The sequence below is a fragment of the Oryzias latipes genome, chromosome 11 (assembly GCF_002234675.1).
Source record: "Oryzias latipes chromosome 11, ASM223467v1".
NCBI lineage: Eukaryota > Metazoa > Chordata > Actinopteri > Beloniformes > Adrianichthyidae > Oryzias > Oryzias latipes.
The window spans coordinates 22,770,211-23,053,879 of record NC_019869.2 but is presented as its reverse complement, the minus strand read 5'-3'; the positions used below and the strand labels follow the sequence as shown (position 1 = coordinate 23,053,879).

General features: G+C 38.9%; 19 protein-coding genes and 1 non-coding gene across 36 annotated transcripts in view; 11 read left to right on the top strand and 9 right to left on the bottom strand.

Moving 5' to 3' along the window:
* The window catches only part of cap2 (cyclase associated actin cytoskeleton regulatory protein 2), a 19,203-nt gene extending 4,857 nt beyond the window's left edge, over positions 1-14,346 (bottom strand). The window contains exons 1-7 of one of the 5 annotated variants that reach the window (XM_004074218.4): positions 14,182-14,346; positions 11,706-11,832; positions 11,496-11,584; positions 7,933-8,010; positions 1,658-1,801; positions 1,126-1,211; positions 297-402 (exon numbers count right to left, since the gene is read on the bottom strand). In XM_004074218.4, coding sequence (XP_004074266.1) covers positions 297-402; positions 1,126-1,211; positions 1,658-1,801; positions 7,933-8,010; positions 11,496-11,584; positions 11,706-11,823 — 621 coding nt within the window. In that variant the 5' untranslated portion in view covers positions 11,824-11,832; positions 14,182-14,346. Of the gene's footprint in view, positions 1-296; positions 403-1,125; positions 1,212-1,657; positions 1,802-7,932; positions 8,011-11,495; positions 11,585-11,705; positions 11,833-14,088 lie in introns of all 5 variants that reach the window. The other 4 variants (XM_020707337.2, XM_011481265.3, XM_020707336.2 and 1 more) reach the window with 4 other exon arrangements.
* Positions 14,347-16,908: 2,562 nt separating this feature from the next.
* Positions 16,909-25,388, bottom strand: rbm24 (RNA binding motif protein 24). 2 transcript variants are annotated; one of them, XM_020707335.2, is made up of 5 exons: positions 24,964-25,074; positions 24,264-24,348; positions 23,933-24,056; positions 23,804-23,858; positions 16,909-19,408 (listed from the first exon to the last, which is right to left on the bottom strand). In XM_020707335.2, exons 2-5 carry the CDS (start codon positions 24,303-24,305, stop codon positions 19,057-19,059), a joined length of 573 nt encoding a protein of 190 aa, XP_020562994.1. In that variant the 5' UTR covers positions 24,306-24,348; positions 24,964-25,074; the 3' UTR covers positions 16,909-19,056. The 2 variants fall into 2 exon arrangements, with proteins under 2 accessions (XP_020562994.1, XP_004074265.1); XM_004074217.4 differs by lacking the exon at positions 24,264-24,348 and having other exon boundaries at positions 24,964-25,388.
* A 2,431-nt stretch (positions 25,389-27,819) lies between these two features.
* stmnd1 (stathmin domain containing 1) lies at positions 27,820-30,833 on the bottom strand. The gene is made up of 5 exons (XM_020707334.2): positions 30,618-30,833; positions 29,507-29,690; positions 29,270-29,415; positions 28,678-28,806; positions 27,820-28,605 (listed from the first exon to the last, which is right to left on the bottom strand). Exons 1-5 carry the CDS (start codon positions 30,666-30,668, stop codon positions 28,234-28,236), a joined length of 882 nt encoding a protein of 293 aa, XP_020562993.1. The 5' UTR covers positions 30,669-30,833; the 3' UTR covers positions 27,820-28,233.
* A 386-nt stretch (positions 30,834-31,219) lies between these two features.
* On the top strand, positions 31,220-35,788 carry LOC101163096 (autophagy-related protein 11-like). The gene is made up of 9 exons (XM_004074215.4): positions 31,220-31,355; positions 31,781-31,846; positions 33,452-33,526; positions 33,654-33,701; positions 33,807-33,861; positions 34,911-35,000; positions 35,138-35,201; positions 35,274-35,340; positions 35,450-35,788. The coding sequence occupies exons 1-9, from the start codon at positions 31,307-31,309 to the stop codon at positions 35,542-35,544; spliced, it is 609 nt and encodes a 202-aa protein (XP_004074263.1). The 5' UTR covers positions 31,220-31,306; the 3' UTR covers positions 35,545-35,788.
* LOC111948264 lies at positions 32,978-33,110 on the top strand. The gene has a single exon (XR_002874220.1). It is a non-coding gene; the product is annotated as a U8 small nucleolar RNA (small nucleolar RNA).
* Positions 35,789-35,815: 27 nt separating the features above from the next.
* fam83h (family with sequence similarity 83 member H) lies at positions 35,816-53,521 on the bottom strand. Of its 3 annotated transcripts, XM_023960163.1 has the most exons (9): positions 53,252-53,521; positions 45,786-45,961; positions 45,372-45,701; positions 40,914-41,078; positions 40,698-40,822; positions 40,067-40,615; positions 37,893-39,956; positions 37,610-37,805; positions 35,816-37,333 (listed from the first exon to the last, which is right to left on the bottom strand). In XM_023960163.1, exons 2-9 carry the CDS (start codon positions 45,906-45,908, stop codon positions 37,313-37,315), a joined length of 3,573 nt encoding a protein of 1,190 aa, XP_023815931.1. In that variant the 5' UTR covers positions 45,909-45,961; positions 53,252-53,521; the 3' UTR covers positions 35,816-37,312. The 3 variants fall into 3 exon arrangements, with proteins under 3 accessions (XP_023815931.1, XP_011479561.1, XP_011479562.1); XM_011481259.3 differs by having other exon boundaries at positions 37,610-39,956; XM_011481260.3 differs by having other exon boundaries at positions 37,610-39,956; positions 53,290-53,521.
* A 6,492-nt stretch (positions 53,522-60,013) lies between these two features.
* Positions 60,014-62,715, top strand: LOC105355137 (receptor-transporting protein 2). The gene is made up of 3 exons (XM_011481258.2): positions 60,014-60,134; positions 61,567-61,732; positions 61,944-62,715. The coding sequence occupies exons 1-3, from the start codon at positions 60,119-60,121 to the stop codon at positions 62,299-62,301; spliced, it is 540 nt and encodes a 179-aa protein (XP_011479560.1). The 5' UTR covers positions 60,014-60,118; the 3' UTR covers positions 62,302-62,715.
* A 3,923-nt stretch (positions 62,716-66,638) lies between these two features.
* LOC101160672 (ankyrin repeat and IBR domain-containing protein 1-like) lies at positions 66,639-84,697 on the top strand. 2 transcript variants are annotated; one of them, XM_011481257.2, is made up of 21 exons: positions 66,639-66,864; positions 69,305-69,649; positions 72,184-72,355; positions 74,135-74,266; positions 74,625-74,810; positions 75,959-76,076; positions 76,189-76,409; positions 76,788-76,876; positions 76,952-77,096; positions 77,191-77,351; positions 77,604-77,692; positions 77,899-78,029; positions 78,114-78,248; positions 78,861-78,947; positions 79,035-79,101; positions 79,184-79,329; positions 80,330-80,508; positions 80,606-80,657; positions 80,822-80,878; positions 81,012-81,135; positions 81,228-84,697. In XM_011481257.2, exons 2-21 carry the CDS (start codon positions 69,462-69,464, stop codon positions 82,613-82,615), a joined length of 3,867 nt encoding a protein of 1,288 aa, XP_011479559.1. In that variant the 5' UTR covers positions 66,639-66,864; positions 69,305-69,461; the 3' UTR covers positions 82,616-84,697. The 2 variants fall into 2 exon arrangements, with proteins under 2 accessions (XP_011479559.1, XP_004074419.1); XM_004074371.3 differs by lacking the exon at positions 80,822-80,878.
* Positions 84,698-85,573: 876 nt separating this feature from the next.
* snrpd1 (small nuclear ribonucleoprotein D1 polypeptide) lies at positions 85,574-88,322 on the top strand. The gene is made up of 4 exons (XM_004074213.4): positions 85,574-85,719; positions 87,124-87,200; positions 87,276-87,467; positions 87,674-88,322. The coding sequence occupies exons 1-4, from the start codon at positions 85,706-85,708 to the stop codon at positions 87,748-87,750; spliced, it is 360 nt and encodes a 119-aa protein (XP_004074261.1). The 5' UTR covers positions 85,574-85,705; the 3' UTR covers positions 87,751-88,322.
* A 409-nt stretch (positions 88,323-88,731) lies between these two features.
* LOC101162615 (gamma-glutamylcyclotransferase) lies at positions 88,732-91,536 on the top strand. 2 transcript variants are annotated; one of them, XM_011481255.2, is made up of 6 exons: positions 88,732-88,807; positions 89,470-89,534; positions 89,659-89,768; positions 90,056-90,201; positions 91,125-91,257; positions 91,374-91,536. In XM_011481255.2, the coding sequence occupies exons 1-6, from the start codon at positions 88,767-88,769 to the stop codon at positions 91,491-91,493; spliced, it is 615 nt and encodes a 204-aa protein (XP_011479557.2). In that variant the 5' UTR covers positions 88,732-88,766; the 3' UTR covers positions 91,494-91,536. The 2 variants fall into 2 exon arrangements, with proteins under 2 accessions (XP_011479557.2, XP_011479558.2); XM_011481256.2 differs by lacking the exon at positions 89,659-89,768 and having other exon boundaries at positions 90,030-90,201.
* Positions 91,537-91,882: 346 nt separating this feature from the next.
* Positions 91,883-100,982, bottom strand: LOC101160424 (activity-dependent neuroprotector homeobox protein 2). 2 transcript variants are annotated; one of them, XM_023960162.1, is made up of 4 exons: positions 100,875-100,982; positions 99,737-99,857; positions 97,783-97,887; positions 91,883-95,777 (listed from the first exon to the last, which is right to left on the bottom strand). In XM_023960162.1, exons 2-4 carry the CDS (start codon positions 99,842-99,844, stop codon positions 92,592-92,594), a joined length of 3,399 nt encoding a protein of 1,132 aa, XP_023815930.1. In that variant the 5' UTR covers positions 99,845-99,857; positions 100,875-100,982; the 3' UTR covers positions 91,883-92,591. The 2 variants fall into 2 exon arrangements, with proteins under 2 accessions (XP_023815930.1, XP_011479556.1); XM_011481254.3 differs by lacking the exon at positions 100,875-100,982 and adding an exon at positions 100,464-100,778.
* A 3,524-nt stretch (positions 100,983-104,506) lies between these two features.
* LOC101162142 (antizyme inhibitor 1) lies at positions 104,507-111,379 on the bottom strand. Its single transcript, XM_004074212.4, has 11 exons — positions 111,170-111,379; positions 110,309-110,452; positions 109,820-110,017; positions 109,505-109,678; positions 109,077-109,249; positions 108,777-108,990; positions 108,302-108,376; positions 107,874-108,039; positions 107,618-107,727; positions 106,024-106,241; positions 104,507-105,928 (listed from the first exon to the last, which is right to left on the bottom strand). The coding sequence occupies exons 3-11, from the start codon at positions 109,919-109,921 to the stop codon at positions 105,853-105,855; spliced, it is 1,308 nt and encodes a 435-aa protein (XP_004074260.1). The 5' UTR covers positions 109,922-110,017; positions 110,309-110,452; positions 111,170-111,379; the 3' UTR covers positions 104,507-105,852.
* A 2,644-nt stretch (positions 111,380-114,023) lies between these two features.
* LOC101161904 (V-type proton ATPase subunit C 1-A) lies at positions 114,024-122,225 on the top strand. Of its 2 annotated transcripts, none has more exons than XM_004074211.4 (13): positions 114,024-114,141; positions 114,908-115,092; positions 115,188-115,255; positions 115,373-115,458; positions 115,596-115,690; positions 115,904-115,995; positions 116,400-116,498; positions 116,671-116,739; positions 117,238-117,330; positions 119,306-119,399; positions 119,654-119,751; positions 119,840-119,963; positions 121,434-122,225. In XM_004074211.4, exons 2-13 carry the CDS (start codon positions 114,961-114,963, stop codon positions 121,530-121,532), a joined length of 1,149 nt encoding a protein of 382 aa, XP_004074259.1. In that variant the 5' UTR covers positions 114,024-114,141; positions 114,908-114,960; the 3' UTR covers positions 121,533-122,225. The 2 variants fall into 2 exon arrangements, with proteins under 2 accessions (XP_004074259.1, XP_011479554.1); XM_011481252.3 differs by having other exon boundaries at positions 114,060-114,207.
* Positions 122,226-124,951: 2,726 nt separating this feature from the next.
* On the top strand, positions 124,952-128,452 carry LOC101161655 (brain and acute leukemia cytoplasmic protein). The gene is made up of 3 exons (XM_004074210.4): positions 124,952-125,306; positions 125,471-125,595; positions 127,229-128,452. The coding sequence occupies exons 1-3, from the start codon at positions 125,180-125,182 to the stop codon at positions 127,349-127,351; spliced, it is 375 nt and encodes a 124-aa protein (XP_004074258.1). The 5' UTR covers positions 124,952-125,179; the 3' UTR covers positions 127,352-128,452.
* A 997-nt stretch (positions 128,453-129,449) lies between these two features.
* LOC101160178 (protein spire homolog 1) lies at positions 129,450-157,291 on the top strand. 4 transcript variants are annotated; one of them, XM_011481249.3, is made up of 19 exons: positions 129,450-130,147; positions 133,549-133,580; positions 141,693-141,962; positions 144,030-144,155; positions 146,267-146,341; positions 146,427-146,591; positions 146,728-146,814; positions 147,530-147,659; positions 148,692-148,739; positions 148,876-149,027; positions 149,149-149,224; positions 149,312-149,454; positions 152,783-152,806; positions 153,174-153,218; positions 153,753-153,890; positions 153,978-154,048; positions 155,493-155,520; positions 155,631-155,788; positions 155,865-157,291. In XM_011481249.3, exons 1-19 carry the CDS (start codon positions 129,805-129,807, stop codon positions 156,121-156,123), a joined length of 2,370 nt encoding a protein of 789 aa, XP_011479551.1. In that variant the 5' UTR covers positions 129,450-129,804; the 3' UTR covers positions 156,124-157,291. The 4 variants fall into 4 exon arrangements, with proteins under 4 accessions (XP_011479551.1, XP_011479552.1, XP_020562991.1 ...); XM_011481250.3 differs by lacking the exon at positions 152,783-152,806; XM_020707332.2 differs by lacking the exon at positions 153,174-153,218.
* Positions 157,292-159,643: 2,352 nt separating this feature from the next.
* On the bottom strand, positions 159,644-165,984 carry klhl38 (kelch like family member 38). The gene is made up of 4 exons (XM_004074209.4): positions 165,346-165,984; positions 161,746-163,102; positions 161,517-161,622; positions 159,644-160,895 (listed from the first exon to the last, which is right to left on the bottom strand). Exons 2-4 carry the CDS (start codon positions 163,099-163,101, stop codon positions 160,606-160,608), a joined length of 1,752 nt encoding a protein of 583 aa, XP_004074257.1. The 5' UTR covers position 163,102; positions 165,346-165,984; the 3' UTR covers positions 159,644-160,605.
* Positions 165,985-168,573: 2,589 nt separating this feature from the next.
* Positions 168,574-192,818, top strand: fam91a1 (family with sequence similarity 91 member A1). Of its 2 annotated transcripts, none has more exons than XM_020707331.2 (24): positions 168,574-168,885; positions 169,679-169,763; positions 170,266-170,417; positions 171,480-171,537; positions 174,343-174,410; positions 178,075-178,188; positions 178,531-178,621; positions 179,083-179,145; positions 179,860-179,966; positions 180,052-180,090; positions 182,060-182,172; positions 182,314-182,423; positions 182,784-182,896; positions 183,012-183,098; positions 183,212-183,341; positions 185,073-185,221; positions 185,728-185,862; positions 187,024-187,137; positions 187,229-187,301; positions 188,525-188,668; positions 189,018-189,113; positions 189,312-189,435; positions 190,090-190,159; positions 190,799-192,818. In XM_020707331.2, exons 1-24 carry the CDS (start codon positions 168,814-168,816, stop codon positions 190,982-190,984), a joined length of 2,493 nt encoding a protein of 830 aa, XP_020562990.1. In that variant the 5' UTR covers positions 168,574-168,813; the 3' UTR covers positions 190,985-192,818. The 2 variants fall into 2 exon arrangements, with proteins under 2 accessions (XP_020562990.1, XP_011479549.1); XM_011481247.3 differs by having other exon boundaries at positions 168,575-168,885; positions 189,015-189,113.
* A 1,208-nt stretch (positions 192,819-194,026) lies between these two features.
* Positions 194,027-199,488, top strand: LOC101159929 (protein FAM84B). The gene has a single exon (XM_011481246.3). The coding sequence runs from the start codon at positions 194,985-194,987 to the stop codon at positions 195,795-195,797; it is 813 nt and encodes a 270-aa protein (XP_011479548.1). The 5' UTR covers positions 194,027-194,984; the 3' UTR covers positions 195,798-199,488.
* Positions 199,489-213,914: 14,426 nt separating this feature from the next.
* Positions 213,915-220,611, bottom strand: LOC101160746 (tribbles homolog 1). The gene is made up of 3 exons (XM_004074206.4): positions 219,795-220,611; positions 218,952-219,244; positions 213,915-216,550 (listed from the first exon to the last, which is right to left on the bottom strand). Exons 1-3 carry the CDS (start codon positions 220,122-220,124, stop codon positions 216,082-216,084), a joined length of 1,092 nt encoding a protein of 363 aa, XP_004074254.1. The 5' UTR covers positions 220,125-220,611; the 3' UTR covers positions 213,915-216,081.
* Positions 220,612-272,820: 52,209 nt separating this feature from the next.
* fam92a (family with sequence similarity 92 member A) lies at positions 272,821-277,286 on the bottom strand. 2 transcript variants are annotated; one of them, XM_004074204.4, is made up of 9 exons: positions 277,091-277,286; positions 276,439-276,673; positions 276,235-276,303; positions 275,493-275,594; positions 275,399-275,404; positions 275,099-275,203; positions 274,897-275,010; positions 273,890-273,997; positions 272,821-273,177 (listed from the first exon to the last, which is right to left on the bottom strand). In XM_004074204.4, exons 1-9 carry the CDS (start codon positions 277,117-277,119, stop codon positions 273,049-273,051), a joined length of 897 nt encoding a protein of 298 aa, XP_004074252.1. In that variant the 5' UTR covers positions 277,120-277,286; the 3' UTR covers positions 272,821-273,048. The 2 variants fall into 2 exon arrangements, with proteins under 2 accessions (XP_004074252.1, XP_023815928.1); XM_023960160.1 differs by lacking the exon at positions 272,821-273,177 and adding an exon at positions 273,356-273,550.
* Between the last annotated feature and the right edge of the window lie 6,383 nt (positions 277,287-283,669).

Here is a 283,669-nt window from a genome sequence, read left to right as displayed (position 1 = left end):
TTTACACTTTAAAAACAAATACTCAGCTTCATCAGCAGTGATGGAAAGAAGCAGCTGCAAAGCATCTCTTGAGATCAGTACTGGACTCAATTTGTTGGACACATTAAAGCTGGAAAGATCAATCATGACTTTTGGATTCCTGTTTTTTTATCCAGAAGAGAAGCAACAATAAGAAAGTTGCATCTGTTGTAACAAGGGACACACACATTTTGTAAAAAAAAAAGGGTGCATTCCTCTGTGAATGACAAGGAATGAGTAACGGTGGAAATGCCTGTGACGGTTTTTTGTGTACTCACAGTTTTGCTCCACACCAGCCCCGTCGTATGATGCTGTTTAATGAAGGATTGCATCTCAGTCCAGATTAACAGGTAGGAGTGCACCCAGTCCACATGACGTTTGTCACTGGGGGAGTTAAAAGAGGTGCAAGAGGAGAGATAAAGATGGGAGGTTTGAAACAATGGGAGAGGTGTAAAACAAGCCAAACCTCCATTTATTAAGTAGGGTACAGTTAAATGTATATTAAATCAATCCCCTCACAAAAATAAAATTTTCTTATACAGCTTTTTTTTAAGATTTTTTTTCAGGAAGAATAAAGTGAAAGAAGATAAATTCTTCAAAATATTATATCATAATACATATTATGGAAACACAGCATTGTAAGATTCAGCCAAAGCATATAAGTAAAAAATAGTTCTTAAAAACATGAATATAGCGAAAAGTGTGTACTCACTCATCTTTGGCAAATTTAACCAAATCCTAATCATCAATGTCTGATCTATATTGAATTTAATTCAGCTAAGTTACTAAGAATGGAATTTTCAAGGTCACAGTCTCCATTTATTTAGAACAGAAACTTTTTTTAGGCACAACTTTTCCATACCTGAAGTCTGAGTGCTTCTTTAAAAAAAGAAGACCCACTGCAATGAAATTCATGTTTTAGGTGTTTTTAAAATAAAGAAAATTCATCTCAGAATTGCATTTCTGAGTATTTCTTTATTCAAAAGGAGCAGATAAATAAAATGCAGTTTTCAAAAGAGCTAATTTGTTTTGTAAAAAAAAATAATACAACGGGCGGGCCACAAGCTCTGTTTGGTTTAAAAGATCAAAAGGAAGCAAAGAGCTTACATCTCCTTGTAGTCCTTCAGAACTCTGTTGGTGTAAAAGATGGCGGCATCGTTCATCTCCTTCACATACGGACCAGGCTTTTGACTCTGAAGCAGGAGAGGTTTCATAAAGAACACCAACGTATCAGTTTATCAGCCAAAAAATAATCCTCTTTTAATCTGAAAGTAAAAAAGCTTGAAGTTGTGACACTCTGAGGTGGAAATGTTACATCCCCAGAGAACAGGGTCTGTTTTAAAGTTCAGCGTTTACATTTTAGAAGAAAGAACTTTAATATTAATCTAAATGACACTTTGTGTTAAACTGCAACTCCAAAAATCTGGATTTTGTAAAGCAGAAAATGACTTTTTTGATTCCGTTTTTTATATTTGTGTGTTTTGGTTTAAATGTTGAACTTTACTTACTGAGGAGCTTGCTTTAGTCGGTATTTGGTATTGTTTAACCATAAATCTAGATTCAAGTCATGCACTCATAGGAAGGACAGTTTACAGTAAATGTGATTGCTGTGCAGACAATGCTTTTGATTCTTTCTTACCACAGCCACCCAGCCCAGAGCGGGAATGCTCTCACTGACAGCTGAGAGGTGGTTGAAGAGGCAGCTGCCACGGTTTTGTTCTCTGAAATTCTGGATCTCCTGGATGTGATCCGATATGGGCTTCAGCAGGTCTTGGAGCTCTGTCTGGAGGAGCAAGAGGGGAGGTCAAGAACTGGATGCCAGAAGGCAGAAAAGTTGCATAACAAATAGGATTAAGTGGTGGGGATATTGTAACTTTAACACAATGCGTGTTGCACATCCAAAGGGGTCATCCCTTCCCTCGTAACCACTAATTCCCAAACAGGGCTTCAGCTCAGCATCTAAATTAAATATAGTTTTTCCATTAGAAAGTCCAGATCACAGATGGAGTGGAGTTCCTCTCACAGTGCCCAGTTTCCTCAGCAGTTCCTTCCAACATTCCTTTGTCCATGAGGAGCCTCCTCCGGCCTTGTAAGGCATACTGCTCCTCCAGTGTTTACAGTTTTATCGATCTGGTGAGAACATGCTCCCTCCTTGTTTTAGGAACAGAGATCTGTAAATTTGCTGCGACACTTTCCTTGGAACGAGTCATTTTTAAGCAAACTGTGACAGTCGTTTTTGCTATTTACAAGAAACGAAAACACTTGCAGCACACCAAAAATCCACGGCAAAAGAAACGAGTCTTAACATTTTAAGAGACACCTGAGGCATCACAGACTGTGACGATAAACCTAATATTTGTTTGGGTTTTTTGTGTGAGGTCATGGGGTTATGTTGATGTGGAAACATTCAGCAGATTCCTACCAAGTACACTGCAAACTATTTGATACATGCAAAGATTTAAAACCTTTTTTTTTAAAGACATTTAAAATATTTTACCAGGTTTTAAGTTGTTTCATCTTTGCATTACGCCTTTCCAAGCTTTTTTCAAAATGAGCACAATCAAGAATGTGATTAAGAGCTAAGATCTAGAAATTATTATAGAAATTAGTCTAAAGTCTTTGGCTCCACACTCTTGACAACAGAAAATTTTGATTTAAAACAAAACAAAACGAAAAACTCTAATTGCTTGAATTAAGAAATGTTCATAAGATATCTACAGGTAAATACGTTTTACTACGGTAAGAAGACTTACACTGTAACATGAAAAAGCTACATTCAATTTCTGAGAGTTTTTAACATTTCTTATTTTAAAATTTAGATTTCAAATAAGATTTATCAAGATAAATCAACTTGCACTAATATAACATTTCCATTGTGTTAACATTTTGCTCTAAAATGAGTCATTCTCTCTTATTATCACAAGTTCAGAAATATATTTTGGATGAAAGTCATTATGGGTTGAATTCATAGTATTTCTGTCAATTCTTGTTAGATGTTTTGCTCCAAATTCATTGTGTTTTTTTTTTACAGTGCTAAAAAATGTAGTGATGTTGGTTTTCATTTGTTTTACAAAACATTTGGAAAGTTCATCAAAATGTGATGAAACTCTGCCACGTGAATCGTGAGGCTAAAGACAGATACACCACTGAACAGATTTGACAGTCATCTTTTTGATTCAAGAACCTCTTGCTAATCCAGGAAGTTCACATGTATGAATCTTATGCTACTCACTGACGTGTGATGCTGCTATCGTTTCCTCAACTGAATAGAAAGCCCTTTGTATTTCTCTTTTATTTTGTCTAACAAACTGCTTTATCTATTCATCTGGAATTTTTTTTCCAAAAAAGGAAAATCCTTATGAACTTCCAGGCATCATAGTGGCATGTACAGGAAAAGCAAACCTAATTCTCCATTTCATCCATGTCCTTTCGGGGCCACGGGTCACTCACTGCCAGACTGTCGTAGGGCCACAATCACACACCCATACACACTCGCATTCACACATAGGGACAATTTAGACAATTTTGAAGAATGTTTTTGGATGGTTGGAGGAAGCCGGAGTCCCCGGAGAAAACCCACGCATGCACAGGGAGAACATGCTAGCTACACACAGAAAGACCCCCCATTGGTGTTCTGTTTTAGGTCCCCCAGCAGACTTGAACCAGGCAAGAGCGCTAATCACTGCACCACTGTGCAGTGTTCATTGTTACATCATTACATTATTAAACAACATGATCTGCACAAGCTCACACACATCAACAATTTTCCGCTTTCCCCATGGAGCTTTTTCCCTCACACTACTGTAAGTTAGCCCAAGATCAGAGGATGACTGCCCCACCTCTGCGTCAAATCTGTATATAAATATCACCATCTTGATAAAATGTGATGATACTTAAACGCTGGTCTAAGTCAGAAATGGGTTTTGTGAGAACTGATCTTCTGAATCTGAAATTTAACGGCGACACATAAAAGCCCCACATCTGTGCGGGGACCCTCAAAACCAGCAAACACACTGATAACCAGTTTGACAGCAATTCTTAATGGACTTCCTCTCTCTTTGTTTATCCCTGTGTCATTCTGTGCCTTTCTTACAAACACAGACGCACACACAGACACACACACAGGCTCAAATATAGTCCATGCCCATAAAAAGTCAGAGAGCACAACAGCACTGCAAAGAAAAGCCAGAGGTTTGTGAAATATATTTGTATACGTCAGTAGACAGTCTACATCTGGAAAGAGCAGAAAACTAGAGATGAAATAGGGAACCTCCTTGTTAGCCCTTTTTTTGGAGGAGGGGGGGGGTACATTTGCAGCTTTGTAAAGTTTGTGTGTTCAAGTTTTAATGTTTTTTTATTACCATTTTTACTGCATTAAAAGTTGGATGCTTTAGTGTGTTTTGATAAAATTGATATGTGTCTGCATTTATTGGTTTAATTTTTTTTTACTTAAAAGCCATAACATTTGAATATTTTTGAAATAAATACAAAGTGACACTAAATAAATACTGCAAGAGATGTGTTATAAACACGCAGCTTTCAGAGGTATTTGACTCCTAGAAGTGTCATCCACACTTGCGATCTTGATAGTCTCCTCTGTGGTTGCACTTTCCAGGTTTCCTTCAAGATTGTGTATAAAGTTTTCTAACAAGCTTTTTGCATTGTTGTACTTCGCACAGAAGGATCTTTCAGAAAGATTCAAGACAGAAAAAAAAATAGTTTTTGTATTAATACGTTTTTGACTTCCTCCGAGTCGGTTTACACCTCTGTCCAGAAAAACATTTGCCTCTGTTGACTAAAAAACGGCGTTTTTTCAAATGAAGGATGGAGTTTAGCAAACTGTGGGAGATTATATGCTGTTGTTCTTTTGGTGCACACCAGAATTGGTTTCATCACCAGTTCCTACTTCTGGCATAAAACTGATCCTTCAGGCTCTACTGGAGATTTGTAACCATAGAAACTACAACCCATCATGGTAGTTTTGAGTATTTAATATTTGGAAATTTCCCCTGTGATGAAAAAAAGGGATTTGGGATAATGGGTTAGGCAGGTTGTCGCCGCCTCCCTGCAACTTAATTAGCAAGTCTCTATTTTTATTCTGTTAACTAACCAACAACAAAAATGAGTCATTTCATTTGCAATGTTATAACTAAGAATCAGTGTTAGACTTTAAATAAACAGCTTTTCCTTTATCTAGGAATAAAATATACACTTAGAAAAAAAGGTAATTTTTGTGTGTGAGTTGTCCTCCACCACCCCACCACCCTTCTCAGAGGTCAGTCCCTCAATCTGGTTAAAACCCACACTCAGTCCTTGTTTGCATTTCTAACTACCACTGAACAGTCTTTTCAGAGCCTCTCAACCAGCGACCTGACAGTTAGGGAGTAATCACTTCCTGGTGGGGTCTGTGGACCCTGTGACACTGACACACAATGCAGACAGCAGGCCAAAGCGATGATATCATTATGATTCTCTCACACTGAGTTTTCTCTCACCACCATTCCCTTTTCCCCTCTATATGTGAACATACTGGGAATGTGTTGTATTAGCATTTTCTTGCTCAAAGAGCAGAGTAATCCTTCTGTCAACGGCCAGGCCGGGTGGGAAACAGGAGGACACGGCCAGTCACACAGCTCTGAGAAACAGTCTTTGTGGGATGAAAAAGATTTAATGCAATTTGGAACTGAATGTCACGAGAACTTCAATCTGGTTTCCTCACTCCAATTTACTGCTTTTGCCACTTTGTGGAGCTTGGAAGTCAGGCTTCCACAACAAGTTGTATTGATAACTTCAAGTATGGTTCCTGTCACTATTCCAGTCTGGTTGTTAAGTGGAAAAGTTGGAAAAGAATTTCATCAATGGAAGTACTTGTCATTGCTCTAACATTACGTTTTTTTATTCTACAGACACATCTGCACCTTTTGTAGAAACTTTTAAAAGCTAAAACTAGATATAGTCTACTTATATGGTATGGGGCAAATATCTGCGGATAGAGAGGGCATTTAAAGACCAACTCCAATGAAAATGGCATTTTTCTCCTGATGGAGGACTAAAATTAGGATCACATTACATTTCTGAATATTGTTTTATTTAAATTAGTGTGAATTAGAAGCAGACAAAAAAAGCTTGTAGTAGTGATGTAGAAGCTACAGTTGGCGGGCCACTAGCACCCTGCTCCGGTCCATTCTAATGCACCCACCAGATAAATAGATTCATGAATGTCTTGTTTTTCATCATCTGAGCTGACATCTGAATCAAAACTGTTCGTTTGGACATCTACCATATTGCTCACCAATTCTGTTTCACCACTAACGTTAGGTTGGGGATGTAAGCTAGCTAAGGAGAGTGTAAACAGATGAATGTCGGGAAAAACAGTATAATCATGATAAAAAAAATACACTGGAGACGCTTTTAAAATTGTTTAAAAGATGATTGGGGTTGGATTTTAAGTGGAAAGTAAGAAAAAAGTTCATCTTTTAAACAAGCACCACTTGTGGTAGACAAAAACTTTATTTTTTTAACTAACAGTTTTTCTTTAAATTCTGGAAACTGAAGTTAATGACATGTATGTAAAGCTCCACTGACTGAAAATATTTAAGGCCAATTAGCCTGTGTGGTACAAGAAGAATCAATTGGGCCCATGGTTTGTTGTCAATGTTATGTTTTATGATGGTTATCCATCCATCCATCCATCTTCCTCCGCTTATCCGGGACCGGGTCGCGGGGGCAGCAGACTGAGCAGAGATGCCCAGACTTCCCTCACCCCAGCCACTTCCTCCAGCTCCTCTGGGGGGACCCTGAGGCGTTCCCAGGCCAGCCGAGAGACGTAGTCTCTCCAGCGTGTCCTGGGTCTTCCCCGGGGCCTCCGCCCAGTGGGACATGCCCGGAACACCTCTCCAGGGAGGCGTCCAGGGGGCATCCGGACTAGATGCCCGAGCCACCTCAACTGGCTCCTTTCGATGTGGAGGAGAAGCGGTTCTACTCCGAGCTCCCCGCGGGTGACCGAGCTTCTCACCCTGTCTCTAAGGGAGCGCCCAGCCACCCTGCGGAGGAAGCTCATTTCAGCCGCTTGTATTCGGGACCTTGTTCTTTCGGTCATGACCCATAGCTCATGACCACAGGTGAGTATTGGAACGTAGATCGACCGGTAAATTGAGAGCTTTGCTTTTCGGCTCAGCTCTCTCTTCACCACGACGGACCGATAGAGCGACCGCATAACTACGGACGCCGCTCCGATCCGCCTGTCAATCTCACGCTCCGATCTTCCCTCACTCGTGAACAAGACCCCAAGGTATTTAAACTCCTCCACCTGGGGCAAGGACACTCCACCCACCGAGAGATGGCAAACTACCCTTTCTCCGTTTTTTTTTTTAAAAAAAAAAAAAAGAAGAAGAAACTACGGAGCGGTACGGTCTGCTTTTCAGTGGTTTTATGATGGTCATAAAAGCAGAATTAAAAGTGGGAAAAAAAACGTTTCAAGAATTCACATGCAACTGATTTATGTATTTAAACTACAAGCATACTCTACTGTTTTCAGGTTTTTTGTTTACATTTCCGCTGAACAAACAAACCCTAGTGCAAAATTTCTGTCTGCTTTCTAAAGATGTTTTATCTGCCCAAAGATTTTCTAAAGACCAAAAATCTACATTTTTTGTCCATTAGAACCAAATGTATTTGACAACTTGTGTAGAAAAAGATGACATTTGTTATGGTTACACTCATTGACTTTTTAATGGTGTAAATTTTGACTTTTAACGTAGACTTCTATGGTAAATTAATAGCTACTGCAACCTGCCTTCAGTGGTCGTTGGTGGAACAGCAATATTTGTTCCTTTATTTGGGAACAGATGTTGGGGGGCGGTCAGAACATATAGGTTTGGAGAAAGTTCATTAGTAGTTTTTTTCCTGTTCTACCTTTGCTGGTTCCTGGTGTGTGGCAGCCATCTTGAGGAAGGTTCTCTCAGTCTGCAGCGCTGTCTTTACCATCTCTGCCTGTTATCAAAGAAAAACAACATCAGGTAGCCTGCAAGTATATCATATTCAGCAAAACACTACCTGCCACCAACAGCTGTGATATAACCAAACTGGCAACACAGAATCCCATGAGGAATGTGCACTCACAGGCACACCTGTCCAACTGTTCCTAACACATATTTCTGATCAGCCAATCACATGGCAGCAGCTCAAGGCATTTAGGCATGTAGACATGGTCAAGACAATCTGCTGCAGTTTAAACCGATTATCAGAATGGGGAAGAAAGGTGATTGAAGGGACCTTGAACGTGGCATGGTTGTTGGTGCCAGACAGGCTGGTCTGAGTATTTCAGAAACTACTGGGATTTTCACCCACAACCATCTCTGGGGTTTACAGAGAATGGTCAAAAAAAGAGAAAGTATCCGGTGAATGGCAGTGTGGGTGGAAATGCCTTGTTGATCCCAGAGGTCAGAGGATAATGGCCAGACTGGTTCCACCTGATAGACAGACAACAGTAACTCAAATAACCAATAGTGCCACTAAGAGATGTCTTCAGAAGTGCATCTCTGAACACACAACACATCCAACCTTGAAGAAGATGGATTACAGCAGCAGAAGACCACACTGGGTGCCTTTCCTGTCAGCTAAAAACAGGAAACTGAGGCCTCAATTCACACAGGCTCCCCAAAACTGGACAACAGAAGATGGAAATAATGTTGTCTGGTCTGATAATTCTAATTTCTGCTGCAATATTCGGATGGTCGGGTCAGAATTTGGCCTTAAAACGTGAAAGCATGGATCCATCCTGCCTTGTATCAACGATTCAGGTTGGTGGTGGTGGTGTATTGGTATGGGAGATATTTTCTTGGTGCACTTTTTTGTCTCTTAGTACCAACTGAGCATGGTTACAACACCACAGCCTACCTGAATATTGTTGCTGACCATGTCCATCCCTTTATGACCAAAGTGTACCATTTTCTGATGGCTACATCCAGCAGAATAAAGACGCCATGTCATAAAGCTGGAATCATCTCAGACTGGTTTCTTGAACATATCAGTGAGTTCACTGGACTCAAATGGCCTCCACAGACACCAGATCTGAACCCAATAGATCACCTTTGGGATGTGGTGGAACGGGAGATTGGCATTATAGATGTGCAGCGGACCAATCGGCAGCAACTGTGTGATGCTGTCATGTCAATATAGACCAAACTCTCTGAGGAATGTTTCCAGTACCTTGTTGAATCTATGCCACCAAGGATTAAAGCAGTTCTGAAGGCAAACGAGGATCCAACCCGGTTCTAGCAAGGTGTTCCTAATGAAGTGGCCACTGGAAGAATCCAGACAACAAAAATGTCTCCCTAAGAAGCCCAGGGTTTGGGCAAGTCCCTGCCAGCTGTGTCTTTTGTCTGTCTGAGACCACCAGTTGCGAGTTGACAGAAACACCAGAGAGATAAAAGGGGCTCCTCAGACTCCACAGAATTCACCTTTGAGTCTCTTATACCCCTCCTTTATCTGGGTCAGCTGTGGGATACTGGGACAGAAGTCATTCCTTAATGTAAACAAGAATTAAAACTGTTCTGTGTTTTCTTTTCTTTCTAATCTGCTTTTACTCCTTTGTTTTGGAGTCCTCTGAGTCGCTCTAGGTCAGTTTCAAGGACACAACACAGCTGTTACAGCCAACTGGCTCCCAGTAAAACATGCAAACAGTCCTAATGGGAGGGCAGGTTGTCATCAAATATATCAAAAGATACTCTACTCGTTAATACATGTGTGGATCAAAGTTTAGTCTTTTTCATTTCTTTGCCTTTGTAGAAAACATAAACTTTTACTGAGACATGCTGCCTGCACATATTAGGATCCTTTAGTTTTCCAGAGCCACTCTATCTAAGTGGAATCTAAAGTGGAACAATCGTGTCTGTTTAAAAAAGTTAGATAAGTGTTGGCTCCACTTGGCTCCACCATCCCACAGTGATCTCTGCAAAGAAGAACTCCTCAGAAGAGGTTTTATTTCAATCCAGAGGAACAAAAAATTAGGATTAAGTGTGATTTGATATACAAAAAGGCAGTTAAGAAGTTCACATTACACAAATACTGAAGATTTGCCATCCACACATCTAGTTACAAATATCAATGTGCATTCAATTTTTTTTAGTGTATAGGGTTTTATTTTGCTAGCACCAGCTAGGGGACCCAAAACACAACACCAATGGGGAACCCCTCTGTGTGGAGCCTGCATGTTCTCCGTGCATGGGTTTTCTCCAGAAAGATGCTTCAGAGGTTATCTGGATACTCTAAATTGTCTGTAGTTGCCTTTGCCCACAAGCAGCAGGGATAGGCTCCGGCAGCCCCGTAGCCGCGAAAGGGACAAAACGGGTTTAGAAGATGAATGAATGTATATGAATGAAGGTATTGTACACAGAAAAACTGTAAGAAAATTAACAAAAGCATATTTTGCTTTCTCCTTTTTGCATCCAATAATTCTTTTGACCCACTGAATCCCTTTCAAGGGTTGCTGGAGCCAACCAGTTACTGGGCGAAGATGGGACGCCATCCTGTTTCAGGGCCACACACTCGCGCACATACATGTGGGGACAATTTAGAGTCACCAATTAACCAACAAAGCATGCTTTTGGACAGTGGGAGGAAGCTGGAGTGACACGTATGCACAGGGAGAACATGTAAACTCAGGTGGGATTTGAACCACTGTCTCTTCACTCTGAGGTGAGAAAGTGCTATGTTTTTATATCTATCTTAAGTCTGTAAAGCTTTCACCTTGTATTTTTCTAAACAAAAAATACCACTGAACTGGAGACAGCCATGAAAAGTTAATGATGGCAGCAACCTGAGCACTTTGAGAGCTTAAAGAAATAGTATAATATTTCAAGAAGAACTTTTTGATTATGACAAACATCACAATGACACTGCTGTCCGCACTGGTTGGTGTCTGCAGCAGCAGCTGTCTGCAGCAGTTGGTGTCTGCAGGGGTTGGTGTCTGCAGCAGCTGCTGTCTGCAGCAGCAGCTGTCTGCAGCAGCAGCTGTCTGCAGCAGTTGGTGTCTGCCGCAGCAGCTGTCGGCAGCAGTAGGTGTCTCCAGGGGTTGGGGTCTGCAGCAGCAGCTGTCGGCAGCAGCAGCAGCTGTCTGCAGCAGCAGCTGTCTGCAGCAGCAGCTGTCTGCAGCAGCAGCTGTCTGCAGCAGCAGCTGTCTGCAGCAGCAGCTGTCTGCAGCACCTGGTGTCTGCAGCGATTGGTGTCTGCAGCATCAGCTGTCTGCAGCAGCTGTCTGCAGCAGTTGGTGTCTGCAGCAGTTGGTGTCTGCAGCAGTTGGTGTCTGCAGTGGTTGGTGTCTGCAGCGATTGGTGTCTGCAGCAGCAGCTGTCTGCAGCAGGAGCTGTCTGCAGCGGTTGGTGTCTGCAGCAGTTGGTGTCTGGCCTGGGTGGCATCTACAAGTGACTGTTTCTACTGTAGGAAGAATGCTCTTAATCTGAAGGGAGAAGACTTACATGTTTCTCCACTTCTCTTCCGATGGCTCGGCTGTACTTTAGATAGTCGGACACTGGACCCCCCAGCAGCACATCAAAGTGAGACACTGCTGTGTTTATACAGAAAAAAAAAATCTCAGTTTAGCTTAAAAACCAATACATAAACAGATTTTCCCAGTAAAGTAAAACCAGGTCCAACTCCCTAAACTTTCTGTTTGGGTGCAGACTTGCCTTGATCCAGGCCGTTGACACATGTCCCATTAGTCATGGTGTTAGAATCTTGCATTGAGGTGGACACATGCTCCAGCCGAGTCACGGCTTGCTCCAGCCGCTGAATTAAGTCCTCCATGGTGCAAACCTAGAGTGAAAGAAAGGAATGTATTCCTTAAGTTGTCTTTTTTACATTTTGCTTTTACTTTTTAGACTAACCCTCTGAGGACAGACCTGGACATAATCACTTATCACCTTAGTCCACTAGTTTGCTCTTGATCCTCCTAAAAGTTATTTCAGAACCTAATATTTAAATGTTTACCTGACTGATATAAATAAAGGCCAAAATACAAGAGAGTGGGAGCAAGAAAAGAAACCTTCTAAACATGCAATAACCTCTGATACAACTATTTTCTTTCTAGATACCAAAAAAGTGAAATAAATTCTAACTGAACAAAACTGCATTAAAAAAAAAACAATTTCAACCATATCGTATTTGGTATTTGAATGACTGTAAGGCAAAACAGGATCCCTTGAAACAGTATTAGGCAACAGAAGCTCAGCAGCAAGTTACCACAAACTCTATCTAGTCACACACCTGTCACCTTCATCACATCATCCATCATGTTAGTGACAGCAAAGGCCTTGAAGAACTTCTAAACTAAAAAGATACGATCTCTACATTAGGTTTTTAGATGCTCTTTTATGTCTTTGTAATCCAAGTGTGGTAATGGCCTGGCATGAGCAGACCGTAATGGGTGTCATCAAGTTGGCTCTACCAGCTGTGCCACATGCCTGTCACAGGACTCAGATGTTATTTCTGCTCTGCAGGTCACAACAAGAGCTCTCTGGAAAATCCTGGAGAACAGGAGCTTTGACCGAGTCAGAATTAAATCCCATTTTTAGTTTAAAGAAAGAAGAGTGCTCTGTATTTCATATTACAGGAATCTTTCTTCAAAGTTTATTTGAATTTTAAAAAGATTTCAAACATTTTCGTGAACAAACAAGTTTCCAGCTTTTTTGGGTGGTTATTTTAAAACAGCAGTTGGTGGACAGGATGTTTTCTCAAACACTATGCATGTCTATAGCAGGTAAATACAATGTGGCTAGTATTGTAATCATTTAATGAACAATTTTCCTTTTGTTGATTTTATCTCACAGAAATAATGAACAAAAACACAAATAATTTAGGTGATTTTTTTTATCGGTGAACTTTCCGATAAAATGAATCCATGTAAAAACAAATAGTAACACATTTAATATTGTAACCAACTTTGTTAAAAAAAATAAAAACGTAATTTGTTTATGAAGTTCAACAACATTTTTGTGAATATTCAAACAAATTAATCAATTTTTAATAATCCACTTCTGTATGATTGCAGTAAACTCCTAATGCACTTATTTTGATAAAATTGAGATTATGTACAGCTGATGTTATATGTCTACGCTGTATAAAATTTGACTTCAAAGCATGAACCAGCACCAGCTGCCATCTTGACTGACTGCTTTAGTCAGCCAAAGTCACCATAAGCTAACAGTGATGCTCTTTCAGCTTTTTGTGCTCCTGCATTTTTAAGTTACGCATGCAGTCATTAATAAAGCTGATGAAAACAAGAGCTGAGATTTATTTTTGCACCAGAGATGTAAGGTACAAAAACATTGCAAATGTGCACATTTCGTGATTTAAAGTTCACCTTACATTATTCTTTTTTATTTTAGATCTGAGGCTGAGTGTGACATAAGCAGCCACTCTTGCAGTGGACTGACTTCAACCTGCTCCCCCTACATTTGTCTTCAAATTCACTGTGGCATTTGCATTTTTCAGCTACTGAGCCAAGGCCTGTGTTTGCAGCCTTCTAGATATTCTAATGAGGATTTTCATGGCTTGTGTACGGTGGCCCTGAAGTACAAATCATTCAACAAATCATTCGATACAAAAACATTTTTAAGATCACAACGACAATGAAAAAAAAATACTTAATGGTATCCTCCAGAGATATCCCACAATTGCTACATGCTTGGCTGTATGTTATATATCTTAAGCCTTTTATGCACAATTTAGAGAATTTGGAGCAGATGTAAAAATATGATACATTTACATGAATAATGAGGATTGTGCTGTGAGATAAAAGGCAGTAGATCATTTTACAAAATAGATGGAACAACTTTTAGAAATCATTTCATTCATGCTGCCTTATTTTTGCAACATTTACTTTTAAAAGGGGATAAACTGCAAGGATAATTCGATTTGATTATGAGAACACGAAACACTAAAGGTGAGCGCATCTTAACGCACACACACACACACCCACACACAAAATACACTGACTCTGACACAAAGAAGTTGCAATATAATAAATAAGTGTTTGGTCTTTATCCTATTCCATTTTAAGTATAGCGTTACCTCCCTTCTCTGGGCCCCCAAAATGGTCCGTGAGAAAGTTGCGCGTCTCGCTCTGCGCTCTGGTGTTGTGTCGCCGGCTGAAACTTCACGTACTGTCGGTTCCGATCTTCTCCTCTGCTCCGCGGCACCGAGGAACCCTCTTCCGGGATGTCCTGAATGGCTCAAGCAAAACGGCAAGGGTCAGGAAAGTCCGCAGCTGAGCGTGGTTCAGTCAGTCCAGCAGAACCTCCTCCATGACGCACCAGACTGCCAACTTCTGAGGAGCCGGCTAAAAATAGACAGATGATTGACGGCGCTGCGGTGTCTGCACGGACCCTTCCCGACAGAAGCGCTCACCCCCAGTATCTTGAAAAACCCCACGAATGCCATCCAAACTGTAAAACATCAGTTATAGACGTCCGAGCTTTAGAAAACAAAGAAAATATTTGTTTTTAGGAAGTCATCTCTTGATTTTAAAAAATAATTTCCAAGCCAGAAACAACCTTTTTAAAAAAAATTATATTTCAACTTTATAAATCCAAATTAAAATATGTTGGGGGGGGTTTCCAGAAAATGTATTCTATTTGTTTGAACATAGTGCCAGAAAAACCTTAGATTGCACCTTAGGGGAAGACATTTCAATATTTTGTGCCAATCATCACATACTTAATCCTCACTATTTAAATGATAATAATACTAACAATAAGAATAAGAATAACAATAAGAAAAATAACAATAATAATAATAATAATAAATAAACAACGTAAACTTTTATCCCATTTTCACTGTTTTGACATCTCACAGTTAAATAACTAATCATGTTTAAGAGATGTTTTTCGGAAATTTGAAGTTATTTCTTTCATTAACTTTGATCTTCTTTCCCCAGATAACTTCATGGATCCTACAAGTAATTTAAACCCAAACTTGTACGTGAAACTACAGTTTAGCAGAATGTCATATTTGTGTTGTGTCCATTTAGCTCGTGGTTGTTAGGGAGGCCACCATTCTTGGTTTCAAACGGAACAGTATGTTACTCTACAGAACAAGGGGGCGCCATAAGCTTCATCCAGTGTGGGTCCTTGGGCAAGACCCTTTGCACTAACTATGTAGCCATTAACGGCCCCAAGTCTGGGCCCCCCTGTGCCGGTCCCTAGCCAGGATAAGTTTGAGTTTACAATTTCTGTGCCCCCCCCCCCCCAACAATGAACAGAACTGTTTATCCATTTATCAGTCGATTTATTGAGCAAAATTGCACCTCATGCTGTTTGTCGAAAGAATGCCTGAGCACCCTTCTTTGCCAATTTTTTTTCCAATAAAATTTGACATTTCCATTGTCCAACCAACTCCAGTACTTTGTCCAACAGGATCTAGATTCCAAAACCAACTTTTAGTCCATTTGCTTAACAACTGACTCTCAGCAGTTTGGCTATTCTGTTTTCCAAAGGAGTTCTCTCTTTTTAGTGTCACTGCTAATCAGAATTTGAAAGAAACACTTCAGAACTTGGATGATCCAACCATCGCGTCAAATCATCTCTACAGAACAATCAAGAGGAAAACCAAATTATGAACTTAAGGCAGTTTTGTTCATTCATGTAAGAAATGTTATTATTTTCAAAAGTAGAACAATGAGAGCTGTACTAACATCTAATGTTTGTTGTAATCTGAGGATCAAAACCGCCTATTTAAAAAAAGAGATTAATTACATTTGTGCATGTGTGCTCACCTGCAGCCTTGCTTCATGGTGAGTCATGGTCTCCCCTCCCAGCTTCATGTTTCATTTGTTACTAAAATAGTTCCTTGTGCTTAGAGAGAGAAGGCAGAGAAGAAGCTTCTCGTTCTTTTGAACATGACTTATTGATGGAGAGCAGCTACATCATTGATGGAGTGAGGCATGCCCTGAATGCGGTATTTGCATCTCTTGAAAAGCAGCATCTGAAGAAAAATCATGACAATTACATACCAATAAAAAAAAATAGTTTTGGGATACTTGTGTTGGAAACCTATTTTCCTTTCAGACCAATGACAATTCCGTATTACACTTGAATTTTTGTGAAAGCGTCTTCTTTTGTCGGTTTACATCACTGTAAATCAATTTGTGGGCTACGGTTCATTTTGAAGTAATTTATTCTCCATTTTTTATTTAAATTTTAAGGTAAAGTCACTATTTTATGAGGTGCAACAACAGATTGGATGGTGTTCTGAGGTTCATGAAAACTTCCTGTTTCCACCTCTAAACCTTTAAGACCCACTGCAATGAAAATTGTGTTTTTGGTGTTTTTAACATGTTCTTGTGGCATTTTTCTGATTATGGTGGACAAATGTAATAACAATTAAGCTTAAAACTGCATTTCTGAGTATTTCTTGTCTGACTTAATGTCAGAGAGGGACATTAAGTCAACCCCTTGATGCCTATTGATGCAAACATGATTCAATTCACTTTGGCTCCAATATTAAATCTAAAAAACACAAGTGTTTTTTTTCATGACTGGAACTAAATTTAGATGTCAAAGGGTTAATAATTATGACCAAACTATTTAATTTTCTTTTTTTTATTACTAATGTTGCCCTGGAGATGATGAAGACTTCAACTGTAACAAAGAAAGAAAATTCAGACTTTAAGGTTCAAACAAACTTTTCCAAGTTAACAGGTTGTCTTTAAATTAAATTTGAAAATGAGGCTCACAATACAAATCCACACATACACCGTTTCTTATCTTTGCTCTTATTCTTGTAAACTCATGCCTCTTTTATCAAACTTGAGACCAAAAAAAAAGTTTCCCATATAATCGCTAGTTGCTGATAAGGTACATTGGGGAAAAAAGAAACACAGTCAAGTTGTTGTTTTTTTCAAATATAGAACATTTTATTCAAATTTCAGTAAATGATGACATTTTTAACAAAAGGCTTTATTATCAACAGGACCTTAAATAGCAACACTTAACAAGCTTTCATCCAGCAACAATGAAAACCTCTTGAATTGTTTTTTTTTCTTACATTTTTTTCATGTGTCATTTATTTTTCACATTTCCCTTGTAAGAAAGAGTTCAAGTATAAAAGTTACCAACAGTGTCAAACTGCCCGTCTGGTGAATGTGAAGCAAAATAAGCACAGCTACTGAATCCTCGATGACGAGTACACATTCTATTAGAATAAAGCAGCTTTTCTTTGCTTGTATTTGTCAAACCTTTTACTACTTTCCTGTCATCCAATAAAAACACAGAAGAGACAGAATACAGTAGGCATTCAGATGGGCCAGCACTTAAATAATGGTTCTCTCATACAAAAGACATTAAGGTAATATTTAATGTATTGTTCTAAAGAATAAGAAATAGAAATACAGTGCACATAATGTTATTTGAAATAGCTTCTCTATCAACATTTTGGTTGAGTGTGTTAATAATAATAATAATAATAATAATAAAACTAATCAATAACTTATATATGCCTTGAGATGAGTAGATAATGATATTATTAATACAGTACTGCCACTAAGTCTCTACTCTTAGAGTTTCAACATAGTCAACCCTTGAAAATAAATACCTTAAATAGTACATTTCTTATTTTTTTTGGTTTGTGTTTTTTGTAATCCTTTCCATTAGTAGTAAAAATGAAAGGCACATAAACCATACACAACATGACAAAGCCCTTCCTCTTCACCCCACCTGCTGTTCTTGACAGACGTGGGGCAGGCCAGATGTTGGGGTGGCTTTGGTAAAGGTTTTTGTGAGGGGACACCTGACAGCAGACCGCGGCAGAAATGCTGACGGGGACAGAGCTGAATGACTGGAGGCTAGTGGCGGGGGTCACTCTGTGGCCGGCGAAGGGGCGTAAAGTTGGTTCCCAAAGGGCTTGGCTGGGGATTAAAATGTGACAGCTCAACAAATGAGCACAAGTGATGCGTTCTTTCCAGAGCCATCCGTCTATGTGGAGCGACTCCGTCCACCCCCCACCCCCCACCCCGCCAACCAGTAGCTGCTCTTTCTCTCTTTTTTTTGTTGTTCTTTCTCTCCATCAGAGATGCTCGACTGTGCTGCCTTTGTTTCTGACTGCCACATGTGCAGCTCTAGATGCATACATGTGACTGAAAAACAAAACTAAACAAAAAAAACAAAGAAAAGACAGATTTTGTGTTTTTCATTGTCTAAAGCCAGCCTTTCTTTAGCTTTTGCTTTGTGCAACAAGTCCCCCACGTAAGTCCAAGAGTAATGTCATCATGACCCTTTTCTTTCTTTTTTTCTGCCTCATAGTGATTTGTTTGCTTTGCATAGATCAAGGTTTATCTTTAAAACAAAAAGGGACATTCAGCATCAGGAAGATAGAAAGGTAGTTCTTCAAATGTGTCTGTCCTCCTGCCCTGTCCTCCACATCCTGACAGAGATCACACATTAGTAGCTAACACTTTGGAAACGGTTCCATTTCCCTGATTATCTGAAAATATCAACTAAAAAAAGCACTTTGAATACAAGAATAACAAACAAAGCCCTCAATGCGTAGTATAACAATAATAATAAATATAAATGTTATGAGGGCATTAAATAACCTAAACATGTGAGGAACATGACAAGTGGAAAAGGAGCATTTTCCTAAACATTTTACTAAAAGACAGCAATAGGACTTAAAGGTTTAAATGTAAACCAACCTCTGGGATTAGTTACTGCATTTTGTTCTCTAGCAATAAGTACAACAATGATAATCATGATAATATTCATCATAAAAACAACAATAATGGTAAATCATTTGTACCATCTGCAACTTTTTTGGATTTTCTGCATTTTTTTTCCTTTTTTTTTTTTTTTGGTTGAAGCACAGCAAGTTGGAGAGTTACTGTTAAAAGTTTCCAGCTTACTATCATCATCACTACCATCATCATCAACTTTGTATCCCTAAAAGCTAATCCAATTTTTTTTTTCCTTATTGCCTTGTTTTACACAGCTTTGGTGTAGAGTAGGCCTCTTCTCTCTCCTTGTTCTGCAGCAGTGGTGATGGGTGCTATTGCATCCGATCGGCTTGCAACTGCTGAGCCTGGTACTGGCCGAAAGCTGCCGCTGCAGCAGCAGCGGCTGAGCCTGGGGCAGGAGCAGCTAAAGGCTGGGGGACAGCATAACCATAACCGGTGGTGGCAACATAACCCGTGGCAGCAGGGGAGGCAGCGTATGGATATTGCTCGTAGGCCGCGGCTGCTGCAGCATTGGCCGCTGCAGTGTACTGTGCATAGGCAGCTCCAGTGTAGTCGATATAAGGGGAAGAAGCGGTGGCTGGTGTGGCAGCAGCAGGTTGCACATGAGGGATCACCACACTTGGCTGGACAAAGGCCTGGGGGTACATGTAGTGGGCTGGGATGCTGTTGGAAAAACACACAGGTATTCAAAAAACAGCAACAAACAAATGTTAGAGAAACAGCCTCCCCAAAAATCATCCCACAACCCAACTCCACCACACAGAGACCCCATCCCCTCCTACCACCCAGATCAATTCAGACACCAAAGAAATGTCTGCTAATAGGAATTCGAACAAACATAGGGTTGCCACAACAGAAAACAAGGAACAGTAGAGTAAATGATAATTGTAACATATCTCTGAAGTACAACGAAAAACTACTTCTTCAATATTTTTTCCATCATCATGATGTTCAGCAAGTGAAGCCGATTTTGTGTCTGTTTTGAATCATACGTACAAACTTACTTTTGACTTGAATCGTCCTTTTATAAATTAGCTCAGTTAAAGGCACTGAACTGGGGGTGAGAGGGTGGATTTTACAGTGCCAGGCAATGGTTGGGGGTGCAAACAGAGGAGATCAGCCCAGGGAAGCATTGTGAAAATGCCATTGCCACTTTGACAACTGGACAATTTTTTTTTTTTAAATGGACACTGCTGGCCATTCCCCCTTCTGTGATGGGACAAAGAGAAAGGGAGGCTGTCGGGGGTAGCTGGGACTAGGCTCTGCACCATGAGCGACGTTTCGATTAAATAAACAGATCTGAACAATGAGCGCATTCTGCCCTCCATTACATAGCCTTATCCTGCCTCACGAGCTGCATAAGGCCTGGAATATAACGACTAACTTTGACATTTGTGGAGAAAAAGAGAGTCAAATGGGAAGTTATACAGTAAAGATGCAACAACAGAGATGTTTAGTTTGAGTGAAAATAATGAAGGAGTCAAGAAGAAAGTTTGAAAGTCAGGATCTATCGTGGCAACCCTAATGTGAGCACTTCACCAGTCCAAATTACATCTCACCCAAAACAGTTAACAGAATAATAAAATAAAATTAAAAAGTTAAATTAAAAGAGCAAAGCATCTGAGAGGAGCAAATAAATAAATAAAAAGGTTAACTCAGCTTCAATGATTACAAATTCAGCAAGGTCACTGCACAATCACTCAACATAAAAGACAAAGGAACATATAAGGAGGTGCAAATGGTCTTTAAGGGCAGTGTTTAGTGCTGGTATGGGAAAAAAATACAAAAACGTTTTTTAAAAATTATGCACTGGATTGATTTTTTCGGTAAAATAGGTCAAAAGACATAAAAATGTCTGTGATTAAAAAATGCTCTATCACGATATAAAAGCTGCAGTATTGAAGCTCAGCAGGTTAGGGCAAAGATTTCACTTAATGCTATCTCTAAAACTGCACTACTGACATTTTACTCATTTAAATCAGAGAGTTAAGAGAGAAAACTCTCCTCAAAACTAAGTGTTCAGTTTACAAAAGTGATTAATCGTTGATATTAAAAATAATAATGCTGACTACTATCAATATCCTTTTTTATGTCTGACTTAGAATAACTGTCCCATAAGTGATCAACACGACTGTTTTGGTCAGAAAACAACTATCATATTTTTTTTACATTTAAAATCGTTTGTAGGAGCTGAGTGTTTTATAATCTTTCAGCAGTTTTTTTGTGGTATCTCGGACGACAAAAAAATCTATTTGTGAACATTTGTGAACACAGGTCAGTGTTGACTACAAATGATTTTGTGAAGTTTAAAATTAAGGTTGTACAGCAGTATTTCATTATCGTGAATTCTTTTATATTGAAATAGCTTATTTCTTATGACTTTTAACAATTTTTAAGACTATTTTGGACAAAATTCCTTCCCAACAATCATGCTTGTGCTCATACACAGATTAGGTGGAGTTTCGGGGACCAAAGCGGTGACAAATCATTAACAGCTGCCTAAAAAACTACAGAATCTTCTTCACCAGAGGAGGTTATTTGCATGCCTGTCTGTTTCTGGATGAAAACAAGAAATGTTCTATTTGATCTGGTGTCAGGAAGACTTATCTTTGAGGGCTGATGTTTGCTGATGAATGCATTTGTTTATGCGTCATAAAAGTGTGACGCCTAATGGTTTGTTTCCACAGACGCACTTTCTAACACATAAATCATCTGTGCAGCTACAGTGTAAATATCAAGACTTCAAAGTCAAGAGTCCGACACCAACAGCTTACTGGATCCAGTAAGTTCGTACAGTAACATCACTGTTTGGAAATTTATTAACAACAGATAGAGCAACACTAAACTGTAACCAAGTGCATTGTGTATGGTAGTAAACACTGTTTTAAAATGAATGTGATCAAAGAGTCCAAGAAGCAACGCTGACAGCAGTGATGGAAACACTTGGCGTGCTCCTATAGATTCAAAGTGTGAGTATGTTTAAATAAAAGTCATAGCAATCCTTTCAAATGAACTCAATATCTCCTTTCAGTTTTGCTCCAGATCAGTTTTGAAACCATCCAATCATGAAGTGGATCTGAAGTCAGAAAGAGAATCACTACTATCAACGTATTCGATTTTTTTCTATCTTCTTGATTTAAAACTTTACCACGATAAGTTAAAATTAGTTCAACAGAGAAGTGCAGATTTTTTCTCAAAAAAAGGAATGAAGAAATTAAGCATTATATTTGACATCTCAACTGCTATAAAGACATAGCTAGTCTGACCTTTGAGGTATGACACTGATATGTTTAGTAAAAAATTAGTGAAATGTGTTATATTTAAAATTTAGTGTCAGGTACTATTGTCGGAAGATGTATATCCCTATGATTCAGCATAAATGTAAAAAAAAAAGTGTTATACTTTTACACTAAATTGCAATTCTTTTCAATATTTATTTGTTCTTGTTTCTTTTTGTTCCTAAAAAAAACAATTAGTGAGTCAAAAAAAATCCCCGGAGAAACAGAGATATAATGTTTTAACCATTGATTTGACATAATTAGGTTAGAAATCAAAATATTTATATTAAGACACCCAACTTCTTTTGGGTATTTTTTATAATTATGGAGAAATAAAGGTAATTTGTAAAATAGGATGTTTTTAGTGATTTATTTGATCCTAATGTACAAATAAGTAAACATGTGTCATTCACTTCTATGTTTGTTCCATTAGCCTACATCTGCCTTAAAATATAATTGGTAACATGTACACGGTAAGTTAGGAAAAAAAACAGTGAATGCAGAGGTTTTGTTGCAACAAACCAGCCTTCCCATATGGCTACATCATTTTTTTCCCACCCTAAATGAAAAGTGGTTATATGAACATAGCAATAGATTTGTTTCAACTTCCACATGGCCCCTTTAATTGCCACCCTTTGACAGCTCCAACACCCTCTATGGACCCCTACAAACTAACGGTGACGACCACACAACTCTGAGCTTCATGCGACTGCAGTGTCAGCATTTGGGGCTTTGTGTGGCACAATGGGTGAGCCTGTTTTCCTTAACACCACAAGCCCATGTGACGAAAGTGTACTGTGAAAGAATAAGTGAGAGACAGAGCCATCCAGACATTTATTTGCATCCAATGGAGGGCTAAAAGGGGCTTCCATGCGGTTGGATGAAGCTTCAATTAAACAGAAGTGAATCCCCCTGTGTATTGTAACGCAATCAGACATCCGCAAAAGGTCTGTATATATCACCTTGGTGTGTATTTCTGCTGTACTAATTGGAGGAAAGTAAAAAAGCTGCAACAAGTTCACACAAAACATATATAATAGGTTTTGTTATTATGGGGGATGTGTTTGTGAGCTGGTAGAAAAGAAACACACAGGAAATTCAACAATCAAACAAGACGCCAATGAAAAACACGGAGAAAAAAAGCACATCCGTTAAAAAAAAAACACAAGCTAAAAGCACTAACCAACACAAAACAAACAAAAATATAAATTTCTACGGCTTTTTTTTTTTAATCAGCAAAGTTTACACTACCACAAAAAAAGAGAAAGGGCACCCCAAAAAATCAGACAATCTACCTTTTTCTTTTTTTCTCTTTCTGCACTAGAGAAAGCACACTGTTTAGCTAACAAAACCACTTCATAACTGCACACAAAATATGCTTCAAAATGAAGTGAAAAAGTCAAAATGAAACCCACGTACATGCATTTGTAATCACCGTTTTCAGAGCTTGTGCATGTGTGTTTGAATTTACAGGAAAATCCCTTATTACGCTCGCAGAACTATTCCTCAAACCAGTTAGTTTAAGTGAGAGCGAGCCTGTCGAACCGGAGAAAGAACATTGAGTCAGACTGCAGGTTTCCACTGTATATCATCCACAGCATACACGCAGATGTACGGATGCAAACAAACACACCTAAAGGGCTTTTATCTGTATGTTTTTGGGGTCAATGCTAAAAACACTTTTCTTAGTTAAGTAGCATAACAAAACAACTAATTATCAGTTTAAAGACATTTTAAAGTGTGAAATAGTTTAAAAACTGTGAAGATCAGCACTGCTTACCCATAAGGCCTCTGGATGAAAGCAGGATGAATTTGCGGCACACCAAAAGTAAAACCTGAAAGAAAGAAAAAACCCTTAAACCACAAATTCAGATGGATGTGGAGTTTTTCAATACATGTATAGTCTAACCTGGCTGCATCACACGAGGCTTTGCTCCAAGATAGGCCAGGTTGACATTGGCTTTCCTGCCATCAATGATTGGGTTGGGGTCCTTACAGGCCCGGTCTGCAGCTGAGCGGTCTGCCATTGTAACCTGTAGGATAACAGATGTTGGATGGAAACTGAGGTTTAATGTTTCCTAAACGGGTGGCCGACAAATATTCTAAAGCGACATGCATGTTGGAAAAGCATTTTTAACACAATAAGAGCCCCTGTGTGTGTGGGGGGGGGGGCGGGGGGGGGCAAGCAAGCACTTGGCAGCACACAGTTATTTAACACCCCAACGTGGAAGTGACAAAACCTGAAAGACAGCCAGAATGATGTGACTTCTTGTTGCCTCCATTGCAGCCTTGCTCAGAGCTTAACAGTCGTGCAGTTTTCTTTTACTGTGGGAAATTCTGAATAAATATTAAGAAATATAGGAAAAGATGCTCATATGGTAAGTGGAGAGTTTTATATACTCAGATTGTTAGAAAAATTAACATAAAAATGTCAATTTAATGGTTTTACACTTGTTTCTGAATCGGATTACTTAATCAGGAAAAGCCTGTTCCTAAAAGACAAGTTTATATTCGTCAAAGCTTTTTGTGAGTGTGTCAGAGAAGATTTTGGACAAGTTTGAGCAGAACTTTGTTTTTTAGTGTTACAGCAGCCTCAAATGAAGAAATCGTATTGTTTTCTAGAACGTGTCTGCCCTAAAAAGACGTGATGTTGAGGCTTCTCTCTGCTCACCCCAGCTGTCAGAGCGCAAGGGACCGAAGAAATGCGCGTCATGACGCATCAGTGCGCAACAAGTTCTGAGATTGCAACGGAAACCAGGGCCAAATATAAGCAGCGCCTGTTTATCAAAACCCAAACACCTCGTGACCTGATTCAGTTTCATATTTGAAGCTGACAACATACTTTAAACACAGAAATGATTTCTACACACGCGCAACTGCTCCTACTGTTCCACCGCAAAATAAAAATGGCAAAACAAGTGTGTCAGTAAGAATACTTACAAATCCATAGCCTCTCGACTTGCCGGTCTGTCTGTCGGTGATGACCACTGCTTCTTCAATCTCACCAAATACCTCAAAATATTTCCTGAGACTCGAATCCGTGGTGTGATAGGGAAGACCCCCGACAAAAATCTTCGTGTAGGTCGTGTCCTTTTGTGTAGTGTGCATCGTAAGTGCAATAAATATAATCAATAAAAAAAAGTAATAGTATAGTGCAAAAAAGGAAAAAAATCTGTTTTCGACAGATCTTTTGGCGCAGGAGAAGAGATCAGCAGAAACGTTTGAAAACCCGACAGTGATGAAGCCCAGAGGTAGATGTATCTAGTTAGGAGAGGATCAACATGGAGCGGATTGTCCCAAAGATACCACCAGGTGCCTCCTGCTTTCCTTGCTCAACTCTGCTGTCTAACTAAAATTGTTTGGGACCCATTCCTAAAAGCGTCGCTTTAACTCCACCCAGATCAAATCTGCTGCCCGCCCACCGGCGCGCTCCAACAGCTGCAGGGGAACCTGCGCAACGTGGGGCTCTGGATTTGTTTCATGATTAAAGTTCCTAGTCTGTTCATCCTGAAATTGGAGGTAAACTACTTTTAAAAGAATTTCAAAAAAATTTCAGTAAAGTTTTAGGGCAGCCTGTATGCATTTGATAATTCCCATGAGTTTTTGTAGCCATGTGACACACACAGGATGCTCTGACCTCTATAAAGTTCAAATAATCAAATTGTTTTTCAATAAAAAAAATGAATGGAAAGGACAAGGCATATGTGAACTAATTCAAGAGTGTCTAAGCATTAATGATTCAAACAGATTAGCAAAGATCTTCTGTGTGGCACAGTCTGGATCTCTGAATCTCCCTTTGAATTGCCAGGATGAGTAATTCACCTTGGGTAATGTGAGAGGGAGTGCTACTGTTAATCATTTATGGCTCCTGGGAGCACTGCGCTGCTGGCCTGCATGCACCTGTCCTATAATACAGAGGTTGTGGGGCAATGTGTCATTAACAAAAAAAGTGCCTGTAAATCAATTGCTTTGGTCCATTTATGACAGAAACTTATGCCAGATGTTTTCATTTTTAGAAAACTGGTGTATAAATATATTAACAAAACAAATATCTAGGTCAGAAAATACTTTTTCTTCTTTCTTGGATTCTTAAACAGTATTATCCAGGCTACGTTCAGAGAAATGCAACCTGATGATGTTTCTATGTTCACTTACTATTTTATTAATGCAGCCACACGTCCTTTAATGTCCAAGCGGAGTAGTGAAAAAAATCGGGTCTATATTGGGTTTCTTTTGCTCAACAATGGGGGCCTGGTCAGGTTGCCTATAATCTTTTTGTCCCTGTTCTGGTGTGACATGCTGACCACTCTGAGAGAAACAAGATGGAGGCTTCTCTGAAGGCTGGCTAGCTGGAGCTCAAGCCACCACAAAACTAGCCCAAATGTGGTACATGCTTTGTCCGCACTGCTGTCCCGCATGAACTCTTTTAGTCAAATAATAAACACAACTGACTATGGATACCAACTCTGGAAAGTGGCCTCTATCAGCCACCTCCCCTACATGTATGACATCAAGCGTAGTGTCATAGGACAGTCTTTTCATTTTTTCAAAAGTTTGTTGTATCGATTTTTATTTTGCACATGCTGTTTTAGCTGGGTGAGATGAAGCAGCCTGACAGGGTGAAGGAGAGTGATTGTATGTGCCTAAGACCTCCTTGACAGTCTGCACTGCAGAGCTGCATTTCCTTTTATCACACATCCTGAAGTAAAGACGTATTTCATCACTCATTGCAACAACATTGGACTTTTTTCAGAGGATTGTCCACAGAGCATTGTGCTGTACACTCGTATCCAGAGAAGTACTTTCGCTGCTAAGTACATCCAAACTTTTGCTCTCTTTTGCCTTCACCATTTTGTCTGAAGCTCCCCGCAGTGCACACATCTTCACTGCCTCACTCGTTCTTGAGCACGCCCACAATCACTGGACAGGTGGAATGGTTGGCTAGAATTCTACTGAAAAGCTGAATAGAATGAAAGTAATCGACATTCCTAGAATGAAGCACTGACCACAACGTTTTTATGTGATATGTATGCAGCAGTACTGCTGACAGCTTTCAGTACCTAAAACTGAGTTTTATATCTCTTCGAGGTCTGAAACAACAACAACTGTGAGACAAACAGACGGACAGAATATTTTCCTGTATTTTGCCTCAGCTGCCCACAAAAACAACTAATATACTTAGGTGCGATAAGATAATAAAAGTGACATTTATAGTATCCTGGTGTAGTTCTACCAATGCAAGTATGGGGTTTACCGTAATTCTAATAGAGGGAAAGAGAGAGGATTGCAGTGCAGAAATTAAAATATTTATTCATCAAATTATTTCAAAAACACTGCAATGAGCAATATGAAAATATTAAAATCAATAACATTAACTTTACATAAAGAGAAAAACAAACTTTGCACATATATCCCATTAATAAAAAAAATCAGTAACCACATCTCTCTGCAATGAATACAATTGACTATTCTATTTCAACCCAACCTGAACTTTAACAATGAAACCCGGAAAAACATTATTCTTTTGAGAAAGCCTCCTAATATTCTTCTTACCTGCTTGCTTTTACTACTGAGGATTTGAAAACCAGAAGCTTTTCAAATCCTTGCTATGATATCCTGCTCCTTTTTGGTGAAAAGACAAGCTTTTGTCTCACATTTGAATTTACAAAAATATCAAATATTTTGAAAAAGGGATAGAGCTTGTTTAAAACCTGTAACAAAAAATAGTTTCGATTAAACAAACGCTTATCCCACACCTCAACTGTATGTATCATAAACTAGTAACTTCTAGAAAAAAATGTTGCATTTTGTAAGCTTTTATTAACATAAACTCAACTTTCGAAAGACTATCATGTTGAATATGCGTTGACATTGCCCTCTAGTGTTTAAAAAAAGAACTGGCTTTACACACACTGAACTTACACATTTGGATTTCTCATAACTCACTGAAAACAGAAGTCGGATTTAAATGATTTTGTTCTTTTGGCAAGAGAATAATACAAACTCTACAGCACATTCACATTAAACTTGAAAGTAAATCTTTTTTGAACAGTGGTAAGCACAATATACATTGGGATTTAGAACATTTCACATGTTTACTGGGTTTGTAACCATGCAAAATAAAATATTTTAGCTAACTTCTTCAATGTTTTGTTATTTTTTTTAAGCAATGCCTTCTTAAACATGACTTAAGATTTTATGCAAAATAGGCTAAAACATGTCCTCTTTGTCTGTTGCTTGCTGGAAGCTTGAGTCAACCTCCGGCTTGCTGAGAGAAGAAAAGGGTTTCCCAGCCTCAATCTCCTCCACCTGTGTCACCTCTTCCTCTTCTGAGCTTGCTGCCGTTACTTGCATCTGCCATTCAAGTTTGTCATCACCCACAGTCTTCTCAGACAAATCTCCTCGTTGTGGGGATTCATGAGGTACCTGGCTGAACTGCTCTGGAGCTGGCAACAGTTCAGGTGACTGAAGGGGCTGCACAGGTGTGAGGAAGCTGTCCTCATCACTACTGGGGTTGGATCTTGGAGCACGAACCCGTGCAGACATTGACCTCAAACGGGTCTTGAGGGTCTCCTTGTTGGACTGAAAGAGGAAATATGACTTCACAAGAGCACAATTTGAGACAAATATGTGGGACACAAAAACAAACGGCACCTTGCGTCTCTCTTCAGCAAGCCTCATCTTCTCATCTATCTCTTCTTTGCTGTGGAAAGTTTGAGCCTTTTTGATTTTTAGAGACTTCAGCCGTGCAGGAGGCCTTCGTGTAACGTCTCTCTCGTCCATCTGATACAAAAAACATTCTTTAGTTACTTCCTTTTGCTTTATTGTTAAAAGAAATCCAGATAAGACAGTTTTTTTAAAAGTATTCATGTTTTTCATTGTAATGAGCAGTCATTACACTGATTTTGTTTTATTAAACCCTTCCCATCCTATTTAGATCATAGACTGACCCAAGTAAACTCCGCTTCATAACATTTTCTTTGTTTTCACTTAAAAAAGGTAACTTGGTCCAAATTTTGGCAGGGATTACATTTTCAAAGTAATTATAATTAGGTGTGTGATTTCAAGAATCCTTAGAAGAACATACTTGTGACCACCACGAGACATTACGTTTCAAAGAAGTCATCCGGCCTTCAGGTTACACTTTGAGGTACTTTAGACAATTAGATATTGATTTTGCTTGTACACAAGAAAGCTTTTACCTTAGATTTTGGCTTATTAGTTAATAGTAAAAACATGAACGCACTGTAATGCTGTAGGCAGCCCAGCTGTGGTCCTCTCTCCTCTGTCCCACTGGGATGATCCCCTGACTGATCAGCTCCTCCAAAATCTCACTGGATTTTTGTCTCTCCTTAACCGGCTCATCCTGCTGCAGTAAAACTGGAGCATCAGCTGGACAACAGAAAAGATGTTGTCATTTTCTCTTTTGGTTGTGAAGAGGTTTGGATGTTGTAATGTTTTTTTTTTAATGGTCAATACTTACTTTCTTTTTTAACTTCCTCTGTGTTGCTTGTGGTGAAGCTCTCCGATGACAGGGGAGGAAGTTTCTCCGGGATTTCCCCAGGTATGACCGTGATGTCCCTGTTCTCTACCACAACCCCACTATCAGTGGTGCCCTTTGACACAGCCGAGTCTCCCCGGTCTTCATGTTTACTTCCAGCGTCAGTCTGGGAGTAAATCATACATATATACATATATATAACTAAAAAGAAAGTAAATAAAAACATCATGCATAATCAATTGGATGAGATTGTAATGACCCAGCTATTATGTCACGCCACTACAACTGCTATGCTAATTAAATGGCTACCATGCCACACGACTTCAGGGGGTATTAGAGAGAAGTAAGCGGATGAGTCTACACTCTATTACTACATCACCATCCACGTATGTGAGAACATTACAAATTTCCAAACAGATGTAAGCACATTACAAATTTCCAAACAGCAAAGATCTGACTTCTGCTTCCAGCCCTCTCACTCATGGTTTTACACCCAAGATTCCCCACTTTCCATGATTCTTAGGGGCTGAAAGCGGGGCTAACCCCCAGGTCACCACAATATAATTCTGGAAAAAAAAATATACTTTTATTCAGTTACAACAAAGAGGATACATCAGAAATGGCACCAAAAGTTTCAAGAAAAAAAGAAAAGAAATCAAGTCAATTTATTTCATTTTTCTATCTTTTTGTACTTTTGGTTGTGTTGTCTATTACATGTTGTCTTTTATTTTCTTATTTTTTTTAAAAGATTTACACCATAATTTTTGACATCCTTTGTTGTTATTCACCTATATACAGAACGTAAATCATATGTTTTAATTAAATTATGACAAAAATAATTTGTCTGAAACGTTTTTTATTTATTTTCACAACACACAAACTCTTAATAAGCGTGAAAACAGATCAGCTGTGGTAGAACTGCTAAACTAATGCAACTTGCCCACCGTTTGGTTAACGGTTAACCAAACTTGGTTCCGTATAAAATTACACTTACATCCGGGGGGAAAACACGCAAAAGAAATCAAGCAAACATACAAAAAGAAGAGTAAAATGGTGTAGCATTCCCTGTAGGTGTTCAGAGACATGGCTCTACCTTCGTCAGCTGCCGCACTATTGTCGCCCGTGTGGAGTTTATGCATCCCATTTTTACCGCTCTCCGACCAATAATCCAAAATCAAAGTCGCATAAAATGGATTAAACCTCGGTAGCGAGTTCAAATCCAGCATTAACTTGAGCCGTTTCTCATTCTTGTACGCAATAAGAATAACTTCTGCGTTGCTATAGCAACAAAACGGGACCGTTGCCACAATAAAGCTGACCTGGTTAAACGTGAGGACACTGAGGAACAAAAATGGCAACTCTAAACAAAACAACAGGTCACACCTCATGTACTTTTAATTAATAACCATATGGTAAACATTCGGTGCATTATCATCACTAACATTATCATAGCAATGCTGGGAGCTAATTTGTTCTATAAAAACTATTATCTTCTAAACTTGCAAAAATTACAACTAACGCCAGACTTTACCATTTTGTAAAAGAACAATGTTTTTTGATAGTGTTAAATAGCGTCATATTTCCAGAGAGTGAATATAAAATTTACATATAATTTAATGTACAAACACCTGTCATAAACTTTTTTTTTAAGTAAGCTGAATGCTGAACAATGAAAGTAAAAAATAAATCAATAAATAAATACAAATAATGGCATCGCTGCCGATCTTCAACTTGTTTCCTTAAAAAACTGCCAAAAAAACAAACAAAAAACAAGACTGTACCATGTCAACTTATAGTTCTCTTCGACAGACGAACATGAACAAATCTCAAGGTAAGAAATGAACATTTTTTATTTTTTTAGCCAACTAAATATTAAAGTCTGCTGTGTAAAACAGAGTATTTCCCCTCTGTCACAGTCTGTCCAACTAACTTTAAATAATTTTAGCTTAAAAATTATTTGTGAAAAATTGCAAACTAACGTTAAATATTTAAGCTAGCTAAACTAGCCAACTAGCTGTGCGTGGCATTGCAATGTTCGTGGTGTACTCTGCAAAAAGATAGTAACATACATTATATTGTATTCATATTTATTTATTTTTCTTTTAAAAAACGGGATTAGACTTTTATAAACATGATACGCAACTAAACGAGGAAACCAAAGCCAAATAGCCAAAACTTATTTTGCTTGCTATTGATTGATGGAGTTCCTGGCTATTATGTTGTGTTATAATGTTTTCTGTGTACTATTTTTACTAGATGGAGAGTTACAAGGATCAACAAATAGTGGCAATTTGATGGGAAAACTAAGAAGGCTACAAAAAGGTACTTATGTTTTTTTTTCTTCATTTTTTTCATTTTTAGAAAAGTATAATAGTTTCGTCAGTGAGATGAGTTGACCCAACGTTTTATTTTTTATTTTTTAGTTGAACCAACTGTTGGGGTAATGTGGATGGTTGACTCACTACTGAGATCATGTGGACATATTGATGAATAAAAATAGGATTGGTAAAAATAAAGAAATATATACTGAAATTGAACATTTTGTTCTTCTTTATGTATGATGCATATTTTTTGTATATTTTCCCTTTCTTTTCAACTAAAAGGTAGCAGTCTTTTACATGTAGCCCTCTTTCTAAATGTGTGGGTGCTAAAAGGTCACCCACACACACACACATATGTATAATTGTGTGTGTGTATATATTTATATATATAATATATCGTAATAAAATCGTTTTGTACAAAGCTTTATTTCTATTTGTATATAGAATCTGTATCAAAGAATGAATGTGTGGTTGTGGAATACAGTGTGGCGTTCTTCCGTCTTCGTCTTGGAGCTTTGAAGTGTTGCGCATGCGTGCAAACGTAGTGTAGTGGGGGAAAGGGTTTTCCTCTGTATTTACGCTACAAAAAAACTTTTTTTTGTAGATACATGTTGGGTGAATTAGTGTATATATTCAATGCTAATCAAATTAGACGGATTTGAGTTGAGTTTTTGTAGATAATTCGTATAACACCGGACGTAAGGGATTTATTTCGACACACCGTTACTCTTTGGAAAGACTTCCGCTTTACAATAGCATTCTAAACTCTTACTGTAGACACATTTAGGTTGAATAGGCGGTACAGCGATTGACTTTGTGAATTTTGTTTTCAAGGAAAACAGGTTTTTGTCTCAAAACCGTTTTAAAAAATAAAGGTTTAGTCTCAGTTCATGTGAACCAATAGGAACCGGCTATGCTAATGAACATACACTTCCGTCTTGATTTCGAAGTAAATCGAGCAATAAGCCTTCAGTTTTTTTATGTTTGGTATCTTTCCGAGATGTGTCCGTTAGATCTGTAAGCGAACAGTTAAACGCACATTTTGATGTATTTAAGAGGATGGAATGATAAAACCGTTAGTGAGACTGTCGTATTTCCATTTATAAGCAGTCAATTCATGGTAATGTGGTTATCTTCAGTGAGGTACATCCTTACCTGTTACTCCCTCCGGGGAGTTTCAGTACATGATGAATGGAGTATTATGAGACATGATTAATGTCTCCCTCTTAGAAGGAACGGCAACACCTCCTAAGAGCCATTCTGATTACATTTGGTCGAAGACAAATTAATAATTAAAGAGGGCGCTTAGTGATTTAACATGCTAATCTCTGTGATACATTTGTGAGATTAATCACTGCACACTGGTTTACTCTTAATTACTATTGTAGAAGTCATAGGACATGTTCCTCTGTGAAGGAATTATCTTATTAGGTAACTCAAATTACACGAGGTTGTGGGAGGTTCAGTTATAATAAATGTGTGTTCAGTTGACCTTTTTTTCAGAAACTGACTCAATACCTAAAAGCATTACCACAATGTCTAACATGACGATTATATGTCATAAGTTCTTCAACTATTGTGTCAGTAAATGTACACTGCATTTAAGGTAACAGAGCTTTGGAAGGGGAAATCAAAGAGCTCAAGCTAACCAGTGAAGCGCTGCAAAAGGACCTTGATGCTTGTAAGCCTGTGAAATCAGTGTTGATCTTTAAATGACACCTTAAAATATCCATTATTCTTAGATGTTTTAATGTTTTCATTAATAACTATTTGCTTTTTAAGTTTACATTTTGTTCTTAACTACGCAGTACAAGCTCGGACCAACCAATTAGAGAAGGATTATAAGGAAAAAGAAGGTACAGTAAATCATTCATTCTGTGCAGTTTGCATGATGTTGTGGTTTAGCTTTTTATATATTTTTTTGTTTTGTTTCTGTTGATTGTTTCTTTCTTGTGAGGTAGAACTGTGCAGGAAATTACAGTTCCAGTACGACAAATCAGAGCAAGACTTTGAGAGGTACACGGTGCACATGAAATAAAACAAAACATATTTGACTGCAGAAGTCCAGTTTTAACTATTTATTCATGTTTCTCCGAGTTTCAGACACTAGATGTCAGTAAAGAGTTTCTTAATTCAATAAATTGTCTTGTAATGAAACATTACGGAGTATGCATGACAAAACACTGCTTTTTTTTAATAAATTAGATATGGCACACTACATATCTAATTTATATAAAAACAAATATTTAACCATCTAACTTTACAAATCTCTTCCCAGCGTGGAAATGAAACACTCATTTTTGGAAAATTACTTTATTTCCATCAGATTTGTTTTAACCCAAGAGCTGAATTAAAACCAGTCTAACAGGGTCTTCAATCATTTGCAGCCCACTGGCGAGTTTTTTTACATTTAATCTACTAGAAGCTCCTGTCTAACCAGTCTTACTTCCTTAATTGTGTGTCCTTTTCCCACCACTCACATTAGCAACACGGTGTAACTGTGCTCTGAGGTATTCTTGTGTTCCCCTAATTATGCATCGCCCTTGCACTTTTTGCTGTTCCGTCTTTCTTTTAAGTTTTCACCACTCACCATTAAAAAACAAAGTTTTAGAAACTCAAGCGATTCTGGCTGGACGATTCAGGAAAGTCTACTTTCATGAAGATTTTTTTTATGTCATAATAGATTTGTCCTTTCTTTTAGTTGGTTAATCTTCTTAGTTGATTTTTGTGACATATTACTAAAATTTCAGTGGATAAGAAAAAAATGAGTTATGAGCTTTTTGTCATATTGTATTTTTTTGTCTGTCAATTTCAATGTAATATTTTTGGTAGGTTAAGTCTTACGGCGCAGCATATATTTTTTAACCCACATCTGGTTAAAAACACTTAAACACACTTAAATTTAGACTAATTTGTATGTCTGCCTGGTAAGGAGATACAAAGACTCATGATAACACATCACCTAAACATCACTAATACTGAAAACCTATTTACACCCTGTGAGGTTCTTGTTTCATGTTGCATAATTTCTGTATTTTAATGATGATGTTCTGTGTCTGTGGCAGAGAGATGAAGGATCACAAAATGAGAAAAGACCTGCTGGAGCAATACAGATGTGAAATACAAGAATTCAAGCTTAGGCACAGGAAGCTGAGGTACATATCATTACAAATTTGTAGTCAATATGCCCATAAACTAAAAGAAACCCTAATAATATTTGTAGTCGGCTCCTTTAGGGCAATGAGTTTTACCTTAATGTTGAAACGAGGACTGCTTTTTTTTGTTTAAATAGGATGAGATTTGAAAATCAGCTTCAGCATCTCATGGAGAAGCACAAGAAACTTCACTGTGTCTTTGTAAGTCTTGCATCTATCACAGAATTGATTAGAAATGTGGAATTTACAGAAATGTGAAAATGTTTCCTAAAGGCCCCAGAAAGGCTTCCAGGAGAATTGGAGAGAGCTGAAAATAAAAAAACTCAGCTGTTGTCTGTTGGTGAGTGCCTGATTTTTTATTCCTGTTGTAAAACTGTAAATGCAATTTAGTATTTTTCAACATTAGAGCAATAGGTGTTTTATCGGCTCTTGTTTTATTGGTTTGATAGAAAAACTGAAGTTGACTCAGCTGCAGAAGCTCGAAGAGGAAACTGAAGCGGCGAAGACAAAGAAGCAGCTGGAGATGGAGGTTGCTCAGTTTTAGGACAAGTAAACAGTTTACTTACAGAGTTCAAGGTATTATAATTTAGTTTGAAAAAGGAAAGGTTCATTGTAGTTTGTAGACAAATTCCATATGCCTCTAATGGTGACTTAAAAAATGTCTATTCAGTACGTTTTCTAGTCATTGATAGCCTCTTGTTACTGGTTCTGTGAGGATATGACTCATTTGTCAGTATGTTTTTCTAGCTAATGCATTTGATTTATCCAATAAACCAAAATAACTTGCATGCTGTGACATTAATTCACAAACACTTTTGTTTTTAACATCTTTAATAAAAACGGTTTCTCCAATCACAATTTTAACACTATTTGGGGTCGAACAGCCAAAAACAAGCCCTTGTGCAACAGATTTACACTCATTAACCTCAATTCTTTTATACAAATTAGTGTACATACCTTTACAAGTATAGCATTCTTTCAGTACATCAAGCTTGGTCATGGTCTTATTAAATGACTGAAAACATGAACAAGCCCTTTACAGTGTTTCCTAATCACTCATTCTCAGGTTTATATGTTCTTTGTACAGTATGCAGCACTTTTGTCTCCTAAAACCCACCCTGTATGAGAAATACAGGAGGTTTTTATTTTGGAAAAACTCTATCAACCACCCCTCTGTGTAAACTGTTAGTGTTCTTCATAGCTCTCCGAGAAATGAAGGAGTTTTTGGTTTGTTTTTTGCAACAGTAAGTATTCAAGCATATGACTAAGTCTTAGGTATAATACTCTTTAGCCACCAACAAAAGAGTTCTGTTTAGGGCGTAGGCCTGACATGTTATGTAACATGTTGAGGTGATGCTTCTCTATCAATTTAAACCTGGATCTATTTTTATAAATACTCAGAGCATCTGTAGATGCTTTACATTTTATTTAAACCACAAAAAACTCTTATTTTATTGTTTACAGGATTGATCTGTATTTACTTAATTCCTGTGATCAGGAACGTCGTTCAGTCCTCTCCTTGAATGGGTTATTATCTTCAGCCCTGAGATGTGACTCCACACCTTGATTAAAAGGTACTCTTGAGAGACTAAAGTTCAGCAAAGTTTGTTTTTTTAATCCAAACTCTATTGTGCTAGCGCGAGCATAACCGCATGCGTTTGATGAGCTCTTATTAATTTTTAACCTTTTATTTACTCTGCTGCTTGCTTTTCTATACAATGTACACTGTTCTTTTCTATCGGTAATACTCTCTGTGAACCCTTGGCACAATAAAACCGACAGACCATTTTTGGTTTCAAAATGAAAAGGCACACAGTTTCAGATGCACACTACATTGGAACTATACACTTGAGGTTGAATACATGCCAGTTTTCACCAGAAGGTACTTGTTTTTATTCTCTCTGCTGCAAGTCTGATGCATTTTCCCCCCATCTCCTCCAAGTCAGGAACGTCGTTCAGTCCTCTCCTTGAATGCAGTTAAAGAGGCTTAGTTTTAGGTGAATGTGCCCCAGCTTTTTTCTGTCTGCTGGAACATTAGCCCCTGCGATCTGAGTGCCAACACAATTGTTTTCCCCTCCGAGTCACCATACAAGGTAAAAGTGGGATTGAGTCTTGGCAAAAAGACACATTTCCAAGTCGCCGACTTTCATTTGTTTTCAGCGTTTTCTATAAAAAATCTTTTAGCTTTTATTACATCTTGCACTACATCCAGAGAAGGCCACAGTGTGGGGCTCTAGAGGCTCTTGGATGAGTAGGCGTTGGCACATAATGGCAAGTAGTCTCCATGTTAAAGGTTGCTGCTTCATTTTTGGTTATACCAGGTTATTCCCCATCTGTGAACAGAGCAATAGGAACAACAGTGAAATCACGAGCATCCATCTTTATACATCTAATTCAGTGAAGGTTAAATTTATTCAGTTTAGCCTAAATTTATGTAATTGACTTGATGTTTAAATAATAGTTTTCTGGAAAAAATGTTACACTTTTGTTGTATTTTTCTTTATAAACATCTCTTTAACACACACAAAACAAGAGTATGGTTCTTTTATTTTGATGAAACACAACATGTTTACTTTTTTTTTAAATCAATGCTGCTAACTGTTGATTACCTCAAAGCGGCTGTAGACTTTCTTCTCCTTCCTGAAGCTCTCTATCCTCCTCAGCAACCCCTCTCGCTCGTTGCTGTTGCTTTGAGGACGCAGAAATCGATTCTTTTTTGCAACGCTCTGGGTTTCTATCCCCTTCTCCGAAGCTGTTCCATCCAGGTTAGACCCCATTTCTTCTCGCTCCTGACGGTTCTTCTGGCTGTTGGCAGAGATTTGCCCCAAAATGACTTTTGTGTCGTCTCGCAAGTTACTGCTGTACAAAAGTGAGCTTCCGGGCGACTGGTACCTTGACGAGACTGATGTTCCAGTCGATGTTTTATGATTTGTGGACAAGTGATCAGCAACAGTGGACTTTGTATTTTTATCCAATGTCTGTGTTTTGCTGGGATCCTCATTTACCTCTGTACTTGTGCTTGTGGCCTTGTCTCCTGAGGGCTTCTTTTCTTTGTCTTTGGGTCCTAGCAATCCTTTTAATCTCTGCGTTTGCTTCTTTAGAAAGTCAAGAGGCTTACCTTCACTCTTGCCCTCACCGATCGTGTTAATGGATGCATTAGACCCCATTACTTTTCGAAGTCCTTCTTTAGAGTCTTCACGGGACAGAGTTGAAGAACTGTGAGAGCGGCTTTTCTTCATTTCACTCTTTTCAGCATCTGTTGCATCTGTGATTAGAATCTCTTCTCCAGAGGAGATGCGACGTGGATTCAGGCCTTTATTCTGGAATGAGTCCTTCCTGAAGAGCTTTGGTGAAGGAAGAGGTTTAAAAGACTTGAGTGTGTCTTTCTTTTGACCCTCTGACACATTCTCTTCTTTCTGAGACTGCAAGGTCTCGGCGGACTTTAGCGAACTCACAAACGGCTTGGCCGTGATGATTGGTGGTTTTGATGAACTTATGGAGGGTCTGCGAGTGAGCTCTGCCAGTTTAGCAGAGATGTCCAGTTTCTTGGGAGCAGATTCTGTTGAAGTGACGGTTATAGTTGGTGTCTGTGGTGTCTGTGGAGCTGTCGCAGGTGTGGCAGGAGGTTTAGCTGACAGGTCTGGCTTCTTATCGGCAGCCTCAGGGGCTTTTGGCAACTGCTCCGTTTCCATTTTTGAAGCTTCTCTCTTCGCAGCAAAATCTTTAAAATACTGTTGTCGAACAGCAGGGTCATTTAGATCACTTGTCGGTGTAGGTTTCTCAACAGTCTGTGCTGTTTCTTTGTTTGTTTTCTGAGGTTCTTCTTCTGCTTTAATCTCTTCTTTTGTTTGCATCTTATTTTCTCCGAGCTGTTGTTCTTTGACTTTGTCTTCTTTCTCCTTTTCTTTCTCCTTGTTTCTCTCCTCAGCCTTCTTTCGCCAGTCATAAGGCTCACGAGAAAAAGACCTCCTTTTTTCTAGGATCTGAGCCACAATGGAGGAAGTGCGCACTGAATCCAGCTCCTCATCTTGTTCTGACGCTGGCTTTAGACCCAGGCTGCCGCTGTGAATCTCTCCCTTCGAGGATGCAAATATAAGCGAGGAACGCAGACGAGAGCTGCGCTGGAGAAGTGGGTTGACTCGGGAACGGAATGAGTCATTTCTGGAGAGAAAAGTGTCTGCTGTCTCTTTTACCTCCATAACTTCTTCTGCTTCTATTTGTCTTCCCTTCTCTTCTTCCTTTTCCCTCCTTGCCTCCCAGTTTGTTCTTTCAAACATAGGTGGTTTCATGGTGGTGCGTGAGGGAAGCAAGTCTTTGGCTGACAGTGGGGCAGGGTCATTCTTCCTCTCAGGTAATTGTGGCTTGCCAAAGCGCGGAACTGTGGTGCCCAGTCTGGGCTTGGAAGGAACAAGTGGTGGTTCCTTTATTCCATGGCGTGGAACTGAACTTTCAGTCACAGTTGGTTGCTGAGAAGGTGCGAGCTCATCAAAAGCATCAGAGCCAATGGGTTGAATCAAGCCTTCTTCTCCGCCGTCCTCACAGGTGCTTAAAAAAGAGTTGATTCTCCAATTCCTGAGGCCGTGCTTAACGCTTTCATCTTGCTCGTGCTCTTGATCAGACTGTTTCTGAAAGGGTTTCTTTACTGGTGGGTGGGGATTGGTCGGTGAGGTCTGGCAAGCATATGCCTGACCCATAGTTGGTCTCTTATGGGAGGAGCCTCCTCCGTATCTCCCAGCCAACGGAGGAGCAAAGTGATTCTCGGGTCCTCGTAAATCTTCAGATGACATGTAGTTGCCATAGTTTCCAGGTGGAGGTTCTAGATCAGAACGAAAGCTTGAGTTTGAGCGCTGGTCAATAGGGAGTTGTTGACCATAGCCTTGAAGTCTGTTGTAGTGTCCATGAGAAGATCCAGGTCCAGGTCCTTCACTATAGAATTGACTACTTTGAATCTGCTCCCTGGAAATACAAAACAGCATTTTTTTAACTTATTTTTACTAAAATGGGAAATTTAATGGTAAATTCAACAATTTTGGATAGCTTAAAATTGGATGAAAAAAATGAAATACCTGTGAAAATCAGTTTCATCCAGATCATTCATGACTCTGTTCTTCATGTATTGCTTTGAAGATGAGTAGTTTTCCTGTGTTCCTTCAGCATAGCTGTGCCTCTTCCAGGAGCTTGCATTCATCTCCATTTGCCTTGACACAATAGACCTTCCCTGTTCCAGGAACGTCTGCTGCATACGAAATTGCTGTTGGGAATATTTCCCGACCGTAACTCCTGCACCAGGATCAAAAGTTTGACGAAATGGGTCATTCCTCCGGAAGGGGGCTGCAGGGTTGCGTTCAGACTCGCCGTAAGGATAGGCTGAGGGAAGCTCAATCTGCCTCCGATAACCAGCTGGGTTACGCAAAGATTGTGTCCTCTTCAAACCAATCTGGGGGTTTAGGAAACTGCTTGTTTCTGGGATAGCAAGAGCTGCAGCAGATGGGTCGATGACCAGAGGCTCTGATTGGGCAAAGAGAATGCGAAACTCCTCATCAAACGTCGAGACAAGCTCCCCAAGGAAGAGATGGGCGATGCAGCGGTGGATCTTTTCATAGGACCACATGAAGCTAAGAAAATAAGCAACAAAAAATGGCTGTCAAATAGCTGTCATAGTACAGTAAAGGACAATATGACTAATCCAAGGCTCACCTGTAGTTTCCGCTTAGTACAGCTCTGCAGTCAGTCAAAATAAAGCGATCTTTCACCTGTCCTTTAAAGGATTTTCCAGTCCGGGAGTAATAGGTTATTCCTGGCACCGTCCTCACCCGCATCATCTACAAAACCAAAGTTTCAGCAGTCAGTTTACATTTTTAAACACTATGACAAGCGTCCTATTCGAAGTCAGAAAATGCATTTGTAACTCACATGAATTGCATCCAAGTTGACTTTGCAGTTGACGACCATGGACACAAAGTGATGGGCTTCCTGTTGGTCCAGCAAAATGTAAACAGGAACATGGCGAGCTGCGGCATCCAAGAGGTCAGCAAAAATGTCAACATCTGTAAACATGTCCATCACTACGGCAATAACCTGGACAAGAAAGACAAACGCAAGAATTTTATAAGATTACGGTCAACGACAGCAAATTATTATAAGGGTGAGGTATCACTGCCAAAATACCTAATTTGGTTTAATATAAAACTTTTGAAAATAATTTTCCCATAACTACTGATTTACAGAATTAAAAAATGAAACTTTTCTTTCTAAAATTAAAAAGGTTGTTTGTGCCAGAAATAAGTGCAAGAAATGGTGTTAAAGGAAGATCCATTCAAATAATTGATACTGCCTGAAAAGATGTTATTGTTATTTTTTATGTTATCTTTTTTTCTAAAAAAAAAAAAAAAGTTAAATTATCCCCATGAAATTGTATGTGCTAATGAGCAATAAAATGACCGATACCCAACTCAACCTATGTTCACACCGTTCACAATTAAGCGTTAAACTTGGTCAAACGTTCCAGGGACTCGGATTTAGTAGCAGCGTTTGGATGGTGTCTTTTTCAAAATATAGAAGTGCCAACCGTTTGAAAACTGATCATGGAGGAGACACGAATAATTGTGGTTTGCGCCCTGTGGGAATTATCATCAAGGCTGTCATGTATCAGAATACAGCTGTGAAAAAGGGACAAGATTTACACCACTTCAACATTTTGCACCTAGAAAACAATAGAAAAAGAAAAACAAGAAAAAGAAGCCCCCCCCTGCTTGTCCAATGTGAACACCATATGCTAAGCATGTGTTCAAGAACACATGACACGTGCCCAGTGTGAAAGTAGCATGAGATGCACTCACTTTTAGATCTTGACATTAATGTTCAGTAACACCTCTAACCAAGACGAAGTGCAAACTCCCTCTTTCACTAATACAGTGAAATGTATTAGTGACTACTCTATCGTCACCCGCATAGAGTATTATTATCTTTCGACCATTTTTTAGATTTTCTATATTTTATATTCCAAATGTATTTGAACACCTGTAGATCATCATAATATCATTGTGCATACAGTGACAATAAAAAAAATGTTGATTGTTTGAAATGATCGACTTGCTTGATTTTGACATCGCCTATTGCATATTTGCATATAACAACCCTTTCTTAAATGCAAACCAACTGGAAAGTATAGACATCTAAACTGTAGATAGAAAGACAGTAACAGAAGACACAAAAACATGGCCCAGTAACTGGTTTGACTGCTGTTTGAGTGTGTGGCATATACACTTCTATCAATTATATTTTTAATTTTAGCTCACAGCTAACCAGTTTTTCTGAAGGGGAGTGGTACCAACATCGCCTTTGGCAGTAAAAAAAAAAAAACGAACACACTGGCTTCCTTTTTCATTTTCACATTTTCCTACTTGAGATCCAATTTATTTAAGCAGATTTATATTTACGATAAAACTATCATTGGCGGTGAGGGATATTGACTTGATATTGTCTTTTATATAATATGGTTATAGGCCAGGGGTAACCAATTAAAATTTTATTGGGTCCAGTTTGAAAATCTCCTCAATGTCAAGGTCTACACTGTATATTTTGGGTTCATTTCAGTAATATTTATTTTTGTGTCCCCAGTGGGGAGAGTCTTGCCGGGGAGTAATTTAGTGTAGAACCACCACTGCTGGAGCACCATCTGTAGTGACTGAGATCTCCTTTTTTGAATCAACAGCCCTCTGTATTAGCATTTCCTTAATAGCATTGTATATGTCTTCTCTTTTTACGTGCATCCCAAGCGGCCTAACACCCAACAAGTCTTCAACAATCTCTTTGGTTTGTTTGTGAAAAACCCTCCCTTATACCAAAAGTAGGGCCTTATCTGTGACATCTGTGAACTTATCAATGGCCAATGAAGGCACTGCTAATATTTCAGATCTCCTGATTATGGAGGTGGCTGACATTGGGATTTGTTTAATTTGTCAGTGAGTTCATATTTTTGTTTATCCCTTCCAGGAGCGTCTCTGCAGTGGCACGCAGTATTCGACGCAGTATTCTTTATTAACAAATAACAGTAACAACTAACAACTACCTATCTAACTAATGAACTAACTATATAGGTGTTGTAGAATGACTGTGTATGTGTGTCAGCGCGCTGCATGTGTAATAGGAAGGAGCGCACACAAGTGTGTTGATTCTTCTGCAGCGGACCGCTCTTGAGCTGCACGCGAGCTTTCACCTGTGCTCTCTGGTACAGTCATCTTCTCAGAATATTATATATTGCCCAGTAATAAACGAGACTGGAGACACTTTGTCACCTTTCCGGTAGCCATGAAGCCTGACACCCATGAAGAACGCAGGGCAGGGCACTCAAGAACCCACGCAGCTTGTAATGGAAATGAATACAATGGAAATTAATAATTAGAACGCAGTAAATTTGTTGTATTTCCTTGCGAGACGGAAACTTTGTTGTAGAATGAGGATGTGTATGTGCTGCTGAAACCGCACGCGTGTGCATGTGTGTAAGAAGAGGGAGCACGCGCAGCGCAAGAAGGAGTGAGAGCCGTGCTCAGCGCAAGAGGTAAGAGGCGCGGTGCAGGGAGTGAAGGAGAACACTAATAAAAGGTTTCCCCCAGAAACCCTTGAAGTCTGAACACAGGACTAAAAGAATAAGTAAATTATCAGCAAAGAGGAAAGTGTTTAATGTGTTTATTATAGTTCCAATCACGCACCATATGCAGAACTTTAAAAAAAAAAAAAAGTTAAAAGAAAGAAAGTGCGGTGATGCCGTTATCGTCACACCCCTACAGGGAGATGAGATAGAGAAGGTGGAGGAGTAGAAGTATCTAGGGTCAACAGTCCAGAGTAATGGAGGGTGTGGAAAGGAAGTAAAGAAGCGAGTCCTGGCAGGCTGGAATAAGTTGAGAAAATTTCGGCTGTGATAGAAGAGTTTGAGCTCAAATGAAAGTAACGATATACAAAACTGTGGTGAGACCAGCCATGTCGTTACCCCTAAAGACAAATGCACTGAGGAAAAGACAGGAAGTAGAGCTGGAGGTAGCAGAGATGAAGATGCTGAGGTTCTCTTTGGGAGTGGCCAGGATAGATAGGATCAGGAATGAGTGCATCAGAGCACATGTGAGAGGTTTTGGAGATAAAGTCAGAGAGGTGACTGAGATGATTTGGACATGTCTAGAGGAGAGACCGTGAATATATTGGTAGAAGGATGCTGAGTCAAGAGCTGCCAAGAAAGAGATCTAGAGAAAGACCAAGGAGGAGATTTATGAATGCAGTGAACGAAGACATGAAGGTAGGTGGTGTTGGAATAGAAGATCCAAAAGACAGGGTTAGATGGAGGAAGCTGATTCGCTGTGACGACCCATGAAGGGAAAAGCTGAAAGTAAAAGAAGAAGAATTAAATAAATAAGACTTTTTACAACCAAACTATGTAAAGTTTAAAGAACTACGGATCCTCCAAAAATCTTCATAAACTTAAAAAAACAAGTATTTTAAATCATAAAGTAAAGCAGGAAAAGTGTTTTCTAAGCCTTAAATCCAGCCACTCAGGTGTCAAACAGAGAAAAGAAAAGTAGTATTACTAAATCTGTGTGCCTCATACTCTAAATGATGACTTATGCAAATAGTGATTCCATGGAAAAGCACTTTCTATGGAATAAGCAAACCGGTTAATTGTTTTTCTAAACGGTTTCTACAATTTTCCTAATAAAAATAATTATATAACTTGTTTTCATAATATCCTTCTCTCGTGTAAAACTGTTTTGTGAAAACCTGTCAGTCGCATGTGCTGCCTTAAGTAAAAGAAATACAAAAATTTGATTCTTATCTGCATCATCCACCCCTAAAGCCACTTTGATAACCGAGATAGTCAAAAATATTACAAGTGAAGCGTTTTCCATTTGAAAACATTTGATTACGCTTAGTAAATTACTTTTTGCTGAATTAGTCTTTATATTAGGTCTTCAGTTAATCAAAACTGAGTTGATTTTCATCAACTACAATGTCAAAAAATAAAATCAATAAATTTATTTCACTTTAACGCAATTTCTTGTATTTTTCAGGCAAAAAACAGCATTTGTTTTTAATTTTTAATTTAAAAACTACATATTTTCATATTTTTGTTAAATTTAAGATCAGTTCAAATATTAGGTAGTTTTTGTGTTACCAAACAAGTTTGGTTTTAGAATAGAACTTTGACAAGTAAATACATTTTAATTCAATCATTCTGAATCGGATCAAATTGCGAGCATGTGAGTTTTATTCAGTATTTTGGCAACTCCACCTCAGTCCGTTTTTTTTGTTATTTTTTTTTTAAGCAAAGCCAGTGTTTGTGCTTTAATGTGCAGTCTTGAAAATAATATAATGATTGTTTACATGGTGCGCATTCTTGATCAGCCTCCGAACTTGCTCCTTGATGCTCGGCATGTCAGGATCCGATGGGTTGACCAGAGTGGTGACCTCTGTGGGTCCAATGAAACTCTGCTGAGGTATCGGCCAGCCCAGGTCCAGCCCCGGCGCTGCCAGGTCAGACTGCATGGGCCAGTAGGTGTCTGAGGAGCCCTCATCTTGACCCGTCTCGCAATACATCAACTCTGGAACACCTGAGGTCTGGCCAGGCACCTGGAAGGTGGATCTGATGTACTCAATTTCTGGCTGAGCCAGGAAACCCACCACTTCAGCCGCATTGAGGAATTCATAGTAGCCCTAGAGACAAAAATAAAAACTGCTTAAATATATTTTCAGAAAGAAAAATGCACATACTGCGATGTGGGATATGATGATAACTACCTGAACATCTTTTTCTATCAGAGCATCAATGGCTAGTCGGTAGTCCTCTCTGTAGTGTGGGGGCAGGTAGTTTGGGTCCAGAGGATTATCACCAATGGATGAACTTTGGGACCGGTGTGGCATTGTTGCAGAATGTGACTACAAAGTCAAAGTTCTGGATTTACAAAAAGTTGACCCTGTGTAGAAAATAAAAGACAACAAAAGACCACCATCAGCATCAAGTCAGCACATCTGGAGCAGCAATTTTAAATGCATCATGGTTAATACTGCAGGCTTTTCCTTTTGTTGAACTCATTTAGCTTTTGTTAGTACGGCTACTGTAATAACACACCTCTCCTTGTCAGCGACAAACAATGCCAACAATTCACTAAAAAATCATCCCCCCTGGTATTCTCTGAGACTTTTTACTGATACATAGCAACACAATGACCACAAACCACTTACATTGTTTATAATATCTCAACTATGATCTAGCAGGTGTTAACAAGACTGATGGGATCTTACATGACGTTTAGGATTCAGAAACGCTTTTATTTGTCAAATAATATGACGGAATTATTACAATAGCCCTGAGGACGGTGCCAAAAGTTCTCCTCCAGTTCAGCTTTTTTACACACAAAGTACTGTTTTTTAATAGTGGCATGAGTTCTGAAGAAGCCCCAAATCCGTTTCCCTACATGCACACAGATGCTGATATCCTTAAGCCACAAAACAGAGAATAAGTATGTTTTCATCAAGTCCTATTAATCCCCACCTGACTGTTGTAAATGTACAGTAACATAGATGCAGTACACCTTTATTCATTAATTCAACTAGAATCACAATACATAAATAGAATTTGATGAACAAATGTAACTTTATTATTAGTTGTTTTTCCAGTAAAAACATGTCATATAGTGAGAAATCAAGAAGAGACATGAAGAGAGACATTGCAGACAATTTGTGAAAGAGGCTAATCTATTTCAGCCAGGAGTCAGCAACCCTTTTCCTTGTGGGCTGCCGCTACGGCTGTTGATTTTTACTTAGGTGGCGATCCGATTCAGTTCATGAATCAAGCACGGCAATTCACAGATCGAACCACGTTTCTTTTTAATATATGTCTTTACAGTTGCTATATCTTTGTCTTTTTACTGGATGTATGAAAATTTTAAATGATATGTATCACCATCATTCACACCTTATTTTAGAAAAAAAGATCAGAATGAACAAAATTGATACAAACACAAAGATTTAGATAACAAGAAATGGTGTCTGTCAGTTGTTTTTTTCGCGTTAACCTTCTGGTTAAGTTCAACAGTAACATGAATAACATAAAAACACGAATATAACTTTTGTTTTGGATAATTTAATAACACACCTGACACCTCACAGTTTTTCTGTCCTCAAAGTTCTGCAACACTTTACGTTCTAAAGCATTGCACACCACTATGAGAAGCCGCTTTTCTCCGGAGAAGAATCAGCTGTTTTAGGGTGATTACGTAATCACTTCACCTCTGTGCAGCACGAGGCTGGTTGTCTGCACTTCAGAATGCGCTGAAATTACCTTAATTGTATCAACTGTTGAAGAGTTACAGTAACCCAAAAAAATGTAAACACGAGAACTAAAGCTCCAGTCAGTGTTAAAGCAACTTCGTTTTTTCAGACCTTATGTCAGTTAGCTAAACTTCAGTATCATTTTTTTCATTTACAAAATACACTCGCTAGTTTTACTTTGAAAATGAGAAGCTTCATCAACACTTTATTTTGAAGATGTGTTTTCTTCTGGCGGCAGTAGCGCTGCACATCCAGCTTGTTATTAGTTTATAAACTCAAAATCCAACATTATTTTGAATTTTAGAGCAATAAATACATTGCTCCCTAATTGTATTTTTACTACACTCTACTATGTTTATAAAGATCATAAATCAGCTATCTTGGAGGTCACAAATATTCGAACTGGAATTTTCAGATGGCGAGTATCTGAGTACTCAGATACTTGTTACAGTCCTAGCTACCGCCCTGCTTGTTTTGCAGCTAACCCTGCTTTAGTAGATGCTGATTGGCTTATAAATGCTTATTGGGAAAAACCATATGTGAAATCTGTCACTGCAAGCCAACAGATCTCAAAGAGAATAAGAGTTTCGTTTTTGTATAAAAAGAGAAAGTAATGTTGTGACATAACTTCCATTTTGGAATATGTGTAGAAAAAGATAGCTTTTCTACGGAAACAAAGGCAAACTTGTAGTCCGGAAAATAAAAAGACTTTCAATGTGTAGTTTCTGTCATTTGCAAGATTTAGCTTGTAAATAACCAAAAAGTCGTCTTCCAGGAGGTCAGGGGGGTATTCCAGAAGGCATGTTTAAACTACCTTGAATTTAAGCCTGAACTCTGGCTGAAATCCGCCTGAACTTACTTACTCTGGGTATGTCGGTTCCAAAAGACCGGATATGAGTTAGCGTAATTACGCTCAACTTGGTAACAGTTGCGCGTGCACGGCAAGTACATAAAGACATTTTCAATGGATCGCGATTTCCGGAATCACCATGGAAACGCGTGGAGAAAAAAAGAGAGCGCTATACTCCAGTGAGACGCAGTCTGACATTTTAATGACGGTGTATGAAGATTATACGACCATCACAAAACTAATACGGCTGCATCAGCAAAAGAAAGTTTCTGCTTGGAGAAAAATAACGGCGAAATAAAATGCACGAGTTTCTGATCTCTTTTCCATATATATATATATATATATATATATAACTTATCCAACTTAAATGAATTACTTGAATTGGTAACGAGTAATTGAGTTAAATTTATTCAACCTAATTTCGTATGTCTATCCAACTCAATAATTGTTTTTACAACTTAAATTTACATATTTATCTGTCATATTACTCCAATTCAAATAAATGTTAATTTTCCATATCTTAATTTATTGTACTTCTTGAACTCTCATATGTCTAAGTTTGAGGCTGCAGATATACTCATTTTTATAACATTGAATGAAAAGAATGTGAATTTGCAATATGAAACATGTTTTCATTCTTCATGAATCTGTCTTTAACTTCAATTCTAGTAAGATTCTTCTGAACTACGGGTGCTAGATAAACTCATAATTCTCTTTCTCCTTCTCACTCATGGTGCAGAAATAATTAAACATAACAGAATAAAATAACTAGACAAAACACAGTAAAATAGCTAAATAATTAAACACACCCACCCAAATCCGTTCAGATAGGCAAAGGGAATGGTATCCCACAATTCCTTGGGCTGCCAATCTAACAGCAGCACCAAAGTTACACCTACTTAATTGAATTAATTTGAATGAAAGTAAAATAACTGTCTGATAACTACGTGTAATTTTTAGGTTGACTGAACTCAAAAAATGATTTATCTTCACTGAAGCAAATAATTGGGTTAAATGAATGTAAAAAGTTTATCTTTCCAACATCCATATGTGGTCTTATCACCCTCTCACGGTGGAAAAAGTATTATCTGAGCTTCTTCATCCACTAAATCATCTTCAAATGGACACGCCATGCTGCTTCACCTCCCTGAAAACACACTAACCTTCAACTAAACCTGCTCCAGACCAGGTTGTGTTCAGAGCATGAGTTACAATGGGAACTAAGTATACCCTCACACCTCCATTTTTGGAACCGAAAGCTGAGGTTATCCACTTCCATAGCCTCAAACCTCACATAACCCCTTTTTTGGAATACCCCCCACCTTATTTATTGATAAACACTGGAGAATCAGTCATTCTGAGGAGATTTGGATCTACCAACCAATATACTCGTCATATTTTTAGCTATCTTCGAGATGTGTTGATGTAGATTCCTTAAACAGGGAGGTGTGTGATCATAGGAGGAAGTGTTACCGCGAAAATAAACTGATGTGGAAATATTTAGCTATTTAGTGAAAGGCTATGACAATTTACTAAATAGTCAGGGTGTGTTGTGTGTTGAAGCCTGCTGCCAGGTTATGTTGGTGTTGTAAAGTGTGGTGCATTCTGGGTAAAATTTTAGAAACACTGGAGGTTGATGGTGGCAAAGAGAGCAAAGTCCTAAGCCACAATCGGTGGAGAAGCCCAGTATTTTAGTCAGCGTTCCTCTGAGTCATTCTAGCCAGGCGGGACTTAAAGATGAACTTGCAACACGCTGCCATGTGGTGATTCATCTGCAGGAAAATGGCTGACATCCTGTTTCCTGCAGCCTTTGAGCTATAGAAGGGCAGCCTTCATTTCATTCCAACAATCAAAACCCTAACAGATTCCATCTGTTCTAGTTTTGCTCATTACTAGTTTTTTTGCATCTGTTGTAAGCCAAACTTTGCTGACGCTGCAGTCTAGATAGAACACACCTGAGGACATGCAGGCACAAAGTCAGCGCTGTGCACCTGTCTGTGCTTGTCTTACCGCCTAAACCTCAGACAAACATTTGAAGCATGTGAATCAAGAAATCTGCCTAAAGCAGCATCTCGAAGAGAGGGAAAAAAAAAGTAAAAAGGAGAAAATTCAAGATATTCAACTTAAAAAACGTCAAAAAGTGCATAGTTAGAAATATTTAACTTTAGGGAACATTTTGAAGTGCAATTATGGGACATCTTCATGAGCCTTCAGTGTCGCCATTGACACAGAGAGCCATGATTCTGGAGAATCAGTTTTAATGGAAGAATGTGGATACTGGCTACTCAGAACAGTAGTGACCAGCAGAACGAGTTTTACTGTTTACAAAAGAAGTCAGCCCGACTAGTTTTATTGGTCCAAAGGCTCTTTCCATTGGAAACCACAGTCTGGACACTTGTAGCTTGGCTCTCCCATCTGAATTACCAAAACAGTTCCAGAGTCAGAGGGTCAACTAAACTTAAAGTACACCTCATTGGTGCTTGAAAAAAGATGCGTCATTTAGGAGTCAGTTTATAATCCATGAACTAAGTTAATTTAACAAAGCGGACTGTTACTAATCAGACACTCAAAGGTAGCTTTGCTTGTAGCTATGAATTTTACATGATGTTTGTTGGAAACCACTAAAAAACAGGAATGGTTTGTGCCAAGATCTTATCTTAGCCCCCCCCAAAAATGAGAGTACATACATTTAGAGGAGGCTTTTACATAATAAGATAGGGCTGCACGATATGAGGAAAACTCGCGATATGCGATATGGGTGATTAATATTGCGATAACGATATAATTCGCGGTATATAAACAAATAGCAAAACAACCAAAGACATAATTTCCATTTCACTGCAACAGTTTAAAAGTTATACTCCAACTGACCCTTGTCGACGTAGGAGGCAAACATCAAACATAAAAGGGCTCATCTGATTGGTCAACAAAGTAAACGGGTCCTTCCGATTGGTTAACTGTATAAGGGGATTTATTTCATTTGTTCAATATTTCAAGCTGCCATGAGTTTGTTTTAGCACATTTAAGGTAAACATTTATAGCGATTTTCGCCGTCTTTTGCGGTATGCATATTCCACAGCTTAATGTCGCGATAACGATAAATTTGCGGTATATTGTGCAGGCCTATAATAAGAGCAAATTCCTGTCTTTAGACGGCAGACATTATACTAAACTAGCAGGTATTTTAAGCAAACTAAGGAAGTAGAGAATATTTTTCTTTTGAATCAACTAAATCATGGTACAAATTTTTAGTTCCCATTTCTTTTCCAACATTTTCAATGAGGATTTGAACAATTAAAGTGGATCAAGGACCACATTATTGAAGCCTGTATTATATGTTGGGGTTTAAAAGGTTAGTGAAAAAGTAAACAAAACAATATTATTGTCAGTCCAAACTTCAGCATCACATCGAGCATTTAAAATAAAAATAAGTATGTGAACTAAATAAAAACGATTCACCAAAAAAGGCATTTTTTTTTCACTTTCTTGCAAGTTGATGGTACCAGATCTAACGTTTAAATCCACTTGAAGTTCAGCATTGAAGTGAAGTTATCTGGTGAAGTAATTCAAAATTACTTCAGGGAATAGAGCTCTTCACCTCTGACTCAGTGCATGGTGAGGTTGGCATATGAAAGCAGCATGACAAAGGCTCCTCCCCTCACCTGGCTGTAGAGTATGAAAACAATTTGACCGGTTTGTTGCTATAGCAACAAAATGAGAATTCAAAGTCACACACAATACCTGGCACCTCAGCCCACTTTCTGTTGTAAAGTTTACTGCGCAAGGACAAGCCTGCCTTAAATGGAACATAAGCATGCCAGGAGTGAAATCCTAAACGGACTCAGGACAGAATCAAACTCTCCAGTCAGACGCTGACATTTCTGCACAAATTTCAGACAATGCAAGTCTGCAAACTGCATTGGCCTAGATGTGTGGATATTTGCAACAAGCCCGAGGAAACACAAACAATTAAAAGTGTGCATCACACAGACACAACTGAACACACTTCACTAAACAAACAGCATAATTGATCCACCATTCCTTTTTTTTTTCTGTGGGATAGCTTGGTGTGAACAGAACAAGAGCAGAATACCTGAAAACAGGTTTGAAGCGATGAGTCAGTAATCTCCTGATGGTCCTGCCAGGACCTTCTCACAGCAACATCCACAACACAAGCTGAACTCGTCTCTCCGTGCATTATCACACCTCAATACAGCGCACGAACGAGATGATGGACAGCAGAGTGTCAGATGCATGCATTCGTGATGCCAACTGCACATCTGCAGCTCGAAAAACAGGTCTACTAGGCTCCCTGTTGGCTGTTCCAAAAAATCCTCCAGGCCTGCGGTCCAGTGGAGTGGAAAAAACTCTGCAGCGAAGCCATAAAAATAACTTTGTTCTTTCAACCTCACTTTCTCAAAAGGCTCTCTCATAATAAACTTCTGCAAGACATTTCAGAACAAATGCAGTCCAAGCAGGCGTTACAATGGGATGTAACGACTTCACATGATAATTCAAGAAGCGCACACAGGTTGACCACAGTAGCTCGCACTTCAAGTTCTCCTTCAAATTACAACCACGTGTGTGGAGTTTTCCAACAGTGACTCACTGAGTGAATCAACCCTAAAAGCTGTAAAAAGAACTGTAATTTGAGTTCAATCAAATTACCATCAGTGGCACTTTTTTTTTAGGACACCACATGTCCTTCAGTCTAATGCTGAGAGTCTTGGAATGCACTGAGAGGTCAGGTCACAGAAGTCGACAGTTTTGTTCTCTTTTTAGTTATTTCCCCAAAAGACAGTTTTCTTCTTTCCCTCTTTTGGGTGCAGTGGGCTTTAGTTGGCAGTAAACACAGTGCCTTTGTGTGCAGACTGTAATAACAACACTGTTCAGGCTTTTGCAGTGTACATCAGCACGACTTAATCCTCAGAGAAAACCTGCTATCCCACTTTCATTCAAGAGAAAAAAGATGTAAAATGTTACTGTTTAAAGCGTTATCTTAGTGAGCAGGAAGGAAAAAGGAAGAGAAAGTAAACATTTTGTTCCAAATGTCACTTTGCATCCCTAAAAATCCACTTCGTACCTCCTCACGTAGCAGCACAGCTTGTTCCCAGGTTTTACCTTTTGCAGAGTTTCGCTGTCCTGTGTGTGTGTATGGGGGGAAATAAACAGCCGACTTGAATGCAGTTCTCGTCCGTGTGTCACATTCCTCAAACGGGACAGGAGCTCCACCTAAACCCGCCCTCCCCGAAGCGGGTGCCCTCCACTGCCCGGCCTAAGCGCTCCCCTCGGCGGCGTTCGGTCCTCCGGGGCCTCCGCCGTAGACTCTCTGCGGTTTGTGAGGTGAAGCAGGAAGAAGCGGAGCGACCCCTGATAGGCAGGGCCGCTTCCACGAGGCTCCGCCCACAGCCGTTAGCTGAGGTGCGCGAGTTTATTGGTGCTTCTTTGTCTGTGAAGTTTTTCAAAAGTTCTCTCCTTAGACATCTATATTTAAATTAACAAAGTTACATCTGAATAAGTATCCTTTCGAAATACAAGTAACAAAGTACTGAAAAACAGTTTTTTTATTTGTAAAATAAAAATTATAAAATTAGGCTCGGAGAATAAAAACTAATGAAATATAATAATAACTATTTTCCGACATTTGAATAAACATTACTAGTTGAACATTAAGGTTTTCACTAAAACCCCATTATGTTTTTCCTACATTGAGGAAAAGTTTGGGGCAGTAAAACCATTGAGATACAATTTTACAAAAGTTCTTTAAGTAAATCTAATTCCGTAAATGCATCTTATTACTTCCCACCTCTACTTTTAGCTACTAGAGCAGTAATTTTGTTATAATGACCCCAAATGATATTTATAATTTATAACTGGCAAATGTTCCAAATTCATATACGTAATTTGAGATGTTTATTCGTCATTCAGGTACCTTATCCCAGCTACTGAAGGGCAAAGGCTGGGAAAATCCTGTTAAAATTCACTAGTCCATTTTAGGGCCACACAGAGACAGACAACCACACATTCAAGTGTAAGGGACAATTTAGGGTCACAAATTAACCAACGTTTGTGGACTGTTGTAGGAATTAAGAGAACCCACACATGAATTGGGAGAACATGCAAACCCCACAAAGAAAGAACACAGCCATGATTCAAACAAAGGCCGTCTTAATGTGAGCCAAGAGTTCTAACCCACTGTGCAGCCCCTTTCAAACTTTTCAAACCAAAAGTTGTCATTCTAATGACTATTATTTTTCTACAGCTTTTTTTAAAAGTATCTTTTTGTTTTCATTTGTTCTTATTAGGACTGAGTTTCAGGTTCATCAACCTGTATTCCTCACCAAAGGGTCGCAGCAAAGCTAAACAGGAAAAACAAACGCAGCGGCATCCTGGAATAATTAGTTGGTGTTTCATCAGTCCACACAAAGGAAGGCCTGCAGGTTATCTTCAGGACTGTTGCAGTATGCAAAGTCTGCCACATGTCAGTAGACTCGTAAAAGAGCATGAGAGCAAAGTGCAGGACAAGTAATAGTAAATTCACTAATAGACAGAGAAACGTATAATAGAAATCTTTAAAAGAACTGTCGTCTAGGAACCGATGCAGCTACGTATCACATTTCACTTGCCATTTAAATAAATGTCAACTTTGGTGATTTTCTTTTATTGCAGAAAGATTTTCCACAAAAATATTATGTTACTATATAATGTATTTACTATATAGTTTTTCAGAGGATTGTATCCGTTCAACAGGACATCCCTAGAACTTCTCCGAATCTTTTTATTGGGTTTTTGTTCTATAAAGATGAAATCCCACTTTTTTAATGCGAGTATTCATTAAAAGACTGTGCTTCTGTCAAATCAATGAATTAACAGGTTTGCTGTGGGGTTTTTTTTTACCTCTCATTCTGAAACACTTTTCTGTGTGAATGCCCTTTAAAATTCCTCCAAACTGAAAGTTTTGCTCTGTTCCCATCATATATGACTTTGAAGACACTTTCTTGCCAAAAGCAATGCATGTAGCTGCATGCAAAGCATACACATTGAGGTTATCATAATTTAGAATATCATTATGTGATACTCCCTTCAGTCAAATGCTCACTTATTAAAAAACAAAAAAAAAGAATATTAGTAAAACTCTAAATTTCTACACTAGTGTCCTTTGCTTTGAATCAGTTTACAACACAAACACGCCTTGTTAAGCAGGTGATAGCACACTTTACAGCTGTACGTTCAGTCCTGCCTTCAAGGGTGTGCCCTCTGGGTCACTATGGGCCTGAACATCCAGATCTTTATCTGTTACTCACTCAGAGGTTATATTTATAAATGTTTACCATGACAGGCCTACAATACTTATTAGGGTGAGTGTTTGCACACAGCCATAAAGTGTTGGAAAACAAAGTCTCGCTGAAGGTCCGGAAAGTGTCTGCTTACATGAACGTGCTTGATAACAAACACTAGCAGGTACGAATTCACCGAAACGCAGGGTGCGGTCAAGGAATGTGCTCAAGGCATCTCACCACACCCGTCTCCTTCATCTCCTTTTCTACCTCACTATCTCTTTTTTTTTTTGCCCTCTCTTTCACACACCCACCCTCCCTCTGCTTTTTGCTTCCTGTTCCCCTCCCTCTCTGAGTCACCTGGCAGCTTGTTCACAGGTACACAAGTCTAGGCAGAAGAGAAATCCTGGCATGCACCTTAGCACACCCGGCCAAGGAGTCTTTCATGCCTCAGCTGTATGAATTCAAGCATGCTTTATTTGCATAGTTGTTGTAAGCAGTGGAGTCAGAGTTTATGTGTCCGTGTTTTATTGATCCCTAAAAATATCTATTCAGAAATGTATGACAGGGATGTGGATCTGGAAACCTTTATTTTGAAAAAGGAAACATGTGAGGATGTTAAGCTTTTTTTTAAAGTCCCACTCCACTCATCTTTTCATCTTTTGTAAAAGCGTTCCCAGTGGTCTTCTAGTTATGATTATGTCATTTTTAGCCAACATCCAAACACCTGTGTCGTTTAGGACATAGTTTCTGCAGAGCAGCAGGAGTTCATAAAAACTTGCCTCTGACTTGTGGGCAGCCTATCCTTGCATCCCATCATCCATCTGTTTAAGCGCTCTCACCCCTAGCTCATAGCCTTTTACACCCTCAGACTAACATTAGCGCTGCAACAAAAATGTAGAGCAATATTGGAGCTATCCAGCTGTACAGTTTAGAGCCAGATACTAGCTCGGGCGAGGACATCAAATGGATATATTCTTTTTTAAGTTGATGCACTGGACTGGAGTGGAGCAGGAAGACTGTGGCCTGTAGATTGTAGTTTCTATGTAAAAGCTACAAAGTTTTTCAAACAGCTTGTTTTTTCATCTGCTCCGGAATGCAGTTTTAATCTTCATTTTCTGTGTACATGTCCTCTATCATCAGAAAAATGCTACGAGAAAATGTTAAACACACCAAAAACATTTATTTTCATTGGAGTAGATCTTTAATTACCTTGTGTCGTTTGCAGCTAAATTTATTTCCAATTATGATAGATTTACCTTTTTTTTCTAAAAGTATAACAATATAAAACTTTTTTTAGAGACAGTTTAGTAATAAGAATAAATCAAAGTTGCAGTTATAACTTGTTTGCATTTGAACTATAATGCATTTTCCATAAAACAGAATAAGGAGGTAAAGCTTGATCGTGGTACCTTTGATGCATGTTTGCTTTGATCGAAAATCTGATCATAGTTATGAAAGGAGTTGAGCTGCTGCATTATTCTCGTGTCTGTGAAGGCACTGAATATTTTTAGAGGCTGGAGGAGCCTGTTTTCTATCTGAAAGCGACAAGAAGAACAGAAAAGTACAGTTTTTCTCGTCAGCTTATACCTGTCAAACAGCACTGAAGGATTGACCTCCCCACTTTAGGTTTTATGGAAAATTGTGTGAGGCAGCAACATAAAGAGGTGACTTTGTCTAGTCTCTGCATCTCTGTGGCTCTTTGAGCTCTCCCAGCATGCTTTTCTCACACTGTAATGTCACACCTGAGTATAGGATGACTCTTTGCAGCTGGAACCTTTCAGGTCATCTTTACACCACACTGGCAGTTGAAAAGTGAGTCCACACAGCTGACCCCCTTAAACATTTGTGTTGAGAATTGTGCAAAAAGCTGGAAGAGCTCTTACCCTCTGTTTAAAAAACACATACAAATTTATAGGTTGCTTATATAAATCACATTTAAAGTGTTCCTGTCTGAAAGTTCATAATGCTCATTCTTACCTGGGAAATCCTTACATATCAAGACTATATGATCTACAACAGCTGTAAACAAACACAACACCAAAATATTAACTGTCAAGTGCTTCTAAATGAGTTTAGTCTGGTGACCCTGACCTTTCTCGGGCATGTGTGTTTACACATTGATGTGAATGCCTTGCTGTTTTAACCAAACGCCTGCTCAGTAAAAAGAAGGATTGAGATTTGTTATTGACAGAGATTTTTTATTTTACCTGTAGCAGGAATTCACGGTATGTGTCTGAGAGAAGGAGATAAAGGACTTGTTGTGTTCCTTGAACAGGTGTAGTCTCTGATGCCAGCATTACTGATGTCATAAGGCAACAGCGATGATTATAGAGCGCACATGACTCAAACCCGGCCTGACGTTACAGTGCTGCCAGTAATCATGTAGACTGTACTTGGTTATAACTATTCCAAAAACCCAGGACTGGGGTTTGACATTTAAGCGCTGTTACTCTAGGTCAGACAATGTTTAGTCCTTACAAATGAGCAGCTAGTAAGCTAGTATTTACCTTTGGACCTAGGATTTTTTTCCTGATAAATAGAAATATCACAGGGATCATCTCACATCTACATTTCGCTTTTTACAATCATAGCCAAGCTCAAGGAAAAATCATACACATACCAGAACAACATTTGAACTCCTAACGCTGTTCTTTGCACAAGAAACCCCTTTAAATATCATTGAAACTCTACAGATTTTGCAAGTTTCTTTCAAAACACAAAGCTCGCTGTTTCTACCAGAAACACTCTTTCAGAGAACGTCAGATGTGCATCAGAGCAGCGAGCATGCACTGATGACGCTATAAAAATGCTGCAAAGCAGTATCTGCTGCCAGACAAAAATGCTATTGAAACTCAGACTGATAAAAGTACGAGACACATTGTTTCTGGAAAATCTGTGCATTTCCTGTCTGAAAGGCAAACGAAACTATGAATCTTCATAGATTAATGATTTACCAAGAATACAGGTGCCCTATTATGAGTGACACTTGCAACATAAATAGCATTTACTTTGGAAAACTAGAGACTGAGTAAAAAAATGTTTACGTTTTTTAAATGTGGACACTTTAGTTCTTGCATTAACTCATCCAAAAACATGAGTTGTTTTTTTAAATTCTTTATTGCTTTTTAGTAGACAGTTTGGGCTCACTTTGTATTTTAAAGTTGTTGTTTTATTTTATTTTCAAATTTTAGCATTTTGGTTGATTAGCCAACACTATCTGTAGCTCAAAGTGAATGGGGTTTTCCCCCCAGATGTGCCTTAAGAAGAGGCCTAAAGGCTTGAACTTTAGATACGTTTTCTTAATACATTGTGTAACTCTTTTTCATTTTCGATTGCTTAAATTTCACATGTTTTTATTGCTTTTGAAGGTTGTCACCATGTCCCTCCTCCTGCTGTTTGCTCTATAACGCATTTGTCCGACAGGTGTCGCTCTTGAGCTCTAATAGTGAACAAACTTGTGTGCAGTTTGTCTGACACTCAGAAAATGTGTCTTCTACTGCCCTCTTGTGGGTAAATACTATCAGGGTTACGTTGGAAATGGAAAATCAAACAAATAACTTTACTAATGACGTGAAAAAAAACAGTTTGACTCAGGAAAGTGCTTGAAACTATAAATATTATCAGAAAAGTACAGTTACTGTTAAAAACACGGAGTGTTTTAAATGACTTCATTGTGATATCCTCAAACAGAAACAAAGTCTTTAATTCAGCACTGAACTGAACTGAGCTGAACTGAACTGAACTGAATTAACTACATTTACTTTCACTGTTCTCTTGATTGACACTATTTAACTCTGTTCTTGTCCTTTTGTGCTTCTAAGATGCAATGTTTATTTATGTTTAGGGTATTGCAGTAGAATGACGCAGCTAATGAAAAAGGCCAGTTAAGGACATCTATTTTTAAATAACTATTCAAAAATACAGCAATTTCACGAATACTACATGCAAAGAGTCTTGCAAGCACTTTTGTCCAGCTTTCCAAACTACTAGTTTTCTGTTTAAATGTGTAATGCTTCTATTCACTTTTTGGGGGGTTTCTTGTAAAGGTTGCTAGTCGACAGAAAGTAATTAGCTTTTTGGCTATATTTGACATATACTCCGAACATTTTTTAAAAATGAATGTCATTTGTTTGTTTTTATTTAAAAACAATGAGATAAATGCTTAATCATAAAACTGTGACAACAGTTTGTAGACCCTAGAAACCTAGAATTTAAAGTGGTAAACAACGTGCCTCTTTATCCCAATTTCATTGACCTTTGTACAAAGTATCACTGTGCAATGACAATAATTTTATTTCATATCTAAGTAGACTGGTTGTCATGGAGCCACATCAAAGACCACACCCATTATGAGACATAAATTCCATTAATTACTTGTTGGAGCTATTACGTCATCTTTGCTCTGGTGTTTGGCTTTTAATTATGGAAATATTAAATTCAATAACAACAACAACATCCCGCCTAGTTTCCATTCATCATCTCTGTTTCAACTTCCCCTGGGTGCGCACTGCTCAGTCTCCGTTCAGGTCTATGAAATGGCGTTAAGTTTCGTTTTCTGAAGAACAGCTGATGCGCGTGAGATAAAGATAATAGGCTGCAGCTCAGCAGCGCCAGAACAGAGTTCTCACGCACTTTCAAATCAGCGATTCACAAGAGGATCTTTAAACATCATGGCAAGATCGACAGGTGACAAAACAAGAATTTTAACACTATTTGTTTCTTTTTGTCTTTGCTGGGTTTTATTTTCAACACTATTTTGTTTTATTGCATTGCGACTTCGTTTTAAGGCCACGGGGGGGGGGGGGGGGGGGCAGTTTTGGATGATAATTTTTCCCCCCTCCCCCTTTACTTACAGGGGAAAAAAAGTCGAAATGGCTAGATTAAATCTGATTAAAGTCGAAATATGACTGAAGGAAAAAAGTTAACTATTTTAAGCTTAATATCTATTTTATTTGTATTTATACAGATTTTATTAGGTAAAAGAGTATAATAAAAGAGAGAAGGTCAACAGTTTACATGAAAACCATCATTAATTCTATAAAAATGATTGTCCCCCTTTTTAGAATGTTGACATTTTGACTCAGACAAAACTGGGGTTGAGTAAAGTATGTGGCATCTTTTGTTGACTAGTTAAAAAAAAGATTCTCAGACGTTTTTGTCCTCTGAGAAAGACAGAAACCAGGGCTCTCACAGTACAATGTTCTCCTTATGCCATGGTTCTATATTCAAGCCACATTTTCTCTGATTTTTACTTTAATGCGATTAAAATGTCCCTGACTTGATTAAATTGCGGCTCCTATTCATTTCACTTTTCTCCAAGTTTCTTGTGAAAAGTAATGTTTAATTTTTTCATGCATTAATTTTTGTTTATTTCTACAAAAAAACGGTTAAGGTTTGAAGTAGATATTTTACTATTTTCTACTACTTTACTATTTGTGCTCTCGACTGTGAAGGGGAAAAATCTGTATACTCTGTTTTTTAAATTTTTTTTATTATGTAATTGTTTTATGTACTTTTATTACTCTCACTCCATGTATGTGATCTGTGTATGATGTTGATAAAGGATGATGATATATTCATATATATATATATATATATATATATATATATATATATATATATATATATATATATATATATATATATATATATGTAGCTCTGTGGTCCAGAACAATGCCTTAAATTAAAAACAATGCCTTAAATTAAAAAGTAAAATAGGGGTAACGATTAATCAATTAACAGATGAACTGATTTTTAGTCCTACAATCCAATCCAATTGATCTGTCTAAGGCAGAATCGACTCAAATGGAATCAAATTGAGCTATACCAAATAAAAATAGTTTCAAAAGGAGGTAAATCAATAGTTAATTTAGGTAAATACCATTTGGATTGAGGTACTGTAGGTTTATTTTACTGTAACGTAAAAACGACCAAGTGCATCAAAGTGGACAACACACATGTGGTAGAAAAGATCAGTCCATCATTACAGTCCATAAGGGGTGATTAGGAACCAGTGGATTTTTTTCTTATTAGTTATTTCCAACTGTTTCATGTTTTATGAAAAATAATGATCTCTGTCAATTTGAATTTTTCCCTGACGTTGATTCTACACACACAGATTGGCTTCCTTCCCTATGGATGGAAATCTTCAATGATTTGCTGGATTATGAGTTGGACAATGAAGACCCGTGGACTTTACACTTTAACTACAGTATTACAGATAAACTCACTGCTCAGGAGAAAAATAGAGGCTGGAAAATATGTTGTACATGTACCCAAGCGGAGTAAGTAATGCTATTTTTCAAAATATTTAACCCTCACATCTTAAGTGCTAAGTAACGCAATCCTAAGAAGTGCTTCCACAAAAAAAAGAGGTTTCGTTTGGTGCTTTCTTGCTGTCCATCATCAAAGTCATTCATGATGGAGGCAATAATATGAAAACAAAAATGTGTCTGTTTTATCCTCTCAAAAATCCACTATTTCATCTCCCCAAAGATTTAAGTGTGGTTCCTGTGGAAAAACCTGGTTCTCTGCACGGGTGACGGTGTTGTTCCGTTACCGTCTGAGACGCGGCCGTGGGACTATCATCATGCGACCCTTTGGCCAGAGCTGCCTTACCTGCCAAGATGAGTTTGACCTCCCTGGTTTTGCCAGGAAGACAGTGGAAGACAGTTTGGTTAAGGTGTTCTCAAAAATCCGCAAAAACTGCTACATGGAAAATGATGACAACAATGACATTGATGCAGCACCTTCACCTAGAAGGTATACCAAACCACATAAGAGTACACTATGCCAAGCATGTAAAGAAGGTATATGCAAACAAGATGATAATGACGATGGGACTGCTGGGTGAGGCATTGCTGTGTGCCCAATTATGGGGTCATAATTGGTGGGTAATGTTTAATTAGCTATGCATGCAGATTGTCTGTATCACCAAAGGATTAAAAATGTTGATGAAAATTTGTAAATAAAATGTAATTTTGCAAATAATTATCAAAGATTGTGGAGTAACAAGCTTTATTTAGAGTTAACTGAGATTTTTTTTTCATCTCAATGGTTTTATATTCAAGCTACATTTTACTCTGATGTTTACTTTGTTGCAATTCAAAATTCCCTGACTTGAGTTTACAGGTGTCTTTTACATTGCATTGAGGCACCTATTCATTTGAATTTTCTGCAAGTTTCTTGTTAAAAGATGTTTAATTTTTTCATGCCATAATTTTTGTAAATCTACAATAAAACTGGTACATTTTGTGTCCAGATTTGATTCTGTTTGGAAATCTAGTTGTTAAATCTTACTGTTCTGCAACATGGAGAGATCCCAAAAGAAACATAAATGAAATAGACTTGGGCGTAAAATCTAAAGTTGCCCAGAACAATTTATGCATTTACATAAATACAAGTCATGTGTATACTATTGTTTTTTTTTATTTTTTATTATTATATATTTATTATTTTTCAACAAAATAACAGAACAGGACAAAACAAAACAAAACAGAACAGAACAGGCCCACGGATACAGAAATTATATGTGCTGGAGTCATAAACAAACCCCATACAACAAAAAGAAAGATCAAACAACAGTAGAGCCGGTATTATACGTACTTGTTTGAGGTCAAAATACAAATGCTCTTTTATATTATTATACTACTTTTATACTATCTACCTCTGTGCCGGTCCCAAACCCGGTTGCTTTGAGAGGGTTGCGTCAGGAAGGGCATCCGGCGTAAAACATTGCCAAGTTTACCATGCGACTCGTTCGCTGTGGCGACCCCTGATGGGAAAAGCCGAAGGAGAAACATACTACTTTTATACTATACTATTGTTTTAGAAAAAACACTCAGAAACAATACAATTAGATCATATATTGAATTATGAAATGGAATAGCTTTATTTTTCTATTGATAAATTTTAGCGGCAAGGTTTTAATCTGTATAACAATAAATCAAGTCTTTATAAATTTGTCTTGAAGTGTAATACGTTGCAAACAAATAAGCAATACATTTATCTTTCACGGCCAATTTAATCACAAACAAGCTAATTATGTCACCTAGCATCAAGTTGAATTTTCTAAATTCAAAATAACATGTCAATATTTTCTATATTTTTTTAAACTTATACTAGCTATAGAAGTAGAGATTATTGGGAGTTTGGTTAAAGACCCACTCCAATGAAATGTGTTTTTGGTGTTTTTAACATGTTCACATGTTCTTGTAGGATTTTTTTTGATGATGGAGGCCATGTAAAAAAATTAAGCTTAATTTTTTTTGAGTCGGGAGCAGACAAAAAATACTGTTGGAAAACACCTGCAGCTGTGATATAGAATCTACAAGCTCCCTGCTTGACTCCATTCTTGTGCATCCACTCATGGACAAATAGATCCGACCATGCACGTCTTTGTTTTCCTCTTATGAGCTGGCATCTGGCCCAAAACTTTACGACTGGATGACTTGGATATTGATCACCATTTTTGTTGCACTGGTAATGTTATGTTAAAGTTGTGGGGGGCTGTAAGTTAGTGGGAGATAGAGGAAATAAATGGATGATGGGAAATGAGGACAGGATTAATCCATGCCAGCAGTCCCACCCTCAACTCAGAGTCAAATTTCTGCTGCTGCTCTGCTGAAACTATGTCCTAGAAAACGACACAGTTTTTTCCCTATTGGCTAAAAATGACATAATCATAATTAAAAGACCACTGGGAATACTTTCAAAATTAATAAAAGTTGGCAGGAATGGGACTTTAAAATATAGTTGCAGGTCCTTAAATTAGAACTTGCAAAAGGTGTTTAACAAGAAAACATGATTTTTGTGTATTCATATGCTCATGGCTCATAATTAATAGACTCCTAAAAGGGTAATTCATTATGAGTATGGCTGCAACTATTAAGCCACATAGGTGGCAAAGAGGATCAGCATAATTGTAGAGTTCTGGGAAACCTAATTTGCTTTATGATCCAACTACTTTATGACATTTACATCCGCCTCATAACGACACGTCTTATCTCGTTTAAAAAAACTCAAATGATTTCTTGTGTTTAGAATGTTTGTACAGCGCGCCCCCTGGCGTCACAGCAGACGGGTGTCAAGCACACTTAGAGATTGTTTGCAGTAGTGTAGTGTTTATTTAAATTCACTTTCTATGTGTGGGGTGGGTGGTGCTAGGCCTGAGGTGTCGGCGCCTCCGGGGAAGGGGACCCTGGGCTGGGGGGACCAGGCCCCTATGCTGGGGGGGGGGGGGCTGGGGGACAGCTGTTTGACCACCGGGGGACAGTCTACCAGCTGTCCCCAACTTACCCCCTACTTCATATAACCTCAGATTAGGGTGAGGGGGTGGGGGGTTTAGCCTGCGATGCGCCTTGGGGGGGGGGGGGGGGGGGGGCTACTTGGCAGTGGTCCCCCTCCCATGGTTGCCGTATGGATCGGGCCCCCCCTCTTTCGGTTTTATTTGCACCTTAGACATGTAGGGCCCTTGGTAGGGGGGGTGCTTGGACATCACTGCCAGCAAGCAGCAGATGTCCTCCTAGCACCCTACCCGCCAATTTTAACCGCACCTTAGACATTTAGGGGCCCCTTGGTGGGGACGGTGAGGGGACATCACTGTGAGTAATCAGGATATGTCCCCTCAGTGCCCTACCCGCCAATTTTAACTGCACCCCCCTTAGTACACACACCTTTTACTCCTCAAAATATACATTCAAACATAAACACACACACATGCACACACACACCTCACAAACACACATACACGCGCACACATTTTGCAAAGAAGGTGGGACCTAGGACCATCTGTCCCCTACCCCTTCCCTGGTGAAGGGTACTGGGCCCTTGGCAATGGCAGCCGTGTCCCCTGGGTGCCAGTTTCCTGGGCCCAGCGTTGCTCTCTCCGCGCGGGGGGGGGGGGTTCACATTACACCTGAGCCGGGGGTGTCCGTGTCCCTGGGGGGTGGGTTCTGGTCCTTGCCCCTGAGCGCTGGGCCCCGCCAAATTTCCAACTGTGGCCGAGCCTGGTCGGGCCATGTTCACAACACCCCTTGTGGGCCCCCCTTTTCCCCGAGGTGCTCCCCTCCTGGGCGGGGGCGGCTGGCCCCTGCCTTGCTCCTCCCTGGACCAACCGTGGGCCGGGTGGGTGGCTGCCTGGAGTGCGGAGCGGGTCTACCTTGGGGGGTCCTGGCTCGTACCTGGGGTTGGGGCGGGGGGATGCCCAGAACTCCTGGGTGGTGATGGGGTGCTCGTCTGGGGCTGTGGGCGCCCTTCTCGGGTGGGGCCCTGCGTTGGGCTCTCCCGGCGCGGCGGGGGGGCTGCTCTCCTAGTTGGGCTGGGGCGGCGCTCTCTTTCCCCTCATGCTTCCCTGCTCTCTGGCTCTGGGGGCCTCGCGGCGGTCCTGCTGGCCCTGGCCTGGGTGGCGGATGTGGTCGCCCGGGGGGCGGTTGTTCCCTGCCTGCTGCCGTGTGGCATTGGGGGGTTCCGGCTGCCGCAGCTGCTGCGGCGGGGGTCTTGGTGTAGGGGTGGCTGGGCATTCTCCCTCCTTCTTTTCACATTCCACCATCCATTTTAGAAGAACATAAACACTCACCTGAGCACAGGTGTTAGCTCACATTTGCACTAATAGTTTTCATGATTGAACGAATGAAATATTTCACACTAGTTGGTTTGAAGGCATAAGTATGCATGTGTGAACACTATCTGTTTTGTGTACATGTTGACATGTGGACATTTTTGCAGCTAGCAGGTGTGTTTATAACATTTGAGTGTGTGGACAGGCCCCGCCCTTTTTGTACTACATTTGAACCTTACCGTAATGATAAACAACCAGTAAACTTGCTGCTCTATGCTGCTTCATCCGTCCGGTCCAACACCAAAGTTTTTCAAACATGATTGAAATGAATAAAGTTTGGCCTCAATTACAAAAAGGGGTTAATACAGACATACCTTTGGTCTGAAGATTAATAACCCCTGTTGTTAAAGCAAAATATGTCCAACACAAGAGGCCCTCAGTTCTCATCTGCCTGCCCAGCTGTTGAACAGGACAAGTAAAAAAAAAAAAAAAAAATCACTTTCAATTAGTATTGTTCTATTTATTACCTATTTTGTGGCATAAAAACCGACATAAAAGATAGCTTTAAAGCCAAAAAGCCGTCACAGCACTGCCGACCAATCACAAGACAGCTCTGTGGTTTCACTGGGCATGCGCAATGCACTCGTCTGCTTGGCAGCAACAACAACACACCGACCGTAGCTGTAGCAGTTGGTGTCCCTCCGCTGTCAGTAGCGGCATCGTCCCCCTGCTGTGTCCGGACTCAGAAAGAATGGTTCAGCGGAACAGCTGCCGGGGATGTGAATGACGGTTAGAAGCTAATGGCTCCCGATTTGTTGAAGTTCGAGGGCCTGCGGTTGGTGTTCAAGTGAAAGAAATGTAAGCAGCGGTAGATTTTTTTTCTCTTCTTTTTCTGCCATACCATACTAAGCTAACACATAACAAGCTAACGTTAACCAAAGAGAAAATAAGGGGGCAAAGGCTAGAATGGTACTTTAACGTCCTTCAGTGGTCGTAAAAACAGAAGTTTAAATTACAAACTGGCCGTTTTGTTGGCATTATTATGGGCTGTATCTCTGGCGTCCGCTTTTTCGTCGGCTTTGTAATTCCCACAGGCTGACAGTCAGTGTGCTGAAACAAAGGAGCTTGAACTGAGGGGCCGCATGGACAAACACATGATCAGAGAGAGAAGTCGACCGTTGTTTGTTTTGTGCTCCATTTTTTTGCTGACATACTTTGCAGGAAAACCACACGAGGTCTGACCTGAATGCTTTTGCTGAAACACTGTGGTGTGGCCTAGCTAATTTAGGTGAAACGCACCGGGTGTCATTACACACTTTCCAGCCTCTCTAGTCTGTCCAACAAGTTTTAGGTCTTTTCAACTGCCAGACGTTGTTCTACTACTACTACAGCAGAACGTTGTTGGGTTCCAGCTCAGTTTTGGTGTTGTCACTCCACTTGATGCTTTGTTGGCTTTTATTATGAGATATTATGCAGATTGTATCTGTGTGAGCAGAAAATGTGTGTTTCATTTCTGTAAATATCACAGCTGGATTGTTGTTGTCACTTTGAGATTTTTAAAGAGTTGGTAAAACTCCATGAAATGACCAAAACTGTGGGGGGAACAGCATCAATAATTGAGCAATTATAGCTTGTAATAAAATCACACATTGTAGTATTTACATGTGATAAACTGCTGATTCATTTTGTTAGTGCCACTGCTGCTGACCAGACTTTTCAAATGGAAGTGTGCCCTGACTTGTGTTGTTATTGTTTGTAGACATCTTCAGACAAGTCCATGAGTCATTATTTGCACTTGTTGCATTTCCAAAAATGGAGCGGATCATTGCATGGTGTGTTTGACCCGTGCTACAGTCTGGTATCAGTCTTTTGTTTTGTTTTGTTTTTTGCAGTTAACACTTCTACCAGCTGTAATATTAAGTGGAGCACTCCATTTCATTTTAGCCGCAGCCTGTCACTGGATAACAATCACAGTGAAGAGGTCTCACTCTAGTCAATAATTGCCATGGCCACTGCCAAATGCAAACCTCAAAACGTAGTGATTCCGCGAATCCCAAAGTTTCCCCCCGTCCCCAGACTGTGTCCTTATTTAGAAGGCGAAGCAGGCGCATGTATGCAGGGAGATGAAGTGAACTGGAAGTAAACCAGTGAGCACAAAACATACCCAAACAGATGGCCTGACCTATTAACTATAGTGCTGTCTTTCAGTTTTCTCCTGGCTCTAAATATGTTCAAAGAGCTGAACTTTAAATCAAATAATATTGTTTTTCTCCTGTGGTAGCAGGCTCTGTTCTCCCCCTCTCTACCTCGTCTGTCTGTTGTTGTTATTTTCTTTCCCTCTGTGTTCTTGTCTGTCATCGTGCAGCAAAAGGGGAGGCAGGCGACGGGGGGGAGGCAGCCGGCCACGTTACTCAAATCTTCTAAAGCCGGTCAGCCAGCGACCAACTGTAGCCTGCTTAAAAGAGGCTCTTTGTGAACGGCCAGACAGATGGCAAAAGAATGACGATTTTAATGATACCCCCAACAATCAAACACTCACAAAAAGATGTGCACTCAATGCACTTTCCCGTCACTAATGGGGGTGTATGTATTTCATACAGTTTGTGGGAGAGAACGAGGGATCAGGAAGGAAATGAGCACAGTACATTTGTAAACAGTCATTCAACTGTTGAGATCATGTGAAAAAAAGGGGGTGGTTGCCAACATCACACACACTTGGGACTTTTTTCTCATGTTGAAAAGGGATTTATCCAACCACCAAGATTCTAAAAGTAGGAAAGATCAGAGATTTGGAATAAGTTTGGTTTTCTGGAATATCCAACGCTGTGGGGGAAAGGGGAAGGTTTGGGCCAATAGTGCTGCAGGGTTAACAGCTTTAACAGGCAGTGAAGCAATGGTTCATTGTGTTTACAGTCAATATTGACCTCACTTTTCAGCAACTGACCAAAAAATCGACGGTTTGGATATCATTAACCAACCCTTTGCAGCCTTCCCTCTTAACAATTCTCTCCCGACCTTTCCAGCTTTTGATCGGGCGCCTTTGTCTTCCCTCCTATTTCCGCTAAGATAACATCCTCGGTGCAGGGCATCAGCTGATCGATCCACGCACTGGTTGATTGAGCTCCTCTTCCGCTGTCGCTCTTCCCATCTTTCTCTTTACCTCTCAACTCCTGTCTTATTATTTTTTTCTTCGTTCCCTCATCCTTGCAGTCTCACTTTTTCTTCCACTTCTATTAATCTTTCCTTCTTCATTTTCCTGTGATGATCATTTTTGTCCTTTTTGTTCTGTTCTATACAGGGAAAGAAAACGGCAAACCATGTTTCTCTGAATTGTTGCTTGTGGTGAACTGGGGAGGAGGAGGAGGAGGAAGAAGAAGAGGAGGAGGAGAAACAGGCAGATTAGTAAAAACTTCTGCCGCAGCTCCCTATAGGTTGGCTCCAGCAAGTGGGAAGCAATGGGAAACACGGCCACCAAGTTCCGCAAGTCTCTTCTCAGTGGTGATGAGGCCCTGGCCTGGCAACTCTATGAGGGCAATCCTCAGTTCAGGGACAGTCTGGACCCGAATGCATCATACGGAGAACAGTACCAGCATAACACTGCGATGCACTATGTGTGCCGCCACGCCATGACGCGGCTGCTCAGGTAAAACGCGCTCCGTCAATTCAATTGAAGGTGCTGTTTGTACGATAGCTCTTTAGAAGCATCCGTGAATGTGAAGCTAAACAATGCCAATCGTGTCAACTGCTTGTTAATGAGTTTCTCTCCAACTTCTGTTTTCTCCCATAAACTTAAAGTGGACTAAAAGGCAAAAAAAGATGTAAAACAGAATTCTAATTTCCATTAAAGTTTTTGCTAGTTATTTGACTTAACTAGAGAATTTTTAAAAACCCAGGCGGAAACATATTTTAAAATCAACAAATACATGCAGATTGAAATTTTGGTTTCTTTTAGTTTCATTAGGAACTAAAAACATGCTAAAAATATTTTTTTTAAAAGAGAAGCTTTACATTGTGTTTTGGCTGTGAATAACCTTCTGGCCATTTAGCAACAAAACTACCCACAGTACCAAAACTTAACGTTAGAGAAGATCTACAAGAAATAGATCTTAATTATTTGGCGTGTTTGAAAAGTAAATCAAAAAACGTTGTGGATTCAATAATTAAGCGTCATTTTAAAGTCAGTAACATCATCATTTTAATTTGCGTTAATTGGAACATTGTTTGCTGGTTTTATTGGAGGCTTTTGAGCTAAAAAACAAATTAAGTTCAGTTTCTTTATTAGATTTATTTTTTAGATTTATTTAGATTTAGCTAAAAAAAGTATGTTTAATACAAATTTAAAATCCCCATTTTCTTCTTTAAGTTTTATATATTTTTAAAATGTAAAATGTCAACATATTAGACAGAATTGTGTAAACGAAATCAGCAAAGCAGAAAGTGTCAACTTTAAGAAAAAGCTGCATAACTTTTGTTGATTATAAACATTTTTTTTTTGTCTTTTAACAAAAAGGTGCCACTAAAAGCTGTTTGCTTTCTTTACCATTTTTGTGAGTCCTACTCACTTAAAGCAAAATCACTTCAGTTGACATAAATCCAAGTTGTTTTTATTTAATGCATGAATTTCTTTATTTAATTTATTTCAATCAGTTTTGTTTTGATGAATGTAAAGAGACAAAAATGATCTACTGGCCTGTTCACACCTGTCTTCAAACCCTAAAGGAGACTCACCATTTTTAGCTAGGCTTTAAATAAGCGGGTCAAACGAAAAAAAAGAAGAAAAAAAAACATAAGTGGAGCAAGACACTGATGGGTCGTCTTTGTACATCCTGCAGAGATGATTAAGCTGCTGGCCATGACCAAGACAGCTGCTTCAGTGACTCAGTGGTCTCCTCCTCCCTCTCCACATTCTCTGGGTGATTAAAGAGGGAGCAGGGTCAAAAGAAGCAGTTTGAAGCAGCCAGTCAATTATCTATGCATCTGCATGTGTGCACACTGGCCTGCGTGTTTCTTGCAGGGCTAAAACCGTGACTCTACAACTGCTCAATGCGGTCAACAATATTACACATTGAATCAATTGCTTCGCTATTTGTGTTCCTTCCTGCAAAGCCCATAATGGGCCACAGCGCCCGGCACCGAACGTAGCCCTCTGCTGATAAGGATCAGAGGAAATGTCTTTGTTCCAGCAGTTCATTTGGACAGAGACAGGCGGAGAAATCTCAGACAAAATAAGAGCTATTAAACGACAGTCATGGGCTGCTGGCTGTCTGTTGGTCTGATTATTTTCAGCACGCTTTATGCGTACTAAAGATCTTCCAGTTAGATCTGTGACTAAAGGCTTAGTTATCCCACGAAAAGAGAAAACTGGAGACTGGCAAGTAGATCTATTACTGGAAAAATGGGTGTAGCTCAGGAAGTTTAACCCTTCCTCTTTAACAGCAGGCACAGACATTTAAAGATAACTCTTTACTCTAATTGTGGACAATTTGGAAACAAGCACATAAAGATTTTCACATAAAAAGACCATTAGAAAAGGATTTTTAGGGAAGATTAACAAAAAGTGCAGACATCTCTTTTTTTCTCCTCCTTTCCACTGCTGTTCTCCCCCCATGTTTTCTCAGAAAATGACACATTCAGAAAGCATTTAGTTTCACAGAAGGCCTGAAGGTGATCCTAAACAAAGTGGAATGTGTTTAACCAACTTTTTTCCCATTTGTCCTTTTGTTACAATATCAGATTAAAAAAATATAAATATCCAAAAAAAAACATGCATTGAAAATAGAAATTGGAGGTGGAATTGAGGTTTGGACAGACTAATAGCAGAAAAAAATTTTTTTGCTAAACAAAACTGCAATCACCAGTGACTTGCCATGTGTTTGTGTGTTTGCCCTTGCAAGTGTGTGCTTGTGCCAGGCCATGTGTCAGCCAGCATTTTCATTAACTCTGAGATGTTGAACAGAAGCAATTTTCTGCAACTTGGTCATTCTAGCTTTTTCATGTTTTTTTTCTTGCTTTGAGTCTTTTCTTACTTCCTTCGTTTTCTATTTGGCATTTTTACTCACAAAAAAAAGACACACCTATTCCTGATTTTCAGGCGTTGCCACTTTCTCTTCATGATGTAGTCAGGTCTACCTGGTTTCTGTGTTTTAAGCTTTTTCCTTGCCGCCTGCCACTGTGTAGATCGTTCCTATTCAGCAAAGAGGGAAACCCCAACAAGCGGAACGTTCACAACGAGACGTGCCTCCATGTGCTGTGCCAAGGCCCGCAGATCCTGCTGCTGCCAGAGGGCGCGCTGTCGCCGCGCCTCGCTCGGCCGCAGAGGGATGAGCAGCGCCGTGCAGACAGCCTTCAGGTACAGACATAAGCACAGGCAAACCCCAACGAACCTGGCAAAACTCACTTTTGTAACTTTGCACATCTGCAAATATAGAAATTCCTTAGCTTCACGGCGCAGTATAAGATTAACTGACTTTTTAAAGATTTTTCATCAGTTTCTGCCTGTTTTTCTAAACATAATATATTCAAAAATTAATAAACTAGAATAGTATTTCATAAGTTAGCGTTCCCAGTGGTCTTATAATTATGATTATGCTGTTTTTAGCCAAAAAATAAAACTGTTTTTTTCTAGGACATAGTGTCTGTAGAGCACCAATAGTTCATTAGAAATTCATCTCTGAGTGTGGAAGTAAGCCTCTGCTTATTTCCCATGATACCTTTGTTTACGTGGTTTCCAGTTAGCTTACAGCCCCTCACACCCCCAACCTAACATTAGCGGGGCAACAAAAATGGCGAGCAATACTGGAGCCATCCAGCTGTAGAGTTTTGAGGCAGATGCCAGCTCAGATGAGGAAAACAAAGACGTACGTGGATCTAGTCGTCTACAAGTGGATGTATTAGAATGGCGCGGAGCAGGGGGCTTGTGGCCCGCCCATCACAGTTTCTACGTCCCAACTCAGAGCTTTTTTAAACATCATTATTTCGTCTGTTCCTGATTCACCACCATTTGAATTGAGAAATACTCAAATGCAATTTTGAGCTTAAATTCTGTTATAAGTGTACTCCATCAAAAATGACAGAAATTTCAACAAGAACGTGTTAAAAATACAATTTTCACAGGAGTGGGTCTTTAAAATATGTGACAGAAAAGTAATGTAAATATTAAATCAAGAATGTACTTTTTACAATGAAATGATACCATTTAAATTATGAAAATAAATTATTTAAATATTCAAATAAAATAAGCAAATAAACTGTACAAAATTAAAACTAAACATGTTTAATTTAAAATATAAAAAAGTAAAATAACAAAGTGTTAGAATCCTACCAAATTAAAACAGAAAAATATTATGAAGCCAACGATGTTAGGGTTAAAAATATAGGTAGAAAAAATAAATTAGTAAGCACTAGGTCAAAAATAAAAAGGTAGATCTTAAAGGCTGTTCCAGAGATGTGAGGTATCGTAGAATAATGTTCCCCTGTGTGTCTGGTGTTTTATCCGACGATGCAACTCATGCCGTCAGTGGCTTTCTTTGTTTTATTAAAGCTCCATCAAACCATCCCCTCGTCTTGATCAGATTTGTCATCCATCACTGAATATTACTTTACTCCAGTTATTCAAAGTCTGCTTCTGCTTTCTTCTCAGTTACTCTCTTTGGTTTATGATCAGTCATTTCCAGCCAAAGATTTTGGTGTTGTTTTCTGCACGTTGTCATAGGTGCTCCTTCTAAGTCTTCTTTAATTTAACAAAAAAAAAAATTCAATTCTCAGATTTAAGGGCTCAATTATTTAGGTTTTAATTTGTCATTTCCAGGTCATCCTTCCTGTCAGTCAAACAGCCTGTGAAAATCACTCATCCATAGCTGCACATTCCTTTTTGATTTCTCACAAATTATTTCTTTCACAAGTATGTTCCTTTGAATCGTTAAACAATAATTGCAAATTAAAAATGTGATTATCATGCCACTAAATGAAATCTTTTTGTGTCCAGTTCTGGAAGGAATTCACATTTACCCCAACGTGATTGTTAAAGTATTTTTTTATTTTATTTTGGACAATAAGTTTTCAGTTAGTAAATGAAAATGTATCTTGAAACTTTTAATGATGTGCTTGTTTGTGTTTTCCCTGCTGCCAGATGATCCTGAGCTGGACCGGCGCCAGGCTGGAGGCAGGCATGTACGAGAAGGCTAATGTCAACGCCACCGACAACCACCACAGCACCTGTCTGCACTATGCTGCCGCTGCTGGCATGAAGAGCTGTGTGGAGGTGAGGCGAGGCAGAGAGCTCTTAGGCCATTTCAAGTAAATTGATTCTGCAAAAAGTTTCAAGAAAGTGAAATGGATCAACTGAGTTATGAAAACTTTTTCTTGCTTCTTCATCTAGTGGTTCCTCCTTCCCTGCTTATAAATATTTAACAGCTTTGAAATTAGAGGGAATATTACCTTTCATCCTTTTTTTAATTTCCTAATCTTTTTTATAGACCTCCTTTGCCTTTGATAAAGATATATATTTATTTATATATTTGGTTCTTTTATTGTTTGCCTTGATCTGTTGTATAATTTTGCTCTTTTTTAAATATCTCCTTGTTTTTGCAATAAGTTTGATCTTTTCCGCCTCTGTCCAGCTGCTGATCCAGAATGACGCAGACCTCTTTGTGGAGGATGAGGATAAGCTAACGCCGTGCGACCACGCTGAGCGGCACCACCACACCGAGCTCGCTCTCAGCTTGGAGTCGCAGATGGTTTTCTCCTCCGCCTCGTCTCAGCAGTCAGACGCACACGGCGAAACCAGCCTGTTGCAGTACAAGGAGGTGAGAACACAATTACAAGATGGGAGGTTTCCCGCTGGGTAGAGATATTTTTACACCTTCAGTATCTGCCGTCTTTGAATTATTTACCTGGCTCCAAATGTCAGAAGAGTGGTGGCTTTTTTTTGTTTTTTTGGAGAAATGTTAATTTTTCTTTGTGTGCAAAATTGTTTTTTAGTTGTCTTGTTGTCAGTGAAACTAAATGATTTTATTTGAATTCGTGATTTTCCCTCCCAATCTGAAATCAGTAAAATACTAACATGCTAACAGCAGATAAAAGTAGAACATCATGTTTTTGTAAAGTACCAAAAACAAGGATGCTAACAATTGAATTATTACCTGCTCAGCTAAAAACAGTGTAGCACATTCATAAAAAGATCTAAAAAAAAACTACCAATTAAACGCCCACTAACAATTTTCACGTCTAAGTTATATATTAAAAATAAGCCCAAAAAATTCTGCTGGAAAAAAAAACATTTTACCCACAGTAAGTGCAAAGTGAAAATGCTTCATTTAAAGAAGTTAATCTTCTCTTAAACGAAGTAGCCGAACAATGCAGAATACTCCAGAACAATGCTGAAAAGGCGTTTTTACTATTAAAATTTTAATGTTAAATTAATAATAATAATAATAAAATTGCAGCAAATGTTGAAAAAGAATGCTAAAAGAATCAAAGTGTTATGAAAACATCAAGCTTAAAGGTTAAAGCTCAGTTAGAGGAACTTTACTTAACCAAAGTCTGCATGTTGATCGACTAACCAGAACAGTAACTTACTTTATAGTGGCACAAATTGAAATTCTTTTTAAAGGGTTGCAGTAATCATCAGGAGCTGCACAGGCCTCACATTGTTTCCCAGGATCTTAGCTGGACAGCACAGCTGCACAGCAACAGCTGCTGCCAGCTGATAGCAGCTGGATCCTCCCTCCTGCAGACAAATCCATGCTAATGCATAATCTCTCTCTGTCCCACTGTCCCACATCTCAAAACTTTTCACACTGTGGGTTTTGCCACCTTAAATGTATCACAATCCAACACATTTCTTGTTGATGCTTTGCAGATTTTCTAGCTTTTCTCCATCTTAGAATCTCTTGTCCTCACCCTTTCTCGCTGACCCTCTGTTGAATCGCTTTCTTCACTTTTTGTGTTTCAGCCTTTCGAAGGTCTGAAGCTTCAGGATTTGCGGAGGTTGAAGGACATGCTGATTGTAGAGACAGCAGACATGCTGCAAGCCCCCCTCTTCACTGCTGAGGCGCTGCTTCGAGCTCACGGTACATGTTTTTATGTTAAAAAAAAGATGGCTGCTTTCTTCCATCACAAGAAAGTCATTACCATATTTCATTCAGCGCTGTTAATGACATGCATTATTTACTCCTTTGTCAGACTGGGACAGGGAAAAGCTTCTGGAAGCTTGGATGTCAGACGCTGAGGGATGTTGCCAGCGCTCCGGCGTTGCCATGCCGACCCCACCACCCAGCGGCTACAACGCATGGGACACCCTGCCATCTCCCCGCACTCCCAGGACCCCGCGGTCGCCTCTGACACTCACGCTGACATCCCCCACCGACAGCTGCCTCACTCCTGGAGACGACGGCATGGCCACGGTGAGAAGGGTTGGAAGGATGGAGTTTCTCTCTGGTACAGACACTGAACCACAGCTATGAGTGCAGGCTCGGTTGTTTGGCAGCAACAGGTTAATGTCTAATCCTCCTAGAATAAAGAAGGTCAAAGGTCTTCTGTCCAGCAGTAATTCGTCTGGATGTTCCAAGTGCTCTGCATAAACATTGGCAGTGTTGGTCATGAAAAAGGATAAATTAATCCCCTTTAAAAAATGTGTATATAATATGGAAGACTCTAAAAAATACATTGAAAAATATTAATTTAAATATTAATGGCATTGACTCGGCGTTAAATCATCTTTTCTTGGTCAAATTGTGTCAGTCATGCAGTGTCAATGAATCTGCACATTTGTATCCTTGCAGTGTGGAATCTGCCTCTGCTCCATCTCAGTCTTTGAGGATCCTGTGGACATGTCCTGTGGTCATGAGTTCTGCAGATCCTGCTGGGAAGGGTGAGGATCCGGCTCTTTGTTGGGGCTGATGCACCTCCGGCACATCAGCTTTACATTTGTTCCTTCTTGCATCAGGTTCCTCAACGTGAGGATTCAGGAGGGTGCCGCTCACAATATTTTTTGCCCGGCTTATGAGTGCTACCAGCTGGTTCCGGTGCATGTGATCGAGAGTGTTGTTTCCAGAGAGATGGACCAGCGATATCTACAGTTTGACATCAAGGTAGAAACAAAAGATGCCAAATTATGTCATTCTATGTCTGCGCGCTAACGTGGACCCGCCTTCTCTCCTTTTCTCGCCATCTCCTGGGCTGCAGGCATTCGTGGAGAACAACTCAGCCATCCGCTGGTGTCCCGTGCCTCGATGCGAGCGGGCTGTCCGCCTCTCTCGGCCAGGTCCTGGCGACAGTGACCCTCACAGTTTCCCCTTGTTGCCTTCCCCAGCCGTGGACTGTGGCAAAGGTCACCTTTTCTGCTGGTAAATTGGAAAACATTAAAAGTATGAAAGTGAAGACACGTATATTTTTATTTACACCGTATGCCTCATAAAGGCTGGAATGCATGTGCCCCCTGCACACACGCAAGGCTGTAAAGTTTACGCTTGCATTCTGACCCCATTTCTAATCTCTGCTCACAAGCATTACCAGAAGCGTTTGTTGTTATGTTTTATTGCTCCACAGTTTATTCAGTCCTTCTCTGTTTATAACCTCCACACACATCATTTCAACAGGGAGTGTCTTGGCGAGGCCCACGAACCATGTGATTGTCAGACGTGGAGGAACTGGCTCCAGAAAGTCACAGAGATGAAGCCTGAGGAGTGTAAGCCTGACCTCCTTTCCTACATCATCTCTAGTGACGCCTCTGTGCTCTGTTACCACAACAAGCCTGTAGAGAGCACCCATCGGGAACCAGAAAGTCTCTGATGTGCTTCCGTGCAGCCCGACGGGTGTTTGGATTATCAACACATGCTTGTTGTGGCTGCTTCTTTCAGTAGCAAAGAGGACGCTAATGTTTGTTTTCAACAGTGGCAGGTGTGAGCGAGGCTTATGAGGACGCGGCTAACTGCCTGTGGCTCTTGACTAACTCCAAACCGTGTGCCAACTGCAAGTCTCCCATTCAGAAGAATGAGGGCTGCAACCACATGCAGTGTGCCAAGGTACACACATATTTCTACAAGCTTAAAAAAAATCTGTTTTGAATGCATATAACTGAGCCCTGCTGCTTATTTCTTTCTTCAAAGTGCAAATACGACTTCTGCTGGATCTGTCTGGAGGAGTGGAAGAAGCACAGTTCGTCTACTGGAGGCTACTACCGCTGCACTCGCTACGAGGTCATTCAGCAGCTAGAGGAGCAGTCCAAAGAGATGACTGTTGAGGTACAAAAGCCATCTCTCTGGAAAATTCCCATTTAATAAAAAAAAAGGATGAAATGTCAACACGGTAGTGTCCAAATTCTTTCGGTACTCTCTACTTAGTGCAGTGTAGAAGGTGTTCGGCAGTTGTTAGGGCTGTTCGGATCTACGATTCCAGAATCCAGTCTCCTAAACATTTCCCAGAAGTGTACATACAGCCAGTGTGCATTAATTCTCATTAGATTTATGAATATAGACCACAAATTTGAATTTGATTTGAATGATTTTTCATGTGGAAAAAAAGCATTTTCAGTTATCAGTTACATATGTATTAGGCTTTAATTTCAGGGAATCAGTGACATATTTTTTGGTGTTTAAAAAAAAGAAAGAAAAGGAGTGAGCATGCCGTCCGTATTGCTGTTAAAATTCAGGGCACCCTATAGTTTTTTACTAGGTAGGAAGTAGGGAGGGAATTCAGACATATCCATTTTTTCTTCTTCCACATATACATTGCTAGGACTTTTGCTTGTATTTTTTATCCAATGAAGCTTTGGTTTGAATGCCTCACAGCACTTCTCCCTAACAGCAACAGTTGATTAAGAAATGTAAATAACAGCGGATTTAAACCTGTAACAGGCAGAAAAGAAGCACAAAAGCTTTCAGGAGCTGGATCGTTTTATGCACTACTACACTCGCTTCAAGAACCACGAACACAGTTATAAGGTAAAAAACAAAACAAAACATCTATTTCACACATTTATTTAAAAAATTCTTATAAGATCATTATTTCACTTGTATTTTGCATTCTAGTTGGAGCAGAAGCTGCTAAAAACCGCTAAAGAGAAGATGGTGCAGCTTAGTAGAGCCTTCATTAGCCGTACGTTTTTTTGTTTTTAATGGAAACCTCATTTTACATCCTGTTATAACACAAAGCTAACTGTGCATCCTTTGGGCGGCAGGTGAGGGCACGCCTCCAGACACGCGCTTCATCGAGGATGGCGTGACAGAGCTGCTAAAGACGCGGCGCGTGCTGAAGTGCTCTTATCCATATGGCTTCTTCCTGCAGCAAGGCAGCACCCAGAAAGAGATATTTGAGCTCATGCAGGTAATCTTTCAAAAGAGCAAAGCTTAACAACTTTAAGCTCCACACGACCAGCTGTGTGCATTAAATCCTTCACAGCAGAAAAGCACACGTTGCTTTTGCTTGATCACCGCAAGTTTTAAACTTCCCCCTTGAATCATATCAAATCAAACTTTATTTATAAAATAAAGAATAAATTAGCAGTTAAAATTAACTAAAAGCGAAATTTTAAGGTGGGGCCTTGAGCCTCTTCTTAAAGAACTGTTCACTCCTTTTGATATCATTTCTATGATGGTTATGAAAAACTTTGATTATGTCTTTAAATAACCCTGCAAGGCCAAGTAAAGCTGTTTGTTTATTTTTAGGGTAGAAAAATCAACTATAGACTCCTGTAACTGTTTTATATATCTAATATCAGCTTTTATTTTGAAATTCTGCTTTGCGGCTGCTTTATAATTTAAATCTTTTTTTCCTTCTTGTAGTTAGTTATGAAGTTTATTTTTTAAGATTTGAAATATGAAAAAAACTAAAGGAAAGATAAGTAGTAGAAATGGAAATAACTTGTATTATTTTAATATTTTATTTACATCTCCAAAATCAAAAATGAGTAATTTTTAATTAGAATCCAAACCCCCAATCTTTGAGCAACTGTAGAAGCACAGTCCACATGTTAAATGGAGAATATCTCTTCAAACAAAACAAAAAAATATGTCTATTTGTAGAATCTTAGGGTTAGGGGGTAACATAGGGTAACATAGGGTTATTATGGATTCCAGGGTTATTATGGATTCCGGTAATTTAGAAAACAACCCAGAAATCAGCCTGGAAACTTAGATTTGCTATAAATACTTTGTGTCTAACATTTGAGAGTAAAATAAAAAGCACCAAGACATGAAATGGATTTTATAATCTGGTGGAAACTAGCTGAAAGGATGGAACGGTTGGTCCCATCAATAACAAGAACTCGACTCTTCTGGTCGAATGTTTTTTTTCTTGATCAGCTGCGACCTGTCTGACTTTTCAGACTGACTTGGAAATGGTGGTGGAGGATCTGGCACAGAAGGTCAACCGCCCATACCTGCGGACTCCGCGCCACAAGATCGTCAGCGCTGCACGCTTGGTGCAGCAGAAGAGGCAGGAGTTTCTGGCTTCAGTGGCTCGTGGCGTCGCTCCCAATGAGTCTCCTGATCCTCCCCGCAGGAAGTGAGCACCAAAAACCCCCTTTTTGTTGTTTTACATTTTGATTAGAGGTTAGCTACATGGTGGTTACCTTTAATGCTTATGTGTAATATGATTTCAGTTTCCCTGGTGGATCGTGGGACTGGGAGTACCTTGGATTTGCTTCCCCTGAGGTAAACTGAACCCTTTAGTGAAATCATGAGGTGAAACACTAACATTTGCTCTGCAAGCCCTTTTAGTTCACGCTTCCTAAAGTGACTCTGTAATCTGCCTGTATTTGAGGCCCCATTAACGCATGTACAGTGGCAGCTCACCCACTTTGCTTGTGTGTGTTAAGATGGGAAGCCGTCGCTCTGTTTTGGGAGTAGGAGAGCAAAGAGACAGGCAGTCGCAGGTAATGCTCCTACGCAAATGCATGTGCCAGATTCTGTTTCCTTTCTGCATACAATGCTAGTTTGCACTGCAAGACGGCCGCGCCGACTGGAGTTAACCTTATTGCTGCTCTGTAACGCTCGTCTGGTTCACAGGGCTACGCAGACGTCCAGTACCGTCGGAGACACCGGCCGTGGCTCAGAGGGGAAATGCTGAGTCTGCACAGCCTGAGGAGCAGCAACAACACGCCGGAGACCAGCAGAAGGAGCGACAATACAGGTTTGGGTCTCAAGGCTCTGCATTCAACCTTTTATTGCTTCCTATCCTATATTTCTAGTTACAACACGCCTCTCCTTTGTCTTGTATTGCAGAGGGCACAGAGAGGAGTGATGGTCGCAGAAGAGCGCTGGGTTCCCTCGATGAAGACGACCCCAACATCCTTCTAGCCATACAGCTGTCACTTCAGGAGTCCCGCAGAGAGCAGGGCCTGGAGGGTGGGGTGGGACTGGAGGAGAGGAGGCGAATGTCTGCAGGAGATCTGGTGGACGCGGCCTTGCACTCTCTACCCACAGATGGTCCTCCTGAAGCTAGAGGCTCGTCTTTTCCCTCTTCTCTCCTGAATCCCGGTTGCCTCCCTCCCTGCAGGACAGATGCCGCCTCCCAGCCCTCCGTGTCCAACTCCCTTCCTCTCCCACCTCCTCCCCCATCACTCAGTGCCGAGCTGCTGGAGCTGGGAGACAGCCTCATAAAACTGGGGAGCATAACGCAGGAGCAGCTCTGCTCCGACCTCACTCACAGCCACGGGGCGCTCCCCTCTCCCCTCTCCTCCGAACCTGCTTACAGCAGCTGCAGCCATAGACCAGACCAGAGTGCACTCAGTACACCCTATGCGCTGGATCACATCGCCATCACGGATCCGCGTTACGACAGCCACTGTCGCTCCTCTGCTTATTTACCCGAGACTGCTTCCATGGCCCTGGAACGCTCCGGACATCCCACTTCCCAAATATGGGAACACCCAGGAACGTATGACGGCAGCCCAAAGTCAGACAGTTCTTACCAACCCTGTCCAGAGCGCAGCAGCTCCTACACCGCAGAGCATCCCGCCACCTACGCTCTTAAGCAGCCTCCCACCTCAGAACACCCACCGTCTATCCAGTTGTGCCTCCCACCTCCAGATCTTGAGCCAGAGCTGCTGCTGTCCCCAGTGATTCCCCCTGGGGGTCCTTTCAGCCCCAGCGACCCTCAGAGTCTGGAGCCTTTGGACCCAGCGGCCAGCGCTCAGCTACTGGACAACATCATGGCCTGGTTCAACAACAACATCAACCCGCAGAACAACCCAGAGAGCCTGGCTCTCATCCCCTCCCCGCCCACCACCGAAACCGACTCCTCCCCCGACACCCACGCCGAAACCGAGAGCCGGAACCCCAGTGATGGGTGCCCCGCCCCAGTCTGGCAGCCCCTGGAGGGCGAGCCGGAGGTGGCACCACTCTGTGCTGCAAATCCAGAGGATGCGAGAAGGTTCAGGAGCAGATCGCCGGAGCGGGAAAACAGAATTGGGGGGGAACAGGGATCGGACCCGCGGTGTGCGGCTGACATGTCGCTGGGCGAAACGCGCACACACCGGAGCTCCCACTCCCACTGCGGAAACAGTCCCGCACACACTGCCTCAGCCGCTGACGGAGCCTTGGAGCAGGTCCTGCAGCTGCAGAGGAGCCAGACGTCAGAGGAGTGGGAGGAGCAGGAGCACTTGGTGTGAACAGACAGAAGACTGAGCCAAGAGGAGAACAAGAAGGAAAAGAAAAGTTGTTTCAGCAGATGTTGGAGCCTATACTGTGTGTATCATACTGTATCCAGAGAGGAGGCGGAGCTCTTCAGACTTTGTCCGTAAAGATGTCATTTGCAGTTTCATTCTTTTCAAGTGCTTTTTGTCTGCTCTAAAAAAAAATATTCTTCAAGATAAGAAATCAAATTACATTTCAAGAAAAGCTACTGAAATCACCACACATAAAATGCTTCAACTTTTTTATTTTTTATTTATTCCTTTCTTTGCCTTTTGTGCTGGATGTTTCACTTTGTTCAGAGTAAAGTTTCGGTGCTGAAATCCAAACTTGCCTCAAAGCCACACTTGGGTAACACCCCGACCCAAACAGAAGCCCCTTCAGAGCTCCAGGAGCTCCAAACCAGATCCCAGCTGGAACCTTGAAGCCTGCTTTAGCGTGCTGTACAATCAGAGAGCCTAAATTCTGAGATTTCTTTGGACCTTTATCCACACCGTGCCTGTTTATTGGTGCCCACACAGTTCAGATCAGGCTGCATGCACTGTTTCACCAAGCTGAGAAATGACCTCGGGTTCCAGTAACATTTGGCATTTAATCCGTTTAGAGCTGAAGGTTCTGCAGGTCCTGATGGGTTACCTCCCTCTGGCTCATACCTAGTCTCTGTGCAGAACTCTTAACTCTGCTTTTTAACTCCTGAAATTTTGACATTATTTATCAAAGCAATGTTGCTATAATTCACCAAAATAAAAATAAAATTTTTTGTTTTTTTTGTTTTTTAATCGTGAGGCTTTAACACATTCTTTTTAGTATATAATATATTAAAAAATATTAAGGGCTGGATTTTTGGACTCATTTGAAACAGGCAAAAGTGAGTTGATTTGAGGTTAAATATTCTGAATATGTGTATTTATTATCACTGATAGTTTTGAAAATAAATGGTTTGACATCATCTTTATCTGAGAAAACCAACACCAAACTTTAGTTTGCACTAATAACCAGAATCAGACAGCATTAATAAAGTCACTTGTGTTCTATAATCGATAACCAGACACACATTTTGAATAGTTTCTGTTCAAATCAAGAGTTTTGCACATTCATTCTGAGCCGAAATGGCTGTTAAATTATTGAATTAAGTGCATCATCAATGCAACACATTATACCTGCTCCACTACCGATGAGCTGCAGTCAGCAGATGTGGGTGTCACCTGTTGTCCTTTTCCTCCTTGTTGAGAATGCAGACAGGCATATGTGTGCCTTTTGTGTTCGGGTCGTATTTATTTAAGTAACAAACTTGTTACACATGTTTTACAAACGTTTCTGTTGAAAGATGACGGTGAAAAAAGAAGATATTGTGCAGATGATCATAAGATAAACGGTTGATCTGACTTTGAAGCAATCCTGAAGCTGCTTTTGAAGGACATTTTCACACTATAAACCACCTGACCTTTGACTTCTAACAGTCCTTCAACGTTGTAGATCTTCACATCTTAATACTCACCCACAATGTTTACAGGGGGCTGAATCACTGCCTTTAGGTAGGAGGCGATTTGGTGCTGGAATGAGAGGAATATTAATTTAAGGGAGTTAAGTTGGTGTTGAATTTCTTCTACTGTAGTAAATGGGTGGTGGTTTGAGTTTGAAGCCAGATGTGTTGCCCATGATTTCATTCAATGAACTGTACTGGTGTGTGTTTTTCTTTTTTATTATACAGCATTTATTATCCCTGAATGGGAAGTTTGTATTTTTGTTTTTTTGCAGTCGTGCTACACTCATCAGGCAGCATGCAGAGGACATGTTTGGGGGTTTTTCAGCATTTTCACGTTTGGACTGATGGTGAATGTTGTGGTGGCATTTGTTCTCCACACTGTTTGATTAAATCCTCCCTCCACAAATACCTTCTTTTTTCTTTTTTTTTAAATACAACAATTTGCACTTTCTTTAGGTTTCACTTGATACATTCCCAGCTTGTCTCAATAAATAAAAAGTATTGCTGTTTGGCCAAAACTCTAAATGAAATATCAATGCAAAGTTTACTCTCAATAAAAAGATCTGAAAGTTTGCTCCTTTGTTCTTTTTGTCTTCTTTCCTAGATCAATGGTTCCCAGCTTTTTGTGTATTTTGTAAGGATGTAAAGGATACAGTTACGTATTGAAAATTGATCAAGTACTGGAAGTAACAGCTCTATCAATCGATAACCTTAAATACGAGCAAGTTGGTGAAAAGGTAAAAAAATGAAATCAATCAGGAAGTAAATCGTTATTTTTTTTTCTTTTCTGTCTTTACTGTCTTTGCCTTTTTATGTACATGTGATGCCAACATGAAGACACCCAATCACAAAGCCTACTTCTACCAAATCGGGTCAATTATGATTGGCTGAATGTGAACCACAGTGTGCTGTGTTCTCTTTTTTCACGGTACTGCAAACAATGCCTGAATAAATTCCTATGACAATTTTTTGATCATAAATAAAAACAGAACAGTATTCGTAGTTGAAGCAGTTCTCTCAGAGATGTTTTGTTTTTGTTGCTTCAAAAAAAGGGCCAATAAGAACAAAATTTAAGAAAAAAGTTTCTCTGTTAAATGGCATTTCCATTAATAATTTTAAATGCCAAATACATAAATAGAAATCTATGAATAAATGACTGGTACTTTATTTTTTAGCACCATACAATGGCATCAGGGTGCCAAAGGGCTTACATTAACATAACATTTAAAATTGAGTAGATTGAGAGGGGAAAAAAACAGCATTAGATGGAAAAAACAATAAAACACATAGAAAAACAGTTAATAATTAAAGTAATTGGTAAGTAATTAAATAAAGACAGTAAAGGAATATTAGATGCCACCAACCCAATGAGTAAGAGAAAACAACTCATTTTTGTCTTTCCACTGACTGTTCTTCATCTCACCACCAGGCGGCGGTAAGACAACATTGACGGTGAGCGGTGGCCTCTTTCTGACGTCATATCAACGCGACACAAACGTTGGTGGTACATCAGCGGCCTGTGATTTCACTCGATCGCTGTAATTTTTCTCGTCGGTGGAGGATCTTTTCTCTACTGTTCGTCATGAAACTAGTCAGGTAATTTGCTGCATGGTCTGTAGATGTGTCGACTGGTTTAAGATAGGATGATGAAATAAAGGCTGTGTGGCCGGATGGGTTCAGATAGACAAATGAACTGTGTGGAGAGGCGGGAACAAGGCTGCTGGGTTTTCATTCAAAAAATACATATAAACATATCATTAGAGCTAACTATTTAATCAAGGATTAAACTGCTTGTTTTAGCAATATTTGTAAAAGATCGAGGCTGATTCGTTATCATTTATGGTTTTGCAAATTTCCCCCCGCATTATTAAAACTATCGTACTAAAGGAGGTTAATTTATTAGATGTTGTTTCCGTTTCCTCAAAGTGCTTTATCATTATTTAATTGTATTTATTTTTGGATGTTTTTAATTTCCACAACTTAAGAGACAAATGTTTTGTTTTCAGTTTACACAACAGTATCAATCCACCGAAGCTAACAAGCTAAGAGCTAACACGAGTTTTGTTTAGATACTAAAAAAAAAATACATTCAAAAAGGGGGGGGGGGGTATTTTGTACAATTTTATACGTTAAATCTTATGTGTTGTACAAAAATGCTGTCTAATGTTTGTGAGAGAGAGACGTCTTCTTTGTGCAAAGCAGTAAGTTGGCTAATTGATCATTCAAGATGGATCTAGTCATTAAAGTCTTCTACAGCAATGGTGCCAACCTTCTAATAAAGCGGTTTTTTATTGTATTTAATTTATCAAAATATTTTTATGATTAACAGAAAACGTTACCAACAATTATTTCTAACAAAAAGTCCGCATAAATGTTCATACAAAACATTAAAAAATGTGAATCTGAAAATGGAGTTTAAAGTCTTCCATTTTATCCAGTATGTATGGGATCAAATGCAGTTTTTGTATGAAATGGTGCATATCACAGTATGTTTATTTCCCTCGTTTTTTTTATGTTTGACATTTTGTTTATTTCATTTGTATTTTGTGAATATGAACAGACATAAAAATGATGCTTTTAATTTGTTAAAGTCCACCAATCAATTATTGATTAACATTTTCCTGTTCTAGTTCTGCTTAAAGGTCAGCATGTTATTAGTGTATTTTTTTTCATGGTATTGTCACTTTAAAACATTGACGTTTAAATGAAAGTGCCTTTTGGATTCAGAAAACCAAAATGAATGTGCCAATTCTAGGTTTTTGAAAAATACACTTTTGAGTAAGAATAAAACACGTGAACCTTTTTTGTTTCATGTGGGATGACAATAAATCATGTTTTTTTTTTTTTTGCGAAAATGATTCTTTCCCTGAAGTGTAGATACATTATACTGGTACTGCTTTTTGATTACAAAATGGTATGTTTGGTAAAGTATAGTGCAGTAAAACAACTCTTAAAGGTTAAGTAAATGTAAATGTATGCTACTCTCCCGTGTCCACACAGGTTTTTGATGAAGCTCAGTCATGAGACCGTTACCATTGAACTGAAGAATGGCACTCAGGTCCATGGCACCATCACAGGTGAGAGCAAACACTTTAGAGACGAATAAATGAACTAAATCATTTTTAAAATCCTCTTCTTCTTCTTTTTAATAGGTGTTGATGTAAGCATGAACACACACTTGAAGGCGGTGAAAATGACCCTAAAGAACAGGGAACCCACTCAGCTGGAGTCCCTGAGTATCCGAGGCAACAACATTCGCTACTTCATCCTGCCAGACAGTCTTCCACTGGACACCTTGCTGGTCGACATTGAACCAAAGATCAAGTCCAAGAAGAGAGAAGCAGGTGGGAGATTTGGGCACATTCTTACCTGGAAAATTGTATTAAGTTGAGAAGGATTTTTCTGCGATAAGAAATCCCTCAACAGTATTTATATTCATCATGGGTGTGTAAATCTGCTGTTTATTTCTTTGAGAAATGTTTTGTTCTGCTGATTAAAACTTTTTTTTTTCACGAGTATGGTGAAAGAATCTGGCCTTTCTTGTTCTCAGTTGCTGGTAGGGGGCGAGGCAGAGGACGGGGCCGTGGCAGAGGAAGAGGACGAGGGCGAGGTGGACCACGGAGATGATTTCAGAGCCCCAACTGTTTGTACAGCTTTTAATTGTACTGCGCGGTGGACGCAAAGTGAATCTAAGTGTAAGTTTAGGGTTGTTTTTCTTTTTTATACTCGTGGGTTGTTTAAGACCGCGAGGGGGTTTTGGATGCTGTTGATTCATAATTTGTACCATCTTGAATAAAATGTCTGAGCAGCATTTAAACTGGGTAAAAATGTCATCTGTTTTTTGCTTTTTTTATACCTTCTTGTGTCTTTGGCAAAGTTGGCTGAAAATGTAGCTGTTCTACTGGCATCAAAGAAGAATAAATCTTTTTTTTTCTCTTTGTAATATTTGGCTCTTTAATTGGCTTGATTAGTTTTCACTTTTCCTATAAGTGATTGAAATAGGTTGATAAGGTTTTTTTTCACAGTTTCTGGAACTGATTACATCTCAACTTATTGTTGATGATGTTCCAGATACTGCTGATCCACCTCTGGTGGATGGTGTGGATGTTGATGACTGCAAATGTAAAAACCTTTTGTCCAATACTTAGATGGGCTGGCTCTTAACCCACATAAGTTTCCAATAAAATAAAGAAAATCCACTTTGAATTTTGACATCATTGTAAAAACTTATGTTTGTTATTGAAGATCTCTGTTTGGATTTTTCTGAAATTTAATATTTTTTCTCAAATTCTATTGGCAACACACCCCACCTTCATGTGTACTATCATTAAGATATTCTTTTTCTGTAAAGAATTACTTTTATCTGACACGGTGAACATGTTTTTAAAACGTGTGACATTTAAAACAAAACAAATATTTAAAATAAAATCACTTTTAAGACTCCAAAAAATTAATTTTCTATTAAAGATTAAAATACGAATTTTCTGTTTTTCCTTTTAGTCCATTTTCACCTTTATGCTAGAGTTAATTATTCTGGATGACCGTTTTTCTTGTCACACATTCCTTTTCAATAAAGTTTTAAAGAAAAAGTGAGTATCTTAATGGGGAAGTACTTCCGGAAAACAACCGGAAGTGTGGGTGTCATGCCGAGTTCTGCTTGCCAAGATCGGCAGAAGCTCAGAAGGTGCGTGCACAGCTAAATCTAATCCGTTGACTAAAGATTAGCATGAACCACCGAGTAAAGTGAATCCACGTTGGAAAAATTAGTTTTGTTATATTCTATGGTAGATTATGAACATTTAATTATTTTTGATTTGTTTAAAGAAAAACCTGCGTCGTCGAGCAGCTATGGCTAATTTAATAGATTGATACAAAGGGATGAACTGTTTTATATTTTTATAAGTAATCAGCTTAAACTATAATAGATCAAATATGAATAAGAAAGTTACGTGTTTTTAAAATGTGTTCTTAACCGTTCACAATTATTTGAAATCTGAATTTAAAGTAAATGTGGTTATATAGGCAGGAGTTGTTTGTCATTTAAATTATCTTTACAATTTAACAGTTAAAAGTAATGAACGAAATTGACCCAGATTTAAAGAAGTTTTTTCTTTACAAACTTCATTAAAAAAAATTTGACATTAAGCCTAAGTAAGTACCGAGTTTAGTAGTTAATTTAATATTTCTCAGTCTTAATGGTCAAATAAAGATTTATCTACTTCTAATTGCACATTTTTAATTTTGTACAAAAAAATGAATGTGTTTTACACCAAACAAAAATCCCTTTATATTGTTGTTTAACAGTAGAAATCAATTCAGATTGTTTTTTCAATTTTTAATTTTTAGTGCTCTGCGCGCTCCCGCGGATGAACCTCCACTCAGCAGACAGGCAAAACTCGACAGAACACCCGGTAGGAACATACGACTGCCCACTAGCATTTTTGGCTCGAATGTTTACTGTCATTGTTGCAGGAGGATTTACAATTAAAAATATTATTCGTTGAGTTATTTTTTTATAAAGTTTAAATATGTCAGGTTCATCCTCAGGCCACTTTATGTATTTTGCATTTGGAAGTAACTTGTTAAAAGAAAGGCTACATCTGGCAAATCCCTCCGCGACTTTTTTCTCTATCGGTCGTCTTAAGGTTTGTATTTTTTCTTTCTTATTTCTTCCTAATATTTTCCTTTTTTCATTGTGTTTTTTGTTATCATTTTAAATAAACAGTAAACACAAGCAGGCGCACGGTTTTATCCTCCTTACATAACATAAACGTACCTATAGAGAGGAGTTTAGTGGCTTAAAAAAGTCGTTCTACATGCTATTATTCCAGTAAAGGCATATTCTTTCATAAAAAATGAATTGATTCTACATTTGAGTAATAATTAAGTGCCTGCTTGTTGCAAAGGCTCCTATACCTCCCTGTGCCTACAGGACTATAAACTGAACTTTGGCCTGTCGGACAGTCATACCGGAAGTGAGTGGCACGGCGGCGCGGCCACCATTGAAGCGTGTCCGGGCGCGGAGGTGTGGGGCGTCATCTGGACTCTGAGCAACGAGCATCTGTCAAGTTTAGACAAGTGAGACGCAGACACCAACAAAAAATACATTTATGTAAGAGTATCATTACTAAACAATAATATTACTTAAGTAAAAGTAGTTTTCCAAATAATTACTTCTGTAAAAATTAAAAGTAAATGGTTAAAACAAGAAAACTAATCAAGTACTAAATCATATTTTAAGCACTGATTGAACTTTGATTGTGTTTAATGTATAAATAGGAACATTTTAAGAAATTGAAATAAAAGATTAAAGTTCTTTAAAGATAAGAAAAAACATTTGTTTACCCTTGCTGAACATCACTTCCATCTTCACTGCTACTCCAGCAGTTTGTGAGAAGAAGCTGAGGTTTTTTTATCATAGATGTAAAGTCAAAGCCAAACTATGTTTACTGTAAATACAAATGTTGACCTTTTTCTGTTATTTGCCAAGTTATGTGCAGCGCTAACATAAAACAAACACATTTTACAATAAATAAATAAAATGTAAAAAAGAAATGTGCAGCTCTGCAAAAGTACTGGCTTTTCATTTCTATTCTACTCACAGTAAAGAAAAAGTATGATGCTGTAAAACTAAGTTGTACTTTTTTCATTTAAAAAAGTTATTTATTTAAATGTAATTGTACAAATACAGACTTCTCATGTGCATTTTCGGGGATATATGATTACACATCAAGATTGAATAAAATACATATATCTTGGGAAAGTCTTTGTTTTCATCTTCGTTGCTTTTTCCATATCATTCTCCATGGCATTACAGATGTCATTGATTAATGACAAACTCTAAAAAATGATCAAACCCAGTCGAGAAACACTGTGCTGTTTTCACCAAACTAAAAACATATTGCATTTTGACTTAATCATCCGTGTCTGAATGCTCCCGAAAGACTTTTGTTCTGGAAAGCTTTACAGCACTTATCTGACCCCTCACTGGGTTTTCTCAGCCAGGAAGGCGTGAGCGTTGGAATCTACTCGCCGCAGGAGGTCTCAGTAGAAACGGATGACGGTGTGATCCTGTGTAGGACCTATCAGATGAATGGATTCCATCCCTGTCCTCCTTCTCCTCAGTACAAACAGGTGAGCAAACCAGATCCAGAATCTGCAAACACCTGAGCAGTACGGCTTAAGCCATCCATTACATTAACAATTAATATAATAACAGATTATTTTTTGCCTTTTGTGTTTTTAAATAGGTAGTGTGTATGGGTGCAAGGAGGAGTGGCCTTCCCATGGAATACCAGAAGAAGCTGGAGGAGATTCAAACCAACAACTACAGCGGCCCATCCATCCTTGATCAAATTAAAATCGAATAACTGAAAACCAGGAAGTTTAAAAAAATTATATTAAAAAAAAAAAGCAAACATGGAACCGGAGAGAAAATTTCAACAATTTACCCGAAAATAAAGAAAAGTTCTTCAGTGCAGCAATTAGAAAAATTCCACGTTTCCATTTGTTTTTACCATTTATTGAAAATATGACAACCATGTCACTGTGATATAAATGGCAGTGTGATGTCATTCATCAGGCTGGTGAAAGACCTAGAAAATAGGAGTTTCATCTCATGACTGATGATGCTCTAACACAACAAGGCAAGGGCCTGGAAATATTTATGTCTGAAAAAATAAAAAAGGCCAAAACTTAAATTGAAATCATAAAAATAAACAAAATGATGTACAGAAAACTTTCTTTATATAATATCATGGACAGAGTGATGCTGACGTTTATTTTCGTTTTACTTTCTAACTCTAGTAGTTATAGAAAATACTAGTACAAAAACACTGGTCAGAAGAGTAGGAGCAACGCAATAAACAGCCATAACTCAGATTCTGCGTGGATCATGACCTCTGTTGGCTTCACAATGGCACAATCGGATGTTCAGACGGTAAATAAAACAAAGTTTCATGCAAACTTCACAGTCAAAAAAAATTGGGGACTCGTAAGAATCGGGTCTACAGGAGGAAACACCCAAAGGGTTAAGGGCTAAATGTTGAATCTAAAAAAAAGAAAAGGTAATCAGCTGTGCACATTATAGAAATTCTTTCATAAAGCAAAGGTTTGAAATGAATCGCTTCTAAACATGTGAACACAATTTTACACAAATGGGGTTTAAATTAGAGGCAAAAATCAAGAAAAATTTGCCACTTTGGAGTAAAGGATGATAATCAGACATTACTATTGAAGCAGAAGAGTCAGATTATTTAATATATTTTATGTTTCAGCCGATAAGGATACAGACATCCTTCTGATGGAAAATAAAGCACTGGTGATGGTTGGAACAGTAGCTGATGCTCTCAGATGTACAAAATTTGTGGAAACTGATGAACATTTGCACCACCAACTCAAAGAGCCATTTATTGAGTCCGCATTTTATAATAGTTTTAGGTCCCAAAAGTCCTCCCAAGCTCCTACACTCACTCCATTGGCTCCGCCTGATCCCCCTCTGGAAGTGTTCCAGCTCCACCTTCATCCATCGGTTCTGGATCCTTCTCTCCGTTACCACCCAACCGCTCTGAAACCTCGGCTTCACGTTCTTCCAGCGGTTCTGGATTCCCGTCAGGTTTGGTTTCAGTCACAGGTTCTGAGACCTCGGTGCCACTCGCATCCATCGGTTCTGCGGTTCTGTCAGCTTCGCTGCCGCTTTTCTGTCCAGAAAGTTTCTCAGCCTCTTCATCTACAGGGGCTGAAGCTTCATCAGCGCCACTCTCATCTATCTGTCTGCTCGGCTCTGCTGCTTCAGCAGGTGGCGCCGGCGGTTCTGTTGGATCTGCTGGGGTTTGATCTAGAGTATCGGTGGACGGCTTCTGCTCTGGGATTAGAAGGTTGTGTTTAACGTTGTTCAGATAAGTCATGTTGAAGCCAAAGAGGACCACGGCGGTGTTTCTCTTCAGACTCTTCATGCACTTGCTGCGCTTCTTGCTAAAGAGGGACGACACCTCCCCCTTGTTCACGGACAGCCTCCTGCACAGCTCCTCCATCTCGGCTTTGGTCGCGTAGGGATTCCGGTTGAAGTACTTGGAAATGAAGTCTTTGCGCTCCTCGCTGCCGCGGCGCTCCGCCACAGTTGGTTCCAAGGCGAGCTTGACCGACGGGTCGCTCGGAACCTCCACCTCAGGCGGGGGCAGCTGCCTCTCCTGGAAGAGCCTCTCCTGCTCCTGCTGCCTCTTGCGCATGGCAGCCCGTTGTTCTCGCTCTCGCCGGTTTGCTTCCATGGCTTCTTTCAGAGCAGCCTCCAGTCTCTTCTGAGACTGCCGCTCGGCCTCGGTTTCTGGAGGCTCCACGGGGCGAGCAGCAGGAACGACCCGGGCGGGGGCCAGCGCCTGCGCCACAGTCATCCCCTGTGGCACTTGGAGGAAGTAGAGCCCATGAGACTGGCCGAGCTGCTGACCAGGCTTCAGGAGAGGCTGCTGCTGCTGCTGCTGAGCGGGCTTCAGTATCTGCTGCGGCGCCGTTGCAGGCTTGAGCGGCTGCACTGGTTGCGGCGGCGGTGCCGGGGGCTTCGGCGAGCACCTGCATCTCTGAATGTGAAGCATCACGGCCTGCTGCGTGACCTTGCCTGTGTAGACGCCATTGCAGTAGATGCACTTGAACGCCTCCGTCTTGAGTATTGCATGAATGGTGGGGGCGACGAAATGCTTCTGCTTCAAATGCTGGAGGTGATCGGACTGATGCTTAAACTTCTCACAACAGAAGGGACAGTTTGCGCTGCTGATTTTGACCGGAGCGGGACAGCTTTCAGGCTGGCTGCTGGGCTGCAGCTTAAAAAATATCAGGTCCAGGGAGTTTGTAACCAGGGCAAGATTGACCTCTGTGTCCCCAAGGACCTCTCTGGGTGCAGTGGTGTTCACGTCAAAGTAAGGGAACAGGATCCCTCCGGTGCTTTTGGAGTAGACCCTGTACCTCTGCCTCAGGAAATCACAGTATGCTTTGCTGGAGGGGTTGTGCTGCTTTATGTGCTCGGTAAGCTGTCGGATGGAGAAGAACATGCTAGAACAGTAAAGGCAGCTGAGGCCGTGCAGCAGGTGCTGGAAGACGCTCCTTTCTGACAGTAGAGTTTTGCATGTTAGACATTTGACCGTTTTGTCTGGCATTTTTTTCAGGAAGGCCGCCCTGGCGGCCAGACTTTCGGACTTGGATGCAGAGGGCTTTGTGGGGTGTGCGACCTCCATGTGCATGTCAAAGACGTTGGAAGGGAAAAGTTCATTGCAGAGGGGGCAAGTGATCCATTTCTTAGTCTGAGGGGCAAAATTACTCGTCTGGCCGACGGGCTTGAGGGGAGTAGTTCTCTGAGACGTGGGGCCCGCCGCTTGGAGTGGGGCAAAGGTGTACGTCGGCATGCCATTCACCTTGTTCCCGGTTGGGATGAGGTGGCTCAGCAGGGACTGCGAGGTCAGCATAGTACCCTGGAGGTTAATGTGGTTTGTTGGCGCATTTTGGGTCACAGCTGCAGGTTTGGCAATTCCAGTCAAACTCCCAGTCCCAGTCAAACTTCCTGATGGAACCCCAGTCCCAGTGAAATTCCCAGTTGAACTAACAGTCAAACTACCTAGCCCAGTCAAACTACCTGTCCCGGTCAAACCTCCTGACAAAGTACCCGTACCGCTCCCGATCCTGGGCCCGGTACCCGCCACAGTACCCTGCAGCCCCGATGGAAGAACTATCTGCTGTCCTTGTAGAGTCTGCTGTGGTTGAGCTGTAGCAGGAGGCAAATTCACTGGCGCCGCATTCAGCGTTACGTTAGGAAGCACCACAGGAGATGCTTGGGGTACGGGCCCCCGGAGGGCAATGGTGGCTCCAGGCTGCAGCAAACCTTTAGCTTCCGCGCTGGCGAGCTGGACTAGTGCGGACGCCTGAGGCGGAAGAAACGTTTGGTTATTTCCCGGGGTGCAGATGAGAGTTGTGCTGTTTGTGGTCCCTTGCACCGGCTGCAAAGCCACGACTGTACCTGCAGGTTGACCGTTACTTGGTAAGATCAAAGAGTTACTGTTGATCACCTGAGGTTGCTGTTGCTTCGGAACAATATTCGGGAATGTCACAAACAGGCCGTTCCCATTGGGCGTCGGTTTAATGTTATAGTTTTTGTTTTCGTACATCAAACTCTGCACTTGCGTGCTGACTGCATAGTGTGCGGGTTCAACGAGCATGTGATGCAACATTTGGTCCAGAGTTCCAGTGTTCACTTGGCACACCTTGCAGCAGTAGATCTTTACAGACCCCGTCAGCTGCTGGTGTACCCTATAACCGATGTACTTCTCTGCCAAACGGTCTAGATGCTTGAGAATAATGTGTTTCTTGATGGCGAAAATGGACGAGCTGGGGAATGCACACTTCCGACACTGATACCTTTCATTGCCGCGAAAGATGGTTTTGGGACTCTCCTTCTGCTGCACGTTTGCTATAGGAAGCTTGGAGTGGAAGAAGAGCATGTGCTTCTTGACGGCTTTGGGGTGACCGATGAAGAGGCACTGCGAGCAGGACGCCAGCGCGCAGAAGGACTGAACGTATCCATGGCAGCGGGACACGTGGCTCCGGAAGTTGTAGATGTTCTGCGACGAATACTTGCACAGGTTGCAGCAAAGGGATCGAGAGCGGTAGGGCCACTACACAGAAAAAAAAAAGAGAAACCAAATGTTTCAATCACTTAAAAGAAGATAAAAACAATTTAAGAGTTTTGTTTTTTTTTTTTAAACCTGAATTGGCGATTTTTTTATTTGTCAAACTTCTTTGGCATTCAACAGAATATTTTATTTCTACATAAGTAACAGTGATCAGAAATGACAAAGACAGCAAAGAAGAAAAAACATTTCTCTTCTAAACTGTGGGCATTTAATAATTCTAAAAATAGTAAGTAAAAACAGGAAATCCTCCATAGTTACTAAACTTTTGTAAATTGTTTGATTTCTTGGGATATTTCAGCTGAACAGAGTTGAGTGAGATTTTTGGATTTTTCTATTTTATGGCATAAATGAAAAACTTTATTTAAAATCCAAGAACCTCAGTTTGCTACTTAAAAGCTAAAACAATAAAATAAAAAAAGAGTAACTTTATACTTTGCCAGTGATTTTATTTGTGTAAGCTTTGCAACTGTATATATAATTATTCCTTTAATCTGTAATAATAATAATAATAATTTCAAAATACAATGAAGAATGTTGGGTCTGCCTTTCATTGACAACCAGAGGTGAGATGCTCTTTGAAAAAGGCCAGCAAAAAATGCAGTTGAAAACAGGAGTTCTGCATTGATGTTTGTGTTGTTGTATGGATGTTTGTGTTGTTGTAGTGCTGGCATGAAGAGGGCATATGACCATAAAGATGCTTATAGCTGAGGAATGTTACTTGACAGGAGGTACTTTTCAGACATGCAATGCTTTTGGTTACTCTAATGGCAACTAAAACCTTTTTTTTAACCAAAAGAAACAAAAAAACTAACAGCTGGATCATTTGCCCTTGTGTGCAAAACTTGAAAAGTACATGTTTTAAAGTCACAGATACACAAAGCAGCAGCAGGTCAACAAGGTTCATCAAAGTTCCACTCAAATAATCTTTTAATCTATTTTCAAAGTTTTCCCAGCGTTTTTTTTGTTTTGGTATGATTGTGCCATTTTAAGCCAAAATCTTAAAAATTAATAAATAAAGTGTGTCGTTTTCTCGAACATAGTGTCTGCAGAGCAGCAGGAGTTCCATTAGAAATCTGTCTCCGAACTGTGGGCTGGACTGCTGGTGCGGACTAAGCCCGCCCTCGCTTCCCATCATCCATCTCGCTAGCTTACAGCCCCTCACACCACCTAGCTAACATTACCGGTGCAATAAAAAGATCTAGCAATACTGAAGCTATCCAGCCGTACAGTTTAAAGCCAGATGTCCGCTCAGACGAGGAAAACAAAGACGTACATGGATCTGGTCGTCTATAAGTAGAACAGAGCAGAGCCCTTGTAACTCCTGATTCACGATTTGAATAAAGAAATGGTCAGAAATGCAGTTTTGAGCTAAATACTCTTTATATATGTCCACAACCATCAGAAAAAAAAGCCACAAAACCACACTAAAAAAACTAAAACACCCTTTGTATCAGAGTAAGTCTTCAAAAGATACTTAACGGATTACCTCTCTAGTTTTACATACATTAGGTGTGGAAGAAGGCGATGAAGGTGATCATTATGTTCTTTAGCCGTTTGCCATCATTTATTTAGAAAAAGTTAAACATCTTTAGGAAATGGCTCACAACAACTCATATCTGCTGATCACTGTTTTTTTAAAGACTCACCCAAATAAAATGGTGTTTTCAACATGTTCTTCATATAAACATATATAAAGAAAATTAAGCGTAAAATCACATTTCTGAGTACTTCTCTTTTCAAATCGTTCTGAATTAGGAGCAGACGAAAACACTGCAGTTGGAAAAAACGCTGGACAAGAGATGATCAGAGTGGGACTTTAAGGAGTTCGGAAATGGACCCGTCCCACCAACACTGACGGTAACAAGGTCGCCTAACAGAGTCATTCTTATAAAAGAGAAATTTGATGGTCTTATTTACATAAATGCAGCTTTGGGAGTCACACAAAAGGTTTCAAAGCAAAAGGAAGAAACAAAAAAAACAGCTCCACCTTCTTCCGCTGACGACTATTGTATCCCTCGGAGACATCCTCCCAGTCCGTCTCCTTGAAGGCTTCCTCTGCACCAACGTTGTCCTCAGCGTTTCCATCGAGATCCTGCAAACGACAACAAACCTCTTCACACTGCTACCATGGCTTGCCTTAGACCTCAAACTGCGTATTGAAGTTTATTTATTCAACTAAAACAAATGAGAACTTTTTAGAATGGTATTGATCCCATGACGTGGAAATGATCTTGATAGCAACAGCTCTGTTGAAAACGGGATAAAGCAGATCAGAAAGCAGCGATTGACGGGCCTCAACCGCTGATCATGTAAACAATGCACCAGCAGATAGAATGGGACCCAGAAGACAGAAGACACAGTCCAAAGAGGAGTAGCCAATGTACCACTCCGTTCATTTGGTGTGAAAGAAAGAAAGAAAGAAAAAAAAAGGTGCATGTCTGTCAAAATTGGCTAATAAGAGGATAAAACAAAAACAGCTAAGCTAACTCGGAGCTAAAGAAGGCTAACCGGCAGCTGACTTGCAGCAGTAAAAAAAAAAGTAAAAACATCAGTAAGATCAGAAGACGCAACTGTCTTTCTTATTCTTTCTTTTAACCATTACTATGGTCGCCTGCCTACTTTAGCTCAGAGTTAGCTCTCTGATTCTTTTTATCCATTTTCTTAACCCACTATATCCCATTTGGGTCTCTTATAATCATGGGAACCATCAAGAACATTCTAAAAGTGTAATTCTATAGTAGTTGTAAAAATGAGGCTCAAAGCGCACACTGAACCAGTTGAATCAATGTTTTGGGACTCGATGTCTTAAACTGTGACGTGTTTGACACTTTGTTAAGAGGGGGAATTTCATATTCAAGACAAAGAAAAATTTTATTTAAAACAGACATGTGAAACGTAAAACTAAATGTCGTACTCATAGTTTGTTTTTATAAATACGTTTCTTATTGACAGATTCCCTACCATAAATAAAGGGCAAGAATTGGTGCAATTGTAACATTGTGGAACCCCGAAAGGACCAAATTCATCACTTTTTGGCTGAACCGCTGTCATCCTACTGTCAATTATTTAGTACCGTTAACTTTTCTCAACCACATGTTGAACTGGTGGAGCCCTTAGTGAATTCACCAAGCTTTAGCTTTACAGACTTTACTTTTTTCTCTTATTAAAGAAATAATTAAACGAAATTAAAATAAAAATTTGCTTCCTGGAGTTAAAACCCAAACAAAATAAATCTGTAACTTTCACCCCATTTAATCCAAAAAATTAATTAATACATTTAAGAAAAGGGACATGGCATGATAAATATAAAATCAAAATGTAAATATGCCAGATTTTAGCCACAGGCTAATTTGCATCTGCCGTCCTCTGATCAGATCGATGTTATTGAAGAAACAAAACCGATTTTAAGAAGAAACTACGCATAAGAATATATACCGGAATAAAAGAAGAATATTAAACAGACGTGGAAGACAATAAGTACAGATGGAAAAGAAACCAAATTTTTTAAAATCCGCTGTTAAGTAATAAAATGTTCCTGGTCACATGTGATTACACTTTGGAGATTTCAAATAGTTTTTTTTAAAGAAGACAAAAATTCTACTTTCTCTTATTTTATATGGTTTCAAAAAAGATGTACCCTTGTAAGATAAAATGTTTAGTGGAGGAGACGTTTGTCTGAACGGGAACTCACAGAACATTTCTGTTAAATGAGTTCATTTAATGGCAGAGTGGCTAAACCATGAAAGACCTTACACACCAAACAAGCTGATTTAAAACGTTTAAAATATTCGTTTGGCTGTCCCAGGACTGTTCTATCAGTAGAATGGGAAATAAACGCTGGGGGGAATCATTATTATTAGTTTTTTAAAAAAACACATAAATTATGAAGATTAGCCCAAACCCAAGAATGTGAAATTCTTATTAAAGATGAAGCGCAATACCTTCAGGAAGGTCTGACAGTCTTCTAAGCCGATCTCACTTAAGATGTTTTTCACTGCCTTTCGTGCCTTACGGATCTTCTCAATATTTCCCACTGGAAGCTGAAACATGATTTTGGTGCTCCTAAACGAAAAGGGGGAAAAACATTAATTAAAAAATAAAATAAGGCAAGAATAATATGAATAATCCAAACATTAAAAAAATATATTTTTTCTTTTGTTCCAGAAATTTCTTTTTTTGTAAACCAAAGTGGCATAAAAGAGAATAAAATAATCGAATTATACTATTTAAATCATCATAATAATTTAACAAGAAAAAAGGGAACAGTCACCACATTTTTACAAAAACAAACTTAAATGAAGATGTAGTGTGAAAGTTTAGTTCATTATTGAACCACAGCATAAATATCCACCTGATTTATAAACTTAACTTGATGTAAAACAATGAGCACGCGTCTTGTTGACATGCAAGTGAAGCAGCTCGCAGATTCCTCCAACTTAGGAACCATAACACCCTTGTAGCATCCTATCTATGTAATCCTATCTATGTCATCTAAAGTGTGGGATCTGATTCTGTCGTTTTTTCCCCTCAGCCTCCCGCGCTAGCATCAGTGTCTGCCTGCCACGCCAGAGTCCTCAGCACGCTGACAGCATGCCGGCTCTGTCTCTGAGCCCGCCACAGCGCATCTCCGCGCTCCAGAACGCACACAGCCTCGTCACCCATATTCACCTCGTTCAATTTTCAGCGTAGGTTAACGTAAGTGAAGTCGTCGCCGCTCTGGCTCCTCCAGCGGAGGCTAATGTTCTCCACCTCCACCGCCGGCCCACAACTGCACGTCGGTAAGCTGCGTCTGCTACCACAGCTGCACACAGACGCTCATTGGAGCACCGTCCCTCTCACCGACGCATTTGAACGCACGCTGTTGTCAAATATCAACGAGGGTAGAAAACCACCCAACTCCAAAAACAAGTTCTTTTTTTTTTTCCTCCAGCTTTTTGTCCCTTTCTTCCTCTATTGAGGAAAAAAATGGCGCACAAGTTCAGGATCTGACGTAGACGCCTAATTTGCATACATCACAAATTGACCAATAGGAGCCTTCCCATCACAAACACCAAATAACTTTTTATTCTTCTGCCCTACCTGTTAGCATCAATCCAGACTGCCTGAGTGCTTTGTTTCTGTGTTCAGTTTCTGAATTTCATGTCAAAGGAGACATGTCAAGTGGAACATTTCTGTTTCACAGCACATAGCTAGGTAAGGGGCGTGGCTTGCAGGCCCCCACTGACAGTCACGTGGTTTTTGACTGAGACTAGCCAATAGGGTGTCGAGAAAATGAGCTAAATGGGTGGTGCCTATTGTTTGACATCATATCAGGCAACTTTTTTAGACCAATGATATTGGTTCAGTTTTGTGTAAAAGGGAGGGATTTTATAAGGTAATTTAGCTAGCATGACCAAAATTTTGTGCATTTTGATCACTGTGGCTAGCTATGAAGAATGTTATCCCAGCTGTAATGAAATATTTGTGGATTCCTGAACTAACAGCTTTATATTACCACCAAAGCCAGATTTTATTTGTCCATTGTTTATGGAAGAGGGAAACCAGTTAGTTGTCTAACATAGTGGAGACAGACTGACATAATTTTTAACATTTTGCGTTGTGTTGTCTTAACAACTTGATCTAATTAGATGTTTACCAAACATAGCTAGTGTCTCAAAATTCAGCTCTAAATTCAATTTTTAAATCGAGCAAAACAAAAACGCGCATGACAAAAATTATACACAGATACCGTTTGAAAATCTCCGTTTTTGGCATGATCGTGTTTTTTGTGATCCTTGACTTTTTCATCGTCCATCATAATCAATAGAGCCATTACCTTTAAGGTATTGCAAACAGGAGTTTGCATGTTCTCCCCGTGCAAGCGTGGGGTTCCTCCCTCCGTCCAAAAACATGCTTCATAGGTTAATTGGTTAATCTAAATTGTCCCTAGGTGTGAATGTGAGGGTGTGGGGGTGTGTGATTGTGGACACTCTACCCTGCGACACACTGGCGACCTGTCCAGGGTGCCCCCTGTCTTTGCCCACAAGTGGCTGGGATGGGCTCCGGCAGCCCTGTGATCCCGAAAGGGAGTAAACGGAAGAGGATGAATGAATGAATGAATGAATGAATGAATGAATGAATGAATGAATGAATGAATGAATGAATGAATGAATGAATGAATGAATGAATGAATGAATGAATGAATGAAATTCTCAACCTGGCTTTCTGATTCTGTATATGCTCTATAACTATTCTGTGTTTATTCCAGAATTCCTGCACTGTAAGAAAATAGAGAGGAGACAGGTAACAACAAACTGGAGCACACACAATGTATTAAAACACTGAGCTACAACTTTATTTTGACTAAACTGCACATAACCCTTGTGCCATCCAAAGCATGTCAATGCTTTGGATGTTTTGGGAGAAACTTGCAATCTAACAAAAAGGGGGGGAAATTGAGTACTTTATGTAATAACTGGTAAGCATTGTTCTCCAAGTTACCAAAACATTGTGTGTTTTTTTAAATGGTGCTTCTGCAATTTCTGCCCCAATCGCTTGGCCTGACAGACAATCCTAAGTCTTCTAAGAAACAGCTGAAGATGCTGCTTTTCAAAAGAACTTTTAGTTCATTTCCTGTTCCTCTTTCTTTTTATTGTTTTTATCTGTTTTACTCTGTGAAACACTTTGTGATATTATCTGGGATAGATGCGATACAAATACAGTTTACTTACTTACTGCCTTATTTTATCTGCACGGTTTACTGCTTTGGTGGCTCAACACTAACTCTGTTCATTACTTCTTTATTAAGCTGTAAAGAAAAAAATATTTGTTTAGGGCGTGTTAGTGTAGGAAATGAGTAGGAGTAGAGTAGATTTACACTAACTATTTAAAGTAGGATCCTGTCGCCGGTAGTGCTCCTGGTCCAGGGGGCTCCTGCCCCCTCTTTCCTGGTCTGGCTAGAGAGGATCTGGTTCCCCATGTAACCCTTGTGCTATCCTAGTCACTTTAACATTGGGATCGGGATCATCTAGACCCCACTAGACAGTGCACTGAACCTTTTTTCTTCAATGATTTGTGATCTTCACTGGTGTCCATGGATTACATGAAATCCTCTTCCCCTTTATCCACCTTGGTCATGCTGGGATAACACATCAATGGACGGGTCATCTGGACCCCATAGGATAGCACAAGGGATAAACACATGGTCCACTTTAGCAGCGAGCATGCATCTCCAACCCCACGTGCACGCTGTTCCCTGTCTGCTTCATCCCTCGCTCCTAACCCACAGTGTATTGATGGACAGATATCTTCTGCTTATCTTAGTGTCAGATTTTCACCTTTGGATGTAATATTTGTCTTTCTAGCAGATCTAGCATTAATGCTATGAAGCTTAAAATCATAACCTTCTCAAATGTGCAACTTGGCACTTGTATACCCTTACCCCCCCCCCCCCTCTTTTTTCTTCTACCCCCCTTTTCACATTTTCCCCTCTCTTCCCTCTGTTGAAAAAGAAAATATATATTTAGAACGTAAAATGTAATAAATAAGTAATAAATAATCAAAAAACAAAAAGGGGCTTATGCAAATATACACTATCCAAAGATACATAACCCCTTATTGTAATAGTAAAACCTGTCTTACACAAAAGGCTTTCAGCTCTCAGTTGTTTGACAGAACATGTTAGATAAAAGAGAATAAAGGGAAAAACAAAGAAGGAAATAAAGAAAGTGTGTTTAGAAAAGGCCTTGGAGGGACCAAAAAGAAAACTTCACGCTTAAAGAAATGATCATTTTACAGAACTTTTATTCAGTGATTTATGGGTTTCCTAATAATTTGGTTATTGTTAGGTTGTCTTGCCTGAAAATACAAAAACTATCAAGCCTGGGCTTTAATTACTGAATGGTTGATAGTTGCTCAAGCGTCTGAGCTAAACGATTACAGGTATTTTCTTATTTGAGACTGTTGAATCTGTTTTATGTTTAGCTTTTCTTCCAAACTTCCTCAGTTGTGTGGGATTTCTATGTTTACCTGCTTTGACAATATTCATTAAACTCAGCAGCTCGCTGATGCACAAAAGAACCATATAACTATATTCTAAATAACTGAACACTGCAGTTGAGGAACCATGTAAAAGATGCATGATTGAATAAAACATCACTCAGAGGCTAAACAGATATACTGCCCTTGGTTTAAAAAAAAAACAACTATATTTACACAAATATCTATTTTTTATTTTATTTAAAATATGATTTGGGGCAACCATAAAATATCCAAAGCATCCATTTTAAACTTGATTTATAATTTATATATAGTAAATATTGTATTTCACTTTAAAATCATTTCCATTCTACTCTGGGTTCTGGAGCATTTTCAAAATAAAAGCTGACACTTTCCTTATTCCTACTATTTGCCGTTAGCCTCACTCGGGTACAAAACAATGCATATCTAAAAGTTTTTGCTCAAAAATCAAACAGATTAGCAGTTTTTGAAGTACCTGCCATGGGAAATTTAAAATCCTCTGCTCCCCGGCTCTCTTCGATGCTTCTACCTACAGTACAAGTCGCCTTGACCATGAGCACATACGCTGCTGCCACTTGATTTTTTTTTTTAAATGTTTAAAAACAAAAGGATATTAGTCTTTTTGTAAATATTTGAGAATAAACTTGTTTTTGCTTTTTCACTGAAATCTAAGCAATGAGGGAAACAAAGAACAGTAATCACACAGACAAGTATTTCAGTCAGAAATGTATTAAATTAATCACTTTTCATTACTTTAACAAGCACAATTTACAGTTAAAAACAGGCTATGGTCCATTAGTGCCTTAGACAAGTAATTATATTAGTCACTTGTAAAACACAAGGGCTGGATACTCAAAACAGCCATCAGGTCAGGTCACCAACTTTGCTTTTTTTTTAACATAATTTTACAAGTGTGCTTCAAGCCCTTCATAATTTTACAGAGCTAGGGAGAACAGCAGGTTATTTTTTATTAGAACTACCTCAGAGACCTGTGTAACATGTTCCTTTTAAAGCATGTCTTTTCAAGTCTGCCATTTTTAATCACTTAAGTTTTTCTGATTCAAAATAATAGAAACCTCTTTCTGAGAAAAGGATTGCTCAGAAAGAAGTTCTGCATCTTGGCCTCTTGAATAGAACCGTTCAGTTTGACCCTATAAGAAAAATGTTGTGCATTTTCAACCCAATCCCTCTTGTCCAGACATGAAGGGCAAATGGTCTGCAGCTTCTCTGTACTAAACTCTGAACAAAAGGGAAAACACTTCACTAAAGTTCATTTTAGCCTTTCAGGTCAAGGGAAACCAAATATCACTAATGGTAATCACAGCACAAATAATATTGTAGTGTTACCAGGAAAAACAACCAAAAGTTCTCAAATCAAAAACCAGTGATAAAAGGGCCACAGAATACCAGTCTTAAAGATGGAACTTTAAATATGCCACAGTAATCTCAATCCAATAAATAAACACGTGTTAAGGTGATATATATTAAAGCAGATCTTGTAATCTCATTCAAATTATGCAAAAAACCAGATGCATGTATTACAGAATCCACACCGATAAGTGACTGTGAAAGCTCCCACCCAAAAAAAAACAACAAAAACACATTTTACTATAGTTGAACAGACAGATTTTAAACAACAAAAAACTAACAAAGATCTCTGATTTTACTAAAATAAAACATTTTAGATCAATTTAAAATAAAAACTTTCAGAACCTGTTAGGGTCCCATCCCCAAAGAGTCATCCATTTTGTTGCATAATAAAATTTGAATTTGGACTAAAGTTGCTTTAACTGAGTCTATGAATCAATGGTAACTTTCTGACAACCGAGTTGTCTATTACAACCGGTTTCCATTTATGGAGGTAAGAAAATTAAATAATTGAACTCCTGGAAAAGACTGAGGGGAATTTTATTTTGAAGAAATACTGCAGCTTCCAAGGTGGCTGGAATGTTGACCCTATTTAACCCCTTGCTTTATGCGTGATGCTGACCCCTCTTCTCATACGGTGAAAGTTGAGGTAAGGAAGATCTGTGCCAAACAGCACAGGAGCCAATGGTGGTTATGCACTGTACTGGAGCATTGAGAAGTTCTTAACAGGATTGTTCAGAGCCACACCAGCTTCTTCCATTTTGTACCTGCGAATGACAACAGCACAGCTGTAAGTTCCCCCCCTTTTTTGCTTTTTTACAATAACAAAAGTAATCATCTGTCATTTGTGCTCCATGCTGACCAGTCAGAGGTGGAGATAATGTAGTAGACGGGGAAATCGATAGAGCTGGAGAGACAGTTGAGGTCCTCCAAGCCACAGGTCCCCATGTTGGAGAAGATGAGCCAGTCTGCTACACTGAGCTCCGGCAACAGGCAGTGCTCCACCACCTGGTCCAGCTGATCCAGAGATGGGCCCCAAAGGCTGCTGGGATACACGGCCTCGTCAGCACAGAAAGCATGCTGCAAAGGAGAAGAGGACAGGGATTTTAACTGACTACACTTAAAAGCTAATTCAAACATTTTCTTCTACATTCCAGTTCCTCTTTTCATTAGTCCAGAACACATTTAATGCAATTCTGTCATATTTACAAATAATTAATTTGAATTTATGCAGCAAAATGCACCAAAAGGGGATGAGAAGATCAAATTTGACAAAAACCTCTATACTGGACAAACAAACAAAAAGACCCTTTGATTGGCTTTCTAGGATAATGCTCTATTAGAATAAACAAATTTTCATGTATAATTCATTATCTACCAGCCATAATTCGTCCAATTTGCTGGATTTCTCTCTTTATATTATTTATTTTAAAATTCACTCAAATGTCACAGAACTGCAAACCTAAAACTGCTGAACTCCACAAGTTTCAGTTTCTGGCATTCCTTTGACATGGAGAACTTAAGTGTTTTTGAATGGTAGCAGGTGAAAACCAAAACATCAGCACAATAACACATCAACAAATAGACCAAACCAAAAAGTGGGTTAGAGTAATGAATACATTTCTAAACCCGTGATCAAATACAAGTTTGTGACTGCGTGAACCTTGGGGAAAAACCAACAGCACATTCTGAAAAATAACTAAGAATGCCAATGAAAATCCAATGTTTGGTCTTTGTTTTGCTGTAACTTTTTGCCTCCTGCAACGAGGCTTAAATTATTTAGGCTAAATCATTGATTAGCTAAAGTTATTCTGTGCATCACAACTATTACACTATACGCCAGACATAAAACAATGAACAACAATGCTGACTTATTGCAGCTAAAGGCAACTGCACTTATCACGTAATAATGTGCATTCTGTTTTCCCACACCCTACCATATCATTTAGTCACAATGTGATACTGTGTGAGGGGTTGTAATTTAACTAATCTTACAAACCGATTGATAAGAACCGAGGTTTTGGTTAGGTGTCCTAGAAAGCTTCTCTCTAATGTTTAACTGATTTTTTCCCCTTTTAATTGTAGAACAAATGCCACACCTGTGGTTGCTTTATTGCATTTTGGTCTACAAACCATTTTTTTTTTGTATGTTCCTATAATAATCTACCTATTGCTGTTAGACAAATTTGATTCAAGAATTTAAAAAAAAAGAAAAAATAATCGTTAAGACAAATTCTGAATTGAAAAAATATTTCAACCTTAAGAAAATGTGAATTTCTATCAATTCCAAATTGAAATTCTGTGAAAGTAGATGTTTGTTTGAATTCAACTAAACGTACCAGAAGCTACTTTTTTAAAAATGAATATTAAATCTGAACCTCACTGTATGTCATCATAGGAAGATTCATATATATTCCTCTCAGAATAAATTTAAAATCATAAACCTCAGAATTTACCTTGTGCAATGAAGGAGCAGCAATGGGGTGTCCAAGCAACTTATGGCTGAATGGGCCATAAACGCCTTCGTTCATGTAGTACAGGAACTCCGTACCCTCCTTCTTCTCCCCTGAGTTTATACATAGAAAAATATCTAATGACCATCCCCGGCACATCAAAAGCATGTACAAATTCCAGATTTAGTCCTTGAACACATAAGCGAAAGAAATAAGGTCATGGAAGCAAAACATGACTATCACTGATAGAAGCATATACCTTGAGATAAGCAGTTCCAGCTCTGGGTCTTTATCTTTTTGCCAATTATGTTTACAGCAAGGCTGAAAGCTGATGCCACGTAGAAGTTACCAGGCTGGGCCAATACTTGCACGCCAGAAAGCTGGGGGAAATAGGCATCCAGCAGGGTATTGATTGCAGACTCAACCTGCATAAGGCAAAAGTACATTGACATGGTGTTTTGAGAAAAATCAAAGCAAGTCAGGACTCCTGGATTCTAAAAATAAATGCATTTACAAAAAAGTGTTGCTTTTTGAAGGGACGAAAAGACAACTCAAGTACAATCATCATATTCCTTCCAACCAAACATGTAAACTCTGCAAATTCATTTCTATTGACAGGTAAAAGAAAAAAGATTTTAAATCAAATCATATACTGTAGTCTCCAATCATGTCACAAAAGACACTCACCTGTTTGAGCTGAAACTCTGAGCCAGTAAATCCTCCACCAATGTCTAGGATGTGCATATTAAAGCCGAGATCCAACTTAGGAGGAAAAACATAAAAACACAACATTTTAGAGATCTAAACTCCTTTCTGTGTGGAGTTTGCATGTTCTCCCTGTTTTCTCCGGGGACTCCAGCTGCCTCCCACCCTCCAAAAACGTGTTTCATAGGTTAATTGGTTACTCTAAATTGTCCCTAGCTCTGAATGTGAGAGTGCATGGGTGTGTGATGTGTGGCCCTGCGACAGACTGGCGACCTGTCCAGGATGTCCCCTGCCTTCGCCCATGAGTGGCCGCGATAAGCTCCGGCAGCCCCGTGACCCCGAAAGGAACAAAACGGGTTTAGAAGATGAATGAACTAAAGTTAAATTAAGATTAGAAGGCTAAGAAATGCAAAGGATGACAATGTCTTCTTTATAAGGTGTTTAAAATAATGCTTACCCCCATGTCAAACACACAGCGAGCATCTGACAGAGCATGAGTGTAAGCCGGTTGAAGGTCTTCACAGGAGCTCGGGATGTGGAAGGCTGCTCCAACCACATCAATGCCTAGATCCTTGGCCTTCTCCAGCAGGTGTCGACAGTTTTTCAGAGAGAAGCCAAAGGCCATGCTGTTCTCAGCTGCCTGAGACTCGGTGGTCAACTGCAGCAGCAATCTATAAGAATAAAGAATGTTAGTTAGGGCACATACATTTGTCCGTTTCTGTTGTATGAAATGGACTTAAGCAGTTTGTGTTCTCACTTCGCACTGGGGTGAAGACGGGCAATTTTGGACAGCTCTGCCTCATTTTCACACACAAGATGCTGGATGTTGTTCTTGGCAGCATATTTGATGTGTGCCAGCTGCTTGAATCCACTCGACAGAATGATGTTTTCTGGAGGCACGCCATGCTCCAGGACCAAGCCAACTTCAGCCTAGTGACAAGAAAAAAAATCCTTTTAGCAAAATCTATTTAAATCACAGTAAATCTCCATTAAAATGATCATTAAGGTTGCATAAGTTGAGATAAGTCATTAGATGATGAGCAACTGAGTGCTTACAATGAATCCAAAACATCAGGTACATTCTTAAGAGGATTATTATGCAGTGTAGCTAAATGAATCAAATATAACATAGTTATGGTATTTGTTTAATTAAGTTTTTTTTTTCTTTATGAGAAAAATGCTCACCTTGTTGGCACAAACGAAGCCTAGCCCTAAGGAGGCCAAAACTTCTATGACAACAGGGCTGCTGTTGCACTTGACCGGGTAGTAAGGCAGCACCCGTGGCACCACACTCTGCCAGCATGCGTGCTGCTGCATCAGAGCACCGAGGTCTCCCACAACAAACGCACTCTTCTCCATCTAGAGACACAGGAGGAAAGAGGAAAAAAGTACCTTACGTGTTGCTGCTGCTCAAAAGACAATGTTGACAAGCAATCAAAAATACGGCAAACAAAAAAAAAATCCATGCACTGCGAATGAGTCTGAAATGGAAAAACCTACCACAGTCTGATCGCAGATGTGCCCATCGATGACATCTTCCAGGGTGACACTCCCATCAAGGAGTTCAATTATGTAGTTGGGCTTGTCAGCAAATCCTTTCATCTTAACAGTATTCCACTAAGCCGGTGATCATAAAAACAGATAAACGAGTCAAGGGGTCACGACTGAGCCAACTGGGTCCTACCGGTATGCAACAAACTGAAAGAGAGGCAAGATAAAACATGACAAATACAATCATTAAAAAAATTCCAAGAAGTTACACAGAGTTGTTACAGAGAATTGATTTCATTGTAGGTTCAAGGAATTTGGCCTTTTGCTGCCTTCTAAAACCTAAAATGTACATCGTTTAATATAAAAAAAAAGAAAGAAAAGAAAACAGCGAATGAAAGAAAGCTAAAAGTGTCACAATTTTACAAAATTCTTAAAGTAAATCATCCTATTGTAAATTATCTGCAAGCATGTTCACATAGGGACAGAAAATGTACTTACATGGACAAGTCAGGAGATGGACCTGTCCCGCTATCAGCTAGGATCCCAAGGTGGCTCAGCGTTAAAGTCAAACTGCTCCCGGTAAAGAGCCGCCCCTAGGCCCTCCGGGTAGCGATCATACACCGGTGCAGAGACAGGGGAGCCCTGGGGAAGAAAGAAAAAACAAACAGTGCAATACGTTATTATATCGAAAGGTATGAGACAATTTAATAACTTTTTTGTTTATTTAACTCACACTAAATCTAAAATAGAACTGTTAAAAATCCACCTGCCTGTTAATAATGACGTAATAATTTATTCGCCATTTAATTGAACTTCTTGTATTGGGATAACCCCATGAGTTAAGTGCAACAAGCTAGCCGAACCACGCGCATGCGTTGTAAGCAAAAACAATGAGTGACAAGTTGACAAATTAGATATTAACATAGTGCGTCATGATCGTGGTATAAAACTACACATTATACACACAAATAAAACGGTCGGCATAAAAACTAGAGAAAAAAATCCACTCGTGACAAAATGCTACGGTGAGAAAACGACATTGCTAAATAGGCCCATGGCAAAGGGAGCCGCTAAGCTTGAGCGGGTTACACAGCCCGTCGACTGTAGAGATGGCCGAGGGAACGGTGTTAAACATGAGAAAAAAAATTAACTAGGCTTTAACATAGACACTAATAATAAATAAACACGGCCATTATAACGTTACGAGTAAATATTGAGTTTAATTTTACCCAAATCATGTAAAAAACGAGAGTAAAAGACATTGCTGTCATGTGGGCAAGACGTTGGAAAGACAAGCCCGCCATGTTACGTCCGCCAGATACTAGGAACTCAAGCGACCGGGTTCTTTTCTGTACTTACGTGAGATAACGGCCAAAAGGTTTTGGAAAATCGTCTTCTCTTTTTCGGCGGAATTTTTAAAGAGTAGTGGAAACACCGGTGAAAGAAAGACTGGCCGTTTTTGCCATATGTTTGGACGGAAAACGCACGGCGCTCGTGTAGTGTCTTCTCTATCGGTTGGTGGGTGGAGAACTACTGAGAAGGACGAGTGAAGGGAAGTAAGGCAATCAACGGTCTGTGGGCGGGGCTTAGCGTTTGGTTCAGCCCATGAGCGCCCGGCATTTTGGGGAAGATACCAAATATGTATTTCCGAAGGAAATCTAGTCAGCAGTACATCCGCGAAGTTTATTTAGATTCATTACATAACCATAAGGTCGCCCAGTAATCTAAATTAAGCTAAATTTTTGTAAGACTATTAATCACAAAGTTAACATTTATAGCAGAACACCGATAAAATCACGTGTGGGGTCTTTACAAACCACTTCACTTAGTAAAAAGTAGTAAGTGCAAAGTAGTAAAAAGCTTATTTTAAAAAGTATCCTTGAGTCCCCTTAGGAACCCAGAGAATTTTTTTTCTTAGAAATAAAAGTATGCGTATTTTACCACAAACCAAGAGGCCCTGAGAATCCATATCTGATATTTTTTTGTTACACTGATGTCACTATGGGTAAGCAAGTCAACTTCTAACTGAACAATTCTTCAGGCTAAATTGGAAAATTATGAATTTACAATATAGCCTATAAAATATATAAAGAGTAAACTTTAAGTAGACCTTAACGCCCTCACTTTTAGTATAGACCAAGTTTACTTGTGGTACAAGTATACAGTACTTGTAGTTTACAGGTATACAAGTATAGAAAAGGGTTGTCTATAGCCAGTATGTTTTAAACATATTTAAACATTATTGCTTTGGTTGTTCGTTACGTTTGACAAGATGTTTTATACAGATAGGTTGTCTTGTAAAGGATTTTTGAAATAATGCAAAACCTTTTGTAGCTTAGACTACATGTTTGTTTTGAAAGCTTTCTGAATATGGAATGTTTTCTAGAAGTTTTTCATATGACTGTAAATATTTGAAATATGGATAGGTTTCTTCTCTTACTTTAATTTTTTTTCTTATATTTGTATTTAGTCATTTTTGTTTTGATTGCTTGAAATAAACCTATTCCCATATTTTTTTAAATTCCAGATGTCATGTCATTTAAAAACTACAATGTAAAACAGGCTCTTATTTATGAATTAATAAAGCAAATTTAAATACAGTTTTGCATATAACGTTAGAATTTTGTCTAAAACAAGGTCTTAGTGTCAAGGACTGTTATGCCACAAAGCTAAGTTGTTTAGACTGCTATGAACAATAATAAAAGTATGTCAAAGTGGGCAAAACATGACATCTTTTATGTCTTTGCAATAAAAGGTTCTTCCTCCACTCTGATGTAGATTTGACCAACTTTGACCATGGGTCCAGATTCATTAGACATGAAGATGGAGAAGTGCAAGAATCCTTTATAAGTTCTTCTCATTCTTGCTGTTTTTTTTAGACCCTTGCACTTATAAGCTTTGTACCTGTCTGGGAGTTGGTGTGGAAACTGAAATACAAATAGGTCTAAGAGGGAAACATTTTCAGTATTTCTGCTTATGTTTCATGGAATGTGGGGATTAAAACTTGCAAGCTTCCAGGTTTTTTTTTTTCTTAAACTCTTTAACCCTTTGATCAGTTTTCACCTTGTCTCAGTTATTATTAAACAGCTAAATGTTTGAGTCCTGCTCAATGAGTAGAAGGTAATTTTATAAATTACACGTCAATTTTATAAAAAACCAAAACAGAATAATTCTGCCTGTAGTTTCTTAAAGGGTATGGCTTGTTTTTCTCCACCACAGACCTGTGTTGTTATGACAGCATCCTAGTTTTATCTGTATTTTATGACTCTGATAAAGTTGCTTGGTCACAAAATATCTGACCTAAGCATTTATAACTGCAAACACTCAACAATGAGACCTTCCCAAAGCAAATATTTTTCTCTAATCAAGCAAAATGTACTCACATTTATGCCACAACTCAAGTTTTATTTGTATTAACTGACAAAAATGCAAGTACACTTTTTGAATCAGATAAAGAAGTACGAAAGTGTTTATCAGTGGTTTAGTCCAAACATTCTATAGTAATGCTGTCATTTCATCAAAATTGTTAATGTTTCTAGAAAAAGGTGAAAGGCAGCCAGTAAATTTACTTTGCACATAAAACTAAAATAAAAGACTAAAATGCATTTTTATTTGAAAAGTTTATTTTATTTTTTTATTTAACAGGACAAGATATTTAACCTTCTAATGTTGATTCAGGTTTTTTTTTTTGGTACAGCTGCTATTCTTGTCCTTGGTAAATTTCTTAACCAAAGACAGACAGTGCGTATAAAATATTCGAGAAATACATGATACATTGAAAAGCACACGTTCATTGAAAAATCAAATAAAAATTAAACTCCAAACGAAAATTTTAGGGACGTTGCCATCTAGAGGCTTGTGTTGAAAGTATTTTTTAATGATTTTTCTTGTGTTGGAAGTAGCAAAGTGTTTTACCAGATTAGGCAGTCATTGTTAACACCGATTAATCTTTTAAAAACGTGTCGTTGGAGCAAGGCGCTGGAATTATTGAGGATAATACTACATAAGACTTTCCACGTGTCCTTTTTTTCTTAAAACAACTGTCTCAGTTCTTTGAATACACTTCTTTGAAGAGCTCCTTTTAGAAATTTGGATATATCTAAATATAAACTCATATGTTAATTTCAATTTAAATATGTCAACATAAAAAAGAAGGTATAAAGAAAAAGGAAATAAAATGTGCTGTCCAACCGTCTGATCACGTGACTGTAGAAATGCGCAGTAAGGTTCTGCGCAGACGCAGAACGACTTCACTGGTCAGCTGATTATGAGCGTGATGCTCAATTGAAGGAGCTCTGAACGTAAACCCCATTGCTAATGTTCCACCTTATGTAAGCGTCTTTTCTCTTCTTGTTTTACATATTTAAGATAACGCACTGAAAGCATTGGATACTTTGGTGAGTACTGATACGCCAAACTGCGTTGTCGTGACAGTAGACTGTGGTGGTGATCACACAGTTTGCCTCTGCGAGAAGAAGCTAACCGTAAGCCTATGCGTTCCTAAATAAATATGACTTTTTGAATGGTTCATTGACGATTCGTGCTTTGGGGTGATCGGTAAGGAGAAGCTCTCAGTCATGTGGTGTACACGGAGTGGAAAGTTTCGATGAGTTGCCTGTTATTGCGGAACTGATCACATGACAACCAACCACCAAGCAGTCATGGTTTGCAGCCTGTGGTGGTTGTTGTGACCATACCATAATATGGAAGCCATTGAGAACTGTCTGGGATTTTATGCATGTAGCAGGATGCGCTGGTAAAATCCAGCAGGTCAATTGGGGTCTTAATCTGGACCCTAATGGAGATTAGTGGGTGTGCTCAAGCAATAATCTAAAAAGTAAAGAAAGTCATGTACACTTCTAAAATAAAGCAGTTTATTTACTTAACTGTTCACTTACTATCCAAATTTGTTTTAGAACTATATTTAATCTGTAGACGTTAGTTTTTCACTAAACAGAAAGCAATAAAAAATTGAATAAATATAAAGTTCTGAAGCCTAAAGTATCCCCAGCACTTGTTTTATCAGATCACGGTATCGTTACTTTTCAACCTAAAAAAAACTAGCATTCCAATTTAGATTTGTCTTCTACGCTTTAGCTCCACAGACTTTCATCACCATTAGGGCGGATGAGATTTTTCTGCCAGCAGCAATGACAGAATTCTGGTTAATTTCTGCTCCGGGGGAGAAGACATGCCAGCAGACGTGGGACAAACTGATGGTGGCCACAACACGCACCAACAACCTGTCCACGAACCACAAGCTAAACATCCCGGACCTCAAGGTAAAGCCCATGGCATTCAGAGGCGTTGGGTCATCGCTGTAAGATATTACTTCATTATATCTCTTTGTTGACGTTGTCTGTTGTAACTTTAACAGGTTGGAACCTTGGATGTTCTGGTGGGTCTGTCAGATGAACTTGCAAAACTAGACTCTTTTGTGGAAAGGTACTTGCTTTTGCTGCATAATTATTTATATTTGACAAAACAAAACATTTTCTTTGTTTTAGAACATTCTAATAATTACTAAACATTCTGTACATCTTATTCTCTAATGTTTTGTAGTGTTGTGAAGAAGGTAGCTCAGTACATGGCCGATGTTCTCGAGGACAGTCGTGACAAAGTGCAGGAGAACCTACTGGCTAACGGAGGTAGTCGGTTTTATATTACTCAAAGAAAAAAAAAGGAACTGACATTAGGTTAAAGCTTTTACCTTGTCTGTAGCATCACTCAAACTTAAAAAAAATAAACTAAAACTGATGACTTTCATTGTTTTTATGTGGTACAGTTGACTTGGTCACATACATCACCAGGTTTCAATGGGACATGGCGAAGTACCCAATCAAACAATCACTGAAAAACATCTCTGAGATCATCTCCAAGGTAACTTGACATAATAAAACTCAACTTTATGTTTTCATTTTGAACATATTTAAAAACAAAAATCAAAATGAATGTATATTTCTGTCATAAAGCAGCAGCAATATTTTATTCTTGCAAAAATATAATCTCTGAGACCAATAAAACAACATATTTTATTACAAATATCTATAGTTTTTTTTTGCACATATATATTTAAATTCACTTTTTTTTCAGCAAGTGACCCAGATAGACAATGATCTGAAGGCCAGGGCTTCTGCTTACAACAACCTTAAAGGAAACCTGCAGAATCTGGAGAGGAAGAATGCGTGAGCCATGCATTTATTTACATGGATTAACATGTTCTAAGCCGCAAACCAATGAAAACTGCCTTTATTAAAATGCTGATTTTAGTAAAAACATCTGTTTATCAACTGGGGTCTGACCTTCAATTTAACCTCCCCATAAAACCTATTTAGAGTATTTTTCATATGAAATTATGTTCTGTAGAAGCTGTTTGTGCTCTTTCAAAGCATTTAATAGGATGAACTTTAACCTAGTCACCTATCTGTAACATCCTTGAGAAAATGTACAACAAGAAAGGGCCTCAATTTAAACTTTTTTTGATAAATGTTTATGTCTTTTCTTTATACATTGAACTCTGCATCATGCAATTGGGCTTCTTAAGCCTGTTTTTGTATTTTTTTACTTTTGTAACATATTTTTGTTTTAGTGGGAGCTTGTTGACCAGGAGCCTCGCTGACATAGTAAAAAAAGAAGATTTTGTTCTAGAATCGGAGTACCTGATCACCATGCTGGTCGTGGTGCCAAAGTAAGAGACTTGCTACATTTTCCGTGCATTCAAATTTGCCTTTAATGTACAAACCCTTTTTTACCTTGAAATGCAATGCGAGTTGCAATGCAATGAAAAGTTACTTAATATATGTCTTTTAATTGAGATTGTCTGATTTTTGTTGTGAATTAATTTTTTCTCTTCTTCCCAGAACAAGCTACAATGACTGGAACAAGACGTACGAAACTCTCTCAGAAATGGTTGTGCCTCGTTCCACTAAGTAAGTCTATGGTGGATATCCAGATCATGAATAATTATTTTTTTCTGTGATTTCTTTTATTATTTTTCAAATGTATTTATTAAGTTGAAAGAAACTCAGATTGCTGGTTTATCTATGTCTAATTTTTGCTTTTTGTGCTCATTTTCATGCTCATTTCTTACATTCTTATTTTTAGGAGACTAGAATGGGTTCACCACATTTTTGTCCACTCCTTGTACTGCTATGATGCACTTATTTACTTAAGTGTAATGCAGACTAAAATGTGTGAAATAAACAGTAAATTGTAAATGACATTAATTGCTGCTAGTTTCTCTATTGTAAGTTATTATTGATACACAGCTGTTTTCACGTGAAACCAGGACATCTAATAAGATTTGAGGTGAAGTTCTTGTGATTTGTAGCTAGGGCTCTTTTTATTAACTTGTTTTTAACTAATGGAAGTAGTTAAATGAATAATATGAGAATTCACTTTTCATTTTCTTTTTTGTCCTCCTCCAGGATGATTATTGAAGACAACGACAGCGGTCTTTTCAGTGTCACTCTCTTCAGGAAGGCAGTCGATGATTTCAAACACAAGGCCAGAGAAAACAAGTAAAATATTCCCCCTATAGTATAAAAACAATAGTAGTTTATGGTCAAATCTAGGAACCATTTTCTGAGTTTCCTGTTTTGGTCTGTGCATGAGAAACAAAACTGCTTTTGTCTTTAACACTTATTAAAGACCCACTGCAATTTTTTAACATGTACTCGTAGCACTTCTCTGATGATGCAGGAGAGATATATATATATATATATATATATATATATATATATATATATATATATATATATATATATATATATATATATATATATATATATATATATATATATATATATATATATATATATATATATATATATATATATATCCAAATGACCCTCGTTGACATAGGAGACAAACATCTAACATAATAGGCCTCCATCCGATTGGTCAACAAGGTGAATGCGTCCATCCGATTGGTCAAATGCATAAAGGGATTTATTTTATTCGTTAAGTGCTTCAAGCTGCCTTAAGGTTGTATTAACACATTTAAGGTTTACGATTTATTGCGATTTTCACTGTCTTTTGGGATATGCATATTGCAGAGCTGGATATTGCGATAACGATAAATTTGCGGTATATTGTGCAGGCCTTATATATCTATATATATATATCCTGCATCATCAGAGAAGTAGTATTCTAATTATTATTATTATTCTAATTCTAATTATGCTGAATCAGAAGCCAAAAAAAAAAATGCAATTTGAAAAACTACAATCGGCAGACCACAAGCTCTCTGCTCCGCTCCATTCTGATTCATCCACTTCCAGACAAATAGATTCACGCAGATCTTCATTTTCCTCGTCAAAGTTGTTGTCTTGTTCAAAACTCTATGGCTGGATAGCACAAATTTTGTTGCACCGCCAATGTTAGCTTGGGATTGTGAGGGGCTGTAAACTAGTGGGAGAAAGTCTTAAAAAAAAAAGGGAAATTAGTGAAGGTTTACTCCTTGGCCAATGGTCCTGCTCACAAGTCAGAGGTGAATTTCTACTGAACTACTTCCGCTTTGTAAAAACTATCTATGTCCTTAAAAACGACACAGGTTTTTGTTTTTTTTTATGGCTAAAAGCAGCATCTTCTTCTTACTGCCTTTTAAGCCTTGAGACGCTTAGGGCAACGAAATGTTTCCACTTCCCGCCTCTATGAGACCACCTGTAATGGGGGCCCATGGACTGACACCTTGTCGTGGTTGGGGGGCTTGCGTGTCTCGATGACCTGGATAGCGATGCTGGCTAGAGCTTTGTGCTCCTGGTAGGGTCTCCCATGCCAGACAAATTGAAGGGCCCCAAACTGGCCCCCCAAGTTGGGGGTTTGGCACAGGGCTAACCACCCAGTCCTACAAAACTAAGATGGTTACAGAAACAGCAACAAGATAAAAGCGGCATAATCATAGTTAAAACCCCACTGGTAACGCTTTTAGAATTGGAGTGGGAGTTTAAAAAAACCCACATCACATATATAAGGACCAATGACCCATTTCCAAGTGGTCATAAATGCTAAAAGGGTTTCTGAAGTCTGCTCTATGTGTTCTCATCTCAATATGTAGCAGAAGATCATCACACTCTCTGACAATCTGGCTAAGCCTGTGGTTAAATGTAGGAAGTTTAAACTTGTTGCTCCTGTTTTTATTAAGGTTCATGGATGTAAACTCTATTGTTCCTGTTGAAAACAGGAAGCCTTTTGTGCCTGTGATGCCTCCTTGTCCCCCTTTTGACACTTTATTTTGAGTATTAGATAATTTCATGCATGTTTGTTAAAAACAGTATCTGTCACGAATCCATCGCCGCTGTTGTGAAGAGACAGCTGAAGTGGGCAGCTGTTTTATCACGCATCTAATTTTGGGGACTCTTCACAGTCCTCTCTAGTTTGCACAAGAGCGTGTGTGTGTTTAAATGTTTTCGGGAAGCGTGTGAAGTGGGCTCCGAGTACACTCTAAATACATGTGTTGATTGCTGCTGACTAAATAGTTGCATTCTGCCTCAGGTTTACAGTGCGCGAGTTTCAATACAACGAAGAGGAAATGAAGGCGGACAAAGAGGAGATGACACGTTTGTCCACAGACAAGAAGAAGCAGTTTGTAAGCAGTTGCATTTTTAAAGAAGGTCGCTGCAGTCTGTTCAAGAGTGACTCTCCACTGGTTTTGAACTTAAAGCGTTGGGGTTTTTTGACTGTTCCTGCTTGTGCCGCAGCAGATCATTCTGTGATGTAATCCTTTCAGTAAAATGTTTAAAGTTAAATAAAAGATACATCTTTGTTTTTTTACAATTTAAGAAAAATGAATACTGTCCTCAAAAAAACAACAACAAAATACTTGTTTTTTGCCCAACCCAGGGACCCTTGGTGCGATGGCTGAAGGTGAACTTCAGCGAAGCCTTCATTGCTTGGATTCACATTAAAACCCTGCGTGTTTTTATTGAGTCAGTATTAAGGTAAGGCTTGATTAAAATGTGACAGAAAATGCATGAATCTCTGAAGCCGTGACCGGTCTGGCTGAGGAAAGATCTTCTGCGTCGTTAGGTATGGACTTCCCGTCAACTTCCAGGCCATGCTGCTTCAGCCAAACAAGAAGAACATGAAGAGGCTCAGAGAGGTGCTGTATGACCTGTACAAACACTTGGACAGCAGCGCTGCAATCATTGATGTAAGTAGAAATCATTCATTGATCCCTTTTATATTTGTGCTGCTCAGTAACTCTCTAGGCCTTAGTTAACACAAACATGTAAAACATCTTTTGGTATAAAAACACAATATAGATTGTGATTGTTTATAACTATATTAGTCTATTTCAGTCAATATTTAAAGATCTTAGTTGTCTTGAGTCATGACTGAGTTAAAATTTTCTTGATTTGGAGTTGTTATAGCATTTTTCTAGCACTTGGAGACACCTTACTTGTCCATCAACCTTTAATTAATAAACTGTGTCAACTAAACTTTATTGCTAGGATAAAATGTTCCCTTTTTTCCTTTTTCTGTAAGTAAATGCTATAAAACGGGTTCAACACAGGTCACATAAACAAAAACTGCCAGTTAGCCACGTTAGAGCTTTATCTAAATGCCATCCTGTTAGACTGTAAAACTACCATCTTCAAATTATATTCTTTTTGCAATTCCAAAATCTATCATTCTGGAGGAATTCCTTCCCTGTTGAGATGATCAATTAGTTACAAAAATCCCTATGACAAAGTACCTTGCTTAATGCACTGCACCTTCAGCTACAGCAAAGAATCATAAGTTGTGCAAACTAGAAGCGGAGCATTAATAAAAAAAAACAAAAAACAGTACAAATACAATCTCTGAAGCTACGGACACAGCACGCATGTGGTCTATGCTTAAGAACTCACTAAATGAGCAAGTATAGCCCATGGTGTTCATGCTGGACAAGCTTCTTCTCTATTTACCAGCGCATCTAGAGGAGACTTGGTAGGAAATGTTGAAACGGTGCAAATTTTGCAAATGTTTCTGTAGGCCTTTTCTTTTACAGTTCTAATCAAATATATGAAAGGCTTTGTGTCGTATAATTCCAACCGGGCACAAATGCAATCATTAATTTCTCCTCTGTGATCAATTTTTAAACAGTTGCCACTTTTATGAACTAAAGGGGACGCCATCGATGCATAACTACCAAATCTGCGTCCCCGACTGGTCAAAGTTCAACCTGGTTTGACTTTCAATGTGTGTTCAGTGGCGGCGTGTTTTGTAGGTAGAGCCCGAAAACTACTAGAAACTTGCGTTGCGATGCGTGAATGCATGACTTTAAATGCGGAGGCTGAAGCGTGCATTTAGACAGGTTTACATGGATTTTTAAGTGGAAGAGGTTGCTCAAACCTGTGTTGCTGAGGGCGGTGTGTTATACAGTGTTTTTAAATATTTAAAAACACTGTTGTTTTTTTGTTTTTTTTTAAAGGAAATGAACTGAAGCAGGGGGATTAAGGGATTAGTGCAATAGTGTTTGAGAAGAAAATAAAATAGACAAAGTAATCGTTTTGCTGCCTTTATTCTTATTTCAAACATCAATTTGTTTCATTGGTTATGTAAGTTAACTCGCGTGTTTCTGTGTTGAGGCATACGGAAAACAGTAATTGTGATTTTTACATCTGTTGTCTGCCTCCAGGCGGCCATGGACATCCCAGGTTTGAACCTGAGCCAGCAGGAGTATTACCCCTACGTTTACTACAAAATTGACTGCAACTTGCTGGACTTTAAAGTCTAAATACACTGCCATGATCATTGCGTTCTATGGTGTTCTTGTATGACGTGTTTACATGCACAAGCTTTAATTTATTCCTTTTTTTGCCTTGTTTGTTGTCTCTTATCGCTTTGGAGCTTTTCGTGTCCTTTTCTTCCTGTTTGATGCATCTTCTAATACATTTCAGAGGTCACTCTCCTCATTTTGTTCTGCTAAAACTACCGGTAAACTATAAGTGAGCAGCTTTTTTCATTTTTTTCCCCTTTCAAAATGGTTCATATTTTCCACTCGTCCACAAAAAAAAAAATTCAGACTGCAGTTTTCGCTGCTTCAATGTTGGACTGGGAGAAAACAAACTGGGTCCTTGTGGGAAAATAAAATAAATGTATGCTTTACCTATTCTAACAAGTGGACGTACTTAAGGTGACGTGTCTCAAATTCCAAGTAAAGAATGTTTGTTTACAAGTAAACATCAATGTTGACCACTGCTCCACCTCTCAAGCTGTTGACTTGTGAAACATTGAAAGTGGTTATTTTACAGAGAAGCAACATGTGATGACTGGATGTTTGATGATTATGTGTAAATTATACATATATATTTCATTAGGTTGAGAAACAATATAGACATTAAGTGCAAATACTGTACTGTTCTTATAGTTGAAAATTTAAATGCTTATTTAAAATAGATGTTAAAATAAATGCTCCATGTACAACATACTATTGTTTGTTTTTCCTCTTTTTTTTTTGTTTAATCTTGTGTTGAGTTATCCTCTTCTCTAGTATAACAGGCAATTTGGATTAATAATTAAAAATACAAAGAAAAAGAAAAAGTGGGTGACAGGAATGAGAGGCTGCAATAATGTGGGAAAACAGGTTTTAAAGCAAAATCTTCTCCTTGTCTCCCAGATGATCATATATTCCCTCAGCTGTGCAAATATCAACACAAGTATCTGGACAGAAGCGGGGTTTGGCTTAGCAAAAATGGCTGCTAGAAGATCTTGATTAAGTTGTTTGAAATGTAAAGAGAAACAAACAATGACTCGCTCTACATGTGTGTGTTTTCCGAAAACAAAATGAAAAAGGGCAAAGATGCTAATATTAAATTAAATGTTATGGCTGAGGACTGACTAGAGTTTGATTCAGTTTTTGATTTAAGCTACAGATTTGCATATTTGTGGGTTCTTTTGGGTCAAATTTCCATTTAAAAAAATGTGTATTTGGTAATAGAAAATGTTTTAATGTAAACGAAGGATAAATTTTCCTTAATGAAAAAAAACATCACTTCTCATTAAAAGCGTTCGATTTTTGGGGAACGTTTTAGTAGCCTACTAGTAGTACTGTCAAGTACTTTGTTTTTCCTTATTTTGGAATGCATTGTTCTAGTGATGACCAATGTTTTTTTTTTAAATCTAGCCTTATTAAATTCTCTCTAAAAGTATTTCATCAATTATCATCAACGACTTTATAGGTAGAGCACCTTTCATCCACATGCTGTGCTATAGAAGGTGCTTTACATAAAATACATATGATAGGTTAAATCAATAAAAAGTCATAAAGCAATAAATTAAAATCCACAATCAAAAGACTTACATAAAATGGAGCAAAATGTCATGTTGTAGCTAATACTTTGAGGAGGCACCGTGTAGAACAAAAGAGAGTCAAATGTACATACTTTAAACCATAAAATCCATAAAACACTAAAAAGTAAACATACATTCATCACATGAGTTATGTAAATGCTAAGCTCAAAAGATGCATCTTTATTTAAATCTAAAACTCCACATTTGCAGAAACTCCCAGATCTTCAGGTAAGTGATTCCACAGATGAGGCCCATGATACGGAAAAGAGGCTTTGCCGTGAGTCCAGGTTCACAATTGTAAGGATTGAGGAGATCTGATAAATAGAAAGGTCCCAATCCCCTTAGACATTTAAAAAAGAAGAATATTAAAATCTGTCCTGACGCTGACAGACAATTTGTGCAGAGATTTTAAGACAGGAGTGATGTGAACTCTTTTCCTAGTTAAAACATACAGCTGAATTCTGGAAAAGCTGTTTTTTTTTAGGGCAGGGGGGACCAAACTTTTTGTTAAGAGGGCCAGATTTGGGGAAATCTTTTTCTGGCCAGCCATTTTCCTGCATATTTTGAACTGTTTTAATAACATTAAATGCAAATGGATTATTTAATCAACATTTTATTGCAATGGCTAACTTTTCCTCTCAAACAACACAGATACATTAAAATAGTTTTTTAACCAAAATTATTGTGATTTTGTCCGTTTTTTGTACAGTCCACAGTTAGCTTGTCTCGTCTAGTAGTCACTCTAGATATTACACTCCTTAAAAACGGAAATAGTTTCTTGGTGATTTGGCAGACAGTTTTATGTTTGACTCAACTAAATATGTCAATTTTCGACCAAAATCAAAAAATCTTACAGTTTTTGCAAGTGCTGCGGGTTGCACATTATTGATTTGATCACAAGGAGCCTAGAAAGACACACGTCTAAGGTCTGGGGGGAAGCAACCACCAAGAGGCCATGACATGACAAATGGACAGCAAAGAGAACGAGGAACAGTTAATTGAAAAATAAATTCTGTATCCTATAAATCAAACTAAAATAATTACTTTGGTGGTTTAAACACAAACAAACACAAATAGAGGGTCTGGAACCTTGGCCAAACATGAAATAAGTCAGGGAAGCAGCTGACCCAGCCACATCAACCACCGGAGTCAGCAGCTCCCTGCTAAGGCTACCAAACCAAATCTAACCATCAAAAGAAACAAATAAAGCCTGCAAAGCAAGAATAACAAGGCCTAAGAAGAAAAGAACTAAAAGAACAAACCCCAGCAGTATAGGACAGCACCAACACTTCTCTCTGATGTCTGCTTGAGGCCTCAAATTCATGCGCTCGTGGGGGACTTTTGGAGTAAATTTTATGTTTGATATAGCCTCCTTTGACATAAATTCCCAGCAGGTGCTGATCAGGATTGTTGTCCCAAACCTGCCGGTTGAGCAGAATGACAGAAAGGGCAGGGAAAGGGTGCAGCACAGCAGCGAGACTTAACAAGGCCGGTGAAAAATGTGTATCATATTTGACCCACGGGCTGGACTTTGAACATGCCTGGTTTAGAGAGACCAGATGGAAGAATATTACAATAGTCGAGTCTACAAGTGATCAAAGCACGAGTTAAAGTCTTCATTTGTTTATTCTGAGATGGAATCTTGGCTAAACTATTAACCAGGTTTCAGAAATGGGTAAACTAGTGGTTGTGTAATTTCGTGGGATTCTTATTTTTCTGGATAAAACAAAGCTGTGTTTTACTGTGATGGGCAAGCTGGTCATTTGTGTGACGGCGGTGATGATGCAGCAGGAGCTGGAGTCAGCTCCCCTCTGAGCCAATCAGCGTTCAGAGTGAGTGCAGCGTGAAGCCCCCTCCCCCTCCCTCCGGATGACGCACACATCTCCCGTGTGTTGATGCTGGTCAGCTGCTGAAAGCCTCGGTGGAGAGCGGCGTCAAACACCTGATGATGGAGACACGAGCACGGATGGAGACTGTGTGACAACGATCCGCTTGAAGATGTCGCAGTGAGACGAGGGCGAGCCGTTCCCCGGCTGCGGACGCGTCAGCTGCTCCCGTCGTGGATGAGGTTTTTTGGGGGGGGGTTTCTCGATGGGTTGTGGAGGAAGTCGGGCGGACGCGATAATCGAGCCGAGGTATCATGAAAGCTGGACCCGAGAAACAGAGTCGACGTGGCTCACCAATACAGACGTGGATACCCCAACATCCATCCCCAACAGTACGTTTTGTTGTTCCTTTTATCCTTTAAAAAATCCCACTTTGCAAAAAAATAAATAAAAAATGTAAATCTTGGCTTCATTTTAGACTCCCTAAACATGTACATTTTTTATCAGTGGCTTCCCATTCCATGATTCAAATCTTGTTCAAACATTTAACTTGTAGGTAAAGCTGCAGAATCCAATACAAGGGAGAAGAGGATGGTGACCACTGGTACCCAGTGTGGGAAACAGGCCCTCACCTCCAACGGCTCCAACCAGCAGAGGAGAACCAGGCGCTCTCTGAGTGATGTAGGCGTCGCTGGTGGCAGGGGCCACAAGTGCCTCATGATACCCCACATCCCAGTTTCCTATTGCATTTATTTCTCTCATTCAGCAGAAACACTCATTATCAAATAAGTGAAATCTGTTGCAAAAAACAAAAAACAAACAGCTTAAAGAATCACTTTGACGTTTTAAATCTGAAGATCTGAAGTAGGATAAAAAAACAATTTCCTATTTTGAAAATTATTGAAACTTTATTCGTTTTTGCCATGCAAACCTTTTAAAACACAGTTCATGTGATTTGTATGAATGCCAAAACAGGGAAAATGTCGTCTTCATTTTTTTATCAAAACTGTAAATAATTATTTTACTTTTGCTTAAATCTAGTCAAACTAGAACAATTTTAGCCTTAAAGCTTGCATGCAGTTACCTTGCTCATCAGAATAATGTCTGGCCGTATAAACACTTGTGGGGTGGTTTTGGTGTTTTCTTGCCACAAATATATTTTCATGCACTCATATGGGGATATAAATTATGACAGAGCTAACTTTATCTAAAGAAGTAGAATCAGTTGATTAATTAAACCTGAAAGAAGGGATCTCCTCTGACAAGTAAGCATTCTTGCTGTTTGTCTGTCAGCATAGCCAGACAAGCTTCCAGTTAGTTCATTCATAATCAGTAAACTGCAGAATGTTGTTGATCATCAACCTTTTGTCTCCACTATCAAATTAGGAGATTGCAAAACTGCAGTCTTTATCAGTGTTAGTTTCTGGATGTACTGCCCCAAGGGGGGCTTCATCAACTTAAAGATTACATTGTTTCCATGTTCTCTCTTGTAAACAGCCTCAGAGCTGTATATTAAAGTTCAGGTACGGGCTGCACGGTGGTGTAGTGGCAACCATCATAGTAAGATGGTTCTGGTTCAAATTCACCTTTCTGGGACCTTTCTGTGTGGACTTTGTTCTCCAAGTGCATGTGCTGGTTTTCTCCTGGCACTTTGGCTTCCTCCCACAGTCCGAAAACAAACTTCATAGGTTAATAGGTGATTATAAATGTGTCTCTAGATGAGTGTGTGCGTGTTTCTGCAACAGACTGGCAACCTGTTCAGGTGTACCCTGCCTTTTACCCAACAATAGCTGGGATAGGCTCCAGCAACCACATGACCCTAAAAGGAATTAAGTGATGGATGTGGTATCCAGGATGTGGTAAGGTATAGAATCACAGGGATTTTTTTTCCACCACTCATATTTGAAGGTCCTCTGCATTACACCTGTTTAAAATTATCAGGTGAATTTACAATAACTCTCTTCACATTGTTTCATTGGCATTTATGTCAGTTTTATTTCAATTTTGATAAATGCCTAAACACAGGATATTTTATTTATCTAATGAACATATTCCACAAGATTTTATACAAGGATTACTCTTATATTTATGTTTTTTTAAATCCCAATTATGCTTTAGGATACAAAAATGCCAAAAAACAGATTTTCTTTTGTTGTTTTAATTTTTGATTAGAACATTTTATTCAACCAAAACAATGAATCTCTTAGTGATGCCACCAGTTCCTTTCCAACTCATGATTGTTTCATTAATGACAAACTTTTATTGAATCAAAGCAAAGTTGACCCAAGGTTTTTCAAAATCTCTGTTTTTGCAGAGTACGCGGGACACCAAAAGGAGGGCATCAAAGGAGGCCAGCGCCCTATCAAAAGACAGCCAGCTCGTCTGTGTCAGCAGCAGTGGAGACGCTGAACCTGCAAAAATCTGTAACGAAAGATGAGAAAAGAGCCGAAACTCTCTTGGGAGGAAGATGCTGTTTGTCGGAACCCAGGAGTTGCAGGGAATGTTTACCGGATACACAGGAAAGGTGATTTAAGATCCCCAGCTCCTGCTCATGTTTCCACCCCAAAGATTTCTGGATGCTGCATTGTTGTTGCATGTGTGAGGAGGAGACTGGGTTACAGTGTTCACACTCACCACCAGGTTTTTTCTTCCATGCTCATGATACCAGTCAGGGAATGTGCCACTGTGTTCAAACAATGCCAATATTTCTATTTAAAGCAGTTTGGTCCATATGCACATGATAATCACAATCTGTATAATGGTTATGTCATGTGTGAGGATTTGCTTTGGGGTTTTTATTTTGTGCTCCTTCAGCTGTTAATATGGGAACTGCTGTTTAACCCAGATCAGTGCTGTGAGTGACTTTTAATTTGAAGAACCTGAAGTGCTGTTTAGAAGCTAAGTTTGAATATTTGAAGCTTAAAGGCTTAAAGACTGTCTTCTCCAGCCTTTGCAAGATTAAAAAACAAACAAGCAAACAAAAAAAGAAATACACCTGCACGTGCCTACATATCCTTTCAAATTTGATATCCTTTCGTGTTCACTAAGAGAGATTTAATTAATGATTTTTTTCTCCTTATAAGATCTCATAATTCTTCTGTAGTGTCTGTTTTTGTGTAATGATATTCTTCATTAGTGGAAACTATGTAATGCACTTTTTGGGGTTTCTCTGCATGTAAAAAAATATTCTTTTCATTTGCTCTTCGTTGATAACAGGCCTTAAACTCAAAGTCAAATATTTTCAGATCAAATTAAATGGTATGACAGCAGATGGCGATGTTGGCCAGATGCTGCTTTTGAAAGCAATGAGAAAATGATTTGTGTTACCTGATACTGGTTCTACATGAGGTGTGTCATGTCACAAACTGTTGAGGATTACTGGTATCAAGGTGTTGAAAGGGAGCTGCAGGACATTTTGGATGCACGACACATTTTTAGAAACAGTTCTTTTGTTTACTTCTGTGTATTATTTTTTTTAAAACTTAAACAGAAAGTACAATTATTTACAAGCAAGACTAAATCATTTCAAATGCCTAAACTCGTGGAATGTTTATGAGAATTTTTCTTTCAATGACAATATATGTCAAAACAATAAATTAACAAAAGTGTTAGAATGTAATCACATAAACTTTATTGATTCCACAAACATAGCTTTATAAAAACAGCAGATAGCACAAACACTGAACACTGAAAATACACTTAAAAAATTAATAATTATTGTCCAGTGTGCACGAGGCATTGTAGTCTAAATAGCTGACAGGGGGAAAGATCTGCAAAAGCACTCCTTTAGCAAGGTGTTAAAGTCTGTGACTGAAGGAGCTAATTAGTGCACTCAGGGTCTCATGCAGAGATGATGATGATGAGACTTGTTCATGATGAATCACAGTTTTTATTTTATTATTTTAATAGCAATTCCAAAATCAAGTGCCCTGGAAATCTCCCAGAATTCTCTGTGAAAAACCAGTGTGCATCGATGCTCACTAGACTGGCGAATATAGACCACATACATTGCATTTGAACAATCTTTGCAAAACAAAATGTGTATAAATGTATTTTAAAAAAGCATTAATGTTTTCATCTTCAAAACACAGTGGATTCATAAACATTCGCTGCAAAACACTCATATTAATTAGATTTTCACTTTGTGAAATTAATTATGTCACATTTGCCATTAAAAAAAAGTAGGGAGCATTGTGTCTGGGAATTTGGATGTAGTCTATGGGATTTTGGCGTCTGTTTTTTTTTGTCTGTTAATTTTATTTAAATTATTCGGAGATGTTTTTTTTAATTGAACACTTGCAGAATATAATACAAAAACCCCCACAACATTTATAACAATACAATATAAGAATACTTCACAGTTCTAAATACAGAATAAAATTGTTTTAACCTAATGAAAATCTCAATATTAAAAATAAAATTAAAAGTACTATAAAATTTTAAAACAAACTGGTGTTCAATAATAACAAAATAAAACAATCACAGAAGGAAACAAGTAAGTTACTAAAAATAGAAGAAAAAAAAAGAAATAACAGAAGAAAAACAAGAAATACATACGAGAATAAACTCATATCACCAATCCAAAAGATTCACAGATGTTAATCGTTTTTTGAGCCTTTGTATTTTTTGAAACAGAAATTACTAGTTTTAAACTTTGGAACGCGAATGGGGAGGGATCATTCAGTCCAGTTCTCCTAATGAATTTGATTGGTAGAGAACTTGGCGGGCACAGGGACCACACGGAAGTCTTTCTCTCGCGGCGAACAGTTGGCGCACCTCCTGCCTCACTGACTCACTTGTGTGACAGACGCTTCGGCGATGTAGCGCAGCGTCTCGGAGACATTACCCGTTTATTTCCCTCTCATGTTATGAAACCAACATGGTTTGAGGATGGCTAAGCGACCAGGGACCGGCGACGGAATGCTGGCTTCGCCAACCATCGGCCGGAATTTCGCCGCGGATTTGAACGCCGAGAAGAACCCAAACGCGGACTCCTGCTGCGACGGAGCCGAGGACGTCTCCCTGGAACAAATCCTCAATTTGTACAGTCAGCCGATCAACGAGGAGCAGGCATGGGCAGTGTGCTACCAGTGCTGTCGGAGTTTAGCGCAAAAACCCTGGCGGAGGGGGCAGAAACCTGCGGGCGCCTCCGCAGCGAGGAGGATCGAGGGACCCGGGAATGTGAGCATCGCGAGAGACGGGACCGTGAGGCTGCGCTTTGAAGGCGACACAGGTAACGAACCAGGTGCCACCCAAACGGGTTCGATCAGCTGCGACCGAACCTTCTCAGGTGGTTGTAGTTCTCCAGATCCCTGACCAGCGACAGGAGCATCTTTGAGAAGAAGAGGCCATGTTGTTGTTGTGGCCGCCAGCCTCCCGACGTGTTGACTTGATCTATAATCAATTATTGATTGATGAGTCAATTATTACCTGTTGGCCCTTATAATAAATCTGATATTTGCTAGGGCTGAGTTTTTAAAAAAAAATATACATTTAAAAATCTACATTTGAAATACTTTAAAGGAAAACACTTCTTATATAATAAATGTTATTTGTACTAAAGTCACTAATAATGTGAAAAAATATCTTCATAACATAACAAACTAGGTTTTAGCGTAAAGATTTCACATTTAATCAACCTTAATTTAATCTTGAACTTATTGGTTGCTTTTTCTTTTCAGTAGATTTCAGTTCATGTCTAATAGAATAAAAAAATTATGGGCATAATCTGTCAGTAAAAGTAAATTTAATTTGGGTTTGTCATAATTTAAAGGGGGAAATGTTCAGTCTTGAAGTCTGGGGGGAAATTGTATATAAATTAAAAAATATGTTGGCACAGGTTGTAGTTGAAATACCTTGAGAAGAAAGTACCAGCAGTTTCACCCATAGGTTTGTTCATTACTGCCGGTTTGACAGGTCTGCAGGGTGTGCCTTTTTTATTTGGTTGACTGAATGACACATTTTAGGTGGATCTAAACAAATTGACTTTAGAAAGGATTACAATCTAATTTACCAGACTCTTCAAACAACCAGATATTTGCGTATGCATAAGAACCACCCAGGACTTCAGCAGAAATGTACCGGTAGTTTGTCAATTCCCATAAACGTGCTTCTTTTATAGTGCCCGTATTAATACGTTTTTGTACTTATTTTTCAATGAAAAAAAGACAAAAAAAGTTAACATGCAAGGAAATTTATAATCATATTTGTTGTTGTTTCTCATTTTTTTTGAAAATTTGAACAGTTAATTATAAATTAATCACGGGAAAAAAAGAAATTTACATTTTATTGTCATCTTAAAAATGGAGCTGCGCTTTAATGTACTTAGACACACTATGAAGGTTGTAAAGGATTATTATAAGCAGAAAGTACAATGGGACTTTTTGGAAATCTTTGAAATCTTGAAATTTTGAAATCTTTTTGAAAAACGAGAACAGATTGGACTCCTAGGGTACTCTGTTGTTTTTAAGCCAAGAACTGCGGCTGTAATATGTGAAGCATTTAGAAAAAGCATTTGCTTAAGTTGGCACCATCTCAGGTGTGCGCCATGCATCAGATTCCTGTGTTGTTCTTTTTTAAACTGCATTCCAGTATTGTGTGTGCAGATCAGTTGGGTTGAGCGGCAGGTGGAGGGTTGACTCTCAACACATGTTTGGTTAACTTCTGCAAAAAATAGTAGCCTCACTTGATCCCCCTTCCTGGTTCAGTCCAGATTCTCTTCCTTTTGGCTGATTTTTGCTAATCAGCCGTGTTTTTTAGAGTTTATGATAAGGGGGTTCACAATCCAAACAGATTGAGTGAGATCTGATGAGCGTCTTTGCTTTTCCAAAAAAATAAAATAAAAACATAGTTTGCCGTTTCTGGATGAGTGAAGACTGTGGAAACTTGATTGCAGATAAGTTTGAGGAGATTTTGTCCTGTTTCCCTGGCTTGTGACTGAGGTATTTTGAGAGAGCCCGGGCCTCTGTCCTGATTCTTATTAGGCCCGATGATGAGAGAGTTGTGAGACCTATTAAGCTTCTGGAAAATGTCTAATCCAGCAGAGAATCAGCGCTTATGCAACCTTCATATAGCCCATGTATGTGTAAACCAGTGGGAAAGTAGCGTGATTAGACCACTTATATTACACCCACCAAGGCATGTTGATCATAAAAGTACATGAGATTTTTTTAGTTTTGTCACACACTTAATCAGATAGAGAACTAACAGAACGCAGGCTTTGATGATTATTCTTAGCAAAGGTACAGTTTTGTTTTTTATTAGTGCAAATGATAATTTAAATCGAATTATTTTGCATTTATTCTGACTGAATGTTTGAATTGGCTTCAAATAAAAATAATACTTATCTTTTCTTTTTTTCTCAGAAGGTCACCCCTAATTAAACTTTTAAATGCTGAGCCGGTGCTAAAGTTCTGTTTGTACTGTACTTTCATCCGTGACGTAACTCTCCGGCGTTTACAGGTGACAATTGTTCAGATTGTTATCATTTCTGAGCGGCTGTTCCTTAGGGGTAGAAAAATGCTCATAAAAGCCCATTGAAACATTAATTTTTAGTGTAAAAGCAGCAAATATTTGTGCTGGAATAGCTATAGAAAGCACCATTTTTCTGAGCTTTTGTACTGTGTTTGAATGTTAGTAATGTTGAATCTTGCTTTATCTGAGAAATCATAAACTGATGATACAGTGAGCTTTGCAAGTGCTTTTATTTTTTCTTAACAGAAAGTAGTTTTATTAATGCAAAACAAATAATGTTTAAACTTCGAAACATGGTTTTCATGTTTGTTTGTTTTTTTGCAATGGGGAAAATAGGTAAATGCCTGAAATTTTAAAGGCTTCTTCTTTAGCGGCAGAAAAAACATGAACGAGTTCATTTTTTGTGCAGAATGAGCAACTATTTGTGCTGGAATAACTGTCGAAAGCACAAAGCTTCTGTACTTTGTGTGAAAATCATTAAGGTGAATCATGCTTTACTAAAAGGGCTTTTATATTGTCTAGTAGGGAATTTATTCTTTTAAGGTTCAAGCTTTGAACTATCATTTTAAGATGATATCCAGGACATACTTTTGCCTTTTTTTTGTTTTTGTTTTTGCGATGGCAAAACTAGAAAACTCCCGTATTTGGACACAGGCTTATAGAGGCTTCAGATTCTCCCATTGAGGTTGGTTACAACGTCGGAAATAAAACTCATCCGAGTGAGATGAGTCAGTCGGGCTCGGTAGCCCCACCGACCACAGAATTTCCAATCGAACAAGAGCTCTGTGTTTTTGAATGTGAATGTTTGCTATTGCTTCTAAACTGACTTACACAGTGAAGAAATGTGTTCTTGTTATTGACATTGTAGAGACTGACAAATAAATAACAAGTTAAGACAAATTGCTCTTTATTTCTTCATTCTTTTCAATACATAGTGGAAAAAGATCAGATGAAGGTGTGAAACAGTCTTGGAGCTTTGCAATTAAAGAAAGACGATGATCCTTACTTATTTTGTGTTTGTAATGGTTGATCCTTAGCTTTCTGTTTTTTCCTGACAGGAATTTATGTTTACATAATTTTTATTGTTGTTTCTTTTGTGCTCGTCTTTCAGTGTTGGAGTGTAAACAACTGTCCTTATTTTTTTTTGCTTTGTCGTTGCAGATAAATATCAGCCAGCGTCAACATCATTGGAGGTGAGTTCACATCAACCCCCCCCCATTGCTACAGATCGTTATGGAAATGATTTTTTTATGTGCAGACCTTTATCGTCCAACATAAACCTGCTATTTGTGAAAGAGTTTGCAAGGACTCCACTTTCTATTCAAATGGGATGAATAGCATGCCGTCATTTCAACTGTTTCCCCGTTCTGACCCGTGATGTGTCAAACGTGAAATCAGTGGGAGTGTGTGTTGCATCAATAACACTCCTTTTTCACGACTTTATCGCAGCTCTGCACTCAAGATAGAGCATCTTTGCTCCTTTTCTTTTTTTGGCTAAGAAGTGCATTGCTTACACATTTAACATCCCACAGAAGTCACGACGGAAGCAATCTGCGGAGGAAGTTTTACAAGATCCCATTAGCAGGAAAAAGTCTTACCTTTTATTATGTGTACCAAGACTAACTCGTCAGTCAACTTAAAGCAGTCAGACGGTCCTTCCTGTTTGGTTTTGGAATTCCCTTGATTCCAAGCTTGAACAGCTTGTGTACTTTGACTGGTTAGGTTGAGGGAAACATTCCTCTTCCTCAGCTGACTGTCAGTTTGGGTCTTCTCAGCTTAAGTCGACTCATCTGATGAAACTGAAGCGGCAAAGGTTCAACATGGGTGTTTCTTTGTCCACACACACACACACACACACACACACACACACACACACACACACACACACACACACACACACACACACACACACACACACACACACACACACACACACACACACACACACACACACACACACAACAACATTCCTTTGGTCTAAACCAGGGTTGAAGCAGGATTTGCTCCTGGTCACACTTAGAGGGCGTGTCTGTTTTGTTGTGACCTTGCACAATGGTGGAGATTTAAAAAGGGGCATGCATAACGTCAGTCTGGTGGTTGAAAATATGTTTGACTGTCATGTGTTTACAGCTCAACAAAGCTGTAGTTACCTGCAACATCATTTAGGACATCTATAGGTTAATGTACTTGACCTAAAGGACAGCTTGATAAACAAAAGCACGTCTGATGAGATAATAAAAGATGGCTTTTCCATCAGCTGAAGGAGGTTAAGCTCATTTTTTTTAGTTTTCCTAATCTTTTAAAGTTTATAAAACCTTATATACAATCGTTTTACTGATGGAACTTGGTTGAAGTTGAATTAGTTCCGATGCTGCAGACGAGTTATTCCCATGATTTGTCACAGGTCCCAAATGCTGTTTCTTTTGCTGAACATAGTTAATTCTGCTTATTGTCAAGAAAAAAGATAATAACTTGGATTCTACTCCTTATGTTTATTCATTTTGATTCAGCAGATTCTTATGCTACGTAAACACTGGGAATGTGATGTGCGTTCAAGATCGCGCTGATCACTGCTTATTGAATGCACTTTTAGCATGTGGTGTGCGTACTGGACTATTGCTACATACTAGCAACAGTTAGAAGAGTGTTTGTGCAAAGCTCATAAATGTTGTTGCTCCAGGCTTCTTCTTTTTCTGATATATTTGTGGTGTTTTCCGGTTTATGATGTTGTATAATTCTGGCCAGGCACAAACCGCAATTAAGAATTCATCCTCCATGGCTAATTTTCAAATGGTTGACTCTCCTGTGATTTAAAGGGGACGCCATCCATACGTCGCCACCAATTTGGAGTCCCTCACTGGTCAAAGTTCCACTGGTTTAACTTTTAACACGCATTCATTCAACAGCTGCGCTTTTGGTACGTAGAACCTGAAAACGGACTTAAAAACTTGCGTAGCAACGCATGAACACAAGAGTTTAGAACAAGGAAACCACAAATGCACATTTGCATGCCTTTACATAGATTTTTCATTGAAAGTAGTCAGTATTATGCCAATATAATTCTTAGGCCAGTGTGAACGTCGCATCAGATGCCAATCTACAAAAAGAAATGTAAAAACAGATTTTTCTTGCCATCTCTTTTTCTTTTTGTGTTTCTGACCCTGCTTGTTTTTGATTTTCAAAGCTTAGTTTTTAGTTGCTTTGATCCCACTCTTTGTTAAGCAATTATAAAAAATCCCTTTGCAGCTGCATTCATGATCCTCTGTTGTCATTGAAGTGCAGCTGATCCATTCTCTATACTTCAGCTTAATTCTTTATCCCTTGCTCTTATTAAATTATATGGTAGAATTAAGTTTGTACACTGTAGTGTAAACTCTCATTTTAATTGCCTTCATTTTTTTCTCAATGTGTTTAGTTAAATGTAATAACATTTTCCAAGACTTTCTGCAGTAGCTTGAACTCTTAATTTCCTGTTTTGCTTTTTCCTTCACATTAAGTGCATTCAGATGATTTGGGGGGAAAATGAGGAACATGCAGCCAATGTTCTCACTCTGCTGGCATCCCCGTACACCTAAATGTTTGTTGTGTCCCTTGGAGACGCAGTCGGGCTGCTTCGTCATCTAGCACCACTCTGCCGTGCACAGCATCTCATCCTACGATGAGTAAGAATAAGAATTTAGAATAAGAATAAGAAAGAACAAGATCCCCAAACTAATTGTGATTTTTTTGCTTTGTTTTGTTCAAAATAAAAGTTTTGTATTTTGAGATCTGACGTGAACTTTATGTTGAAGGCTGCAAATGAGCTTAACCTAGTTTGTCCTCAGTTGCAGATTAAGGTGTGATTATTTTCTTATCCACTTAAAGCCATTGAAGTTTACCAGAACACCTAAAGTCCGTTTAGCTCCATTTTCCTCCAGGATAATTACTATCGAATACCATGCTAAACGTTTTTTATAGTAGTTACAATTTTATTATTTTCACTTAAAATTTAAGATGGGACATGTTAATGTTTGATATAACATGTTATTATTTTTTTACCACTGCTGGAGTGCAGCTTCTTGACTAGTATGCAGCTCTGCAGCTGTTTGAACAGGGGCTGCATGTGTCTGCATGTGCAGCTTCTGGCTGTCTCTCCCCGTTGGTATCTTTGTGCGCCAACGCCACAAAGGCGTTCTGTCGCTCAGCTCTGATGTCAGGCTGCACGTTCTGTGCCCCGTTTCCCTGAAATTCGAAGTTACAACTATGAGGACCAGTTTTGGTGCTGTCCGCTTCAGCTTCCATGTGTCTTACAAAACATATTTTTCTGAGCACAAGTCACAGCATTTTTGTTTGGAGCGACTTATATGTGATGTTTAAAAAAAGTAAAGATTATCCATCACTAGAGGGCACTGTAGTTGTGTGTCTCAGTATTTGCTACAGACAGCGCTGCAGAAGAAGAAGAAGAAGAAGAAGGGTGACGCCGGATTTGATGGAATTGTTCCAAATCAGAGGACGAAAAGTTCAACAGATTTTGTGATTTGAAGTGATATAAATAGCATATTCATATAGCATGTTCATTTTGCTACAATTATCTTAATAATTGTTGTTCATATAGTGCGATAATTTAAAAGATTTCCGATGTTTCATGAAGCATCAATGAATTAGCATCAATGCGTTACGGTAGTGAAGCGTGCAGATATTCAGTCATTATTGTGATTTGTCTTTCAAGATAAAATGTTCGTTGTTCCCGTGTTTTGTTAAATAAATTTCTCTCAAAAGTGCGACTTATAGTGCAAATTTATATATGAATTTTGTTTCTTATTTTATATTTGGCTGCTGGGATTTATAATCCTGAGTGACATATAGTCCAAAAAATGCAATAAATAGAATTTTGTTTATTAAATTGTTTTGCTGCTATTAGGGCTGCACGATATGAGGAAAACTCGCGAAATGCGATATTGGTAATTAATATCGCGATAATGATATAATTTGTGGCATATAAACAAAAAGCAAAACAATCAAAAACATCATTTCGATTTTACTGCAACAGTTTAACAATTATACTTCAAATGACCCTTGTCGACATAGGAGGCAAACATCAAACATTAAAGGGCTTCATCTGATTGATCAACAAGGTAAACGGGTCCTTCCGATTGGTTAAATGCATAAAGGGATTAATTTCATTTGTTCAATATTTCAGGCTGCCATGAGTTTGTTTTTGCACATTTGAGGTAACCATTTATTGCGATTTTCACAGTCTTTTGCGGTATGCATATTGCACAGCTTGATGTGGCGATAACGATAAATTTGCGGTATATTGTGCAGGCCTAGCTGCTATAAAAATGTTTCTATTAAAAAAAAGGTATTACGAAAAATTTTACACATCTTTGTTTTTTTTTAATCTACTTAAAGTAATTTAATATCCTGCCTTAAGTCAGCTTTATCAAGTTTGTGTCTCAACAGTGTCTTTCTGTTGCAGGGACATTCTTTTTTTTTTTTTTTTTTAACCATGTACATTCCTGTTGTTTTATTCAACGTATGCAAACTCAGCGTTTTCTGCAGCATGTATGCCACAGCAGCAGATGAATGTGTCCTGCTTTGAACTACAGGGGTGATGCGGCACACTGAAGGAGGAGAGACTGCGTATCCTCCTGCAGTGGAAGCCCCCTCGGTTAGCCGCGGTTATGTAACCGTCTGTGTTGTGATGGCTTTGCTCTACTGCTGCAGCCAAAGCTGAATGCGGCTCTTCTGATGAGGGGAACTCAAGCGGCTGCAGAGAAGACAACAACTGCCCCGGCCAGAACTTTGCAATCTCTTTAGATGTCATGCTTCGTCAATTACACCCAAATTTAAGTGATTACAGTTAAAAAGTACAAAAAGGGCTGCACTATTTGTGTTAATCCACTATTATTAGTAGTAGTATTGCACAGTATTGGATAAAGGAAAAATTTACTCTTTTAAGGCGTATATTTTCTTTAGTTATGTTTCAAATCGGATTGATTACAATATTTTGAACATGCAAATTTTTATTTGAAAACTAAAGGTAGATTTCCATAGAATTAAAAATTTTAAAGAATAAATGAATCTTAATGCTTCATATCATGTAACTGTTTCACATTTTTCTTTAATCTTTTTATACTTTACTATTTAATTGCCATGTTACATTTATTTACATCTACTTCTAGAACGTAATGCATTATATGATTGCATTTTCTTTTATGTTATAAATAGATCTTTACAGTCTAGCATCACAAGACATGTGAGGGTTAACATTTTGATTGTAGTTTTTTTACTTTTACTAGTTTTTTTAAAGTCTGGTGAATTTTTAAATGATTTGCTAATGAAATGTTAAGTGTAACATTTCTTATGGAGCACTTTTGGGAAAATGTGGTGTTCTTGAGCACATAAACCCTAATAACCAGATGGTATACCAATGTTATTGGATTTTGAAACAAGGAAGGAACATTTAATGAAAGTTGCCTTTTCTTTTTCTGGATCAGAAAATCCTCATTTGTCTATTTTTGGCTCTTAATTGAATGTTTGAGGTTTAATCCACCGAATAAAGAAGTCAGTGTAACATGGACTATGCATGAAACTCCAAACTGTGACTGGAAAGACCTCAGTTGTTTGATTTGACATTTTTTAAAAAACTGAATTGTTGCGTTTATGAGCGCAGGATGCTTTTCTGTTTAATGAAAACTTCTCATCGCATTCATATTTTTTAGTAGCTCACGTTCTCTCTGAACTTGTGCATCAGGGAAGCTTCGCTCTAAAACAGCCTTTTTTTGTGACCGTGTTTCTTCTGCTGCATTTTACCAAGCACTGTCTTTGAGATCCTCTCTCGGACGTCTAATGAAAAACATGCAAGCCATTCATCTGTAGCGGTCTGTGAGGCTCAGCAGCGGATCTTCCGGCTGTCTCCTCCTATTTAAAATCTGCATATTTGGCTCCTTCCTTCACCTCCTTGTTCTCCTCTGCCTCTCTGCATCGTTCCCCTGAGTCACATGTTCACATGAGGTTGATGTGAACTGAAAACCAAACCAAGTGTTCTTTTTTTTCTTTCTGATCTGCCATTCGGCTTCCTTCTTGCTTCCCAGAAGGAAACTAATGATGACAGTACTGTGGTAGTGAAGTTTACTTCGACCATCGATCTTGAAAAAGGACATTAATTATTTATGCTTGCTATAAACGGTGTCACACATAAGGTTAATTAACTTAACTCTGTTTAAATGAATACTTTGCTTTATAGCTACTGTTGACCCTCTTCAGAGTTAATTATCCAAAGCTGTTTCTGTGTTGGCCGGTGCTCTAAACATTCCTTAATTGATTGCTTTCTATTGTGAAATGGAATGTGTAGTTTTTCCTCCTAATCTGTGGCTTCAGCATTCCCTCATCTCCCTGTCTGCTGTTTTATTTCAGTCCATGATGTCCTGCAGATGGATTATTACGTTACATAATGAGACACTAAGGAATAGGATATTTGTTCTGGTGCTGGATTACCCGCCACACGCAGAGATGGTGGATAAACGCCACATTTTGGATCTATGACCAGATAGTGGAGATGAATGAGTTAGTGTCGGTAATGTTATTATGGTTACATAATGGTGTGAGTTTTACACGCCAGCATAATCAGTATTTATTTCCATCCTTTACATGTATTTGCTTATTTATTTTCTTTCACTTAACTAGCTGTTATAATGATTGTGATAAATCTTTGGACACACACACACAATCCACCTCAGTTTGTAATTGCTGTTTAGAGTTAACTCCGACCACAAAATGCACTCAGATGCTTGACCTTTACCGCCTTTTACTGACAGTTAGAATCCCATTTAGTGTTGTTGGGAGGAAACTTGGACTAAGATAAAATACATCAGTTTTCGGTTTGATTTCTGTTTGGTATTACCTTTTAGTTATTCATTTTTTTGTGGGCATGTGGAGTTGAAAAGTTCATGAAAACAAAGCATTTCATCATTTAAAATGTAGGCTTTTATAGCTACAGTAACAATTTGGTAATGAACTTGCTTCAACATTGTTGTGGTTTTAATTGTTTTCAATTTTAAACAAATACATTTCATTAATGGGAGTTTTGAATAACCTGAATGTGGGCTTTATCATATATACCGTTGTTCATTTTCAGTATAAATTGCTTTATTAAAATAATTGATCTAAAAAACATTTTTTAATATAACTAATAAGAGTACAATCTAAACAAGAAGCTTTCCAAAAAAGAACCATAACATCACCTGGAGCCAATATGAACATTGATTTTGCTTTGATTTTTATTTTATTTTGAAAAAACAGCTTTATACCAGTTTAAAATGTATCTAGTATACTAAAAAGTTGAAATGAGTGGTAAATAAGATGTTTTTAAAGGACGTTGGGTAAATGGGTAGTGAAATTGCCTTTCTTTTTAACTTTCTTTAACAATCTAAAAGTTTTTTGTCCGATTTTTACCTTTTTATTTAGTTTATTAAAAATCAATGGAGTTGGTGTCCCCTAATCATATGAGGGATGTTTTTGCATTTAGCTCATCTGGGCGTGCTCCGTTTCTTTTTGTGTGTGTTTAAGAATCAGACTCCCGACAGGTGTTCTCCGTTCTCTGCCGTCAAGCGCAGCAGGCCACACCCACCGCCTCCCTTTCTCAAACAGGCGTGTATGGAAAGAGAAGGAAACGCACTAGCGGGGCCTGTGGTGTCACAAGCTTTCGTGTCAGCATTGAAAACAAGACACGGCATGAGACAGTTTGTTTAGGAAAATATGCACTTGAGTTCCAGTGACAAATGAATTTGTCTGGAGAGGAAATGCGGCTGTGGGCCAAACGGACACGCCGAAGAGAAAGGACGGCTCTGTTCAGTCTCGGTTTTGAATATGAAGTGTGTTTGAACAGGCAGCAGAAGAATGGCTCATCATTCTGTCATTCAATTAGAGGCAATGGGCGATGAAAAGAACTGAAAGAAGTATGTTGTTTGGAGGAACATGGTAACCATGACACATTCACTTTTGTTGTGTTTGGTAGAATTGCAGTTGCAGGTCCATTGAGTGGGACTGTCTGAGCTTCTGGGTGGGTGGTATCCCATTGCATTCCCTGTGCTCCTTTGGTGGATCGGTTTGCCATGTTTCTGGACAGTTGTAGGGAGTTATGGTTTAGAAATATATTTATAATGTATTTTTATCAAAAGCAGTTGGATTCACTTGTGTGATTGTTATTTGTACGCGCATCGATATCACCAAAAGATTACATTTTTTTGAAAGACCTCATGTTTGTTTCAAGATGTACGTGTTATTCTTCAAAACCCAACATCCATTTTTAATTTTTCCTGCAGATAATTGACTCCCTGGGCATCATGATCTACAAAGCTCTGGATTATGGCCTCAAGGAGAACGAAGAGCGAGAGCTCAGCCCCCCGCTGGAGCGCCTGATTGACATGATGACCAACATTGACGCAAAGGAGAACGACCCCTGTCCTGACGAGGGCTATGAAGCCACGGAGGAGGAGGAAGAGTGCGAGGAAGACGACGGCAAAGAGGAGCTCACCTCTGTCAGCTCAGTCGGCACAATCAGCAGCATCCAGAGTTATCAGGACATCATCGCGGTACGTACATCATCGGGGGGCCGGTTTTTGGAACATTGAATGCCAGATATTCTCAAATCAACTGACAGGTTGAAAGGAAAAAAACTTCAAAACAACATTTGAACATTATAGAGTCTGTAAAGATAGAACGTGATACCCACTATACCAGTAAATACACGCATCTATTCATCTGTGCATTTACAAGTATTGAAATTAACCAGTCACATCACAGGATCTTTTTTATGATTCGCTGTTGAGCTACGTTCACAGCACACTCTTTAACGCCATTAAGAAACCACTTCCAAAGAAAAGTCTGTGTAAACGCATGTGTATGCGCCAAACCTACGCACATCTTTTGAGCTCTATAATTGCTGTTTGTGCCCAGCCAGAATTATATGAAGCTAAATCTTTTATTTTTTGGAAAAGAGCTGTGAGAGAAGAGGCTAGGAGCTAACTTTAGGAGATTTGCACCACTTTGACATTTTGCACCAAGCCTCTTCATGCACCAGTAAACGGTAGATAAAGAAGTAGAAGCCCCTCCCTGCTTGTCCAGTGTGAACACCATGGGCTAAACGTGCGTTCAATAACCCATGTTGAGCACGTTCTTGAACATGCGTCACATGCCCAGTGAGTATCTGGCTTAAGCATTGCAACCTGCTTAACTGATGGATCCAGTCTTCCTCTTCAGTTTGAACAAGCCGATGAAAATGGTTAAACTACATTACAAAAAAGTCTTTCTTTTTCATTTTGGTTGCTCCTCTGTTATTTTAAATGAGTTTAATTGTTTGGATCTATGATGGTTTCTGCTGCCAGAACTGCTGCTGACGGAATATTTTCTCTTTTTCAATCCATCTGCTAAATGACCTTTAAGATAGTCGTATGAGAAAGTCTCTGCAGTGTCTGAGTAGTGGGATTAGCTCATCTGGCACTAACAACAATACCGGGTTTTAAGGAAGATAACTCACTGGGGATTGGCTGATCCAATTGTTTTGCATCACACGAAAAAGGTGATGAGTACAAGTTCATACCAAATGTGATTCATGAAAAAGTGTTGATCAATGTTACCTGATTAGTCCTTCACTGCCGTTTGTGTTATAGATATTCTATCTGATCACTTTATCTATTGAGTTGAAATGGCGGAGAGATGTTTAGAATGCTTAATAACTCGATTTGAAATCAGCTTGAAAAAAACACAACACTGGAGGCAAACACTTTACCTCGATTATTCAAGCTGCTTCAGAAAGATTCCTTTGTAATTCAATGCACACAAACAATAGTCTCAGAAATCCTAATGGCTTTTGCCTTCTAAATATAGAAGCAGACTCGATGCTCAAATGGGTGGTTCCACTTCATGTCCAACCTGTTCTCTAATGCCTCTAGCAATTCTCTTGAATGCCTAGCACCTCCTGTGTCATTCCCTTTGCTCCCTGCTGTGTCAGACGCAGAGAAGATTTCAAGAAGCTGAAAAAAGAGGACTTCTTTAAAAAAAATGGGGAAAAAACGTGCCAAAACTTCCTATTTTAGGCTAACTTCTATTTAAAGAGATAAAGCACATAATATAATGTCAGCAAATATTTTCACTTTCAAATTTCTACTTTATCTTTGCATTTTTTCCCCCCGACGACACCCAGCCAAGCCCATTACTCACACAAATATGTCTTCCATCTGGTTCCCCTGTTGGTTTCTCTAAACCAACAGGGGAGCACCAGTTACTCTGACAGATACTTTCCATTATCGTTGTAATCATTTAAACACCAGCACTTTACACAAGATTGCTGGATAATGTCAGTCGGGCATTATTGTCAGTATTGATGCAAGCCAAGACAACCCCAACTAAAATTAGTTTGGTCCAGTTGTTTACACATCTTGGTACCTTCTTAAATGCAAGTCATTCTTTTTTACTAATATTGCATCTTTATCAATTCAAATATAGATTTAATCATTTCAATTTGACAGTGTGGGAAAAAGGATTCATTCATTAAATTGGTTTTGAAAACAGCCTTTACTTGAAACAGTTGTGCGTTCAATAGCATCTACTTGATGATTCTTTGGTCTCAAGTTCTAATAAGTTGTTCTTTATCTTTGCAGATATGCTCATCCCATCTACCCAGCCCATCAGAGGCTCCAAACCATTACCAAGCGGTGTGCCGGGCTCTGTATGCAGAAAGCAAAGAACTACACACTTTTCTGGAGAAGATCAAAAGCGCCAAAGAGGTTAAAAAACAAACAGAATCCTCTCAGACTATTATATATTGCTCAGTCATAAAGACTTCAGAGAGTTTGTCTGAAGTCATGAAGCCTGACACCCATGAAGAACGCGGGGCAGGGCACTCAAGAACACATGCAGCTTGTAATGGAAATGAATACAATGGAAATTAATGATTAGAACGCAGTAAATTTGTCGTATTTCCTCGCAAGACGGAAACTTCTGTTGCAGAATGAGGATGTGCATGTGCTTCTGAAACCGCGCGCGTGTGTGTAAATAGAGGGAGCGCACGCCGCGTAGAGGGAGTGAGAGGCGCCGCGCAGGGAGGGAAGAACAAGTCTGAATACAGGACTAGCAGAAAAAGTAAATTAACAGCAAAGATGAATGTGTTTAATGTGTTCATTATAGTTCTGATCACGCACCATATGCAGAACTTTAAAAAAAAAAAGAAAACGCGCAATGATGTGTTGATGCGGTTATTGTCACACCCCTACGTGTTGTGCTAAATTTAAGAAGAATTTAGTGTTTATTTTTTCATTAAAATTACACAGGGCTTAGTATAAGTCAAATGAAAAGTCTTACGTCTTTGTTACTTTTAGTAGGAAATTTAAAAAAAAAGTGATTTAAAAAAAAAAGTTTTTACCTTTTTTTTGGTAATACACAAATCATATATTAAACCGAAACAAAACCAATACCCAAAACTTGAAGGAAAGTGTATCACTGCATCCCTACTCTTCAGAATTGACATATATTGGTGTGTAAATCTTTCTCATTTATATATAACATAAACTATTCCATAAGTAGACTTTACTACAGTGTGCTTTCCGTACAGACAGGAGCGTGAGGCTTCTGGCATGAGTTCTAGATTTCCATGAATCTACAGAAAATGAATTGCAAGACAAATCAATTAATAATATTCTCACAAGCTAACTAACCCGAACATGGCAGATTAGTGTATAGTGTAAACTGAATGTGAATGGTTTGTGTGACGCTTTCATTTATCACTTCTATTTGTTGCAGCAGATTTGCACCATGGAAAAAAAAGAGACTGTAATTGGAAGGAGCAGCATTTATGGATGATGGCTTTGAAAACAATGATGGAAATGAATGAAAAACAAAAAGCTTGCAGTAATCAACATGACATTCTTTCCCTTGTGCTGATGCACTGCTTTCCTCTGACTGAATTAAACTGAGAAAACCGATTCATTCAGTGTGTGAACATTAGTTGTGGCATGATTTCTATGGCTTATGTATGACTTAAGAATCAAATAAGTCTTTTACAAACATTTGAGGAGCTCAGTGTAAGGGCTTAGGTTACCTATTTACAGACAAGAACAGTACAGTAGTTCATAGCACCAAATACTATATAAGATATTTTTACAATAATTTTCCGAATCGTAAAAAAAAAGGTTAGTTTCAAAGTGGAACTTGTGACAAAACCGACAGACTCGATTCCAGTTGAGACAAAAGGTTTTTGGTGAACTTGCAAGGGAATCCTGGTGCGGTTTATTGGCTGTGAATGCAGAGTACTATTTATTCAGTGGACCAAATAAGAAATAACCTGAAAGGAGTCCATAACATTTGCATCTGGGTTTACTAACACACAAATGTACCTGTTCAAAGTATGACTTGATAGAAACCTGAATTACAAAATACTTGGCAAATGTCTTGTCGTAAATGTGGTGTAGCGGAGAGGGAAGGTAATTATAAGCTGTTTCCTTTATTTTGTATTGTTTTTTTTTTTTTGCTGATCGGAGAATGTTTTGGGCAACACCCCTCTGAGATTTTTCAGGGGTGGGTATTTTATTGTGAAAGGTTTTGACATTTCCTGCTCATTTCAGCGTTGACTGGCTTTTACGGTAGTGTTCATGTACTCTAGACTTACACTTTTGTCTTCAGACTGCTCATATCAGTTCTTTACAGATTGACTGAAGTCACTGCTCGAGTATTAAATTATTATATTTCCTCTGCAGACACGAGATGAAATTGGTATTAACTCATGTGAGACATTGATTTAATCACCAGTCACACCTTTGCTTATGATCTCACTCTTTGTTAAGGTGACATGACAATTCCTTGTTCTAATATTCAAATTTATTTCCTTCCCTTTTTTGTGAAGAACCTTCAGAAGATGGAATGTAAGACTCAGGAGGAGCAGGTTAAAGACCTGGATGAGCTACAAAATGCAGACTGGGTGAGAAGAGAATCCGTGCTGTAAACAAAGCTCTGTTCGTCTAATTGATTGAGAAATTGGATCACGCTTCTTGTTTTCCGTCCAGGCGCGCTTCTGGGTGCAGGTGATGAGAGATCTACGGCACGGTGTAAAGTTGAAGAAGGTACAGGAACGTCAGTACAACCCGCTCCCCATAGAGTACCAGCTCACGCCTTATGAAATGCTGATGGATGACATCCGCTCCAAGCGTTACAAGCTGCGAAAAGTCATGGTGAATATCTAATCCAATAATCATTTAAGACAATGATTCACCTACAAAAAAACACAGACACAGGTTAACTGCTTTGCTTTTAAAAGAGTTGCAATCAAAATCTAGATCCATAATTTCATTGTTTCCTTTGTTCCAGGTGAATGGGGACATTCCGCCACGGTTAAAGAAGAATGCTCATGAGATCATTCTGGACTTCATTAGATCCCGACCTCCTCTAAATCCTGTAAGCAGCCCAAAACCCTTTAAATGCCAGCAAATTACTTCATTACTTTTATTTTGAAGTTTACACGGGGAAGTAACTTGATTTATTTAACATATGTGCGAAATCACTCTAACAACATTCATTAAGAAAAATTCTGGGAAAAATATAGAAAAATGGCATCTGGTTGTTTTTGTTTTTATAATGTTGCATGATGGGAACTTAAAGAAAAACCAGGGTTGTGTCCTAATTCCTTCACTACTCACTACATAGTGCACTCTATAGGAGGATTTTGTGGAGCTGTCCGAATGTGCTCTAGAAATATCCCAGAAGCCCGCAAGAAAACCAGTGTGCTTTAACGCTCACTAGATTGGCGAATGAAGACCACAATGCATTGCGTTTGACCGATTTTTCAGGTTAAAATAGTGTATTTCAAATTATTTTAAACAAATAATACATGTTTTCATCATCAGAACACAGCATAAATATTATTTGTAAAATGTTCATATTTATTAGGTTTTTACTTCAGGATATTGGTGAAAAATTTCTTTTTGGCGTTTGAAGGAAATTAATAGTAGTGAGCATGGTGTCCGTATTACTTTAAAAATCCAGGGCACTAGATAGTCCCACACTCCATGTTTTCTTAGTTATGGATTAGGGAGGGAATTCGTACACAACCTTTATCAGAAAAATCATCGAATGTAACCATAGCAACAAAGATGGATGTGTGCCCTCACAGGTGTCGGCCCGGAAACTGAAGCCTCACCCCCCTCGCCCGCGGAGCCTCCACGAGCGACTGCTGGAGGACATCAAGGCTGAGAGGAAGCTCAGGCCCGTTTCACCAGACATGATCCGAAGGAACCGCCTGGGTTAGCCTTTAATTTTAAATGAGCTCTTTTTGTGCCAGTGCAAAAATCTCTGACACCTCTACACTGGACGGGGATTGTGGGTACCACCCTGCATGAGTGACCTGAACTAATCAGTGTCCACAGTCTTTCCTCTAACATCTGTTCTAATCCATTCAAGTGTCATCTAAAAAAGTGATTTTCATTATCTTGTCTAACAGTTGTTTAAAGCACTTTGATTTCTTATAAAAAAAAAAACAGCATTTGAAAGCTTAAAAAGCCCAGTCTAGTTGAAATGATTAACATTGATTCTGTTAGTTTTAACGCTTTTTTGTTTCTGCTCTACTTTTCTTTTTGTTTTATCTCATATTTCTTCACACATGGCGATCTCTGTCTGTCAGTCATGCGACCGCTAAGCTTGTCTTACAGTTTTGACTCATCAGGTAAAGATCACGGTGTGCGTCAGTGTGCGTGCGTGTCATTCCAGACCACTTTTAAAGCAAGCTCTTGCCACAACTTTTTTTTGTTTAATTGTTGTGTGTGTGACACAATTGCTCTTTTTGGTTCTTGAAGTACCTGAGGAAAAGATGGGTCGGCACAGTGCAACTGAGCCCTATTTAATCTGAAAGTTGTTTTTAAAATTCTCACATATTGCCTTTGTTTAATTTAATAAAAAACAATTGCGTGCACTGAATCACTTGTAAGACTATATCAATTCACTTGGATTTGCATCTGATGTTTGTTTGAATTTGCTATCGTGTCGTTTCCATGGTGATGAGACTATCCTTCTGCACTGTGTCTGCACCCATCATCTTTCTCTGCTTTAGTGGCGCTTCTCCTCACACCTCTACCTGTGGGCTTTCAGCTCTACAGCTGTTTTATGTCTAATTGTAAACCACTAAAACAAGATACTGGTATTCTGCACCTACCTTTATAGCTGCTTGTTGCTCGTAGTTTCTCCCTGTGGTTCTGTTTCAACATTGGGAATGAATCGCCACGTTTCTTCCAACTAAAGGGTATGATTTTTGTTTTTTATTTTTTTTTCCCCCTGTACAGGTGCGGGGAAAAGCTTCAGCACACCGCAGGACTTGTTCCGTAGTTCAGGTAAAGTTCACACCACACAGCTTTTTCAGATTCATCCTTGCTTCATGCAGCTTTTCTTTATCTACCTGATTAAGTAAGACGCGTTTCCAACCTTAACGGGAACTGTATTCTCAATGGGTTTTTTTTTGACTCGCAGACACGCCTGATGCCCCGAGGAAGCTGGTTGGCAGCACTCAGTCTCTGGCCAGCGTCACTACTGGATCCATTCAGGGACCGCAGCCATTGAGTCAAAGGAAGAGGTTACTAAAAGCTCCCACCCTGGCTGAGCTGGACGCCTCGGAATCGGATGTGAGCCCCCGAAAATAAAACTATTTTCTCAATAATTCTTCATAGGGGAGAGCGTGTTTGATACATTGAGAGCTGTCGAACTTCAGCTTTACGTGTCTGAATGTTGGATGTTGCTTGACAGGAGGAGACCACACAGAGCAGCTCCAACATGTCCATGATCGAGGAGACGTCTCCTGAAGATGTTGACGAAAAAAAGGGTAAAACCTCGTTTGTTAGCCACATAAGAGGGTCATTCATCAGCAAAAGTCAGTATTACTAATAACCGTGTTCAAATTTCTTTCCAGGTCCTCCAAAGTTCCTGTCTGTTTCTGCAACACCGCAGCCAGACAAACATCACACGACAATGAGGAGGCACTCTATTGAGAAGGAGGCTCCAACCTACATCCGCCCCTTGGTAGCACCATCCAGACAGATTTCTAAGTCTCTGGTAAGTTATCTTTGGAAATGAGCTTCTGGGATTGTCATTATTAAAGTCCGAGTGACGCATCTTCATATTCTTTATATTATATTCTGATCAGTGCTGCTCTGTTCGATTAGCTCAGGAAACACCTGCCGCATTGTTTTATACGGAGCCCGTGTCCTGACATTAAGATATAAAAATATATCTTGTTCCCACAGATTAATATCTTGTTCCCACAGGTTATTATGTCGTTCGCACGAAATACTATTCCGTTCCCACAAGATACTATTGCGTTCCCTCAAAATACTATTCCGTTCCCTCGAAATGATTAACTCGTGCGAACGCAATAATTATGTCGTTCGAACGCAATAATTAATCCCTTCGAACGCAATAATTATTCACGTCATAAGTCATTCACGCGGATATGCTCTCTGTACGCCGGCAAAACTAAGCCGCTTTCAGCGGTAACTTCCGTGTCTCTGTGACCCATATTCGTTCAAAAAAGGAACATGAAAAACAAAAATGATCACTTTATTACTGTCTCAATGAATATAAGAAAAATATCAAAAGATTTATGATAACTAGGCTGCTTTGTCATACGATAGCTCCTGCTAGGCTACTACTAGCTCCGCCGCAGAGCTCTTTGATGTATGCCGGCATTTGGGCAACTGGCTGGTCGGTTGACAGACAGCTGATATTGTAGTTTAGGGTCGAATAGGAATAATAATATTCAGGACTTGTCTTTTATTAACTTTAGCAGTCAGTATCTTTACATTCGAAGCCTATTAGGCTACATGCAATCATTGGTCTTGTTGTTAGACCTTGGTCACAGGGACACGGTGATTGGCCAGTGATTGGCAGCAAAGCACCCTGGGAAACGGGACGTACTGCTATTGTTGTTATGCTACAAGCTAAAGGTTCTAATCCATTCAAGTGTCATCTAAAAAAGTGATTTTCATTATCTTGTCTAACAGTTGTTTAAAGCACTTTGATTTCTTATAAAAAAAAAAACAGCATTTGAAAGCTTAAAAAGCCCAGTCTAGTTCAAAATGATTAACATTGATTCTGTTAGTTTTAACGCTTTTTTGTTTCTGCCCTACTTTTCTTTTTGTTTTATCTCATATTTCTTCACACATGGCGATCTCTGTCTGTCAGTCATGCGGACGCAATAATAATTGCAGCAAGATGACTGAGGGCGTACCAGATCATCATGTGAATGAACGTGAATACGATGGATGCTTTTGTGCTTTTTGAAATAAATAAATCTGTTCTCTAAACATCCTCCGTGTCTTCAATGCAATGTTATGAGACACACACAGACAGAAATGTGAAGGTATCTGCTGTAAATCTATGACGTAAATTAATAACAGGAAATGATCGGCTAGTCAGTTAGCATGTAGCCTAATAGGCTTCGAATGTAAAGATACTGACTGCTAAAGTTAATAAAAGACAAGTCCTGAATATTATTATTCCTATTCGACCCTAAACTACAATATCAGCTGTCTGACAACAGACCAGCCAGTTGCCCAAATGCCGGCATACATCAAAGAGCTCTGCGGCGGAGCTAGTAGTAGCCTAGCAGGAGCTATCGTATGACAAAGCAGCCTAGTTATCATAAATCTTTTGATATTTTTCTTATATTCATTGAGACAGTAATAAAGTGATCATTTTTGTTTTTCATGTTCCTTTTTTGAACGAATATGGGTCACAGAGACACGGAAGTTACCGCTGAAAGCGGCTTAGTTTTGCCGGCGTACAGAGAGCATATCCGCGTTAATGACTTATGACGTGAATAATTATTGCGTTCGAACGGATTAATTATTGCGTTCGAACGACATAATTATTGCGTTCGCACGAGTTAATCATTTCGAGGGAACGGAATAGTATTTTGAGGGAACGCAATAGTATCTTGTGGGAACGGAATAGTATCTTGTGGGAATAGAATAGTATTTCGTGCGAACGACATAATAACCTGTGGGAACAAGATATTAATCTGTGGGAACAAGATATATTTTTATATCTTAATGTCAGGAAACGGGCTCCGTAGTTTTACAATCATTTTTACAAGTTTTAATTTAGTTGCACCTTGAATTCAGGTCAACTCCCAAAGGAGATGTTGAAATAAAAGACTCTTTTATTAAATTTATTCTGTCATTTGTCATTTTTGTTTGAATAAATGAAGGAAGGAAAGAAAGAAACAATGAAAATGAGGAAAAGGTGTGAAAAGTCAGAGATTTCATGTTTAGGCCAAATCAACCTGTTCTAGTAAAGAATTAAACTAATAATGAGGAGAAAAACACAGGTTTCTTTTTAATAAAATGTTTCATAAGCTAAATAAGTTTGTATATAATAATATAATAATAATATAGTAATTATTATACATAATAATATACATTATAATATACATTATAATATATGTAATATAGATTATTAAATTATGTTTTTTTAAGAAGTTTTGTGATTTGAGACTTTCGTGAATTGAAATCCCCAATAGATAATTAACTAACACTTTAACTCCTTAAGTGAACACAAATTTGTATTTTATTTTGGCATAATATTTATTATATCAACACAGGGAAAATGTCAAGTGCATTTCCCTTTTTAAATCTATTTTTCTTTTACATTTTTAAATTGTATTCTTCTTGTTTTTTTAATATCTCCTGTTTTTTTATTCATAATCTTTAAAAAGTTCCTTCTGTTGCTCCAACTTAGCTTCATTAGCAAGATGAACTTTAAACTATCTCTTCTTAGAACCACATTGCTCCAAAATGTTATTTACATTTTTTGTAATGATCAATTTTTTAAATGTATTTTATACTTTCTATAAACAACAAAAATATTAGTTTTTTTAATGTTAGGAACAGTTTCTCTCTGCTCATTATAGTTTAAACTGTGGTTTTAGCAACATCTCCCACCATTATTGGGCCTAAAATGAAGTATGTCTAGAATATCTGTGCATCCTGTGACTGACTCTTTGTTTACAAATGCATCACTGCTATTCTGTGTTACTCTGCCTCGGTCGTGTGATTCTATTGAGGTTGTTAGGGTCTAATTGAAGCCACAAGATAGCTGCTGTAGTTTAAATGGACGGGGGATTATTCTTGGCTTCTGCTGTAATAAAGCCAGACCTGTGGAGCTGTTTATAATGAGATTTTTTTTTCTTCCAAAACATTTGCTGAAAGTTGCTGTTCTGCTGTAGCTGTTCAGAAGATGCTACAAGTGTGTTATTGCAACAAACAGCAAAAAGGAGTTACAACAGTGTCCACTATTGCATACTACTAACGTGCTTTATGTAGCTGTCTATGTTGTCTCAAAAACTTGCCTTTGTTTGTCTTTTATTTTAAAAATGCTGCAGCGAATGGGGGATCCTGGCGTCAAGGTACTTCCTGTCCATCCCAAACTGTTTATAATATCTGATTTAGAAGAAAATGAAATAAGCTAGTCAGATAAAGAAAGATGTTGGTAGAGCAAAACACAACTTTTAAGGAATATATCTCAAATAGAAGCAAGTGTGGCTCTGAGTGTTAAACTGATGCACTTTTTTCTTTGAGCTTCCCTTCCTTTTGAGGAAAGATTGAGTCTAAAGTTAAAACTCTATTAGGAATATCTCCTTAGGTTTTAGTGCTTTTGATATGGAATGCGGGATGGATAGGGTCCTAATATTCAGTTTTTCTAATCGGGCATGCTGCATGTGATTAGCTTGTTGGAGCATAAGGCCCGTTTTCAGTTTAAATGTCCTGTTCCAGCTGTCTGCGGGTCAGGTGGAAGCAGCCGCCAGTACTCAGGGCACGGTATGTCTGTTATTTCATATCAGTTAGTACTATCAAAGACACTGTGTGTGTGTGTGTGTGTGTGTGTGTGTGTGTGTGTGTGGGGGGGGGCATCTGAAATGCCGGGGTAACACAGTTGACTCGGTTTACATGAATGGATCATTGAGTCATGTCTGTGTGTGAACCTGTGACTGTGAAAGGAAGCTTTTGAAGGAGAGACATTGAGTAAACTGTCACAGCTGCAGAATCAGCTCAAAGATGCTCCAAAAAGAAGGATTTAAAGAAAACAAAGAGAACAATGACTGATTTTCAGAAATTGCAGCCATCTGAGGGGTTTAAACGGAAAAACTTCCCTGTGAAGTTTCCTTTCATTTTCACAACAATGGGTGTATTGTTCACATAGGTGTAGAAGTCATTTTCTCATTGTACGGTTCTTCTTTTTAACACCTCTCGGTGCATTAACATGGTGTTGCTCTACCTTCTTGTCGTGGATCGTCTGTGGATCCCAGGTTTACCTGCTTTTGGCCATAAATGTGACGAGTTTGTCCCCTGCAGGAGGAGTTCAGCTATCCATTGGAGGGTCTGGCGCTGACCGTGGAGGAGGTGATGCACATCAGACAGGTTCTCGTCAAGGCCGAGCTGGAGAAGTTTCAGCAGTACAAAGAACTCTACACTTCCCTCAAGAAAGGAAAGGTACAGGAGACCCGTTACATGAGATTTATCTCTCAGACAGCATCACTCAGACTGTTTTTTTCTCTCCCTCCTCTGTCCTCTTCAAAGCTTTGCTTTTCATGTCGGACCAAAAAATTCTCGCTCTTCACCTGGTCTTACACCTGCCAGTTCTGCAAAAGGTAAGCAACGTTCCCGGTACTTAAAACAAACATTCAAAAAAGGTGTGTAAAATTTGTTCTCCGCATTTGACCCATCCCCTGGGGGAGCGGTGAGCTGCAGACACAGCCGTGCTAGGGAACCATTTGGTGGATTTAACCCCCCAATCCAACCCCTTAATGCTGAGTGTCAAGCAGGGAGGCATTGGGTCCCATTTTTAAAGTCTTTGGTATGACTCGGCCTGGGTTTGAACCCACGACCTTCCAGTGGGAAAAAAGTGGGAAAACTTCCTTGGCTCAGTGAGTCCCTTCCTAGTATCTAATAATTGTTCATCTTAACATATGATGATGAGTTCACGAGTTACATTTTTACAAATGGAAAGAACTAAAGCTTTAGGTGTTTAAAAATAAGTGTTGGCCCTGCCATGTGTGACCTGCTAATCTCCCAGTTTCCAGAATATTTTACCCTCAACGTTCAGGATTTTGCAGAGAACTTAAAGCTTTTTGCTTGTTGCAGCAGCTGAAGCTCCACTCACACCGCCCTCTGCAATGTGCATTCCAGCAACCACTTCCAATGAAAAGTCAATGGAAAACGCGCATAAATGCGGGTTTCAGGCTTCTGCCGCCTTGATGTTTTGCTACGCAGGTTTCTACATCCGTTTTTGGGCTTAAAGTAAAAAATGTGCAGCGTGTTGAGAGGTAAACTAGTTGAATCAGGGACTCGAATGGCATCCTTTTAATTCACGGAAGTGCCAACCGTTGAAAAATTGATCATGAAAGAGAAATTACTAATTGCTGTTTGTACTTGGGCGGAATTATATGACACCAAGTCTTTTATTTATTGGAGTGGAGCTGTGAAAGAGAAAGCCCGGAGTAGAATTAGCTAGATTTCCCCAAATCCCTGTCAGTGTGTCTTTGGAATCTGTCCATCCATCTTCCAAACCCACTTGGGTTGCTGGAGCCTATCCAAGGCACTGTTGGGTAAGGGCGAGGTTCATCCACAATGGTTGACCAGTCCATCATCCACAGAGATTACATACATTCACACCTAAGGACAATTTAGAGTTCTATATTGACATATGAGACATAATTTTGGACTGCACTATAAAAACTCCACACAGAAAAGTCCAAGCCGGAATTTGAACCTCTACACCACTGTGCAACCTCCTTTAGATTTGTGAGGTGTAAAAGTATTACACCTCGTTGTAAAAATCGGCTTTTTATCAGTTTATTTTACAGAACTGGCTTATTATAAAGTACTTTAAAGTAATTCTTGTAAAGTATGCCACTCTGCCATGCTGGGGACAAAATTGGTTGCATATTTAAGGAATTTTGAAAACTCCTGAAAACAAAAGAGACAAATGGCTAAAGAAAAAAAAATATTTTGTTTGTAACTGTTTTTAAAAAAATAATAATTTTATGGGATTTTTTTCTGTAATGTTAAACTGAAGCTGTAATTTTTTTTTAGGCCTGTGTGCTTCCAGTGTTCAAAAAAGGTAAGATTGCTTTTGTTTGCCCTTATGACTTTAAAAAAAACAAAAAAAAAACCAACTTTCAGCCATTACATGAAGTGCTGCAATTGAAAACAATTGTTTTTTAAACCCAGATGCGTCTGCCATCGAAGCCCTATTCCACTCTGCCCATCTACACCCTGGGTCCCAGTACATCGTCTAAAGAGGAAGCTGATGGTCCTTCTGTCTCCTCCGACAAGCACCCTTTCGGATCTGCAAATAGCAGACACAGCCTGCGAAGAAGCGTGTACAAGTACGTTCCAAAATGAACATCATCCCAAGCCGTGCACATGTTGCACAAGCACTAAATGTTTCACTTTTCCTTCAAGGTTCTCCAAGCACGGCAGCAAAGACGGCCGGTCCCACGACGAGCTACAGCTGCCCAAAGAGCTGACGGAGGACTGGGTCACCATGGAGGTCTGCGTCGACTGCAAGAAGTTCATCACTGATATCATCACCTCCAGCAAGCGCAGCCTGAGCATGGCCACCAAGCGGGCGCGCCTCAACCGCAAAACCCAATCCTTCTACATGTCCTCGTCCAGCTCGGTTAACTTCAAGCCCATGGAGCGCACAATCAACGAGGTGTGAAGCCGACTCAGACTTTGCATTAAAACCAGCCTCTCGCCCTGGAAAGGTTCCCCCGCCTCAGGAAAAACCGTAAATTCCAAAATTGTCAACAACTCAAATAGTTAATAACAAGGGAAATCCATTTCCATTTTTCAGGCAGTGATAAATCAGCGTGTGCTGGTCAAAATCAGCTGCCTGGGTAGGATGACACAAATGTTGGATCGCAAGATATAGAAAGCCAAAAGTCTCAAGTGATATCATGTAAATAGTGCAAAGACCCAATCAATGCTAGCTATCTATGTTTTCCAAATCCTGTTTACTTTTAGCACTCAGGAAAAAAAAAAAAGATTGTCATTAGACAGAAATGCACTGTTGAGCCTCCTGTCAGGTTTGCTGGGGCAGATCTCTGTCTGTCTCCAATGCTCCTTTCCTTCCAGCAACAATTATGCCAAACGTCTCAAGAGTTTGAGCCCGTTTACATGCATCTTTGCCATCATTTCATAAGGCGGAGACTACATGTAAAGCAGTAAAAAATGTTTCTGTTTGGGTTTTATTTGGATCAACTGTAGATTCAGTTCTGTGCCTGGTGCCAACACGTCATTTCCTTCTTTGAATGCCTTCGTAGCCACCGACTTTTTGTACATATTTGTGATGAATAAAGCGGGTGAGGTTCTTGTACAATGCAGGTTTTTGTTTTCCTGCCTCTCTTGGGTTTTAAGGCGGGCAGCAGAAGCACAAACATGCAGGATTAATGTATGCTGTAAATGTAAAATACTCAAATCAATTTTTATATATGAAACTCATGAAGTACAATGTTTAAAAATGGCATTGGTTAATATTTTGTTTTGTCAAAGTACTTGGATTTTATGTTGTATAAAGTTATGCATTCAGTGTTAACATTTCCCTCGTAAATGATAAATAGCACTTTTTACCAAACCAACTTTTTTTGTTATTTGTTTTTTCATAAGTAAAATAAATTAGGAATTGCCAGTTTTGCCAGCTGCTGGTTGTTCCAAATGAAATGAGTATAGCCAAGCCCTTCACAGAATTGAAGTCTGGTTGCAAATGCATTGTGTTTAAATAAAAAAATCCTATGGTTTTAAATACTTCTGACATTTGTTACTACATTATTGCATCACTCGCCTGTTAACTGACATTGTTCTAATAAAACAATCTGTTTTCCTTTAGACCTCTGTGTGGAATGTATATGTGATTCATTTGTTTTTTTCAAGAAAATTATTATAAAAATGATTGTGGTTCTTTAATTTGTTGTTAAATTATTTCAAGGGTTCTTTAAAATACAACAAAACATCACAATACAGGTTAACAGGTTGAGTGCACGAGTGTAGCAGCACCCTCTAGTGGCCAAAAGTAATAATTCACAAAAATGAGACCCAGCTTTCAATGGCTTTAACCAAGAGACGTGCACACGAGGACACTTTGTGGTAGCAGATGTGAACTGTAGACAAATGCTTTTTTTTCATGAAGTAAACAAAATGGTTTACGTCTCTAAATTACAGAAAGTGTTGTAATATGTGTTTCACGTCTAAAGATAGAACTGAGCGTTTTCATCTCAAAATGTCATTAAGACGCGGATCATTTCCAGCGACGCTTAGAGTTTATCGTTTATCTGTTTTAGTGGTGAAAATGATATTTTTGAGGATTGAAAAAATTATTTTGCAAATACATTTAAGCCTATTTTAAGTATCATCAAATGCCCCCCCCCCCCCCCCCCTTTCTAAGAGAAGCCAAGTGATGTTTAAGAAATTGTACCATAAAATGTTTTTTGTAGGCTTGCATTAAAGCTACATAACCATCCATAGCTTATTTGATATATGCATTTCTGGGACCCCTGTCACTTTAGCATGGTCCAAACTTGAGTTTTACAATATTTTTGGCAGCTGTACAAAGTATGCATCAAATCACAACACGGACACAGAAAAATGTAAACAATAATAAAATTAAGTAAAAGAATAAAGCATTACATTGATTATTAACTTATGGGTTATCCAAAAGCTTTAAATTATATAAATACTTTGGAGTTTCATAAGTTTATTTTCTATGAAGTTTACGAATGAATAAAAAAATAATAGGGTTTGATTTTAAGGAATCAACATTAGTATTTATAGAATTTACCCAGGATAATTATAACATTTAAAACAATTTCTAAAATAAACCCAAAAATTATGTCCTTAATAGAAAAGTCTGCTAAACATGGAATCTTGGGGAAGAGCCAATACTGTATATTGTCGTCTATTTCCATTAAATCTCAAATACTTTTGGCAGGAAAATGTTTTTGATAATTTTCAAAACTTTTTCATGAGAAAAACTCATCAATTGTTCTTTATTTTTTAAATGACAACTTGCTGTATTGAAGGAAATACATTTTTTTGATAATTAATTATTTATGACACAGTTACTCCATGTTAAAAATGTGATGATCACATTTGAGACAGGGGCTAAATAAGGTGTTTTTCCCCCCTGAACACCCACGCCAATATTTTTGCATCTTAAACTAACATAGTTGAGAGCAAAAACTTACCAAATAACCCAATGGATCCTGATTGATACTATCTATATCTTATAAAAAAAATGAATATTGGAACCTTTTTTATGGATTTCCTGGCAATTCTTTGATGTAGTGGGCTTTATGGGTCAAATAAACAAAAATTGTTTGATCAAATTGGAGGAACATTGAGGAAATAAAAAATTAAAATACAATCAAATAATTCAAACCAATTCTAACATTTAGTTGAATGTGGAGACCTTTTTCAGGCGATGGCCAAGCAGAAACATAAACATGTCTTATTGCTCATGAGTCACCAAAAGCATCCTTCCTCTGTTTGTGTGCATGGTCTCGTTAAAGCCACAATGGTGATGTCTGCCTTGTTCCAGGCCCAGAATAGGAATCGAAATGGCACCTCTTGACTGGTTAGTAACAGACACTGAAAATAACGGAGCCTCCTGGAAGGGTGACCCTCCTGCACATGGTTTCTAGGTGCGGGCAACAAGCAAACAGAGGGTAAACGGTCTAAAGAGGCCGGATCACTGACTCAAGCACATGACGAATTTTTCAGATTAGTCACCGTCAATATAAATACAGAGCTGTGTTGTGAGGCATTTGTTGGTTCACCCGATGCTCACAGCTTTTTTGATAAACTCTAGGTATTTAGACAAAAATGAATCAGATCCCACTTCTTTCCATGAAGATCTCATTTGAGTGCTGCTATGGGATGTTCTCAAGCTTGCATTCCTTCAATGGGTACAGCCCTGTTAATGCCAGACAACATGAGGAACAAGTGACCCAAAGGGCTTCAGGTGAGATGTCAGTGACATGCCAATATATAACATCACAGGGAACAGAAATATAAGTAAGCATTTTACTGGATGTTGCGCTTGGCAAAGTATAGACAGTAAACTGTAGATGCATGATGCAGCAACAATGTTCCCTTGTGTAGCGAGGAAAACAATGTCTGCAAAAAAACAGGAAAAACGAAGAGGAAAAGTGAAGCATCGGTAAATCAAGTAACACAAAACTTTATTTTTTTTTTTTGTAGAAGTCCTTTATTTGATAAAATATTGGATCAAGTTCTCCAACATGCAAATACACTTCCTTTGAGAGCTCGATCTTGTAAGGACAGACTCTCTATAAGGACGTTTACTCAGTCCTCAGGAAGGGTTATAAAATAGGGTTGCCATGGCAGCACTGAGGCCAGGGGCGGAGTGCAGCTGTGAGTGCGTCCTCCATGAGGACAAAGGGAGTTCCGGGACGAGGATGCAAAGGCTGAAAATCTCCCCGTCAGGGTTTCGGCAAATCACTGGCTGCGTCGTCCCCAGGCAACATGTCCTCTCATCAACATGCAGAGGCTGAGAACATTATTTTGTTGGTATAAAAACTTGAACATATACAGAAAAAAAGAAATAATCACAGTTGATTTAATGTTTTTGTTTGCAAATCTTTGACTCAAACTTTATTGTTACCTATAGCAAGCAAAAAACATGAGTTTAGCAGGAAAAAAATATTCCCTAAAAGTGGAATGGTGCTGCCCAAAGCATGGAAGTTTCTTCTTTAACAGCTTTCCTCAATAAATACAATACAATAAACTCAAAGGTCAAGGAGGAATGTGTCATTCACTCATAGAATAAACAATTTTCTGTCTAACTGGTGCAAAAAAAAGTAAACTTCAGCTGCCAGAAAAAACTAATACAGTCCAGAAATGTCTGGGAAATGAAGATGTTAACGCTTTTAGCTTCCTGTTCTGCAGTCTGCACGTCTGCATTTCATGATCTCCCTTTTGACTTCTAGTGCTGGTGCCTCCCAAAGCTTTATCTGCTCAGGCTTTACTTTCATGGCTCACATGCCTCTTGGCTGTGGCAGAAACTGAGCCGAGTGAAGGAATGCTGTCAGTCGGAACTGAACCAAGCCAGCCAGTAAGTCATGGCAAAAGAGTGGGCTAAAGTCACAGTGAAGCCCTCGGCTCCTGCAGTACAAAGGATGATGGCTCATGGTGGGTTAGGCTTGTTAGAGACACAAACGAGCGGCAGGGAGCCGTGGTCAAACAGCTTGTACGGCAGAGAACCTTTGGAGGTCCAGCTGTCCGTTTTGGGGTCGTAACACTCGAAACAGTCCGAGTCCTCAATGGTGTCGTGGCCATTGAGGATGCGTCCGCCAGTGACGTAGAGCTTGTTGTGGATCACAGTGGCGCTGTGGTGCATTCTGCGCTCTCTCAGATTCTCACACTTGACAAACTTGTTGGCTTTGGTGTCGTAGGCGATCATTCGCTTAGTGTAACCTACAAAATGAGATTTTGATTACATTTATGTAAAAAAACTGCCATGTTTTCTTCCACTTTGTAGTGCAGACTGTTATCTAAAAGGAAAAAGTTCATATCACACCCTGGACGGACTCAGTCAGAAATATTTACTTTGTAATGACAATGACTGCACACACACAGTAGATTAGATATTACCAATGGCAGGGCCTGAACTGAAGCGAAAACGTTGATCAATTAAATCCAATCAATTTCTACAAATGTCATGCCTTGTTATTTTTTAAAATCTATCAATTAATTTTCCTTTAAAACAAATGTTCATATTTTTTAGACAAAAATACAAATTTGTAAATTAAATTTTTATGAAAAGTAAATTCTACTTTTTTTGCTCAATTGTTCAGGGCTCTGTGAATTTATAAGCCTGTATTAACTAAAGCTTTCTTTGTGCTCTAATGATTTTACAGCTTCATCTTTAAAAATGCTGCAACAAAAGTTTTAAATGCTTTTTTCAGAAAAGGCAGAGCTGTTCTTATTTTTTTGTGAACACACACACAAACAACTCATTTATCAGTTTGTTGTAATATGTTAAACTTTGACTTAATGCCCTCAGTGCTTTTTCAACATGACCACTTGTTCTCTCACCTCCTACTATGTAGATCTTCTCCTCTATGACAGCAGCAGGAGCACACACATTTTTCACTGTTCTCGTCTCCAGCTTGGACCACAAGTTGCGAGAGATGTGATACACCTGTATCACGACACAAACATCAACAGTCAGCATGATCACTGAGGCATCAGAGCTTCTTATTCCCCAAACCTGATGTTTGACCAGATCTTAAGCTGTTTGGCTGCTCAACGAGGTCTTTTCTACCTGAATGAGCCTGACTGGGTTCTGCATGGCATCCTCCCCCCCAAAAACATAGATCCTCTGATCACTGGCTGCAACAGCTGGATGAAGCGCTGCTGTAGGCATCGGCGCCATGGTCTCCCAGTGATTAAACATACTGTTATACCTCTCCACTGATGGAGAGATGCGCTTGTCCACCCCGATGCCCCCCAACACAAAAATGAAGTGCAGATACGACACGCTTTGGTGAGCGTATCTTGGCTCCAGCATGGGCTCCGCAGTCCTCCACTGGTTGGTTTTTAGGGACAGTGTGTAGACTGTGGCACTGACTGAGCTGTCGCCTGAGCCCAAGCAGAGGCTGAGGCCTCCGAGAACATAGAGGATGCTGTGGATGCAAACGTATGCGGCTTTGTAGAGGCGCAGGGGGAGCTTGGCCAACCACTCCCACCGGTGAGTCCTTTCATCGTACAGTAAAGCTTCCCGGGAAGTCTGCTCGTTGTTTTTGCGACCCCCAACAACCACCAGGGTTTCTCTGCAGGTGTAACGTCTCGGTGTGGTCCAAAGGGGCTTCAGCTCACGGCTGCACTTGGCGCTGGCTGTGAGCATCAAGCGGCGAACTGAATCAATTATCTCAGTGCAGAGGGTGGATGACTGCACCAAAGGGTCATTGGCAATGAACTGGAACAGGTAGGTGGGATGGATGTAGCGCAGACGGACTTTCTTGAAGAGGTCGTGGATGGCACCGCTCCGGGAGAAAGGGTCATGGTGGATCCACGCCAGCAGCGTCTCGAACACTTGTTCCTCTTCTGCACAGAGGCGGTCATCTTCCAGGTAACACATGAGCTCTGGAAGAGACAGCTCACAAAAATCCTCAGTGGTGGCCACATCAGAGAAACACCTCACCGCCATCTCCTTCGCACGCTCCTTCAGACTTTCGCAGTGAAGGATCTCAGACAGCCGGATCATGCTGAGACAGTTCTCCGGGCTCAGCTGCTCCTGAAGGAACATGGAGCAAGCCTCGAAGAGATTCCCATAGTGAAGCATGGATGCTGCCTGCATGAGTGGGAGCACTATCTCCATGGTGATGCTGATGCAGCCCGTGTAAACGTAGTGCACAATTCCAGACAGCACATTCGAGGAGATTCCCTTAAGATTAACGCGAGCCTGGCTGCTCTCCACGAAGTTGCTGCAGAACATAGCGCGAAAGTACGGGCTGCTGGACACCAGAACGCTCCGGTGACAGGGGATCTCCTGGTGCTCGCTGCAGAGCAGGACGTCCGTCAGGATGCGCTCCTGCCGGAGGGTGTTGAGCTGGCCCAGAAGGTAGCAGGGATGTTCAGAGTCTTTGAAGGAGAAAACCTTCTGTGGTGTGACAGCCATCCTGCAATGAACATCACATTCTTCAGTGAGAAGATGTAGACGTAAGTTTTATTATGAACATAAAATCTCTGAGAGATTTCTCAATTTCAGAAAATGATGTGAAATGTTTTGAAGCTATCATTATTTCTAAAACTTGATGCATCACATTTTTACAAGGTTGAAAACAAACTGTCAAGAAACTAAAGTTGATTAATAACTATTTTAGATATCAACAAAAACATTTAGGTTTTCTCATGATGGGTGAAGAGCAAGATTCCTTAATCCAAAGTGAAAAAAGAGCTAAGGGTAACGTGTGTGCACTGGGGAGTTTACTTAACACAAAGTGCAATTATGAGTTTAGTAAATAAACTAAGTTTGAGCAATAACTGTACATATAAGGCACAATCAAAAAATAACATTACAATTTAGGGATTCCTTATTGGTACAATTAACTTTTATTTACATTTGGCCAGAAATTTCTCAAAATAAAAAGAACGCAATAAATTTTGAGTGGATCCTGTAAAAAATAAAAAACAGCCTAAACTGAAAAGCAATTAAAAAACATCAATATCTCAACACCCTAGATCCCTGTGGGGGTCACGGGATCACTGAAGCCTCACCAGGCTACTGTTGGGCGAAGGTGAGTTACACCCTGGAAAGGTCGCCAGCCTGTCGCATGGGGCTGATAAAATCTGTGCTAAACAAATTCAGTTTGCAAGCCTGTCAGAAAAAAAGCCCAAACTGTCTTATAAAGACCCAAAAGCATATCTTGGCTTGAATCTGAACCAACAAGCCGTTCACAGTAAAATAGTATAAAGATGTAAGACCAATGAGGTGTTTTACTTATTTATTTTTTTTGCAATGAGGCCTGCAATTAGAAAAAAACCTAAACCCAACATTTCAGAAATGACCACAATATTAATCACAGCAGTAGAAAAGAGAAAGGGAAAAGCTTTTCTTTTGCAGCTTTAGTTCCTGATTTTCTTGCAGCTACCAAGATAATCACAAAGCTTTATGTTTGCTTTTTGGAGTCAAATGAGAGGCTGATGCTCAGTAGATATTAAATCAGAGGATAATGAGGCTCAGCATAGCAGCAGGTCAACAACAGAATGGCTATAAAAAGAAAATAATCAATGTTCAGTCATGATTCAAAGTCCAGTATAAGGTTTTCCCTCTCTCCTAACTAAAATGCAACAGGCTGATCTTTGCAGAGGTATTTTTAAGTAAAAACATAAAATCTATACACCAGAGCACGATTGCAAAGACAAATCAGCCAAAAATTGCTTGCCAATCATGTGAAAAATTGACCACTTGGTGCCAAAATCTCTAATTTTTTGGAGCTGTTTCAGAACCTGGTTGGAACACAGAAACTTTAAATGTATTATTTCTAAAAACATTTATTTCATGAAATTTATAACAATTTTACGTCTTTCAGAAACAATGTCCTAAAAAATGAGACAAACAACGAAAAACAAACATAGTGTTTGTTTCATGTTGTTTTTCCATATTCATTTGTTTTCTTCCTTTTTTTTACATTTTAGTTTGTTCTCATCTTTGGTTGCAGGTTCACTTACTTCCTGCATTCCTGACTTTACTTCTTGTTGAGAACAAGTTGTTCAGATGAAAGTATAAAACAAAAACCCAGAAGCCAACAAAACACAGAATAAATATATACTTTAATAAAAAAAAACATTTTTTATTTCTTTACAAACACAAAAGCTTTGTCAACACAGCATTATGTTCTCATCCCTCACTCTTTCTGGAACTGTTGCTCCTTTTTAAAGCCCTTCTCCAATTTTAAATACCCTGTTTTTCCCCTCACTTTCTTTCTTTATAATTGATTTTTCCAAGGATATATTGATCTGTTTGGTATCTTATTGAGCTTGATGCAAAATTAACCCATCCCTGGGGGCAAACACAGATTTACTCGCAGTTGTGGTGCCCCTCCTGTCTGATATATTTAGACACTTAATCATTATTGTTGAATGAGAGTGACATTCTAAACAAACAGTTTTACGTCAGAACAGTGTTGGAGAAGCTCAACTTACATAGAATTAACTTTGAAAACAAAGGCCTGCTACAAATAAATTAGATTAAATCATTTTGTAAACATCATGTTCTGAGTCTTGTGTGCAACTGCATTGACCAAAACGTTTTATGAAATAAATATTTTTTGATGAAAAAAAATAAGCCCACAATCAAAACTGTCTTTAAGTTTTTAAATCTTTCAAAAGTCTTATTGGTGGGGACTGATTGAGTTCTTACCTCTAGTCTACAAAAGTCTGTGACATCCACGATGATTTTCCAAACTGGTTAGAGCAAAAATGAAAACCGTTACGTTAAAACGTCAAAGCATAATCCAGTGAGAAGTTTGAGTTGAGAAGCTGCATGGCACAGAGAAATGACAAGGTTTTACAGTTAGGCACAGTGGAGATTGCCATGAGGCCACTGTGTACATTCCTCCTTCTAAGAATAGCATGCAGGCTCTCCGTGACTGGAGTCAGGCCTCTCATGTGACACAGAGCCGTTTGGCACTGCCAGGGTCCTGCGAAGACAGTGTTTACAACCGAAGAGCGAGTTTTCAGGGAGTCCAGAATCGTGTATGCCCACCCAGGTTGGTGCTTACTCCAAGAGGCCCTGAGGTGCCAAACCTTCTTCCTTCTTCCAAAGTTTTGGAAGCCCTTCCTCATGCATGACCAATGTGGGCAAATATAGATCAGTGCTGAAAGGCAGGATTGATCAGGAGAAACAGCTGTAAGAATGTGACTGTGAAGATGTTTGGGATCTCCTGGTTCAAAAAAACGTACAAATTTCTATTTTTGCTTGAAACTTGTGTTACAGTTAACTTGTAGTATTTGGCATCAATTATACAATCTGACAGCTTTGGAGTAGATGATTCAATATTTGTCAGATTTATTTTTATTTTCTAAGGCTTCTCAAAGAAAAGAAAAAAAAGAGCTTAAAACCAGATATAGAACCCCCAAAACGCAAAAGGAAGATGCCAAAACTTGCATTCAACAAGACGTTGGGGTGGCCATGGTGCAGCAGTAGAGCAGTCAGACTCTGATCGGAAGGCAGCAGCCTCGATTCTCGCTTTGTGTCGAAGTGTCCACATGCAAGACACTGAAGCCCACATTGTGTCTAGCTGTTATAGGTCGGCGCCAGTGTTTGGCAGCAGAGGAGAGAATGGGACTGTGACTGTAAGGCACTTTGAGCCTTTGAGAAAGAAAAATATACACTATATACATTTACCATTTTGAATCTGATTCACAAGTTTTGTACCGCACACACATGTAGTGCAAAAAAGTGCAAAAAAGGTGCAAATTCAACCTTTGTATTGATCACTTTTTAATGAGCTTCCAGCCCAAATATTTCACTTTGAAAGCAACCAAGGTGCTCCTTGAAAAAACGATTTAATACTATTCACAATATTACAACATTTGTGAAACTGAAGTAGTTCTTGATGTGAAGGCTTTGTTGTCAGCAATCACTGAAAAAAACTTGTTCATTTCAAAAATAAAACTTAGAAAACATAAAATCAGCAGTAAACTTATCCTTAACAAAAAAAAATATTGCTTTAATTCAACATTTTTTCATGTAATAGTACAATTTCATACCTAAATGTAAATGTTTTGTGTGAGGGTAACAAAGTTTTGATTTTAATGAGAATATTTTACTAGAATAAATTCAATATATATATTTTGTAATCACATTTATTTTCCATTTATTTCTCTATTTTTCTATTATCTAGCCATTTGGAATTTGTGAGATAAAAAAAACCCCCATATATTTCTAAACAGAAAGAAAAAACAAACAAGGGGATGACTAAAGATAGAGAAAGCTTTCGTAATGCTAAAGTACATGGCAATATTATATTATATTTATATTATAATATTATAATATTTTAGGACAACACAAGAGAATGCATTCAAAAATAAAGATGCTCCAGGAGAATCAGCCAATCAGAGAGCAGGATAGACTGAATGTCAAAATAAAGCCTCTGAAATACAGAAAAAAAGATGGCAACCAATTGGTGCTTCTATTCCTACTAAACATAAATGACAGATAAGAATGAATCCAGGTACAATTTCAATTTTGGCTGATAAACAAAGAGAAACAGTAATTTTTTGAAAAACCTTATTGCAATTTTAAGAAATAATCACATTTTGAGGACAAATGATGCTTCACATCTTCAGATGTTAGGTTTTGAGTCTTTGTTTTGGAGTCGGGCCCTGCTTGCAGACCTCTCATCACCTTGAGCGTTGCGCCCTGATGAATTACTGTCATGTTTGTTTAGTGGCGAATGACAGGAACTGCAGTTTCATGTGGGCAGATTGAATGACATAGCTGCAGGAAAGTGAGCTGTCGGCACGCTGTGGCATGAGGACACACACAGCTTTGGGGGACTTTGTTGCACACTGAAATCCTACACTGACACCAGTTAACTCTGTTTGCTGCATACTTGTCTGGCAGGGGGGGCTACTAATTTGACTGGTTACCGTCTCTCTTGGAAACCTTATATTATGATTTTTCAATTTTACTTACCTGGTACTTCAAAGTAATGATTAATTAGCTTTATTGACAAACATGCTTTTTTTCATCTTTTTTCTGCATTAATCTTATGCTATTTTAAAACAAAATAAAAAAAACAACTTTTTTCTTTGTTTTATATCTTTCTAACATTAAAAAAATGTACCGCAAACCTGCACAATTTTTTCATGAGCTGCTTAAGATGAACAAGGAAGCTTAAAATGTAAATCCCTTTATCCAGAACTTTTTTTGTATTTAAATAACATGTTACATTAATTCACAAAAGCTCCCATAAATGCTTTATTTCAAAGTAATTTATAATTTTATGTACCATTAAGATTAGAATATAAACCTATTCATTAGTTCGGTTGATTATTTGTGACACCCCAGCTTTATACACAAATAAAACAAGAGTCATGAACCCCATAAACAGGAGTTGGTATTATTGCTACAATAAAATAAAATAAAAAGCTCACCTATAAATTTAGGAATCTATATTTTCCTGTCTTGGATAAATTTAATATTATATTTTTTAAATTTACATCTGAGAAATAACTTATCCTTAGTTCAGGAGAACGGTATAAACATTGACTTGATGTGAACAATATTTGTTGTAAAATGATTAAATCTTACATTAAAATTAATAGAAAAGTAGATTGTTTCCTAAAAATAGATCAATTATTTTTTTATATATAATGTATGAATTATATATATATATTCATCATTCATTCATTCATTTTTTTTCATGAAAATGAAAAAAAAATGAATATATATATATATATATATATATATATATATATATATATATATATATATATATGTGTGTGTGTGTGTGTGTAACTACATGCCAGCATTTATTTATCTTTATTTTAATGTTCTTTGTGTTTGGTTTGTACGTGTTGCATTAAAAAAGTAAAAAAAAAAAAACTCCATTCACTTCTATGCTATCCGGTCTTCCGGAAGTGACGAATGTAGGCACGAGCGTGACGAACGCTTCGTTCGGAAAAAACAAAAAGAAAACAAGGAAGTGTCAGTTCATTGTTAGGGAAAATAATTAGTGGATTAGACATCTCCTCGAGTCTGGGTCACACCGCTTGGCTGTTGGGGGTCCGGGCAGCTGAAGTCACCGTGGACTCGCCCGAGAGCCCGTTTCAGCTCGACTCGAGGAATTCTGCTTCTAGCCAGCTAGCTAGCTAGCTAGCGATGAATACGGACGTAGAATTTCACATCAGGCAGAATTATCCTTGGAACAAGCTCCCTGCTAATGTGAAACAGGTACGGTGCCTTCGTGCTTATTGCGGTGGAAGGGGCGCAACTCTCAGGCTTGCCTGTCAATGTCAGAGCGGGGCTCTGGGTCAGTCATGCGGCTGTCAGTGTCCCCTCTGCAGGGGTTTTTCACCATGATCACACCGAAGCCATAATTGACCATCACAGCAATTCAGCCATTGACGCTGCAGCTACTCTGGCATCACATGACAGAGGCTTTGGGGGGATTCTGCATGATTTTAACATGCAGATTTAGTGTCTTTGCACAAGTAAAGCTCACGTGTTTTAATAATTGACAGTTTGAATTGTTCTGTTGCGTAAACGATGAGCTGTCTAGCATGTCGCATGAAGGGCTATGCTGGCTGCACCTGGAGTTAAACTTCTCCAGGCAGGATTTTTCTTTAATAGTTGAACAGAAAAGAGAAAATGCAAGCATCACATGAAGAAATATGTGTTGTTATTTATTTATTTTTTATTTTAGAATATTAAAAATCGAAGTCACAAAAATTGTACACTTGTGAAACAAAATTCAATTGATTCAGTGCTTTGGACGTGAGACCAACACATGTGGATCTCTTATTTAGTCTGTCCTTATAGAATAAGAAGCTTTGTATATAAAAAGGAAATTATATCTAGCTTTTAAAAAAAATTCATGTTTCATTATTTTTAATGTGCTTGAAATGGTTATGCAAACGCAACTAATGTGAGACACAATACTCTGTCAGCAAAACCTACTGAACAAAAAGTTGGAGTAATTTATATTTTTGTGTATGTGTTTGCTCATGTGCTTTCCTTTCTGCAGAGTTTGGGGAACTCTCAGCGCGAGTATGAGAAACACGTTCTTCTCTACAGCATCCGCAACCAGCTCCGATTCCGCAATAACTTAGGTGAGCAGGTTTGTCTGCCTCCAACGTGCCAAAAATTTAAATTCCAGGATACGTCCTGCTAAAACGAGAATTTATATGTAACATTATTACTACATGCAACATATTATTCCATTCAAATATACTCGTGAAATCACATTTGTTTAACCATGTCTAGTACCTTATTCATTCTTTTCCCTCTAACCTCAGTTTGGTTGGTCAGAGGTTCCAATCCCAGCCATTACAGCTACAAGAAACCTGATTCACTTTAGATTAAAAAAACATCTGGTTTCTGGACCAATTTTCAATAATTGCACTCACATAGCAATTACCAAGGGGTAGAACCTGAAAGATTTATTTTCTTGTCTTTTCCAATAGATAAATCTGCTTCAAATTAGCTTTGCAGCAACAGTTTTTACCAATTAAACTTTAGAGAATCTGAGTCTTTACTTATTTAGTGATCTTCTTGTTGCTATGGGTTACTGTCTTCTTGCTGATTAACCCAGCTGGTGTGTCTAATGAACAGTGCGGCATGTGAGGAAGGACGAGCGCCGGTACTACGAAGAGCTGCTGAAGTATAGCCGGGATCACCTGATGTTGTACCCCTACCACCTGTCGGACATCATGGTCAAAGGGCTGCGAGTGACTCCATTCTCATATTACATAGGGATCATGGAGGTAAGCGGCTCTAAATGCACTCCAAGATGGAATAGTGAGACTGAAGGGTATTGTGAGCAAAATGTAAACCTCAGCTGTTTTTTTTTTACTAAAAGAATCTCAGTAAGCCTTTTCTCATAAACGTCACCGCTCAGAACAATGGGCCCAAAGGAGTGGAGCTGGAATCCTTGTGCACAGATTGTTCTAACTGGTTCATAAACACCAGAGCGCTTGTTTCCTCAAATTTACTAACATTTTAGTAGCCACAAAATACAGGAACAATAACAAAAAAAGGTTAACTGGATGTCAGTTTATCTTTGTTTTATTTTCTACACATTCATACTTAGGACAAACCAATATATTGACCTGATGAACCAGTGCTGATCCTCCAAAGTAAGATCCGATTGTGAAGCAAATGATTTCTTTTTTTGTGCAGAACAAGTTGTAAATGACTTTAAAATGTGCATAGACATTTAGGGATTTTTGCAGAGAAGTGCCGTATGAAAAGCTTTGGCATTAGTCAGGCACTAGATGTCAGTTGTTGACTGTGAGAGCCTCACAGAACAGCTCGGATAAACACAGGGCAACCAATCCCGGAGCAGAAAAACCCATAGAAAGTCTGTGCTGTTTTTCTGCTTTCAGTTCAATCTGACTGAGGTTGGCATGTTGAAGACTGAGACCATATGGGCTGTCCTTGACTTTTTATTTTGTAGAAAAACCACACGATCCGTGTGTTTTTCCTCCATTCACACATCTGTTTTGCTGATAAGATCTTTTATATTTAGGGAATTTGTTGGTGGTTTCCAGCTGCCTCTTCAGCTCCCGCTCCTTTTCATATGAACAGATGTGAATAAAGTAAACAGGCTTCCGCTGTTTGCTGGAAAGTAATGCTTTGTAGTTTCCTGCTCCAGATTTGATGTTTCTGTTAAATCACTGCAGGCTGAGGCGCTTCCTGTTCATCTTGTCAAAGTCTTTAACATGAAGTGGAAATTGAATGAAAAGGGCTAATCTTGTCACAAATCAGCTGTAAGGGGGGGGGGGGGAGTTTAAATTTGTTTTTTGACTGTTATTTTCTGTCTCCAGGATATTATGAACAGCGAGAAGAGTTATGACTCCTTGCCCAACTTCACTGCTGCTGACTGTGAGTTTTTTCTCTTTTCTTTTTCCTTCTCTTTTGCTCAGTCCTCCCCCTCTCATTGGTCACATTGTGTTGAAATGTATCGCCGGAGCTCATTGTTACAGTCCGGAGGTTCTGTTTACCTCAAACGCTCTGGCATCTTCTCCTTCTCTCCTGAAAAGAGTCACATTTTAAAAAAGATGACTGATTTGACTGTGAGAGGATCAAGTGGTTGTATTATTTCTTTTAATGCCTGTGTGGTTTACTTGACAAATAAAATTCCCAAAAATGTGGTTAAAATGGCAGAGGTGAGCAGGTTCCACCACTTTGCTGCTGGAAAAAAAATAATTAAAATGGGATTAAAATAGTCCAGCTCTCGTTATTAGTTCACTGTTTGACCTTATAAAATATTTAAAAAATCCCATATTGAATCAAAGCACTTAGAGATGACATTCATTTCATGTTTTGCCGGAGCTCATCACTACAGTCCAATTATGGCTTTAATCAATTCAATTCAATTTTATCAATAGAGCCCAGTATTACAACAATAGTAATCTCAGTGGGCTTCATACTGGTAATTGTATAGCAAACATGAAATCATAATAAAAATAATAATAATAATTATACATTTTATTTAGAATGCGCTTTATATTTTTGGTAAAATCTCAAAGCGCTAACATGAAGTCATAGAATTCAATAGGTAATGGCTAAACTATACCAAACAGGCTAAGCTAAACTGGCATCCCTGCCCTTAGACCCTCCTTCACAGTAAGGAAAAACTCCTAAAAAAAAGATTCAGGGGTGTCCACATGAAGGATGACTCCTCTGCCAGGACGGACAGGCGATGTACCACAAATCCTAGAGAATAATTAGCTTATCTAACTCTACAACTACATGTTTAAATAGTTGAGCAGATGGGCTTCTTCCAAATGGAGTTGGGGGACAGATGGCGAAGTGTAGGAGCAGAGACAAGCTAGAGGAGAGGTTCAGAGCAAGTGCAGGAGCAGGAACACAGATGAGCCAACTGGAATCTGGAATCAGGGACAACACATGAATCGCACGGCACCAAACAGAGGCATAAATGATCAATAAATGATCAAGAATAGAGGAGAGGAGAAGTAGAGGAGAATGGAGGACAGAGCCCCAGTGTACCATACTTTCCCCAGGTTCAAACTTCTAGCAGCATACTAACAACTAATAGTTATTGTTATTAAATTGAATTCAATCATAGTAGTAAGTTAAATATTCTCTGTTTACTAGCCAGCCTGGCAATAAGCCTGTCCAAAGAGAATGTTTTCAGCCTAACTTTGAATGTAGAAACTGTGTCGCCTCTCTTACATGAGCTGGTTCAGTTTATTCCATAAAACAGGGGCCTGGTGGCTAAATTCTGGGAACCACAAGCAGTCCTGCATTTTGTGAGGGAATTGGCAATTGACAGGAGCGGAGCTGGTGGGTTATATTTATTTGGACTACATGCATTATTGACATGCTGTATTGAATAGACCAGGCTGTTCAGCAGGCACAGTAAGGAAGGCTGGAAGCACTCAGAAAACAAGTGTCTGCTCACTGTGGTTACTTCCTCTCTAAAGGGTCTATATTTTTTTTGTTTTTTAAGACCAATTCCTTTGTACAGTTTTAGGCTGGCTTTGCTGTTTTTATTTCATTATCTGGGTTTGCAGGAAAAAAAAACGTGTTCATATTCTACAAAGTAAGCAGCTTTATATTAGTTAGAAAAAAGGGTTCTTATATTAAAATTGCATCAATTTTAGGTGCATTTTTTTAAGTGCTTTAGAAATAATAGTTTATTATTGCCCTCTTTTTGTACGTTTTGTCATTTTGTGCAGATTATTGGTCAAAATAAAACATAAAATAAAACCCAAGCTTCTCTTTGTTGCCTCATAACCAAAGGGGGGTTTTGTCAATAGCTTTTGGCGTGGCTCTCGGAGTGACTCGGGTCTTGGCAGTTCTTTGGCAGGGACTTCCATGCTGTGGAGACAGAAGGTAGCCAGCAGGCTGCCATAGCACCACTGTGAGGCGCCGCTCTCTACTAAGCTTCCCACAAGAGCTCTGGAAATGTGTTGTGAAGACGTGGGTGTAGGGAAAGGCTGCGAGTCTGCAGGAAAGCTCCCGTGGGTGGATCCTTGCGTGTTGTGTCTGCGTCTCGGGGAAGCATCACGATGCGCGTGCCGTGTTGGAAGTCAGAAATGCAAAGGCGCCTTTCTTGTTCCTGTTCGCTTTGGCATCAACTGCAGCACTCTTTCCTGAAGTAAAATAAGCAAACTTATCTACACGTCAAATGTAGATGGCATGAAAGTTAAGTTATGTTCTGATGGATCAGTAGTCCATTAGTGTGGGGATTGTTAAAATAAAGTTTGTGAGATTTTAGTTTAAGTAAAAAAAATGAACATGACTTCAGCATTTGAAATATTGTCTTTGACAGTCATTGTGCTTTATTTTGAAATCTAAATTATGTTTAAAATGAAATGTACAGGTTGCATTCTCATTTGTTTAACTCTCCTAAAGCTAACCCCTTTATATATCGGCAAAATAACAGTCAAGAAAGACCCACTGCAATGAATATTGTGATTTTAAATATTTTCTCATGGCATTTTTCTCTTGATTGAGGACACATATTAAGAAATTTAAGCTCAAAATTGCAAATTGTTGTAAACCAGGAGCAGACAAAAAAATGCAGTTTGAATAAAAGATTTTATTTGTGTCTTAAAAAATACGCTGAGCGGGTCACAAGCTCCCCATTGTGAGCACTCAGCAACGCGGAGTAGAAGAGGGGTTGGGGGGTATATTTTTAATAATTTTTTTATTTTACAGGTCTGAGGCTGCTTGGCATTGGGAGAAACCAGTATATTGACCTGATGAACCAGTGCAGATCCTCCAAAGTAAGATGTTTTGACAGTCATTTTTATTCTCTTGCTGTATATTGATTATTTAAACTAATCTGTTTCTGAATTAAATAGATTCAAGCAAAGAAAATGTATTTAACAAGTGAACATAAACCAAATTTATAGCTCAGGAAAATAACTCTATTTATATAAAAGCAGATTTCAGGAGCTTTAAGTATTATTTTACAGTGGATAAAAACCCACATCAATTAATTTTAATATTTTTATCTTAATTTTACTCACTTGAAAGGAGGGTAAGAAAGTGGTTTGCTAAAATCCTTTTATTGATCACATGATGGTGTTTATGCAGGTGAATTAAAGAAAAATTACACTTTAGTTTTGTAGGAATCAACTGGTTAAAAAAAAGAGCTTGACATCCATAAAGCTGAACTTTTTACGATACAAATTCTGATGTTATTAGATAAATTATAGTGTGCAATTAAGTCTCTAAGAAGCATCTTGTGTCGACAGTTGGTAAAATTAATTCTCAACTTGATGGTTTTGCCAATGAGGAAACAATGTTTTTCATTTATGTTAATGAACTGGCTTCTCAAATTGAAGCTTTTAACATGCAAAGACACAGCTCTGTGGTAAATATTTTAGTAACAGCTAATTGTTCCAAACATTTCTGCAAATTGGACTTGGGTTAAGATGTTGATGAAGCCTGATACAAACACAAAAACAAGTTTTGCACAAAAGTCCTTTGAGAGAAGTTGGGTTTTGGCTTTGGTTCAGTGGTCCTGCAGCTGCTCAGATCGTAGATCCATCCCATCATGGCTGTAACTCAGTTTGCTGGTGTATTGATCGGTTGTCCAAAAGGCAGATTGTGCAAAATCAGGAATCATGAACTTGTTAAATACGTTCCTAATAGTACGATTTTGCATAACCACCCCCAGACTTTAGAGTTGATGTCCTAAACCTATCAAGATCAAACTGAATCTGTGTAAGACACACATTTCTTGTAAAAATAGAAACCATATTAGAATTATCATAGTAGTAGGTTTAGGGGCTGTCATCTGGACTTAGTTTTTAAAGTTAGAAGACGTTTCACCTCTTATCAAAGAGGCTTTGTCAATTCTGAATTAGCTTGTAAAAGAGCTGGTATATCTGCGTTCATGGAGGAGGAGTCAGACCTGAAACTGGATGGTATTGTAAACTTAGCCTACATGGTTTTTGGTCGTCAAGAGTCCTTTGTCCTCAGCTGGGGGTTGGGGAGCCAGTGACTCCCTACCCAAACTGGTCATCTCTTTCAGCTTCTAACGACCCAGTTGGAACTGGTTCAGTTTGTTTGGGCTTCAGAGCACCGCCGTAGATGGATGGAAGAATAAACCTGAGACCACCATTCTCATTAAGAGAAGGTTTATCCTTCTTGACAAAGATGGCTTATTTCGCTCCTCACTCAAACATCCTTTCTCTCTTGCTAGAATTCGGACTTCACTGTCCTCGAACGAGTGGTTTGTAGCCTTCAGGTGGAGGTGCATTCCAGGAGCTGTCTGTCATCTCTAATGATCACTGCACAGTCTAGAAAGGCTAGGGTTTTTCCTTTGTTTCTTCCCTGGTGAACTTGATGTTCTTGTCGACTGCGTTGATATGATCCGTGAAAACCTCCACTTCCTGGATTTTGATCTTGACCCAAGTGTCGTCCACATTTCTGAACCAGCTGCTTGGAGTAGTACCGGGGAACGAGTCCAGGGCTCTTCTCTCGACTTCTTCCATGTAAAAGTTGGCCACAAAGGGCGAGACTGGAGAGCCCATAGCACAGCATTGCCTCTGCCTGTACAGGGCTCGACATAGCCATTTGTCCGCTGGCCCGGTCCTGTTTTTCGAGCAGTACGGACCACAAGACTTTATTTTTTACTTGTCCGCTCGGGCCACTAAAATATCTAACAATTAATACATTTTTCACCTTTTACAATAAAGTATATTTTGCGAAAACGTGTAGATTTACCTCGTCTTTATAATTAACTTTTTCTGCTAGTCCTGTGTTCAGACTTCAAGGGTTTCTATGGGAAACCTTTTATCACTCTTCTCCTCCTCTCCCGCCTGCGCGCGTGGCTGTCACTGCCGAGCACCACGCGGCACGCGCTCACTCAATTTTTTTTTCAAACTTTATTGAATGTAACAATTCAATACTAAACAATGTTAAACAGCAACAACGAAGGAACAAGCCAGTGGGTTATTATTACATTTTAGGCAGATATATTTAAACTGACACACATATCAGCGCGCCCCCTGGTGGTTTTTCACCGCGATGATCATAAATCCAAAACCGTCACTGAAGAGAGACTGAAACATGTCAGAGATGTGGAAGACATGGCAGGAATAGATAGGAATATGTTAGATGGAGTAATGGGTGGAATTAGTGCTATGGACAGCAAGATATTTAATGAATGCATTGAAGATGAAACTGTATGCACTAAGCTTTAAGCTGAATGTCAAAGAATCAAAGGCAACTCAAAATACCTGAATCTCAGACTCAAATGGAGTATAAGGTCAAACTACTTAATTTTGTTTTTCTTTACAACACTGTAAGCAGTAAGTATTTCTAGTTAGCTGAATGATCTCAGTAATTTAATTGTATTTAATTTTTCAATTATTTAATTTAATTAGGTAACTAAAGTAACTAAAAAGTAAATGTAACTTTGCAACAGTAACAAAAAGCAGAACCTTAAGGCAGTCAGGGCAAAAAAGTCAATAAAACTTCTTAACTATTGATTAGAAACAAATGTGAAATAGCAGTGATTAGAAGCAGCATGAAAACTTCTTAACTAGTGTTTCCTACTACACTGCAGCGCTCTCTTCAAAACATCTGAAACAGACTAGAGCAGATTTAAGTTTGATATGCTCTATTTTTAGTCATTGAAAAGTGTATAAATAAGTGCTAGATGTCACCAGAATGCACCAAATTGCACCACATTAAAATTTTCCGGGGGGCATGCCCCCGGACCCCCCTAAAGTTGCAAGCACCTGCGGAGCGGCGGGTCTCGCTGTGCGCGGTGTCGGGCCAGTAACTTTCAAAAACTACTGGCCCTGTGGACCAGTGCAAATTTCTGGGCTATGTCAACCCCTGCTGTATAAGTCTCCCCTGAATTGGAAATATGTGGAGTTGAGGCACACTTCCAGCAGTTTGCAGATGTGGTCTTGTGCCAGATTTGTTCTGTCTTGTAACTTAGAGTCCTGCAGTAATCTCTTCCTCACTGAAATCACTGCCTCGGTGGTGGGAATGCAGGTGAAGTGGTAAGTTGCATCATAAGACACCATCGTTTTGTCAGAATCCAGCTGAAGATGTTTGACTTTGTCTGCAAAATCTTGTGAATTCCTGACGTGATGCTCTGTGTTGCCAACCAGAGGGGCCAAAAAAGTAGCCAGGTGTTTAGCCATGTTGTAAGTGATGGAGTCAATACTGCAGCTAATTCAGGTAATTCAGAATTGACAAAGCCTCTTGGATAAGAGATAAAACTCTTCTAATTTTAAAAACTAAGTCCAGATGACAGCCTACTACTATGATGGAATCAACCTGGATGAATGAGAGTCTTCATAGACACATAATAGAATTGTTATATTTATTTCTATCTTTAGTACAATGTTTATGGATTAAATCTTACTCCACCTTTTATAGATCCAACCAATCCTCATTTTCTCCTCGTCTGTCCCTTTTCAGAAATTTTTCCGCAGGAAATCGGCCCGGGACCTGCTTCCTGCCAAACCAGTAGAGATCTCGGTTGAGCCGTGGTGGGTCGCACAGACGGGCTACATCACTGAGGATGACATAAGGGTCAGCCCAATTTATGCTTCACTTTGAAAGGGGATGTGGGGTTTGTTTAATTGTAATGTACAGATAACATCTGTGAGGACTTTAGGCAGAACTCCAGATGTTGCAGAACAGAACGGATGCTAAGAGTCTTGAAGCTAAACACACAAGAATCATTTTTAGAGCTTAACTGGGATAGCTGGCATCAAGAGAAAATTCATCTTAAGAATTAAAAACACAGGAAAATCGGTCACATCAGTCAAAATGCACTCGCACAGAGAACCAAATGGGTACCAATAGTGATTTTGGACATTTTTATGAAACAATAATAATTTGTTGAGATGGTGTTTTGGGGTTGAATTGCAGATCTGCTCTCCAGCGGAAAAGAAAGCCATTGATAAGATGATTGATTCCGGTCCTCAGCTGGCTGGATCGATGGAGTACAATGTGGTGTTAAGTAAGTATCATTATGGGTGCTGTCAGAAACAGTCGCCTCCTCTTTTTGGCACTAAGATTGTGTGAGGCTTCAAATGTGTCTGTAATGACCTGAAGACACACAGGTTTGTGGTTATACCGGTAATTGTGTCTCTAAGTGTTAAACTTCTTGTTTTGTATCAGAATTATTTTTTTTAACACAGGCTTTTGTGTTGTGCTCCTTTATTTAGCTTTATAGATAATTATCAGTGGTTTACTCGACTATTTTTGTTCAAATTTAAATAATTTGTTAGCGGAAGATTTTACTTTGACATGTTTTAACTTAAACTTATAGTTTTAAGTTGGTGAGATGGTTGAATTAGATCTCACTTAGTATATGTATACTGAGGAACTGCTCCTGTCCTCCAAAGAAGTAGATAGTTTGTTGTGAGTGTGTAGATCAGTGCGTCATGATTGTCAATCATTTTTGATCTTTGACTTTAGGTCTGTACAATCGGGGCTTTATTTATCTGGACGTCCCCATATCTGATGACAGCTGCATCTCAGGTACGTCCCTCTTTAAAATTTCCTGCTGTTGTCCCTTTCCAAGCCTAAGTAGATCAGAAATCTTATGTGCACAATTTAAAGTCCCACTCCGATCACCTTTTGATCTATTATAAAAGCGTTCCCAGTGGTCTTTTGATTACGAGGATGCCGTTTTTAGCCAATGTCGAAAAACCTGTATTGTTTTTTAGGACATAGTTTCTGCAGAGCGGCAGTAGTTCTTTAGAAATTTTCCTCTTGGTTGTGGACTATTGGAGTGGAGCAACCTTCCCCCCCTTCCCATCACCCATCTGTTTATGTGCACCATTGCTAGCTAACAGCCCCTCATACCCCCAAACTTAACAGGAAAACGAAGATGCACAGGGATCCATTTGTCTGCAAGCTGATACATCAGAATGGAATGGAGCAGAGAGCTTGTGACCCGCCTGTATTACAAATACAGCTTTTTCAAACTGCATTTTCTCTTCTTCTCCTGATTCAAAACAATTTTAATAAAAAATAAAAAAACTCAGAAAAAAGCCACAGGGAGATGTTAAAAACACCAAAAACAACATTTTTTGTCATAGTGGGTCTTTAAAAATGGAAACAAAACATGTGAGTCACACAAATCTAACAGATTCCTTGTGGTTTCAGCTAAATTAGAAGGAATGAAGGAAATGTTTCAAACAAAAATGGATTTTTTTTGCATCAGCTGGTTGTCTCTTTTCATCCCTCCAGTGCCGCCTCTTGAAGGCTTTGTCATGAACCGTGTCCAGGGAGATTACTTTGAAACGCTTCTCTACAAAATCTTTGTGTCCATTGATGAGCAAACCAATGTAGCAGAGGTAGGTTAAAGAGACACCTGCTGTGGTCTTAAAAAATGGAGTATTTGATTTATTTCTATCTTTTTTTTTTGTCCTAATTTCTCAGCTGGCCAACGTTTTGGAGATCGACTTGGATTTAGTCAAGGTTAGTGTTCTTCTTTAGTATAAGAGGGTCCCCTAATAACGTAAAACCCAAGAGTTTCAGTTGAAATTTGAGCCTTTTTTTTTATTTTATTACCTTTTTTGTAATAAGTCTCATAGAAATACATTTCCTCACACTCTGCGGCATTCTTTAGCATTCTCTGTGACTTGGCTGAATGCGTGCTCGAGTTTGACCCACTTTCTCAGGTGCTATCTCTGAGCCAAGATTCCACGTTGTATTTCGTATTTTCTTTTGAAGAGCCCAACTTTTCTGTCCTTCTATCCCTCTCCTATGCCGACGAATAAAAGCAGCCCTCCAGATAAGACACTGAAGGTCACGCCGACTGCAGTTCTGCAGCAAAAAAAACCCTGAAACTGCAGAGAAACAAGTTTAGAAAAAAAAATCTTTCCTTGCTGTTATTATTTTTTTTAAACTTTACTCTATGTAATGCCTACCGACTAAGTTTATTAGGGAATTATTTAAGGATTTTTATCTGATATTGAAAGATAAAAGAAAAATATTCTTTTTGAGCAAGAAACACAAATGTTGATGAGCTACATTATCATGTAAACAGGTAAATAAACAAACTTTGATTTCATATTTTGTCAAAGTGACTTAAAGAAATGTGCTAGAATGCTTAATATGTACATAAGTAGGTCATTTTAGAGAGGGTGGTGGTCTTGGGTTTTTCCCCATCTTCAGGTTAAAACATCATAAACAAGGTTGTTCAGTTGAACATTACCTAGAATTGTTTCTAGGACGCCATAAAGATTAGGAAAACCACAAATGCTCGCAGAGTTACGTTAAGGTTCAAGGACTTTTCGGGTAACCAGATGGTTGACTGCCTAAAAACTACTTGAGTTGTTTAAAGAGTCACTTTGTGTTGTGACTGTTTAGCATGAATGGCTGCATCTGTTAAAAACTGCATAGCTAAATGTGAATCTAACTCGCCCTCAAGGATCACACACTTCGTCTAAAACTTTACAGAACTCATGTTGGCAGTTAGAAAAAGTCGGTAAAATAGCTGAATTGTCAATTGTGTGGTAATTTTTGTGCTCGCCTGAGGCGTAGCAAGTTTTTACTGAGTCGAACTTTGAGTCCAGCCACACAAAGGAAATCTTCTTAGGGATAGTGTCACATATTTTTGTTTTTATTTTTTGATAAATATTGACATATTTTTGCTTTTTTCTTGTGTTGGACTTAAAGTTTCATTAGGAGTTTGCAGTTACATGAACGGTGTTTCCAAAGGAAGCAGGTTTATTTTCTCATGTAGTTAATTTGCATGTGATCAGACCCTTGACTGTATATGAGAACTGGACTGAGTCACCCCTCGCGTTCCAAACAGGAAGTACTCGTACTAAACAGTTGTTACTCAGTCATTCCACTTTTCGGAGTAACCATTCTTGCTCTCCTACTCTTTTATTTTTTATTTTTAGCACTTTCTTGTTCTTCCTTATTTTTTTTCATGATATTTTTTTGTTTATTCCAAGTTGTTCAAATTATGAATTGATCAATCAAATGTCTAAAAGTAGTTGGTCTCATGTCGAACGTTCAAAATGTTTGATTGACAGATTCTCTCGAGTCCGCTTTCAGTGGTAGTGGTGTGGACTTCCAACAAGCTCACTCCTGATTGGTGACAGCGGTTGCTATAGAAACGTTGACTCAGACAAATCACTGCTTACCGACGTCGTCTGTCTCTGAATTAGCTTCATTTCGCTGGAACTGGAAGTTACTCATTTTCTATGGGCGACGTCAAACTCACTGAGTCCAATACTCATATACCGTCAATGGATCGGACACTTATCGAAGGGGAAAAATTTGTATGAAATAAACTTATTTTTTTACTAGTTTAATGTTTTTCCTGTCTAAATATTTTAACACAAGATGTATCTCTTGACAGAATAAGTTAATAAATATCACATAAATTCAATTGCATGCAAGGATTTTTCTGTCACTCCTCCATTTTTTTCAGAATGCAGTGTCCATGTATTGCCGCCTTGGCTTTGCCGTCAAGAAAGGTCAAGTGTTCGGGTCAGACCAGCTTCACTCGTCATGGAAGAACGCACCATCTGTTAACAGACTCAAGTATGTGGGGCTTCAAAGCTATGCTAAACACAGGACAAATAACTTTTAACCACGCGCCACAGATCAAAAAATGAATATTAATTTGCGTTTAGTTTAGGGAAAATGACTTGAGGTAAATAAAATCTAATTCCTCTGTTGCAGGAGCACTATGGACCCCCAGAAGATGCTCCTGTCCTGGGAGCAGGGCAGTCCTGTCATGGAGGGGGGCTCTTCAGCCACAGACACCGACACTACAAGCCTGGAGGACCAAGGTCTGCTCATCACTGCAACGTCACACCCATTCCTTCCAACTGCAGATATCTGACAGTCTTCAAATGATTAGAGTTGGTGGAAAAACTGCACTCTAAGAACTTCATGAGTGCTACCCTTCAGGTTCAAAAGCAGCAGGCGTTTACCTCATTTGACCTCATTCTGAAGTAATGCAAATGAAGCCCAAACCCTTGAGATGAAGCTAATTATTTCATGATTTACATGCAAATCTGATATGTGAAACACAAACATTGTTTCTGGTGAATCTTGTAAATGAAGTTTCAAACTGTTGCATTCATTCCACCCCCTAAAAGTGGCGTCAAAAGGATTTAACTTTCCTCTTTTATTGGATGTTCTTGCAGGCGACACAGCCAGTGTCAGCAGCCTGAGCATTCCAGCAGCACCAACTAAAAGGATTGCCTTCCTCTTTGACTCCACCCTGACTGCCTTCCTTATGATGGGCAACCTGTCTCCGGTTCGTAACTTGCATGTGGACACCAAAAAACATTAAAAGGGGGCTATTAGAATCAGATTTCTTAACCACAGAAAAAGCAAGACTTCATCTGTACTTTCTCCTGATGTCCCATCAGAACCTGAAGAGTCACGCAGTGACCATGTTTGAAGTGGGGAAGCTGTCTGACGAGACTCTCGACAGCTTCTTGGCTGAGCTGGAAAAGGTGAAGCAGCAAAATAAGTTGGAACCTGTCCTCATTTAGATACAAAGTACTTAATAATTTCAGCAATTGGCTTTCAGATAAAAATATAATGCTAACAAATCATGCTTTTTCAGGTGGAGAGCACAGCTGAGGGTGAGGCACAGCGTTACTTTGACCACGCTCTGACCCTGAAAAACACCATCCTCTTCTTGAGATACAACAAAGAACTCACTCAGGACCAGGGACCCGATATCCCTAATATCGGTAATTACAATCTTTGTTTGCCAATTTTTTCATATTCAGTAGCCTTAAAAATAACTTTTATGCAGCTTTGAGTACAAGAAAACGTTGGTTTTCACAAAGTTTTGCTTGTTTTCCAACATAGGTTTTGGCTTTGTAATAATTCAATGCTTTAAATTTCTTATCTTTAGTATTTCATCCCTTTGAATCAAGGATGTAAAAATGAAAAATTTTCAAAGATTTCTCCATTTTATGGATTTAGTTGTGAACAAAATCAGCTTTGAATAGTCATTGATCGTGTGACTATATATTGTTTACATTTTTACCTCCAAAATATCCCTTATTTGTGTTATTCAACCAAAGAATAAACTTTGACTTTTCCTCTCAAAAATATTCTGAACTGTCATCAATGCAAACAAATAAAAGATTTCCCATCTGTTACATAAACTTTATCTAATAAAATCAATAAGTAGTGAAGCAATTGGAATTTGTCAACAACTGTCAGAAAAGGGAGTGGACTCGGTGTTAGTGCTCCTGTCGCCAGACTTTATCTCTGTGTCACTCACTGCCCTTTATCGTCGCCTCCTGAGTCTGGATGAGTTCATTTCCAAAATATGAATGACTGTCTGCTGAAAGCACCTGTATTGTTATTTCAGTTATTTCTCCAGGTGGGGCGGCAGATGATGTGTCCTTCAAAAACCACCCAAGCAGGTGTCTGGGTTTGTGCATGCGCCGCCAGATGCAGTTTGTCTAAATTGGCGCCATGCCTCACTTCATTGTCTCGTCTCTCAGACATCGTCAGGCAGATGCTCTGGTGAAGAAGAGCTGAGGCTAAACAGGAGTGTGGTTGTGAATGGATCCGTCTGAGGCCCAGCAGTAATAATGTTTTCTAAGACTGAAGAATAGGTTCTTGCATTGCAGTCGGCATTGTTACATTTGAGGAGTTTAACGAGCTAAAAATATAGTTGTGTATTAAAAAATTCCATCAGGAGTAGAAATTTCAGATTAGAGGTTGTTAGCTCTGTTTTGTCCATCTGTTCTTTTATTGAAAAAGTTTTTTTTTAGAAAATATTCCAAACCTAAACTTGTTTTTATTAGTTTCTTTTTTTTTTTTTTTTTACAATTCCCAGAATAAAGACCACAAAAAAAGAGGCTTTCTTTGTTCACCTGCTGTTCTTAACATCCTTCATGGTCGCAGACAAACTGCCCCAGTTTGTTGCATCCGTCAAACATAAAAAAAAAAAAAAATATCACGAGAATGGTTAAAAATAATGTTAATATAAAAATCAAAGTTCTAAAGCAAAACAAAACAAAACGTATGTACCAAAAAATGTACTAAAAAGTATTTTTCCCCCTGCAATTTAAACGAATGAACCATCTAAAGAAAAATGTGCTCAGTCTGGTCATTTAATGAGATTGTAAATAAACTGTTTCACACTTGAGTGTAGATTTTTGTTATCTAAAACAAAACAAACAAATAAAAGTAACATTTATTAGCTTAAACGGATCTGCAGGATTTGCATTTCTCAATTTTCTTCCTAGTACTGAAATTCTGCTCGTATTCTTGAAATGTTCCTCAAAGTGAAATCATGATAACTAAAGCCTTTAAAGAATACAAACAAAAGTAAGAGTGCATAATGGTTTTGTTAAATGAAATAACTCTTTAGCAAATCTACTTTTTTATAGAATGTACAGATGAGATGAATTGTCTCTTTAATTTTGATTAATTTTGCGTTTTTCTTATCCTCTCCATAGGCTTCCCCCTGGACATGCTGCGCTGCGAGAGCCTGCTGGGTCTGGATCAAGCCACCTGCAGCCGTGTCCTCAACAAGAACTACAAACTGCTGGTGTCGATGGCGCCTCTCAGCAACGAGATCAGACCCATCAGCAGCTGCACTCCTCAGGTCTGAAGCCTGGAGGGAGGGAAGATGCAGAGCAGGAAGCTGACATGTTTAACCGAACAGGTTTAGTGGCAGCAGAAGAGTTTTTTTGTTTCAGGTGGCAGTTAATGAAAGTGTGTGCTCTCTGGTAGCGGTACTGTCTTGACAGAGAGTGCTCAGTGGGCACCCAGAATGATTTGTGACTGTGTGAGAAAATTTTGGAGACTGCTGTTGTCCCCAACAACTACACAAAGAGTTAGAAAGGGAGGGGGCGAAGACAGGCTGATTTAATTCCTCTTCCTGGATTAACTCCAGCTTTTTATCTGAGCCCAAACACACAAAGCCAGAGAAGTTAAACTCATTCATTCACGCCGTTTCTTATTCACTGCTGACACTGAGGTTGAAATGAATGAGCCTTGTCTGTTTTTGGTAATTTTTCATGTTACCATAATTCTTTTGACTTTTCGTGAGAATAAAAGAGGTTCTTCAGGTGTGTATCCAACCTGCTGTGTTTGTGTTTCTGCTCACAGCACATTGGCCCGGCCATCCCTGAGGTGAGCTCAATCTGGTTCAAGCTGTACGTTTATCACGTGACTGGCCAAGGCCCCCCATCTTTGCTGCTCTCCAAGGGCTCCAGACTGCGAAAGCTGCCCGAAATCTTCCAGGTACTTCCAAATAAATGGTTAATCTGGTCTGTGAGCACCAAGTGTCAAGTGGCAAGTAGAAAACAAAACAAAAAAAAAACATCTGACTTAGGGCTGCACGATATGAGCAAAACTTGCGATATGAGATATGAGTGATCAATATTGCGATAACGATGTAATTTGCGGTATATAAATAAAGAGCAAAACAACCAAAAACATTGTTACCATTTCATTGCAACAGTTTAAAAATGATACTCCAAATGACCCTCGTAGACGTAGGAGGCAAACATCTAACATAAAAGGGCTCATCTGATTGGTCAACAACGTAAAAGGGTCCATCCAATTGGTCAAATGCATAAATTGATTTGTTTGATTCATTAAATGCTTCAAGCTGCCATAAGATTGTTTTAGCACATTTAAGGTAAGCATTTTGCTGACTTTTGTGATATGGATATTGCACTGCTTGATATTGCGATAACAAAAAGTTTGCAGTACATTGTGCAGGCCTAACCTGACTGATAAGAACAGTTAGAGTAGCAGGTAGAAGGGGAAGCAGTAGGATTTAGTTTCTAACTGGAACACACCCTTTCAACAGTTTTGACCTTGCCGTCAGTCAGAGTGACGGGTTATCTGAAGGCTGAAGGCACCTCCTTTGTCTCTGTCAACCTTTATTTCTGAAAGCTCCTCACAGGGGGACGTCTGAGCTGTCTCAGGGTTTCTGATCTATTTTGAGTTTGAGATGTGAAACAGCAAACTCCTAAGGGGGTGACCTTTTTCCTAAATCCTGGGGATCGCCATGAAAAATAAATTTTTTTGACTTTTTATGTGCTTATCAGTGCAGAAAAAAAATTATGCTGAAGGACTTTTCTGTTGTTCAGCATATTTGTGTCAGCTAGCAGATACAAATTGATAAAAGTGATCCTGAAGTTCTCAAACCTTATTTTGCTAAAAAAAAGAGTCCAGTTTATCTCGGGAATGAAGCCTTTTTATGCCATATTTTCATATATCTTATTCCAAGTTGATTATAGACTGCTTCAAAATTAAAACTGTAATTTTACAGATAAAATAGAATCTTTTTTTTTTTTAAGTAAGAATGTTGTTTAGAATGAATTTCTTTTCACATTACTAAACTATGATATTCCTGTGTATTAGTCTGTAATTGTGTTTTTATTTTCTCTTAAGGTGTATGACCGGTTGTTGATCACATCTTGGGGCCATGATCCAGGAGTCGTACCGACGTCTAATGTGCTGACAATGCTCAACGACGCCCTAACACACTCTGCTGTTCTAATACAGGTAATCTCATGGGGGCGCTTCTTCTTCTGGGCAACATTAGCACAGTTATGTGTTATGGAAACTATACATTTGTGTGTGTGTGACCCCACAGGGTCATGGTATGCACGGACATGGAGAAATGGTTCACATCCCCTTCCCTTTTGACGAGGAGGATCTGAAAGGAGGTAAGTAGCCGTTTGAGTTCCAGTGGCATTGTTTTTCCTGTTGCCGTTGTTGTTTCTGGTTTTACTTGTTGATCCTGATTGACAGAATCGGTTAAATGTTGTGTTCGGGTCTTGAAAAGCTCTCACTGTCTTCAGACCTTCTAATCGTGGTCGCATTTATTAATTAGGCAAATGATTTTACTGTTTTATTTAAATTTTTATTTATTTATTTATAACTTACCGTACTTACTTACTTATCCTGTACACCAGCTGTGAAAACAGGTGAAAGGTGAAGTTATCTGGTGTTGGGGAGGTGTTTCAGTTACAGTAGAGGGTTATTAGTCTTTGGACACACGAGTTGTTTATTTGTATAAACCCTTCTCTGTATTTGAGGCTAATAATTCTATAGTCTCACTCTAATCGTCTTTTGATCTATTTTAAACGAGTGGTCTTTTTATGGTGATTCTGCCGTTTTTAGCTAATATCAAAAAACCTGTGTCATTTTCTAGGACATAGTTTCTGCAGAGTGGCAGTAGCTGATTAGAAATTTGCCTCCGAGTTGTGGGCAGGATTGCTAGTGTGGAGCAACCCTTCACACACTTCACTGTTGCTAGGAGGAGAGATCAGGAAGCTTTTGGCCAACCCAGCGTATTTTCTACATCACAAATGAGCTGTTGTTTTAACAAACCTTTCTTCGTCTGCAAATGATTCATAATGATTTGAATAAGAAATAATCCTGAATGCAATTTTGAGTCTAATTTTTCTTTTGTATATGTCCTCCAACATCAGAAAAATACCACAAGAACATGTTAAAAATGCTAAAAAACACATTTTCCATCAGAGTGGGTCTTTTCAATTAAAAGAGCAAATACTGATTTTTGGGAACAGTGTGACATAAACGAGTAAAACTAACATTTGTGTTTCGTCCGTGCCAGACTCAAATGCTGGCACATTTACAGTGTTAACTTACTGACTGACTTTTACATATCAAATAATCTCACAATCCAAGTGATCACAATTATCCACAAGGGAGTGTAAAACAAATCTGACACATAAAAGCAAACTGAGTCTTCTGTTGTTCTTTACTGTGAAATCTTTGGTCAAGAAGCTCGTAACAACAACACTTGACTCTGATCCTCTCAACGCACACCAGTTAGTATAAACGACCTTTAGGTCAAATTTATTGCATTTAGAAGTAGTCACCATTTCGACTCACTTTGCGTTTATTTCTGCTTCCTCTGCAGAGTTCTCCTACTCCAACATGTGTGCGCACAAGGCTCTGCAGAAGCTGAAGGAGCACGTCGACCTGCAGCACCAGTGCGGCTACGTCACAATGCTCAACTCGAACAACCAACACCGCCGCAGAGCCAGCGACTCCGAGTGCAGAGGTACCAGCACACATATTCCTTTGCTGACATGCGCCAGCCCAGACGAGACTGATGGGTAAATTAGCTGTAATGTCCCTGCTTCTCAAAGTCGTCAGCACTAATGATGCTAATTAGATAACTGTATCGCTCTCAGTCCAGTTTAATTATGCAGTTTATCTACATAATCGCTGTGTTTTCTGTGACAGCAGATGCAAACTGAAGGTCCTTCCTAATGAGACATTAACCTTAATTCATATATTTATAAATCTGCCTATTAGATTTCAACAAACAAACGCCTATAGATACATTAGAAAAACAATTAACAAATACGCACTTAAGGGTTGTATTTTACTTTTTTCTTGTCAAGGAGAAACTCATTTAGGAGGTGGCCTGGACACCAATGGCAGCACGGAGTCATTTGAGCTCGTAACAGAAGAGAACGGCGAGGGAAGAGTCAAGTCTGACAGTGGGTGCATTTTTCATTCTATAATAAATTGTATTTCACCCAGACTTCGGCATGCTGGATGAGATGCAGTGAAGAGGTCAGAAAACTGAAGTCTGACGTGCGACAAAGGTGTTATCCAGAAATCCAAACCAGGACGTCCTTGTCAGAGCTTTCTCTCTCATGTCGTCTCTCTCTCTCTTGCAAATCTTTCTCTTTCAGCGCTTTCATCTGAAGATGAGTGGGTCCCTCTTGAACTGTGCTTTGGCATGCCCCTCTTCAGCTCTGAGCTCAACCGCAAAGTGTGTCGAAAGATCGCCTCGCACAAATTGTGCAGCAGCGAGAGGTAGAAATAAAACAAAACCAAACTTCTCCAAAGGTGCTCTGCCCTCTTTATCGTCCCACTCCGATTAAAAATCCTGTTTTTTTTATGGTTTAACATGTTCTTGTGGCATTGTTTTGATTATGGAGGACGTATATAAAGAAAATTAATCTTAGACTGCCTTTCTGAGTTTTTCTTTATTCCGATTGATGCAAATCAGGAGCAGAAAAAAGTTGTTTAAAAAAGCTTGTATGTGTTAAGTAGAAAATACAATGAGTGGGTCACGAACTGATGCATTAACTTAGAAACCATGTACGTCTTCTTTTTCTACATCTGAGCTGGCATTCGGCTGGATAGATCTACTATTGCTCGCCCTTTCTGTTGCACCGGTAATGTTGGTTGGGGTTGTGAGGGGCTGTAAGCTAGTGGGAAATGGGGTCACCCACAACTTGGAGGCGAATTTCTAAAGATCTACTGCCACTCTGCAGAAACTATGTCCTAGAAAATGACTTTTTTTTTTGAATTTTGGCTAAAAACATGGCATAATCGTAATCAAAAGACCGCTTAGAGCTCTTTGAAAAGAGATTGAAAGATGATCGAAGTGGGACTTTAAAATGGTTATATACTATGTTGTTATATTTGCTTCAGCACCAGACTAAAGCTGTCCTATGGTTTCAGCCTTCAGGAGCTGCTGCACTCCAGCCGAAAGCTGTCGCTGAAGGTGCTGAGCTTCGTTCAGTCATTCCAGGTACGATCAGAGCGACGCAGTTTTAAAATACACAGACCATCACTTTTGTTTGGATTTAAAAACCGACCTATGATTTGAAAGTATAGAAAGCTTCAGGCATCATATTTTAACCTCTATTACTGCTCATTTAAAGCGGTTTGATTACTTTGTTCACTTTGTTTACATCTTGATTTGTTTTTGTTTTTTTGGAGAGTCTTTTCTTATACCTTCTGTGATCCCTTTCTGCATATTTTAACGCAGCCAGTAAAAAAGTCTGGCCTGCAGGCCATCCAGTTCAGTGTTCGTTTGAAATTCACAGTTTCTTGGAAACCTATTTGATTTGATTTGATTTGAAATGGTTTATTTCAAGCAATCAAATAAGAATAATACACAAAAACAATACAGTCATCAGTTATAAATACATACAATGACAAATCAAACTTAGGATAATTAGACATATTAATAAATATTGCTTGAAAAAGGGGGAGGAAACGATCAAAATTCTCAAAGATATGATAGAATCGGTTTAAGCATCATCAGAAAATGTCAGTCAAACAGATCTTATCTGTATTTGACCTTTTCCTCCTAGAGGGCATTATCCTTGTAGATGCCCCCCCCCTCCTGTGGCTCTGATCTTTGACCCTCGCCCTCTATTGGCAGGACGGCAGCCAGCTCTCCGACCTGGACAGTGGGGTGTCCAACCCTCTCAGCCACCGTTTGGCTGAGTCCGGCGTCCCCCTGCCCTCCCTCAACCTCCTCTTCAAGGATGGGCAGCTGAGGGAATGGAGCGGGCGGACCCCTCCCCCTCTGGACATCACTACACTGCAGAAAGACCAATCCTCATAAGATTCTTCAGGCCAGGTTTTTTTTCCCATCTCCCCAAGGACATTAATGATCCGTCACATCACCGACATGGAAACGCCCTCCACTCTCCCTCCTGTCCGTCAGCAGCCAGAGATCGAAATCTGTCTGAGAGCCAATCCCCTCTTTCATTCCTGGTGTTGATAGCTGCGTTGCTCTTTGGAGTGATGCTATAAACACATTCTAAAACAGTAATGCAGGCAAACAGCAAGAAGGATCATTTTACTGTAAAAACAAGTGCTGACCTCCCAGTCAGCGGATGGTCTGTTCCTTAGAACCACAGAGTTTCATCAAATTACAGATCTTCTCAAAAGAACAATAGACCCACAAATTATGGATTTCTTCAGGTATCATTTAACAATATGCATATTTGAGGACCAATACTTTGGACTCATGAGGCAGGGTCTGGAACGTAGATCCAGCTGCCTTCTTGTGTTGTCCGATGTGAAATAATCTAATGCATGAAACTGTTGCACAACTCACAGAAACATACTTTATGTGATTGATATTTGAGGGCATTTATTATTTGCACTGTGCAGGATTTCTCCAAATTTGTGGAACAGCTTAATAAATGCCACATTATTCCTTTTTTCTTTTTTATATATATATATATGTTGAACTATTGAATTATTTGTAGTGCGCACACGTTTTAGAGCTCATGGTTACCAGGAGCTGTTTCTTCACAGGGACGCAAATATAATAGTTGATCTAAAAGGTTTTTTTCTGTTAAAAACACCAAAGACTTTTTTTTTGTTTTTTTAACTTTGATTTATAAAATTGCCTTTATTATTATTATTATTATTTTTTGCTGCCTTATTATAGCCAGCCAATCAAAACCCCCACAAATCTGTTTTTTAAATTTTATTTAAAACCTTATTTTTTAAGTTTGTTTTTTTTAAAGAATATTTCTTGAATTTTATGAAGTTCCTGCAAACGAACAGCTTCAGTTCATTACCAACCGACTAAATCAGTCAAGTGTGACACTCTGAAGGGAGCAGGAACTGTTGAATCTGCGGTTTTGACCCTAGGGTGCCACCGCCAGTGCCGCCGCCGCCGCCTGCCTCGATTTGTCTGGACGGCCTCCAGCTTGTGTGCAACGCTGTGCTCTCCTGGCACCACTCGCCCCGGGAATTTCTGTTTACAGAGTTTTGAGCAAAGAAAATTGAAAGGAAAAAATAAATGGGGGGGGGGGGGGGTTGTAGTCAAGAGAAGGCGTCTATGCTGTAAAGTTCCATGGCAAACCCAAGGAGGCGTCTGCTGGTTTTCAGAGATGGCTTAGCATTTTATTGCACCGACACTGGAAAGTGACACTTCTTGAAGGAATCTGTATTTTGCAGTTTTTGGCCCCATTTGTGGTAGTTGTTTGTAATGATTTGGTGGAGGATATGGGGAGGAAAAAGGAAAAAAAAAAGAAAAGACAAACTGACCTCCCGCAGAAGCATGGTGACTGTGTAGAAAATGTTGTGTGTGTGTGTTGTGTGTGTGTGCGTCTTGTACACCCCACGCCAATTTTTGGAGAAAAAAAGAAAAGAAAAAGTCCTCTCAATCTGTTAGTTATGTAGATGCAGTTCCTCTCCAGCAAACATTCACCGGTGTTTCAAATGCTAGTTTTTTATGTCCAACTCTATTTTAGCAAATCTTTGTTGTAGCTTGTGAATACCATTTGTTCAAATGATAAAGAGATTCCCCTTGTAATTAAGATGACATTCCTCCACTTTGCCATTTCTTGATCCTCTCCGCAGATACATATGACATCAAAACAAATATGTAAAATGTATAGGAAAATATAAATAAATATGTAATAAGAGCAAACTTTCCTCAAAAAAGTCTCACTCCTTTTTTTTTCTTCTTCTGATGATTCATTTGTAGCCTTCGTGTAGATGTTTTGCCAACCAGGTGGAACAGATGGTGAGCAAGGCGCAGTGGTCCGGATGTCCATCTGCTTCTATCATGCTGTAGTTTAAGCAATCCTTTTTGGTTTGAACAGGGGAAAAAAGTTTAGCATGAAAAAATAAAAGATTTTTACATTTACCTATAGTGTTTTCAGCCCCCCCCCCACCCCCCCACCCCCCCCCACACACACACACAATTTTATTAAAACTTGACTCTAAGTTGTGACTCATTTAACCCCAGCAGACAGGTGGAGCTCATGCCTCCCTACACAAATTTTCTTAGAAGTACACATTTCTCCCAGGAAGGGCGCTAGGACTGAAAACTGGGATACCTCTGGAGTGAGGCTCCACAAAGTGGTCAAATGGGCTTTAACATTTGGGGACTTTGTCTGATTTCTGTTAGTCTGAATCCTCCAAAAGGAAAGCCGCACGTCCTCCGACTGTGTTGCGGTTTTATTTTCATCGAAACGGAGGACAAAAATGCAAATCTGCTCAAAAGTTTTAAGGCCAAAAGTGGATGCAACGAATGCTCCGCTCCTTCATAAATTTTGCATCATTTCTATAGAAACCCTTTCAGTCTGTGCATGTGACTGACACAGCGCTAAGGGTTTCTTTCAAATTCTTTTAAATTTCTGTACAAAAACATCATAAATGCATGATGTCATTGTTGGAAAAGAACAGTTTGCCTCAAAGAGAAAATTTGAATTTTCATCACCAGTTTTGAGCATGTGCAGAAGTGCACGAGGGTTTTTGGAGCAGATGAAGTCCCCAGTGCCTGACTCCTTCAAAACTGAGTTCTTCAAAACACTTCTTTGGGGAGCAATTGCAGAAGCAAGTTGCAAATAAAATAAGTTACAAGTGTTTAAAATCCACCTTTTTCCCCTCACCATGATCACACTTATTTACACTTATTGTTTGTTGACACTTTAAAGTTCAAAACTATTCAGGTAAAAAAAAAAAAACATTGAGTAGTTTTAAAAACTGCAAAACAAAAGCAGGTTTGAGCTATCTGATCCTGGATTAGTCTTCCTAACAAAGAAAAGTGTTTGTTCTGGATTATGGAGAAACAACAGCAGCTAATAGTCCTTATAGAAGTGTTTAAAGGTCATTTGACTGAACTGTTGAGTTCTTAAACTATCAAAAAGGCTGTAATTATTCAATTCCCAGTTTAGCAAAGGAGGTCAAACTTAAGTTTAGCTGAGTAGAGCTAGATTTCCCACCTTCGTTCTCAGCACAAACATTTGCTTCCCATCACACTTTGTCAGACATGTTCACCACTTGTTGGCACCTCAGTACCATTTCCAGGACAGGTGTGTTTTCTACACACTCCTGTTGCTTTTGGATATGCGGGAGCCTCTGCACACCCAGTGAGATGCACTGTTGGAGAAAGTGTGTCTGATAGTCAGTTTGAACAGGGCAGGAGCCACTGGAAACATAATGGACACATTGTGAAGCCACTGAGAGATGAAAGCAAACAGGGGACCGTGCAGCTTCAGCTCACAGACAGGCGGTCCAAACTACAGCAGCACCTGGCTGCGAATGCTGGACCGCCCTTACCGAGAAACACAATCATATAGAATGTGCTTTTGTTTGATTTTTAGAACTTTTTAAAAAAAACTTTAAAGTTTGAAAAAAAATAGTAAGTTTTGTTAAAAGCCACATTAAGCCAGTCTAGCTTGTAACAAACTCGTGAGCGCAGGAACTCTGCGCACTTCCGCCTCCAAAGAGCAGCTGCGTGTTGGCGCAGGAAGCGTCGGTGATGTGGGAGCCGCAGATCTGCTGCGTGCGGCGCACGGTGCGTCTGCGCGCCCGTCGGGACTAGTTCATCCGAGGTTGTTGTTGAAACGCGATCTAGAGGATCTGGGAACTTTACGCACAGACGCGGGTGGATGAGGAGGACACACCTGAAGAAGAAGCTTCCTCTTTTTTGTGGCGCAGATTTTGTTGTTGCTGCTCCACCTGTTGATGACGGTTCCATTCGTTGTGTTGGATGAATTAAAGCGCGTCTGCGGTGCAAGTATCGCGCAAGTTTCGGATGGCTGGTGACTGGTAACCGCCGTCGGCGTCAGATTACTCGCTGGTGAACAGGCAGCATGGGGAACCAGATGGACAAGCTGTCACATTTAAGTTACGCAGAAGTTCCCACAGTGGACCCGACCGGTTTGGACACGGACGACGGTCCACGGATCGGGGTGTCCTACATATTTTCCAGCGACGATGAGCTGGAGGACGGCTGTGCGCTCGATGGCTCCGAAAAGGAGTCGAATCAGGAAGAGGAGCACTTCGATCAGCGCGACGAGGTGGAGTGCAGCGTCTACCACAGAGATGAGTGCATCTATGAGAGGAGCGCGCAACTGGAGGTCTACTCCCCGGAGAACCTGCTGAACAAATGCAAAGCGGGGGACTTGGTGGAGTTCGTGGCCTCTGGCCAGTACCCGCACTGGGCTGTGTACGTGGGGGACTTCCAGGTGGTGCACCTGCACCGAGCCGAGGTGAAGAACAGCTTCCTGACGGATGCAAGCCAGGGGAGGAGGTGCCGGATCGTGAACGACTCCTACAAATTCAAGCCCCTCGGTGCGGACATGGTGGTGCAGAACGCGATGGAGCAGGTGGGCCTTAAGGACCGGGAGCTGAGCTGGAGGAACTCTGAGTGCTTCGCAGCCTGGTGCAGGTTCGGGAGGAGGGAGTTCAAGATGGGGGGAGAGATTCGGATCGGGAAGCAGCCGTACAGGCTGAAAATCTTCACGTCGGCCAAGCACTCGCACGTGCTGGAGTTTCAGAGCTTGGAGGATGCGATCATGGAGAAGAGGAGGAACGATCACCTGGGCAGGACAGCCGCGCTGCGGGAGCTGGCCTGTCATTACAGGAATGTGGAGGGGAGCAAAAAGCAGCCAGGGGCGCAGTAATGTCTGCTCTGTTGCAGTCAGCCCTTCTAAAACTGTAGCAAACTCTTGTTTTAGGTATATCTAAAACGTTTGTCATGTTTCCCTGCATTTGCCTTTATTCTTCGTGGCCTTAGAGATGATTTAAATCAGCACCTCCTGCCCAAATAACGGGGTTTTAAGCTCTCCACATAGTTCATAAAGGAGAGTAAACTTCGCTCGAATTATACAGGATCACAGCCTGATCCTGTGTTGAGGCTTCATTTAACCTCTCAGCCCAGAAATAGTCACTTCTGCAGCAAATACTTTTTCTAATGATCAATTTTTTTCAACAGCAGACCTGTAAAATTGGACTAAAAGCTGCCCGGAAATGCAGGTATGCATCTTCATCACATGAATGAATGAAACTGCAGCATGTTGTGCGCATTTTTTGATCCTTGTGCCATCATTACGAAATGTAAAAAAACAAAGCAAAAAAACAAACAAAAACTAGTAATTTCTGAGATTAAAGATGACATGCTTAAGTACATTTGAGTCAGTTTTTAATGAACTGAAACAAAATTATTTTTTACAATTTAAAGTTTTATTTAAATTAATTACACCAAATTTGTGAGATTTGGTTACTAAAACTACGTCATAAAAGTCTTTCAAAAGAGTATCATATTTTGTCTATTACTAAAAAATAAAAAGAAGAGACAATTTCACAAATCTGTGTGTATGTTTGTGGGAGTACATGTGCCCAAATTAAACATTTTAAAATATCTCTTTACTCTTCACTTGCAAACCCACGTATATTGCACTAAACAGATTTGGGGGTCTTGTAAGCTCATCTGCAGAAACTCTAGCAGAGAAAGACACCGATCTGCTATAAACGAACCCAATGGTGGAAATCAAAACTATACCTACTGCTTTAAAAAAAAATATTGTCAAAATGAAGAGGAGGTTGGCTGCATTACTTGGTCCAAAGAACCTACAAATTTAAACTTTATTAGAAGCAGAACAGCTGATTATTTTACCTCTCAACACACTGTTGTTCTTAAAAGAAAATAAAGTAATAATCATCAAAATGTATTTGACACTAAGCTGTGTACAAAAGTAATTTTTTGGTATAAAGTTGGACTTTTAACACAAGTCTATTGGAAATTGCTGACACATGCCTCCAGTGGTCATTTGAGGAACTGCATCTGGCTTCAGATGTGTTAAAGTAAAGTTGGAGCTCATGGTTAACACATTTTCCTGCAAAGTAGAAGAGGAAAAAATGGGGATGCGAGGTCTTTGCCATGATTAATTTATGAATGTAATGATAAAGTGTTATGGGATACTATTAAGTTGTCATAAGGAAGGGATCATGGGTGTTTTATGCCAATTCAGAAAGACCCTCAATATGTTCTCTTAATGTTTGCATATTAAATTAAAAGAAATGATTTGTTTAAATCAATATTTCACAATGTAAAAAAACATTTATTAGATATTTAAAGTATTAGCTGAAAGTTACACATTTCTATAAAGCCAAAATGGCAAGGTTGGTGTTTTTGTCCAAGTGGTCAGACCTGATTTTGTTGCACGTGTTCCTGTCACTTTTTTTAAAAATCTGGATAAACTCTGCATCACTTTGTATTCTTAACATTAGTTAAAAAAAAAGTTACAAATGCGGTTCAACCCTGTATTGATTTTTGGAGGTTAAAGTCTGAGAAGATTCATGAGTGTCTAGAGCAATTTTCCTGGAAATGACCCTTAAAGTCTTGGAGGTCAGGCTTTCAAAGTTCACTTGTGAGTAGCACTAATGCATTCTGGGAACACCAGCAAGTTCTTGATTGGAGACTGAATTTTGTTACTCAAATAGGGAAAATCTCGTACAGGTTAATGAATGTTTTTTTCATGCTTACTTGAAAATTAAACATACAGATTTTAAAAAAAAATGTTAGTGCCAACATCAACATATTGAATATTAGATTTATTTTGCCTTGGGTCTGATAAAGTATCTTTGTGTGTTTTTATGTGTGTGAAACAAGAATGCAAACACAAACAGTAACAAGGAAGTGATTTCTTTAAAAAAATTGCAAACTGCTTAAGCAAATTCCAAAGAAATAATTCAAATTTATTGCTAATTCCTTTTTCCTGTCCTCCTCATTCACTGTTTAAAGTGTCCTCAGGCAAGACTCTAAACCCCATGATGGTGAGAATAATTGTGAGAGTAAATTTTATTACTGCCTTGTATAATTTAAAAAATGCATTGTAGACTCTAGGAATCCCAATAAGCAATAAATATGTAAACCCAGATTTTGCATTAGAATTCCTGCACATTTGAATAAAAATGTCATAAAAGTAACAGCAGTCAGTGAAACTCTTTCTGCAGCAAAGTGACATTAAGAAAGTAAAGCAGGAAATAAGGCTACAGCATAAATAAGTCAGATTTTAGGGGTTTCTTTCCTTTGGACATATATGATCTACAGTTTGATTGAAGAAACTGAAGGTGGAATTAACTTGTAGTTTTGAAATCTGATGGTGATCAATTACAATCAATTACAAGTGTGTGAAACTTCTACAACACCAAGATCTTATATGTATTTGACATAACAGCAATATTATATGTAAAAAATTAGTGCATTTTTGAAACAGTTAATCTATTTAATTGTTTATAAACTCCCTACTAGCTTTAACAAGTGTTTCTGAGAAGATTCAGCTATTGCTTCCAGGCAGTTTATTATCCACCATAACATCCAGGCTGCAACATTTGTAAAAAAAACACAAACTGATATCATTTTATAAACAGGTTTCAGGAGTGCGAGAAAAGATTTTTAGTGATACAAAACGTTAAAGTAAGTCCAAAATCTTCTATGGCTAGGCTCCAGTCTGAAGTCCTTTTTGCACGTTTTTATATTTTATTAATTTTTTAAATTTAATTTTGTAGGCTTATTCATTTGTATGAAAAACTAGTTCCAAAGTGATGAAAGAAAAGGATATTCTGTCTATCTGGAGGCAATGTAATATTTGAATACGCCATGACATGTAGTCGTCCTTTTCTTTTGATGAACTGCTTATCAAAAGGAAAACTAAAAAGTTGTGAATATAATGCAGATCCTCGTAAGGATTTACACGAAACCAAATGTCTTGTTTTGTTCAAAGCCACAATTTTCACATGAGCAGCATTTCAATCTTTTAAACGTTTGCCTGTATATTAATTCTTGAACAGAAAAAAATACAAGAGTGACTCTTCAAGTGTTTGTCGACAGACTGCGGTACAATTCACACCATTACCCTGAAAGCTGCTTGCGTACTAAACTCAAAAAGCTGCCAGCAGGCAAAGTCTTTCATCTGAGGTCGAACATCAGAGTTGGGAAGCTGATTGAGAGGGAGAAGACAGGTGGCCTTATTGTCTGTGTGGGCTTTGTTTATTTCAGCAGTCGTGATGGTATTTGCCATGGCAACAGTCACTGATGGGTTGTTGCATTGAAACTCCTCATTTTGGGAAACCCAACATCTCAAACAGAAAACAAGGCCATGTGGACTCATCACTGTTGTTTTTTTACGTTTGACGTCAGTTTCTTCATTTTAAAGGACAAATCGTAAGTAATACCATTTTTTCTCCAGTTTGAGCTCTTGAAATAATTTCCTCGTATTTACAAACAAGAAGAGAAAAATCTTACTGAAATGAAAAAAGTATTTTGGGTTCCTTTCATGTTTCCCTCATTCATCATCATAGTCAGACAGAAAATCAGAATTAACAGACATTATAAGTCATCCAAAAATATTTCGTCTATGCACTGAAAAACACACAAAAAAATGATTTTTGTAACAAAGGGTTACAAAATAATGACTTTATAAAATTTGAAATAAAATTTAAAAACATATAATTCTTTACAAACATGAAGCAAAAAAGATAATAAACTAAGTGATATTCTGTATAACAACATAAACCCATTTTTTTAAAGTAAGAAAGCTCAAAAAAGTTGTGAGGTTTTGAGCCTTTTTGGTTTGGTTTTCATGTTTTCTTCTGTTTTTTAGGTTTGACCCCCACTTTATTACTTAATTACTAACTACTCTTTGTGTCTGTTAATGGCCTCTCAGTGTATTTCAGTTAGTGTCAGTTCATTTCTTTAATCACCCTTTCGTTCCCCTTCACCCTATTCTAGATGTCAGGTCTAAATTTTAGTTCTGTTTTTTCTTTATTTCATGTTTGAGCTAATTTATTAAATCCTGAAGCTTCCGCCACCAAGTCTGCTCTCCTGCATTTAGCTCTTTTAAAAATTTCCATCCCAGACATAAAAGTAGTTCAAGAAATGTCTCTGTAAAATGATTAAATAATAATAATCTGTAATATAGCACGTGGCAAAAAAGTAATTCTGAATATGATTTTATCTCATTCAATAAAAGTTGGATAAAATGTCACGTTTTTATTTGAAATGCTCATCTCAAATTGTTTCCAGCTAAAACTAATTTCCATTCATTTTATGAGCTACAACAATTTATTATAGTATGTAATTTATTACAACTAATTTATTCTGAACAGAAAAGGGAGTTTTCAAAGCAGAACATGTTACAGATGAGTACAAATTCGCCACAACTGGCTCATGAACTCAGACTGTATTTTTAAAACTTTTTCCTGTTAATCCACTTCAGTTCAGACAATATTGGGACTGAATGAAAGAAACTTATTTCTATAGCACTTTACTGTTATGGTTGCCCCATAGTGTTATTTTTTGGTTATGTTTTTTTCAGCTATGGTCTCTCCCTGATTGATCACAGCTGCTGGCACTTATCTTGCTTCCTATTGAAGTTCTGTTCTTTCTGTGTTTTGTGTTGGAGCGTCTTCTATGCTGGATCATTTTGTTTGAAAGTTGATGAACGAGTTTGAGTCTTCCTGCTCCTGGGTTTATTTTCCCTGACCAACCGTAACATTTACAAAAGGGGGGCCAAAGGGCTTTCCAATAAAAAAGAGATTGGAATTGGAATAGGTTTGTTTCAGGGAATCAACCAACTAACAAACACACTAACCAACCGAACAAGCCAACCAACTAACCCAACCGACCGACCGACCGACTACCTCTTGAAGCTAAATTGAGCTCTTGAAGCTTAATTTAAATTCCACTTGACTACCTCTTAAAGCTCATCAAGAGAACACAAAGCAGTAAACAAAGCAAAAGGTGGGTACTTTGAAGAACCTAGAATATGACATATTTTCAGTTGTTTCAAACATTTTTTTCATGTTTATAATTCCACATTTGTTAAACATAGTTTTGCTGCCTTCAGTTTGACTCTACAATTTTCATAGTCATGAAAATAAAGAAAACTCTTTGAATGAGAAGGCGTGTCCAAACTTTTGGTCTGTACTGTATATCAAACTGTTTGATTTTCGCAAAAAGTATCATCGCTCTTTTCATTTTCACTCTTTTTAAATTTGGTTTGAAATGGTTTACTTCAAGCAATCGAAGCCAGAATAGTGCACAAAACAAACAATATATCAGCAGTTATAGATTCATACAAAGACGTATCAAACTTAGGATAATTAGACATTAATCTCTAACACTTGACAGCACTGTAAGATTATTGGTATGAATTATCATTGCATAAGTCAAATAAAACAATCAAGTAAAGAAAATGAAACTTTTTGTCAGAATCAGTTAAACTGGTCTCAGGAAGAAAATCTCAAAGATTTTTTAGGGAGAAAAACTTTTGTAAATTTCTACTCTCACAAAGCAACCCCTTTTTAAAGACCCATACACTTGGCTGACTAAATAATGTCTGTTGCAGATGCTGACAAGACTCAGACAAAAAAAAAAGAAAAAGAAACAATTGTTGGAGAAATAGCGGGAATAGACGGCAGAACCAGAAAAGATGTGAATGCGAGTAGCCTCGATATTGTGAAACCTTCAAACTGAGAAAAGTCTACAGATTCATTGAATTCATTACTGCTTGTAGAACCCTCAATTAACTCAAAAGCATGTCTTCGTGTCTGCAAATCCATGTGCAATATTGTCCCTGAACAAGATTATTAGATTTTCTTCTGCTCAAATTCTGCTCATCTCGATTCTGAAGTGAAGAAGTGTGCACGCTGTCTCCTTTGAATAAACGCTGATGATGATCAATCAAAGCTGTACGTTTGTTGATATTGGAATAGAGGATGCTTCTGACGATGTTCTTTCCTGCAGCCACAGAAACATCTGAAAACACTCTTGACCGCAGTGGACCAAAAACATATCCATCAATGTGTCATATTCAATGAGCCTGCCAGATCTGGCAGACATGTTACAGATGAAGCGTGCTCTCTGGGTGCATTCACATCCTCATTATGGGAAAGCCGCGGCACGCTCTGTGCCGGTTTGTACGCCTCCTGGCTGCAGCAGCTCCACTGTCTAACATAATCAACCGTATTTAGAGTCATCGCAGGATGTTTACGGTAAAGCTTCAGGGGTCTGTTTGTGTTCTCCAATCTCGCTTTGCATCTAAAGTTTCTCTTTGACAATCAAAGAGCATTTATGAGGCTGGATGGATCACTGCATGATTTTCAGAGCAAAGAAACGAGTGATGCAGCAAAACCCCAATCTCATTATTGTTGTCCAACCCCTTGTAACTTTCCCGTTTACCGCCATTTAAAAAAAATAAAAAAAGAAGTCTCCATGGTTACGTAATCTGACATTCTACTATTACCAGAGCCACGCTGAGTATCTTTTCATCATTGAAAGTCCTTTAAATGGTATCAGATGTTGTTCAAGATTGTTGTCTAAATATAATTAAGCCCCTCAGACTTTCTGTTTTATTGGATCTGAGCACACATTGCAAATAAGCCATCAAGGCTTATCCTCCTGGGGCCCAGCTGAAGCAGAACATAATGGTCATATGATTTTGAAGCCCAGCAGAGTATGTGAGATTGTTAGATGGCAACAGGCTCTCTTTGGCAGGCCGCTGCAGACAGATGGGGGTTTGGTCGAACACACGGTGTCTGCCCGGACACCTGGGGACCAACAAAAACAAGCCCTCATCATGATATGTGTGAGGGGACAATCCATCAAAGCAGAAGCTCTAATTTAGTTAAGCACTTCAGTTATTGAAGAGGTATTTGAATTTGAGAGGTACTAAAATAATATTCAAAAGCATTTAACTCAGAAAAGCAAATACACAGGTTAATGTTGGTGTGTTGTCAGACAAAATTTCTATTTCTTGTGTGAGCCCGTTTACACAGGCACACCACAAATCTGACTATTGTTTGACCTTTTTGTTGAGTTATTGTTTAAGGTATATTAAAAGTATAATCTGGTTGGATAATTGCTGTTATCTGGTTTTGAGAAATCTAATCAACGCAACAAAAAACAAGGGGGCACTAAGAGCCATCCATCATTCTCTCTTAATGAATTTTAACTAAAAGATGGTTGAGGCATGTGGCATATTCTGCAGACCTATGGGTCTACGGGAAAACTCAGAGACTGTAGGTATGAAGGTTTATGTCTCATGTCTGTGTGCAAAAAGAGCGTGACAGAAATCTGATTATAAACTGAATTAATTCATTCATTCATTCATTTTCTTTCGTTTTATCCCTTTCACGGGGCTGCTGGAGCCTATCCCGAATGTTGGATTTTAGAGAAAATTAGATCTGATTACTGCAGTTATCATTTTTTTCCCCCGAATTATCAAACTTTTACGGTCGTGTTAACAGACTTAGCATTATAACTCAAAAGGATCGAGAAGAAAATCCTTAAAAACTGTGGACCTCAAAAATTGCTTGACTGGAAAGCATCACACTGAATGCTGGCCTCTATTTTATTTTTATGTGTTTTATTTTATGTCTGTCTTGTTTTATTGCTAATTTTATTCTTTGATTGTTATTTTATCGCTTGCTTCTTTGCACTGTCATGCTAATGAGAAACAACATCTCGTCTCACCTGTGTATTTCTCTGCAAATACGTGTGGAATGACAATAAAACAAATCTGGAATCTTTAATCAAAGCATCATAGCAAACTTGTTTTCAATTCAAAATGTCAAATTAGGTCAAGTCTGGTTGTATTTGACACAAACCAGTTTAATCTTTATAAAGTCTATTTCCTTATTGACCTTTCTTTTCTCAGCTGACAGCTTTGGTTGAGATCTCAAGAAACATCAGCTAAAAAAAAATGGATTGGAGGCAGTGTTGGCATGCACATTCATGTTGACTTTTTAAAATCAGTATTCAAGACTCCAGCAAAGTTATCTTCTGCTGTTCCAGGCTGCATTATGCTGTTGTGGTTCGCACTGTTGTCTTGCAGGAAAAGGTTGGACCCCCAGGTGGGTCTTTTCTGTGTGAAGTTTGCCTGCTCCCCCTGTGCATGGCTTGGTTGTCTCTGACTTCCTCCCTCAGTCTAAATACATGTTCATAGGTTGATTGGTGACTCTAATGCTATGTTCACCTCGGCAATGTGGGTTCAAGTGTCCACTTCCAATGAAAAGTCTCAGTGAATGAACCAATCAGGGACTCCGATTTGGTAGTGATGCATAGATGGTGTCCCTTTTAATTACAGAAGTGATGTAGATTGTTTCAGTTGGTAAATTGTATTTTTGAACCAAGAAATGAATGACTTTAGCAGAAAGAATTGGTAGAATTTAAACATCCTTGTATTTTGTTTTTTCTTACTATTTAAGCATCTAATTTGAGTTTCATATTGAATAAAAATACATTGTTATTGCTTTTCTACTGCATCAAATCAATGATCATTTCAGGGATTCTTACAGCAGGAGAACCGCTCTCCTGTCTCAGAGGTCAATGTGCTGTCAGACTCAGCAGGAAGCAGATTATGAACAGATCACTGCAGGAAAAAAAGTCACTATGAAGGGATTAAATTTCTAGTAATATATATATATATATATATATATATATATATATATATATATATATATATATATATATATATATGTGTATTCCCTCACCTTCCAAGGAAATATAATGAACTAGATGAGATTCGACTTGATATGGTTTTTGTCCACACTACCCATCATCCTCTCTTTTCAGCAGAAGGCGTGTGTGTCAGCGGTGAGCAGATTCCTTCTGAGGTCAAAGTCAAGTGTCAAATCGACCCAACACTTGGCTGCCTTCACCCGGATAATTGGTAGCTTTGCTTCCTTCTCGTTGTAGCCTCAGAAGATTTGACATGTGTTCGGGAAGGGGTTGACTTTCATCCTATAGCGGTGCGAAGAAGCAAACACAAGAGGTGAGTGTGACTGTTTGAAAAAGCACACAGCCGTGATCCTGCGTTGCTACGTTTAAAGGCAGACGACCCCTTTTAACCTCAGAGGAAAATGAAATGGTGCTGCAACAGAGGACGTGTTGTTTCAGTGACAGATCCGACGTTGCATCAGCTCACAACGATTTCTTCAATTTCCACTTCAAATGTTGGGACTTCTGCCGTGTACAGTAAAAAGCGTTTGGATGAATTGTTTTAAGATTTACTTTTCAGATTGAGTTCCTACACAGGTTTTTCTGTTATATTCAAATATTACCAGCATGAAAGATCTATGTTTTTCTATTTGTTGAAACAAGAATTATAGAAATTAATGAATTCCATATAATATTCATTTAAAAATATTTTGAACGATATGAAAAATCATTTTCTGCTGTTGAATCTTAGATTCAAGAGGTTTGACAGTAATTGACCGTGTGATAGGGAGGCTAAATAGATCCGTTTTGGGCATCAGTCACATAATGTCTTTCTGTCGAATGTCGGGAAAAGTGGGAAAAAAAATGTTTTTAAAAAACTGAAATTCACCCCAAAACTGGAATCTCTTATCTTATATAAAAGGTAAAGTTTATTTAATATATTGTTTGTTTTTTATATTTATATGTTCATTAGATTTCTGTGAAGTTGATGATTATGGTATAGGGAATGTTTAAAAACCCAGAAATGTATGTAAACTAAATATAGGAAAAAATTAACCCATTTACTTGACTTCAAATCACTAATTTTGACTGCTTTTTAAAATTCAGAAAAAATTCCAATCAAAACCACAAGGCAAATATAAGAACCCATTTTTCTTTAAAATAAAATAGTTTATTATGTGTATTGTATTTTTCTGTTACACTGATGTCACCATGGGTTCTTATGTGTGTTAAATAAATTTTTGCAATTTAGCAATATTTTTACTTTTTTTGTATTTTAGGAGGGAGGCCATTGCTTTGCATTGATTTGCAGTCTTTAATTGACTGCTGCATAATCTGCATTTCAGTGCTGTGATTTCTTTAGTGGATTTTTTCTTTTAGTTTCTTTTAATTTTTCAAAAGCCATTTCAAAAGCCATTATTAATAGTTGAAATATGTTTGCATTCAACCATCAAGACATCTAATCTGAAAGTTGATAAAAGACGATTGCATAAGTGAATAAAGCTCTACTAATTAAATGTTTGACTGTTATGATAAGATTATAAAACTTGGTTTGATAAGAAATTGTGTTTATTTCTTTAGTGGATAAATTTCCTACTTTGTTAAACATATTCACAAATTCCTAGGATACAGAGCCATTATAAGAATTTTAAATTGATTTTCTTTGTTGCTGCTACAAATCTTCAATATATTTCAACATTTTTATCATTTCTTTTCTTCTTTGCAACATAATTCACATTTCACTAGACTTTTTTGTTCAAAACATTAACGAGTGATGGGGGCATTTTGATGAAGATGAGGCAACAATTGTTTTATTTCTTTGAGCCCTGGAAACATTTGACAGCTTAATATCATTGCTTAGAAAAAGATAAAAAAAGATCAGAAGTCAGACATGCCAATGCCCTTTGTTTTCAGACAAAAACAACCCCTTCATGAAGACATTCAAAATGCTTATAGGGGTGAAATTTAGCTCAGAAGGATTTGTCAAAATTTTTTTTTTTTAAAATGGGAGAAAAATTGATGGAGAAACCTGGAGGGAGAAACGTGAGCTCGGATTTCTCTGATAAAGCTTTGAGCTGAGTAGTTTTGAAAGCAGAGCTGCAGAATGAAATCAAAGATGCAAGTGAGGTAAGAACACATTCACAACATAGAAGTTAGTGTTTAAATGTGCTGAGTTGAGAGACTCCATGGACAATAAAGTATAGTTTTGGTTGCAGTTTATTCTGACTCTTGGTCAGGTTTTGTTTTGTGGTTTCCTTGTTTCCCGCATCTTTCAGATGAACACCAGGTTTGAGTTTCCAACCATGGCAGCTGCTTTCACAGAATTATTATGTGTTTAAAAGCTTGTTTTTTTTCATTTTCAAGAGCGGATTATCTCATTTTCACTGTTTTTCTTGTTTTATCTAAGACAATAAAAAAAGAGTATATGATGTTTTCCAAAACCCAAAGTAACAAACAAAATCTTTACCTCCGGCTCACTCGAGCATGTTATCAGATTGTGGCATAAAAACTCAAACACGCAGATATTTTCATTCTGACGCAAGTGGATTGTGTAAAGCAGGTTTTCTTTAAAGAGGAACTAAATAAAGATTTTTTCACTGATGTTTTATCTCTTTATGGCTCTGGGTTGTTTGTTCTTTACATCATAAATCTTGCAGGGAGTTCTTGTTTTTGCCTGGTCCTCAGCAGATCAGACGTGAGAGCTTAGTTTCTTTATCCGGACTATTTTAGATTGAGGCAGGTAAGAACAGTAAAAAAACCACATTCACTATTTCAATGCTTCACAAATGCAAGGATTCAGTGGTTTGGTTTGGTTCTTAGTCATGTTTTTGGTTTCCTATTTGTCAGTCACTCCACCTTCAGGTTCATGATCCACAGCTGTCTTCAGTTCAGTTAATTCCCCTCAGCCTATTTAAGTGTCTTAGTTTCTGTTCATCCTTGTCAGGTTATCTGCTCTGTGTCACCAGTTTGGTTCTCCCCATAGTTTTGTCATGTTTCAGTTTGTTTATTAAATGTATTTTATTTCCTGTCACCAAGCCTGGTCTCTTGCATTTTGGATCCTCCACCATCAGTTCCTGACAACAAAAAGGCAGTTTGAGTGAGTAAACATGGAGAATTGAAGCTTTCTTCCATGCAGAGATGCTTTGCAGCATCAACATAATTAGTTTGACAGCAGGTACAGGCCCTCACAAAGGCTTGATAATCAAAGACTGCTGATCCCAGCATGTAGATTGTAACTAAAAGAAACAGTTTCTCTGAAAATTCAAGTGTGGTCACAAAAAGTACGCTTCCAGTGTACACTTAGGAGTTCTTGCTGTTCTGCTTTTGCTGTTTTTGCTTTATTCTCTCATTTCCCCCTGTGTAAATGGATTTTTCTGTGTTAGCCTTCACCCAGATTTTTTGTTTTAATTTTCTGGCTTTTCTGGAAATTATTGCCCTGTGAATAACCCTTTTGATTCCCTAAAGCAGCAGGTACAAAACATATAAGTGTAAAAGTACAAAAGTTCACTAAACGTCTGACACATAGATTCATGTTTTAAGTCGTGACCTACCTTATTGTTTCTTTTTGACATTCTTTTGACACTTTTTTGAAGTTTTCCTTCTCATGGTAGATTTGTTTACTACACATGCTGTGATATGAGCTTTTAAGCCTGTGTGGAGATTAATGGTACAAGTGTATTCCAGATTGACCAAAACAGAAGCCAAACCTAGTAGGGATTTCGCTCTGACTTAATAGGATCAAGAATGCTTTGATGTAAACTACAAGCATAACTGTATGCTATGCAGATATGTTTATATATGTTTAGATATAGTTACGGTAATTATTTTTCCCTCTTTTTTTTCTTCTTTTTCTTTCTTGTAAGTTGTATGTCTTATATGTAAAAGGGTCAGAAAAACAAGTTTTCTTGTTTCTGTTTGCCTTCATTTCCCAGGTATAAGAACTTATGTAAGATCTTTTTCTTTTTCTTTAATGGAAATAAAAAGAAATAAAAAAAAAAAGAAAAAGAAAAAAGTGGAAATCTGTAGTTTGGAAAGATGGAGCAAGTTGGTCATTTTTAGAGAATAAAAAGAGTCTTTTATGAGGAGAAAGGCTTACATCAAGGCTTAGTGGCGTGAGACCATTTCCCCTGTATACTTACTTGGTCAACAAAGGACTTTGTCAATCCGCCTCACACTGTGCTCTTTGTTTGAGCTAAAGAGCACAAACTCGGCCTGCACAAAACCAGTTTTATTATTCATGTTTCAGAGTAGCTTTTTGTTCAATGCAATTAACCCCATGCCACAATCTTGATTTAAATTCATGATATTTAAAATGAAATTGCAGTTATTGTAGCAGAAAGGCGGAGTTTGATTAGACTCAGGCTTTCAAGTCTGCAGAAAAAGGGCAGGATTTGAGGTGGGCTGACACTGTGCCTTTTGAGCGAGACAGCCCTGAAAACACAAGATACCATGAGCCCGCTGGAGCATGAGTGACATGCATGAGAGTGCATGTGTGAGTGAGAATGCGGTGCAGGATGACAGCAGTGAACTGCTCCATTTCTCTCTCTACATGAAGAAGAATCGTGGACACCTGAGAGCGAACATTTTAATTTATTGTCCGCTGCATCTTTTCTGACTGACTTTAAAATTTGGCCCCCACAGTTCTAACACAACCAAGCTGAACATTTTCACAAATGGGAGCACAGAACGCATCCTTTGGTGTAGATTTTCAAGTTTGGCTGTTTTTTTATTGCATTATTACATTTGTGTCAAAGTGATCTGTTCTTGACTAAATGCTGTGGTGATCAGAAAAAAATAATTGATATTATCAGTGCAACACACCTAAACAGAATAAAATGCTTTTTGGGGAATTGTTCCTTTTGCATAGACAGTGTTACCTACCTAGTTTTCTTAGAACGCGCCATGAGTCAGTGATGTGTGAAACCTCTGCAGCATGAGTCTTTTTCGGAGCTGCTGGTGCGAGAATCCGCAATAAAGCAAACCAGAGAAAACATGAATGACGTATAGAAGCTCTTTCTGCAACTGCTTTTAGAGATAAATGGATCTAATGGGGAAAATGTGTTTGATGTGGAACATGTTGTTTATGTTCCCTTTTATTTCTATCCACAGAAGGGACATTTATTTGAGGAGGGAATTGCAAAATGTCACAAAAAACATGCACACACATTTTATTAGTTGCAAAAATCACAGGCTTAATTATAAAGAAAAACGCAATATTCCAAAAATAAAAACATATTAAAAGTCATGCATGTGATGCATGAAAGTGATGAAATAAATGTATACCCGATTTCACTAACATTTGGTTGAAAAACATGAAACTAAAAATATTTTTCTGACTTTTCCTGCAGAATGTCCTTCTTATAAAACCTTTCCAATAAAATGCCTTCAAACTGGACCACAAACAAAACGTTATATCAGAATAACCGCAGAAAATGGATAACAGGTTAAGAACAATCAAGAAATAATGTTTGGGAAGTGAAGCTTTGAGAATGACCAATGGTAGGACATTAATAGTTATATTATCGGGTTTGCTTTCTGTTTATTTAAAAGAAGTTAGCAATCTTTGTATGTTCTGAACTGACCGATAAGTTTGCCAATCATCACATTGTCTGGTGTTTCCATTGGAGTAGGAATGACATGAATCTCCAATTGGTATAGTTTTCATTCAAGATTTAACATGAAGCTCTCAAAAACTGTTTAGTTTGGAAATGTTTGGTTTAAAATAAATATTAAAAGAGTTATGACACATAATTGTGACAATCCTTAGAATAAATCCTTTGAACTTTTTAAAAGGCTTAGTGGAGCTTTATCTGTTTTTCATTCTTCTCTTTGTTGTATACATTTCTTTGCTTTGTTTGTGGATAAATAGAATTTTACTCTGTTTACTCAGAATTTTGTATTTTGGACAGTTTCAGGTTCATTGTGGATTTATTGTGTGACAAAATGAAAAATGTATTTTAAAAGAAACCTGGATTTGTAAAAGAGATGAATATCAAGCGTCGCCACAAACAATGTTTTAAAGAAATATAATAATACAGCAACTTGCAAAGTAGAAAAGAAGCTCCAAAAGGCCCCAGACGTCTGAGGGTTAAATTACCTGTTGTGTTTTAGAACACAGTGATTTTTTTGCTCCTCACAAACGTGGACATCATCTGATGTGTTGAAACAGCGCCCTCTACAGTACAGTAAGTGGATGGTTCATCCACTTTCTGTGTGCCAATCATAAAACTAATGTTGTACAAAACTTTTATTGTTGACAAAAATAAGGCTTGTTTGTTTTTTAAATTAAATCTAGCAACATATGAAACCAGCAGTCTGCAGGAAGATATGTCACAGGTTAGATACCCAGGTGTAAGGCCCTTGCAATACACTGACCCAGCTGCAGCCTCAGATGCAAAATTGTGTCTGCCTCATGGACAATGGACACTTCAATGTGTTATTTATTGTATTTTAGTATATTTACTATCTGTTTTTTTCATTAATATCTTTCATAGTTTTTTTGACCCACAATGTCCCCATCATGAGATCAATTAAAATCTAATTAGAGAAAAAAAGTACAAAGCTGAAAAGGTAAAACATAGATAATATTAGACATCTTCAAACATAAAATGATTTCTCCTCATCAGACATATCGACCAAATAACCTGACAGAAGCATCTGCATATGTGCCAACGTGCAACTGTTTGACACATATTTAATGACTTAAAAACAAGAGGGGGTTGTGTTCATTTTAAGACCAAAGGTTCCTTTTTAAAATAAAATAAAAATATACATTTCTGTCTTTGAATACAAGTTCAGTTATTAAAGATTGTGCAGAAATATAAAATTTAACTCCATAGGTTTGTTTTCAACCTCATTATTATCCACAAGAACAGCATCTCAAACTCCTTTTCACCTCCCTATACAGCATTTCTGAAAACCCTGATGGCCAATGTCTGGATTATAAAAGTAAGAATTGTGCCAAAGTTAACAGTTTTGGTCAGAAGCAGGAGTTTTCTGTTAAAAGCTTCACTTGCATTTTCTTTCATTTCTTTTCTACAAACAAGCAAAAAAGTCATCAAACACAAACTGTGTAAAATGGGCCACCCACAGAATGTCATCACCATTTTATCGCGTTGCTCTCTTTTCTGTGCTATCTGTCTAAAAAGGCAGCAATCATTATAGCCGCAGGGGCCACTTAACATGAAATAACATAATCAACACTCATCATGTGATCCCCCTCCTCTGATGCTTCAGAGGCCGCCAACCCAGACAAGACTCTCATTTACCTCAAGTGGAGAGAAAAAGATCATTACGCCTCTCAGTGTTTCTTTTTTGAAAAGACTGCCTTCTACCAGAACAGGAACTAAAATGGCTGCAATCATTACTGATTAATTTAGTTACTAACGAAAAGTAAAAAAAGTGTTAATAAATATGTAGGGAATTTAAAGAAGGGGGTTAATATAATACACTCAAGAAAAAAAAGTAAAACAGAAACATCAATTCGGCAGATATTGTTGACTTTTTTTACATTTTTATTTATTTTATCAGATATTGCACAGTTGTTAAATAGTCTGTTAAGCTGCAACAATTTTAATTTGCAAGTTCTATTTGAAAAAAGTGTCTGTCTGTCTGTCTGTCTGTCTGTCTGTCTGTCTGTCTGTCTGTCTGTCTGTCTGTCTGTCTGTCTAAAGTTGCAGTTCAGATGAATCTCCACTGGATGGCAGCAGAGGTATTCAATTGCTTTAAATTCTTTAGATTCCAGGTACAGTTTATGCTCTTCAGTGTAAAAGGTGAACATGCCAGACCTGTTCCACGCATCTGCTTCTCCCTGTGACTCGGGCTCAGCGCGACATTCCTGGATTTGCATGATGAAATCTGTCAGGTCGGAGAGATGTGCAAACAGAGGGGTATGTTTCCATTGCATCAGGGCAGTGGTCACCTGAGCCAACAAGTTCCAGGAAGGGGCACAAAGCTTTTACTCTCAACACGGAGCAGAGAGCCTGGCAGGTGCTCTCCATTCACATCTGTTTCTTCCCATCACTTTTAGCTCCAAACTCAAAGAAAAGTCAGACATTTTAAAAAGTCTTCCACTCAACATGGAAAACTTGCAACTAAATGCTATAAAACTATAAAAGCTTTGGTTTAATTTGCCTTGAAAAAAACACCAGTAAACACAGAGTTACGCAATTAAGTTAAATTAGATCAAGGAGGTCTGGGGAAGTGACGTATGTGACATTAAACCAAGTGCCTCAGTCACAAGGAAGTTTGAGAAGGGCTTTCTTTAAAAGATTAAATGGTTGGGAAACTTTAATGATTCCCCTGCCTGAAGGTAGAAGATAAAGTTTACGCTTGTGGCCAAGGGGAGTAAATGACCTCACACGGTGTACCTTTGTAAATTTCACAACACCTATAACCTCAGTTAACCACAAAACACTTGTGTTTGGGACTGATTTAAGGAAATACTCCCTCTGAGGAGAAGATTAGACGTTTGTTGAGTGTCTGTACGTTTTTAAGTGCTGATCAGAAAACCTGAAGGGATTCATCTCAACTCCTTCATCTTTAGAAGCACAAAGACTCAACTTCCTGTCTTTTCCACAGGCGTCTCTCCGGGTATTCATTACCTGACCTGGCCCTGTAACCCTGTTTTTAGGGGCTCAGTGTCCTCCCTCGAGAAGAGCCCTAGCTCTGATGTGTTGGGCAATAGTTGGCTTGGCAGCTTCCCAGGAGCTGAGACACTCCATCTACACTGCTGATACCTAATCTGACTCTTACACACATACACGCAAACACTGAGAGACAGGTACGCACAGGAACACATACACGCAACATAACGCTTACGCAAGCCCCGGCCAGCCTTGCCTTGGGTAGTCATAACACGCAGAGGGTGGAGACGTGCCAAGCTCTTATAGGTCAAACAAATAATTCAAAAGGAAAAGTGGATGAGATTTGGAAAAACAGACGTATACGGGGGAAATGGTTCTGTTGTTTGGGGCTTAAATTCGTAACCTCAGGCTTTCCTGGTCCTTGTTGAAGCTACAGACAGGAGGAGGGTGAGAGAACCCTGCTTGAGTTCCCTCCAGGAAAAGCTGTCCAATCACCAATGACCTCTCAGGGTCTGGAGAGTTAAATACTGAAGAATGCAAAGGTCAGAGCAAAAAGGCTAAAAGAGGGGCAGGTTCCTCCTTTGTCTTGGAAAAATGAAACTGAAAGTATTTAGATAGTAATTGAGTGTGCGGACTGGGTTGTTTCAGGTAATGTTCCGGGTGCACCCAGTGCAGCAACTCCGGTGTGTTTCAGGCAAATGAAGCAGTCTTAATATCAAAACCTGGGATCTTTATTCAGCATCTCCACATGGATTTCAAGTATACATATTTACACGTTTTGTGCACTAAGTGTAACCTGTGCGGCCTCATTTGAGCCTCGAGGCTGTGTCACAAAAACACAATTCACAGTGCAATGTGAAAATCGTGCACCCATGTCAGTTTGGTTTACAGATCACATGACTTGTGTGACTCTTTCTTCTGGCATGAATCCTCCAATAACTTTCTATTATTGAAATTGGCCACAAGGTCTCTACAAAATAGGAGGAATTAATTACATAAAAGAGGATCCAAGCTGGATTTCATACACACAGATTCTTAGACATACTAGATTTAGTACCACAATCATGATAATTTATGAGATAAAAACCTACAGTTGCTCTGTAACTCATTGTCCTCTTGTCACAAACAGAACAGGATTTGTTATAAAGCTTAGAACTTCCTGTCACCAACTGTTCCTAGTCTCAATGGACCCAAATATTTTAAGACGAAAGAAAAGAGAAAGGGAAAAACAAGCATCATTTAAGAAGTGAAAAAGTTAGACAGGACTGATGACAATCTCTACAGACACGCTCAGGCGCTGAGTCATAAACAGACAGCTAACATCAAAAAAGGAAAAAAAAAATAAACGCCTGACTACGCCCCACTCATTCTTTATGAAACGGAGAGATGCAGGCCCGATGGCCAGCAGACGTCCTGATGCTCCAGAAGAAATGAACACAACAGGATGAACTTTTCCATTTCATTTTTTTAACAGTAATTATAAATTTGCACCCGTTTCAGTGACGCCGATGTAAGGGCTGGCAAAGACTAGGTTAGAGAGGTTGACTGGTGATGCTTTTGGATTTACATCTAATGCTAAGTTCACACCGGACTTGACGCATGTTCTGGAACAGGCCTATTCCGATATATGAAAGACTTGGTGTCACATGATTCTGGCTGGACACTAATTCCTCCTCCACGATCAATTTTCAAACGGTTCCTTTCCTTCCATGAATTTAAAGGGACGCCATCCATCCGTACTGAGTCCCTGATTGGTCAAAGTTCCACCTGGTTTAACTTTTACCGTGTTTAATGGACCCTTGTTTTGTACATAGAGCCTGAAAAAGGTCGTAAAAACTTGTGCAGCGAGGCTTGAAGGCGAGAGCTTTGGACGTAGAAGCACAAAACGCACGTAGACTTTTCATTGAGAGGGGTCGCTTGAGAGGGTATTGCAGAGAGTTGCAGAGGGCGGAGTGAGCGTAGCTTAACACCTGAAGCCAAAGAATTAGCGGTCAGTTTATGTGTTGCTAACAGGTTTTTCTACTCAAATTCCTTGAGGGAAACATTTCCCAAGTGAGAAATGTAGCTTGCAGCGTGGTTTATGGATTAGCTTTGTCAAATTAAAAATACTAATTTCCCTTTTAAAAGGGCCCCTAATGTCACTATTCTTTTGGCTTATGACTTTTTTCCTTTTTTTTTTCTTTGCAAGTCTTACACCAGCGACAGCCTGCCTCTCTCAACCTTCTGCACTCGGTGCAAGATTTGTGAATGCTCTCCGTTTCCTGAGATGGTTCCAGATTGGCGGTGAGTAGCATCCATAGTGGCACACTGAGTGTGACACATCAGTCTTCTGCTAACAGTCGTTCTCACGGTGTCACTGTCTGCTTCAAGACACCAAGCTCGTGCTTGGCCTGTCCTCAAGTCAAAGTGGTGAGTCAGCCGGCGGAGCTTGGTCACAAAGTGAGAGGAACAACAAACTGGTTTGCTAGCCTGCATCCTGCTGGAGATTCAGCAAACGGTTTGGAAGTTTTTTAGTTATAGGGCCTTCTGAGCATCTTCGAAAGACTGCCATGTTTTCAAATCATGGTCGCAGCAGCCTGCAGGCAATAATCTTTCAACATATTCTAATGATACTGAGTCACTGCAGTTCCTCTTAGCACCATTTTTTTTTTTTAAAGAAAACACAATGACTGATCATTGTGAGCAATGCCCAAGTAACATGTTTGCAGCCACAAAATACAGTACAGTCATTTTTTTTTTTTTTTAGAAAGCATGAGGATGTATGTACACACACAACAGTCCACGAGAAAAGTTTCTAAAAAGTGCCAATGTACAAAAACAACTAAGTCCTTCAAAGCAAGCTTTGTTTTGGTCCTCCAGTCAGACCCTCAATCGGGTTCCTCAGCAGAACAGACCGTCATCCTCTTCTGCATCGAAAGACGGCACAGTTTGTTCTGCCGAGCTCGCTTCGTGTTCCCCCAGCGGCATGTCTGGGGACTGCAGGTGGAACCACGGGTGAGCCTGCAGCTCGGTGGCGGTGAGTCTCTCTGTGGGGTCTTTCCTCAGCAGGTTTTGGAGCAGACACTTGGCCTTGGGCGACAGGCCTTCTGGAAAACAGCACTGGCCTCTGCGGATTTTGGAAAACAGCATGGCGGGGTCCGGGTCGTGGAAGGGGTAGCGGCCCACCAGCATGGTGTACAGCATGACCCCAAGACTCCACATGTCGGCCATTTTGCCAGAATAGGGCGTGGAGCCGCTGAGGATCTCCGGGCTGACGTAGGCGGGGCAGCCGTGGGTGTCCGACATGGAGTCATTATCGGGGTCCTCCAGGACGCGACAATCCTCCAGGCTTTCTAGCTTCACATGAGTCCTACCAGGAGAAAAAATACATTTATGTAAATAACGGGAGTCTAAAACGACTTTAAAGAGAGCAAAACATTTTGATCCCAACAATGTGGCCACAACAAACAACTTTATTTCTAATGTAAACCATAACAAGGACACGAAATATATTTATACACAGCAGTAAACCTGCAGGTTATCAGCAGCAGAAACACATTTACTAACTTTCTGGCAATGTCATTTCAACAGCCCCTTCTCTCCTCCCTCCTTTCTCACACACTCGGCTATATTTACCCTTGTTTATGACGGGACTATCATTTAATACTCTATCGGAGCAACATGCTGTGAGAGCATGTTTCTAGTATGAGATAAATAGCCTCACAAAAAGGGGAACCATTGATCTGATAGAATTTCTAATTTGATTTGAAGAACGTAAGCAGACACAAGAGGTGTGACTTTGTGACATGCTTCAGGCAACAAGAAAAACCAGATGCAGACAAACTGAAAAGCCAAAAAGACGGCAGAACATTTGAACACGGAGACAGATAAGTCAGCAGAGCAGAAAAAGAAAGGAAGGCATAGAAGGAAAGAAAGCACGGAGAGTTTGAGGGCTGGAGAGAGTGACTCATCCTTCTGTGGAAAGAGAACATATCTTCTCTCCTCTCTCTGACTCCCTGTCACGAGCCGAAGCTATCTGCACCTGGGTCCTACACCAGTGGCGCCAGCCATCCCATAATTACCCTCAAAGGGCTGTTGCCACATCAGTGACGCACGGGAAGGCTGGCCCCGCAGTGAAGCTCTGCATGCTTCACAGTGCTCTTCATCTTTCCCCTAAACGGGCTTCTCCATCTGCACCGTGTTTGTGAGGGGGACGCCGTTTGTCGAGCTGCTGCGGCTTCCTGTCTCTCTTGGCTCCAGCACACCATTGCGGTCCAAGAGATTGCATCACAAACCAGGGTTTGAGAGATGTCTGATTTGCAATTTGAAGGACGGCAATGCAGAAAGGAGTGAGGTCATTATAGCAGACTCCTGTTTATTCCTGCATGAAAGCTTGAATGTTTGAGACTCGCACAATGAAAGCCTATTCAGTCATTCAGAGTTCTCAGCCAAACCTGCGGGCCCTGTTTTCAAAGTCACAGCGAGATCTGAACTATGTCAGCCGCTGAATTCTAAAGGACCGGACTGTCCTCAAACTTAGTGGGTCACTTTGCAGATATTACAAAGTGCAGACTCAAAGCCATTTGAGCGTGAAGGGATCAGAGGTTTATCGCTCTAAAAGTGTAATCAGCATGAATACAAACAGGCTTGTAAGGACAAACACACACAAAAGAATGAAAATGAGCTTGGCAGCCCCCCCCCTCCTCCTTTTTGCACGTATACACTGTGACTCATCGCTCTGCAGCCATATAGCTAACAGGGGGACACAAGCAACCTCAACTTCCATCACAGTCAGTTTGCTCGCTTTCATCCACCCTGACCCAGCAAACCCGTGGGTCACGGCCCGAGAATGCTAACGTTGAAAAATCTCCATGAAAAGAGCCCTTTGGAAATCTGAACAAGAGGAGGGGTTGTGCTGGATCAGCTGGTGCTTACAGGAAACAGGGTGACGCAAGGGCAAAAAGGCGACAAAAAGTTTAGTAAACAGGATTTTTGTCTGTCTTCCTGCACGGAATGCAACACTGGCGATAAAAGCATTTTGATTGTGGGTGAGGGAGCGTGGGAGTCAGTTCAGAGGATTACAAGCGTGCACAGCTTCTTCAATGAACGTGTCCATGAATGAAACATCGACAAACACATCAGCCATTCTGCAGCTCAGTTGGCATGGAATTTATTCATAAAAAAAGAGCCGAGAAAGAGATGTTGACTGGAAGGAGAGTGTGACTGTCTCCATCAGCAACCTTGTCTCGCAGCTCTGCCAAACTACCACCCACCACACTCATTTACACACTCACACAACAAACAGAAATATGCATCAAAAGGGACACATTGAGAAGGAAAAAGGGAGACAGAGACAATCTGGGAAGCCAAACAGTCCACAAGTACAGAACCTCCTACTCTATCTGTGCCCACACTCTTTTCTTGCACACATGGACTGTGTATCAGCTGCTTGCTCTGTGTCCTCACGGACACGTGCAACTAAGCATTACATTTGAAACAGCTTTACAGGTTGGCCCAATGACCTGGATAAGTCCCAGATTAGGGGCAAAAAACAGAAAGATGGGGGGTAAATTACAGCAGGATTAAACAAAGCTTTCAAACTGCAGATCACTTTTCCTAAAAATGCAAACATTAGTGACATCTAGAGGTGAAGCTGCAGGCTGCACCCAAATCAGTGGGATTTTGTTTTTTGCAACATGACTTCCTTTGTCTGTTTTTTTTTCACCATTTGGGCACAATTTGAATTTTAATAACAAAGACTATTGCCTCACCTTTTCTCATTTGCGAAGACAAACTTGCGCAGCTTTAGGTCACCCAGCACAACGCCTGCCTGGTGGCAATGTGCCACCGCCTGGGCCACCTGGCGAAAAACCCTGCACGCCTGCTCCTCGTCCAACCGGCGACTGCTCTTCACCAGAGTATGCATGTCCCCAAAGTCTTTTTCTAGGAAGACGTATGCCTTCCTTTCCCCGAGGATGATGTCCTTGATGCCAGCCACGTTCCTGTGAGCAGGCAAAATGCCATAAGCCCTGATCTTCTCCTGGTACAATCCCATGTCATACACCTGGAAGGAGGATAAGAGAACCAGATGAAGGAACATGACAGAATATGCAAACTTTCTTGACACAAAAAAAAGTTATCTTGCAAATGAAGCAATAAAAAAATGATTTTTGCTCTTTTTTTTTTTGGAAGATCATGACAAAAGATTCTCTTAAGTAGGGAGGTATCACGTAAATCCTGAGCTCCATTTTATCTAAGTAGATTCCTATCATGACAACCCTTTTGCCAAGCATTGCATTTTTGTGTGTCAGCGTGGCGTATGCTGTGATGCGTACATGCAGTCCAGATGACAGACTGTGGAGTCACAGCACATTTTTCTGGGCTTATTGTGTTTCCACAACAGCAGCCAGGTGACCAGACAGGTCTTTTGGTGTTTATATTTTACCAAATCGTCACAAAAGAAACAAGACGCGACGCCACTATTGCGCAAATGTGACACTTTTCGTTGAAAAAGGCAGCTATAAGTATGACAGGTCAGACGTGCTGTTGAGCAATGCAATGTCTTGAAACATCATTCATTCAGAGAAATTGCACAATGACTGGATTGCGCATACCTTACACAGCAGCTCATCACCAGTATCGGTGTTCATCGCGCTGTACATGCTGTCCCGGTCCGCCAGAGGTAGAAGCAGAAAATGTCCTATTCTTGAGGGCCCTTGGTGGGTCGACGGGACAGTTTTTGTCACAGGGCTGACCGGAGACCCGGGTGACGAGCTGAGGAGTCCCTGCGCGTCCCCCGCCTCGACGCACAGCCGTGCGCATTTGGCTGGCGGTTGATCGTCTGAGTCCAGCCGCTTGTGCGCGACTCTCCGGATGCAGGGTGCCGGGCTGCTCCACTGCAAGTTCATCTTCTGCAAGTTCATCTTGATAGCACGATTTACCATAAAAGTACAAATAAAATTTGAGGAAAAAAAGATAGAAGCAAAGTCTTGTACAGTACGCGTCCTTCTGTGGTCAACCTGTGCGCTCCATTTGTTAGAGTTAGCTCCACTTGGCACACAAATAAAACTTCAGCGGTTTTTATTTTCTTGGCAAGCTAATAATATAATCCAGCCCACGTCCTCCTCGAAAGAGTGGGTCGCGTTTGTCTGAGTCCTTCTGGTGAGAAATCCCCCCCGATCCCTCTGCGCTCAGAGAGAAACAGACAGACAGAAAGAGGGAGAGGGACTGCCTCACTCTCTCAGGGAGGTTGAGGGTGAGTGAGCTCCTGTGATGTGGAGCGCTGAGCTCAAACACTCCGCCCGACCAGTCCTGCCTCCTGGTGACACACTCGTTGAGCAATCCAGTAACGGCACCGGCTCAGATGGCGCAGCCTACCGGGCTGCCTCACAGGACTGCGTGCGCAAACTGCGTCTCCGGCGCGCTATAGACAGGATCTCGAGACTCTCCACTTGCTCCGAGTTCAGAGATCCTGCTGATAGAGCAAGAAACTTGTGCAACTGACGGGAATGAAGAAATCATGTGTTACTTATCACGCCTGCATCATCAGGCTTGCACATATTTTAGAAAATAATTAACAAAAACTCACTGTCTGACTCAGATGTTCATATTCAGCCCACGCTGCTGTTCTTATAAATGCAGCCATTATCTATAGAAAATTGCAACATAATAAAAATGTGTTTTGGACAGCAAAGTTTTTATTATTAGGCTTTTGGGAGGGGGGGGGGGGGGGGGGGGGCAACCCAATATTTATTTACAGCTGATGCACAAGCAGCACAAAATGCTTTACAGATTAATGACCATTTTTGAAAAATATGTAACAAAAACCAAAAAAGTAAAATAAAATAAAAAAGTTCAAACGCATGAAAACAAACACAAGTTCTTCATCATTAGCGTTTGTCTGCTCCTCATTCTGTCACTTCAAGCTGACTCTGTCTGTCATAAAATCTGAACAGAGTGTTTCTTTCAGGGGGGCGAACAGTCTGTGAACAGTCAGAGCTTTCAGACATACTGTTCCACAAAATTGCAACACTCACTGGACAGTATTCGTAAAACCAGTTCACAGTATTTTGCATTTTTGTCGTTGGAAATTGACTAAACTTCCCTTATTTGGCTTTAAAACATTTGTGTTTTATGATATATAAAGACTTTTAATAATATGAAAAAACCAAGCAATTATCATTGACACCCTTGATGACAGAATTTATAACTAGGTATGAAAAAAATGTTTTTGCTTTCAAATAGAATCTAAATTGAGGTAATTTTGGAGCCAAAGATACATATTTGGATCATTGGATTTAGAGGGTTTAATATTATCTTTCCTGCATAAAACAGCAGGACAAATCGCAGCAGGATGAAAAGGGCTACACATTTTTATAATGTAATGCAAAATCATAAATATCTACATGGCATGAAATAAAAAAATCCAAAACTAATTCTAATGCATCAAAAAAAAAAGACTGCTGCATATTCAAGAGTCTGCAAAACTTTAACATTTACAGCAAAAAAAAGAAAAAAAAGAAACTTGGATTCAATCAAAACCTACAGACTTTTTGTCATGTTTTAGAAAACAAAAAAGATAAAAACAAAAGGACGATTTGATAAGGTATATTTGACAACTGAAAACCACCGAAGATATAAGATCTAAGTTTCCGTATTAAAATGTCATTGCTCACAATCATGCATATGCTGGATGAAATGCTTGTTTGTTAGAAGCAGATAAAGAGTGTTTAAGAAAATTAATGATAAAATAAGAATTAAGAGTTTTACCTTAAACCAAACATGATTTACCAAAATGCAGTTGTAAGTTACTCATCTTTTTTGTACTTGGTTAAGCATCAGAAAAAAATCGTTTTGCTCTCCAAAATGTTCCGTTTCAAGTGAGAGTTAAAGCCAAACACAGATGCAGAGTGCTTCCACTCGGGATTAAAAAAAAAATCACCACAAAAGTGTGTTATCCCATGCTGGGCTTGTTTGTTATTTGCACATGACTCATACCCATAAAACCTTGGTGTTGCCGGGCTAAAAGCATTAACATAACACATGTGAGTGTGACTCTGTAAACAGCATTCAACAGAGACTGACCCAGAGGTAAAAACCTTAAAAATAAGCTTTTGACTAGCAAGTAAGCTCTGTGCCATCTGCTTAAGGGTTATGCAATATTCTTAAACAAAAAAACCAGTTGACCTATGGACTGTCACTTCAGAGGTTAGCTAAAAGCTAAACGTGAAGGGCAAAAAAAATGAAGTCAATCTGAAGTAAATCCTTTATGAGGACAGATGAGCAGCCAGTTTGAAGTAATTAGAAACGAGTGCATGATTGTATGTGTTTATCAGGGTGTGAACACAAGTGTGAGTGTGTGCGTGTTGTGCAAGAGTTCTCTTTTTTCCACAGCTTTATGTTGAACCAGCCCAGTGGCTGCAGCAGAGGCCCCTTGAGTGCTCACTGAAACACAGCAGCAGCTGGCTTCTGCTCCACCGGCCCCTACTCTGTACTGCTGCTCCTCGACGGACACATGCCGCTCCGTGCCATTTCTTTCCACAACTTCTTCCACTTAAAGGTCGCACACTTAGCAAGGTCAAAGCAGCTGCACCATGCTGGACACAAAAAGGTCACGCAAGCCCGTTTCTGTGGGCCGTCCAAGCATGGATAAGCAGCAGATTCCATAGGAATGATGGCTGTTATTTTTAGGCTTTGCATTCTTTCTTTGTGCAGTGGTCGTCCTACGAAAAAAAAGGTGACTCACCACCTGATTGATGCGTGTGTGTTTGTGTGTGTGTGAGTAAGTACGTTTGTCATGCTGCAGAGCAGGCGCAGGAACAGGTTTCCGACAAAACTCAGCTCCTCTTCTTTTTATGAAGACTCAAAATAAATCAAACAGGATGAGCGGTCATTGTGGTAATGGGTGGCAGATGTACAAACAACCTAAATAATCATTGTTAGTTGGCATCAAAGTCATGATATTAGTTTGTGCTACAAGTGCAAGCTGGAAATGTTGACGTCTTTCTTTTGGCAGTGTTGATTAGGAAAAGCTTTTGAAGATAAATCTGTAGATTGCTGGTTCAAGGATGATCTTCTTGCACGCCTTCTGTGTCCGTGGAATGCAAGAGAAAGAAAGACTTTGGCTGAGCTCTCACTTCAGTGAGCTGAAAGACAAAACAACATCAGGCCATACTCGCTCCGTTATAATTAGCTGAGTAATTCGCCACCGGCAGGGGTGAAGAGGCGCTGAAAATTGATCTACTCTGAGAATAGTCGAAGGCTGACAGCTTTGACTTAATATAACCACAACTGAACCCTTGCAGTCATGCCGGCTTGTAATTGGCTTATTGTTCTAAGGGTGTGAACCAACATGTTCTCCCCATATATATATATATATATATATATATATATATATATATATATATATATATATATATATATATATATATATATATATATATATATATATATATATATATATATATATATATATATATATATATATATATATATATATATAAAAAGGGTCAGGCAGGAAAAGGTTTGTGATCAGAATGCAGGACAGGGACTATGAAACTTACAAAAAAGACATTATCACACTGCATAAAAGAACAACTCAAAAAATTGTGAAAGTGGCTGCTTGTTCCAGAGCTGCTAATTTGTGCTCTGAAAAAAGGTGCAATACGGAAAAACAGAGTAGTTTTGGCAAGTAAAACTTCAATTCAAGCTGTGTGATGCAAAAAAGAACAAATAAGACTTTCACTTGTGTTTTTGTCTGGAAAAAATAAACTGCATCCACTGCTGCCTAAAATTATTAAGCTTTAGGAATCCAAAATAAAACACGCTGTCTTCTTTCACAACAAAAAACAATTTTTTGAGCAACACATACATTTAAGGAACAATGAAACCCAAATTGTGGGCATTTGTGAGACATTCAGTACCTTTGTCCCATAGCTTGTTTGGCTCATCACATTTATAATTTTTCTGACATTAGAGGTTTAGAAAATTGACAGAAAAATGTGATACATTAAAATATTAGTTATAACGCATTTATTAGAAAAACAAAAAACCATGAAAATTGTGAGATTTCAACCCCAAAATGTCAGAAGATGCAGTCAACTGCTTATAGGTGTCCAATGTACTAACAAATATGACAAAAATGAAACTGAAAATGGTTAAACATGGATCATTAGGGATTTTTTGGCAAATATGTGCTAAGGTTTTCGCTCTTTCATAAGTAAGGGTTAATGGCCAGCAAAGTATCACTTTTTAACGCACACCATGGAGGCCTGAACCGTCCAACATGAAGCAAAGTGTGTTGAAAAGCGATAATGCACACTTTGAAGGCCATTAACCCGCTTATACCATGGTCACTTACAAAATAAATAAATAGTAACCAGTTTTAAGTCCTTAATTCTTTTTTTTTCCCAATTTGGATCGCTTTTCTCACAAAAAGATATTCATGCCTGCGACGCGCCGCACCACGTAACAAATAGTCCCTGTGGCGCTGCACCACCACTGCAGTCAAGACTCAGCTATATAAAGCGATATAAATATGCTGATCTTTTCGATGGGTTAAATAAAGCATCAGTTCAGAGAGAAAGTTCACCTCTTACCGCTTGTTTTTGTACAAATGAGGAAGCAAAAGTTTGTTTCAAAGAACCTGGCGCAGTGATACAAACCATTTAGGCTAGGTGATAGGAACTTCTTTTTTCACCGTGCGGTTATCCTGTGGTATATCACTTTTTAATGCACACCCAGCAGCCAGTCAGAATCGAGTATTCCCCCGGACCATGGAATAACTGAAATTAACACATTTTCAACATTTTACAAGTTATTACATTAGGATATCAGTGAGAAAAGTGTTATTGTCACGGGTTTAGTTTCTTTACTTTTGTGCTCTAGTTGTCTTTTGTTTCTGTCATGTTTTGAGTTCAGTTTTCTGTTTTTATTTTGAAGGTTTTCCTGTTGTGTTGTTATTTCTAGTTTTACTTTGGTCTCCATCTGCCCTCATTGTTTCCACCTGTGTCTCGTCAGTCCTGTATGTATTTAAGTCCTGTCTTCCCTTCCTCCTGTGCTGACCCATAGTCCAATGTTAGGTTGATGGTTCCGAGTTCCTGTGTGTTAAGTGTTTTTTCAAGTCTTGAGTTTGCCTGCATGCTGCAGTGGAGTTCTGTTTGGTTTTGGACTTTTTAATTAATAAACACTTGTGATCCGGGAACCTCCTGCCTCCTCCTCCTCTCTGCGCCTGGGTGCTCCCCCAACTCCCCCGCCGTAACATTAGACTATGGGTCAGCACAGGAGGAAGGGAAGAAAGGACTTAAATACATACAGGACTGACGAGACACAGGTGGAAACAATGAGGGCAGATGGAGACCAAAGTAAAACTAGAAACAACAAAAAAGGAAAACCTACAAAATATAACAGGAAACTGAACTCAAAACATGACAGAAACAAAAGACAACTAGAACACAAAAGTAAAGAAACTAAAACCATGACAGTTATACTGGAATTATGATAACTAGAATTTTTAGTTTTAGCTTTTCCATTTTCTCTAAAAGGTGGCTTACCGTAAACATAACTCTGGCATATGTTTGGTAAAGTATAAGTAGTATATTAATCATTACACTTCTTGAAGAACATGTTTAAGGTCATTAAAGTTTAGACCGAGCCATGAGCCCACAAAAACCAGCTCCACGGAAAACGATCTGTATTTTTTATAAACCAGACTCACCTCAAGGACAATCAATCAAACCCAGAGCTGTGATAGAGGTTATTTCATGTGGAAGAACTCCAGATTGTACTCTGGCCAAAAGATGCTGCCTTCCTTTGCTAGTAATTCCAACCTGTCCATCAAAGTTGCTTTGATCTGTAAGACTTAGTAGGCACTCAGTTTATGAGACAGGCAACCCTTTGGGAAGAACTGATATTTTTGCAACCCCATGCTTTAGCTACATACATTCTTTCGTTTTTTTTCTTCATTATGCTTTGGCAAGATTTTACCACAGTGAAATACAAACTGTAAAAGCTTGGGGCGTACATGCATCATTTGATCTTGATTAACAGCAATTGTTCTCACACAGGGTAGTTTTCATGTTGACACACTCAGCACAATGACTTCCCTAAAAGGACTTCTTAGAAACTGTTGTTAAATATATAACTTGACGTGGTTTGCTGAATGCTTGTTCAGGTGAAGTTATGTCATAAACCTGCAGCAATTTCACAAAAACAAAAAACAGTTCATTACAAAAGCACAAGTTTCTTAAGCAAGGATTTGTCAAACTGAATTTTGACACGGTATTAACATGCATATTGACAAATAATTCAGAAAACTGCAGTTTTAGGAATTTAAACATTAGAAGTAGTATATAAGGATTGATATTGATAAGTAAAATTAAACTACCTTTGTCACATTTGTGCATTGGACTATTAATCTCTAACTGCATCTACAGAGTTACAAATCCTGAAAATGAAGCCTAAATTTGGCCGGCTAAATATTTCGCACAACGCACTTCTGCCCAATTCAGCAATGTTCCAAAAGTTTTTCAGTCACGCGGGACACAATAAAATTAGAGATCTGTTGAGTCCAACCTCCTTCTAGTAATGCACAAATATGAGGTCTCATACAATCAAAACATCTGATTTAAAAAAGTGCCTTTTTTAGTTTTCATCAAAAGAAAATCAATTTATAACCATTCCATAAACATTGGAAATGTTTATGTAACCAGACTGTACATTAGTGTATGTTTTGTGTAAAACTTGGCCTTATAACATGGTGGTCAATCGATGGTTCTTCCTCAGCATGGGCTGCATTTTGGCTGGCACTGTCCCTGTCTGTGAGAAGGCCTTGGTTCAAAACCAAGCTGGGCCCCCTTCTGTGTGGAGTTTTCATGTTCTCCGGGCACTCTGACTTCTTTCATTGTCGGGAAACTTGCTTCAAAGGTTAAATGGTGACTATAAATGTTTGTGTCAATGTGTGTGTCAGTGTTTGGCTCTGAGTTGGACTGGTGACCTGTCCAGGCTGCACCCCGCTTTTGCTCCAAGGTAGCTGGGACCGAGTCCTGTGTCCCTGAAAAATAAGATTAGTGGATGAAACCAGCTTCCACTGGTCCTTTGGGAAACTGCAACATGTATTATGTCCAGATTCCCTCCCTGCTCCTTAACTATAAAATCTATAAAGTGTGGGACTAGCCCTGGATTTTAAAAGCAGTTTGGACACCATGGTCACTGCTTTTACTTAAACGGCAAACATGACGTCACCAATTACCTGAAGTAAAAACCTAATAAAAAGATGAACATTTCCCAAATATTTAATAAAAAATTAATGAATACGTTTTTCACATGAACATTTTTTCAAACGCAATACAATGTGGTCTATATTCACCAATCTAGTGAGCACTGATGCACACTGTTTTTTCGCAGAGACTTCAGGGACATTTCTAGGGCACCAGAGTTTGGAATTGTAGAGTCAGGTAGCTCCACAAAATGGCAAATGCACTATGTAGGAAACTAGGGGTGTATTCCGATTGGAAAAGTCTGTTTGACTGGACAGAGTTTGCCTAGATTGGATCGGATCAAGTCTTGCGTTTGCTTTGTATTCAGATTGCTGTCAAGCTGACTTTCCTGTTTCGAATCTAAGCTTGTAAACAAACCCACGATTAAAGTTCTCTTCACTCCTTGGCCAAGAATTAGAGGGTGGGATAAAGGAATAAGAGACAGAATAATGGACATCCTACGCTTTGCAATCCTTGTCAAGATTGTTTACTTATATCATATATAGATAGTTAACTTTCTATTTTATTGACCAATTCTGATCGCTGTATCAACATCAGGTACAACACTTTTTACTTTCTACTTTGGTATGACAGAGGTATGCTACAGGGCAGTTACTGAGGAGACATCGGTTATGAAGGTACGCCGATAAGTGTTTATGACAAAAAGATTATCGGGAAAATAGTGTGAGAAGCAATGTATATCATGTTAAAATGTTATACGGACTGAAGAAACTCGGAGCAAACCGAAGCTCAGTCCGATTGGAAACGAATCGAGGGGTTTGCTTGGGTGCATTCAGACTGAAAATTACTTCTGAATTATAAGGGGAAACGAACTCAGGATCACTTTAAGCGAACCAAATGTGTCCAGTCTGAGTACACCCTAAGTAGTGAGTAGTGAAGGAATTTGGACCCAGCCTCTGAATTACAACAAAGACTTCTTTTCTGAAAAAGATCAAACTGTTTACAAGCTAGCCAAGGCAATATCAAGTGGTTGGCGTTAAATAATGCAATGTCATGTCTTTCTTAACATGCTTTACATTCCACCATATAATTTGTAAATGTTAAAAGTCTGATGTTGACAGTTATTTTTTATTCGTGCGCCTTTTTAAGCGATGTTTGCAGGTTTACTCAGTCTGGTTGACTACAGTACAGTTGGGTTAAAGATGGTTCTGCTTTTTTGTATAAAGATCCTTTTTGCTCCCATTACTAAGAAAAGGAAGGTGTTTTCCCACAGCAACGTGGCTTAGAACTCCTGTCGTCTTATGCAAGAAAGATTGTAAGACTGCTGCAGAAAAACTTCTGGAATCATTACAAACAAAAATAAAAAGAAAGCAGTTCCCCAGAGCTCACTGGCCAAAGGAAAGTCTTGTGACTGGGAGAGGGTGGGATCGAATTCATTGACTGTGACTGCTGCTCCCTCATGGTTTAGGGTCAAATGCAGGGAAAAAATTTCACACACTTCAGTGTTTGATAAAACTTGCATGACTTTAACTTTGACGCCATAACCTTTTTTTTTTCTAATGACACAGGGCGAAAACTGTGAAGACTTGTAAGGAACCCTTGTAAAAGGATGAAGTGTAAACAATAAACTTATCAAAGCTCAGTGCATTCAAACATCTTATTCAAAAATTAATTGTAAGTGGATATGAGATCAGCTTCTCTTATTTCTCAACAGTCTGATGTGTGGCTTGTGAGATTCTGATTTGCACTTTCTTTAAACTTTAAAAAATGACAGAGTTCCGCCTAAGACAGAATTATTATGAATATGTCATGCTCTTAAAGGACAGCCCTTTTTTTAAACCAAAACAGTGAAAAATGGTTTTAATGGAAAACTGAATGAAATTCATAGATTTATTTGAGCAAAATTCTAAAAGTAAATAATAGAAACATTATTCAAAAATTTGCACATTTATAAAAGCGAAGAAACAGGAAACATTGTTATTTTTTAACACTGTTCAAGTTAAATTAGAGCTACGTTTTTCCAGGCCTAATTACTTGGAAAGCTATCTTTTCCCCTATCAAACCAAGTTAACCAGAATGTCATTTGAAGAAATGTACTTGGTTCCTTTCAATTCTCTGGGAAATTATTTTGCAACATTCTTTTTTGTCTCTTTGTCAGTACTTGTCATCACATGATTTCATTGAAAATGTTTGCCTTTCTCTCAGCGACCAGCTCCATGATGACTCAGGGGGTTTCCTGTTGCTAATGGGAAGTTGGTTCATGTGTGTGAACGGCGTGGCCACAACACACACGTCACAGTCCCACTGTCACTAACCCATAGCTGAGGTTACACAAGCCGATCTTGCTTCAACTAGAAGAATCCATGATGTCACAGTCAGTGGACTGAGAAAAGAAAGACAAAAAAAGAAAGGAAGAATAGATTCTGTTGTGGAAAAAGTGGAAATTCTTTTTTTGTTTTTGCAACAGGCAAGTCATAAAGAAAGATATTGGATTAAAGTCTAAATTATGACTCAGGTTGTTTTAATGGATGAATACAGGGTGCAGCAAATTTTGGCTTGAGGTGCAGAAACCAGTTTTCACAAGGTTCCAACTGGAAACCGACTGAAACTCAAATCAGTTCAATTTATGGTGAAACTTTTGCATCTTTTCAGTATGATGATAAATTAAATTGTCAAAGCTAAAGCAGCTCTTGTCAGTAAAAGTTTCCACACAACAGAAAGTTTTCTACAGGGTACACTCACTGTCCAACTGATTTTTAACGCAAATCTCTAATCAACCAATGCACTTATACATGTAGACACGGTCAAGTCAATCTGCTGCAGTTCAAACCGAGCATCAGAATGAGAAAGAAAGGTGATTGAACTGACTTTGAACGTGGCGTGGTTGTTGGTGCCAGACAGGCTGGACTGAAGATTTCTGAAACTGCTGATCTACTGGGATTTTCACCCACAACCATCTCTAGGGTTTATAAAGAAATGGTGAGAAATAGAGGAAGTATCAATTGACAGAAGAATATCAAAATCTGTTATAAAAATATGTTTATTAGTAGAATTAGCAGTAAATAAAAACATGGTGGTTCATGAGGCTGAACCACCATGAGGATTTGATTATTTGTTCTACACAATCTTGTAATTTGTGTAAATGTCTCAGATAAGGACTTAAAAGACTTTCAGTCTTTTGAGGAGTCTTTTATGAAAAACTCTCGTGTTCATACATCGCTGCTTTAGTTTGTCTTTCCGTTTTGGGGTTTGTATCCGACTTATATGACACCAAGTCTTTACATCTCGGAGCAGGTCTGAAAGAAAAGCCTGAAACAAGATTTTAGACATTTGCACTTCTTTGACGTTTCACACCAAGCCCCTTCCATCTGTGTAAACATGCGCTAGTATCAGGTAGCGACAGTCCAGCATGAACACCGTATGCTGAAAGCGCATGTTCTTGAACGCCCACCACACATGCCCGGTGTGTCAGCAGCTTTTGAGTTTTTCTTTTAGTCGTAATTTACCAAGTCTGATTGTGTGCCAAGGAGCCATGCTGCTGCCTTTTTTTTAAATGTATTTCTGGCTGCAACCATGTGTCCTTCCTTTTAACAACACTCACTTTGAACTCTTCTGGGCCTTATTTTTTCATGGATGTTGGCTACAGACCACCTTTGCAAGGACAGAACATGAAAGCGTTGTTTTATTTCCTCTGCTTCACGAAGGTTAGTGCTACCATGTTTGTGCGAAATTATATCAATGAGTGAGAGGATCTCGTCTTTTGAGAACACAAAATAGTCAAAGGACAGAGCCCAGCTAAGCTGTGCGCGTGGATCGGTGTTATTTCGACCCTTGTGTGAAATAAAGACACATTAAAACAAAACAAAAATATTATTATTAATCCCAGTCAGAGGTCTCAAAGCTCCTGAACTCTTTGCTAGACTGAAAGAGTCAGCGGTGAATTTAAGGAAGTATGCGAACACAAGAGGGAGAAAGGAGCTTAGCGTGTGGAAAAAGCAATTAATTGCAGGATAATGCACCATGTAACAGGATTTCAATGAATGTTGGCACTGCTTCGTTCCAAAAGTAGATTTACTCTCATAATCCTGTGATGAAAGGGATGGCCAATTATTTCCCATACACTGGAAAGCGCTGCCTGAACCAGAGGTAGGCCAACAGGCAAAAGGAGAAGCAATGACGCAAACAAGGTTTGTATACAGCACTTGCTGTTCAGACAGCAGAGATATGTCACTCCATAAATTACCTGATGCGAAGCCTTTAATGATATGATTGCACTGCCACACACGGGAGGAAGATGAAAGCCGAGCGTTGCTCCATTAGCGGCAGACTGTGTGGTTGCTGAGAATTAGGCCCAGCATTTCTTGGCGTTTCATCAGTTTTGAAGGATGTTGGATGTGTGGGTTAACGGTCTTGAAGTTTGTGTTTGGGTTTCAGTGCCAGAGTGTCATCATAGAGGAGTACACATGATATTACTGAAACAGGCACAAAGATAAATCAAAGGAACACAAGCGTTTGTCCCCAGTGAGTTGGGATGGTGATCAGCGGCAGACTGCTGTGAGTTAAATCTCATTAAGCCTGCTGAACTGTTGAAAAAAACATCAAACATTTGATTTACAGCTTATTCAAGCATTGAATATATTTATGTGTATTGCACCTTAAAAAAACAGAATGATGTATTTCATTGACTTTATTTCAACTACGGTCTCTCGATTAAATTAATTATTCAGGGATTTGGAAAGAAGAGAGAATTCGAGTCCACAAATATTTTAATCATCATACAAATCAGTGTTTCATATTTTTCCATTTTGAAATCTTTTTAATTTATTCAGTCCATTTAGCTTATTTCTATCAGTCATGCCGTGAATGAGCTTCCGGATGCCTTCCATCAACTTTCTCTTCGTCAGTTCCAGTTGACCCTAAATGATAAAAAGACCAAATTTAGGATAATTTTCAGATCTCGTTCACATGACGCTCTGAAAGCTGATATTCATTCATTGGAAGTGGTGGAGATTGCAAAAGTATCTACTGGTACCTATAAATATCTGGGTATGAATTGATGTCAAGCTGCCCTTTACTTCTCACTTGCTAAAAAAGTTAAATGCGCTCCTGGGTTTCTATTCCAGAAACAAATCTTGTCTGAACCCAGATGAGAGGAAAAGACTTGTTCAGTGCACCTTCCTCCCAGTTTTGGACTATGGGGACATTCTTGAAATGGATGCTGCCTCTTCAACTCTCCGTAGTCTGGACACAGTTTATAGCATGCCCTGCATTTTATCACAGACTGCTTATATAATCCATCACTGCGAATTGTATTCTCTCCTCTCTTGGTATTCACTCAGTCAGACGACAGAACCATTGGCTAATCTTCACCTATAAGGCCATTCTTGGTAAAATACCAGTGCCGTCCTCTATCTCCTGCTAACAACATACATCATTTTTGCTCTTCACTCCAATTGCTCTTCTTTTTTCCCAGATTCCACACAGAATTGGGAAAAACTGCTTTTTCTATTGCTGCTCCGCTTTCCTGGAATAATATTCAGAACTTTCTGTGTCTATGTGACCTAATTTCCTCGAATTGCTTTAAAGCAAAGCTTTGGAACATTTAAAAGAAAGATGTGAATGAAAGCCTCACACTGCAGAACCTCTGTCGACCAGCTGTTGTGTTTTTGTGAGCGGGTTGGAACCAAGCGAGAAGCTCGTCCCATGGACCAACAGTTAACAGGAAAGGTTCATACAAATAATTTAAAAAACAACCAAAACAAAAAACTAACAGGCTGAGTATTGGCTTTAAAAGAAAAATCTAAATGTAGACACTTTCTAAGTAAAGTACTTTGTGACGATCGACCTGCGTCACCGCCACCATTCCTGCCAGCATGGAACAACCACATTCCGACCCGGGTACATGAATGGAGAATTTTGAGAAAATCAAAGTTCTTGAAGAAAACAGCACGTTTAATGACACCGGGGCAGATTTGTTTGCTTTCATCAACTTTACCAGTATGATTAATATGTAATGAGGAATTAACAAACAACAAAGTCTCAAATGTTGCTACAAGACATCCCAGAATAAACACGCAGCTTTTGCCCAAAAGCATCCTGATCTACATGAGAAAAAAAGTTTTTGTAGACAAAAATCTATTGGAGAATTGGATTAACTGCTAGTTAATTGTGACATATTTGTCTCTAGGGAAATAGTTCTCATCGGAACCCATTAAATGAAAGAGAATAGAAAAAAAAATGAACATCTCTTCAGGAACTTTAAAAACGAGTGAAATGATGCCGTTCACTGGAAACACCGGGTTTTCCAAAGGGTGTTGCGGCTCCTTGTGTTTTAATTTGTGTTGGAAACTGATCCGAATGGATGGCTCTCTGATTGGTAAAGGTTGCCGACTCCAGTGCAAGACACCAGAGTAAAATGTTGGTAATCTATAACTTTTCTTTCCTTAAAAATCATGAGTAAATGTGTTCACACCAAAAACAATTTATGAACATGTTTTGGTCAAACATCAAGCAGGGAATTTGACGCGAGTCAAAAGAGAGGCGTCTGACGCCAATTTGATGAACGAAAGGCTTTCAGTGTGCATGCAGCATTAGAATTGTGGACATTGGTTGGTAGTAGAACAAAACTAGAAGTTAAAAGGTAAGTAATCACAGTATTGATTGCTTGTTCTCTCCCTGTTTCTCCTGTCTGTCCGGAACATCTCAGTGGAGGGAGAACAAATCCAGAGAAAATTAATTTTAAGTCAAAGGGAAGAGAGCATGAGGAAGTTTGCCCGAGTGGTAGTTTCTGAGGAAGGTCTGGGGGAAACCCACTACAGAGAAAATTGAGAAACTGAATCCAAAACCTGCTTGTGTGTATGTACAGGGTCAGAGTTAGACAAAGACTTACGCAAAGGCACACGTGTTAAAATCAATGCCCCCATGTCATTTTATGTGGCCTGCGAGAGCATAAACGTTTTTAATTTCTTAAAATAAAAATTAAAAATTGGTGTTTATTTATTCATATCTAGGGGGAATCTGACCTATAAATATCAGATTGGGTTTAAACACTGTCCATATAACCTAACCTGACAGAATCAAATGTAAAAGGATTTATGCTAGAGTAACAAGCAAACATATGTTTTCTATGCAACTTGTCACTTTAAAAAGTTACAATAAATAAATAATGAGTTATTTAAAATTAAGGAGTAGTTACATTTATTTTTCATTACATTAAGTTACATGTATACGTTATGTCTGGCCCTTTGAGGACAGCCACTATGCTGATGTGGCCCTTTGTGAAAAAGAGTTTGACACCCCTGATCTAAAGGGACACGTTTAGTTGGAAATGTGGGTTCTGACTTGCGGATGACGGCTGGAACTCGATTTGTAACATGGACTTAACTTGGACAGAGAATGATGCAGGAACGAGAGCGTCCTCACTGACCAGGTGGGGACAATGAGCTTCGTTGTACAGGAGGAGGAAAAGTAAATACCGGTAATCCTTTCAGAGGAGGATGAGGCTTTTACCTGCTGTCAGCTCTTTAAGTCACAATAGTTGACCTACCTGCTTACTACATTTTAAAATTATTAATAGGAAGACATGATTTTGACAAAGATAATCCGGATTATTATAATAGGCGGCTGGATGGCTCAGTTGAGTAAGCGTGTGACTGGCTCATGGGAAATCAAGGTTTGATTCCAAGGGGATGCATTCAGCTTCATCCATTGTGGGTCTTCGGGTAAGACCCTTTGCACTAACTATGTAGCCACAAGGGGGCAAAAGTCTGGGTTCCCCTGCGCTTGTCCCCAGCCCGGATAAAATACAGGGTTGTGTCAGGAGGAGCATCAGGCTTAAAGGTTTCTGCCAAACCACCTGTACAAATCAGTAAAAGCTGATTTGCTGTGGAGACCACTGAAGGGAAATGCCAAAAAGTGAACAACAACAATCTAGGTTATCCTAATGGATTATTACTTCCCAAAGGACCACCACTAAAATCCTGGATTAAGACTGACATTTACTAAACCCCAATTCATTTCTTTAGTTTCTATTGGGCGCCTTCATTCACTCCATTATGACTGTGTGATCTCTTGATTGACAGGTCACCAAAAGCTTCCCTTTTTGTTCCATTTAGTAAAAGTTTCCCAAAAGTTTTGTTCGGTTTTTGCCACACTTTCCTAATTTTATCTCAACATTCATTATAAGAAAAGGTGTTAAATGTGTTATTAAAATAAAAAGGTTCAAATACTAACTATAAAAGTAAAAATAAAAGTTAAGAATAAATACTAAACGAAAATTTGAACTCTAATGGAAACTAGCAAAGGTAAATATTTAACTTTTACCAATTTAATTTTAAAATGTATCATTAGGTTTAGAATTTAGAGTTAAAGATAAGGTTTAACATTTACATCTACATTCTATTTTATATTTCTATATTATATTTATTTAATCAACATTGAGATATATAAATAAACTTTTACATTTACCTTTAATATTTAAAAATTACACTGAACATTTAAATTTATGTTTAACAGTTAGATTCAACATTTATCTTCCACATTTTCACTTTTTATTTTCTATTTAAAGTTAGTATTCATTTTCAACAACATTATTTGCTTTTGTATTTAGAGTTTAAATCACTGCTTTTAAATGATGCGTACAACACTTTATTTGTGATAAATTATATTGCTTGTATTTTTATGTGACAAAAAAAGAATTTGAATGTAATAAATTCTGACATAGAATACAAAATGGGACAAATGTGCGACAAATTGGATAAATAAATGTTCTTTTACTTTTTTAGACCAAAGGGTCATGTGACCTCGGCTGTTGTTCTATTGGTGGATGGTAATAAACTACACACAAACCAGTAATGGATAAGGTAGAGAACCTGCATATGAATAAATATTTTTAAATGTGAATCAAAAAATGCTTCAAATAGACTGATAAACTCATTTTTTATTATCTAATGTTTGAAACACGTTCAAAGCATTGTCTCCACAATGCTGAGAAGTAAAGTGACAAGACTATTGAGACAGATGTCAGAAGAAAGGAAGAGGAAGAAGACAGCCAACAGGCATGACAATCACTGAACAGAGAACTAACACTAAAAAACGGCACAATGAAAGACAACTGTCAAAATAAAATACCAACGTTTGCAGAAGATGATAATTTTCTCTTTTTTGTCTTTTTTTAAAGAAAAAACAAAAAAGTACACATCTGAACCTCTAATCTCTTGCAGAAGTATAGTAAAAGTATAAAACTAAAAAACAAGTCTTGAATTTTTAAACTAATTACATCATTTTAAATTCCTATTAATAAAACAAAAAAGTTAATCTGAGCTCTGTCTGTTTTTGTAGTTGACAAAGTATTTGTTTTTGTTCCACCAGACATCTATTGTACCGGTAGCTCATTATCAAAACGCAGCAAAAGTTGCGTCCACCATTTACTGTCTTTCATGTCAACACATTTTAATAAAATAATGCAGCTAAAAGTTATATACCATGGATGGGTTTGCAGATATGAAGAGAGATGAGTTCAAAATTAAATGAATGATCTGCGTGTTTGTTTTTTGATTTGCAGTTTTAGAGTACATAGAAAAAAAAACTGCTGATGTCTTTCATGACATCGCTGTTGCCACCAACATTTGATGCTGTTTACATCAGATTTTACTCCATGTCTCTTACAGAGCAAACGTTGGAGCATTGATGACAAAAAATAATTGAATCGGTTAGTTCAAAAGGGGCCCAAGTCCAAGAGGTTTGTTTTTCCAGGAAATGATTTTAATTGCATAGCTTAAAGGGAGGCTACACCAAACGATTAATACTTTATCCAGATTTAGCACCAGTTCATAGCTTACAAATGCTATAATATGAAGCACCTCACTTTTATAATTTCAGAGGACTAGCAAACTAAAGTCTCTGGACTTGGGCCCTTCTTGAATTAAACAGGGTCGCTGCCATGTTGGATAACTAGTGCTGCCATCTATGGGATAAAGCAAAGCCCATGCAAGAAAGCCCAAGTCCAGGAATTTTGCACTTAATGCATTTTAAATGTCAAGGACAGTCAATACATTACAACGGGCTTGGGACTTTTTTGCACATAATCAGATAGCTTTTCCCTTGAAGACCATAGAACATATAATATCTCTATTTTGAAAAATTGTGGACTTGGGTCCCTTTTGAATTCACAGACTCAATTCTTTCCTTGAGGGAACAGATGGACGGAAATGAGTTTGCAGACCTTTAGCCTAGTTATTGATCAAAGAGGATATTCTATGAAATTTTGCTTTTATTCCTGTTTCCCATTAACTAAAATGCGGAAGGCTAATGTTTTGGGGAAGATGAGCAACACAGCAGAACAATGACACCAAGTGAGACTTTGGAATATTAAAAAAACACACTTGTCCAGATTTAAGAACCAGTGAAGTTAGAAAAAAAACTTTTAAATTGTGCAACTTCATATAAAAAACATTTGTTTTGCTAAATTATTCCGTCAGCATAAAGAATTTTTTTAATAACAGCATCAAATTGTTGAAAGCTAACAACATGCTTTACTCCAAAATCTTATGACTGATAAAAAAAAAATTAAATAAAAATAAACACATCATATTTTGAGGGACTAATCTATAAGGAGCTTCCAAGAGCTGCCCTGCTAGAATTTCTGGGTTCAAGGTCCCAAAGTCAAAAAGCATTATCCTCAAGGGGAGCCAGTCAGATTTTCAAAAAAGTCTTAATTTCTGTGAACTTCATTGAGCTCTGACTCATGCTGACAGGATCAGGATGGATGCGTGACAGCATGGTGAACAGGACATCCTGCATTGTGTGTTCAAGGAGAGACAGCTGCAGTTCCTTTAAGTGTCTCAGGCAGTGTTGTATGTGTGCTGATGATGTGTACTTCATTGGGAGAGGGTATATGACAGAGCGGGTGCTGATGGAAGGTTTGTATGCATGTTTTTGTCTGCACAGGGTGTGGGCGGAGGTAATTAAAGTGTCAGAAAACATGCATTATTAATCGAAACACAGCGTAATAATGGAGGCAGCGTGATCTGTCATGCCCGGCTGCTTCAGCAGCCATGGAGTGTGTCTGTTTCCTAGTTGGCTTAATGCAAGGTGGTTTCTCTGACGTGAATAAACACACTGCAGGAATTCATCAATTATTGGAAATGTGTTCCTTTCCATGCGGTTGGCCACATCCTGCATAGCTGATTGCTTTGTGTTGTTGGGTTTGTGTGCTTCCATCTGTGTTTCACTGTATGAAATATTGAATAAACTGCTTTCTATTTTGGATACAAATGGTGCCATTTTTGCCACTCAAACCTAAACAAAACTGCTGCAGAGCAGGACGGCCTGTGAGTATAGTCGTGACAATGCCATCATGCAAATTAGGACCAAATGGTTCTATTTGTGGCTTGCTGAGCTGAAGAGGAGTGCTTTGCATGTTCGTGCTGCAGCCCCGAGACAAGGCCTGGGTGTTAGGCAAGTTACCATGCTGTGACTCAACGTTTGGTGCTGCTTTCCCCACAGCGCTCAGTGTTGTCATTTTCCCTTAGGATAAATTCCAAAGTGGTAAAGCTGATCCCGGGCCTTTTAAATACAGGTTAAACAAATTGAACAAGTGTTTTGTGGAGGCTTATTGAAAGTGGATTTCATTTTAAACCGAAGAAGCCAAAATCCACAAACACGTGCAAGAGTCAAAACTATAAATGTATGCCATGGGAGTATTTTAGGAGTGCTGCAGTGATAAACACTGGATATGAGTTTGTAGAAACAGTGGGCAGAGGTTTTTTTGGAAACAAAAATCAATAACAAGTTATGTGTGTGTGTGATTTGTTCCATGCAGGAAACCTTTTGTAGAAATATTTTGGACATTTTGACAACTTTTTTGAAACATATCAATATTTCTAGTTCTACACGTTTGCCTGGATGAATTTCTGTCTTCAAAAAAGCACACAATTGCATGTTGTAACAAAAATACATTGTGTTGTGCATCCATAATCCTGGTTCTGTCTAGCTATGGATAAAAAACTTAGAGGAACCAACAATCTATCCACGTCACGCCATTGCAATTGTTCCAGATATGATAAAGCTGGTTTTACGAGTCTGCATTTGTTTCATTGGGCAATTTCTGTAAAAGATTAGCAAATGCTGGACTCCAAACTATGGCTTATTCACCATGAAACAAAAAAAAACTTTACTGAACACCTCACACCATCACTCTTCTTTGCAAGCCAAATCAAGCAGGGCAGCATTTCAGGATCATAAAGAGAGGACACAGGGAGCAACCATGCTCACTTTTAGCAAATCTTGTTTAGGAATGTTTTGTTTTGAAAGTAGGTAATCTGTTGCATCTTTCTTGCTTTGTCCTTTAGGCACTTTAGCTGCAAATAAGGCAGGTGAGGTTGGCTCTTGGTGGGATAAACAAAATTCAGGTCATAAGGTGTCTAAGTGGTTTTTAGCCTCAATCACGTAACCTCTTGAAAACCTTTTATTTTCAACTTGAGGAAAAAGTAAGTCTTTTTAACCATTGCAAATCTTCTTTCACTTTCGGCTTGTCCCATCAGGGACTCAACCTCCACAGTGCCTACAACCAGGTTAGAATCTGAAAAGGAGAGGAGTGGAAAATGGCCTACAACACTCATTGTGGATATTTTAAGTACCTAGTAATGCCCTTTGGACTCACAAATGCACCAGCAGTTCTCAAGCTTTGGTCAATGATATTCTCCATGACTACCTGTACATGTTTGTTTTCATCTACCTATACCCATTTACATTAAGACAGACCACAAAAACCTGGCTTACTTGAAAAACGTCAAGCGGTTGAACCCACGTCAGTCTAGGGCAGGGGTGTCCAAATCCAGGCCTTAAGGGCAAGCAACCTGCTGGTTTTCCAGAAACCCTGCCTCATCTGCTGCTGATTACCTGGATCAGGTGTGTTTAGCCATTAAGGAGCTTCAACGGCAGGTACATTGGAAAACATATAGGACACCGGCCCTTGAGGCCTGGAATTGGACACCCCTATTAAACAATTCATTTGATGTTTTCCAGTCAGGTTTTAGACCCCATCATAGCACAGAAACTGCTCTTATCAAGGTAACCAACAACATCCGCCTGAACACTGATGATGGCAAAGTCTCTGTCTTAATCCTGCTAGACCTGAGTGCTGCCTTTGATACTGTTGATCATGGGATCCTTTTGCACAGACTCCAAGACTGGGTTGGCATCTCTGGATCTGCCCTAAGTTGGCTCAAGTCTTATCTAGAAGACAGGAAATATTTTGTTGAAATTGGGAGTTGTGTCTCAGACTACATGGCCTTGACTTGTGGTGTGCCCCAGGGATCGATCCTGGGACCCCTTCTGTTCAACCTCTACATGCTGCCACTAGGGCAGTTAATACGCAGTAATAATATATCTTATCACAACTATGCAGATGATACTCAGATCTATGTGTCACTGACAACAGGTGAATATGGGCCAGTGGATTAACTCAGCCACTGCCTCCTACAGATCAGTGCGTGGATGCAGAACAACTTTCTCCAGCTAAATTCAAACAAGACCAAAGTTATTATTTTTGGCCCACAGAAACAAAGAGAAAGTATCAGCAGCTACCTTCATTCTCTGTCTCTTAAACCCTCAAATCAAGTCAGAAACCTAGGGGTAATCATGGACTCTGACCTAAACTTTAACAGCCATGTCAAGTCAGTAACATCAGCGGCATTTTACCATCTGAAAAACATTGCCAAAATCAAAAACATAATGTCAAAGCCAGACCTGGAGATACTTATTCATGCATTTGTCTCCAGTAGGTTAGACTACTGTAACGGCCTGCTCACCGGCCTCTCCAAACGAGCTGTAAAACAGCTTCAGTACATCCAGAATGCTGCTGCTCGAGTCCTGACCAAAACCAGGAAGTATGATCACATTAGTCCTGTGCTCAGGTCTCTGCACTGGCTCCCTGTACCTCAAAGAATAGACTTCAAAGCAGCTCTGCTTGTGTACAAGTCTCTCCATGGCCGAGCACCAAAGTACATCTCTGACATGTTAGTGCCATATGAACCATCTCGTACTCTGAGGACCTCAGGGGCCGGCCTCCTGTTGATGCCCAGAGTCAGAACTAAACAAGGGGAATCAGCGTTTCAATATTCTGCAGCTAAAATCTGGAACAGCCTCCCTGAAGTCGTAAGACAGGCCTCTTCTGTGTTCATGTTCAAATCTAGACTTAAAACATTTCTGTTTAGCCGTGTATATGACTGAAAGGTCCTATCTGCACTTTTCTTTCCTTCCCTTCCTTTATTTTTAAATCAATTTTCAATTTTTTTCTTTTCTTTTAAAGTAAATTTTATGTTGATTATTTCAATGATGTATTGTGATTTTAATGCATTTTTCTGTTTTGTGAAGCACCTTGAATTACTTTGTGTACGAATTGTGCTATACAAATAAACTTGCCTTGCCTTGCCTTGCCTTGCCTGGTCAAGGGAGTCTCTGTTTTTTTAACTGGTTTCGTTTCAACATTTCTTATAGACCAGGGTCCAGGTACCAAACACCTGATGCACTCCATCAGCAGTTCTCTGAAGATCTTGAACCCTCTGAACCAGTTCAAGTCTTGCCTGCCTCCTGCCAAATTGCTTCTCTCACCTGGGACATTGAGTCTGTGGTGAAGGAGGCTCAAACCCAAGACTCTGACCCTGGCACGAGCCCTGGCAACCGTCTCTACATTCCTGCTGCAGCCCGCACTCCGGTACTAGATTGGACGCATGTTTCCCATCTTTCCTGCCACCCAGGGGCCGCCCGACCTATCCATCTGCTGAAGCAACACTTCTGGTGGCCTGGGATGGGAAAGGATACACAAGACTTTATCCTGGCTTGTTCAGTCTGTGCACGTGGGACGCCTTCCTTCCGACCTCCAGCAGGCCTTCATCATCTGTTTCCCGTTCCCAGTCGTCCTTGATCAAACACTTTATCTTTATCACTGGCCTACCACCATCAGCTGGTAAAACAGTCATACTCTCCATTGTTGATAGATTTTCCAAGGCTGCGCATTTTGTTGCTCTTCCTAAATTGTCCACAACTACCGAAAACCGCAGACCTACCCGTCATACACATCTTCTGACTCCATAGAATACCATCTGACATTGTTTCCGACAGAGGTTCACAGTTCACCCCCCAGTTTTGGAGAGCCTTTTGTTTCTCTCTTTGTGCTTCTGTAAGTCTCTCCTGGTTTTCCTTGCCAGTCCAATGACCAGGCAGAACGGATAAACTAGAAGTTGGGGGCATCTTAGCGATGTGCTGCAGCACAAAACCCTTCCACTTTGGTATGCCCACAACTCCCAACTGTCTTATGCAATAGGCTTTACACCCTTTGAAGTGTCCCTTGGGTACCCAGAAACTTTACCTTTCTAAACATAATTTTAATTTTAATTGTAGTAATACAATTTAAAAATATGCTTTTGGACTGTTTCATGTATTTGTGTCTCTGCTTTCGTTGTTGTGTTTCTGGATTTTGGTCATTTGTTTTGTGATTAGTTGTGGTGTTTCAGTTTTCCTTGTGCTATCCTCGGCACTTTAACATTGGGAGTGGGGTCATCTAGACCCCACAAGACAGTGCTCTGAACGATTTGTGATCTTCGCTGGTGTCCATGGATTACATGAAATCCTCTTCACCTTTATCCACCTTTGTCATTGTAGGGATAACACATCAATGTAAGGGGGGGGGGGGTGTCATAGGATAGCACAAGGGGTATTTGTTCATTTGTACTGGGATTTGTTGTTGTTGTATCTTAAATGTAAACGTGTCTTCCACCTCTCGCCCACCATACTTCTGCCATAGAGCTCATTCTACCGCCCTCCATGAAGATTCACCCAGTCTTTCATGTTTCCCAACTCAAACCTGTCTTCTGCTGTCCTCTGAACCATCCTGCTGATCCACCTCCCTGGCTTTTTGATAACTTCCCTGCGTTCACTGTGCGGCACATTCTGGATGTATGCTGCAGGGGTATCCAGTATCTCATTGACTGGGAGGGTTACGGCACTGAAGAGCAGTCTTGGGTGCCTTGTGCCAATGTTTTGGATCAAGCAATGCAGCAGGAGTTCCACTGAGACCACTCCAACAAGCCAGGTGGGTCGCCAGGGCGTGACCTTGGAGGGGGAGGTACTGTCAGCCCTTGACAGTTCCTGTCCCTTCACTGCCCTCTACTGTTCCTGTTTGGTGTTTTTTTTCCCCTTTTTGGTTCTTTGCTCGCCCTCTCCCTATCTCTCCTCCACAGGTGTCCAGAATGAGGCAGGGCATCCTGACAAACCTGCAACTCATCACCCCAGCAGCATTTACGATTAGTTTCTCCAGCTTTTCCCTGCCAGCCGCCTGCTTACCTCAAGTGGTATTGAGCTTAAATCTTAGTTTGCTTCCATGGCTTTTACTCGTATCCTAATCAGATCATTTTGTTTGTGATTTCAGTCTGCTCTGACCCTGAACCATTCAGCCCGTTCTGACCCCGCTACTCTTGGGCTTCCTATGGCCTCTGACCCCCTCCACACACACACACCTCTGGATTACTGGATTAAAAAAGAACATCTCTAGAAATATGTCTATTTATCCATTCAGCTGGTTCAGAATTGCCAAAGCCTTTTGGATAAGAGGTGAAACGTTTTCAACTTTAAAAATCAAGTCCAGGTGACAACCTTTAAAAGCTACTACTGTGATTCTCTACAAATGTTTATCGTCTTAGAAAGATCCTACAGATTCTTGTAAACATCAATTCACCCAGGCACATAGACATAAATAGTCATACCTTTTGTTGGATTGGTCTGTGAATGGATGTGTGCATGTTTGTCTGACATCAGTTTCAATTTATAGAAGTTTTTTTTTCAAACAAAGGAAAAGATTTTTCTTTTGTGAGTGTCGCTCCATTTTCCTTTCCTTGTTCTCCTACTTTTCTTCTTTACCTTTTTTCCCCCATAGCTTTTCTATGTCTGAAGTAGTAGTTAAGCCTCAACCACAAAAAGTTCTTGAAAGACAGTCTTCTGGATAATTCGAGGAGTCGACACCCATTGTGAAAGTGACTTGTGTGGAACAGAAGCAAAGTCCTAAAAAGAGCTTTAATTCACCTTCCGCTATTAAGGATTATTTGGCTTAAGCCCAACTAAGCATTTGTATTATATTTGTTACACACATTTCTGAGACCCCTATCACATTAGCATGATCAAAACATTACTTAAAACCCATTGTATATAATTTCATCCATGTTCTTTTGTCCTTTTTTTGCAGTAAAATAACTTTTCCTGTTTATTTGAAAATGGCTGCCTCTGTGAAACCCCAAAAACACTTTTTCTTTTTTTTAACTTTGTGCCAAAGCACTTTTGGAGGGAAAAGTTTGGCTAATTTTCAAAACTTTATGGTGAAAATAACTCATCAATTATGTTTTTTGTTTAATAAACATTTGCTGTAGTGAAAGAATTTTGACATGTGATACAGTTATAACTTTATGATACCGTAACAAATGTGTGGATCAAATTTGAGACAGTCTGTAAATAAGACGTTTTTCCCTGAATCCTCTTTCATTTTAAAATAGCATTGTTGTTAGCAAAAACTTACCGAATCATCCAACGTGTCATCACTGAAACTATCTATATCTCATTAAGAAAATTAGTATTGCAATTTCTTTGTGGATTTCATCAAAGGGTTCTACAGAACATCTTAATTTCAAGGGAAAAAAAAATAATTTTAGGTCAATTCTTCATTGTAGTGGGCTTTACAGGGTTAAACAAACCATTATTAACTAACAATGATCTGGCTGAGTAGTTAATAAAATAGTTGAACCTTGATAAAAGGTGTGAAGGCCAAACATGGAGCAATCAGTTAAGCACCAAGCTAAACTTGATGGTTAATTTTAGGCTCCAAGAACAAATACTTTGGTTTTTGTTAGTGGATGCTTTCTGTTTGTGAATCTGAAAGTCTCTTTTGACCGACGATTGCTTCTGTGGTATCACCTGTGAGTTGTGTGGAACTGTGATTCATTGCAGTTTACTTTCCTTACGGGAAAACACAGAGGGAAGCAAAAGACGCACACTTCCCTTCACACATGCACACACAGTCTGGTTTTCAGTTCCACAGGGGACCTCACTTTGCCCTCCTGCCTCCCAAGATTGATCTTAAACGACCTCCTCTATAGCGTGCTTTATGCCGAAAACGTTTTTCTAAACAATTAAACTTAACTACAGACTATAATTCACATGATGACTTGTCTTCACCTGAAAAAGACAAAACTGCTCCCAAAGATGTGACTGCAAAACCAGATTTATGTCCCCAAAACCAAAGTAATGAAAGTATACAGACAGACGTGGACCTAAGCTCCTGTAACACAAGCCAGATGCCTCTGGATTGTTGTTGCAAATGGAAAGTTATCCTCTTCATTGTCAGGAGTAAATATTTTTCAGGAGCAGAAATTATACTGGAAGCAGACAGGATACAAAAGGGAATCGGCACCCAAATGGAAAAATAAACTGTGTCGTCAATTTTCAGGTGTTCGAAAGGACAGAAGGTCAACAAAGGAAAGGTAGCAGAGAAAACTCATGAGAAAAGAATAAAACAACATTTGCATTTTCTATTTTCTCTTCTGAAGTGTTGTTTTTCAGAGTCCTTGCCACAAATACAATGGTGTGTGATCATTGTAAATTTTTGAAATCCACTACTTCTTGCATTTGTTGTTTAAACTTAAACCATTTATTGTGCAAGCACTATATATACTGACATACCAATCCCAGTTCTCATTGTATTTCAATCAAAAAACAGAAATTTTCACTGTTAGAATTTCAATAAATTTCTCATTGCAGATTGCCTAGTCAAACTCATAATTTAAAAAAATCTTAATTAAATCAGGTTCTTTTAACTCAAAATTACTGCATTTTGCTTACATAAAATAATTTAAAGTTTGTTTACTTAAAGGAAATGAATAAATATTTTAAGCACAGTCAGCATAATGCTCCATTAAAAAAAAAACAATTGAAATATGCATGAATTTTATTCTTTGAACTGCAGTCAAAAAAGGTTGAATCTGTCAAAGAAAATATAAATAATGCCACTATTTATGAAATGAAATGCTTTCATTAAAAAATGTATGATTTTATAGCACATTAACAGTCAAATCAAAATATAGGAATTTTAGGCTTTTCGATTATTGCACATCAAGGGAGTGTAAAATACTCATAATAGCCATCTTGCTTAGTTAAAAACCCCACAAATAAATACAAATGAATATAAAAAGTTCATTGAACAACTCAAAAATGCAAAACAACAGTTTAACTGTAGGATTTGTCACGGCTGCTACCTCCTCCTCCCTCCTCCTCCCCTTCATCACCTCATCACCTGGCAGACCATTCATAAGGAGATCCATCCCAGCATACTACGCCAGTCCGTTGGACCAACTCCGGTCATCTCCCCTCTCTTCAAGCTGGTCTCGCCGTCCTCGGCTCAGACTACGCTGGATTGCTTACGGACCCTAACTCTGGCCTTTCGATCCTGGACCGTCTCTAACATTAAATATCTTGATCCTACCTCGCCTCCTGAGTTTCTTCCGGGTTACAGCATCTGGGTCTACCTAGCAGTCAGATCATGACAGGATTAAAGTAGGATAAGACAGTTAGTATGATTAAAATATGAATGGGGACTGTCCTGCCAACACAATGGCCAGAGAAAATATTTAATGTTGCATAAGAATAATAGGAAAACTGATTTATTACTTATGTGTTACATGATGATGAATGTGATTCTTTATCATGTTCAATCTACCTTCAACTTTTTATCTACAAAAATAATTCTTGCTTTTTTTTCCTAACAAATGTTATTCTTAGTTATTAGGCTGGTATTTAAACAAAAGATTTCGAGAAGGAGTATTTTGAGGAGCTGATGAACGTGGAAAATGACAGGGAAAGAAGGGAGGAAGATGTGGTTGTTGTGGAGCAGGAAGTAGCAGAGATTGGAAAGGATGAGGTTAGGAAGGCTCTGAAAAGGATGAAGAGCGGAAAGGCCGTTGGTCCTGATGACGTTCCTGTGGAGGTATGGAAGTGCTTAGGAGAGGCAGCAGTGGAATTTCTAACAAGGTTGTTCAATAGGATTTTAGAGAGTGAGAAGATGCCTGAGGAATGGAGGAGAAGCGTTTTGGTTCCGATCTTTAAGAACAAGGGTGACACGCAGAACTGCAGCAACTATAGAGGAATAAAGTTGATGAGCCACACAATGAAGCTGTGGGAAAGAGTAGTGGAAGCCAGGCTTAGGAAGAAGGTGGAGATCTGTGAGCAGCAGTATGGTTTCATGCCCCGTAAGAGCACCACTGATGCCATTTTTGCTTTGAGAATGTTGATGGAAAAGTACAGAGAAGGTCAGAAGGAGCTGCATTGTGTGTTCGTAGATTTAGAGAAGGCGTATGACAGGGTGCCGAGGGAGGAGCTGTGGTACTGTATGAGGTCGTCTGGAGTGGCAGAGAAGTATGTCAGAGTAGTTCAGGACATGTATGAGAGAAGTATGACGGTGGTGAGATGTGCTGTAGGTCAGACAGAGGAGTTCAAGGTGGAGGTGGGACTACACCAAGGATCAGCTTTGAGTCCTTTTTTGTTTGCTATGCTGATGGACAGGCTGACAGATGAGGTAAGACAGGAATCTCCCTGGACAATGATGTTTGCGGATGACATTGTAATTTGCAGTGAGAGTAGAGAGCAGGTGGAGGAACAGCTAGAGAGGTGGAGGTTTGCTCTGGAAAGAAGAGGCATGAAGGTCAGTCGTAGTAAGACAGAATACATGTGTCTGAACGAGAGGGATCAAGGTAGAAGCGTTAGGTTACAGGGGGCTGAGGTGAAGAAGGTGCAGGAGTTTAAGTACTTGGGGTCAACAGTTCAGTGTGATGGGGAGTGTGGAAAAGAGGTGAAGAGGCGAGTGCAGGCAGGTTGGAGCGGTTGGAGGAAAGTGTCAGGAGTGTTGTGTGACAGAAGAGTGCCAGCAAGACTCAAAGGAAAGGTGTACAAGACAGTGGTGAGACCAGCTCTGCTCTATGGGTTAGAGACGGTAGCAGTGAGACAGAGACAAGAGGCTGAGATGGATGTAGCGGAGATGAAGATGTTGAGGTTCTCCTTAGGAGTGACCAGGTTAGACAGGATAAGGAACGAGTACATCAGAGGGACGGCTCATGTTGCCTGTGTTAGCGACAAAGTCAGAGAAGCCAGACTGAGATGGTTTGGACATGTTCAGAGGAGGGATAGTGGATATATTGGTAGAAGGATGTTGGAGATGGAGCTGCCTGGCAGGAGGGCAAGAGGACGGCCAAAGAGGAGATACATGGATGTCTTAACAGAGGACATGAAGTTGGCTAATGTTAGGGTAGAAGATGTCCATGATAGAGTGAGGTGGAAAAGGATGATTCGCTGTGGCGACCCCTGATGGGAAAAGCCGAAAGAGAAAGAAGATTTAAACAAAAGATTTCCAAAAACTATATTGTCATTTCTTTTGATGATATGGAAAGAATTTGAAAAAAGTCATGAAAAACCAGTACGCTTGAAATACAATTGTGATAAAGTATAGTTACAGAGTATTATAATGTATAGTAAATTTGAGGAGAACATCAGTGTTAGCTGAGGAATTTATGAGGGGTTTGACCAAATCACATGTGGATATTATATCAAAAAGGTTGAATAAAAAAAGGTGACCCTCTTTTAAGTATCACTAAATGTAAGCCAGCCCTCTGAATAGTTTTTGAGGAATTTCATTTTACCTATTTGTCAAAAAGATTTTTTTTCATCAAAAATGCTTGTGATCTGCTTGTTTTTTACTCATGCACACATCTTTCTACTACTGGTCATTTTGCACCCAATCTATTCAGAACTGCCGGTTTCAACAGTTTGCTGTGTAATTTTAAACTCCAAAGCTACAAATATGGCAGAATCCGCTGGATCAACACTAATAACGTCCATAACTGTTACAAAAAAACACTAATCCACTGCATCTAAGGATCAGGTATGATCAACCAACCGACAAACCAACCAACCAACCAACCTATCTGTAACTATAAAAAAGATCTTCTCATACTGAAGCAACTCAAAATGCTTTAAAAATTAAAAATAGAATATGACAATAACAAAAAAAGAAACTCAGTCCACCCTTTACCCACCCCCTCCCGTCATTAACACACGCAAGCAATGACCCCACAATCGATTAATATTTATAAATGTAAATTCTAAAGGAAACCTAATGCTTAGCTCTGCTGTGACAAAAAAAATCTGAAAAACTCAGTGAAATTCTGGACTTTCAAGTTGAAAGCAAACCAGAATCAGACAGCTCAAAGCTTTGTCAGTGTCATGGTTTGGGTTTCTTTCTATTGGTTTTTGCTACGTTCTTGTTTGTTGTGTTTGAGTTCTATTTCCTGTTTTATTTTGAAAGGTTTCCTGTTTTGTCATGCTTTTGAGTTTTACTTCCTTAGTCCCAATCTCTCCTGATCATGTTCACCTGTGTCTTGTCAGTGATGTTTGTATTTAATTCTTGTCTCTGCCTTCCTCTTGTGCTGGTCCATTATCGTCTCTTCCCTTCTGCCATGTTCATGTTTATCCCACGGTGAGTTTAGTTTTGTTTTCCTGCTCTGCAGCGCTTTTTGTTGAGTTAATAAACCCCTTGCCCTGGAACCGTTTGCCCCCGTCTCTGCATTCTGGGTCCTTCATGCTCCCCAGCCCCTCCAACCTGACAGTCAGCCTTTGCCACTAACATTAAATTGATCCATTTTGCCATGTTAAAATGCGATCAGATTAATGATCTTTGGTTATGTCTCAGCATTAAATATTTATAGTTCATCCTTTTTATGTTTAAGTATTTAGATGCTCAGTTAAGTATTGTGGAGCAGTTTAATGCTAAATTCACTGTTTTATTCCTGCCAGAAGAACTCTACATGAAGGATAGCTGTCCAGATATCATATCCTGAATCATACCCGGTCAAGAAAAATCATCTTGTTATTCCCTGTCAGGATATTTTATTTTTCCTCTGTCTCTGTCTTCCTTGTGCCGTCTGTCTTTCTGTTTCCCTCTGGTTATTATCTAACTTCTCTCTTTTATGTATACATAGTCTTTTAGATGTCCTTCATTTGGTTTCCTCAGCGGCAGGCATGTGGAAAAACTTGTGTTGCCACAGGATGTTTACACTGATAAATGACTGAATGAAACCAAACCTTGAGCAGACAAGTCATACATCTAAAACACATCTACAGTATAACTTTTTAAATTTTATATATATATTCATAAAGCCAAACTTTGTAATGAATCACAGTGAAGCACTGAAGGCTGGATTTTCACTTATTACCCTAAAGGTCACGGCTGTGCTCAAATGGATATTTGCTTCAAACCTTAAGAAATGTGAATGAGTTGAAATCTTGCAATTTTTTTCAATTAAAATATAAATATTTATTTATTTATAATTGAAATTGGGGTTGTTTTGTGAAAAATTAACATCATATTACACTTAATAGCTCAAAAAGTTGATTTTGCTGGATCTAGGCCCTTTAACACTCAAATTGATCACTTCCATGAAGTAGCTTTAACAATGAAGAAAAATTAAGTGCAATCAACTAGATAGAAATGTTAACTATTAGCTAGTAAAGAATATGTTAATTATTCACATGATAATGTTTGGTGAATGTAGCTGTAGGATCTTCAGAATTATTGAACATTTTTGATCATGTGTTCATATTGGCATTAAATTCTAAAAGCAAGAACTTTGTTGTAGCACACGTTTTCAGGACTAGATCAATGTAACAATTCAGTAGTTTTGGTTGTTTTTGAGAGATTTTTTTATTTAATTTTTTTTAAACTTTTTTTCTTACCTTTTCCCGGAACTTGCACAACTTTGCAGCCATCTCACTTTTGTCTCTCTGTAGGCAGCATGGAGAAAGTTCTCATTTAATTGAAACAAAAACCTGATCTTTTTTGTGTTGGAATGTCTTTGTAGGTCGTTGTTCACTTAGAAAAATAGCAAGAGACACTTGCTGTCAGTTAAAAACGTTTGTTAAAAGAGCTTCTGAGCCCCGAAGTCCGAATCTGTAAATATCTTGCTAAATTTACCCAGCTGTTTGTGTGTCTCCTGCTTAAACTATATTCTAACTGTATTCTGCTGCAGTTTACAGCAATAGAATGTCTGATCCGTTTAAGACTTAAACTATTAAAAATATACTGTATATCTTTCTATTCAATGATCAGGAAACAACATCTGATACCGACTGAGTTTGAAACAACTTGATCGGATTTGATTTCTTATCAGATTGGGACATCTCTAGTCCCAACAAGTGTAAACTGTTAATCAGAGACTTAAAGAGGAAGCAGCAGTGATTCCTCAGAGGAAGTTGAGCATGGAAGATATTTGCTGCAGCCTCCGAGGACAGATGTCCCGCTTGTTTTAAAACAGACCTGCGTTTGGAGCTTTTTCTTGGCACAACACATGTGATTCAGGAAACCAGCAGGAAGTAGGGCAGGGATTTCTGGAAAACTAGTAGAACTTTTGAAGCCTGGAGTTTGACAGCTCAGTTCTTGGCGTTTAGGATCTGTAAGAGCAAGGTCCAATAAGGTAAGAAGCAGGTAGAGCAGAGGTGTGGCACCAAGAATTTTTAGTGGAAATGTGTGGGAGTCAACATGTTTTTCTGTCCACTTTCATCAACAAGGTCTTCTGCCAATCGGCAGCAGGTCTCCCGCTAGTGTGCAAACATGCTGGAAATGAAAAGCTGTGGATCCCATATGAACTCAATCTGTATAAATAAGATTTTTTGCATCCACGCCAAACCAAGACAGTGTTTTTGTCGTGGATGCAAAAAATGTAGCAGAAGTAGCAACATGTTTATTGAATTTGTCTTGCTCCTAATTTTTGTCATCGTGCTCTTTTTGTTGTGCAAAAAGCCATGACGTAACGCTCTGTGGAACAGATGAGGTAATCTGCATGTGAAGTGAGTTACCTGCTGGGATTTTAGCAACATAATGAGCACAGAATGTACTTGAAATGGCAGTTTAATTAGCCATGAGAAAGTTTGTTGTAAATCAAGAGGCACATGTTGCTCGGTTAACCCCGGCATGTGAATTTCTGATGTTTGTGGCTTAAAATAAGCAGAAAAATCTTTTTGTACTTAAGGGTACAACAATCAGAACCTCTTAACCTTCATGAACATGAGTCCAAAGCCCTTTTTGTGTAAGGCCCAAATGCTTTCCAGATGTTAGATTTAAGGGTTCACTGTAACCATTGTCAGCGCTGGTCATCCCTGAGATAACTGCAGGCCACAGGCCCCTTCTGTGAAGATGATTTGGTGGTGCAGATTGGAGGCCGCCCCAGCTGTCATCTGGTTAGAGGCAGGGCACACACTGGGGACAGATCACCAACCCTTACAAGGCCACACAAAGACAAGACAAGGAAAGAACAGAGCATGCTCACTCTCACCACTTGGGACAGTTCAGAATCACAAATATTTTTAGACTGTGGGAAGAAGCTGAAGACGCAGAGAGAAACCGTCATAATAGAATATATAAATGCAGCGGGAGAAAGTCCTAACCCCAGTTTCACAACCCTCTGCGGTGAGGCAACATCGCAAAACATTACAGCCTGAATTGGTGTGTGACACTCTTGCTATGCTGGCCTTATAATAAGGGCAATACTTCTTAATTATAAGTTTACTGCTATTAAACTGAATTTCATTTTCCCTCCTTGAACGAAGGGTTTGAAAACTCAAAATCTGAAACTTTTTAAAATTAAGCTGACTTGAAACTTCGCAAAATGAAGAAGCCTAAAATCTTAAAAGTTTAGTTTCATTTTAAAACTTAAAAATGTAAATGCAGAATGCTGACTTTGCGTCTCCCCCCCCCCCCAATGTTTTAAAAAAAACAAACTTTTTATTTATTTATTTTTTTTATTTTATTTTTTGTTTTTACTGCGTATGGTTTCAGGAGTGTCAGAATCCAGGGCTCGAGGGCCGGTGTTCTACATGTTTCCCAACCAACCTGCCATCGAAGCTCCTTATTAGCTAAACACACCTAAACCAGGTAATCAGCAGCAGATAAGTCAGGATTTCTGGGGGACTAGCAGGAGCCCGGCCCAATACCAAATACCAAGCTCTTTGACGTACCGTAACTTTTTGACCTTTTACGAGTGAGTCAGCCGAATCTGATCTGTAGAAAGGTGGCTTTTCATATTGGCTCATTACAAAAAAGTTTGCACAACGGCACAAAGCTGCTTTTGTCTGCAACTGAATCAGCTGATTTACGTTGGTTCTGCAAGCACTTCATTACTCTGCAGTGTTGCATATCAGTGGAAAGCTACTTTTCTATTCTTCAGAATCGACTGGAATTACGTTAATTGCATTAATTTCGTAAATTGCGGTTAAAGTTATATGGCAGACAAAAGAATGTAAGCACTGGAGATAAAGCTCTGGTGTTAAAAGTCATTAAAGTCACAACCACATTGGTCTTTTCTGAAGTAACGGCACGCGCGTAATTGTGGTTGTTGGGGCTTTTTACCCAATCTCAGGGTGGGAGTGTGGTATAACCTCCTCTCTGACCTGTTGTTCTGGCTCTCCCGTGGCATTGTATTGTATTGCTTCAATCTCAAGTTGTGATAGGAGTTGCCGTTTGTGGATGTTAGAGCACTGGGCTACCAGTTGTTTGGCAGTTAGCCTTGATTGTGGATTTCGAAGCATCCATTCATTCCACATTCTCTGCATATAACCCCTCTGGGTGGGATTACTTGAGTAGTAGCATTCTAACAGAACCTTGTTCTCACATCTAGTCCATTTCCGTCTTGTTCCATTAGCCCACTTTCCATCAGGGTGCTCTGATTGTTGTGAGGTAGGCATTAGCGTTAAGGGTCTTGCCCAAGGACCCTCACTGGGTGATGTTAATTGGCTGTCATATATATATATATATATATATATATATATATATATATATATATATATATATAATTACAGTTGTTTCACACTTTTTTGTTATATATATAATTCCACATGTGTTAATTGATAGTTTTGATGCCTTCAGGTTGAAAACTCTTAGAATAAAAATGTGTAACCAAACCTTTGGCCTGTACTATATCTATAGAGATAGACTTAGACTTAGACTTAAACTTAAACTAAAAACAAAATTGTTCATGGAAGCAGTTTTCACCCAAATTGAATTGAATTTGTGCGACACAACGTCCCTTTTTTTTTAAACACTTTTGAGCCCTGTTTTAATTTTGGTTTCACCTATTTTAGATTTTTTTGGTTTACCGTTAATCTTCCAAAGCCAACATATGAAAAAGGAGTATAAGTCATTTTGTTGTTCGTTTTCTTCCTCTTTTTTTTTTTTATTAAAATGATAGCTTTTCGTTTTTGTCATTAATTTGTGGCAATAAAAGCAAGTGAAGCCGAGAGGTTTTGTTCGATTTCTATTGAGGTCATTCTAGAGTTTGAATAAAATTATGTTTCTTTGCGTTTCATCCAGCAAAACCAGTAAAACCCATATTAAACAAAAATAACCACGATAGAAATACATCTCTCATCCTTAATATTACCCTGATTTCACTAAGAAACAGACAAACAAAATCATATATTGAGTTATAAGATTGTTTGTTAAAAACAAATAATTTTGTCATTAATATAAACATTGTAACTTGGAGCATTTAAAGTCCAGCTCCCGCTCTTACAACTTACTGCTTAATTAATTAAAATGCTATAGTTTTAGTTGGTTTATAGTGTCAGTTTTTAGAATACTTGGGTAAGTTATATACGGTGTAAACCTAAAAACTGCATTTTGCTTTTTTAAATTTACTTTTATTTTTTATCTCTTTTATATTGTCTAAAATAAAGATGATTTATGGTAGTTTAAATCCAAATTCTTTGATTCCTACAGAAACATGGGGCTGTTATTATCAGGCATATAAAAGAAGGAAAAAAAATTATGACTCAGACAAGTTTGTTATTAATATTGTGACATATCACATGAGTTCTTCTTTGCAAACTCAGCTGTGGTTTAGCTGAAAATACCCCCAATATTATTAATGCAACATACCAGGCCTTAAAGTAGAGCTTTGCTTCTGCTCATCTCTTCTCTTGTATACAGAAGCACGTTCCATGCCCGAATATAGACTTAAGTAGCCTAAAAGATCTTTGTAAAGGCACATTTGTCAAGATAAGATAAGTAAAAGTAGAACATGTAACTCCAGAGGTTTAATCTTTTCGAGAGTTCATATCTGTTCAGAGTGCACAATTCTTGACTGAAGTTTTACAGGATTCTGATTTCACAGAAGATCTTTGGGGAAAAGCCAAGTTTCTTTTCATTTAATGGGTGAAGAGAAAGGACATTTACTGTAAGGACATTTACTGTAAGCTATCTTCCATAACTGGTGTCATAATGATTCAGACATGCCTGTTCCCATAGATATTAATATGTATGAATGGCAAACAGTCTGTTATGACCCAGTGAGACTTTTTATTGCAAAAAATGTCATCGCTCCCCCACACAGTGTTTGGTCTGGCGCATTGCTTGTACACAAAAAATAGGGACATTTTTACATTTCAGATTCACTGCTTTCAGAAGCACCACTGCGTGCATCTTGTTTGTGTACAAAGAGGTGCACATTGTGTGATGAGTCAAGTAATGAATGTGTGGTTGGAATTTTGAAAAGCCTTCATCAATGGGAATATGAGACTGAGAGTTTACTGCTGCCAATTTAAATGCGATCAGGATTTGGAGTTTCAGTGGGCCATTTCCAAGATGTGTTACATCACGTAATAAATAATTTTTAAAATGACATCAACTCTTAAGTTTTGATAAGCTACTTCCATTCATATGTGTGCTGCTTATAAAAGCCTAATCTGGGATGGAAGCACTATGCAGACCTCTTCTTGGGAAAACCATTGAAGGCTTCTTTTGGGAGACGCAGGGGCATGTCAAAGCCAGCCAAGATTTGTGATCTCACCTGCAAGATCTGAGTCTATGTCTCAGCCTTCTATGAAACATTTTCCCTGAGGCTTATGATAGACTTTCTGACTAAATGTCCTTATCACCTTCACTGCTCGGAGCAGCTCCTTTTATGGTGCATTTGGACCAGAAGTGAAATCAATATTTTTCTTATATTGTTAGCATGACTTGCAGTTGACTAAACATATGTTTTTTGACTTAAGTGAGCATTATTAACACTACAGTTATTAGGTCTGCTTCTGTTTGTGTCTCATATGCTTTATTTGTTCATTTAAAATGGTTTTAAATTTAGAACAAAGCACTTCTGCCCATACCCTGATGTGTTCTGTTTGTATGACATGAAGCACAATACTGCTGGAAGTCCATCAGTGAGGTGTGCTGTGGCATTCAACCCATGTCTAATGTTTCGTTCACACCAGGTATGTGATGCTAGCGCGTTCTTGAACCCGCGTGGTGTTCAAACCGGACTGTTGCTACCTGATACTTGTGCGTGTCCCACCAACAGTTGGAAGAGGGTTTGTGTGAAATGTCAAAGGGGAACAACTCTCGTGGATCTTACTGCAATCTTGTTCTTTTTCTTTCACAGCTTTATTCCGATATATAAAAGACTTGGTGTCATAGAATTCCGGACGGGCACAAAGCGCAATTATTAATTTCTCCGTTATAGTCAATTTTCAAATGGTTGGCATTTTCGTGAATGAAAAAACCGCCATCCATACGTAACTACCAAATCCGAGATCCTGATTGGTCCAATTAATTAATATTCATTTCCTTTTCTTTGTTACATTTTCATACCCACAGTTTCCCCCTTTAGCGAAACACTTTCCAGAGAAAGAAAAAAAAAAAACTGCTCCATGGTAACAACCGGCTCTCCGATTGGACAGATGGGGCATATGCCCGTGTTGTAAAATCTATGGTTCTGTGCTTGAATATCCAGGCAGGTGGGCAGATTTTGGAAGCATCGGCACAGCTTGCAGAAAACTCCAAACAATCAGAGTGCACAAGCTTTTTCTCCCCTGTGTGCTTTAAGGTCCCAAACTTTCACACTTAAGCCAAGTGGAGATGGTAAATCAAAACAAATTTGCTAAAACGGTACAGAAAAAAAAATTGGTAGCACAAAGGTAATTACATTTTACTAAAGAAAATGTTTGATTTTTTTTTTTTATTCATCTCATCAAAAAATGCATTTGCAAATGTTTTCCAGTTTACAAAGTTTATCAATAAAGAATAACTCAATTCATCGTTTAGAATGCAATCTAGAATAAAACAACACTTTGCAATATCGTTTATTTATATATAAATTAGCCTAATTGTTGAATTAAATGAGAAATGAGATCGATAACTTTATAAATCCCCAAGGGCAATTTGGTTAAAACTGCTTTCCAGCAAGAACAGATAAAATACATCACAGTACTAACAAAAAAGACAAGACAGTTAAAAAACGTGTGCAAACAATAAATGAAATATAATAAAATAATAAATTATTAAAGGATGATTATGGGACAGGTACATACTATTGTCAAGAGCAGCCAGTTAGATTTAAAAACTTTCCAGCACTATAAAAGATGTTGTGTATCTTGTTTGGTTTTCTTGCTGGGACGATAAAACGATGGTAACATTGAAAAACTGGAAGACAAGATGCGTTCGTGTGTTAAAATGTTTTTTGCTTTCTGAACCACCTGCCTCTCCCACAATTGAGTTCAAGATATTCTGTTGAATGATTTTAGAACAGACTTTAACAATGTCATTGAGCCTGTTTTTGTCTTTAACAGACAGGCCACCAATCCAGCAGGCAAAGGAAAACATTGAAAGGCTCTCGATAAAAGCCGAATGAAACATACAGAAGATTTTGTTTCAAACTTTTAAAAAGACCATCCGTCTAAGCAGGTGTGTTCTTTGTTGGCAACGTTTCACTATGTATTCTGTGTTTGTGGCACATTTTAGGGCAGAGTCAAACACAGTGTCTGAGTACTTAAAGCTTTCAACAGCTTCAACCTCCTGTCTGTGAATGGAGCTTGCTTGGTGTTTCACTTTAGTTCTGCTAAAATCAATTATAAGTTCTTTGTTTTCCCAACATTCAGCTCCAAAAGGTTTTCATAACACCAGTTTATAAAATCTGACAAAGTTCTGCCATGGTTCCCCTCTGGTTCTTGGAGGAGGGTCAGCAGTGCTGTCTTCAGAGAATGTAACCAAGTATCTGCCCTCTTTCTGTGACCTGCAACAGTTGGTGTAGAGAATAAAAAGGAGGGGAGATAAAACACAACCTTGTGGAGAACCTGTGTTTGAGACCATGACCTGATAGAAATCCATTCACTAAAACCTGCTGCTTTCGATTCGTTAAGTTTAAAGTTTCAAATCTTTGTATTTAATTCACAGTTGATTACTGACGATCAAAAAGGTGTGTAACTAATTCAAAGACTCTTAACATCATTTGCTTCAAGTTTCTAAAAGAGGTTACTCGGATTATTTAATTTTAAAATGCTACAACCACTTTGTCAGGGTGAAACAACAACGCTACATTCAAAGTGACAAAAATTCTCTTTTTTTTTTTCATTCTGATGCTTAGTTTGAATTTTAGCATTTAATCTTCATTATGTCTGACTGCTTAAAGTCTCCTGGCAAAGGATGTTGTTAGTTCTTTGTATCTTCTTTCTAAAGCACCACCATTACTTCTTAAAGAAAAATATTGACTGGTAATTATTATTGCTAAGCGTCGCGCCATGACAAAGATGTTGGTTTTGTTTTCACTCAAATAGCAAGATGTAAGTCTCAGATGTCTTTGTCCCATTTGCCTCTCCTGATGTGAAAAAGCGTCACCCTTCGTTTCCCTTCAGCTTCGATAATTACACCAACTATTTTAGCTTTCTTCATGTTTGTTTATTTAAGTGTCATGACTTGGAGTGGTATGAATGACTGCATGCAAAGATAAAAGACAACACTTTGAAGACCCACTTCAATAAGAAGTCAACTAGATTCATGCATGCCTTTGTTTTCCTCATCTGAGCTGGAATCTGGCTCAAAACTGGACGGCTGGATAGCTCCAATATTGCTTGCCGTTCTTGCTGCACCGTTAACGTTTGGTTGGGGTTGTGAAAGCCAGAAAGAATGTAAACCGAAGGATGTCGGGAAGTAGAAGCAGGCTTAGTCCTCGCCAACAGTCCCACAACTCAAAGGTGAATTTCTGATGAACTCCTGCCGCTCTGCAGAAACTATGTCCTAAAAAACGACACTGTTTTAAAAAAGAAATTATGGCTGAAAACAACATAACCATAATTAAAGGACCACAGGAAACGTTTTTTTCAACAAATCAAAATATGACCAGCAAAGGACTTTAAATTAAAAGAATGAGATCTTCCAGCACTAACCCCAAAACCACTAAGAGATGAATAAGTAACCCACTAGTTTTAGTGGAAGCAGACAGGTGCCTGTCCCAGCATGGGAAAGTGCTCTGACTACCAGGCTAGAGGGTGTACTCTTAGTACCTGTAAGGAAATCTCCTACCCTGCAATAAATGGTGTTTGTGTGGTCAGTAAACACAGAATTCCCAATGACGAGGGGAATCAGTTAGTCACTCAGGTCATAAAACTCGCCCTGAACTGCAATATGAAGCCATCTTGGCCTCTGTAACAGGAGTATAAATAGACAGCGATCCTCAGAGTGATCTGAAATCAGAAACCAGTTGGTGATCCCCTAAGCTTCCACACGCTCCCCGCTCTGCCTGGATCAGCTGGTCAAATCTCGTCAGTTGTAGTTCTGTCTGTATACACAACAAGGGCAGAAAGGCACAGAGGATATTAACCTTTTCCTGTGTGTGCGATTACAAACATGCAAACACGTATGCAGTCTCACGCACTTTTACACAGTTTATTGTTATCAAGGTTACCTTGTTACTTAAGCATTCGTTTCACCATCCCCATATTTGTCTTTCAACACAGGTGTTCTGTTTCCGTGTTTGCTGGGCTTTGAGCAATTTTAACCAAGAATCCCTTTATTTAAATGTTTCTGTAAATCCATGAAATGTTGTGATTTTACATGACATAAACAAGTTTATGGAATTTTTGCATTTGCAAATTTTATTGAAAAAATGTTAAATTAATATTTACCGGTATTCTCTTTTTCATGGAGCTCACATATCTTTTTTTATGATGATTTCTGTAATGTTTTGTGACTTTAAGAACTTTGAGAATAGTCACAGAAGTGTGTGGCTTCCAGAGGTTATGGTTATGCAGGAATGTAAGCAGGGGCTTACATGTTGAGTCAACTCCTAATTAGCAATGTTTTTTGTGAACCAGTTGACCTTAAAAAGTATGAAGAAGCAGCGGTAGCTCATCACATAGAACTATGATGCAAAGATTTACACGAAATGGCACGATTCTCCTTTAAACCTGTGTTTCACTTTTTCTTTTTCTTTTTTCACTTTTTGAACACTGCCTGAACTGCTTGTTGTGCCTCTCAATGAGTTGCTCAATTTCAAATGAAACTGGGGAGAAAATAAATTGTGCAAACCCTGCATGTTAAAAGCCAATGACTTGGTGGAAAACAGAGAGGGAAAAACATGCAAGAAAAGCAGCTCCCACCACCACCCCTTTCCTCTTTCTCAGAATGTTGCTATTTGCTTTAGCAAATGGTTCACAGTTGCACAACTGTGCGGCAACCAGCACTTCAAAAGTTCACAAGCTCACTTCTGAGCACACATTCACAAGCAAAAATGCAGTAAACATTGAAAAGCTTCCCAGAGAGATCAGTTGCATCAGAAAAAATGTTTTTCTGTTTAGTTTAATTTCAAAGAACTTAAATTTGTATTTCTTTTTTACTAATTTATTCCAAATTCAGTTGAAAGGTCATTTCAAAGGGTAATTTGTGAAGCCAACCATGTATTGTACTCAATTTTTAAAATCTAAATTTGTTTAAAATTTTCATGATTTACTTTTTTAAGATATGAGAAGCATAACAGAAAAAAATAAGACTTGTGACTCCTTTTTTTTTTTTTTTATGTTGTGGCTTGAACAACTTCTTTTACTTCTTTGTGCTTCAGGACCTTTACTCTCAACAAGTGGGGTACGGATAAATGTGCAAGGAAGTCCAAAAAAGAGTGAGAAACTTTTAAGACCTTGTAGAGAACTACACTGCTCTGTAATCTACATGTAAATATTCACAAGCGCTGCGGTGTAAATCCATCTGTCGGCTGTTGCGCCATTCTGTCAGCAGGTTCAAAGAGCAGGTCCAGAAACGGTAAACTAGAAAAGCCTAAGAGGTGATTATCTGATTATGTTCAAAGTGTAAAGCTCCGAGAAGAGAAAAAAATGTTCTGTTGTTGAATATAAAAAAACAAAATAGAAAGTTTAGAGCTGTTATTTGTTCCCATTACAAATTTAATTCTGTTTCTTTTCAAAGATCTGACCACAAAAGTAACTAATTTAAATCATTAAAGTTTTTCAGCCAAATTTGGATTACAGCTTTATTTACACTCGTTGTTTTTTTTACCAGTCTCCACATGAGCTACAGATTATATTAAAGACATTTACTGTGTTCCCCTTTAGGGGAGAGGCAGTGATTGAATGAAAGGGCAAACTGGAGATGAACTTCCTTATTGTGTAATAAATAATAACAGTTCACTTTCGAGGACAAAAAAAATAAAAATAAAAATATTCATGCATCAGAAAATCCCTTTTCTTATGTAATTCTGTTTACAACAGAAGGGAATATTTAGCACAAATCTCTTGCAAAGATTCTGAAGATCAATAGATCTAAATCCGGGGTCTGCCACCTGAGGCCCCGGAGACACCTACCCCTCCATTGTGGCTCTTTGGCTTAGAGGAAAAATGCTAACAATCGAAACAACTAACAGGTTTGTTGGTAAAATAAAACGTGTGTTTTTATTTAGATTTTTTAAAATGACATGATCTTACATAATTAAAAATCGACTTTAAAAAAAATATATATATTTACCACTGCTGACATTACACAAAATCAAGAGACATTGACTCCTTTACTGTTCCTCCAAAACGCATACATGTCAGCTTACCAAAATTAAAGGTTTAATCTATTGTCAGGGTGGTCTATTAATAGAATTAGTTTGCAGGTAAATCTACAACAGCAGGATATTTTTTTGACACAGGATGCATTTTATTTTGAAAGGAACTTGTTTTTGATGCTGCCAGAGGTATTAAAATAGAATTGTAACACTGTTATAATTATATATAAAAAAAAATCATAGTGTGGTGATGTTGTGAGGGGTGGTAAGCAGTTTTTTATTTATTTAAAAAAGGTAAAGTATGATTTTTAATTTAAAAATTAACAGTATTTGATAACACATTCTGCGACAGACTGGCGACCTGTCCAGGGTGCTCCCTGCCTTCGCCCACAAGTGGCCAGGATAGGCTCCAGCAGCCCCGTGGCCCGAAAGGGAATAAATGGAAGATGAATGAATGAATGATAACACATTTTTGTTCATTTGCAAAATGTTAAAGCACATCTAGTTGATTTAGTCTCATGTGGTTATTTTCTGTAATCTGTAACTGCTTCAGTCATACTGTCATCAGCAGTAATCAGTAAGACTTTCCAGCTTTCTCAAGCTTTCACTCAGAATCCAGTTCAAGCACTGAACTTCAGCTTGATTAAATCATTATGAGACCCTTGGAGTCAGCCTCCTCCCCACTGGTTAGGCCATGTAAGGACAAATTATTGTGGTTAGGTGACTGCATAAATGTTGGTTAATGTGCCATTTGATGAGATGTCCAGAGCTGCAGGCTGACAGAGATGAGCCAGGAAGAAGCACGTTGTGCAATCAGTGAGCTTGGTTAATTACACAAGATCAAACACATGCTCCATGGCAACCCCTGCCACATTTTCCAAAACAAAGACATGGAGGCCGTTCAGCATGCACCGCGGCTCTGACACTGTGTTATACATGGCTGACACAGGGACAATTATCAGCAGCCTTGTGTTTATTTCTAAGAAAGAGTGTACATCTGTTACATCCTGTCATTTTCAGTGCAAGTACAGGATACAGACCAAGTGATTTGAAACCTGCAACAAGTGACAAAAACCAGACCACTGTACTGAACGGAGAAAGTCAGGATGATTTCTGTTGGGTCACAACACTGAAACTCAGCTTTGTGGTATGAGGGGCCGTATAAGACATTATTTATTCTGAACCATTCACATTCATACATTCTTGCTGGTTCAGAATAAATAATGTCTTATACGGCCCCTCATATTGTGGGGCTGTCCAATCACTGGTTATAACAGGTGCTAGACAAACAAAGTACCCCGAATCAAATGTACTTAAAGGCATTTCTCAGGCAGCACATGCTACAATCAGGCCCTCACATTTTGTTACGGACCCGGAGGTGCCAAACGCTATAGTTCCTTAGGTGACCACTAGGGGATGGTTTAAAAAGGGAGGGATTGGCCAATAAGTCTTATTTTAACTCTAACAGATTAATTGCATTGTTTTCTATTTAAGGGGTGTGTTTTTATTTAGATTGGAGTGTGTGTGTGTGTGGGGGGGGGGTTTGACTGAACAAAACTCACTTTACGCTGAAAAGATTTTTCAGTAAATTTCTCACTTGGGCAGAATACAATCTAAATCCCACATCAGGCTTCAAATTTGCCAATTAGAATGTTATGGGTGATAGACAAAGATTATTATTCCAGCTTTTAAAGGTTGGGGCAGGATCCACACTACTATTGAAACTTGTATTCAATAAAGACATTTCTTGCACAATATGAGCACAGAGTGAAGCAAATAATAGAAGTAAAAGAGAGATTACGTTTTTTTGTCATATGAAAGATTAGCAACATGTGTAGTACCAGTTGACTACCAGCATAAACCAGTTTTTTTTAGGCAATATTCCATACTTTTTCATCTTTGGAGGTTGTCTTGTTTCATGTCCAATCAGACTGAGCTTCGGTTCGCTCTGAGATTCCTCAGTCTGAAGACAATCTGTCCCCGGAGTGGAGCAACTGAACCGAAACGGCCACCTAAGACGATATGAACAGAGTAGGAATGAATCAACAGATGAGCTGCGGACAAATGTAAAGCAAAGATTATCGTGTTTTCAAACAGAAAAAAGGGTCGTTTGAAGGTTTATTTTAACAAAGCTGAAAACGCTTCTTACAGGCTTTACAGTGTCTAAACCTGCGACACGCGCACAGTGCTGCTGTGATGTCGCCCTAAAAGCTGCCTTGTAGTTTCTTTAACAGAATTCTCTTAGAACAATGCCATGACACCACAACAGTGAGACACAGCAACTCATTGAAATGTGGTCAGATGAATGCATGCTCATTGAAACAACTTTGAGCGAGATACGCATTGCTTTTTACTGCTTTCCCAACAATCTATGTCATAAACACTTTCGGCCTACCTTCATACCTGACGTCCCCTCATCACTGCAGTTGTTGCATCCTTTGAGTTAAAGCACACACGGTACGCCTCCTTGCCAGTTACCACCTTGCAGCATGCCTCCACCGTACCAAAGTAACAAGTCAAAAGTGTTGTTCCTGACATTCAAATCTTGTAATTTGAAATTCAAAGTTTTAATAAGTTAACAGATAAGACTTGCTTAGTGTCTGTCTTTCTCTTGTTGTTTGGACCCCACCCTCTTGGTTCTTTCCAAATGAATGACGAGCTCTTTAGTCACATAGTTTTGTTCACAAGCTTTGGCCAGTAACAGGATGGTCTGCTTGATACCAGTCTGAATACAGACCAAACGCAAGGTTCGGGACTCAATCCGGAACAAATTAAGCGGACTCTATCCAGAACGAAGGATCTTCCCAGTCTGAATAAACCCTATGAGCTGAGTTCTTTGGAAAACCAGAAGTTCTGTTTTTTCAGACGACTGCATAGCATAGATTATTGGCTACTTTTGATTCAAACGGGAGTTTTACATAGACGTACTTGTATTTGTGTTCCTTCTTGCTGTGTGAATGTTCTGTGACATTGTCCTGGCAGATTCGACAGTCACATTGCTGTCTGTCAACCAACAGGAGGCTTCGGCGGCAGCAGCAGCCTGTCTGTGGTGCCACTGTTTTTTGACACCAGATTTGTTCTGTTAAAATCCCTAAAGTTGGTCTAAAACTGGGAGTCCGTTCTCGTTTCTTTCATTCACTTTTCTCAACTGCAGTAGTCTGGCTCTCATCTCAAATTAGTGTCACATTCCACAGCGAGCTAGCTGTATTTGTTTCTAATCCAGTGGCCTACTAAAGCACGAATGGCCTGTTCTTGGATGCCTTGTGTTGCTTCACATTTATGTGTGAGAGGTTGCTAGTATAGCAGCTCTGTGTGTATGTGTGACTGACCAGGTCAACCATGAGAGCAGAAAAGCTGCATTCCTCTGAACAGCCCTAAATCCTGGGACAGACATTATTGGATCGGCTGCTCATAACTAATCTCACAGCATGTGGTGTGTAGGTGGAGGCATTTGTTTGATTTTTGTCATTAAGTTTCTTTTAATTTCCTCTCTGGGAGTTTAGGATTCTGCTTTTATGTCGTTTGTTTGGAGCACAATGTTTTTGGCGTTACTCATGCAGCGTAATTCTGGTCAGTGTTTTGAGATGTGTGATAATCATTTAGGATGAATGTGGAGGCCATAATAAATTAGAGGAGCTGCTTATTACAATATTCATGCATTCTGTGGTACAAGCACCAACTTTGGTATGGATGTACCTTTGGAACCCCCTGAACATTTGCCACAAGAGAATTCAATATTTTAAAAAATACATACTGTATATTAGCAATCTGTACCCTCAAGTTAAAAGACTGTATTTGAGCATTAACAGCCCATGTTGTAAAGACTGGGGCAAATAGACAGAAAATTATTGGAAACAAATGATTACAAGGTCGCCATCTTTACAAATGGCCGCCATTTTGGATTTTTCTCGGGTCAAACATGTTTTTTTGAAAGAAGGGATCCAATCCATGCCAAATGTGATGCTTGCACCATAAAATGCACGATTTGTTGGAAATATCAACCTAATTGGCCCCGCTAAATGTAGCTACTTGTATTTTAGTGTCCTGTTTCTTCCTCACACATTTATCGCCCCATTGCTTAAGGTTAGGTTCAGGAATTTGGTTGCAGTTAGAATAGCTGATAAATTAGAAGGTAATGCTCAAGTAATCCCAGGGACTTTTTGGCCGCTTGACCTCTAGGGAGTGTGCAGATACCCCACTATCCAATTTTTTATGGCTGTCAATTTATAAAATTTTACTATTTGATAGCACCAGTTTATTTTTTATTTTTTTGGCTTACAAATGAATAAGGTGGAAACACAACTCAGAGATATGCAAACTAAAAATAAAGATTGCTGTCATTGTGCTATAAATGAGCAAAAACACATTTCTGCTTATGGGTAACTTGTGTGGATGTTAAAGTGCATGAAGTATTGTTGTGAAATAGGATTTACAGGAACGGGAGGATGCTGTTATACAGCCAGGGCGATGAATACATCAACATTAACGTAATTACATGTGTCAGGAAGGCAAAGGTTTGCTTTTGAATTCCACCTGCATTACTAAGATGCAACATTTAAACCGCTACCATAAAATGGCAGAACACGCATATTTATATCAGTTTACTACTTTTACAGGAGTGCAAAAGGTTGTAAGCTATTCTTCATCAACCTTCCTTAACATTGTGAGCTTGTAGAAACCTTACGAATATGACCCCTTGTTGGGGGTTATAAGTTGAGCTATCTAAAAATGGCATTGTGTTTATTTATTATTTCTATTAGTTGTGGAACCCAGGTCCTTTTCAGCTATATCAAGGGCAAGCCAGTAGGTAAGCCAAGGCAGTCACAGTTATTTGAACGAGGTAAAGGAGAGCTGGGTTCAAAGTCACAATGTCTGGGTTGTGACCCCAACCATGGAGAGAATAAAATCAGCCAGTATCTTCATTTTCTTTTGGGGTCATTCATTTTTAGGGATGACTATGGCATTTATTTCAGAAGGGTTTGGAGAACAGCTGCAGATCCCTTTCGTTCGAATGCCTTCTGGATGCTTTCTGGGCTTAAATGTAAAGACGTGTTCCATCTGGAAAAAGCCTTGGGGCAGGTGCAGGACTCAGAGGGGAGATTTAATCTCCTGCCGCATGGCTGGGAGGATTATTTACAATTCAACAGAATTTAGGCAAGACATGGAAATGCAAGGTAACCCACATTAAACTTTAACAATCAAGGTGAGAAAATGGTAGATCTTTGCATAAAGAATGATAAGTGACTAAAAATAAGATCAAATCAAGCTTCCATAATCACCACTGAAATGAGACGACTGATTAAACAAAAGTTAATAACTCTACACAGTTTAGGTTTTGGTTTTACAGTAAAAATAAAATTTGCTTGGCTCAAAAAGTAACTTTCTGTTTTTACAAATTCTAACTTATTTGTATTTTAAATAATTCCTAATAATCTCACATTGTTATGACAAATGCAGTAATGGTGAAAAACTCCAACCATGTCAACTCGTGAAATTCTTCAATTCTTTTTCAAATGTTGTTTTTACAGAAATGATTGTAATGCTTCTGTAATTGCACAATTTTTTATTATCTTAAGATAATTCAGTAAAATGTAGCTTTTCAGTTTCATTTCAGTTTCACTGATTTGATTTAATTCCTTTTTGTTTATAAAAAATAATCAGCTCTTGGAATGTTCTTCTTAGTATGTTTGATACACCAAGCTAACTGCACATATGCAAACAAACAAAAAGTAAAGGCTCTGCAAAAAGAAGACTGTGATGCTGGGCGTGACAGAAAAACTATAGAGACAAAACTGCCTCTGTTCTGCCTCCGTTCTGCTGCTTCTCTGCCAGTGAGATGAATGAAAGTACATGTGAGTAACAAACAGCAGTTCCTGACAACTGGGAAAATCTCTTTGCTTTATGGAATTCAACGCAGCAAAGGCAAATTAAATTCAGTGCTTTCTAGGAGACCATAAGGACCTCTTCCTGTCACTCTGATCTTCTCCCACTTTTTCAAAGTTTAATGTCTGCAAGGAAATGGAATAAATTAAACTGTTTAAACCATCATATAAGGACTTTTGAAATCTCGGTTCCATCAAAAAACATAACATTTGACTCAGTTGATTTCTAAAAGAGCAACTCTAGGTCATTTAAGGATGCTGTCAGAAGGTAAAATTATCCAGAACAAAAGGGCTTCTCTGTTGTCATTTGAAATGCCAAGCGGTGAAAACAAAAAACAAAAAATGGATCCTTTTGTCTTGGGAAATTTTTGGGTTGATGATCTGTATTTTATCATAATCAAACCTTGTTTTGTTTAGTGTTAATAAAAAGGAAAAATAAGATAAAGGGGAGGATTTTGGAAACTAGACTAGATCATTAAATGATTTAGGTGTAGACGCAGAAATGAGAGATAAAAATAAAATGTTTTTGCAAATGCTCATTAAAACACTTTTAATGATTCAAAAGCTGCCAAACAGTTTTGATGTGAGAATTTGTCTGTGTTTTTTTTTTTTTTTTTTGCGAATTAAAAGGCTAAATACAAATTTACTAAAGTAGAAAGTTATATCAGTTTTTGTTCTTCTGGCTGTTTAGGTCCAGGTTTGTGCTCAGGTTCCCTTTGATTTTTCTGCTGTTGTTCTGACCATTTTTTACACCAGGTTTCAGTTTCTAATCATCACAGCTGCTTTCTGTTAGTTCATCATCACCCAGTCTATTTAAGAATTCTTTCTTTGTGAGGTTTGCCTTTGACATATTCTCTTATTTTGAGAATTGTTGTTCCAAACCTGCAAAATGGCCATGAATGTGAACATCACAGGGTCTAGTGAGACTAAATGTGTTGCAACCTTTTAAAAAATATATAATAAAAAATGATAGCTTTTAAGCCAAAATATTACAAAAAATACAACTTTTTCCATAAAATGCAAAGCATTGAAGCTACTTTTAATAATAAATATTGGTTTAAATTAAGTCTCATTTGCAGTTTTGCAGCCTACAACAGAAAATACCTAAATTTCAGTTTTATTGTTTTAACTTGGTGTATAAAATCTAAATGTAATGATGACCTAATGAAATTTCAGCAATGTCCATCATGCTATTGTAAACAATAACTCAAATTGTTTTGTGACTCATATCCTCATAGACCTCATTCACACGTCAGGTTTTTCACTTCCCCTTTCATCTGTGAACAACTCACTTCATGAATAAAGAAAAATTAAACGAGAGTGCAGGCAAGGATGTGAAGGTAAACAGTCACTTTCTACCTTATCACCCTCATATGATTTATGGAGAGAGTGAAAAAAGAAGAAGCTACATGGCTGCAGATTTACAATACTGCTTTTGTTACAAGTCCAAACTTTCCTCGATTTATGTTTCTTTCTGTAATCCTGGAATGCACCATCAATAACTTACAAAACCTGTTATGACTTACTGCCCTTGACAACAGACAGCTTTTTAAAACTTTTTTTTATTATCTGTTTTTTGTTTCTCCAGAATTAGGAGAAAAGGAAAAATCGGCTCCTACTGCACGTTACCGAAGAGGAACACAAAGGCTTGTAAAATACTGAAAATAAGTGTTGGTACCTCTTATACCAAAACAGCATTTTTAGCTGCTTTGAGAAAAGTACACATCCAAAAATCATAGTTTCAAATTGCTAAATTGGTGCCAAATCAACCATAGTTCTCAGTCTTTGAATTTTCATTGCTGTGTCAGAGTACTTTGTCGACTTTGTTTTTAAAAACCTAAAAATTAACTTTCTTTTTTAAGAAAATGTCTTTTTCTGTGTATTTTTCTGCTGTTAATGTAAAGGTATCAGATGTTTTTTGTATTTTATTACAATTCTACTCAAAACTTCTGGATTCTTTAGCTGGGATTGTCTTTAAAGTTAGAGCTGCAGTCCTGTATAGACTGAGTGTTTTGTGTATGTTTTTGGATAGCTGCTTTGCTTCTTTGGGAATCAATAGTTCTTGTTTGAAGGTCCTGAGTTTGCATCCCTACTTTTCTAGATTATGGGATGTTGTGGGATGGGACTTTATTGAGCCAGACTGGGAAGCCTGATGTTCAGACTTTTACATAAGGAATATAGAATATGCAAACATCTCCGATCAGGATCAGGGTGCCAGTATGTTGTGCATTCTCCTTGTCTCTGTGCACATTTTCTGCATATTCTCCACCCTCCTCCTTAAACCATTAGTTTATTAAATAGTCATTTCATTTTGGCCCAAACCCTTTTATTTGTACCATGAAGGAAACTGAAATTCCAAATTCACTTTCACCCATCTTGCATCCCCATTCTGCAGCGCCTTTTCAGAAGCCCATCCTTTTTTAGCCATTAGTGGCGCAATTGCATGTTTTCTGTGTGTACCCGCTTCTTTAGGGCACACACTGACATTTACTCACATACCTGTAATTGTTTGCGGTCGTGAACTCCAGGGAATGTGGCGCGGTTAAGACTTCCTCGCACTCCAGCAGCACACTGCAGGTCTGCCAAAGTCGACATACTCAGACATACTTTCACACATCTACGCACAAAACACACACACAAACACCATCGCAGTGTTGTCAGTGAGTCAGTGCGTGAGTCACACTCCTGCTATGCTGCCTCTGGATTTTATAACAGCCGCCAGCATGGCACTTTTTTTTTTTTTTATATTCAAAACAACTATAGATTGTGCTTACATTCATATTGAGATGTACTAATGCAGGTCCAGAAAAATGGATTGATTGAACTGCCTGATCCTGAATGAGCAGTCATTTGACGTAAATGCATCCATCCATGCCTTTTTTCCCCATTCACGTTTGCACAAACAAAAAGAGCCTCTCACACCCATAATTGGGGATGACTGCAGATGAGTCAGAGGAAGAGGAGGGAATCCTTGCTTTCTGTGCTTTGTGTAGGACAGGTACTCGCAAGCTTTTGCACCATCTCTGACACTATATATAAAGCTGACCTTTGAATCTGTCTCTTATAGGACAGGAATATATATATATATATATATATATATATATATATATATATATATATATATATATATATATATATATATATATATATATATATATATATATATATATATATATATATATATATATATATATATATATATATATATATATATATATATATATATATATATATATATATATACACACACACACACACAGTAGTAGAGAGAGAGAGTTTAGAGTTCAGCTCACGTCAAACTTTACACTCAGAAACAATATAAATAGTTTTTTTCAAGTCTGGATCACTGTTCAGAGATGCAAATCTTTATGCTTAAAAACTCGATTTTTTGTAGCTTGCAAAGAAAAGTCAACAGATGCACAGCAGCTGCCTGCAGGATGAAAAGAACACAATGTCTTTTTTATGACATCCTCTCAGTTTTTGAGCAGGTAGGTGCAGGGAAAGTTTGAAACATCTCCCTCTGCTGGTGTTTAGAAGTAGTGGCACCTTTTTTCATTCTTACATATTAAAATATAATTTAAATGAATCTATATTGTTTGATATTTAGACATATATTTGATTGTAATGTGCTTAGAGAGACAAATGTGTTGGAGATGGTGTCAGAACTTACAGGCTGAGAACAACAAAAACTACTAGGGTTTGGTGAGTTCAACAGCTTTGAGCGGAAGGGAAAAGGAACTCTGATAGAAGTGAAACAGGAGCTGAAGTGTGCCCCAGGAACTCGATTTGACAGGACTGGCACGACGCTGAATGCCAGTGAGTCAGAGTCAATGAGAAGAACCTGAAGCTACGACCGACCTTTTCTCAGCTGTAACGTCCAAATTCCTCTTTTGCATATTCTTTTCCGTAGGCCTGACTTTCAGATAATGACATTGCCTCTTTGTGTACATCTCAAGAGGACAGCAGGGATTTTATCTCTGTCACTGTTTTTTTCCTCTTCTTCAAGTAAATATTTTGTTTTGCTATGGTTGGGGTGTGGATCCGTGAGGTTCGTCTCATTGGAAAAGCTTTCTGACTCACAACCTGACACAAACACACTTTACAGGGGATGACTAACCGTAACACAGTCCATTCAGTGGACCCGAGTCAAACTGGTTCATGAGTGTGTGTCTATCTACAGGACTGTTTGCATACACATTAACCTTTTATGTGCATTAAGGTCCTGTTGCGCAGCGGCTTCGTGACACACCGCCCACACAGCTTTTATCTCAGGGCCGCTGAAATGATGAGCATTGCTGTGAGAAAGGGTTCCGTGTTTGCCGTTTATTCTGAATTTTTGCTTTAACGCTCACAAACTTAGTTTTTGGAATCATGTACATATATCAAGAGCTGAAAGGAAATCAAAGTGACACAGGCAGATGAGGGCTAAAGAATGCGTGGAGCGGCTCCTGAGGACAGAGCTGCTGCAGCCTCCACTATGGCAGAAGATGTGGATGTGATTGATTTCAGCATCGATTGCATGCATTGATATCGCAACCTTGCATATTCTGCATCTCCGTAAGAACAGTCATATTAAATAGTCCTGAGCTTTTCTTTTCTAGCACGACTCACTTTGATCAGTAAACACTCAAACAGAAGTGCTCTTTAAAGACTTTTTATGCAGAGATGGGGAACACTATGTACTTCTTGTTATAGCTGTCATTAAAAAAAGCAAAGATGTACATTTTTTTTACTTCAGAAACATAAATTTAACACAGTTAAAAATAAAAATATTTTACAAAAGCTGGAATGAAATCTTAGAACATCACCAAAATGCCCCCATGTCAAAGTGGCGAGGACACTTTAGTTTCTATTTGACCAGTAGTTTTAATGCTCATTGTCTGTGTCCTCCTCTTCATCCTCCTCGCCCTCCTCCTCTTCAGACCCATCTTCATCCTCCTCATCGTCGTCTGCCTCCTCCTCTCTTCTCGTCAGACGGCCGCAAGCTCCTTGTTGCTGTGACAACAAATTAACAGTCACTATGCAACAGAAGTACTTTGCATGCTGGCGTTCAGCACGCTGAGTGAATTTGTGGAATCCAGATCGTTTGTCTGTCGCCTTTGTGTTTGTAGAGATACAGGAAAGCACACCCAAAAATGACAACACTTTCTTTCAAAGATTTCTTTCCTTTTTCAACTTTCAGGTTTGCCTTCCTTTCCAGTTTTACTTGAAAATGGGGTCTGAGTTCATCACTTTGAATGGCAGTTTCCTGGCGAGGCATTCTACGATAATCAGACTACAAGAGCAGCGCAGAGTTTTCCTGACATGAAGCTGGCTTCAATTGAGGCACAGTTTGGTGGCACGTGTACCTGTACCTGCAACCAACAATCTGTAAAACTAAAGTAAAGATTATAGACAACTATTGGAAAAATTCCTTATGTGGACTGAAACTGGAAAGTTGACTAGTGCAATTTTATTGCAGAAAAGGTCCAGTGTTTCCTGCGATGCAGTGACGGAGTGGTGGATGGAAAGCAACCGGAATGACTGATGAATGGGACGATTAGCTAATAAAACAAACTGTTATCAAGTGTTAGCCTCAGCTGGTATAAAGAAGAATTGTTGCTTGGCAAAGAAAAAGGGATTTTTTTAATGCATCATCACAATACAACTAATTTCAAAGCAAGCAAAGCTGCAACAACATTGAGAGGAATCTTTGGAGCTGTCTCACCTTTGAGGTTCCAGATGTACTCATGAAGGTTCGATCAAGGGACGTTCTGGAATTAGTTCGGCCCAAACGGGAGTTATAGTCAAGGGGGTGCAGCGAACTCCTAAAAACCTGTCAAAAAACAGCAGAAGGCTGTTTAGAGTCTAGCTCAAATGCAATGTGATGCCCATCAGTCCACACTGTCAGTTCAGATAAGTCAAGCATGAGAATGAAAGTTCAGATAAAACAAATTTCTGAAGAAAAAAAACACCAAAATATAAAAAAGATTCAGCATAAATGCAGGGAATCTAATTGTAATTGTTCTGCAGTTCGAGTCTGCTGGAAAATGTTTACTGAGCAGGAAAAGAAAAAAAACCCTTGATCAGGAATATCTGCATGCCAGTGTTTGTGCTGGTTACAGATGATTCAAACGCTCATGTTATATTTTATGAGTCACTGAAAAAACAGGCCGGCGTCGGTTAGGAGTTTCACATTGATATGAATGAGAGCAAGACAGTTGACTGACAGACACACACACACACACACACAGACACACACACACAATGAGAGGATTGCGAGGGTGGAAGGCAAACGCAACCACTGGAAGAACCTCCTCACTCACAGAATGTCACTGATCCTTTGTCTTTTGCTCTTGAAGCTTTGTTTAAAGAAAAAGAAAAGAAATGGTATGGGGAACCATTTAGTTGATGTTGAACAAACACATTTTTTTTAAATTGTACAGGTGTGTTGCGATAAAGGGTGGAGACAATAGGATGTGTATCAACAATGAGTCAGTGAGTAATGAGTCGATATCTCTGCGATAAATGTAGGAACATTAAACAGAGTCTTTAGGTCAGTCAAACAAAGAGCAGAGGCTGTACACAAACCGGCACAAAATTACACACCTGGCTTCTAACAGTGGAATGTGAGAGAACAGTTTTTTTTTTCTAATATGCAACATCTGTGTTTGAAGCACATTAGCACACTAAAGCGGGCTAATTAGCTGGACGGGATCAGAAAAACCAGTGTACCTCCAAGTCCGCCTCCTCGTCCACACTCTGAATGCTTTGGTAGGCCGAGGTGTACAGCTCCAAGGCCTTCCCAAGGAAGCACAGCTCCACAGTCACAAACTCACTGAAGATTTTCTAAAGAGGGACGCAAGGCTGGAGTTAGAACTGGAACAAAGGCAAATGTGGCCCATTATGGAACAATGACAGAGATGAGGGGAAAAACCTTGATGTCACGGATCTTCTGCCGCTCAAACTCATCGATGGTCTCCTCCAGCTGCTTGGTGGTCCGTGCTGCATCCATTGTGGCTTTTTGTAATTCACTTTCAGCCTGATGGCAGGAAAGTTCCAAATCATATGACAAAATTAAACTATAATTCCTTTTGGTCAACCTCAATTAAGCTTTTTTGGAATCAGCTATTTATCCATAGAGATGTGAAAAATGTTAAATAATGCTGGAAATAATTTAAAGTCACGATATGCCACATCATTACGAAAGGAGAAAAAGGGTTTACCCCAAACCCACATGAGACTGAGGATTTGGTCAAGGGAAAAACATGAATATTTAGATACACATTTAGTATGAATCACATTCATAGAAATAGGAATGAAAAGGATACAATGATCTGTCTGTCAGAGGGGTTTTTCAGTCTTGTTTTCTCGAGCTGAGCTTCCTGTTTGGCTTCTTTATCTATGGCACTTTGGGTCATTTTCACATCCTCCTGAAGGGTGGTAAAAGCAAGAGGAATCAATCAAATGGGACATAGAATGCAGTGATTTAATAATGCTTTAAGTGTAAAACAAACAAAAAAAACACTCAGATACAGAAATATAGTGTCATGTCAATATCCTGACGGAATCAAGCAAAAACATCCGCTTTTATAAAAAGAAATGTACAAAATCAAAAAGGAGACTGTATTTATACTATTTCTAATTCAAAATAAATGTAAATAAATTGTATATTTGAATAAAGATGTAATTTAATTTTACACAAGGCTTTTTATTTTTATTACAACCAAGGAAAAAAGTCTTATTTTTAGCCAATATTTTACAAAAATTGTGTAAATTAAATCCATGAATGAAAAAAAAATGTTTTGTAAAATGTAGTGCTACAGTTAATCAGAATCAGAAATACTTTATTGATCCCACACGTGGGAAATTTTTTTGTCAAGAAGAAAATACAGTATTTAGACATAAACTCAAGTTCCTAAAAGTGGAGACATGTATTGAATAACACTGCCCTCTGTTGGCTACAGAAATCTTAGTTATTGTTTTTTCCCCCCCCAGTTCAATGCAGTCACAAAAAATCTGCCTAAGTTGTAATAAATGTATCAGAGAAAACAGGATAGGAACGTGACTCACTCTTTTGCGTATTACCACAGCGCCATAAGTTTTTAATGGCTCCACAACTTTGGCCTCAAGTCTTTTCACCTAGAAAACAGGAAAACAATATTACCATGATGGATGGATTCAAACCATAACTGATATGGAAATATATATATGGAAAAAACAAAACAAACCAAAAAAGAATATAAAAATAGGGTAAAAGATTTGTGTATCTCGTGCCTGGGCATGGCGGTAGTCCTGAATCTTGGCCAGGTGGTCAGCAAACTCCTTCATTCCCCTCTTGAGGTCTGGAGTCTCTGTGTCGGCATGAACTGCTATCTGCTGGACCAAAAGGTCCCCCTTGTCTCGCAGCCTGGCGGTTTTGCGAGTGTACGCCGCAAACAGCTGGCACATCTCTCCGAAGTGTTTCTCCACCCTGGTGATGTTGTCTTGGATCTTCTTTGTCTGGTTGTCTCTGGAGGGGATTGATGGCAACAGTCATTATGAAGGTAAAACGTGAGGGGTAAAATTGTGTTTCTCAATTTATATATGTTAAAACTACCAGCAAATAAAATCCTCCAAAAACTTAGTAATAAGCAAATGACCATATAAACCTGGCCTTAATCTTATTTGTGTTAAGCTAAATTATTTCCATTTTATGCTTTTAATTTGAAAGTGTTCTCATTGTTTCTGGTGAAAAAAGCGAGGAAATGAACGGGCTAGCCTGGAAAAGCATCACTTTTGAACATGAAGCAATTGAAATGATCTGACAAAATATAAAAAACGGCTACATGTCAAGAAACTGAGGGTATAAACCTAGCTAAATTAGTCATCACAAGAACAAATTGTTCTCACAATAGCAGAGTTCTTTAGTTCGTTACATTTTTCTTACCTGGCTCTTAAAGTAGGAGTCCGAATCATGTTTGTGTTTTCAAAAATCGTGACGAGAAACCGTTTTGTTTTTTTTGTTTTTTTTTAAGTCTTGCTGCAGTCCGCAGGCAAGCTAACGGCTACTGAGGCAGTTGTCGTTTCCATGGACTCTCCACAGCGTTTCCGCTTGACTGTTGCATTATGGGAAAACGAGTTGTGTAATGACGCACACACCTAGACTCTGACTGTAAAACAAAAAAGGTACAACAAAGTTGTAAAAATGAAAGCTTACTTTACACCCCCACTTTTAAGAAAACAGTTTTTTTTATAGTTTTCAAATTCTTTGAGATTATAAAAGCTTCACTGTTTTTATATCACAAATGAAAAGAGGTAAATAAGGTTTAATGTGGGTATAGAGTAAACCCTTGCTTTTCGCGGGGGTTACGTTCCAAAAAGCACCCGTGATAGGCAAAATCCGTGAAGTAGAAACCTTTTTTTTTTTTTTTTTTTTTACAATTATTATCCAATTAAAAACTCTATTATACATTGAAAAGAAAGAACAAACCATTTTACAGGCTCAAGCATTTGTTTCACAAATCAAAGTACTTTAGAAACGTTTTTTTTTTCAAAAAATAACTTTTGTACTGTACTGTCAAATAATAATTTTAATCATCAATATGAACAGAAAGCTTCAAATTGCGGAGATTAGCCCCGCCCACCGCGATTAAACGGGAGAAAATTAAAAATGACTATGAAAAAAATACAAAGTACAGTCGGACAAATAGTGACTCAGGTGTATTTCACTGCTCTTCAGACTGAGCCGCTGCATCCTGACTCCACTCTGCAGTGTTTTCTTCTTATGAAGCCCGCGCTGCAGCTGTGTTTGTTTGGGAGAAGAACATAGTGATAGGCAGTTGTTGTCGCTCTTTTTTTCTATGGGTTTCAGAGAAACTAGAAATTGCAAGCGAATTTGCACATATTAAACGTTATTGACGCACACGTAGAGAAGAAGCGGAGTGACTTTTTAGCCAATCAGAATGCAGAACACAATGTACGATGCAAATCCGTGAAAAGTAAACCGCGTTATAGCGAGGGATCACTGTATTTACATGTTTGCATATGGAATTTTGATGAAAGAAAAATTATACTGATTAAATAGACATCATTGTTTTCAATTTCTTATCCAATAATAATGTGCTTATAACAAAAAGAAACATCATGAAAAATATGTTTTTCCAGTAAGTTTAGTTCATCAGTCCAAAATGTTGTGGTATATAAACAAGTAAATGTGAAACAATTTCCAGGTGACCTTTGCAATAAAATAAATAAATAAATAAACAAATAAATAAACAAACAAACAGCTGGTGTCGATGTCCTTTTAAAATCTATGAGAGATAAAACTAGAGAGATAATATATATATAATAGGCATTTCTTATATCCCAGTAGTTAAAAAATATTTACAGTGATATCCACATTTTTTCCATGGGTTTGAGACACAACATTAAGCAGCATCTAAAATGATTGTTTCATTAATTATATCTTAACAAAGAGATAACAAAATACAACATTTGTGTCAGCTTTAACACACTCACACATTAAACATTTACACACGCATGTGGATATTTGCTTTTTAAATGATTTTTTACAGTGTAGCCATTGATTTAAAACTCAAATCTCTTTACACCTGAATTTATTTCCATCTGTGAGAAATAAATAAATACTTAAATAAAATCACTGATGTTTTTGCTTTTATGTAGATTCAAAATTAAGGTAATTTGGGAGCTGTAGGTGTGTGATCCATATTTGCATCAATTTCGAGTTGAGGGGTTAAAAAGTATCCTTTCATAATGTAAGAAGCCATCTTTTATACATATTGTAAAGGAATAAGTGCATTATTTAATCAAATACAAAAAAATGTAGTAACTTTTTTTTGAATTTTTATTTATGAATTTATTATTTCACTAAAATTCAAAGTAATGGGAACAAAATAAATCCAGAATTTTCTTTTTCGTACAGCTTGACTCTGTTTTGAATTTGTGCCAAGATGCTTTCAGATAAAAAAGGAATGGGGCACTTTTTCCCAGAGGGAGCATGAAATGAATATTCCAGCACTTGATTTTTAGCTATTCTTAAAATAGGAATAAAAGAAGTGGAAAACAGCAGACTGTAATGGGCAACCATCTATAAGATCAAAAAGATGGTTGAACCTTATCGTAGTGATTTGAAGAAATACTATATAGTCATTAAAGTACGCTGTGTGCCTGGAGTCACAACAACACTATAAGGTTTCTGAATACAGCGAATGCTCTCCAAAGCTCTAATAAGCATCCATCCATCTTCTCCCTCCAGTTCTGCAAGGGGAACCCCAAGGCGCCAAAAGCCATATTCCCTCTTGCTCTGATGAAGCAGCTGGACAGTTTATATAATGAGTGACATTACAAGCATCACTATTAGGTTATTTGAAATAAAAGATCAAATTGAAAGCAAAAAAATGTAAATAACAGTCAAGCATCTTGTAATCACCATGTACTCTGTTTTGAAATGTGAAATAATAAAACTAAGTTTAAATTGATTGAATCAATGAACCAATAATATAACAATTTAACTAATAAAAACACAAAAAAGAAAAACGTTGTAGTTATTCCTAATGATTAATTAAGGAGCCTTCTGAACAGTGTATAATAGGAAGTATCCTGCTTTTGCTCGACAGTAGCTGGGTACCGTAATCTCAAATTCGAATTTTTTTTCTTTGAAAAAAAAAAAAAAAGCTAAACTACGAGTTAAAATCATTTCGTATGGTCCCTAGAGCGGCTTCGATGGCTAGAATTTTAGCTACTGTTTTATGAGATGTTGTACTCTGTATGCACATGCATGTCAGTTTTTCACTTCTTTTTTTTTTTTTGTGTGTCTATCACGAACATGTTTATATAGGAGTCAATTCTTCAGGAATGCTTGCTGACTTCAGAGTGAATGCATCTTTTTACCACATGATGGCAGTGCATTACCACCTGTGTTTTTGCTGAGCCTAAGTTGAAGTGAATATAAATGGTTGTTCCCTCCATCCATCTTCATGCATAAGAGATAATGTTTCAGACACCTCTTTACGCCATCATCGTGTCTTTACATTATTCAACAATCACTGGCGTTATTCCAAGACTGAATTGAAACTCCCTAAACACTCAAATGACTGTAACACCTGTTTGTCTAACTGTGGTCCTATAGGATCTTTGTGTTGAAAGAAGCCTGGGGCTGCTGAGTTATTTACCTTGGCTGCTGGTAAATGAATTCAGAAGCAGTGGCATCTTTTTAACTTGTGCATCAGACTTTTTCGCTGAAGCACAGATGGTGTTGTTTCCAAAGTACCAGTTAACAAGGAAAGGGTTGTCACCACCTGCAGCAGCTTTGCCTGCCTCTTTCATGCTCCCGTCTCTCTTTTTCTGACTTTGTCCCCCTGTGCCCTTCTTGCTCAGTCTTTCTCCCTCTGCAGCACCAGGGCAGCACTGCAGAGGTGGGTGGCAATCTGAGCAGATTGGGAGTGACATATGTCAGACTTGGGAAGAGTTGGTGGGGGCAATACAACATCTGCTTCCAAGTGAGCTGATGTGTTTTGTGTGAATGCGGACTTTCCTCTTTCAGGTGCCAGTCATGGTGGGTGGACCCCCACACTCTCCTTCCCCTTGAGCACCAACGAGGGTGACATGTGTTCAGGGGAACAGAGGATTACGAATGCTGTGAAATCATATTTACTACTTGATGCATAAAATGAAGTTACAGGCCAAAAGTCAATTTCTCATCATGCAGATTTTCACTAACTTTGCTCGCCAGGCCATCCCATTCTTCTGATTTGACAGAAACCAACTCCTGAGGGAAATATATCCACATTTTCTGCATACTTTAGACCCGGCTGTTGCCACCAGATTTTAGGGAAGTCCTAAAATGAAAAATTGATCGAGTCTTAGATGCCGTTAAATTCTCCCTCAGTGTGTGCCTCAATAAATTAAAGCAAATGTTTCAAGCTCTCTGATATCCGATACATGATGGTGTTGGTGAAGGTTCATCTGTGTGGAAGTTAAAGTTGAGTCATAGCAACTGGGACCCCCTCCCCCCGTGATTAGCCATATCGTTCAGGCTAGGCACGAACCACAATTATTAATTTGTCCCCATGAACGATTATCAAACGGTTGGCATTTCCGTGAATATAAGGGAACGTTATCCCTTTGTCGCTACCAAATCCGAGTCCCTGATTGGTCAAAGTTCAACCTGGTTTAACTTGCAACGCATGTTTACTGACTGAATGTTTTGCTCATAGAGCCTGTAAACGGTCAGGAAACTTGATTATCGATGCGTGAACGCGAGAGTTTTGAACATGGACGATGAAAGACGCATTTACTTGCATTTGCATACAGTTTTCGTTGTAAGTGGTTGCTTAAACGCGCTTTGCAGAGAGCGGTGTGAACAAAGCGTAATGGCAGCTTCAGAGGGGAGGTGGGTATATTTAGTTTGCTTTAGTCCAGTGTTTACATCAAACTAAATTCTGTCCCTACTGCTTCAGAACCATTTTCCATTTTTCCTGATGTGATATCATACCATCATCGACAGTGCTCCAGGTTTATTCTTCCACCAACACAAAGCTATGAGAAATGCTCTGCCACTTACATGTGAAATTCAGTGTTATTCTACCTTAACTCTTGCAACCTTGAACAAAAGTCCTCACTTTGTAGTTAAGCGGGTTCTTGAAGGGCAATACAACGCAGACACGGTCCAGTGCTTTTATTGACCCGCTGAAAAACCTTGCTCCGTCTCCAGGGGTTTGGAGCTCAGGTTAGGGTCTTTGTTGTCTGCGTTCATTAGTGTCTCCTTCACCATCTCTTTCTTTCTGTCTCTCCCTCAAAACACTTCTCTTCAGAGATCTCCCTCGCTCTGCTCTGCTGCTCTTTTCTCCCCAAGGAGTCGAAGAAGAAAATGTCACCAGCGCAAATTAGTGAGACCCTCCAACACTGCCTGTCTGCCCGCGTTTATTCCTCAGAGGGAGGATAACCTCAAGTCAAAACTTTCAACGCAAACTTTTTGCCAAAAGTGCTCCAGAGACCCCTAACATGTTGTATTCATAGGACTTTTCATATTCACCACCTTCTTTGAGTCTTAAAAAAAAAAAAAGGTCACCCTTAATGACTTCACTCTTTATTCACCTTAATGCATTTCAGTGGGATGAGTGAAAACACAGTCAAATATATCCATCCTTGCAAACAAATACCTTAATGCATTTTAACCATACAGGCAGTAAAAAGTCCCATCGTCGTTCCTCTTAATCCACGCTGCCTCTATTCACCGGGGAAGACAGAGACTACCGGGCCTCACGACCACAAAAAGGCTTTAATGGACAATGACGTCAGACTACAAAAAAAGATGGAGGGGGGGGGGGGGGGGGGGGGGGGGCTTTTCCTTTTTCTATTTCTTTATGTTTATACAAATTAGAAAAATGTTCATGAAAAGTAGATGATGTCGCTTCTGCTTGCTCGGCTTTGGACTAGTCTTTTCTTGGTCTAACAGGAAGCCAACACAGACTTTTTTAAAAAGCAGATGGTTTATAATAAAGCTTTCAGTTTACTTGGCTCCTACACTCATTTTGTGCTTTACATTTCCATCTTTAGTCTTTTCTTGTGTGTTTTAGTACTACTTACACTATATAATACTAGATGCTTTTGGTTGGCTGCAGATGACGGGTGCAGGTTTGTGAAAAGATGCAATAAAGATAAAATTGGCTTACCTTCAACTATCTCATAATATTATCTTTCAGCTTGATTACTGCATAATTCTCTGTAACAGCAGTGTCTGTTGGGTGGTAAAACACAAACTGGTTTCTCACCTGTGTACTGCAAAAAATGACCCAAGGCCACTGGTGCTTCCTGCCAGGCCATTTATCCTCCGCTTCACCCTCATGTTAGTTTGCAGTGTGTAATTAACATACTTTTCATAAAGGACTGAGTCTTTTTTATTTTTTACAAATTTGTTCACATATTTAAAAAAAAAAAAAAAAAAGCTATCACTGAAGGAATAATCAAAAAATGTACAGCACGAGAAAAAGAAATGCACAAAAGTGCTTCATCGCAGGGAAGTGGCTGCTGTCCCCCTGCCATCAATATGCAAATGGAAAAATGGACCTTGAGTGCGGGGAGTACTTCCCTCAAGTGCATTCATTAGCCACCATTACCATAATTGATTCCCAGTACTGCCATAAAACTGGTCACTCACAGTGTTTCTCGCTCTGGGGGGGGGGTCCTTTGGGGACTTTGTGAGCGAACTTCAATCATAAATCATTAAAGGACATGACTTGCCAATGGACTGTGCTGAGGCCCCAGAGATTTGAGAGCAACAGTAATACCATCACTGATGTCTAAATCATCGATGTGACACATGAAAGCGCCTGCAGGCTCAGATATCCTACAATCCACCTCTCTGCTGACATAACGGGAACTTCAGCTCACCATATGTTGGGAATTTATTTATTATATCAATGATATTGTACTCAAGAAACTTCAAACCTCTTTAAAAATACTTTATGGCACAACAACGCCTTCCAGAAATCCCCACGACTGTGCC

Bases quoted from the DNA above. Each gene is read 5' to 3' on its own strand.
- rbm24 (XM_004074217.4), bottom strand. From the start codon at position 25,131: ATGCACACTACACAAAAGGACACGACCTACACGAAGATTTTTGTCGGG. The intron at 24,057-24,963 runs GTAAGTATTCTT...GTTATCCTACAG, and splicing joins AGTCGAGAGGCTATGGATTT to GTTACAATGGCAGACCGCTC. The intron at 23,859-23,932 runs GTTAGACTATAC...TCTTTCTTTCAG, and splicing joins GCCTCGTGTGATGCAGCCAG to GTTTTACTTTTGGTGTGCCG.
- stmnd1 (XM_020707334.2), bottom strand. From the start codon at position 30,668: ATGGGATGCATAAACTCCACACGGGCGACAATAGTGCGGCAGCTGACG. The intron at 29,691-30,617 runs GTAGAGCCATGT...ATTTACTCCCAG, and splicing joins TAGTGCGGCAGCTGACGAAG to ACTGACGCTGGAAGTAAACA. The intron at 28,606-28,677 runs GTGCCGTTTGTT...TTCCTCTTTCAG, and splicing joins TTGCTGAAGAGAGACGCAAG to TCCAACAAGGAGACCCTCAA.
- LOC101163096 (XM_004074215.4), top strand. From the start codon at position 31,307: ATGTCAACTTATAGTTCTCTTCGACAGACGAACATGAACAAATCTCAA. The intron at 33,862-34,910 runs GTACACGGTGCA...TGTCTGTGGCAG, and splicing joins TCAGAGCAAGACTTTGAGAG to AGAGATGAAGGATCACAAAA. The intron at 35,341-35,449 runs GTGAGTGCCTGA...TTGGTTTGATAG, and splicing joins AACTCAGCTGTTGTCTGTTG to AAAAACTGAAGTTGACTCAG.
- fam83h (XM_011481259.3), bottom strand. From the start codon at position 45,908: ATGCCACACCGGTCCCAAAGTTCATCCATTGGTGATAATCCTCTGGAC. The intron at 39,957-40,066 runs GTATTTCATTTT...TTGTATTTCCAG, and splicing joins GATGAAACTGATTTTCACAG to GGAGCAGATTCAAAGTAGTC. The intron at 37,334-37,609 runs GTAATCAACAGT...CTCTGTTCACAG, and splicing joins AAGTCTACAGCCGCTTTGAG to ATGGGGAATAACCTGGTATA.
- LOC105355137 (XM_011481258.2), top strand. The intron at 61,733-61,943 runs GTAAGTAATGCT...ATCTCCCCAAAG, and splicing joins TGTACATGTACCCAAGCGGA to ATTTAAGTGTGGTTCCTGTG.
- LOC101160672 (XM_011481257.2), top strand. From the start codon at position 69,462: ATGGGAAACACGGCCACCAAGTTCCGCAAGTCTCTTCTCAGTGGTGAT. The intron at 76,077-76,188 runs GTACATGTTTTT...CTCCTTTGTCAG, and splicing joins GGCGCTGCTTCGAGCTCACG to ACTGGGACAGGGAAAAGCTT. The intron at 79,330-80,329 runs GTAATCTTTCAA...CTGACTTTTCAG, and splicing joins AGATATTTGAGCTCATGCAG to ACTGACTTGGAAATGGTGGT.
- snrpd1 (XM_004074213.4), top strand. The intron at 87,201-87,275 runs GTGAGAGCAAAC...TCTTTTTAATAG, and splicing joins GGTCCATGGCACCATCACAG to GTGTTGATGTAAGCATGAAC. The intron at 87,468-87,673 runs GTGGGAGATTTG...TCTTGTTCTCAG, and splicing joins GTCCAAGAAGAGAGAAGCAG to TTGCTGGTAGGGGGCGAGGC.
- LOC101162615 (XM_011481255.2), top strand. From the start codon at position 88,767: ATGCCGAGTTCTGCTTGCCAAGATCGGCAGAAGCTCAGAAG. The intron at 89,535-89,658 runs GTAGGAACATAC...TAAATATGTCAG, and splicing joins AAAACTCGACAGAACACCCG to GTTCATCCTCAGGCCACTTT. The intron at 89,769-90,055 runs GTTTGTATTTTT...CTGTGCCTACAG, and splicing joins TCTCTATCGGTCGTCTTAAG to GACTATAAACTGAACTTTGG.
- LOC101160424 (XM_023960162.1), bottom strand. From the start codon at position 99,844: ATGTTTCAGCTTCCAGTGGGAAATATTGAGAAGATCCGTAAGGCACGA. The intron at 97,888-99,736 runs GTATTGCGCTTC...TGTCGTTTGCAG, and splicing joins ACTGTCAGACCTTCCTGAAG to GATCTCGATGGAAACGCTGA. The intron at 95,778-97,782 runs GTGGAGCTGTTT...TTTTCTGTGTAG, and splicing joins ATAGTCGTCAGCGGAAGAAG to TGGCCCTACCGCTCTCGATC.
- LOC101162142 (XM_004074212.4), bottom strand. From the start codon at position 109,921: ATGAAAGGATTTGCTGACAAGCCCAACTACATAATTGAACTCCTTGAT. The intron at 108,991-109,076 runs GTGAGAACACAA...TTATTCTTATAG, and splicing joins CGTCTTCACCCCAGTGCGAA to ATTGCTGCTGCAGTTGACCA. The intron at 105,929-106,023 runs GTCAGCATGGAG...TGTCATTCGCAG, and splicing joins ATTATCTCCACCTCTGACTG to GTACAAAATGGAAGAAGCTG.
- LOC101161904 (XM_004074211.4), top strand. From the start codon at position 114,961: ATGACAGAATTCTGGTTAATTTCTGCTCCGGGGGAGAAGACATGCCAG. The intron at 115,256-115,372 runs GTACTTGCTTTT...AATGTTTTGTAG, and splicing joins CTAGACTCTTTTGTGGAAAG to TGTTGTGAAGAAGGTAGCTC. The intron at 119,752-119,839 runs GTAAGGCTTGAT...CTGCGTCGTTAG, and splicing joins TTTATTGAGTCAGTATTAAG to GTATGGACTTCCCGTCAACT.
- LOC101161655 (XM_004074210.4), top strand. From the start codon at position 125,180: ATGGGTTGTGGAGGAAGTCGGGCGGACGCGATAATCGAGCCGAGGTAT. The intron at 125,307-125,470 runs GTACGTTTTGTT...TTTAACTTGTAG, and splicing joins CCCAACATCCATCCCCAACA to GTAAAGCTGCAGAATCCAAT. The intron at 125,596-127,228 runs GTAGGCGTCGCT...CTGTTTTTGCAG, and splicing joins CCAGGCGCTCTCTGAGTGAT to AGTACGCGGGACACCAAAAG.
- LOC101160178 (XM_011481249.3), top strand. From the start codon at position 129,805: ATGGCTAAGCGACCAGGGACCGGCGACGGAATGCTGGCTTCGCCAACC. The intron at 146,815-147,529 runs GTAAGCAGCCCA...GTGCCCTCACAG, and splicing joins CCCGACCTCCTCTAAATCCT to GTGTCGGCCCGGAAACTGAA. The intron at 155,521-155,630 runs GTAAGATTGCTT...TTTTAAACCCAG, and splicing joins GCTTCCAGTGTTCAAAAAAG to ATGCGTCTGCCATCGAAGCC.
- klhl38 (XM_004074209.4), bottom strand. From the start codon at position 163,101: ATGGCTGTCACACCACAGAAGGTTTTCTCCTTCAAAGACTCTGAACAT. The intron at 161,623-161,745 runs GTAGAAAAGACC...GTCGTGATACAG, and splicing joins ACCCAGTCAGGCTCATTCAG to GTGTATCACATCTCTCGCAA. The intron at 160,896-161,516 runs GTGAGAGAACAA...CTCATTTTGTAG, and splicing joins GAAGATCTACATAGTAGGAG to GTTACACTAAGCGAATGATC.
- fam91a1 (XM_011481247.3), top strand. From the start codon at position 168,814: ATGAATACGGACGTAGAATTTCACATCAGGCAGAATTATCCTTGGAAC. The intron at 174,411-178,074 runs GTAAGATGTTTT...GTCCCTTTTCAG, and splicing joins ACCAGTGCAGATCCTCCAAA to AAATTTTTCCGCAGGAAATC. The intron at 182,173-182,313 runs GTATGTGGGGCT...CCTCTGTTGCAG, and splicing joins CCATCTGTTAACAGACTCAA to GAGCACTATGGACCCCCAGA.
- LOC101159929 (XM_011481246.3), top strand. From the start codon at position 194,985: ATGGGGAACCAGATGGACAAGCTGTCACATTTAAGTTACGCAGAAGTT.
- LOC101160746 (XM_004074206.4), bottom strand. From the start codon at position 220,124: ATGGTAAATCGTGCTATCAAGATGAACTTGCAGAAGATGAACTTGCAG. The intron at 219,245-219,794 runs GTATGCGCAATC...TCCTCCTTCCAG, and splicing joins GTGATGAGCTGCTGTGTAAG to GTGTATGACATGGGATTGTA. The intron at 216,551-218,951 runs GTGAGGCAATAG...TTCTCCTGGTAG, and splicing joins GTCTTCGCAAATGAGAAAAG to GACTCATGTGAAGCTAGAAA.
- fam92a (XM_004074204.4), bottom strand. From the start codon at position 277,119: ATGATTCGGACTCCTACTTTAAGAGCCAG. The intron at 275,595-276,234 runs GTGAGTCACGTT...ACCACCCTTCAG, and splicing joins CTGTGGTAATACGCAAAAGA to GAGGATGTGAAAATGACCCA. The intron at 275,011-275,098 runs GTTTTTCCCCTC...GTCCCTCTTTAG, and splicing joins AGAAGATCCGTGACATCAAG to AAAATCTTCAGTGAGTTTGT.